Raw genomic sequence first — 282,677 nt, 5'->3', positions numbered from 1 at the left:
CTTGCAATCTTGACCCTATCCCAGAGCATCCATTCCATGGAAATGGTTCCCACCTTGGTTCTCCTGAGCAGGGCAGGTGCCAGGAGCAAAAATACGACTTTTCCCCCTGTGAGTAACATTAAACTTCTCCTTGGAGCATCTCTGGTAGGCAAAACATTAATTTTGGCTGATTTGGGCCCCAGAGGTGACCTTGGAGCGTTGTCCCCTGCCTTGCCCCATACTGTGGTTGCCCACTTGCTTTTCCCTCCCCAAATCCCAGCCTGCAGCAGCTCCTGGTTGTTTTTGGAGCACAATGAAAGCTGAACTTTGCCGGCACAAGACAATGAAATGCAATAATTGGAGCTGTAAAACCCATCTGTTCCTGCACAGGGAGTTGTTTCTCCACCATGCGGAATTTCAATTGAAACCCTGTGCCTGTGCAGGGACCTGGCAGCAGAGCTGGCTCTGGGATGAGGGAAAAGCTGTGCCAGGGATTTCCAGGCTCAGGCTGTGCCCCCAGCTGGGGCTGCACCTTCAGAGGGCACAGAGCTGGCACTGCTGGCATTGCTGCACCTTCAGAACAGACGATGCACTGCTGCATCTGCACCTTCAGGGCACAGAGCGCACTGCTGCATGCTCACCTTCAAACAGACGAGCTGGCACTGCTGGCATTCTGCACCTTCAGAGGGCACAGAGTGCATGCTGCATTCGGGGATTCTGCACCTCAGCAGGCAAATGGCACTGCTGCATTGCTGCACTTCAAACAGACAGAGCTGCACGCTGCATCGCTGACTTAGAGGCACAGAGCTGGCACTGCTGGCATTCCCAAGGTGAATCCTGCTGCATTTTGGGCAACCTGGAGGCCAAATTTAGTGGTGCAGGTGGACATCTGTGACAGTGTTCACAGGGGTCTGAGGATGAGGGAAGAGATGAGGATCTGACTCCATGTTTCAGAAGGCTGATTTATTATTTTATGATATATATTACGTTAAAACTATACTAAAAGAATACAAGAAAGGATTTCATCAGAAGGCTAGTGAAGAATAGAAAAAGAAGGAATGATAACAAAGGTTTGTGTCTTGGAATGAGAGTCCGAGCCAATGACTGTGATTGGCCATTAATTAGAAACAACCACATGAGACCAATCCCAGATGCACCTGTTGCATTCCACAGCAGCAGATAACCATTGTTTGCATTCTGTTCCTGAGGCCTCCCAGCTTCTCAGGAGGAAAAATCCTAAGGAAAGGGTTTTCCATAAAAGATGTCTGTGACAGACATCAGCGATTGCTGCATCCCCACAAAGCTCCCTGCTGCACAGAGCCCATCACTGCAGGAATGATTCCTCCTCCTGCCCACACTCTCCATTAAGTGCAGTTTATAGAATTTTAGGAGTTTTGGGAGCCCCAGTGAATGTTCAGTGTTACCCCCTTCAAGTCAAGGCTCCCATCAGCATCTGCTGGGTCTCCTCAGGTGAGGGGGATCCTCTGTGTGTGTAAAATCTCCCTTTTCCTCCTCTGCTCCCTCGCTGCTGCTGGCAAACACAACATCTGTGCCTTGCACCGTTGCTCTTTATGTGGCTATGAGCAGGCAGGGATTTTCTCTGCAATAAAAATCATCAGCAGAGCCATGAATTGGGTTTGGCTCCCTGGCTCGGGCTGCACACGTCCAAACAGTAAAATCTGTAACCCAGAGGTGAACGTGCAGTAAAAAATATATAAAAAATAGCAGCAGCAGTTTGCTTCAAGTGATTTTCTCTGCTTCTGAAGCTGGCAGTGCATTTAAGGATGTTTGTGGCCTTGTGCTTAATAATTCCTGGATGAATTTAGGTCAGGGATGGATTGCTGTAGGTATTTTAGTGCAGAGGAAGAAAATGTTTGTAGAACAGGAGCACAGGTAGGGGGGGTTGAGCAGTGGGAACCTGCACTGGTTATACTGGGATGGCTTTTTTGGGGACAATCCTGTGTAATTCCAGTTCTGGAGCAGTGGCTGCGCTCACAGGGAGCAGTTCCTCCCTCTGAGGATTCCTCACCCCCTGATGCTCAGCTCGGGCCCCTCCTGCAGGGCTCCTGGAGCCTCTTCCAGGCGTGGATTTGCGGATTTGCGGCTTCAGAGCCCACGCTGATGCACCAGGGCTTCTTTCCTTTAAAGCCAGGGATGTTTGCAATTACGCTAAGTGTGAACACATGCTTCCAGTGCTGTGGGAAGAAAGCCCTGCCTCCTAATGAGATTTATTCCCCCAAGCCTGAAATGAATGGAACATGGCAGCAGGAGCTTTTCTTTCTGCAGCAATGCAGCGAGGCTGTAAATGCTCCTCCAGTGATCTAATCCTTTTGTACTCCTCACCAGGCACGGGCTCTTCCAAGTGATTCCCTTTTAAGGCTCCTTTTCCACCCAAATTCCTCTCCTGTGCAGTCACTGGGGTGGCTCTGAGAGAGGTCCAGGGTGGTTCCCCCTCAGAGCAGGGGGAGAATGGGTTGGGAGGGAGAAATGATCCTTGCAACCTCCTTCTGTTCCTTTTCCATTCCTGTTCCAGGTGTTCTTTATCCTACTGGGGGTTCAGCTGAGCTGGTTCCTGCCAATGTGGCCGTTAGTAGTAATAATAATAATAATAATAATAATAATAATCTTATACAAATATAATAATATATCATATATCATGATATCTGTTATTGTATAATACAAAATATTATAATACATAGCAATATATTATAATATATAACAAACTTCTTCTTCTTCTTCTTCTTCTTCTTCTTCTTCTTCTTCTTATTATTATTATTAGCTATTACACATTATTAATGCAGAAGCATCCTGATGCCCCAAGTGTTCCACTGAACCAAACCCCAAGCCCAGTCTCAGAATTTAAAGTCAATCCTCACAGATCCTGCCAGATCCCTCTCCCTGCTGCTCTGGCTTTTCCATCGCCACATTCCAGGCTGGAGGATGCTCACAGGGCATCAGTTCTGCTCTGTTTTCCCCTTGCTGCCTCTACCTTGAGCTTGCAGGGGTTGCAGAGACTGAAACCCCAAATATTTTGTGACTTTGGGTCGTTCCCAGCTGGTTTCTGTCTGACCTGGCTGCCAGGGCTCTGCCAGCCCCTGGCTCCCTGTCCCTTATGGACTTTAATATCAATTTGATTGGGATTATCGATTGATAATTAGTCCCACCTATAATTAGTGAGGAAAACCTTTCATTTGGCACCAGGGCCTGTTGACTCAGCTGTCTTTGGGCATGGATCAGCTCTGCAGTTGGATTTTAACAGCCCCCCTGGCACTCATTCCCAGCCCTCAATTCCCATTCCCAGGCCAGGATGAGCCTGGGGGGATCTGAGCAGATTTTCTGCACTTCCCATCCCCATTGCTCCCCTGCCTGGCTCTCACATGGCATGAGGAGGAAAATCAGAACAGAGCTGGGATTTTAGGCCTCTTTCCTGGAAGGAAAATTTCTCCCCCAAACAAATCCTGGAGGCTCCAAGTGAGCATCTGCCTGCAGCATATGGGGAGCAATGGCTGGGAGAGCCAGGCTCCAAAGCAGGGAGGTGCTGCTGGCAAAAGGCATTTTTGGGATGTTTGGGGATGAAAACAGGCTGCTGCATAAAAATTAAATTTTTGGTAGGATTATTTTCCTGTATAACTTCTTAAAATGAACACCAGAGAATCTCGGTATTGGATTTTTACTTCCCAGTGTTTGAAAATGGAACCATTTCAGCCCCTTTTCTGCACCTGCTGTAAAAGCCTCCAGGTTCTCAGCCATTTTCTGGGGAAAAGGGCTGGAAAAATCCATTAGATGTTGGTTTTTTTTGGAACCAGAAATGGCTTTATCCTGTATCCCATCATCCCAGGCCATTTCCATCCAACCCTACAAGTGGAGGAGCTGATAGAAACCAACCCTCACATCAACAAAGTGCCCTTATCTTAATAGGAAAGGACCTTTGGGGTTAAAAAGGACTGGAGGGGGTCAGGAGTGGGAATCTCTTCCACAGAAATGAGGCAGCACTGCTGCTGACACCACAGGATTGATTTTTCCAAGTGGGGCACTTCAACATCTTCACTTTCAAACAAATATTCAGGGGGTCGCAGATAAGCTGGGAAGCTCAGCAGCCCCCATTGTCTGGGACACTGCAAAGCCCCTCAGGCAGGAAATGTTTAAAAAAGAGGCTCCTGAATTTAAATTTTCAGACAGATTATTCTTTTTTCTCTCTCCTGGGAGCAGAAGGGAGCTTTGATGGCGGAGCTGAGGACAAAACAAGCAGGGATGTGTGAGGAATTAAACACCTTGATAACTTTCCTGTCTCTCCCAGCTGCAGATTTTGGTGCTTTTCTCAGCTTTTTCAGCCTTTGCAGCCCCTGTGGGTGGGGACAAGTGAAGCTCACTTGGATCTGAGGAACTGGGCTTGGACCTGGGAGATTCCTCATTTTGGACTCTTACCCTGCCTATTTCTTTGTGGTTGCCTCCCCCTTACAAATCTTGCCTGGCTGCAGTTCCAAAGCAGCGTTTTAGGAGCAAATCACATCTTTTTTTCCCTAATAATCCCTGAGAAAAAAAAGTTCCCCTGCAGCCCCAGGCCCACCCGGTGCAATTAGGAGAGCTGGTGGCATTCTGCACCTCAGACCTGACTCCCAGTGGCCTTCTGGGGACAGCAAGCTCTCATTTTATTGCCTTCATTATCCTTTTCTCAGGAATTAACAGCTCCTGAGACTCCTGGCCTAATGTGGCTGATTTATGGTGGGATTGAGCAGCAGCAGCAGGAAAATTGCTGGCTGGAGATGAGGATGCAAAGAGGAAACAAAGCTCAGCCAGGGGGGAGATGCTCTGGGGGTGCTGCTGCTGCTCCCCAGGGTCAGCTCTGAGCTCTTGAGGGGTTGGACACTTCATTATTGCTTTAATTTTTAATGTGCTGGGGGAAACATGCCCTGAGCTGAAAGAGGCGTGGATGTTTTACATGGAGAATGTGGGAGCAGCAGTTTTCTGAAGGAATTCCAAGCTATTCCCAGGAATTTCTGGTTGGAGATTCTGTTTGCTGGCTATTGGTAAGATATGGGCAGATTTCACCATGTGTGGGAGCGTTCTCTGGGCAGGATCTGCATCAGCTGGAATGCTGGAGCTGCTTTTCCCCCGTGCAACAGGTCCAGAAGGGCTCATGCTCCTGAAAATCCCTGGATTTCAGGCAGGCTGGATGTGTCAGTGTGTTGTGGGCGCTGTAACTGCTGCTCTTGAGCTTCACTCTCTTCTGAGAGAGGATAAATTTCCTCCCTGAGGAGTCCTGAGGGATCTCAGCTCTGAGGAGCAAAGAGGGGATTTTCTGTAGCCTTGGGAATTGCAGCAAACAGCGCCCTTAGGGCTAGGGAAAGGTGATGGGTGTGAGCTGGGGATAAACAGAGCACCCGGGCCTGCAGAAACGGAGCTTTGCACTCCACTGATGCTGGCAGCAGAGTTCATGAGCCCCAGAGGGATCAGAGGGCAACTCCTGGAAATTCCTGCCTTGGGAACTGGAGAATTTGGATCTAAACCAAGGGGAAAGTGGGTCAGCAGGTGGAGGAAATGGCAGCTAAGGCTTGGCAGGCCACAGGATGGGTGTGAGAGCTGTGCAGAGGGTGTGGAGACCTTTGGTGGTGCAAGGGATGGGCTGGGGGTGAGCTGCAGCCCTGGGGGTGCCCAGGGGCAGGGGAAGGGTTAATCCCCGCTGGATCTGCCAGATCAGCCCTGCCCTGCTGCTGTGTGAGCTGAGACCCCTCTGCCTTGAGGTGCTGCCCCCAAATCCACTGAGCGGCTCCAGGGCAACACAAGTGCTCAAACCCCACAATTTCCTTGCAGGAGCAGCTCCCTGGCCATGCCCAGCTGCTGCCCCCTCACCCCTGAGCCCTGCAGAGCCCTTGGCCCTGGGCTGGGGGGCAGCAGAGCTGTTGTGCCCCGAGGTGGGGCTGGGGGCTCGGGGCTGGGGCCACTGGATGGCACTGCTGCCTTGCACAAAGCCGGGAGCAGCTGCTGCAGCCGGGAGGGGAACGGGGGATGCTGGCAGGGACAGCCCTGGGGTGGCTCTTGTCACTTGTCACCAGGGCTGGGCCGCCTACAAGGAGTGGAGTGCCGGAGAGACGGGGGTAGGACGGTGGGGATGGACGGAGATGAGAGATCTCTGCAGCCAGGGCTGGGAATTTGGGGTTCATTGCAAAGGGCCAAGTGCAGGGCCCTGCTGGGAGCTGCCAGGCACAGCTCAGAGCAGGCCCAAAGAGGGAGAGAGAGGTAAAGAGAGAATGAGAGAGTAAAAGAGAGGATCAGAGGGTGAGGTTCCCGTTACAATAAAATAAATCATCTTCTGGTTGTGGAATTTGGGGTTCATTGCAAAGGGCCAAGTGCAGGGCCCTGCTGGGAGCTGCCAGCCACAGCTCAGAGCAGGCCTGAGAGAGGAAAGGGGTAGAGAGAGTAAGAGAGTAAAAGGCAAGAGCTAAGAGGCAAGAGTAAGAGTATAGAAAGTAAGTGAGCAAAGTTCCTGTTACAACACCATAAATCTTCTTCTGTGTTGAATATTCTGATTCTCACTAACCAATCTAGTACAAGATACAAATCCTGCAGCATTTACACACGGCCTATAGGAATCATTACATCACCATCCTGTGTTACATTTTAAACCATAAAATCTCCTCTTTGGGCCCCTTCTGCCAAGCTGTAGGGTCTGCTCTGACCCTTGGGCCTGTCTGCAAGCAGAGGGTGTTGTTCCATCAAAAGGGGATCACCTTCAGCAGCCACACCATTGTTTTCCAGCTGTTCAGTAACTGAGGGGTCCCAAAGCTTGCTTTCATTTCAATCTCACTTGTAGTTTCCATATTCTCAAAATCTTCTGCCAGGCAATCATGTTGATAAGGCTTTCCTGTTTCATCTTCCCCAACAGTTGACCACTGTGTTGCCCAAGAGCAAGGGACAGATGGATCCCAAACCCTCCTGCCGTTCTTGGGTACCCTGAGGTGGTTTCATCCCCTTCCTTGTGGTTGAAGAGCAGACAAAGGCTCTCAGGGCTTTGTTTTCTGCTCCCTCTCCATGTCTGAGCTGAATTATGAGAAGGAAAAACCCAAGAAACGCCAAGCAGAAGAAAACTTGCAGAGAGAATGAGAAATGACATTTCTTGGATTGTGCTAAGAAACTTTGCAGGTCATCCTTGCTTAGATCCTGTTCTGGACCTTCTTCAGAGCATGGCCACAGCTGGGGGAGCCTCAGGCCCGGGAGGCAGAGCAGTGATGACAGGTCCAGAGGGTTCACAGGGAGAGGGAAATGGAGGGGAAAACTTTGTGTGAGATCAGCAGATGAAAATCCAACCACTTGACCTTCTTTGAACTTATTTCAAACCCATCAGGCATGGAGAAAATTGAGGCTATAACTCAGGTTGCTCCTGTTGGTCACATTACCAATTCCATTACCCTGGGCTGTTTGTCTTAATTGAGCTGCAGCCTGGCCTATGACTAATTGCCAGGTCACTCTGGCCCTAAATTAAAGAACACGGTTGTTTTTTTTACTTTTAACAACTTTAAAGTCCAGTTATTGTCACATTTCTTCCAAAAGTCTGTGGGTTTTTTCCAGGCAGGCTAAATGGTGTGCTGAGTTCAAACCAACCCACATTTTTCTTTTTGGGATGGTTATTTATATTCCAGTGGTAGCTACAGAGAAAACGGCCCTGGAGGTTACTCTGACCACTGGGAGTTCATTACAGCAACAGAAAAAAAAGGTGAGGAAACGGCTTCTGCTCAAAAAAATCTCCTTGCTGCTCCCTCTTACCCCACACCATAATCTGTGATGGGGTTTGGCTGCTCTTGCTTGTGCCCAGCATCACCTGGGAGCCTCAGCAGCACTCTGGGGGCTGGGGCTGCTGCTCAGAGCTGCTCTGCAGGGTGAAATCCCCTCCTGACCCTGCAGCTCGGGGTTTGGGGGTGAAATTCCCTCCTGACCCTGCAGCTCGGGGTTTGGGGGTGAAATCCCCTCCTGACCCTGCAGCTCGGGGTTTGGGGGTGAAATTCCTTCCTGACCCTGCAGCTCGGGGTTTGGGGGTGAAATTCCTTCCTGATCCTGCAGCTTGGGGTTTGGGGGTGAAATTCCCTCCTGACCCTGCAGCTCGGGGTTTGGGGGTGAAATTCCCTCCTGACCCTGCAGCTCGGGGTTTGGGGGTGAAATTCCTTCCTGATCCTGCAGCTTGGGGTTTGGGGGTGAAATTCCCTCCTGATCCTGCAGCCCAGGCTCTGGGGGTTTGGAGTAGAACCCAGGTTTTGGGGGTTTGGGGGATGAAATCCCCTCCTGACCCTGCAGTCTGGGTTCTGGAGGTTTGGGGTATGAAATCCCCTCCTGATTCTGCAGCCCATGCTCTGGGGGTTTGGGGTAAAGCCCTGGTTTTGGAGGTTTTTGGGGTGAATTCCCCTCCTGATCCCACAGCCCAGGCTCTGGGGATGTGGGGTAAACCCCAGGTTTGGAGTTTTTTGGGGGTGAAATCCCCTCCTGACCCTGGAGCTCTGGGGATTTGGGGTAAAGCCCAGGCTGAAGGCAGGGCCTGGCTTTGCTCAGAGCTGCTCCCTGTTAGGCTGAGCTCAGCCTTGCTGCTCCAGCAGGCACAGACAGAGCCAGGGCTGGGTTCAGGGGCTTTGTGAGGATGGGACAGGGCTCAGCTCGCTGTCCTGGGAAGATGGAGAATGTGGCACCTCTGGTGTCCTTCCCTTGGACAAAATCCCCCCGCAGCATTTCCAGAGAAAAGCCAAACAAAAAGCAAATAAAGGATCAAACAGAGCGATGCCCAGGCCTGTGCAGGTCCTGCATCCTGCCCCAGCCTTGCCCCATGGGAATCGCTGAACTCCCCTTGCTCCTGGCCTATAAAATGAGGATCAAACCCTGCCCTGCTCTGTCGCAAGGAGAGTTCATTAATATTCATGAGGGAAGGTAATATTCCAGGGGAGGGAAGGGTTCTAACTGCTCTGACTAATGAACATCTGTCATCTCCAGCTCTGGGAAGGTAAGAGTGATAGGAAATGTGAGGTAGTGCTGCACACCCAGACACTTCAGAGCTATTTACCCACTCACACAAACCAAATTAGCACCTGCTGGGGAAGAGCAGGGGCATCCATTCACACAAACAGATTTTTTTCCATCAAGGAATGTGCTTCAGAGATAGAGGCAGCCTGGCTTTCACAATTAGGCAATTAACGGGGCCATTAAAAGTGAGTTAAATGCATTGAAGCAAAATGAAGTGCACCCAAAACTTTGGAATTGGATGTCACAGCCTCCAAGCAAGGGATGGCTTTACATCCCTGATGGCTGTCAGTGGTCCCTGGGATGTGACAAGGAACTGATTCTCTCCAAATTTCATGGGGAAACATCAGCCCTGACAGCAGGGCAGCCTCAGCACTGTTCCTGTACCTGCTCAGTGCTGAACACTTGGATATCTGATTCAAGGGGCAAAAAATTCAAATTAAACCAGTCCAGGTGCTGCACGATGCCTGTTGCAATGCCAAGGAAACTTCCTCAGAGCTGGTGAGACCCAAAAGTCACCAGGTCCTGATGCAACCCGGGGTTTGTGTGTTGTAACAGAACTTGTAATAGCTGAAATTTTCTGCCCTCTAAAGGGCTCTGAGCCCTCATTTCTAATTATAGCAGCTGGGATAACAATCTGTGCTGGGAAAAGCCTTTTACAGAGCTCTGCTGATTTGTCCTGAGTATTTATTGATTAATATAATCCAAGCTTACAAGCTCCTGAGCACTGACTCCTCTTTATTTATTATTTTTTTTTTTTATGGCTTATTAGCATTCACCTGCAGGAAGATGGGTGCTTCAAAAAGAGCAGAATTGAGGAAAGCAGCTCCCTGCAGCAAAGCCACTTCACCCTTTGCTGTGCCCCAGCCCAGTGGTTTTGGCTTCATCACAAAACTTCTCCCCCACACCCCATTTTTGTGTCCCTCCAAGGGAAATGCTCAGGAACAAGAGCAGGGCCCGTTGAAAGGGAATGTGAGGGAGCCAGAAAAATCCCCTGCGAGAAAAGAGGCCAAGGAATTATCAATAGAAGAATCTGTCAAGGTGGCCACTGGGCCAGGTTTGATTTCTGTGAATGTGTCCCCTCTGATTAGCTTTACATCTCGGGGCTATTGTGGGAGTGTATTGTGTTGGAAACCATTCTCCAAACTGCAAATGCCCCACTGCTTCTCAGGCCCTTGTTGTTTTTGAGCAGGGAGTGGGAATGTTTTGTGTCTGGGATGAACCGTGGCCTCTCCTCCCGTCCTGAAGCTTCACAGATTGTTCTCACATTTGGACACACTTCAATGGACACTTTTTAATAATTTTTTTTTCTAAATTCTGTCTATAGGTCTTTTGTACATTTTCTTTCTTGCTTTTCAAGGCTGGAGAGAGAGTTTTGAAGATAACAAGTCCATTTGTCTCCTGCTTTTTGAAATGTAGATATCGATTTTTGCTCAATTTCCCCCGTTGGCACCTGAAGTCAACTGGACAGAGGAGCCAGGAAGAAAATGATGGATCACTGAGGAGAAAGATGAGCACAGGAGACTCCCACAGCACTGAATTTTGGCTCTCCCATCCTTTTGTAGGTGGTGTGAGTGAGTGATTGTGACCAAAAGCTGCTCCTGGCTCCCCCCATTGCAGCCAGGGCAATGTTACCCACACTGCTCTGGATGGTTTATATTGATTTTTATTGATGTTTATTTATTTTTATTGATTTTTTTATTGACTCCCATCCCAGCTCTGGGTTTGATGTTCAATTCATCCACAGGATATTTGTGTGGAGGTGTTTGTTGGAGGGATTTGAGGCAGCAGAAGCATGAAAAAGAGGAGAATAGGTCATTAAATAATGATCAGGAGGTGCTGAATTCCCTCATTTCTGTGTCTGGCAGGATTATATTCCTAAAAGAATTGGGACAATTGGATTTTTTTGCCACCAGATTTGCCCTGATGCTCTGGAATTGCTGGGTAGAACTTTCAGTGCCGTCCAGCTCAGCTGGGCTGCCTGGTTGGAAAATGGGAAGCAAGGCTTGGATGAGCCTTTTTGGGGGAAAAAATGAGATTTGTGGGGCCAGACTGGTGTAAAATTGGGGTTTTTCTGGAGTAGATCATTTCACACCTGGTTCTAAATCCATATTTCTCCACTAGCAGAGTTTAACAATGTGCTTTTTTTGGTGGGAACTTGGGATGTTCGAGTCTCCACCTCAGCATTTTGAGGGTTTTCCAAGGAATTTCTGCTTTTCCTCCCAAGAGCCAGGGCTGATCATGTGCACATCAGGTGGGATCCCCCTCCTGCAGCAGGCTGGTTGCTAATTTGGAGGTGAGGTGGCTGTCACAGCCGTCTTGGATGTGACATTTGAACAAAGCTGCTGCAGGCTCCGCGCCGCGCTTCCCGAACCATCAGCATGCTAATGAGATGCAAATTGTGTCTAAATATTTAAACTCAAATCAAAACAAGCCACTCTCCCCGCTCCATACCAAGCACCCATGGCATAGCAACCATCTCCAGGAGGTTTGGGAGGCACCAGGAGGGATGGGAAGGGGTGTGGGGAACATTTCCAACACGACCTTTAAGGGCTGGAAACATTTGTTCAGAGCAGCACATGGGTACACAAAGCAGTTCTGACAGCTCTATTAGGGACTTTTCACAAACTGTTGTTCCATATTGGCGTCTTAGCATGGCTGCAGTTTGTGTACACATTTATTTATTTGATTTTTAAATGTATTTTATTTATTTTTTTTTTAATTTTTTTGGAGGCTGTTTCTTGGGAGGGAAGTAGGGGAAAACTCTATTAGGGACTTTTCACAAACTGTTGTTCCATATTGGAATCTTGTACGAAGAGTTACAAGTCAAAAGAGTTTAAGTAGAATAACAGTTAGTTTGTTATGGGGTGAAAAATAGGTTTTTGGGGTTTTTAGAATGGGGGTTCAGGGGGCAAGATGGAGGAATCTGGGTGTGTCCTGTCCTTCTTCTTCTTCTTGGCCTCCATCTTCTGCTGTGCTGGTGGCACTTTGGGATTGGTTTAGAGTAGAAGCTCACTGTCTAACATAGGTGATGGGTATTGGGAAGTTATGGTAAATATTGTACATGGAGTTTTTGGTATAAAAAGAAAACACCAGAGTGCCTCTGTCTGTCCTGCTGAACAGATCTCAGCAGGTCAGGAGAAAAGAATTTTCTAGATAAGAAACAATAAACCTTGAGAATGAGAAATGAAGAGTTCTGACTCCTCCTTCAACTGCTGGGCTGGGAAAAGAGAATTTCCGACACATTTTGGGGTCAGTGTGAGCAGCAGAGCCCCAGAAATCAGCAGCTGATGGAGCCCTGCCTGTCACTGTCCCAACTGCCACCTCTGTGCTCTCATGGCCACAAAACAACGGCGCCTTCCCCTCGTTAGCTCTGATTGCTTCTGCTGCACTGAGCAATAACAAAGGTGCAGGGTCCAGCCCCTGCCCCAGTGAGGGACTGTGGATGCAGGGATTTTATGGGGTGCAACCTCAGACAAACACGAGAAAATCAGAATTTAGGGTGTCACAATGAAAATTTAGGGTTCTACAAGTGCAGGATCCAGTTCCTGCCCTCACTGAGTGACTGTGGCCATGGAAGCAGTGATTTTATGGGGTTTAACCTCAGACAAACACGAGAAAATCAGAATTTAGGGTGTCACAATGAAAATTTAGGGTTCTACATGCGCAGGATCCAGTTCCTGCCCTCACTGAGTGACTGTGGCCATGGAAGCAGTGATTTTATGGGCTATAACCTCAGACAAACATGAGAAAATCAGAATTTAGGTGTGACAATGAAAGTTTAGGGTTCTACAAGATCAGGATCCAGTTCCTGCCTCAGTGAATGACTGGGGCAGTGGGTACAGGGATTTTATGGGGTATTACCCCAGACAAACACAAGAAAATCAGAATTTAATAACAATAAAAGTTGAGGCTCAGTTGGGTTTTTTTTTGCCATGGACTAGTGGGGTGCACAGAGGCAAGTAGTGAGATTTACAACTTTATTGAAGTTCTGTTAATTTGTTTAGCTGGGTGCATGTCTGAGTCTGAGCTTTCATTTAATGCAAGGATTATTTCCTAGCTGGGATTTAGGCTGTGTGTCATCAATGGAGAAAAGGAGGGGAAAAAATTAACTGCGTGTCCAGGGGTAAAAACTTCATTTCCTTCAAAATCCCATTTTTAGGAGAGTCTGGTTCTGGGATCTCAGCCCTGAATATTGAGAAAATGCAGTTATTTATTTATTTGATGGGCTTGGGCTTTTCCAGCGCAAAAGATCCAGCAGAACAGAAAAGAAAGTTGATTTTCCAGCACAGGTAAACCCAACCCTCACCTGGATCTTCCTGGCTGCCCCTCTGCCCCCTGAGCATCTGCAAGGGGACAGCTCTGGGCTGGCAGATTCAACTTCTCTCTTCAAGGCCCTTTTTGTGTGGTTTGGGGATTGTTTGTTCTGCTCTGTGCTTGTTTTTTCGGTTTTCCTCTTGACTTTGCAGTTTGGTTTTACTCAAAATAGAAACATCTGTGGCTGGTGCCCCTCTCCAGAGAGCCAAGCCAGTTTATTCTCCTTTTTCTGGGCTAAAATGTTGGAGAAATTATTGTTCGTGTCCTTGGGTAAGTCCTGGCTCCACAGACATCAGATTTCTCAGGGATTTCAGTGGTACAAATGTTCTCTTGAGGGGGTTTGGTGCCTCTATTTTCTCTACTATTAAAGTGCAAGAATTAGGGGGAGAGAAATCCGCTGTGAAGGAGTCAGGACATCAGTGGTGGGCTCCTCCTCTGCTTTGCTGTCTGAAGGAACTTTTAATTGTTGAACTGTGCAAAGAATGATCCCATGAGAGCCTGCAGAACCCTCCCTGCCCTCCAAATCCTGCAGCATGTAGCTCTTGGCCTGCCGTTTATTTTCCTTGGGTTTAGGAGAGGAAAGAAGTAAAAGGAGATGGAAGTGGCCTGGAGCACTTGGTCATTTGGGGTTCATTGTTGTGCTGCTCGATGAAAAGTTTGCTCTTTTCGGACTCCTCCACCCTTCCCTGCAGCCAATCCAGGCTGCCCAGGGAGCCCCAGGCAAGGAGAAATCTCATTTTCTCATTTTGCAGGGGCTCAGATCAGCTGTGCCAGCCCTGATTCCCTGCCGGGGTCAGCCCAGGGGTTGTTTGTGCAGGGCACAGATAAGGGACAGTGCCAGGCTGGGAGTTTGCTCAGGCTCCCAGGGAAAAGCCAGCCCCTGATGTCACCCATGGCTTGGATGGTCCCAGCTGGGAGCTGGGTGTCCCTCCTGACAAAGGGCAGCATAAAATGTCTCCAAGAGCCTTGCAGAAAGGAGGAACCACAAAAGTTTTGTGCAAATCGGAATGAATTGAAATATTCCCATATGAAAACCTTTCATTTATAGCTGTAAATGTCTTCATGGTGGTGAAATCTTTGCTCTTTAATGACCTAAAAGTGCCTCTGTCCTGTCTGGGGTGCTGGAGCCAAGGAACATTCCTAACTCAGCAACACCAAAGTACTGAGGCCAAAGCTTGAACTTTAAGGGAAGATTTATCAGAATCCTTATCCTGATATAGTGTACAAAGAACAGTCCAAAAAATGGGGGAAAAAATAAACCTTCCTGGTCTTTAATTTGGGGCACTTCTGGACAAGAAATCACAGGGAAACAAAGGGAAAAGCAAATGGATATTTATTGGCACGCCCCGTGTCCTGGGTGGGCTTTGCCTCGATTATCGGGTGAAAATCTGAAATTTTCTCACTCTGAAATCCCTGGACTCGTCATTCCCTGGAGCCTCAGCGCTTGTGGAATTCACTGTTAGGGAAATAATGCTGGAAATCCTTTCCCTTCCAAATCAGGAGAGCCCTTCCCAAGCGGGGCAACCCCACTCCCAGCTGTGGCGCTGCCTCAGTTTCCCCAGGCCCGGGAGCTGCCCTGCAATCTCTGCACCCCTGGGTCTGCAGGAGGAGCCTGAATGAACCTCCCAGCCCTTTCCAGCATTCCCGGCGTTCTTATTTGGGTCGTGCAGTTCTCCCCACTGCTAATTAGGGTAATTAATGGGTGTGAATGAGGGGTCTTGGAGGCAGAACGTGGTGCTGGAAGTGAGAGCTGTTCATGCAGTTTCCTGGTGCATCCAGCTGCCCTGGAACTGAGGATGCTCCTGGCAGCAATTCAGGGAATTCTGTCTCAACATTCGCGGCTTTAAGGGCTTTGCAGAGCAGTTCAAGGGAAATTAGGGCTGAAAAATGCAAATGCGGCGCTGCGTGTGAGGCTGGGATGTGTCTGGGTTTGTTTTTAGAGGAGATAATTCGGGGGAAAGCTGAAGAATTCCCTGTCCCAGCCCACCCAGGCTGCTGCTCCCTCACCCCAGCGTTCCTGCGTGGATGCTGCAATGAAAGCCACGTGTGAGCACCCAGGGAAGGGGGAGCAGCGCTGGGATCAATAATTCCTGCCTGGGAAGAAGATCCCAGCTGATTAACTCAGCCCAGATTCCCTGCCTTGCCCTCCAATGCTGCCTGTGTGGAAATGAGTTCATGTCAAAGCTCTGGTGCGGATTGTCTGGTGCTTTCTCTCCTCTGCTTTTCATAATTAAACATTTCAGCTTTAATTTCCTCTGTCTCTATAAACAGCATCATCTTTTAGCCTCAGAGTTATGCTCTGGTACCTTCTCCTTGCTGCAAGAGCCTCAATCACCACAGTTCTGTTCCCTCCCTGATTTTAACAGCTCACTCCTCTTCATGAGCCATTCAGAGCCTCATTTGAAGTCTCTAAAAGATGAATTATCTGGGAGGAGACTGGGAAAATACTGGAAATTTATTGGATTTGGGCTCCACAGCTCAAGGTGAACGGGATCTTTGGCCTCTTATTTGCATGAGTCCCTTTAAAATGGGGATTTTGAGAATTAGAGTTTATTTTTCTCTTGTGATGAAAGTAGCAATAGAGATTTCTAAATAATCTTGAATTTTCCTCCTGGTTTGCTGATTTGGGTTTTTTTTTTCCCCCCCAATCAATTGATTTACTTGGAGCTGCTGTCCTAAAGGCTAATGAGGCAGTACAGAGATTTATGGATGATATTTCCCTGGCTCTGATGGGACTCTTTTAATGCCTAATTAACTCTGTATCAAAGCATCCCAATCCTCCTGAAACCTGAGCCACCAAGAATCCACTTCTCGTTGATTTTTCACCCAGGACTTGCAAAAACTCAGTCTTGGAATGAGCCAGCAGCACCACTGGCTCTGGGACTGAGCCATTGTACGCAAAGATTTGGGGGGTTCCATACAAAAATGTTAATTTATCTGGCAAAGAGTGAGGGGATGTGTGAAAAGTGGAATTTACTTTTTACATTTTTGGTCGAGCCTGCATCTCCTTTGAGAGAGAGAGATTGCAGGGGCGAGGCTGAGGCAAACGTAAACAGCTTTGGGGAGCCGGAAATTCCTCCAGTGCCACGAAAAGAACAATATTTGTGGAAAAGCTGCATGTGAAGCCAGCCATGCCCAGAGCAGCGTGAGCATCTCCACGAGGTTTGTTTTGAAACAGAAGCCACCCAGAAATGTGAGCAGGGCTTTCATGGCTTTGGCTTTTCTGTGGAATGTGGTTCTTGCAGGGGGAGAGGGAATCAGAGCATCCTCAGGAGAGAGAGGCCAAGGGGCTTTGAAGCTGATACTGTAATTAAGGCCATGTTTATATAAAAGTAAACATTTGGGATAAGAACTCAGCGCTTCCTCCTTTTCCTGCTGCTGGGTTTTGCTTTTTATTCCTGAGCTTGGCCATTTCCAGATGATTTCCAGCAGCTCAGGGTGAGGGGACATCACTGATGTCCCCAAAGGAGCTGCTTTGGGGCTCCTCCTACCAGCCCAGGCTAAATCCTCTCAGTGTCCATGTAAGGACCTGCAAGAGTTTCTCTTTCTGGGCCATTTTTTATAGATTGTTTGGGAGAAAGGTTCTTCTTGCCTGTTGATGTGACCTTCAGAAGCAGAGAGGGGGTGGAAGGCTGGAGCACAGGCTGAAATGTCTCATTTCGTGAAAGACACAAGGAAAGTTAGATTGATTGATGTATAATTCCCTAAGGGGAGAGAATTTTATTAGAGGAAATGACTGCCAAAAAAATCTTGAAATAATTAATATCAGCACTTGCAGTTTTTAAGTGCTGGGAGAGAGAGAAAATGAGGGGAATTTATAATCCAGAGCTGAATGGAGGGGCTGTGTGTTTTATCCAAGGTATTGAACTGATGGAGAAGCAGATATTTCACTGTTTCAATTAGCACAGATCACTTTATTACTTTCTCCCAGACAGTAATTATTTTTGGTGATGAGGAAGCCTTGCAGATTTTTTAAATTTTCCCCGTGCATATGGGATGGAGTGCAAGGATGAACTGCAGTGACGGGAAGTCAGATCCCCTGAGAACTTCAGGCTCTCTGAAGGGATGGATGGCTCAAGGAAACACTTCTGACATTTAACAGCATGCAAGTGTCAGAAACGTCTGAGCCGGGAAATTAACAGTGTTTATTAGCAAACACAACGACAGCACTTGAAATCCCTTTCATTAGGGCTGTGTTTGGAGAACAAGTGGAGCAGGACATGTGTGAGAATATTGAGGAGGAGCTGGCAGGAGCTGGAGGGTGAATGAATCTGAGCTCAGAGTGCCTCACTGCAGTGCCTGAGATGGGGAATTTAAACTGGGGCTGTGCTGGTTTCAGGCTCCTTCAATGGGCTCGTTTATCCTGTAATGAGGGCAGGGATGGGCTCCAGAGCTGGCCCTGAGCCTCCCTTTCCTGTGGAAATTGGGCTGGGGAGTTCCAGGTTCAGCATCCCAAATCTGCTCAGATCCTCCACATCTGGATCCCAAATCTGCTCAGATCCTCCAGTTACAGCATCCCAAATCTGATCAGATCCTCCACATCTGGATCCCAAATCTGCTCAGACCCTCCAGGTCTGGATCCCAAATCTGCTCAGACCCTCCAGGTCTGGATCCCAAATCTGCTCAGATCTTCCAGGTCTGGATCCCAAATCTGCTCAGACCCTCCAGGTTCAGCATCCCAAATCTGCTCAGATCCTTCAGGTTCAGCATCTTAAATCTGCTCAGATCCTCCAGGTCTGGATCCCAAATCTGCTCAGACCCTCCAGGTCTGGATCCCAAATCAGCTCAGACCCTCCAGGTTCAGCATCTTAAATCTGCTCAGATCCTTCAGGTCTGGATCCCAAATCTGTTCAGATCATCCAGGTCTGGATCCCAAAGCTGCTCAGACCCTCCAGGTCTGGATCCCAAAGTGCTCCAGCTCTGTCAGTGTCAGAGAAGAAGGGAGGGAAGGGCTGAGCTCCCCGAGCTGCAGAATTGATCTTTGAATGGATTCTGGTGCTTTCCCCTCAGAGTTGCTGCCCTGTGCTCCCAAAGCCCTGCAGCAGCAGCAGCCACGTGCACAGAGCCAGCTGAACTTTCACAGCAGCTTTTGGGAATGCTTTCAGCAGCTCCTGCCTTGATTTTTTTCCCCCTGGCTTTTTTGAAGTGGAGTTTGACTGGTTCTGTGGCCAGGGCAAAAATCAGTTGTGTTTGTGCCTGTGATCTCTTTTGTGGGGGAAAACCTACAGGGAAAAACTGGAATGAATCAAAGCCAAACACTGCTTTTTTATTATTTTTTATTTTTATAATTTTATTTTTATTTGAAAGATTTCCAGTTTTTATTATTTATTTTTATTTATAATTAATTTTTGGTTCCCTTTTAGTTTCAATTTAATTTTATTTTTATTATTTGTTATTATTTTTATTTTTGTTTTATTTTTAATTTATTATTAATTATTTTATTATTTATGATATATTATTCATTTATTATTTATATTTTAATTTTTAATTTTTATTTTTATTATTTATTTTTAATTTTATTTTTATTTTATTTTAATTTTTTCCCACTGAAATTTGTAACGGGCCAGAAGTTTTTATTTCAATAAGACCCTGTTAGATTGAGGAGAGTGGCAGAGAAAACACAAGACTGGATGGAATAAGAGGCACTTCAAGAGCTGCAGAGAATCCACTGTGGCCCTGCCCTGTTTGCCATGCTCAGGCAGAGCTGAGGTTTTATTCTGCTCTGGTACCAGCCCATAAAAGGGTGATGAGGAATCCCGGCTGCCCAGCTGCTCCCGAGCAGATGTGCCCATTGTAAAATCCCATTTCTGCCCATTGTAAAATCCCATTTCTGTCCATTGCCCGCTTTGTGTTCCCCTCCAGGCCTCTCCTCTGCCCAGCAGCCCAAAGCAAACCCTGCTGGCACTCTGCAAACAGCCAGCCAGGCTGAGCAGCCTTTTTGGGGCACAGAAAAGGAGATTTTATCTGCTCCTCTGCCCCCCAGGGCTGTTAGCTCCGTTCCTCCCCAATAGATGATTCCCCTGGGCAGGCTGGCTGATAAAGGTCTCTGTCCTGGGTGGGTTTTGTGCTCAGCCTTATCAGCCCTGCCCAGGGATGGTTTCTGGCTCCCAGTGGCAGGAGCTGCTCCTGGAAGGGCTGTGTGGAAGAAATTCCTTTTCTTTGCCCTCTGGCTGTATGGTTTTGCACCAATAGGAAATAAAATAACCATTTCAAACACTGAGAACTGTGTATTTCTGCAGGAAAACTCAGTGTGACTCCACTGATTTCACACACTTTGATAATTTATACTGGTTTTTCTCTGGTCAGTCTGATTTGGTTTTAATCCCTCAGGAAAGTGAGGGGAAAGTGCAATTTCTGGGGCAGACAGGCTGGCCAGCATTGTCACTATTTCATCTATAAGTGAGGAAAATACTGAATTTGGGAACACTTTTAAAGCTCCTGAAACTCCCTCCCTTGGCAGGAGCACTGTGGGTGAAAAGGGAAGGAGTCACTGTGGATTGGGCTGCAGAACACCCCAAACCCTGGTCAGAATTTATTTCTATAACAATAATTAGCCCCAAATCCACAGATTCATCCCTCCCCTGCCTCTGACACCCACCAGAGCAGCTGAATCACCACCAGGGTGTAGAAATATCAGAATACTTTACATTTCCTCCCTCCCTGTGCTGATTGCCCTTGGTTTTGGGGCCAAACCAGGTGGGAGAGGGAAGCAGGAGCTGTTCCACGGCTCTTTGGTGCACAAAGCCACTCTAATTTTAGCTCTCTGCCTTGTAATTAAGGCTTTGAGCTGGTTTTTCTCTGCCTCCCCTCTCTGCGGTCGTGTTTACCAGGAGGAAAATAGACAGGAGCTCTCCCAAGGCCAACTCTCAAATTGTGCCCTTAGAAAATGTTGGGTTTAAATTGCCTGTGGTCCTGAAGCTCTTCCCAAGGCCCTGCCTTGGTCTCAGTTTAAGAGCAGCACTATAAATAAGTACAAGCAGTGGTGAATCTCTGAGTAATGTGCTTCTATTATGTAGCAGAAGCTCTAAAAAATCAGCACAAAGATGCTTTGCAACCCAGAAATTCCAACTGCTGTGTCAAGCAGGCTAAAGCTGAAGCATGGATGAGGTAAAGCCAAATATATCCCAAAGCTTTAAATTTAATCCACCCCATTCTGTGCCATGAGGAATCATTTATTGCTGTAAATCACCACCAGAGATGATTAATTGCCTGGCATTAGTACCACGTTCTCTGGTGAAATTATCACCCCAGCCATGGCATGAAAACATATTTCACCTCCTCTCCCCAGGATGAAAACAGGAGCACGTTCCTGTGTGCTAATCAAGCCCTCCATTAATCAGGGCAAGGCACTGTAATTGTGATTACACTCAGAAATCAATTAATGCTCACCTTAAAATAAAACAGTGCTCTCAGCTGCAGCAGGTGCCCACTCTGTGACTTTAAAGCCCTTTTTGGACTCCTCAGCACCTCAAGCCCTGCCTTGCTTTGCAATCAACTGAATTTATTTGTTGTGTTTTCCTTCCCTCCCTTCAGAAGGTTCTCGAGCTTTTTCCAGAGCAAACAACTCTGGAAGTCAGGGGCATAAACACTGCTCAGGCAGCTGAGCTATGAAACAGGAGAGAGGGGTAAACTCCTGTGCTCTGGGTGATCTGTGCTCCCCTGGTAAATATTTGAACCTGGAAACGTTGGTGGGAGATGTGGCTGTTGGAGTGAGATGTTAACTGTGGGGTTTTGTCTCTCCTGATCCCTGGAACTAATCCCGTTTTTGGCATCCAGCTCTGGCCAGCCTGGCCCTCCCTGCAGCCTGAACAATGCCCTGATTCTCCAGGCTCAGCATTCCGGGGTCTCTCGCTCCCTGTGAATATTTGCAGGGCACAGGAGAGGGACTGGGGTGTCACAGCAGCCTCGAGGGGATGTTTATTCCCTTTACACCCACCCAGACTCCTCAAAGCTTCCAGAACTCCTGGCTGCCCTTCAGTGTCCTGATGGGAATGACTGAGACCCCAAGAGGAGCAGCTCCCCCTGAGCCCTGCTGGGGATGAGCTCTGGGACAGCACTTGCAGGATTTGGGGGAGTTTTGGGGGAATTTTTGGCTGGATAGCTGAGAGGGCTCAGAAGAGCTGCTGGGCAAAGGATGGGACCCCACGTCGGTGGCTGGGAGGAACTTTCTGCTGAGAATAAACTGGCACAGACAGCAAAGGAAGCTCTGGTTTGGGGCTGGCCAGCCTTGCCCACAAGTGGATAAGGGAGGAAAGGTTCTTGTGGTTTCCCTGTTCACCCTTTGTGTGCCTGCACTCAGCTCCTGCTGCCCCGTTTGTCCCAGGCTGCACAGGCAGTGTCACGGACGTGTTTTATGAAAAATCCTCTCCTGAGAAGCTGGGAGGCCTCAGGAACAAAATGCAAGCAATGGTTATCTGCTGCTGTGGAATGCAACAGGTGCATCTGTGATTGGTCTCATGTGGTTGTTTCTAATTAATGGCCAATCACAGCCCAGCTGTCCAGACTGTCTCAGTCAGTCACAAACCTTTGTTATCATTCCTTTTCTATTCTTAGCCAGCCTTCTGATGAAATCCTTTCTTCTATTCTTTTAGTATCATTTTAAGATAATATATATCACAAAATAATAAATCAGCCTTCTGACACATGGAGTCATCATTCTGGTCTCTTCCCTCATCCTGGGACCCCTGTGAACACCCCCACACAGGCAGTGGGCAGAAAACCCAGAACAAGGCTGGGACAGGCAAAGAAAACAGAGTTTGGGACTGTTTGTTCAGCATGAAACTCTTTTTTAGTGCTTCCCTTTTCGACTAAGCCACCAGAAGCAAATCCAGATTGATTTTCAGATCTAGATCTGATGAGCAAACACTGCTTTGCTTCCCTCTCTAGCAGCTCTCCTTTCAAATATCACCCGCCTCAGTACTGGCTGCTGCTGGTGGAGAATTTCCCCGAAGGAAACTGCTGCTTGTGGCCTGTGGGAAGAGCTCTGGAGCAGGAATTGCCCTGCCAGCAGCTCCCACCTCGTGTCCCCTGCCAAGGAGCCAGATGGAGGTGGGCTCTAATCAGGTCACTGCAGGAGAAGGAGCTGAGAGACTTGGAGGAGGCAAGAGCTGGGAAAGGCTATCACAGCTATTTCTGATTCCCGAGGAGGAGAGATTAATTTAGATCGTCTGGTGTACACAAGGAAAGAGGGGGAGGGAAAAAAAAAATAATAAAAAAAATCTGTTTGGAAACAAAGGGGCCCAGTCCTGAGTGTTCCTCTGGGCTCCGTCATTAACGGCGCTGATGAAAAGGGAACAAACGGCTCCTGCATCATTACTGAGCCCGGGCTGTCACACAAACTGCTCCAGACACGGGGCTTTGTTCCCAGCAGAAAGGGAGGCACACATCCCCTGCGTGCACAGCTCCCATGTGCCTGATTAGGGCACACAACAGTGAAAACACAAACGCTGACAACGCACCGAAGCCAACGGCGCCTGGTGACCTCAGCCCAAAACGGGAAAACATCCCAAGGTTCACAAGCTGCAAACCAAGGGAGATGTTTTCTGTTGAGTTCTGCCATTCTTCACCAGGGAATTTGGGGAGCAAACCACCAAAAAGCCTCAAACTCCTCCTCAGGCTGGTGAGAAGTGCTGAATAGTTGGGGTGCTGAGTTATAAAACAGGAGAGGGGTAAAATCCTGTGTTCTGCATGATCTGTGTTCCCCTGGCAAATATTTGAACCTGGAAATGTTGATGGGAGAGCAAAGGAAGAAGCTACAAAGGATTGTGCAGAATTACAGAAATTGGGGTGTCACATTTTCAAGCTTGAATTTAGAGTCATCCTGCTCTTTGCAGTTGTGGGAGGTGAAGGACTTGAAGCATCAGGTGAGAACAGTGCAAGCCCTTGGATATTCTCATTTTCTTGCCCCTTGTCTCCCACAAATTAGCAGATTTTATTTTTCTGACAGTGCCTAAGGGAGCTGTGAGCTGGGGGAAATTCTGAATGAATGAAAACTGCTCAAAACAAGAGCTGAAATACAGAATAAAGTGAGGTTGGGTCTATTCACAAGCCAGTTCTGGGGATTATTGGCCCACTTCTACTCCTCCATTCATCAGGCAAAAGTAATTTCTTTATTGCAGTAGGAATCCTAACACAAACACAGTAAATGGAGTGAAAACCTCATGTAAATGAAGTGCAAACCTCATGTAAATGAAGTGAAAGCTTCATCTAGGACTCAATTCCTTTGCCTCACCTTTTCCTGTCAGAGCAGAGAGAAGGAAGAGTTGATAACAGGGAGAGGTATTGAACCAACCTTTCCCCTCCTGAATTTAAGTTTAGCTCAGTCTCTGACCAAAGGCTCTGCAAATCAATTAGGGCTGACAAGCCCAGCTCCGAGTGCAGCACAGGGCAAACGGTGATGGCTCAGCACTGAGAAAAAACCTCCAGCATTTCTGACCCTTGGGTGGAGCAAAACACCCAGGGCATGAGCAAAACTGAGAAAAAAAAAATCATTTATTGGGGAGCACCAGGGTTGGAGAATAATCAGCTCCCTACAGGTGCTGGGGGGCTCTGGCTGGGATGTGTCCAGGTTTTTGGACTCCATTCTCTTCCCTCTGGTGCTGATCATTCCCATGTTTTGGGTTTGATCTCTGTCAGTGCCACCTTTTGGGTGCACACAGAGATGGATTTTGGCTGGCAAAAGCAGCCCCTCATCCCTGGTTTTAGAGCTGAGGTGTTTTCAGCCTGCAAATTGCTGCTTATTGGGATCACTCTGATGGGATAAGGACAGCCTTGGGGGACTTCAAACTTCCATTACTTTTTAATGGGAGGAACTTTAATAGAAAGGCTGAGATGCAGCTCCTTATTGCGGTGCCTCAGCATTTCTGGAGCCATCAATCCTCCCCTTGCCCCTCCGTTATTACTGATGTATCAATTCTTTCTACTTCTCTGAGCACTTAAATTGAAATAAAATCAGGTTTAGGCTTTATGTGTCTTTAATATAATGAAATTCAGCTTAAAGTCGTAGGAAAACACTCCTTGGCATGGAGTCCTCAATAAACGGGAGCAGCAAGAGGGGAAATGCAGGATTGTAAATCTGGGAGGCGGAAATTCCCAGTTTTGTCTCTCCCTTATTTCAAATCCCCCCCTTTTCCCTGTTAATTCTGCCTGCTGGGGTTCATGGTGTATTTTATCTGGTTTATCCCCTTTCCTCAGCCAAACTGCTGAGGCACAAAGATATTTTCCCATTCCTCATGCCCCATTGCAACAGCAGAGGGCTTTGCCACACCCACATTCCCTTATTTGGATGTTGCCCCACCCACATTCCCTTATTTGGGCTTTGCCCTGCCCACATTTCCTTATTTGGGGTTAGCCACACCCACATTCCCTTATTTGGTATTGGCCACACCCACCATTGCCATATTTGGGGTTAGCCCTGCCCAAATCCCCTTATTTGGGCTTTGCCCTGCCCACATTTCCTTATTTGGGGTTAGCCCCACCCATATTCCCTTATTTGGGCTTTGCCCTGCCCACATTCCCTTATTTGGGTTTAGCCACACCCACATTTCCTTATTTGGTATTGGTCACACCTACATTCCCTTATTTGGACATTGCCCTGCCCACATTCCCTTATATGACTTGGTCACACCCACCTTTGCCATATTTGGGATTAGCCCCACCCACATTTCCTTATTTGGACTTTGCCCCACCCACATTTCCTTATTTGAGTTTAGCCCCTCCCACCTTTGCCATATTTGGGTTAGCCCTGCCCACATCCCCTTGTTTGGATTTAGCCCTGCCCACATTCCCTTATTTGGGCTTTGCCCCACCCACATTTCCTTATTTGGGTTTAGCCCGCCCACCTTTGCCATATTTGGGTTTGGACCTGCCCACATTCCCTTATATGGACTTGGCCACACTCACCTTTGCCATATTTGGGATTAGCCCCTTAAACCCCAAAAAATCATCCTTTTTTTTGTGGATGAAAAGCCACAGCAAGGGCCACAGCTGAGATGTGGGACTGGACAACCTGAAAAATGAAAAATCATAATAAAAAAATGGTTCAGACCAAGCTGAAACAATTTGTGTGCTCACCAAATGATATTTTTTTCCTTTATTTAGGCATTCCTGAATACTTCATTTTGTTCCAGACGAATAAAACTTGGGATTTATCAGCACCTCCGCCCAAGGCTGGCTGTGATTTTTTTTTCCCCCAATAAATTTAATTGGTCCTTAGAATTCTTCTGTTTCTTTTCCTGCAAAGAACGTTGTGCCCTTTTGATTAAAAAAGGAAGAGCTTGGTGGGGAAGTCAGTGAAATCTTTTCTTTCCCCGCCCTCCTGGTGCTCCTAAATCTGATTTTAAGTGTCTTCAGTGGGGATCACACAGGATCATGTGTCCATGTGTGAGAGTGCCAGTATTGAAAGTGTATTGGTGACAAGTGATTTGGATAATGTAGGGATATATGGTTTAATTAATTTGACAAAAATAAAAAATAAAAAATGTCCAAACTGCATCCAAACTGCATGGCAGCAGTTTGCAGGGAGCCTCCTGAGCGGGCATTTGTGGATTGCTTGGGAAGGACATCCAAATGTCAATGAACACAGGCAAAGGCATCATTATCAGTGCACCCCGAGGCTCCCAGCCCTTCCTGGCTGCCTTTGGGAGAGCGATGGAGCAAATTAAACCATCCTGGGCAGGGCTGCAGCGTGCAGGAGCCCTCAGCAGGGGCTGCTGCAGAGAGAAAAGGGGGAAAACTCTGCCCGGGGCAAGGTGGGAGCTCTGTGTGCAGCTGGGAGCATCAGCCCCGGGTTCTGGAGGGGTCTGAGGTGCCTCCTGCAGAAATCTGCATCATTCCTCATCAATCCCAAAACCTCTGGGCCTCTTCCCTTCCCAAACCTTCCCTTCCTCTTCCCTTCCCAAACTTTCCCTTTCTCCTCCCTTCCCAAACCTTCCCTTCCTCTTCCCTTCCCAAGCTTTTTTTTCCCTGCCCTCCCAAAATATCCAGCTCCCATTCCATGCTCCACATCCCAGAACACTTGTTGGGCCAGCAAGTAAAAAACCCCTTTTTTCCAGGTGGGAATAAACCTTTCTAGCAGAAAAAACCTCTTTTTTTTTTCCAGATTGGAAACCTTTCTAGCAGGAAAAAACCCTTTCTAGCAGGAAAAAAAAACCCTTCCAGCCCAAGGACAGGGCTTGGAGCAAGCTGGGAGCTGTCCCTGTCCCTGGAAAGGGATTTGGGGTCCCTCCCAACCCAAACCATCCCAGGTCTGTGATTCCCAGGCGTGCACAGAACCATCCCTCAGGTGTGGGAAGTGTGGAGGTGCAAACCCTGCAGCAGCAGCAGCCCAGGAGCCCCTGCTCTGGGTGAGGCACAAATGCACCGAGCTGAGCAATCAGGTGGTGGCAGCTGAGCAAAAATGAAATTACAGCTGCCCTGACCCCTGGCTGGAGGCCAGGCCTGCACTCGGAGGGATGGTTCTGGAAAAACCAGGAGGCTGGATGACATTTTTCACATTAATATCTATTCCTTCCCTGTCCCCCAGCTTGTCAAATTCAGCTGTGCTCCAGCCCTGCCAGTCCACGCTTGTATTCCCATTTTCCAGCTGCGTTTTGGGATCGTTTATTAAGCCAGAAACAATTAAATCAAATCCTGGTGTAGCTGTTAATTATAAGGAAATAAGGACTTATTTCAATAATCCTACTGTTGTGTTCTGCGTCTCTTTTGAACTGAGTTTTTTAATCAGATAGAAACGGGAGCTCGGGATGCTTGGAAGAATCTCAGCATCCAGATTTCCAAGCCTGGTGCCTCTGTTCCTTTAAGCCCTAACCCAAAAGCTTTATTTTTAAAACTGCTCTCACTCTGTGGTATCTCTTCAGAGCTTCTGTTCCATTTGGCAACTTTAGCAGCTCATTAGGGCTTCTTGCTTTTATTTTGACTTGGGTAATGAGGGCTGTAAAGAATTGCCAGTCTACACTGGTGCTAATGAAAACCAGAGTGCAAAGGGCAGAGCTGATAAATCCCGCTCTGTGAAGGGCTCAGGAAAACATCTCAGCCAGGATTTAGCTCTGAGCTGCCCCAGCAGGGCCCAGCTTTGCCAGGGGTGGTTTGTGTGCGGGGATAAAATCAGCCCCTTGATTTCCAGCGGCTTTGGGGCTCTCAGGCTGCAGGGACAGCGCTCGCAGTGCCCCCAGGCTGGCTGGCAGTGTGTCCCTGCCTGGGCACATGGGGACAGCACGCAGCTCCTCCTGCTCCTCAGCCTTCCAGCTTGACCCAGGGCTTGGCTTTTCCCAGGGTGAGTTAGGGACGAGGAGGGAAATCCCTGCCCTGCTGCCCTTCCCTGCCAGCCCTGCTGTCCCTGTGTCACCTGTTCCCGGCTGGATTTCTCCCATTTCCATGGCAGAGGCTGCCCAGCCCTGCTGTCCCTGTGTCACCTGTTCTCACCTGGATTTCTCCCATTTCCATGGCAGAGGCTGCCCAGCCCTGCTGTCCCTGTGTCACCTGTTCTCACCTGGATTTCTCCCATTTCCATGGCGGAGGCTGAGGCTCTGCCCAGCTCTGCTGTCCCTGTGTGTCCCCACCCTACTCTCACCTGTTGCCACCTGGATTTCTCCCCATTGCCATGGTAGAGATTGGAGCTCTGCTGTCCCTGTGTGTCCCCACCCCTCTGTCACCCGGATTTCTCTCCATTTCCATGGCAGAGGCTGCCCAGCCCTGCTGTGTCCCCATTCCTCTCTCAGCTGTCCCACCTGGATTTCTCCCCATGGCAGAGGCTGGGGCTCTGCTGTCCCTGTGTCACCTGTCCCACTTGGATTTCTTGCCAGGCTGCCCAGCCCTGCTGTCCCTGTGTGTCCCCAGCCCTCTCTCACCCAGATTTCTCCCATTTCCATGGCAGAGGGTGGGACTCTGCTGTCCCTGTGTGTCCCCAGCCCTCTGTCACCTGGATTTCTCCCCATTGCCATGGCAGAAGTTTGGGTTCTGCTGTCCCTGTGTGTCCCCATCCCTCTGTCACCCGGATTTCTCCCATTTCCATGGCAGAAGCTGAGGCTCTGCCCAGCCCTGCTGTCCCTGTGTGTCCCCATTCCTCTGTCACCCGGGTTTCTCCCCATTGCCATTGCAGAGATTTGGGTTCTGCTGTCCCTGTGTGTCCCCATTCCTCTCTCACCCGGGTTTCTCCCCATTGCCATGGCAGAGATTTGGGTTCTGCTGTCCCTGTGTGTCCCCAGCCCTCTGTCACCTGGATTTCTCCCCATTGCCATGGCAGAAGTTTGGGTTCTGCTGTCCCTGTGTGTCCCATCCCTCTCTCACCCGGGTTTCTCCCCGCTGCCATGGCACAGGCCCAGCTTGGCGCCTCTGCTGCCCCTGCCCGGCTCTGAGCGCCTGTGGCCGCCTCTCCTGCAGTCCCTGCACATGAATATTTCATGTCTGCAGCCAGGGATGCATTCCATCACTCCGAGGGCTGGATTTGCTGCATCAAACCAGGCCCAGTGATGGTGTCAAGGCCTGGCTTTTCCTTCTCTAAACCCGCTGTGAAACCCGGCCTGGCACTGCCCACATGGCCCTGTGCCCCCTGAAAATTCAGCATTTGCCATCCCCAGTGTTTTAAGGCTGGCCTGGCTCCAGAGGGGTCTGACAGAGGAGGTTTGGATTGGAAATCAGGGAAACCCTTCCCAGGGTTTCTCTGCCACAATTTGTGCCAGGGAAGGATTTTTATGGTGGCTCCCACATTCTCCTCTCCCCCCAGCTGATCTCATCTATCAGCAGGTTTTGGTTTTTTTAAAAAGCTTTTGTTGGCAAAAAATCTGTAATTTTCCCTGCATTTTCTGTCATCTCTAAAGGCAGGGACCGTGCTGCTGTCCCAGAATTGTAATAACTTATCTCTCCTTGTTGCCTTTGTGTCAGGTGTTATTATTAATCCTTATCAGTCTGTTGAGGGGAGGAAATTAAAAGGTCTGAAGGGACTGAAAACTCAGAAAAAAACCTGTACTTTGCTCACAAGCAAAAAAAAAAAAAATATGTACAAGATTGAGAAGTATATTTCAAACTGAATTCTTTTATTTTTGGAAATAAGCTGTACAGACACTAAAATAAAAAAAAAAAAAAAAAAAAGGAAATTTTCTCTTTATCCCCAGAAAGAGGGGGAAGCCAAAGGAGAACCATAGCAAACCCAGACAGGGCAATTCAGTCCAGCATGAAATTGCAGAGTTAAATATATTTAACTGCAGAGAAGTCATTTGAAGTTGCTGTGAATAAATAATGGATTTCATTCTCATAAACAACTCATTTTCCTTCACAGAAAGCACCCAGAGCAAATGTTGCTCTGAAATTGTTTAATTACCAAGCCTTGCACTGAGTTATTTGCTGTGAACTTTCTGTCTTTCAGCATCTTCCCCTCTTAGATTAAATCTCATTTTCCCCACTCAAATGCTGGGGTGTGAATGGAATCAGCACTTTCTGTATTTAGAATGGAACTGGGTTTCTGCATTATTAAAAGGGGAAAAATGGGTTTTTCAGGAATCCTGGAGCTCATTTGGCTTTTCTGTTTCTTGTTTTCAGAACTGCTTTCCAGGGCAAGCACAAGGAGTGGGGTCCAGCTGTAAAAGAAAAAGGAATTTTGCTCCAGTCCCACGTCCATGACCTTGTCCAGCTGCTCATAAAATGGGATTTATTCAGCACCATCCCAGGCTTTGACCTGAAAGGTTAATTTTAACCAAACTGGCCAATTTACCTTTAATGGGATTTATTGGCCCCCAAATAGGGATCAATAGGAACTTTCCATTACTGGGCTTGTAAAACCAGCCCCGAAAATAGAAATAAACAGGAATGAGCAGAATCAGGAGAGCAGCAGTAACAAATCCAGAGCTGTGCCTGGAGCTGATTCTTGGGGCTGAGCTAAAGGAGTTTATTTTTCCACCCAGACATGGATCAGACAGTGCTGAAGCCAGGACATTCTATCAATAGAGCAGGAAGTGCAAAGCACTTGATGTGTGAAAAGAAATATTAATATTTGAGCTAAAACTAATGGGAAAAAAAATCTAAAAAAAATCTGATAACCAGAAACAGCTTTAGGTGTGGATTCTTTTTTTTTTTTTTTTTTTTTTCCCTGAAATTGCAGGAATTTGGGGGCTCTGTGCATCTTGCAAAGGGAAAAGGAAAATACTGAGAGTAGCTCAGGCTCTGCTGGGTTTGGGATGAGGACATTCTATCAATAGAGCAGGAAGTGTAAAGCACTTTATATGGGAAAAGAAATATTAATATTTGAGCTAAAACTCATGGGAAAAACAATCTGTTTTTCCACCCACCTTGGTTCAGAGGGAGATTCCCCTGCAGGAGGGTCCTGATTCAGCTGCTGGATCCATGGGGGATTTCTTTGGATCATTCCAAGGCTGGAAAACCCCACAATCACAAATGTTCCTCTCTCTTCTGCAGACTGAGAGCATCCCAAGGGCCTGAGCACAATTCCAGCAGCTGGGGGTGAGAAAATGTTGGATTTTGGGGTGGTGATCAAAGGCTGAGCGCCCACCCTGCCTGTGCCACCCTGGGTTTGTGGCAGTGCAAATTGAGTTTCCTCATCCCTGCCAGGGTCTGGCTGCAGTAATTTGGGGATGTCTAAAGGAGGCTCAGGGGGGACTTTTCCCTGCACAGCTTCCAGTGAACAACAAGAAAAGGAGAAACAGCCCCAAATTGTGCAGTTTTCCCAGAAATTCCCCTGTCCTCACCCCGTGGGCTGAATTGGGAGCCTGGCAGGGAGCTCAGTGGGACCCTGGTGTTTTTATCTCATTCTGCAAACCACAAAGAACCGCAGTGAAGGTGCCACTGCTTTCCCTGCTGGAAATGTGTTTTCTCCTCTGAAAATCTGTGTTTTCCTGTCTCCTCCCCTTTCCCTGTCGCTCCTGCCACTCTCCACACCTCCATTTGCAGCATATCCAAATTCCCCGGTTACAAATCCCCTCTAAACCCTGCTCTTCAACGTTTCCCTGCTGCCATAAATCCAGGCTGAGGAGCAGATTGGAAGGGGTGTAAAAAATGCCACGTCAGGCAGCAAAACGGGCAGATAAGGGGCTGAACAAGCCACCCGGTGTTTGATCATCCCTCACGTGCTGCCAGAGCAAACAAACCTTTAAAAAGAAGTAAATGGACACCGTGTCCTTTTCATCTGCTTTATCTCGCCTGCTCCCAGGCAGGAGATTCATAACGGGCTCTCCCTGGGCCTCGTAAATTGTTTCTATTATTCATGATTAAAGTCCGGAGCAGAAGGTTCTTGCATATATCAGCAGACACTTGTTAGAGACAGCCCGGTGTTATTAAGACATAGATCCAGGCAAAGGTCGTTAGGAGAGCGTCCAAATGGAAACATCACACGGGAGACAGGGGAGAAAATCGGGGCTGAATGCAAAAGAGGAGAGGGGAAGCGTCACCGAGGGACAGAAAGGGGACAGTGGGACGGTTTTGGGGCAGGGGGAAAGAGAGAAGAGCTTCAGCACATCATCATCCTCTCCTGGTGGAGCTGAACCCCAAAACCCCACTCAGTTTGTTCCAAGCATCTTTAAATTGGGCTTTATTAGGGCGTGTGGGGGTCAGAAATCAGGGCTGAAAATAAAATTGAATATATTCACTGGGAAACAGAGCAGGGCAAAAAGGGGACAGGGAGACAGAGGAAAAGAGGAAAGAGCTTCAGCACATCCCTGTCCCCTCCTGGTGGAGTTGAACCCCAAAATCTCACCCTGTTTGTTCCAAGCATCTTTAAGCTGAGCTTTATCAGGGCCCATGGGGGACAGAGGAGAAAATCAGGGCTAATTATAAAATTGAATATATTCACTGGGAAGCAGGGCAGGACAAAAAGGGGATGGAGGGAGAGAGGAAGAGCTTCAGCACATCCCTGTCCCCTCCTGGTGGAGTTGAACCCCAAAATCTCACCCTGTTTGTTCCAAGCATCTTTAAGCTGGGCTTTATCAGGGCCCGTGGGGGACAGAGGAGAAAATCAGGGCTGAATATAAAATGGAATATATTCACTGGGAAACAGAGCAGGGCAAAAAGGGGACAGAGGAGAAGAGGGAAGAGCTTCAGCACATCACCATCCTCTCCTGGTGGAGCTGAACCCCAAAACCCCACCCTGTTTGTTCCAAGCATCTTTCAGCTGGGCTTTATCAGGGCACATTCTGAGTTTAAAGCCAGACTAGAGCTTATCCCTGTGTGAAAAACGCCAGTCACTTGGTTTTAAAATTTTAAAAGTTTAATAGTAACAAAATGGTTATAAAAATAGCAATGTAATTAGAGTAATAATAATTTGGACAATTGGGGGGATTAGGACAACACAAGACAATAAAAACAAAGAGTTAGGGACAGTTCAGGTACCTTTTCTGGGCAAAATAAACCCGAAAAAGGCCCCACATGAACAGAGGATCAACCCTTAAAAGCAGCAGCCTGTTGCATATTCATCCAGCCCATCCATGCTGCATAAATTCCATTCAAACACAGGATTCTGGCTGGGCAGGGTCAGCTTCTTCCTCTGAATCCTGACGGTGTCATTAAGCCTGAGTGAGGCAGGAAGAAATTCATTTCTTCTGATAAGGGAGCAATAAATTCTCTTTCTCTGAAAGATTCGGGTGTCCTGTGGCTGCTATCTCAGTGAGAGTCCTTTCTTAAAAAAATATCTTACATAGCACAGTTTCTATTTTAACATTGTAACCTAAAACTATATACAACCTAAAACTTATAACCTAATAATACCCAATAACCTTATAACCTGACATTATAACCTAAAACTATATTTAACACACTACTTAAGAGAATTAATACAATATAACCTTCTAACACAACACAGATAATATTCATTTTAATATCTGCCAAAAGCCAATAATAAAATACCCATTTTTCACACCTGTTTAGCACAGCCCCTGCATGCCTGGCAGGAATATCAGGCTGCAGCTATTCCAGATGTTGCAGAGCCTCACTCAGGCCGTGGCTGCAGCTCCGAGAGCAGCTGGGGCCTGGATGGGCTGGGAGCTGCTGCTGCTGGCCCAGAGGAGCCCTCCCAGCTCTGCCAGCTCCCTGCTGGGGAAAACAGAGGTGTTGATTCATTGGTGGTGCTTTAATTGGAGCAGCTCCACAGGGCAGCAATGGCTGCAGCCCCCAGGGCTCCCAGGGAAATCCAGGCAGGTGCATTTGTCACGTTTGGCTCATCTGGAGATCCACAGAGGAGGATGGAGGGGAAATAAAGGGTATTGAGAGGAGAGGAGCTGAGCCCCACATCTGGGAGATGAGTGAGCCCCACATCTGGGAGATGAGTTCCACATCTGGGAGCTGAGCCCCACATCTGGGAGCTGAGTTCCACATCTGGGAGCTGAGTGAGCCCCACATCTGGGAGCAGGTTCCTGCCTGCCCAGCCCCTCCTGTGCATGGTTTGGGATGTCTGTGTGTCCCTGTTTGGTTTGGGATGTCTGTGTGTCCCTGTTTTTTGGGATGGTTCTGTGTCCCTGTTTGGTTTGGGATGGTTCTGTGTCCCTGTTTTTTGGGATGGTTCTGTGTCCCTGTTTGATTTGGGATGTTTCTGTGTCCCTGTTAGTTTTGGGATGTTTCTGTGTCCCTCTTTGTTTTTGGGGATGTTTCTGTGTCCCTGTTAGTTTTGGGATGTTTCTGTGTCCCTGTTTGTTTTGGGGATGTTTCTGTGTCCCTGTTTGTTTTTTGGGATGTTTCTGTGTCCCTGTTTGTTTTGGGATGTCTGTGTGTCCCTGTTTGTTTGGGATGGTTCTGTGTCCCTGTTTGTTTTTTTGGGATGGTTCTGTGTCCCTGTTTGTTTTTGGGGATGTTTCTGTGTCCCTGTTTGTTTTTTGGGGATGTTTCTGTGTCCCTGTTTGTTTTTGGGGATGTTTCTGTGTCCCTGCGAACAGCTCCTGGCAGGAATTTCATGAGACGTGGCATTGGCACAGCCTGCTCTATGCTTCAAAAGTGCCAACACAACTGTACCTGCCTTGTCTTAGATTGGAGTCAGAGCAGACTTCAGGAAGGTACAAATACTCATTATTCTGTTGTAGAGCCTGTTTTGTTAAATCAAAAAGGAGCCATAAACAATGGCTGTCAGTGGGGTGGTTGTTAATCCTCACCACCACACCTGGGCCTTAAACCAGCCTTTTTATCCCATAAATATTTATTTTTTAGTGCAGGGAGAAAGTCCAGAAAACAAGATGATGCCTTTTTAACAGGGAATGGGAATTCTTTCCTTTTTGTTTTGTTTTTAATTTAAATGATGAAGAGCTGTTTGAGATCCTACCTCAGTGGGATCACCTCTCCTCCTGGTGAGGGCAAAAGCTGGGCTGGGTCTCTGTTCCTAACCCAGCTCCTTTTGGCTCCCTGGATTTTCTCCCTGGCTGTTTTAAGGGGTTGTGGTGAGAATTCACAACCACCCCCTGCCAGCCAGCCATTGTCTGTGGCCCCTTCCCAACGTGATTTAACAAAACTGCCAGCGAGTCAGAATTAATGCAAATGAGTGCAAATTCACATATTCCAAAAGGATTAGAATATCATTAATGTGGGCATTAAATATTTAAACAATATCTCTATGAAAGAATTATGAGCTTTCAAAGCTTGTCTGTGTTTTATGACCACATTAAAGCAGTTGTAATGACATCTTCTATGCTGGGACTTGGAATTATCCTTTTTTTGAAGGGATCATCGTGGCCATAGCCCCCAGTGTCCCCCCAGGTCCTGGGTGTTGTTTTCAGTGGAGTTGTGGGGCTGGGAGAGGCTGTGGGTGTGAAACGCAAGCAGCACCAGCAGCAGAGCTCTGCAGGGTGATCCCAGCTCTGTTCTGGGCTCAGAGCTCACCCCTGGCCTTGATCCCGATGAGATTGAGCTGATGGAGAGCTGGGAAGGCTCTCCTGGCTGTGGGGGATCCCATCCCTGCAAACAGGGCAGGAATTGCCAGGAGAGGATTCCCAGAGCAGGAATTCCTGTTCCAGCTGCTCACTCCAGGTCTGGGCTCTGAGGGGACCCTGCAGCCAGGGCTGAGCATGGACAGGGATCTCCCTCCTCATGGAATGAGTCTGATCCATCTTTATTTACACATCTGGTACTCTGCTTTCCCATCCAAACAGAATTCAGGCCGAGTGATAAAGCACAGGAACATTCCATGGCCAGCTGCAGTGAAAAGTTCTGAATTTCTGGGAATTACTTGATGGAAACTCTGCCCAGTCTCAGTTACTTGGAGAATGTCTCAGCTGAGAGAGGAGCTTGCAGGAGAAACAGATGAGCACAGATCAGATGGGGACAGCGGGGATCAAGGCATTTATTTGAGTGGCAAATGTAAAATTAAGATGAACTTTGATATTCCTAGCCTATCCTGAGCCCGTCAGGCCTTCCCCTCCAGTGATCCTGGAGCTCATCAGGATAACTGAAGGGATCCAAATGTAGGATTTGGGATGCTCCCAACCCCACGATGATGTTTTTAGGGCTGTGACAGGCAGGGCTGCAGTGGGATCCGAGCTCAGCTCTCCCCTCCTGGCACACAGCGCTTCTCCTGTGCCCCTTCCAGCAGTGCCATGTGTGCCTGACAAAGGGATTGAAATTAAAAAATCAAAGGGAATCAAGTGCATTATTCCTCTCAGGGAAAAGAGGGAGCGGTGAAGAGCCCACTTGTGTGCCTTAATGCGTTTTTGGAGGAGCTCTCTGGCGCAGTGGGGAGGATTGCAGGGAGAGAGCCACGGATCCAGAGTCAGGGGGAGATCCTTGGGGATGGCAGGGATTGTTCTCCAGGCTCTCCAGCCTCTGCTGGCGGCTCTCAGCTCTGCCAGGGGCTGGGGGCTGGCAGGGCAGGGATGGGCAGGGAAGCACAGGGGGCTGGCATGATTTCCCAAAAACTCTGTGCCTCCATCTCTGCCTCTGCTCACAGCCCCTGTAAGGGTTCAGGTGAGCTGGCTGGGATGATTTCCCAAACATTCTGTGCCTCCATGCTCTGCTCTGCTCCCTCTAAGGGTTTAGATGAGCTGGGCTGGGATGATTTCCCAACACTCTGTGCTTCCAAGCTCTGCTCACAGTTCCCTGTAAAGGTTCCAGATGAGCTGGGCTGATTTCTCCAACACTCTGTGCCTCCAAATTCTCCTCTGTTCACAGCTCCCTGTAAGGGTTCAGGTGAGCTGGGCTGGGATGATTTCCCATTCTGTACTCCAAGTTCTGCTCACAGCTCCCTGTAAGGGCTCAGATGAGCTGGGCTGGGATAATTTCCTCAACTCTGTACTCCAAGTTCTGCTCACAGCCCCTGTAAATGTTCAGATGAGCTGGGCTGAGATGATTTCCCAAAAATTCTGTGCTCCAAGCTCTCCTCTGCTCCGTGTAAGGGTTCCAGATGAGCTGGACTGGGATTATTTCCCAAAAACTCTGTGCCTCAATCTCTCCTCTGTTCACAGCTCCTGTGTAAGGGTTCAGGTGAGCTGGGCTGGGCTGATTTCTCATTCTGTGCCTCCATGCTCTGCTCTGCTCCCTGTAAATGTTCAGATGAGCTGGGCTGGGATGATTTCCCAAAAACTCTCTGCCTCCAAGCTCTGCTCGCAGCTCCTTGTAAAGGTTCAGGGATAATTTCCCACTCTGTTTTTCCAAGCTTTGCTCACAGCCCCTGTAAAGGTTCAGATGAGTTGGATTGAGATGATTTCCCTAACTCTGCGCTCCAAGCTCTGCTCGCAGCTCCTTGTAAAAGTTCAGGGATAATTTCCCACTCTGTTTTTCCAAGCTCTGCTCACAGCCCCTGTCAGGGCTCAGGTGAGCTCACCAGTCCCTGAGTGAGAGCTGGCATGCAGAGGGGCAGGGGACCAGGACTGGGTGGTGCCCCTGGGTCCCTCCCAGCTTTTGGGGTTTCCATCAGTTCCTTTCCTCAGGAATGGCAGCTCTGGCTCTGCTTTTGGGAATTGTGGCCATTTTTTCCACAGGGCTGCAGGCTGGGGAAGGGAGCAGCAGGGAGCTGGGCTGGGTGCACAGGGAAACCCTGGGCTTTGGGATCCTGGTGGTGGCACTGAAATCTCCCCTTCAGCAGCAGGGAATTTCCTTGTGCTGCTTTCAGAGGCAGGGCTGGGCTGGGCTGCTCGCCCTGGAACAGCACAGGGGGGTTTTGTGGGGCAGGAGGGATCCAGGTGGATCCAGACCCTGCAGCACTCCCTGCTTCCATCTCTGAGTGCAGAACCCCCCAAGCTGAGCTTTGGAAGCTGCCTGAGGATGGTCAGACACCACGGCCATCAGGTCTGTGACCAATCTGATCCATCCCCAAATGCATTCCTTGTAATCAGCAATCTGTTTGCTTTAGCGGCAGCCGCCACTACGTGACCAGGACATGATCTAATTAAATGCAACACATTAATGATCCCTACATGGATTTGTGATCCTGTAATGAACAGCAGAACTACACCACAACTCTGCTTGGTCTGGTTGGGGCTTGGATTTTAAAATTATTTGCTGCATTTAATGGCCAAATAATTAATGATAAATCCGTGCGTGACGCTGCTGTAAAATCCCTGATGAAACCTGCTCTGAGAAGGACACCAAGCCCAGAAAGGTGGGAGAAATGAGAATTAATTGAGATTAATTCAGCTCCTGCATGGATAAGGGTTGGTTGCAGATCTGTGCTCGCTCTGCCAGCTCCAGCTCTGCTGTTTTGTTGCCTCATGCACAAAAGCAGCCCCGGGGATGGAGCTGGGGGATGGATGGAGGGAGCAGCAGGTTATTATTTTTTATTAATTATTTTATATATATGTGTATATATATAAATATATATACATATATATATATTTATTTTATATATATGTGTATTATTTTATATATATGTTTTTTATTATTATTAATTATTTTATATATATGTGATTTGCTGGGATGTCAGCCCTGAGATTCCCTGTGATCTGCTGCAAACCTCGTGGCAGATTAAAGACACAAACCGGGAACTTGAGACAGAGCTGGCTGCGACTTGAAACAATCCCATAAATATTTATTTGTGCACAGCTGCTCTCGTGGGGGACTCACAAGGGGACCCCATCCCCCTTCCCTTTTGATTCGTACAAGTCCCATAAATTGTCTTTTTTTTGACCACTGCTTTATTTAATGGCTTGGTTTCAAGTTAGACACGAGGAAAAGGAATAAATAAATAAATGGTTTGGGAGGAGTTCATCACGAGAAGGGAACAGAGTTTCTCAGCAAGGGGTGAGTGGAGGCTGATCCTGCCTTGGGGCAGCAGAGCCCCAGAAGCTTTTCCAGCCCCTTTTTGCCCCAGTTCTGAGGAATCTGTGAAATGCTTGTTGAGTTTTCTCAGCTGTTGGTGTAGAGTGAAAAACCCAGGCCTGACCCTTGGAAACCAGACTGTCCTCACACAGAATGCAGGGGGTGACAGCCAGAGAAAACCGAGCCTGACACTGCAGCCTGCTTTCTGTGCTGCTGCCATGGAGCCAGCAGGCACATTTACACAATTTATTTACACAATTTCTGGGCCGGTTTTTGTTTTGTTTTGTTATTTTCTTAGCTTTGCAAAGTCTGGTAATTGGACTGGTTTCAACTCTTCATTGCTGCTGGTTGGTGCTGCTGTGAAATCCTTGGTGGTGCTGCTGAAATTGGGGCTCCAAACTGAGATTTGGAACTGTGTGGTTCCAAACTGAGATTTGGAGCTGGGGTTCCAAACTGAGATTTGGAGCTGGGGATCCAAACTGAGATTTGGAGCTGGGGTTCCAGAATGAGATTTGGAAATGGGGTTCCAAACTGAGATTTGGAGCTGGGATTCCAAACTGAGATTTGGAAATGGGGTTCCAGAATGAGATTTGGAAATGGGATTCCAAATTGAGATTTGGAAATACTAAAACTATACTAAAAGAATAGAAGAAAGGATTTCATCAGAAGGCCAGCAAGGAACAGAAAATTAAGATAATAAAATCTTGTGACTGACCAGAGAGTCCGAGCCAGCTGACTGTGATTGGCCATTAATTAGAAACAACCACATGAGACCAATCCCAGATGCACCTGTTGCATTCCACAGCAGCAGATAACCATTGTTTACATTTTGTTCCTCAGCTTCTCAGGAAAGGAAACCTTAAGGAAAGGATTTTTCATAAAATGTGTCAGTGACAAGAACGCCCTGGAGAACTTCAGGCAGTGAAAAACCCAGGCAGGGAAGGGTTGGAGCCCCCACAAGGCTGCAGCGATTCCAGGGAGCTCTGGATGCTCAGGAATTGGTTGCTTGGCTGCTTTCAGCAGGTATTTTATACATATATGTAGAAAAAACAGCAGAAAAATTGGGGCAGTGCACGCTGCCTTTGATCAGGGTGTAGCTGCTCCAGAGCTGCCCTGATTAAATCAGAGGGAAAATAAATTGAAAGGGCTCCTGTCGGATTCGTGAGACTTCTTCAGGTGTTTAGGGGAGAGAAAAAACATCCGAGGAAGCAGGAGAGGATTTACCATTTCATTGCCAAGGAAACTCCTGCTGGCACAGAGGGCAGTGAAGGGAGGGGAGGAACTGTGGGGTTTCAGTGTTCAGGGAGCCAAGAGGAAAACACTGAGGAAAAACTGAGGGAAACACTGCAGAATCATCAGCACCATGTCCTGTATGGCTCAGGACAAAAAAAGCAATTTTCCTGCTCTGTTATATTCTTACTTTCCTGCCTTATTCTGCTGTATTCTTATTTTCCTGCCTTATTCTGCGGTATTCTTATTTTCCTGCTCTGCTATATTCTTATTTTCCTGTTTTATTCTGCTATATTCTTATTTTCCTGCCTTATTCTGCTGTATTCTTATTTTCCTGTTTTATTCTGCTATATTTTTATTTTCCTGCCTTATTCTGCTGTATTCTTATTTTCCTGCTATATTCTGCTATATTCTTATTTTCCTGCCTTATTCTGCTATATTCTTATTTTCCTGCTAAATTCTGGTCAGGGTCCAGAAAACTTGGAAGCATCAGAATAATGTAAACCAATGTATCAACCATTTAATCAGAATAATATAAACCAATGTATAAACCATTTCATTTTCACTCCCTGCTGGCTCTTTCCCCCCATTCTGACCCCGATTTGTTTGTGCCAGTTTGGGATGGACAAACAAGCCCAAATCTCTTTGTTGGCTGCTGTAAAACACAACATAAAAACCAAAATAAGCAGAGATTTCACTGCAAGAGGCACCAGGCCTTCAGGGGATGTTGCCTCTGGGGGAATTTGTTCAGGTTTTATTTTTAATGAGAAATGGAAGAACAAACCACGGAATTGAAGCTTTTTGGTAAACCTTGCACAGGGCCCACAGCCCAGCTTGCTCTTTTTGCAGCCTGCTTTTATTCATGCCCCAGATTTGCTTTTTCTCAATGGGTTTCCTGAGATAAAAACGTGCATTCTGAAAGAAAAAAAAAGGGAAAAAAAAGGATAAAATCAGTGTATTTCTGCTTTGTAACCAACCAGGCTCCATCAGAAGTCTTTATTTTAAAATGAGCAGCGCATTTCAGGTGTGCAGCTGAATTTCCTAAAGCTGCTTGTCAGAATTACCAAGGCAATGGTGGCAGGCCCAGGTGCAGTAATTGGATTATGAGGCAAAGCATGCAGAAATCTCTGTTTCCTTCCCCTCCACGAACAGATTTTTACTGCTGCTTTCTGTGAACTTTTGCTGGGGTTCAGGGCTCTGAGCAGAGCAGCAGAAGCTGCTCAAGTTTCCTTCAGCTCCAGGCTGATTCCAGAAAAGCAAAGGCAGAAGAACGTGAGGAAAAGCTGTCCTGGAAACAAGGCCAGGGCTTGATGGCAGCCAGTGCCTGAAAGGGGAAGGAACTTGGACAAAAACCCCATCTGGGAGCTCCTCAGTCTGGGTTTCCAGGCAGGCTTGCACGTTGCTCCAATTTCTTCTCTTCCTGCCTTGACCCCAGCCTCAAACTTGGCAGATGTGTGTGGGGATCAGGGAGGAACTCAGCTTGGAAAGCCCCTGAATAAAACAAATTTATTTATTTTATTATTTCTATCAGCAGCGAGGAAACGGCCAGGGCTGCAGGTCTGGAAGGGGCTGGGGGTGACACTCCTGTGAAAAACGTCAATCACTCACTTTTAAATTTTTAAAAGTTTAATAGTAATAAGATGGTTATAAAAATAGCAATATAATTAAAGTAATAATAATTTGGACAATTTGAATTAGGACAATATGAGACAACAAGTACAAATTAAAAAAAATTAAGAAGGAGGGTTATACATTAGAGGGAAATCTTTGGGATCAGGTGTTTTAGGGAGTCTGAACCTCTCAAGTACCTCAGAAATGGGGAAAACCCCCTAAATTCCATAAGAGTTCAAAATAAAAAGGGAGGGTTGTACATTAGAGGGGAATCTTTGGGATCAGGCGTTCTGGGAAGTCTGAGCCTCTCAAGTACCTCAGAAATGGGGAAAGAGAGAAGGGAAATGTGGCTGGAAATTGGGATAAAAAGGAGGCTGCACCCTCCAAAAATTGGAGAGACCACAGGGGATGCCCCATGGCCTCTCCCTTTATTGGAATGAAGCCAAAGGACTCCTCTGCCTCCTTTTTGGACACAAACCTCTGCTGTTTGTGGGTTCATTTCCCTGACACAAATCAGGCCCCACACTTGGGAGGAGAGCCCCAAACCCACCCAAAATGGATGTGGACCAGGACTGAGCCCAATCCTGGCTGTGGGGCTGAGAGGGGAGCAGAGCTCAGCGCTGCCAGCAGCACTGGGGAGGGCTCTGACTTTGTTTTCCCCACAGGGATTTTTTTGCTATTTCCACATTTGGTGCCCGTGCTGAGCAGGCAGCCTGGGGACGTGGCCTGGGTGCTATCAGGGTGCTCATTGCCCGTGCCAGGGCTCAGCACAAACATTCTGTGAGGATTGGGGACCCAGGGAATTGTGTTTACCAGGCACAGAGCCCGGAGATGCTGCTGCTCCCGTTGCCTTGGTTACCACACAGTCTGACAATATCAGCAGGAAAACGCTCACATTGATTTCTCCCCCCTCCCCTTGTTTTCCCTCTGAAGGAAAAGATGATACCTGGGAATTAAATTAATCCCTGGGCTGGCTGCAGTTGTGTTTCCAGCACAGCTCCTGGGGATGGATGCACAGGGATGGATTTTCCCCCTTTTTCCCTGTTTGCCACTGCTCCTCTCCCCTTAACCCTTTGCCTGCCGTGGTTTGCAGAAGGAGGCTCACTCAGGGCAGGGGGAAGAAGGATTATCCAGGGTTTGAAGGTTTTTGTGTGCACTGGGAGGTGGGCATGGTTTATTTAAGGTGAAATTTCCCAGCAGTTCTCTTTCATGGGCGCTCTCATTTCACTTCCTAACTCCCATTCACACCCAGGCAGCTGGGAATCAATGTAGAGAACAGCACCAAGGTGAATTTCCTGTGCTGAAAGGAGAAATAGAAGCACAGGAAATGGAGTTGGCCCCTGTGACCTTGTTAATGTGACACCCACCCAGGTCTGAGGGCCCAAACCAGGAGTGTCCCCATTTCAGTCCCTTCTCCATCCTCTGGGCACACCTGGTGCTGGTTGAGGCAGCCTCAGAACTGATTTCAGCCAGGCTGGCACAAAATTGCTCAGGTGGGAGCACTGGAGGCTGCAGGAGAGATGGAGAGGGGTTTCCACAAGGATGTGCAGTGACAGGATGAGGGGGAATGGCTTCAAAGTGCCAGGGAGGGGGTTTAGAGGGGATAGCAGGAAAAACCCTTCCCAAAAAACCCTTCCCAAAAAACTCTTCCCTGTGGGGGGTGGGGAAAGAATCCAAGAGGAAGCTTAATTCCTCCACTTTTACAAATTAAAATTATTTTCTCCTCATTGGAATCTGAGAATCCCAAAATCTTCCAGCACTGACCAGGGAGGAAGGAAACTTGCAGGGTGCCAAAGGCTCTCAGTCCATCCCATCGGCAGCCCCCTGACAAACCACAAAATTACATTTGTGTTTTAAAAATAACTTCCCTTTTTAATAACCCGTCCCTGAATCTGGGGTTTCATCTCTGGTTTATCCTGAAATGGGAATGGGGGTATTGAGGAAGCACAGAGCTGAGGATGGGCTGCTCAGCAATTCCTGGCAATCACTGCTCAGCCCAGATGAATGCAATGCTCCACAGAACTTCCAGCATCCCTTCTTTGTGCCATTTCAGCCTTAAACATCCCAGGCTTTTTGTTTATTCCCCAATTTCTGTCCTTCAGAGCTTTCTGTCCCTTTTTTGTCCCTCCCACGCTGAAGAACCGAGGCAGCACCCCAAGATCCCAAACACATCCGTGTTGTTTTTACCTTTGCTGCAGCAAATGGAAATCACCTGCTGCTGCTGATCCCCCTGCCTGGAGGCTTAATGATGCCATGAACTCTGCAAGGAGAGTTTCTGGCGCTGGATCCAATTATCCAGAGCTCAGGATGACTCAGGGAGGAGAGGGGGATGATGCCAGGCTGGTGTCACCCCCTGGTCACTCACGGGAGATGAGCCATTGAATGGGCTGTGTCACAGACTGCACTGCAAAATCTGCTTCAGGTGGGCAGGCCTGAGGGCTGGGGGGAGAAATTCTCATTCCCTCAGGCCAGCAATGGGGAAATGAGGGGCAGGGATGCATGAGAACCTTCAGAAAGGGGACTCTGGTGTGGCTGATCCTGCCTGCAGAGCTTCCTCCTGCCTCATGGCTCCTGCTCCTTCTCTCTGCTTTTAATTTGTATTTTACAGTTTAATCATCACTGCAGCCCCTTGGGGCTGTTTATTCTTGGAGAATAAAAGCTGGATGGGAGAATGGGGTGCAGGAGCTGGGGAACCTTCCCTGCTGCTCCCCTGAGCTGGGGCTGCTCTCTGGCCCCAAAGAAGTGAAAATGAACAGAAAGGGGTGCCCAGAGAAGCTGGGGATGCTCTTTGGCCCCAGAGAGGTGACAATGGACAGAAAGGGTGCCCAGAGAAGCTGGGGATGCTCTCTGGCCCAAAGAGGTGACAATGGACAGAAAGGGGTGCCCAGAGAAGCTGGGGCTGCTCTCTGGCCCCAAAGAAGTGAAAATGAACAGAAGGGGGTGCCCAGAGAAGCTGGGGATGCTCTTTGGCCCCAGAGAGGTGACAATGGACAGAAAGGGGTGCCCAGAGGAATGAACCCTCACTCACAGCAATGAACCCTCGCTCAGCACCCCCTGAGCCTTCTCTGGCCAGGCCCCAGGCTCAGCCCCCTCAGCCTCTCCTGCTCCAAGCCCTGTCCAGCCTGGCCTGGGTCACTGCAGGGATCCAGGGGCAGCCATGTCCTCACAGGGCAATAAAAGGGTGGCCCAAGTGATTTGTGCTCATCCTAGGGGCAGAAACCTCGAGCATTTCATGCTCTGCTCTTTCCCAGCCAGGGTGTTGGGTGTTTCTGGGAATGCTCCTGATTCCCCTTGCAGCCACTGCAGCCCCTCAGATGAGTTCTGCAGAGGCTGGGATGTGGAAATGGAAATGCAGGTCAAAGGCATAAATGCTGCTGTAACCTCCTCTCGCTCCTGTGCTGCCCTGGCTCCGACCCAGCCTTGGCTTTTATTTTGCACAACCAAGGCCCAGCTTCACAAAGGTTTCAGAGGCAGCTCTCTTATGGCCTCCCCTGCACCCACGGGCAGCCGATGGAAATTCCTCCCTGCCCCTCTGCAGGGGTTCAGTGTTTTTGAACAGCCTCCATGGATAAAATGTGCTCCCAGGAGAGCCAAGCAGGGGGTGGGAGCAGGACAAGGGCCCAGCTGGGCAGCTCTGGGCTGTGGGGGTGGCACAGGGACACCAGGCCAGGGAATGGCACCGTGGGGACACACAGGGACACCAGGCCTGGGAATGGCACCGTGGGGACACACAGGGACACCGGGCCAGGGAATGGCACCGTGGGGACACACAGGGACACCAGGCCTGGGAATGGCACCGTGGGGACACACAGGGACACCAGGCCTGGGAATGGCACCATGGGGACACACAGGGACACCAGGCCAGGGAATGGCACCGTGGGGACACACAGGGACACCAGGCCAGGGAATGGCACCATGGGGACACACAGGGACACCAGGCCTGGGAATGGCACCATGGGGACACACAGGGACACCAGGCCAGGGAATGGCACCGTGGGGACACACAGGGACACCTGGCCTGGGAATGGCACCGTGGGGACACACAGGGACACCGGGCCAGGGAATGGCACCGTGGGGACACACAGGGACACCAGGCCTGGGAATGGCACCGTGGGGACACACAGGGACACCAGGCCAGGGAATGGCACCGTGGGGACACACAGGGACATTTGCTTCAGGAGGGGATGGCCCTCGGCTGCAATTGATGCAGTGAGCTGCAGCGTGCCTGGAGATCTGGGATTTGTGGGTTAAAACCCCTAAAAATGGGTGTAACCGTAATCCTAAACCTAAACCTAACCTAAACCTGCAGCTGCAGGGTGCCTGGAGCACTTGATGAGCTCTCAGAGCTGATCTTAGCTTATTAAATTATCTCCTAATTAGGTCTGGGGTCTGTATGGGCATTAGGGAACAGAGGAGAGGAGAGGAGAGGAGAGGAGAGGAGAGGAGAGGAGAGGAGAGGAGAGGAGAGGAGAGGAGAGGAGAGGAGAGGAGAGGAGAGGAGAGGAGAGGAGAGGAGAGGAGAGGAGAGGAGAGGAGAGGAGAGGAGAGGAGAGGAGAGGAGAGGAGAGGAGAGGAGAGGAGAGAAGACTATTCAATAGGCTGTTCAATATTCAGATTTTTCTCACACAAGCCATGCACTGGATGTCACCAACACTCTTCTCTGTCACCCAGACTAATCCACTTATCCAGAGCTTGCACTGGAGCACTCCTGTGATCCCTTGGGGAATGGAGCCAGATGGAGGGAGGAAGGAAAGGAAGGGAAGGAAGGAAAAGAAGGGAAGGGAAGGAAGGGAAGGAAAGGAAAGCCCTTCCAACACCAGGAAACATCCCCACCAGAAGCATCTGAAGGGCTGGGTGTTCACAGGCAGATGAGAGAGCAGAGCAGCGCTGAAGGGGAAATGGAAATGGAATCAGCTGGGAATGGAGCACAATGCTATGTTTAGCACGGAAAAATATTTATTTCCAGCCCCAGGGATAGAGCAGGGCCACGTAATTAAGCAGCATCAGTGATGAAGGCCACTCCTTTGATGCCTTTCTGACCCCAGGGAGCAGCTGCAGCAGCCCAGCAGCAGAGCTGGGGACACTAAAGCAGCGCCACTGTCACCACTCAGCAGTTTATTTTTTTTCAGGGAATAAAAGCAGGGTTTTCAGCAGGAGCTGTCTGGAGAGGCTCCAAGTGACCAGGCTGGTGCTTTGTGCAATTCCTGTGGCGTTCCCAGCAGGAATCTCCCCCTGGGAATCCCATGGCTTTAGCAAAGGTTGTCCCACTCTTCACCTGGCTCAGATTGCAGCCAAAGTGTGGCACAGGACACCCAGGGACACCTGGGCAGCTCCATCAGCAGGAACTGAAATGCAGGATAAATGTTCTGCACCTCTGGGATGTGGCTCTGCAGGAATCCAGCTCTGCCTTTGGTGACACAACACCTTTGGTAGCATAAAGAAAGCATTTCATGAGCAGGAAAAAGGGCAGAGAAGGACAGAAAAGATTTCCTAGAATGAAAATTCGGGTGGAATCCTCCCTCCTGAAAGCTGCTCCCTGCCAGTCTGTGCCAATTTCAGTGGAAAACAAGTTATTCCTTTTGGATCAGCACATTTGTCCTGAAAATGCTGGGGTTCCAAATTTCCTGCTTGAAGACTTGGATGGGAAACAACTCACAGGAGGTGCCAGCCTGTTTCTGGTGTGTCTGACGCTCCATGTACACTCCTGGTGACCTATAAATAATTAATAACAATAAATCTGCATATGCAGAGCTGCAGGCAGAGCCTCTCTTGTGCCTGTGCCCACACAAAGAGTTGGGCAGAGGCTTTCAGAGCAAAAATAACTCAATTTTCTGCCCCACCTGGGTCATGAAATCATAGCACAGACTTTTAGCAGGTTTACAGTCCCAACATTTGGGCAAAAAGAGGAGTTGCATTGCCCTGTTCAGCAGAGGGGTGAGGAGAAAAGGGTGTTTGTCTCATTTTCCCTTCTCCAGGCTGCCTCCCACATTATTTCCCCCCTTTCCAAACTGCACCATCAGGAAAAATCCTCCCAATAAACCACACATTGTGTGCAACCTCATTTTGGGCTTTCCAAATAATGGCAGAGTGGGACTTCACAAACCCCTGACTTTTCAATGCTTTGCACATTCATTTTTTTTTATTTACCAGGGGTTTTATTTCCCATTACAAACGGTGCATTCATGCATTGACAGAAGTTATGCCTGGATTCCCTGCACTCAGGGATCCACGTGGATTTACTGATTTACTCCTTTTCCCCCTCATGCAACTCTGATTTTCCCTAAGCATTTTCCAGACTGTGCCTCTGCACAAGGATAAAATAAAAAGTTGATTAATTTTGAGAGATAGCTCATGATTAACTCGACAGACAGAGAGTAATTGTTGATTTCCAAAGAGCACATTTATTTCAATATTTGAAAGCCATCACACATCCAAGGGACCTCCTTAGAGACAGCAAAATTCACCATCCAGAACTTTTAATTCCCCTTGAATTAGTGGTTCCAGGATAGTACAAGGGGCTCACTCAGCTCATGAGAGAATGTGAATTTTCTCATGGAGAAATTGCTAGAATCAGGTCGCCAGCATTCTCATTTTGAATATTTGGGTATTTTTCCCAAGGATCCCCTCTCACCATGTGGCTGCTCAAGCTTCACTGCCATTTTCCCTGTTTCTCCTCCTGTTTGTGGGTTTCTGTTCCATTTCTGGTTTTAAAATGCCCTTTGGAGAGTTCTGTTGGTGTTCAACTCCATTTATTCCTCCAATTGACAAACCAGGCAGGAAAACTTCCACTTCATGGTCCAGCACAAGCTCTGTGTAAATTGTGTTGCCATGAGAGAGCTCTTTTTCAGGAAATATATTTTATTTTATATTTTAATTGCCATGGGGGGGTTTAAAGTTTGCTGCATCCAAATCTCAGCTTCCATGAATTTAATCTTCCATTAAACTCCTATTTTTATCCAGCCATGGCACATTTTGGAGGGTGAATTCTCATTTCCCAGTGAATATGGAGCAGAATTTCCTCTGTCCACACTTTCCTGACCTCTGTTGTGATGAAACCCCAAATATTTGGGAACAAATCCCATTCCAGGCTTGAAAAATGCATGTATTTTCACAAATGTTCAAATGAATACTATATGTGTTGTGTTAGAAAATAATGCTGTATTAATTCTCTGAAGTAGTGTGTTAGATATAGTACTTATGATAATTAATACAGCATTATTATTATTATTTTAGGTTACAAAAAAAGTTAAAATAGAAACTATGCTATGTAAGATACTTTTTTAAAAGAAAGGACTCACATTGAGATAGCAGCCACAGGACACCTGAATCTTTCAGAGAAAGAGAATTTATTGCCCCATTATCAGAAGAAATGAATTTCTTCCCACCTCAAAGGCGCTGTCAGGATTAAAAAGAAGAAGCTGACACTGCCCAGCCAGAATCCTGTGTTTGAATGGAATTTATGCAGCATGGATGAGCTGGATGAATATGCAACAGGCTGTTGCTTTTAAGGGTTAATCCTCTGTTCACGTGGGTCCTTTTTTGGGCATATTTTGCCCAGAAAAGTTACCTGGACTGTCTGTAACTCTTTGTATTTATTGTCTCGTATTGTCCTAATTTGGATTGTCCAAATTGTTATGACTCTAATTGTACTACTATTTTTTATAACCATTTCATTACGATTAAACTTTTAAAAATTTCAAAACGAGCGATTGGCGTTTTTCTCAAGGGAGTTTGGGGGAACGAGGGATGCTCCAGCACGGGGCTGTTCACCAGAACAACGCCCCCACTGCAGATTTTTCCACTCATTTGTAACAACAATGGCCCAGATCTGTATCTTAGAAAAGCCAAAATCAGCTCAGCTCCACTGAGGCAGAGCAGAGGAAAGGGTGGCCCAGCTCCAAAAAAACCGCGAGCTTCGACACCCAGCGAGGATCTGGCCATATGTGGATCTGCAGGAATATTTTGACTTTCTGTTTCCCCCACGAAACTTGGGCTAATTGGCAGAGTTTGTGTTCCAAAGGCAGCTGAAAAAGGAGATTTTGTGTCTCTGTGTCCGTGTGCAGGGGGTGAGGGAGCCCCAGGGTGGGATCGTTGGGATTTTGGGAAGGGAAAAGCAGGGATTCACTTTTAGGGCAGCAGATTCCCTTTCCAAGATCTTGTCTTTAAATTCCAGCCCGTTTCTTTGCAGGCCTTCCCTTTTTCTGGGAATTTGTTGGGTTGGGTGTTTTTTATTCACGTAGAGTAAAGGAAAACAGGGATTCTTAAAGAAGCAAGGTGGGAAAAACTGAGCCCAAGACCATTCTCTGTGCCCCCAGGCTGCTGGAGGAGAGGAGGTTCAGAAAAATGGGAGTAAAACTGAGCCTGGAAGGGAGGGAAGGTGTTTTAAGATAAGGTTTTATTTATTCTGATGGCATTGGTCATAAATTAAATTAATTTCCCCCAAGTGGAGGCTGTTTTGCCCATGACAACAAATGGGGACGGATCTCCCCCAGCCCACCCCAGATGGGCAAATATTGAGTTTGGGTTTGTTTGTGTGGAGCCTGAGATGAATCCCCACACCAACCCAGCTATTTATCAAGCAAAAAACCCCTCTCCCCTTCGGAGTCCCTGCTGCAGAACCAATATTTGATTTTAATTTGCTGTGTACAGGCCCTGGCAAAGCAAACAGGGCTGCTGACATTGTTACCTGGGCTCCTGGGGACATCCATCACACACGCTGCTCTCCTCAGCTCACAACAACTTCACACACAACTTTCAGGAGCACAGCCAGGCCTTTTCCCACTAATTCCAGTGATGCCCCAGCTCTGGCAGCTGCCCCGTGCCCCCAGCTCCTCCTGGCATTGCTCACTCTGCAATTTACACCAAACCTGTGCTTCCCCCATCCCTGGTGTCTCAAAGGCGCTTTGGGGCTAAAAACCCAAATTTTCAGCAGCTCTAGAGACAGACATTGAGATGCCTTCAGCCCTGGGATGGTCCCTTCCCACAGCTGGAGCACAAACTGTGTGGCTGCAGCGAATAAAGTTCCACAGGAGGAAAGATCACTGATTTTTGGGGATGGTCACCATGATACCTCCTGGAAAATACATCAATAAATGCCCCCGTTGCCCTCAGCTGGTGATTTTCCCTGTCCCAGGCACTGGGGCTGGGTCCAGCACAAAATTTCTACATAAAACAATTTGTTTTAAACATAAATTTCATCTCCATGCCACATAGAGGGGTTCAGCATCCAAAGCCTTCCATGACCTGCACCTCGTTCTCCTCAATACTGCAGCAAGGGAGAGTTTTTCCTCTGCATGGAGGGGAACTGCAGACCCTCTGCAATGTTTTATTATGCAGAGTTAACACTAAAGCTTCACAGGTTGTATTAAAATATCCATTTTCCAAAAGCCTTTTCAAGCAGAAGCTTTGAACTTTGCAGAATGTGGCCTCTGTGAATGACCAGGATAATGTTATTGCTGAGATTTCCCTCTGAGCTCTTTCACAGCTTTTTTTTCTCTGAAACAACCCTTTTGTTTTTGCTCTTTTGGGGACCAGGAGCCCAGGTTGGACGCAGCTTTTCCATTTCTTCTCCAGACCCCCCCTTGCAGCTGCTCATCTGCATCTGGAGCTTCCAGGGCAGATGTTTTCAAAGACAGAGAGGTCACCAGAGGGAAAACCCAGCTGGGTCCTGCTGGACTCGGTGTCTTCACTCTGTCATCCCCTTTCCCTCCCTGCTCCCTCAGGGAAAGGAATCCAATTCTGTTTGCTTTGATCAGACAAATGTTTCTCCCCCAGCTGCTCCATTAGGGGCCTGTTCAGAGCCCTAATTAAGGGTTCTGCCACTTAAATCAAGTCCAACACCACGCAGAGAGCTGAGTAATGGGACCCAGCTCCCCGCAGCAGTTCTGTTGTTTTCTGCATAAAGGGAAATAAATGGCATTTGTGCAAGTCCTCAGTCTGCTGGGTTTTCCAGCCGTGGCCTACAATGAGAATTTTTCTTCCAGGAAAAAAGAAGGAAGTGAGACCCATTGGAATGAGACCCTTGAAAGAGGGAAATCCTCATTTACAGCCAGAAAGGGTGACCTGGGGAAGTCCTCCCTGCTCCCTAAAACCCCCATTCAAAATCTCAACAGCATCTGCATTCCAAACCTTGCTCTGGCTGCTCCTGCTGCAGGGATGCTGCCACGAGGGACACGGATTCCTCCTGCTGAATTCTTTACAATTTCATGGCTGCTTTCTGTGGGGATCCTGCATCCCTTCTGCAGAGAAAGGGGATCAAACACGGCCCCAGGGGCAGCCGGGTGCTGCTGGGCTCTGCAGGGGTGACCCCGTTTCCCCAGATCAAACCCCAGTTCTACCTCCTATTTCCTCTCCTTTCCATGGGAGAAAGCATCAAATCAAACCCCAGCTCCACCTTCTGATTCCTCAAAATCAAACTCCAGCTCCACCTCGTAATTCCTCTCCTTTCCTTGGGAGAAAAGTCTCAAAATCAAACTCCAGCTCTACCGTCTAATTCTTCTAATTTCTGGGGCCAAAAAGCCTCAAAATCAAACCCCAGCTCCACCTTCTGATTCCTCAAATCAGACCCCAGCTCCACCTTCTAATTCCTCTCCTTCCTGGGGCAGAAAGGTCTCAAAATCAAACCCCATCTCTACCTTCTGATTCCTCTCCTTTCCATGGGAGAAAGCATCAAATCAGACCCCAGCTCCACCTTCTGATTCCTCAAAATCAAACCCCAGCTCCACCTTCTGATTCCTGAAAATCGAACCTCAGCTCCACCTTCCAATTCCTCTCCTTTCCATGGGAGAAAACATCAAAATCAAGCCCCAGCTCCACCTTCCAATTCCTCTCCTTTCTGGGGCCAAAAAGCCTCAAAATCAAACCCCAGCTCCACCTTCCAATTCCTCTCCTTTCCATGGGAGAAAGGCATCAAAATCAAACCCCAGCTCCACCTTCCAATTCCTCTCCAGGAATCTCAGCCGGGACCTCCAGCAGCCCTTGGGATTAAGGATTTAATTATTTAAGGGTTGGGTCAAAATACATTTAATATATAATGTTTAAGGGTTGGGTCAAGATATATTTAATATATAATTTTTAAGGATTGGGCCAAGATATATTTAATATGTAATATTTAAGGATTGGGTCAAAATATATTTAATATGTAATATTTAAGGATTTAGTTCAAAATACATTTAATATATAATATTTAAGGATTGGGTCAAATATATTTAATCTATATTATTTAAGGATTGGGTGAAGATATATTTAATCTATATTATTTAAGGATTGAGTCAATATATATTAAATATATAATATTTAAGGGTTGAGTCAATATATATTTGATATATAATATTTAAGGGTTGAGTCAATATATATTTAATATATAATATTTAATGATTGGGTCAAATATATTTAATATATATTAAGGTTTAGTACAAAGTATATTTATTAGATAATATTTAATATATAATGTTTAAGGATTGGGTCAAAATATATTTAATATATAATATTTAAAATATAATATTCAAGGATTGGGTCACAAGCCAACATTTAAGGATTGGGTCAAAGGCATAAATGTCCTTGCCAGCTGTGCCAGCTCCTCTCTCAGGCCTGCAGGTAAGCTCAGCTCAGTGGGAGCAGCTCCGTGCTACAAGCACTCAATCATATTTTTAAATTTGCTGGTATCAAAACCACTGAAACTTTATGGAATTTTTTGGTTAATTTTTAGCTATTGGTTTATTTTTAACTATTGTTTTACAGCCTCCTTGTCCAGCAAGCTTTTGGTGTTCCCTGCATAGGAGCGGGTTTGTCTGGGGGTGCTGCACAGTCAGGGCTGGCTCTGAGAGCTGACCTTGGGCACAGGCCGTGGCACTGGGTCCCATCTGTCCCCAAATTTGTCTCTTTGGGGACAAATTACTGCCCAGGCAAAATCTGGGAACAAATGAAACCCGGCAATCCGGGCTGCTGGCCTCCAGAAGGGGCTCAGAGGGGATTTTCCTAAACGTGGGATGGTTTGAGCTCAGCTGCTGGAGCGAGTGAGGGGCTCGGGCTGGGATTTTCTGTCACAGACATTTATCAGCGTCACCAAACGGCCCCGCCAGCGTGTGCAGGGTCTGTGGGGATGGATCCCTGTGGGGAGGACTCCAGACGGGCCAGGCTCTGCTCCCTGCCCTCCTCGCTCCAAGGGGAAATGTTCTGTTCAGCTGCCACGAGCAGAGGCGCTTCCACCTCTGAAGATTTTGGGAAAGATTTGCTTTCAGCCTTATTCTGGATTTCTGTGCAAGTCACAGGCAGATTTCAGAGCTGGTTTGATGCCTGAAGATGCAATCTTTGTGACCTTGGTGCCTTATAAACAGCATCCCATCCTTACCTGGCTTTAGGTACCAAAATCTCCCCCTTAATCTTGTGGCTTTCCAGCTGTCAAATATTTCTTTTTTTTTTTTTTTTTTTTTTTTTTTTTTTTTGCATCTTGGGAGCTCCAGAGATTAATTTGTTCACATAAATGGTGTGAGACATGGGGAGGAAAACATCATTAGTAGGAGAGGACAGCAAACAAATTTGAAGCAAGAAATGTTTTTTTGATGCAGTTACCTTCAGATGGGAGGGGAAGGAGGTGGGTAAAGCTGATTTTTCCTTTCTTTAGAAAGGCAGCAATTAAAACCTTCACATTTCCGTGCATGAAGGGAGCGAAAAAGTTCCCAAATTCCACCACAACAATCTCCAGACTGTCAAAATTTTTCAGATGATTGCGATGTTGAGAAAACAAATCCCATTTTGAGACAGCCTCCTGAAAGGAGCCCCTCCGAGCGCTCTGCAAACATCACAACAGGATGCTGTGACACTGAAGGCACTTCACCCCCGTGGTGAGCATGTTGTCAGAATTGACACCAATTCCTACAACACATCAATTCCAGCAGGCAGGGGAGCGTTTATGGAGAGTGAAATGGGAAAAACCTCAGGATCTCCACGCCAGAGGAGCAGCTGAGGGTGCAGCTGTGTCCCCACAAACCTGCCTGAATTAGTGTCTGCCCATGATGGGCACAGCCACGAGGTTTTTGGGCGGATTTGTTTGCATATCAGGAGTTAATTGTCCAATTACAGCTCCAGGTAATGAAGTCCCATTGCCCCGTGGGCTTCTCCCTGTGATTCACTTTTGTTTGTCCTTTTTGGGCCCCGGGCTGTGATGGTGACCTTGTTCCCAGGCCCAGAAGGATTTCTGCTGCCCAAAAAGTGAGGAGAGCTAAGCAGGACTCTAACAGAGCTTGGAATGCAGTGCAGAACCTGGAAACAGAAACCAGGAATCTGCTCAGAATGGAGTGCAGAACCTGGAAAACAGAAACCAGGAATCTGCTCAGAATGGAGTGCAGAACCTGGAAAACAGAAACCAGGAAACTGCTCAGAATGGAGTGCAGAACCTGGGAAGCAGAAACCAGAAAACTGCTCAGAATGCAGAACCTGAGAAGCAGAAAAGCTCAGGCATCACCCAAGCCTGTGCCCAGCTGCTGTCAGAGCTGTGGGGACTGTCCCCTGGCAGGGAGGTGACAGTGCCAGCCCAGCCTGGCTCGAGCAGGGCCCAGCTGCCAGCCCACGTGAGCAGGGCTGGGGCAGAGCAGGGGATGGCAGCACCTGACCCCTGCCCATGCTCAGGCTCCTGATCAATGCCCCTGCAGCCAACAACAACCCCAGAGCCGGGAGAGATCGATGGGCACTGGGGACACAATGGAAAATCCTGTCCTGCCTCGGGCAGAGGCTGTGCCAGCCCCGGGCTCTGAGCCATGGGGACAGCTCTGGGACATGGGGACAGTTCTGGGACATGGGAACAGCTCTGGGACATGGGGACAGAACAGCTCTGGGACACTGAACAGCTCTGGGACACAGGGACAGAACAGCTCTGGGCCACAGGAATAGTTCTGAGCCACAGGAACAGCCCTGGCGAGGTTTTGGCCCTGCAGAAGCCACCCAGCCTGGCCTGCTGGCCTAGCAGTTGCCAGGGAGCCACCTGGGCACGCGCTGGGACCAGCAGCCTGTGGAGACCATGGGTGCCACTGACCCTCCTCTGCCTGTTGGCACACCTGCAGAGCACATGTTGCTTCATGGATTCCATCCTCCTGTCCAGAGCTGCTCAGTGCCTGCGTGCTGTGTGTGGGTGCACAAGCATTGTCTGCTTCTCATCTGTTCTTTGTAAAAAATCCATTTTCTCCTGGTTGGAAGTCAAAAAAACCCCCAAAAAAACCCCAAGCAGTGATGCTATGAAGCATTTCCTGAGCTGGATTCAGGGCAGAGCTGCCCATGAGGGAGGCTGGGGCGAGCTCTGCACCCCTGAATTTGGCTGCCCTGTGTGTGCAGGCTCTGCAGCAGCAGCCTGAGCTCACGTCTGCCTGCAGAGCTGCCTGCAGATGAGCTCGGGGTGCTCACAAACCCAGCTCTGACCTGAAACAGCCCCATTGCTCAGCCCTGCAGTGGTTTTGTCATTGCTGTGCCGCACAAAGCAGAGTCCTGCCCTGGAGCCCTCCAGCACAGAGCCCCGGTGTGCTCTGAGAGCTCAGGGTGCAGAATTCCTCATGGAAAGGGACAAAACTCACTCCAGGACTCCACACCAAACCCCGAGCTGGCTTTCTACTTCATCTTCCCATTCTTCCACCCACTCTTTCCTCCTCCTCCTCCTCCTTATGTCACATTTGGTTTACATTTAGCTGTTACAGAAACCCCCAAGTTTTGCAAATGTAAGAACAATTTTCCCTTGAGAATATCGAGTTTCCCCTGGCAACTGCCTCAACTCCTGGATTCCAAAATGTTATTTTCTTGACCTATAAATAGGAGCAAGAGGCCAGCTGTGGTGCAGATGAAACGTGTCCTGCATGCTCTGGGATTCTCTCCCAAATCCTGCGAGCTGGAATCAGCTTTGGTTTCTCTGCTCCCTTTTCCACCTTTTCTTTTTTAGGAGCTGAAATCTGATGTAAGCTGCACTCCAGGTGTGTCAGAGCTGCTGTTTGCTGTCACAAATGATTCCCTCAGACCCAGCAGTCCTTGCTGTGGTTCCAGCAGAGCAGAAATCCAAGGAACAGCTTTTTCCAGTCTCTTTTCTCAGGGTGAGCTTTTATTCCCTCGTGAGCATCACCCAGTTTCCCGGTGATAAAGGGAATTTCTGTGATTTCATCTCACTCTCCGACAGATGCTGTGTGGGCTATGAACAATCCTCTAAAAATGTGAAAAAAAAAAAAAAGCTTTTTGCCTTTATATGATTTAATAAAAGCCAGACTTGCTGTTCTGATGGAGGTGCAGGGGGGCTGTGTTCTGGAGAAGGGAATGAGACAAAGCTGAGCCTAAATAGGAGCCCTGGGATCTGGGGAGGAGGGAGCTGCTCTGCTGATAACAGAATTGATAATTTCTGAATCTGCAGCACTTCGGAAAGAACTGTGTGGAGTTTGCACCAAAATCTGCTTTTGTTTCACAATTCCCAGCAATTCCTGAAGTAAAACTCATCCTGTAAGAGCTGGGAAAAGCCAGAACTCAGCAGAGGCTGCTCTGGCAGGACCTGAGCTCCAGAATCCTAAACAAGGAAGGGATTGATCCCTTGGGAGTGATCTGGTACCTGCTGCTCCCTGGGACAGCTCCCAGCCAGACTGGGGCTCTGAATTCCACCAGGATGGGTTTATCCAAACAAACTGGGGCTCTGGAATTCCACCAGGATGGGTTTATCCATCCAAACTGGAGCTCTGGAATTCCACCAGGATGGGTTTATCCAAACAAACTGGAGCTCTGGAATTCCACCAGGATGGGTTTATCCAAACAAACGGGGGCTCTGGAATTCCACCAGGATGGGTTTATCCAAACAAACTGGAGCTCTGGAATTCCACCAGGATGGGTTTAACCAAACAAACTGGAGCTCAGGAATTTCACCATAAGGGTTGTTTAGCCAGCCAGACTGGAGCTCTGAATTTTCCCCCAGGATGGGTTTATCCACAGGGCTCTGGAATTTCCAGGTGGGTTTATCCAATGAGCTTGGAATTTCACCAGGTGGGTTTATCACAAAGGCTCTGGAATTCACCAGGATGGGTTTAACCATTCTAAACCTGTGAGCTCGGAATTTCCAGGTGGGTTTATCCACAAAACTGGGGGCTCAGGATATCTCACCAAGGATGGGGTTGTACCACAACACACTGGGGCACTGGATTCCCTGTGATGTGGGTTTAACCATCAAACTGGAGCTCTGGAAATTCCCCAGGATGGGTTTATCAAACAAACTCAGGGGTCAGGAATTCCACCAGGATGGGTTTAACCATTCAAACTGGAGCTCTGCAATTTCACCAGGGTGGGTTTAACAGCCAAACTGGGGCTCTGCAACTTCACCATTTCACCAGGCTGGGTTTATTGAGCCAAATTGGAGCTCTGGAATTTCACCAGGCTGGATTTATCCAGAGCTCAGGAATTTCCAGGCTGGGTTTATCCAGAGCTATGGAATTTCACCAGGGTGGTTTATCCAGAGCTCTGGAATTTCACCAGGATGGTTTATCCAGAATTCTGGAATTTCACCTGGCTGATTTATCCAAAGCTCAGGAATTTCCAGGCTGGGTTTATCCACAGGGAGAGCCCAGCTTGGGGGGCTGCAGCCGCTTTCAGGAGGGTTCTGATCTCGGAGCCAAGGGATGGAGGCGAACCCAGCAAAGCACAGGGTCCCTGCTGGTGCCAGCCTGGAGCTCCCTGTGAGCTGTGCCCGGGATGATCCATCAGAGCCTGGCACATCCTGGCACGAGGCAGGGAGGGCACAGGAGCTTGGACGCGCTCCCAGCTGGCAGCAGGGTGTGACAGCCACAGCCAGCCCCTGCAGGGGATGGATGGATGGATGGATGGATGGATGGATGGATGGATGGATGGATGGATGGATGGAGCACGGCCAGAAACGCAGGATTCCTGTGTCCCCTCCAAAGGACACGCTGCACAGCCGTCCCACAAGGTGAGCAGGGCCAGAGGGATCCCGCAGAAAATGGGAATGCTGCCACACATGGGTCCCCAGAGGCAGCAGGAGCTGTTCCAGGTCCTAGCAGCAAACGTGGGGAAATAAAGGAAGATTAAGGCAAAGTCCTTAAGGGATCCTGCTGGAGATTATTTCTCTGAACCAATTAAGCATACAAATTAATTTCCTGAGGGGATGATGTTTTATTAGAAAACAGCTTTTGCAGAGACCCTGGAGTTTGCTTTGCTCGTGATTATTGTATTTTTCCCCCCGAATTTGTTGTGGATGCTGCCATCCCAGCAGGGAGAACATTTGCTTAGTCAGGCTGTGCTTTGCTTTCTTTTTTTTTCTTTTTTTCCCAGTGATTTTGGTAGAAGCAGACAAATCCTAAACTGGCTGAAAGGGAGGATTCACAACCAAAACTCAGCAGCTGCCCCCTGATGCAAGGACAATGAGGGTGTTGTGTGTCAGCTCTGGATCAATCCCTGACTCCATTGGGGCACCAGCCTTTCCACAGTGCATTGCAAGGTGCCCTAATGCATCCTAAAGCTGCCTTTTACTCTTTAGACCCCAAAATTTTGTCCTGGCCAACTGTAAATGATCTCCTGTAAGTGCTGTAAGAAGCAGGAATCTTAATAAGCCTAATTAGCGTTTGGTTTTCTTTCTTTTCCTCTCCCCTCCACCACAAATATAAATTATTCTTTCCATCCCAGGTGGGCCCTTTCCAAAGGATCTGAGCTCCCCTAAAAGCTGAACTTGGTATTAAGATCTCAGGCTGAGCCTGTAAAAGAGAGGGAAAGGAATTCCTTGTTTCCTGGCTGCCTAATTCCATGTTCAGGGTGTGGGATGAGCTTCAGGGGATGGGGCTGAGCTTTGGGAGGGATTCCTGTGAATGAGTGACTCCAGCAGGGCCTTTCTGCTCCTCAGCAGCCTGATGTGTTCCAGATGAGCAGGGCTCGGGCTGGGAGCCCCACTTGGAAAGGCACCAATGAAAAGAACACAGAGGGGGAGGGAAAAAAATAAATGTTCTTCTCTTGCTCTCAGCCTAAACCTGGCGTTTTTCTGCAAATTGCACGAAATGAGGGACGGCTAACGAGGCCCTGCAGCCCTGATGAAAGGACAGGCAGTGATGTATGGATGTGTCTGCAGGCACCACAGCCAAGGTCTCTGCTGGGGCAGACTGGGAGGGAGATTTGGCACTTTTTCAGACCACAAGTTTATTTTTATGAGCTGGCCTGCACGGGTCAGCAGTGTGCCTGCAGCCTGGAACAACACAAGGAGAAGCTGCTGCTACTTTGAAGGACTTCTGGATAAATGTCTCCTTATTTCTCCTTATTCCTCCTTATTCCTCCTTATTTCTTCTTGTTTCTCCTTATTCCTCCTTATTCCTCCTTATTTCTCTTTATTTCTCCTTATTCCTCTTTATTTCTCCTTATTCCTCCTTATTTCTCCTTCTTTCTCTTTGTTTCTCCTTGTTTCTCCTTATTCCTCCTTACTTCTCCTTGTTTCTCCTTATTCCTCCTTCTTTCTCCTTCTTTCTCCTTCTTTCTCCTTATTTCTCCTTGTTTCTCCTTATTTCTCCTTGTTTCTCCTTGTTTCTCCTTGTTTCTCCTTGTTTCTCCTTGTTTATTTCCAGAGCTGCTTCCTGCACCCCAATCTCTGTCTGCAGGAGCGGCAGCTGCTCCTCAGCTCCATCCCTTGCCCTGCTGAACCGAACTCTTCTCTGAGTTAAACTTTTCCATTCTGCAGACTTTTCAGGCACAGAAAACCTTGGAAAGGAATTCAACAGATGTAGGAGTTGAGTTTTGTTCCAAAGGTCAGCGACTTCTCCCTCTAAAATTTATTACTGGACTCAGCAGTTACTTTAAAATCCCTGAGCTCTGCATTGGCAAAGGGTTCAGTCTGAACTCTGGAATCTGATGGTGATTTATTTATGGTTTTGTGCAAGAGGCAAAACTCTGAATTCTGTCCCTTTTTGTGGGGCTGAGGAGAGCTGACGACGTTGTGCTCTTGGCTGAGCAATCCCAATTTCCAGAGAAATGGAACGGTGAGAGGAGCGGCAGGAGAAGCAACCCCTGCTCTGCAGCAGGACTGGGACCATTCCTGCCTGGAGCTTTGGCTCTGGGGATGCTCTAATTTGGATTTGGGTTAAGCCTGGGAATGGTTAAACCTGGGAAAGGAGAGGGAGAGGGGCTGAGGCTGTGCAGGGATTGGCACCCACACAAACTGGGGGTGCCAGCAGGGAAACCCACCCACAAACTGGGGGTGCCAGCATTGATCCTGACACAAACTGGGGGTGCCAGCACAAACTGGGGGTGCCAGCATTGATCCTGACACAAACTGGGGGTGCCAGCACAAACTGGGGGTGCCAGCACAAACTGGGGGTGCCAGCAGGGAAACCCCCCCACAAACTGGGGGTGCCAACATTGATCCACACACAGAAACTGGGGGTGCCAGCATAAACTGGGGGTGCCAGCATTGATCCTGACACAAACTGGGGGTGCCAGCACAAACTGGGGGTGCCAGCATTGATCCACACACAGAAACTGGGGGTGCCAGCACAAACTGGGGGTGCCAGCAGGGAAACCCACCCACAAACTGGGGGTGCCACCATTGATCCGCACACACAAACTGGGGCTGCCAGTATGGATATCCACACACAAACTGGGGGTGTCCAGCTCTCCTGGCAGCTCGATTGTTTATGCAGCATGTGAATTATTCTTACTTTTGGACCAATCACAGTCCAGCTGTGTTGGGACTCTGGAAGGAGTCACAAGTTTTTCTTTAGTATCTTGTTAAGCTTTCTGTAAGTGTCCTTTCTGTATTCTTTAGCATGGTTTTAGCATAGCATAATGAATATAATATAATATAATATAATTAATATAATATAATACAACAGAACATAACAACATAACATAACATAATGTAATATAAAGTAATGTAATATAGTATAGTACCATAAAATAATAAATTAACCTTCTAAGAACATAGAGTCAGGTTCTCAATTTGTCCTGAGGACCCCAAAAACACCAAATCCCAATTCCCCCTCTAAAGCCTCTAAATGCTCTGGTGTCCATTGATCATGGCCAAGACATTTTACAATTTTACCTCTTCAGCCTCAAAAATGACAAAATCTCAGCCTTTCCAAACCCCCCTTGCCCTGTGGGATGGAAACACATCCAGAAACTCTTGCACAGATTGGGTTTGGTCCCTCCGCTCTTCCTCTTTCCATCTCCTGGAAACGCCAGCTTGATCCCACCAGAAATCACGTTTTAAATCAGGGAAACAGGAAAGGTGTCAGGACTTGGAGAATCCCCTGAATTCCCCAGGCCAAAATTCCCACCTGGGGAGCAGAGAGCTGTGAGCCGCTGGAGGGATGATGGAACTTCACAGCGCAGCACCTCCTGAGCAAACAAGTGACAAAAGGGGGTGACAGAAGCTCCATTGCCATGACAGATCCAGAGCAGCCACGTTGGAGGGGCTGTAAAAGAGAGCACCTTGCCAGGCAGCATTAACATCCCAGGGAAAAATAACAGCTCTGCCTCTCCCTGCCTGCCTCTTGATTTTAACAGGCCCAGAGCACATAAAAGCTCCCTGAGAGCCGAGACAGACGGGTTTAAATCAGTCAGACAGAAAGCTCAGCCCTATAGGAGCTCCTTTATGATCTCATATTTTATTGACGTTGGTAAAAGTGCCCTGGCACGAGTGGTTATGAATGTGCATCGTCTGCTCCCTCTAATCCATTAACTCATTAAAATAATTGTCTTAATTTGATTGTTAAAGTGATTAATAGGGCAAGAGTTAAAGGAAATTAATACTCCAAATTGAAGCATAACTGCAGCAGAAAAATAACTCGGTGGGATTGATGTGGTAACAAGGTGCAGGCTCGTGCTTAATGAGCCTTGGGGAGTTAAATATAGAAAGGAGAGACAGGAGGAAAATTCCTCTGTGCAGCCAGGCTGGAATGGTTTGGGATCTGGAGCCCAAAGTTCTGCCCAAGCCCACTGTTGGTTCTGGTATTGGTAGAGCAAAGGGGAATATTTGATATCAGAGAAGGGGGATATTTAATATCAGAGAAGGGAGATATTTAATAGGGGAATATTTAATATCAGCTCCTGTTAATTTTTAGATCATGTAGGAGTGCCCAGGTAAAGCCTGTGGCTGCAGGATCTCTGAATATTCCAGAATCAGTAAATTTGTGGGGAAGGAGCACAAGCACACTGCAGCTCCAGGATGGGGTGGGAAGGAGAAGCTCACTGTGGATCTCTCAGTTTATTTCAGTTCTGTCCACACTCACTCTTTGGTTTCACGCCCTGCTTTACCAAAATCCATTTTTTCCTTCCATGTTTTTCAGCCTGGGGATGGATTTTTCTGCTGCCTGGAGCACGGGCTGGAAATGCCCCACTGTAAAGTGCCAGGTAAAATTACCCATGCAAACCCTGCTGGGTTTAGGAGTCTCCGGGCATTTCCCTCCCTGGGTTAAGGGTGTTTGCTTTGCTCAGCTCAAACAGAAACTCAAAGCTCCCAATTGGATGAGGGAGGCACAAGGCAGCTCCTGCCTTGCACCTCTTTCTGTGCTGCTCTGATTTCCCCTCCTTGCCATAATTCCAGTTTGGATTCATCAGTCCCAGAGATTAAAATACTCCACTTGCCATGGTGGGCCTGCTCTGATGGCAGCTTTGGTCTTTAGCAGAGGAAATCTTAAATTTCTTTCAATTCCCTGCTGAACCTGCCCCTGGTGGGCACCTAAAGCTGTGAAAAACCCCCAGACACCCCCAAAACCTGTAATAAATACAGCTTCAGGCAGAATGCACACGTTTCCTGTCAGCCCTCTTGATATCCAAGGTTCAAAAGAGCAGAAAAACGGGGGCAATGAAATAAATATTGAATTAAATGAATGCCTGGGGAGATTGCTCCACACAGATAAGGCCCAACCGGCTGGACCAGGGGTTTGCAGCCCTGGGCAAGTGGAGCAGAAAATATTGCAGAGCTCCCAGGCTGCAAACACCTGGGAACCCTGGGGCAATGGAGATTCCATCACTCACCTTGGACAAGCCCCTTTGAACAAGTAAATTGGATATGAAAGGGGAAAAGTGGGAGTAAGAGAAACCCAGCAAAGCATGGGCAAGAGAGAGTGAGGCAAAGAGAGAGAACAACTCAATTTATCTCTCACCCAGGGCATGGGCAGCAGGAGCCCCTTGCCATGAGCTGGAGATTTATTTTTAATGTTTTCTTTCTGCACTCCTTGATTCCCTCTGACAACAAAATCTGCCTTCCCAGATGTGCAGCGAGGAGCAGAGGCAGGGAATGAGGCTCTGGGCAGGACTGCAGCTTCCAAAAGCAGCTGGGGCTGCGTTTTACACAGAATTTCACCAGGAGCACGGGAAGGAGGTGCAGGCACAGCACAAAGCTGAGAAAACCCAATTTGGCTCCATCTCCTGCTGGGACAGCCAGCCCTGGCTGCTCTAAAACTGAAGGGAAGGCGTTTATCTATTTTATTTTTTTATTTTTCCCAACAACCTGGAGGTTTAAGCTGGGTTCCAGTGGCGTTTATGGGCTGGGAGGCTGGAGCAGCTCTCCCTGTGAGCAAGCTGGGAAGCGGGAGAGGGAAGCCACAGAAGGCTCGGGCAGCAGCCAGAGGCCCAGAATTAATCAGTAAATGATGTGTTTATTGCCCCAGTGGAAGGGGAAGGCAGACCGAGGTCTGCAGCAGGAATAGCTCGTGTCTTTTGTTGAGGCTGCAGAAGTTTCTGTGATTTCCTCTGTCGGAAATGTCTGGGGCAGCTCTCACAGAGCCACGTGGCAACGTCCCTGCAGCTCCTGAGAGCAAATCAATGCTGCACAAACCACCAGGATGAAACCCCGTGTTCCTGAAAGCAGACAGAGCATTACACAGGGCTGTTAATTCAATTAATGGCTTCAGCTTAACTATCCCAGTGCTGCTGCTGGTGGGCTGATGGAAAATCCAGATTTCAGCACAGATTTTGGGTGTGGCTGACCCCACTCTGTGCCCTTCCTTTGCAAGGGACTGGTGGATCTGAGGCTCCAAAGATTTTCTGGGGTGTTTTTAAATGCAGAGCCAAAGGGACAGAGCTGGAGTTACACAAAGTGATTATTCCTAAACTGGAGTGTTCACAATGGAGACAAATTGTAATCACACCCTTGGGATGCTGCAATCACCAGCAACTCCCACCAGCCCCTGGCCCTGCTCCTCTGGGGAGATGGAAAATGAGAAAATACATTTTCTTCTGGCTCTGGATGCTCAGCAGGACTTCCTGGGACTTGCCAGGGGCATTTTTTTCTGTAATTCCCCAAAATATTTCAAGCCCTTTTAACAGCAGGCTGAGATGTTCCAGCATTCCCCTGGAACAGGTTCTCCAGGAGAGGAGAACACTGAGAACAGATCTGCAATAACCTTTCCCAAGGCATTTCCAGCAGCCTGCCCCTGTCCTGCTGTCTGAGCTGTGTTTCACAAAGGCAGAAAAGCAGGGCTGGCTCAGGGCAGCCTGGAAAGCCCAGCAGGGAAATTCTCCATGCCTGGAAGTGTCCCAGGCAGGCTGGATGGGGTCTGGGATGGTGGGAGGACATTTAATGCTAAGAGAGGAATTCCTGGCCTGGGAGTGGGGCTGTGCTCTGCCTGGTGGATGTGGGGCTGGGGCAGCAGAGGTGTTTATTAACTCACAGCATCCTGGTCCTCAGGGGCCCCTGATGGAAAATAAAGCTGCAAAATAAAGCTGCAAAATAAAGCTGCAAAATAAAGCTGGCAGCTCGTTGGGAGCAGGAGTTCAGCAGCACCAGGGGCTCCACCAGTGACAGAGACAATGAAGTTCATTGCAGGGAGGGCTTTGGGAGCCCCAGGGGTCTCTGGAGCAGCCAGAGGGGAGCAGAGCAGCAGAACTCTGTTCCCTGCCAGAGCCCTTTAAAGAAACACATTTATTCCAATGGCCAAAAATGGGAATTACTCCTGCTTATTTTAACAGCAAACCTCACTCAAATGTCATCTCCTTCAAGTGTCATCCGGAGGGATGATGGCACAGACAATCATCCATTTCTGCTTTCAATTAGCCAGCATGCCTCGTGCATCCTGCTCCTGAAGGTGGAATTGGCTGTGACACCGGGGCCTGGCTGACAGCCTGTCACTGTCCCCCGTGCCACCGAGCTGTGCAGGGCCCCTGGTGACACCAGGGACACCCAGGGAGGGCTGGCAGGGGCTGGCAGGCACCAGGGGGGCTGTGGGTGGGCAGGAGGGTGGGCATGGGTCAGTGCCACAGCCAGGAGTGTGGGCATGGGTCAGTGCCACAGGCAGGAATGTGCCCATGGGTCAGTGCCACAGGCAGGAATGTGGGCATGGGTCAGTGCCACAGCCAGGAGTGTGCCCATGGGTCAGTGCCACAGGCAGGAGTGTGGGCATGGGTCAGTGCCACAGCCAGGAATGCACCCATGGGTCAGTGCCACAGCCAGGAGTGTGCCCATGGTCAGTGCCACAGCCAGGAGTGTGCCCATGGGTCAGTTCCACAGCCCAGGCTGCTCCTGTTCCTTGGACAAACCCTGACCCCAATTCTGCCCCAGTTGTTCCCATTCCTGAACAAACTCTGACCCCAATTCTGCCCCAGATTTTCTCATTCCCTGGACAAAACCTGACCCCGGTCCTTTTCCAGCTCTTTTCCCACCCCTGAGCCCCAGGTTTGTGCCTTCCACCACAAAAAGAGTCCCTTGTTCTGCCTGGGATGCTCCTGGATTCTCAGCCCACCTGAGATGCCCTTGGATTTTCATTCCCTGGATTTTCAGCCCACCTGGATTTCACTCCAAGGAGTTTTTCCCCCCTGCACCCTGACCCTGCTGCCCCACTGGGTCAAACCTCTCCTCTTGTCTCAGCAGCCCGGCCACAAATGTGTATATTTATAATAACATGCCAATCCCAGAAGGAAAACCTTGTTTTTTCAGGTATTTGGGAAGGCTCAATATCTCTTCTCCATTGTCAGGATTATTTTTTCCCCCACGAGGCTTTGAACTGAAAGCCTCAAAGGGAGAAGGAAATGCAGAAGAGATGAATTTCAGAGGGGAGCAGGATTTGTGATGCTGATCTGCCACAGGAACGTGCCACCCAAACCCCAAACCCTGCCCTTTTTATTGCAGCCAACTCAGGCTTTTCCCTCTTTAAACATCCCTTCAAGAGCACCAACTGAGCCCTGCCTGCCCCTGGAAACGGGGCTGGGAGCAAGCTGGGCTCGAAAGGAGAAGGATCTCTGCTTATTTTTGTTTCTACCTTGCAGAGTTATTTATTATCAGCTGCTTGCAGGTACACACGCAGCCTCCCCAGGGGCAGAGCTGAGTTTCTCAGATGCTGCTGTCTCTGATGCACTCTAAAATTAGACTTTGTCTCCCTGGATGCTGTGTTTGGATGCAAAGGAGTGACAGGAATTTCTCTCTCTCTCTCTCTTTTTTTTCTTCTATAATCAACACTTATAGGATGGGAGACGCTCAGGCTTTTGACAGAAATGGGAGGAAAAATGGGAGAAAAAATGCATTTTGAGGTGGCAGATTGATCAGCAGCCCTGGTGTAAATCAGGAGGGCAGTGGAGCTGCTCCCATCCCTGCCAGGGAGCTGAGCCACCTCCAGGCTGCTCCCATGGGAGAAAATAACAATAAACTGAGGGACAGGGAAAGGAGGGGTGGGAAAAGGGGGAAAATAACAATAAACTGGGGGACAGGGAAAGGAGGGGTGGGAAAAGGGAGAAAATAACAATAAACTGAGGGATAGGGAAAGGCTGAGCATGGAAAGGTGGGAAAAGGGAGAAAATAACAATAATCTGAGGGATTAGGGAAAGGAGGGGTGGGAAAAGGGATAAAATATCAATAAACTGAGGGAAAGGGAAAGGCTGAGCATGGAGGAGTGGAAAAAAGGGGAAAATAACAATAAATAGAGGGATAGGGACAGGCTGAGCATGGAGGAGTGGGAAACCTGTTGGTGAGGGAAGATAAATGGTTTTAAACTGCAGTGGAGGGAGCACAGCTGGACACAGGTGAGCTCAGGGCACCTCTGAAATTCTGTTTCATCTCCATCAGCCCCTCTGGGCCCAGGCTGTGCAAACCCCCCCTTTATCAAGAATAAAGCTGAATTCACCTGTTGGCTGTCACTGCACACAGAGGCTCCCCCCATTTCCTTGCAGAGAGTAATTAATATCATTCCAGGTGATCACTCCAGGCGCCAGCTCCTCTTGGCTGGGCTGCACAATGACCAGGCTGGGCTCTCAGTGGGGCTGTCCCTGTCCCCAGCCCTGCCCGCTCCCAACAAGGTTTGTCCAGCACAGGAACTGGAGTGGAGGCCCCTTTGTTTACTGTGTTACACAAATTCAATTTGTCAGGGAGCTGGGTTATGAATTAGGAATGAGGGATGGCAGCAAAATTAAATGATAAAGCCTTGGCCAGCATCCACTGCAGCTGAGATGGGGCTGATAAACTGGAGCAGGCAGGCAGGGTTTGCTAAAACAAAGGCACGGTGGAAATGTGTAGAAAAAATCAGTTTTGGGCATGGATGTCTTGTATCTCATCCTTCCCTGCACTTGTAGTACAGAGAACTGGGGGGAAGCATTAAAAAATCAGAATTTCTGTGGTGTTTTCTGGGTTGGCAGGAAGGAATGAATCTGACTACATGCTCTTAGAAGGCTGAATATTATTATATTATATTATATTATATTATATTATATTATATTATATTATATTATATTATATTATATTATATTATATTATATTATATTATATTATATTATATTATATTATATTATATTATATTATATTATATCTATGCTAAAGAATACAGAAAGGATTCAGACAGAAGGCTAACAGATAATAATGAAAAACTCCTGACTCCTTCCAGTCCTGACACAGCCTGACCCTGAGTGGCCATTAAGTCAAAACAATTCGCATGAAACCAATCAAACAATCACCTATTGGATAAACAATCCCCAACCACATTCCAAAGCAGCCAAACAGAGGAGAAGCAAATCAGATAATTATTGTTTTCCTTTTTCTCTGAGGCTTCTCAGCTTTCCAATAAAGAATCCTGGGGCAAAGGGATTTTTCAGAAAATGTGATGGTGACAGATTTGTGCTTTGCTGGATGTTGTCTGCAGCGCCCTCACGTCCCAGCTCGTGTCTGGCCCTGGTTTGGGGCAGTTGTGCAGCCCCAGCCTGGCACAAGAACCCCATGGCAGCACCGATCCCATCCCTGCTCCAGGGAAAGCTCTGGAACTGCTGCAGGTGCAGGTGGAAGGGCCCAGCAGGGAGGGAAAGCACAGGGTGTGAGCCAGGAGGAGGAATTACACCTCAGGAGGGATGGGAAGCACTTCCAGGCTGGGTTTGGGACTCTCAGGGGCACCAGTGAGTCCCGGACTCTCCATAAAGCAGAGCAGGAGCTGCAGATTCTCCTCTGGAAAGCAGAGCTGGGAATGCTCATGCCAGGGCTGGGATCCCTCTCTCCATCAGCAGATCCTCGCTGGGCTCACACCTGATCCCATCCCTGCTCCAGAGAAAGCTCTGGAACTGCTGCAGGTGCAGGTGGAAGGGCCCAGCAGGGAGGGATGCAGGAAAAGCACAGGGTGTGAACCAGGAGAAGGAATTCACACCGCAGGGGTGGGTTTGGGTCCAGGCTGGGTTTGGGTCTCTCAGGGGCACCGGTGATTCCCAGACTCTCTATAATGCAGAGCAGGAGCTGCAGAGTCTCCTCTGGGTGCTCCAGGAGAAAAGCAGAGCTGGAAATCCCTGTACCAGGGCTGGGATCCCTCTCTCCATCAGCAGATCCTCGCTGGGCTCACACCTGATCCCATCCCTGCTCCAGAGAAAGCTCTGGAACTGCTGCAGGTGCAGGTGGAAGGGCCCAGCAGGGAGGGATGCAGGATGTGAACCAGGAGAAGGAATTCACACCTCAGGTTTGGGTTTGGGTCTCTCAGGGGCACCGGTGATTCCCAGACTCCCCACAAAGCAGAGCAGGAGCTGCAGAGTCTCCTCTGGAAAGCAGAGCTGGGAATGCCCGTGCCAGGGCTGGGATCCCTCTCTCCATCAGCAGACCCTCTCCAGGAGCACGGGCAGGGAGCAGCAATGCTCTGTTTGGTTGTTCTCAGCAATGTTCTCAGCAATGTCTCTCAGTTTGGCTTTGTGAGAGAGATGGATGGGCAGGGCAGAGGCATTTCCCTGTCCCCCAGTGCTGTGCCTGCTCTGGAGTAGATCTTTCACAAGCCACTGCTCTGCTGACACCAGGATTGATGGAGCTGCAGCACCTGGCTCCTGAAGGATTGTTCCTTGGGAGACAGAAATGGTTTGCTCTGCATGGTTTGGCCTTGCTTGGGAAAAACTCGGAGTTTTTCTTGCTGAGCTCCGTTTCTAACTGTTCTCATCACAAAATAAAAGGACAGAGCTTGCCCTCAGTGCTGGGGGAGTGAGAGGGGAGGAGGAACAAACCAAGGGAGGAATCATTACAGAGGACACAGCAAATTACTGAGCTGCTGTGACATGGCTCCAGGGGGAAGAGCAAAGTCCCTTGGCTGGCTGCAGCTGGAAACTTCCTGCCTGTCACTCTGCAGAGAAAACCATCAGATATCTCATGTTAATTGTCACTTAGGAAAGTTTCATCCTGCAAATGCTGCAGTCATAATTTCCATTCTCTGAGAATGACACCTGCACCAAAAGGAGTTTCTCTCTCCCATTTCCTTCTTGCCCTAAAGAGGAGGTGAAAATTTTAGGGAAAATACACTTTGCACCTGAATATTCACAGGCTGACGTCCCAGAGCTGCTGCTGATCAAGAGTTATCCCAGTTAATTCAATCTTAGATCAACCTTTCCACCAGCACTCCTCTCCAAGTCCAGAGAAATTCATTCCCCAGAGAACCCCAAGCAGAGCAAAGACTTCTCTCATCAGCTGTTGGACAAAATCTGAGTCAAGCAGCCCTGGCCCTGAAAGTCTTGGTCTCTAAGCAGGCAGATAATGAGGAATTTAATGCTGGGAGACAGGAGACAGCTCTGGGAGCTTATAGGAGTGGGCACCAACCCAGGGCAGCAGCACAGGGAGCTCGGGCTCCTCCCTGCCCTGCCCTGCCCTGCCAGGGCTCCAGCAGGAATTGTTGGGAGGTGGGAATGGATTCTTTAATCTGTGCAAAGCACAAATGCCTGAATTAGAAGCATCCTATCAAATTTTACCTTTTTTTTTTTCCCCTATAATGCCTCGTGCAACTCTCAATTCTGTTTCCTAGGCCGTGGGTTTTGAGGAGGAAAGGTTTTTATATGAGGAGGAAAAGGGCTTTATATGAGGAGGAAAAGATCCTTATTTGAGGAGGAAAAGGGCTTTGTATGATTCTCTGTAAAAGGGGCAAGGGAGGCACCTCTGACAGCCCCAACCCAACTCAGAGGAGTCCCCATGCTGAAAAACCTGAAATGATTTAGGGAAAGCTTCACCCATAAAGACCATTAAAGGGTAAGGAAGAGTTCACAGCTCAGATCCATCCCTGAATTATCGGCTGCCCTCTCACTGTTTGTGTTTACAGAAAAAATAAACCAACAAACATAACGAAACAAAGCCAAACAAAACAAACAAAAAAAACCAAAGCAAACCAAACTAAAATAAAACAAGGCAAAGCAAAACAAAGCAAAGCAAAACAAACCCTGCACCAGCGCCAGCAGCACAAACACCCCAGAGTGTGCAGTGCATTTACAGCTCCTTTATTCCATCCTGTCTGTCCCATTTAAAGTTTCAGCATCAATCCCCTGTCCACAACCCCTGAGATCCCCATCCACACATCCAAACAAAACCCCAAGGAGAGCACAGGGGATTTTTCCTGTCTGTTATCAAACTCTGCAGATAACACCAGCCTCTGGTCTAGCCAGAAACCCTTTGGAAAATGTGAATTAAATATCTTCAAATGCTTTTTTTTGGAAGTTATTATCTTTAAAATAATACATTTCTCTGATCCAAAGTGGAATCAAGTGCAGGGATATTCAGGATGCAGCAGAGTTATTTTCACTTAGGAGCCAACATCAAACAACCTTAACAACACAGCTCCAGACACATAATGAAAATTAAAACCAAGGAACATGCAGATCTAATTACATTTTTAAATAGCAAGGCAATGAGAGGAAGGCAGAGAAGTGATTTACAATCTTTCCTGGTGGTGACTGTGCAGTAAAAGCTGAACTATTCCCCGAGGATCCCTGAATCACTGAATATTCTGCTTTTCTCCCCAGGCTCTTTTCTATTATGTTTTCTCTTCAGAGGGGCATTTGTGAGAGAGATGAGAAGAGCAGGGCCTGGACAAAACAGCAAGAAAATGAAATGATCTGTGCAATTCCCAAATTGCTGCCTGTGAGAAAGCTGCCATGTTATCAGCAGAAAAGCAGGAGGGGCATTGCCCTGTGCCCTGCAGGGCCCTGATACATTTGTTTGTAGGGAAAAAAACCCAAAAAACCCCCAAAAACCCCAAAAAACCACATCCCCAAGCCCCAGCAGGCACGGGCAGGAGTTTGGGATTTTGCTGTGGCAGCTGCAGGAGCTGGGGCTACCCTGACAAACCCAGCTGACAACAGCAGAGGAATATTGAACAGAAATTGGGTTAAAGCAAGAAATGCTCTTATCAGCATTTGAATTTCCCATTCCAGATCCTGCCCTTGGATTCTGCTTCCCAACAGCTCCAGGACATCTCTGCAGCCACCCCAGGAGCCACTGAATTATTGTGCTCAGTGTTCAGCCTCTCACACCCCAACCCTGCAATCCCCAGCAATAGAAATACAGGAGATAAAGAAATAAAGAGATGCAGTCTGGATTGGCTTTCTTGGCTCTAGAAAAGGAACAAACAAACAAACAAACAAATAAATAAGTAAATAAATGCAGTCTGGATTGGCTTTATTGGCTCTAGAAAAGGAATAAATAAATAAATAAATAAATGCAGTCTGGATTGGCTTTATTGGCTCTAGAAAAGGAATAAATAAATAAATAAATGCAGTCTGGATTGGCTTCACTGGCTCTGGGAAATGAATGAATAAATAAATAAATAGATAGATGCAGTCTGGATTGGCTTTCTTGGCTCTGGGAAATGAATGAATGAATAAATAAATAAATAGATAAATATATAACTGCAGTCTGGATTGGCCTTCTTGGCTCTGGGAAAGGAATAAATAAATAAATAAATAATCAATCAAACAAATAAATAAATAAATAGATTAATGCAGTCTGGATTGGCTTTCTTGGCTTTGGGAAATGAACAAATAAATAAATAAATAAATAAATAGATAGATGCAGTCTTGATTGGCTTTCCTGGCTCTGGGACATGAATGAATGAATAAATAAATAAATAAATAGACGAATATATAAATGCATTCTGGATTGGCCTTCTTGGCTCTGGGAAAGGAATAAATAACTCAAGGATGCGCGCAGCCCAGCTGTGCCTGGGGTGCAGCAGGAGCAGTTCCCAGCTGGGCAGGAGGGCCCAGCCCAGCCCTGGCAGCCCCAGCCTGGGTGGGCACTGCCCTGCCCTGCCCTGCCCTGCCCTGCCCTGCCCTGCCATCAGCTGCAGTGCCAGGGCTGAGGCACCTGCCATTATCAATAATATGATAATAAATTATAGAGATGAGGGAGTTTCCAGGCGGTGCTGCAGGAGAAGGCTCCTCCCTGCATTAAACTTTGCTTTTCCTCAGTGGAGCTCTCTGGGGCACCCCTGGCCCTCGCCCTGGGCCTGATGCCCAGCCCAGGTGTCACAGCCCCCGGTGACAGCCAGGCCACCTCTGCAGCATCACAGCACCACTAACCTGCTCAACGCCTCCAAGATCATCCTTTTCTCCTTTAATTCCGTGGTTTTTCCCCTTTTTGGCAAGATGAATGGAGCAAGGATTGCCTGGCTGACAGATCATTACTTTGCTCACCACCAATTAAAACCTCCAGAAAGGAAGATTTAGGAACCTGGGAAAAGAGCAGGTTTTGCAATCAAGACATTGCAGAGCTGGCAGCCAACACCAAGCACTGACACCATCCTTGGACTCGTTCCTGGTGTGGGAACAGGAGATGCTTCTGGTCCAAGGTGCTGCAAAAGCCAAGGGGAGAAGGGAGAAGGGAAAAGGGAAAAGGGAAGGAAAGGGAAAGGAAAGGGAAAGGAAAGGAAAGGGGAAAAAAAGGGGAAAAGGGAAAGGGAAAAGGAAAGGAAAGGAAAAGGAAAGGAAAAGGAAAAGGAAAGGAAAGGAAAGAAAGGAAGGAAAGGAAAGGAAAGGAAAGGAAAGGAAAGGAAAAGAAAGGGAAAGGAAAGGAAAGGGAAAAAGGAAAGGAAAGGGGAAAAGGAAAGGAAAGGGGAAAAGGAAAGGAAAGGGGAAAAGGAAAGGAAAGGGGAAAAGGAAAGGAAAGGAAAGGGAAAAAGAAAAAGAGAAGGAAAAGGAAAGGAAAGGGAAAGAAAGGAAAGGGAAAGGAAAGGAAAGGGAAAAGGAAAGGAAAGGGAAAAGGAAAGGAAAGGGAAAAGGAAAGGAAAGGGAAAAGGAAAGGAAAGGAAAAGGAAAGGGAAGGGAAAAGGAAAGGGAAGGGAAAAGGAAAGGGAAGGGAAAAGGAAAGGGAAGGGAAAAGGAAAGGGAAGGGAAAAGGAAAGGAAAGGAAAGGAAAGGAAAGGAAAGGAAAGGAAAGGAAAGGAAAGGAAAGGAAAGGAAAGTGTGGCTTTGTCCTGGGTGTGAGAATCCACCTGGATTCCTCCAGCAAAGCCCCCTCACTGCAGAGCCACCTCCTGTTGGAGGGGACAGTGCAGCCCTGCCAGGATTCACCTGATTTATGGTTTTAATTGGACTTTTTCATTATCTCAGCTCTTTGTATGCAAATCACTGAGCTCCTGCCCACCCTGTGCAGCCAGCTCCTCATTCCCTGGTTCTGCTGGAGCAGAGCAGGACCCAGCTCCTCACAGCCCTGGTTAATCACATAAAACACAACATTGTCATTCAAACAGATTTGAATAAAGCACCACACCCAAAGGACAAATTTGAAGTGAAGCACTGGAAGGAGGCACAGGTGGGGACAGCAGCAAAAGGAGAACTGCCCCAGCCCCAGGTCCCATCCCACAGCACCATCCCTGCCTCGAGAAAAGTTAGAGAAGAAAACCCTGAGGAAATGCTGGAAACCAGCAAGGGAGACCCAAATGACGTAACAGAAAGAACAAAAACACGAAAAAACAAAAGAACAAAAACACCCCAAAAAGCAGCTTGATGACAAATGAGCCACTTCAGTGCTGTGGGATTTTCTCTTCTTCAAAGCAGCCAATGTGAGCCTCCAGAAAAAAAAAAAAAAAAAAAAAAGAGTAAATACTACAAGGAACACCGTGGAAAAACATCCCAGCAGCAGCCAAGCAAAAATCCAGGTTTGCTCTTCCCCTGCCAGTGCTTCCCAGCCTCCCAGTTTTATGGCTTGGGGTTATAGATGTTTATCACATTTTTATAGATATATTTTTATATATAGGTATATTTATATATAATATATATATATATAGCTTTTCCCCTAGATTTACAGGCAGGGGTGTTTTTCACAGCAGCCAGGCTCCCGTTTGTTGCAGTTTTTGCAGGAGCCACGAGGAAGGAGAACCCTTAAATCACCAGGAAGCTCTACAAGTGCAGGCCCCACTGTGCAAGACTGCCTTTAAAAAGCACTTCCATTTTATGGCCTAATTTAGGGCCACATTGAAGGTTCTCAGGAAAACCTCCCGTTCCTCCAAGGGTCCTGCCCTGCTGGAGTGTCTGAAGTTCCTTCCTGCATTATGGATGCTCTGTGAGGCTCTTGGAGCTGCACCAAACGATGGAATTTGCAGTGATCATTGCAGGGATAAATCACCTGCAGGGCTGCTTTTCTCTCACCCTCATTGGTGCTGCTTTTGTTTGTTTGAGCTGTGACTGCTCCAAGAGAGCAGTGATGGGCAATGAAAGGCTTCTAAAATCCAAAATTCAGCCACAACAAACCAAGTGATTGCATCCCACCTCTGTGCTGCACACAGGGCTGCCCAGCCCATCTGGGTGGGGATATTTCATTTTACAGGGGTTGTGCAAGGAGCAGGTGCTGCCCAAACCATCTCGAATATTTCATTTACAGGTGTTGTACAAGGAGCAGGCGGAGCTCAAAGGTTCTGTATGGGAATTAAACCATCCTCCCCTTTTTTAAGGTCTGACTTGAGGGTTTTCACCCTATTTTCCAACACATGGAAAACCTGGGGACAGAGGACTGCCCCAAAACCTCCAGCTTCAGCCCAACCTGGGGCAGAGCTGTCCAAGACACAAAACCCTACACGAGGCCATGGGTGTCACAAATCCTTCCAGCAGCTTCTCTCCCCAGATCCACAGGAATTTTTGATGGTTTCTTTACCTGGGTGGGGTTGGAGGGGAGAGGATTGTTCACCAGCAGAGCAAAGGGGGTTTGTGAGGCTGGGGATGCTCCAGGCCCGGGGGGTTTTGGGGTGCTGCATTTGCACATCCCAGCAGCACAAACAGTGCTTACACTCATCATTCACCCAAAGGGATGGTCCAGCACAATCAGGGCTCGCAGCAAATTGCCTTTTCTTATCTCCAGCACAACATTTAATGCATAAAATGCATAATACAACAGGCTGGGAGAGCCAGGACGGGCTCTGCACCACGATCCCCTGGAAACTGAGCTGGGTTGATGGAAAGACAGCTCTCATTCCTTCCCTCCCAGTTCCTGCCCAGTCCCAACTGGTGGGGACAATTCCCCCTCAATTCCCCTGCAGGAGCAGCTCTCCCAAGCCCCCAGGAGCGCTGGGCTCCATCTGAGCCTCCCCATCTGATTAGATTTATGCAAATTCCTGCATTTATTAGCATAACAGGAAGATTGTTCTGCTGCCTGCGAAGGAAGGAGCCCCTTTATTCCAATAGATGTGTCAGCTCGGAGCAGTTAATAAGATCTATTTGTAATCCATAGGTAGGAATGATAAAAGCAGGAGAACTCAGCACTTCCACTGGCAGAGGAGCTGCTGGGAATACGGGCACTGGGAACTCGGTGTAATTATGGGAGAGATATTTAAATACTCTTCAGGGTAATTCTGGAGAGTGCAAGGGAAGGCAAACACGCTGAAAATGTCATTTGAGCTTCAGCTGCTGGCTGGAGGAGGCAGGAGGGAGGAGATGGCCCAGGCAGAGCCAGCCCAGCACTCTGGAGAGCATCCATGGGGATGAAGGGCAGAGCTGGCAGAAGGCAAAGCTCCCACATCCCAGGGGCCTTTCAAGGCTAAATTCACCTGTTTGCCTTCGTTTCTGGACTTGAGGGCATCAGAAACTTGGATTGGAGTTGGGTTAGCCACAGGATCAGCTCTCCAGGTTTCAGTTTTATTCGGAATCATGGAATCCCAGTTGGAAGGGACCCACGAGGATCATCCACGTCCAACTCCTGGCCCTGCACAGGGCATCCCCAAGAATTCACCTTGGTCCCTTCATGTAGAGCCTGCAAGTAAATCCCACCCTGATTATTTTGTGGGGGAGAGAGTTCTGAGCAGTCCTGGGCATCAGCTCAGCCCAGAAGCCCAAGGAGGATCCAGGAATTCCAAAGGCAAATTCCAGCACTCAACACCTCCCAGCACAGGAGAGGGTCTGGGCCCCGTGCTGGACACCAGGATTGCTGTTTTCATTTGTCCCTAATTAGCAATGAAATGATGTTTGCAACCTGCTAAAATGCCCACTTAGGCTGGGGGGAAGCAAACACTGGCCCATCTGCCAAGAGGTTCTGCAGCAGACGTTTATCTAAATAGAGAAATCAGCCTGCTATTCACATCTGATTAACAAACACAGCCTCTAATTAGCCCATGTGATTAAGATTCATTTGAGGAGTCACTCCAGCACATACATTAAACCATCACTCCTGTGCTCAGTGGTGGTGATGGGAGGAGTGGTCCTGCCTGGCTGCAGCTCTGGAGGAGGAAAAGCAGAATTATTTAAGGCCATGCTCAGAACAAAGGGTCAAAGCACTGCTGGGGCAATATTCCACTGGCTTTTTCTCTCAGGGAGATTGTTGTAGTCCAGACACACCACTGTGATGAGAAAAATTGCAATTTTTTACCAATTTTTACCAAAACCTGGCTCTTCCAGCACAAGGAGAAATCCTCCAGGATTTAGGGAAGACCCTCCCAGCCCAAACTGCCTGAATTTCCCATCAGAACCTCCCAGAACCATCCATGGAGCATCCATGGAGCATCCACGGACCCTGCAGCTCTCCCAGGGGATTTGACTGCTGCCCAAGTTGCTGCCTGAGCGCTGCTAAATAACATTTTCCTGTTGTTCCCCTGCTTTGCTGCACAATTGCCACAATCAGCGTGGTTGGTGAGGAGTCCTGTCCTCTGCATCTCGCAGTTATTAACCTTAACAATGTCAATGAGCTGCTGCACTAATTGAGCCGCAGCAAATTAAGGGTTGACGGAATTATTAAGAGCGGCTTGGTACACAGGGATATTTTAATTTGTTCTTGATGCCAGCAGGGTGGGGGCTTGCAAGGAGAGGAGAATTCAGAGTGACTGCAGTGAGAGGATGAACCTGGGCAGCCCCAGAATTGATTCCAGGTTCCTTGGGTTTCCCTTCCGTGTTTACAGAGCGCTCAGCAGTCACATGGTGACCCCAAATTCCCAATTATTGCCCTGTTTTCCTCCCAGCTAAGGGGCTTTGCCAGCCAAGGGAAGGAGGGAAAGCCAAATTTTGTGGGTTTTTAGCCATTTCAGGATCTTTCTTTGGAATTTCAGTTCAGTCCCAGTTTATTCCAAGGTTGTGAGGAGATAAAATGGGCAAACAGCACATCCAGGATATTTCAGTATAAAGGCACAGCCTGATGTGCTTTCTTTAAGTGAGTCACTGGGGGAGTGTTGCTGTTGCTTTCATGAACATTAAGTGAGCCATTAACATCTTTATTTTAATTAAAACCATATTGAAATCCAAAACAAAGATTCTGAAGTGGCTAAAAACCCATTAAAAAACCACCCCAACCTTAGAACAGAGAGAAGAGCTGCAACCTCACAAATGATGGGATGGGAATGAGAAATTCCATAATGGCTCCTTCAAAAAATCCCAATTACCTGGAAGGATTTTGGAGCTGCACCTGCACCAGCAGCACAATCTGCTCCATCAGCTGTACACGAAATTATAGAAACACAAAAAACTCTTATCGCTGCTTTAGCCTGCAAAGAATCACCTGAGTTGTTTCCAAAGCATTCCAAGGGAAAGAACAATAAAATGGAGAGAAGAATGTTCTGGGGGGAAATGTGGTGTTAAGGGTTTGTTGCTCCTGCTAAATATTAATCTGGATTTCCTCTCGTCCTGCACTGCTCCTGCAGATGAGTTACCTGTTCCTCCAGGCCTGCTATTTTAAAAGCTGCTTTATTTTTTTCTGGAGATAATTTCTGCGTCCAGCCCCCCCTCCCTGGCTCGGAGGGGTGATCGTGGCTGCAGGAAAGCGAGAGGCAATTTCTCACCTGCCCAATGTGATTCTGCTATCTCCCATTCCCCCCTCCATGCAGAGCATGCAAAAACCTCCCCTGGCCTCATTTCCCAGGCAGGGAGATGTGATATCAGCCAGGAGGAAAATCTCCATGCAAATATTCCTCCCCTGGGCAATCTGTGTTTTAAAAGTTCTCTTTTCTCCACACAAATCCAATGTTTGGGCTCCTGGAGCAGCTTCCTTTGCTGTTAGTGGCACTGCCAGGCACTAAAGATCATTTTAAATCTCTTTGGTCCGGGATGGGGATTATTCATTTCCCTTTTAGGGAAATAGAATAGAATAGAATAGAATAGAATAGAATAGAATAGAATAGAATAGAATAGAATAGAATAGAATAGAATAGAATAGAATGTGATGTATTGATATGATATGATATTGTATCTAATGTGATGTAATGTAATATAATGTGTATAATGTAATATAATGTAATGTAATATAATATAGTGTAATATAATGTAATGTAATATGAGATACTGTGATATGATGTGATATAACATGATATGATAGGATATAATATGATGTAATATAATATAATGTAATGTAATGTAATGTAATATAATATAATATAATATAATATAATATAATATAATATAATATAATATAATAGCCTTTTAAGAACATGGAGTCAGATTCATTTCCTTCTCCAGAAACCCCCAGAGATGTCCAGGCCCACAGCCCAGGCAGGGCTGCTCCCACCTCAGCTGCCCCCTGTTCCTTTTCCTTGGGACAGAACCTCACTCCAGGCTCCCAGGGGAACAGTTAATGTGAGGAAATAAGGAAACCAAACCTGCCAAAGGAGATTTCAGTGCTGTGGGTAATCAGGGTGGCAGCTGCCTATGGTCCCTGTCGGGTGGGATGGAAAGGCATTGTTATGAAAAGGCTCCCTGGGTGAGGTTGGGACGCAGATTTTAGGGTGGTATTTGGGACTTTTCCCAAAGCTCCGCCTGTCTAAGGGAGGAAAGCGTGCATGGAGACACTGGGAGTTAACCCGAGGGGTAGCAGGGGTGCTCTGGGGCTGATGAACAGGGAGGTGATGCCCCAGAGCCCCCCAAAAACACTGGCAGAGCTAAGCCCAGCCTTGTGTCTCTAACCCCAGGCCTTTGGGAAGGGGCTTTGCAAGAGCCAGCAATTGGTTTTGAATGGACCTAGGGAGAGTGAGAGCTGCTGATAGCTTCCAATTAGGGGGAAAAGGAATTGTTTTCCCCGTGATCTCATCCCTAGGAAGCAGCCAAAAATCCCCCAGAGCACCCTGGCTCAGAAAGGAGCTCATTGTTCCCCTGTCTGCTGGCACAGGGAGGGGTGAGGAGCAGGTCAAGCAGGAAAATGTGCTCCAGCACCCCCCAGGCCCCACAGCCTGCCCTGGGTGCGCTCCCAAACGTCCCCACCCGGGCAGGGCAGCAGCTCCAGGTGATCCCCAGCTCCGGGGACCTGCTCAGGCCGGGCAGGGAGGGAAATGCTGTCCCTAATCGGGGCTGACACGGCAATTTTCTCCATCATGTCACTTGTCACGGGGGCCAGCAGCCTCCCCTCCCAGCCCAGGCCTTGCCTGGGACCTGCTGAGGAGAAACAAACCTATTGTGGAGCCCAGCAGCTGCCCAGGGGGATGAGGAGCTCCTGAGCACAGCTGGGCTGTGGGAAAGGGCCAGCAAAGATCTCCTGGAGCCCTGCTGGCCATCACAAGGGCTCCATCCTGCCCCTGGCTCCCTGTTCTGTCCATTGTCACCTATTTGGGGACAAAGAGCATCCCCAGCTCCTCTGGACACTCTGTTCTGTCCATTGTCACTTGTTTGGGGCCTGGGAGAGCAGCCCCAGCTCCTCTGAGGAATCCCTTCTTTCCATTGTCACCTGTTTGGGGACAAAGAGCATCCCCAGCTGCTCCGGGAACCCTGTTCTGTCCATTGTCACCTGTTTGGGGACAAAGAGCATCCCCAGCTCCTCTGGTCACTCTGTTCTGTCCATTGTCACCTGTTTGGGGCCAGGGAGAGCAGCCAAAGGGTTCATTGGTGTGAGTGAGGGTTATTGCTGTGACTGAGGGTTCACTGCTCTGAGTGAGGGTTTATTACTGCTCCCAGTGTGGGGATTCCCTCCAGCCTTGGCTTCACCCCCACACCAGGGTTTTTGCCCACATTCTCACACCATATTGCAGAGTTTTCCATGGTTGTGAGGGGCTCTGCAGCATGGTGACACATTCCCTCTCCACCTGCCCATCACTTGGGCATTTCCATTCCTCCCCAGCTCTGTTGGCAGGCAGGACCCACAGTGACTCCAGGGCCTTTGAAATCACATTTTCACCTGTTTAAATTGCCCAAGCCCAGCCTCCTTCCAGCGGCTCCCTCCAGTGGCTGGCTCCAGGAGCTGTTTGCTGCCAAAGCCGTCACTTTTGGCAGGGCTGTGTTTGTGGCTGTGTGACAAACACCAAACCCGGGCACACCTGGGCATCCCCGAGGTGCAGCTTGCCAGGAAACAAAAGCCCCGAGGATGAGAGCTCGGGGGAGCAGCAGCGAGTGGAGCCCTTTAATTGATCCTCTGAGGGCTGAAATGAGAATGGGAAGGCGCTGCAAGACAAGAGGATTTCTCACCAGAAAGCTGAGATGGAAACATTAATGGAAATATTAATGGTGCCACTATCAACCCACCTAAATTTCTCTGTCAGCCTGGATTAAAGTCCCTTAAAACAAGTGAAAGCTGAATGCAAAGGGTATGAAACAGCCTGGTTTTGCTCTGGGACATTCCCACCTGTGACTGTGTTCATGTTGAAGGAAGAGACGAGGATCTGACTCTGTGTTTCAGAAGGCTTGGTTTATTATTCTATGATATATATTATATTAAAACTATACTAAAAGAATAGAAGAAAGGATTTCATCAGAAGGCTGGCTAAGAATAGAAATGAAAGAATGATAACAAAGGTTTGTGGCTCGGGGCTCTCTGTCCGAGCCAGCTGGGCTGTGATTGGCCATTAATTAGAAACAACCACACGAGACCAATCCCAGATGCACCTGTTGCATTCCACAGCAGCAGATAACCATTGTTTGCATTTTGTTCCTGAAGCCTCTCAGCTTCCCAGGAGGAAAAATCCTAAGGAAAGGATTTTCAGTGAAGAGATGTCTGTGACACTCACCTGTTCCCAGCTGCAGTTTGGAGTGATGGAGGTGATCCCTGAGCTGCAGAACGAGGGGCACTGCTGGAACATTCCAGATGGAGGAAGGATGCCCTGATCCACGGGGCTGTTCCTCAGGCACAGGAACAGGAATTGCCAGTGTTGATTCATTGAGCTCAGGCCCAGGCAGGTCAAAATCAATCACGTCAAAAATACATCACCTGCATTCAGTGGGTTTTTTAAAAGGGAATGAGAGGTGCAGGCTGCAGGGATAAATCACGGCAGAACGGGGGCTTGCTTGGAAACAAACCCATCATTTGCTCTGAAAGCATAAATATGTTGTTTGCTCCGAACATTTCCGCAATATTTAACAGACAGCTTGGCAAGGAGACAAGGCTTGGCTTGGACAAGCTGTGTCTGGAGCTCAAAAAATGGGAGTGAGGAGCAGAGCCCCCCTTTTCCAGCTCCCTCTTAGTGGTTTGAACGACACCTTTGCCATGGGCAAGGCTTGAAATTGGGAAATAAGAGGATTTTCCCTCCAGCACTGAGGGGAAATGCTGTTTCTATGAAGATAGAAAGTGATCCCCAAACCTGCTGCCCCAGGGTGCATCCCCAGCGTGTCCCACACCAGGATCAGCTCCCAGGGCAGGGGCAATCAGCTCTCCCTCCGTGTCTCCTTGGCAGGAATGGAGCCCACGTGTGATGGGCTGGGAGCACTTTCCCAAGCTGACAAAAGCAGCACAAAGGGAGCTGTGAGTGATTGTAGCTGCTCCTGCTCGGTCAGAGTAAATCATCCCAGCTCTGCTGACAGCCCTGCGGCTCATCCAGCCTGCCCCAGCTGGAAATTCACCCCTTTTCCTCCTCCAAACACAACACTGAGGGATTTCCAGGGGGAAAAGCAACAGGATGCAATGAGAAGGATTAGGCTGAGGCAGAAGTGTTAAAGTGGAGGGTGAGAACTGAGGCAGGGATTGTAGGGATGGTCTCACTTCTTCCATCAGCTCTTGACACAGAGATTTGCTTTTATTCAGGGTTTGAAAGAGGAAGGGAAAGAAGAACAAACACTCAAAGAGCAAACACTTCTTCCAGGAGTTAAACTTGCAGAGCAGAGCTCCCTGGGGAGCTGTGCCCAGCTCAGCTGAGCCTCCCTGCCAGCTGGAGATTTCCCAATGGGGGCTCTGGGAAGGAGCATTTCCCTCCTCAGCATCCCAGGGAGAGCCCGGGAGGGAGCCCCAGGCTGAGGAGCCCCAACACTCCCAGTTTTACTGGTAGGGATTGCACCCAGAGGCTGCTCTGCCACCCCAGCCCTGCCAGCACCTTCTCCACCAGCCCAGCTGAGGGAAAACCTGGGAATAAACAGCACCTGCAGTGGCACCAGACAGGTTCTGACTGGTACCTCACGCCCCACTCACCTCCATGCTCACTTCTAAGGGATGTTGCTTTTGCCTTGCTGCTGCCAAGTTTCTGTTTGTGAGCAGCTCTCCCAGTTCATCAATGAAAAGTGAATCAGGGAGCTGAGTCAGCCCAGAGCTCAGGCTGCTGATTGCAGGGCCAGCCAGGAGCCTGTGCCTGCAAGGAGCAGCTCCAGGCACCCCGAGTTCCCCGTGGGAGCAGCCTGGGTGCAGAGATGTCCCCGGAGATGCTGGGCACTGTTTGGGGCGCAGGGAGCAGATCCCATCCCCGGGAGCACAGCCCTCACAGCTCAGCACAAACCCATGCAAAGGCCTGTAGGGTCTGTGGGAAGCTTTCCTGTTCCTGGTTTGCAGCCAGGAGCTGGGGCCTGGCTTTGTTTTGCAGGAATTGCTGGGGGATCACGTGGAGCTGCTGGCGCTGGGAGGATGAGCTGGCACGGATCCCCGGGGGATGAAGAGGGGTTTTGTTGTGTGTGAGTGGCTCCTGGCTCCACGGAGCTCTCCAGCCAGCCCAGCAGGAGCAAATGGCCAGGCAATTCCAATTCCAGCTGCATTCCTTCCAGAGCTGGGAAAAGGGGACAACAGGTGGGTGTGGCAGATGCTCAGGGGTTAAAAACCCCCCAGAGCAGAGGAGGTAGAGGGAACCACCACCACCCTCACTCGGGACACCCTTCAGGATGCTCAGGGAACCTGGATTCTGCCTTGGCTCTGTGCTTGGGAATTACTGGGAGCATTTCTCCCTCACTTTTGGAAAGAAATCAGAAGCACTGAGCTAAAACTGCAGCCTTGGTTATCCCAGCACACAAACCACGAGCTGTGAGCCACCGGAGGAACTCAAACCTTTGTGCAGAAGCTCTGAATTCCTCCCCTGCATCCCCAGGGCTGTCAGTGGTGATAAAGTGACCAATAAGAGGCAGGAAGTGAGAGGACATGGATGGCACTCCCAGCTGGAGCAGGAGCTGAGTGATGAACAGGGAAATGTTCTGGCTGGGGCTGCTCAAGCTGCAGAGTTCAGCCAGATATTAAAAAGGAACGTGTTGGATGCTTTAGGTCAGGAAAAAGATATCAGGAAGATGCTCTGGGCACGGTGCCTCATCCATCAAAGGGACAGAAGCACAGGGTACCCTGTCAGGGAGCTCTCCCTGGGCCCAGGGAACAGAGCTGCATTAATACTCTGGGCATGGAGCAGGGAAGGACCCAACTCTGCAGCCTCAGTGCAAAAAGAGAGCCCCAGGAGCTGTGGGGAGCCATCCCCAGCCTCTCCTGGCTGCAGGTCTCCCTCTCCATCTGTGGAGCAGGAGGGGTTTGCATTGCACGTCCTGGTGATCATCCAGCCAGGCAGGCGGGTGCATTTTCACAGGAAGCACAAGGAGGAGGAAACACAGCTCGGAGCTGTGGCTTCTGGCAGGTGGGAGGGCTGGCAGAAGGAAGGAACTCAGGTTTTCACAGCTTGTGCATCTACTGAGGGGTTCCTTCCATATCCAAAGAGCCCAGACAGCAGCTGGGGAAGGCAACAAACTGAATGAAACTGGAATCCTGCACTTTCCCTCTGTTCATTGAGCTCTCACCCTCTCAATTACAGAGCAGAATCAACCTGGGCAGAGCCGGGAATGTTCTCGTGGCAGATCAGCCCCACCTCAGCCCTCAGCAAGGACACACAGCCAAATCCTCCTCACCCACGAGGGCCAGGACCTTCACACCCACTGGGGGAAGCTCAGGGGTCCCTTCCTCCTGTTCCTCAGGGGGGGCTTCAGGCACAGCCCTCGTGCTTGGTCTTGATTGTCCCAAATAAAGCTGAGATTTCTTCCTAACCCAGACACCCCGGGGCAAATCAGGCTGGGTTTGGGCACCTGGGTATCCCTGGGCACCCTTCATGTTCCCCAGGGGTGCATTTTCCATGGATCTGGGGGCAGACTACAGCAGCCTGACCTGGGGCACTGATCCCCTCCCCAGCTGCCTGCCAGGGAAGGATATTTGCTTTAATGCTGCCCTGTGAGTATTTAAGGGATCTTTTAGGCAGCTTTGCAATTTTAAAAGGTTCTCAGCGATGCAAACACCTTCCCCTCTTGCCTGAACCCTCTGCCTGGGCTGCAGAGCCATCTTAGCCTGACCTGCTTTGAAATGGAGGAGGTTGAAAATCCCAAAATAGCCAGAGAAAAGCCCCAGCAGTGCCTCAGTGATGCCCAGCCCCAGGTCCCCCTGTCCCCAGGTTGAGGCTCTTGTCCCCAAGGCCTTGCTGGGGCATGGGCTGGCTTGGCTGTTTGGATGCTGCTGCTGGGCTGATGCAAACCAGCCCTGCCACACATCACTGTCCTCCCCAGGGAGCAATTTGTGTGGGCCCAGCCCCAGAGCACTGCTCAGGCACACAGGGAAGGCATTAATGGCACTGAGAGGCACCTGGAGCCACCTGGAGCAGAGGCAGCGATGCCACTGCGGGTCACTGCCCTTCCACTCTCACTGCTGAAATGTTAGAAAACAAAAATAAACCAAAAAGAAGCTAAACCAAATATGGGAAAGCCATGTTTGTGTGCTGCTGTTTGTCATAACCCTCCTGGCAGACAAGTTCTGTAAAAGGTGAGGTGTCCAAGAGAAAAGTTCTGTAAAAAGTGAGGTGTCCAAGGGAGCTCCTGGGAAAGGAGAGGGGTGAACACCACCAGCAGCATCAATGGGGAATAGGAATAATGCAGATTTTTGGTGGGAATTAAGCCTGCCCCTTTCCCAGAGCCTTTCATCCTCTGCTTGCAGCTGAAGTGCCCTCAGCTCCAGGGCTTGGTCCAGGCTGTGTCTCCCTTCCAAGACCCCTCCTGGAACAGAGTTTGTGTTTACAGCAGGGAGATGAAAAGCCAGCGGGAGTTTTCATCTCTGCTCTGCCCCTCAGGAGCATCATTAATTGGGGCTCCAGCCCTAAATAATCCCCTCAATGTGTCAGATCACAGGTGATGAACATGACAGGCAGGAGCCTGAAGCAGATCAGTGCTGGGCTGGAGGAGTCCCCAGAGAGGGGCAGGGAGAGCCAGGCCCAGGGGTGTGACCGTGTTCACAGGGGTTCTCAGACTGGGGAAGAGACGAGGATCTGACTCCATGTTTCAGAAGGCTTGATTTATTATTTTATGATATATATTATATTAAAACTATACTAAAAGAATAGAAGAAAGGATTTCATCAGAAGGCTCTTGTTTTTAAAATTTTAAAAGTTTAAGAGTAATAACATGGTTATAAAAATAGTAATACAATTATAATATTAATAATTTGGACAATTTGAATTAGGACAATATGAGACAATAAAAACAAAGAGTTATGGACAGTCCAGGTACTTTCTCTGGGCAGCAGGAGCCCAATAAAGGCCCCACATGAACAGAGGATTAACCATTAAAAACAACAGCCTGTTGCATATTCATACAGCTCATCCATGCTGCATAAATTCCATCCAAACACAGGATTCTGTCTGGTCATCATCAACTTCTTCCTCTGAATCCTAACAGCGCCTTCGAGGTGGGAAGAAGTTCATTTCTTCTGACAAGGGAGCAATAAATTCTCTTTCTCTGAAAGATTCAGGTGTCCTGTGGCTGCTATTTCAGTGCAAATCCTTTCTTTAAAAAAAGTATCCTACATAGCACAGTTTCTATTTTAACAATTTTTATAACCTGAAACTATATTTAACACAGTACTTAAGAGAATTAACACAGCATCACTTTCTAACACAACACATGTAATATTCCTTTGAATATTTGCGAAAAGCCAATCATAAAATACCCATTTTTCACACCCTGAAACAGCTCCAGAGCACAGCAAAGTTGTTTTGATGCAACATCTTCCAAGATTGGGGGACTTTGAGCCACTTCTTTCTGAGGGAAGAAGAGTCAAAGCAGGTCTGTTCCTTGAGGAATAATGAAGTGCATTAATTGATCCTTTGGGCTTCCTGCAGGTTCCTGAAAGTCTGTGGATGGAGGGAGAGGGATTTATCAACTTGGTTTTAATGGCTGTGAGGAGATGAAATTCCACCTGGTGTCTCCTCCATCCCTAGGACACCACCGGCACTTTCCTGGTTCCCAGGTAACTTCAGCAAACTTGTTAATCACCAAACAGGCGCTAATCACCTACAAGAGACAAACACCATGGCGGGGATGTCAGAAAGCTTTGGGAAACCTTTCCTGCCCTGAATTTATGGCTGTGCTGCTGGGAGAGAGAAAATCCTGCCCTGTGTCCCAGGGAAAGCCCCAAAGCAGGGCAGGAGCTGCCCCTGGCAGTGCTGTCAGTCCCAGCCCAGCCCCTGTGTCACAGACATCTTTTATGGAAAATCCTTTCCTTAGGAGTTTTCCTCCTGAGAAGCTGAGAGGCCTCAGGAACAAAATGCAAACAATGGTTATCTGCTGCTGTGGAATGCAACAGGTGCATCTGGGATTGGTCTCATGTGGTTGTTTCTAATTAATGGCCAATCACAGCCCAGCTGGCTCGGACTCTCTGCCCAGTCACAAACCTTTGTTATCATTCTATTCCTTTTGTATTCTTAGCCAGCCTTCTGATGAAACCCTTTCTTCTATTCTTTAAGTATAGTTTTAATATAATATTAAAATAATGTAATATAAAATAATGTAATATATATTATAAGATATACGATACTATTATATACTATATATTATAGTATAGTATAGTATAGTATAGTATAGTATATTATAGTATATGTTATATAATATACTATATAATAATATACTATATATGTAATATAAAATAATAAATCAATGAAATATGGAAATCAAATAACTCTGAAACATGGAGTCAGATCCTCATCCTGCGAACGCCATCACCATCCCTGCATGTCTTTGGTGATGCCTGGACACTGAGATCCCTGAATCCCACATTCCCTCCCTGTCCCTGCCTCCCTCCTGCTCCCGAGGCGCTGGCCCAGGCTGGGTCGGTGCAGTCAGCGCCTGTCACCGAGCTGCAGTTATTAACCATCTCACCTCCCTGAAAGCCCTGACAAGAACCTCATTCCAAAGGCCTTTCAAACACTCCTTAGCCCAGATAAGGCTTGAAGGGTGAGGAGGCAACAAAAAGCAGCTAATCCACTTAGCTGCCAGGGGAGCCTTCAGCAGCCAAAAGAGCAAGTGGGTTTTTGGGATGACTTCTGGCCAGGCACATCCTGGGGATTTCCAGCAGCTGCACAATCCTCGCTGCCCGTGTTTTCTGGTAATGAATACTAACGATCCTTCACTTCGATTTTAATTGCCTGCCCATCAAGCTTTGTTAATCTTCCCCATTTTCCTGAATCTTTCATCGTGTCACTTTTTTTCCCCCCTGTGTTTCTTCTGTGTTGACAAGGCATTTAAACATTTCGCCAAGCAGCCCGTGTCCTCCGCCCAAGGAAAAGGATGAGAATCCTCATTTTGGAGGGAGGAGAGATGAGGGATGCTGCACGAGGAGTCTGCTCAGAGTGGCTCGAAGTCAGGCTCTGTTTTTAAACAGGACGCTAAAAACCTCCAATGTGGGATTGCCAAATCTGCCACATTTGGGACTCGCTGTGAGGAGTTCCTAATTTGAATTTTGTGTGAAAGCAGCATTTCCATCCTCAGCTCAGGCTCTGGGATTCCTTCACTTTGTGCCCTTCAAGAGGAAGGGAGCAGGGATTCCTGGGGCTGTCTCATTGCTGGGTTTGGAGCCACACAGAAACTGAGGGTTGCTTTGGAGACAGACATTGAGCAGCAGCAAGCAGCAGAAATTAAAGTCACAAATCCTGGCTGCAGCTGCCAAGGGAAGGATCAAACACGGCATCGAGAGTGCAGAAACCACTGGGGAAGGGCTCTGCTTGCAGGGACCTGGGGCAGTTTCACAGCCCCTTCCCAGCCTGGCAGAGTGAGGTGTGGGAGGGATCCAAATCTCTCAGAGCTGCGGATTTAGAATTAGAATGTCTTAAGGGTTGTGGTTTTTTTCTTTCTTTCTTTTCAGGAGTGTTTATGGCCAAACCCCTCCTCTGAGGAGTCTGCAGAGCCTGGGGAGCCCTTGGAGTGATGCTGGCAGGGCTCTGCTCCTGAGAATCTGAATTCTGTGGGCATTGACTAAAGCATTGGGCATCTCATTGCACAACTGACCCAGCTGATGTTCCAGGACAAAAATCTCCAGCCAGCCCAGTCTGCATGGAATCTTAGTTTCTAAATGGAGGATTTGGGGAGGAAACTTAAATCCCTAAATCTAAAAGGACTTTTGGGTGATGACTTTGATGTGTAGATTACCCAACTGCTACTCTGACTAGATCCACAGCATTGTCCTGTTGGAAGGAAAGCACAGCCTTCACTCCATGCAAAGAGGTTTGGGAAGAAATACTCTTAAAGGCCTGTTTGAATTCATGGTTTCACAGCCCCTTCCCAGCCTGGCAGAGTGAGAGTGGAAGGGATCCAAATCTCTCAGAGCTGCACATTTAGAATGAGAATGTCTTAGGGGTTCCTTTCCTTTCCTTTTTCCTTTCCCTTTCCCTTTCCCTTTTCCTTTCCCTTTCCTTTCCTTTCCTTTCCTTTCCTTTCCTTTCCTTTCCTTTCCTTTCCTTTCCTTTCCTTTCCTTTCCTTTCCTTTCCTTTCCTTTCCTTTCCTTTCCTTTCCTTTCCTTTCCTTTCCTTTTCCTTCTCCTTTCCTTCTTCTTTTCCTTTCCTTTTCCTTTTCCCATTTCCTTTTCCTTTCCTTTCTTTCCTTCTTCCTTCTCCTTCTCCTTCTCCTTTTTTTCCTTCTCCTTCTCCTTTCTTTCTCTTTTCTTTTCTTTCTCATTTCAGGGAAATCCGAGGGAGTGTTTGTGGCCAAACCAGCCTGGGGGAGCCCTTGGAGTGATGCTAGCAGGGAGGGAAGCTCAGGAACAAGCCCAGCCCAGCTCAGCTGCCCTGGGACAGCAGCCCCGTTGTTGTCACACCTGCCGTGGCCCGGGAGGCCCCAGGTAGCAGGGACGTGTCCCCAGCTGTCACTGCTCGCTGTCACCAGCGCTGCTGCCCTGATTAAACTGCTCCGGGCAGCTCCTTAACGAGGAGTTTAAAGCAGCAGCAATTACAAGCCCTTAATCCATCCCACCGTGGGAGTGGAGCAGGGCTTGCTCTCGGAAATAGCGCTGCAAACTGGGCCACAGAGCAGGGAAAGGAGGATCCTGGGAGCCAGAGGGGGTGATGAGGATGGGGAGGGAGCAGGGAGGGGAGCGAGGCTCGGCAGGAGCAGCTGCCTTGAATTTTCAGCTGCTGTGGGTCAGCAGAGTGCAGAGAATGATCTGCAATCATCTGTCAGTCCAGAAAGGACATTTATCAGGCTGATCACCTGCCAAGATGTGTGATGCTGCTAAAGAAAAGGTTGAACATTCACTCAAAAGCAGAATTTACTTCTCGTGTCTCTTCCCCTTCCCAGTTTTTGGCAGCCCAGTTTCTCTGCTGCCCTCCCACCTTTCTATCATGAAAACCATAAAAAATCTGAGGTCACCATGGACAGGATCCCAGGGCATAATGTCTGATGGCAGCTGGGAGCTTTCAGGAGGCCCTGAGGGGAGGAGGAATTATTCACTCTGCAGTGTGTCCAGCTTCTCCTCAGGACTGGAAAACGCAGGCACAGGTGAATCTGTCAGGCTGCAAACAAAACCAATCCTTCAGCAGGGGAGGAGCTGCTCAGATGTGGAAAGGGAGAGGGGATTTTGCCCAGTTTCACGCACACAGGGAGCAATTCCTCGTGTTCACCTGAGGAAATGTGTGTCCTTCACAAACACAGCCAGAGCAGCACTCACCAGGCAAAAAGGGCTCATTTCTGACAGAAGAAAGAAATTCAGAGCAATTAAGGATGATTTTTGTGCTTCAGATCTTTAGAAAGCCTCGAGGAAGTGTTTGCACTGATGTTTAAACCCCAGACATCCCCAGTTTTCCATGGCTGCGTGGAAACCTTAGTTTGGCATCTGTAAAAGAAGAGTTTCATCTTATCTTGTTGATATGTCACATTTTAATAGAGAAATGCAATCAAATGAAGAGGGCTGCAAAGGCAGTTTTCCTATAAAAGCAGAATTGATTGGTCTCTGGTTGAGGAGCAAAAGAAGGTCAATGATGTTAAATCAGGAGCTCCTGTCAGACACCCCCATCTAATCCCCTAAAAGAAAGGGGCTCCCTCATTCCTGGCTCAGGACAGAAGCCAGCCCCTACATTTAATTCAGAATGGGCTCAGGCAGTGGCTGTTGGTGCAGCTGCAGCCCTAGATATCAAATCTCTTAGGTTTTAATGCCTCAGAGGCCAATTCTGCTTCCTCTGCTGAAAAGGAAAGTGCAAAACAAAGGAGGGGGGAGGCCACAACCTCCCCAGCAAAGGGCAGCTAATAAAGCCCCTGCTTTGCTCCTTCTCAAAGGCAGGAAATTGGCAATTTTACTGCCTGGCTAGGAGCCTGCAGGACGGGGCTTCACAGCCCTGAAGGTGAGCCCTGGGCAGGTAAAAAGGCACAGGTAGAAGTCACCTCCCTGCTCCACAATTATTGTCACAAGAGCTGGGTCCAGCAAGGTCCTGAGACAGCCCAGCCTGCTCCACTTCAGCTCCACAGCTCAGAAATTGCTCAGTGCCACAATTAAACCCTGCCAGTCCCTCTGGGCCCGGGTCACAGCCCCTTCAGGAACAGGGAAGGGCTCTTGGAGCTCCTCTTTAAAAATCTAAATTAGCCCGGGAAGTAATTGCTGATTATTATTGCTATTATTATTTATTACTTCCCCAACTGATAAGGTGTGCATGATCTGAATGCTTCCAAATCCTGCCTGCACTCAGAGAGGAGTTCTTGCAGTCTCTGGGAGGAGGAATTCATTAGGAAATGAATTTCAGTTTTATTGCCACTCCTTTGTTTTGTCCCCTCCTGAATGGCTTCTGTGAGCTTTGCATTTATCATGTGGGGGGAGAGGCAATTAAAATGCAGGCAATTAAAATGTGGAGGTGAGCATTGGTGCTGTAAAACACAGCTAAGGAGAGGGCAGGATGGATCTGCCTCTGCTTCCTCAGGCTGGAGGGGGTGAGGGATGCTCTGGGCTAAATGGGGCACAGGTGGGACACACACTTGTTCCTCCAGCTTTGGGAATATTGCCCAGAGCTGCCTCAGTCTGAGGGGGCACAGGTGGGGCACACACACACCCGTTCCTCCAGGTCCCGCCCTGCTCTGCAGGTCACTCCTGGGTTTATTTCCTGCACACAGAGATCTGCATTCCCTGGTTCTTCTGAGCAGCAGGGATTTCACTGCCAGGCACCTTCCCCTGCCCCATGGCTGCTGCAGCTCAGGTGTCAGCTCTCCCATCCATCCCATCAGGGGTGTGAGCAAGCACCTCTGCATCCCCACATCAGCAGCTGTGCCCTTCTCCTGCTCCAGAACCCTTTCTGTGCCTTTCTGACCCTCTCTGTGCCTTTCTGAACCTTTTTCTCCCTTTCTGTGCCTCTTTCTGCCTTTCTGTCACTTTCTGTGCCTTTCTGACCCTTTCTGTTGCTTTCTGAGCCTTTCTGAACCCTTTTGTGCTCTTCTGAGCCCTTCTGTGCCTTTCTGCACCTTTCTGTGCCTTTCTGTGCCTTTCTGAACCTCTCTGTGCCTTTCTGACCCTTTCTGAGCCTTTCTGTGCCCTTCTGAGCCCTTCTGTGCCTTTCTGAGCCTTTCTGAACCTCTCTGTGCCTTCCTGACCTTTCAGTGCCTTTCTGAGCATTTCTGAGCCTTTCTGTGCCTCTCTGAACCTTTCTGTGCCTTTTTGAGCCTCCCTGTGCCCTTCTGTGCCTTTCTGTGCCCTTCTGTGCCTTTCTCAGCCTCTCTGTGCCCCTCTGACCCTCTCGGAGCATTCCTGACCCTCTCTTTGCCTTTCTGAGCCATTCTCTGCCCCTCTGTGCCTCTCCGAGCCTGGGAACCCGGGCAGGGCCAGCTCCCCTCGCCACCCAGAGAGAAGCAGCCCAGAAAGGATCTGGGATGTGCTCCAGGTCACAGAGCAGAGCAGTGGCCAGGAACAGGAGCCAGCTCCCACTTCCCTTCCCAGAGCCTGTCCCCCGTGTCCCCCCCAGGGCTGGCTTTAATCACCAGAGCCTGTTTGTTTTGCTGGCCCTGCATTCCTCACCCACACGACATCGGATCCTCTCTGCCCTGCTGGGCCAGGTGGGTGGACAGCAAGCAGAAAATCCTCTCTTTTTTTTTTTGAGAAAGAAAATTCTCCAAGCCTTTTCCAAGCTTCCTGCTGGACCCCAGCACTGGGAATTTCCTTGGGGGGTTTTGTGACCCCTGGTCCCACTCACCAAGCAGAAAATCCTCTCTTTTTGAGAGAGAAAATTCTCCAAACCTTGTACTGGACCCCAGCACTGGGAATTTCCTTGGTGGGGCTTGTGACCCCTTATCCCACTCAGCAAGGACAAAATTGTCTCTTTTTCTGAGAAAGAAAATTCTCCAAACCTTTTCCAAGCCTCCTTGCGGACCCCAGCGCTGGGAATTTCATTGAGGGGGTTTTGTGACCCCCTTGTTCCACTCAGCAAGGAGAAAATCCCCTCTTTTTTTTGAGAAAGTAAATTCTCCAAGCTTATTCCAAGGAGAAAATGCTCTCTTTTTTTGAGAAAGAGAATTCTTCAAGTCTATTCCAAGCTTCCTGCTGGACCCCAGCACTGGAGTGCCCAAATTTCCTTGGGAGGGTTTTTTGCGACCCCCTTGTCCCACTCAGCAAGGAGAAAATCCTCTCCTTTTTAGAGAAAGAGAATTCTCCAAGCCTCCTTGTGAACCCCAGCACTGGGAATTTCCTCGGGGGACTTTTTGTGCCCACCGGTCCCTCTCAGCCTCCCCTGGCCAGGGGAAAGAGGAGCTGCAGAGTTTCACCCTGAGCTGGCAGGCAGCGTGTGAAGGACACTGAGGAGGGGCTGGGATGTGCAGAGTTACCAGAATGTGCTCTTGAACAGCACTTAATTAATGAATTACAGGTCCAGGATCACCCCGGAGAGGGGAGGACGCCCTGGCAGTGCTGCTGTCCCCAGCCATGGGTGCCCACACCGAGCAGACCCCACAAAGAAAACCCAGAGTGGGCCCAGCTGAGCTGAACTTTAGCTCGGAGCCGGTGCCACATTGCCATGGCAACAGCAGGGCCGTGCTGGGCCTGAGCGCTCCGCGGCCTCATCTGGGTAATGGCAGACCCAGAACGTCCCTCTGGCTCTCCTGGGGTGCCCAAACCCCTGCCAGGGGCTCAGAGACCCCGGCACAGAGCCCAAAGTGCCCCCGTGTGGGTTTGAGTGTGACCCATGGAGCAAGTTACCAACCTGAGATGAAGATCTGCAAGCCACGACAAATTGAGTAGAATGATAGTGAATTTATCACGAGGTGAAAAATAGAATTTTTGGGGTTTTTAGAATGGAGGATCAGGGAGCAAGGTGGAGGAATCTGGGCATGTCCAACCAGACAAATTAAGTAGAATGATAGTGAATTTATCACAAGGTGGAGAAGTAGATTTTGGGGTTTTTAGAATGGGGGTTCAGGAGGCAAGATGGAGGAATCTGGACGTGTCCAGCCTTTCTCCTTCTTCTTCTTCTTGGCGTCCATCTTCTGCTGTGCTGGTGGCACTTTTGGATTGGTTTAGAGTAGAAGCTCACTGTCTAACATGGGTGATGGGTATTGGGAAGGAATTTTAAACGTTGTACAGGTAGCTTTTAGTATAAAGACATAACACTGCCCTGGGGGCAGGCAGAGTGGCTTGTCTGTCTTGCTGAGCGGACCTTGGTGGGACAGGAGAAAGAATTTTATAGATAAGAAACAATAAACAACGTTGAGAACGAGAAATTAAGAGCTCTGACTCCTTCTTCGACCACTGGGCTGGGAAAAGAGACTTTGCGACACATCTCAGGGTCAGTCTGACAAGTGAGAAATCCCAACAGGTTAAAGCATCATTTTTCCATGGAAAAGCCCTGTGGGACCATTGAATCCAACCTGTGCCCATCCCAGAGCCCTGAGTGCCACCTCCAGCCCTTCCCTGGGCACTCCAAACCTCCCTGGAGGTCTTCACCAGCCCCAAAACCTGCTGTGAAAACAAGGTGGGATGGGAGGGGATATTTGGAGACCCAGAGGCATTCAGGGAGTCCTGTACCCTGTTCTTGACAGATTTGGGTTTGTAAAATCTCTCTGGTGCTTGGAGGGGCTGAGCGAGGATGAGGATGAGGATGAGGATGGAGCTGCTGTCACACCTGGGGAGGCTCTGTTGTGGCAGCAGGAGCAGGAGCTGGGGGCAGCAGCTTTGAAGCTGCCTCAGAGGTGTGTGGATCCCCCAGGGATGGGCTCCTGCAGGTGCTCCCCTTGTCCCATCAGCTGCCACGCCTTGGCACCAAATCAAAGCTTTTCCAGAGCTCACTTTTATATCCTCTCACTGCCTGATCCCAGCGTGGCCAGTGGGGAATTCAGCCAGGATTGCCTTTGAACAGCAGGAAAACTCCACATTTTCCTAAGAAAACCTCCAATCCTGGTGCTCTCAAAGCCAATAAATTGGATTTGTCTCCTTACAGCAGCCCGTGGCCGTTAATTGCAAGTTTTCCTTGCAGGCTGCAAGCGGTGGAATCTCGCTCCAAAAGGCATTTCTGATCTTGGGTGCTCTGTAAATATTTATGTTCTTTCAGTGGAGGAATGCCTCGCAATCAGACAAACCACACAAAGGCAAATGAACTCATCAAAAGAAACCACAACTGAAATGTAAATATCAGAAGAAAGCCTCTCTTCTGAGAGAACTCCCAGCCCAGGTGGTGCTGTGGGTTTTCCTCAAGTGAGGATTATTTTTTTCTACTCTGCAGGTGCTTCCAGATGATGCACAGGATGGGAAACCTGGCCCAGTCCACCTTAAATCGGAGGATTTAATGGAATTTCAGTGTTTTGTCAGGCTCAAAGGCTGTAATTACTGACCAGGACATAATCACCACTCCCACTCCAACACTCCAACTTTCACCCGTGCCTTTGGTACATTTCAGACCTGCTCTGAGCCAAATATTTTGCCTCCTAATCACAGTTTACACCCTCTATTCCCAAACATCAGGTAGCAGCAGGAAGGGAGAGCCTGTGTTTTGTCAGTTAAAGGTTTCTTTATTTCAGCCTTGTTTTTTAGCACTATCAGCTAATCCCCAGCACCGAAACAACGTTGGAACTTTGTCAGGAGTTTGCTGCTGATATCCAGGAATATAATTGCATTTATTTATCTCCCACCTCCAAATTTTAATGGATTTTTTTTCCCCCTCACAGATAACAACAAGGACACAATGGGCCCTAGATAGGCTGTAAATGTAAAATCTCAGTTTTCTTCTTTCTTTTGAGCTCCTCTTGGGACAGATGCAAGCAGCAAGCAGGACCAGGAGTTTTACTGCCAGGATGCAGCTTGCTTGTAACAAATCCTGGACTTTTCCTCTGTCACTTTCTGCTGGGAGAGAGAAACTTTCCATTTTTAATTCCATTCTGGGCTTTTTTTTTGTTGCTTTTTTATTGGTTTTTCTGGAAAGTAAGGCAACTCAGTCAGGGAATGTTCAAATGGAAATTATTCTTGCAGAAAGTCTTGCAGATTTGCAGGAGGTTAAACCAAGGAAAATTGGGAGCCATTATCTTCCCAAAGGCAGAAAATGTGTTGCCTGAATTAATGGCTGATTTCAGGAATACACTCAGAACGCCATCCATCAGAAATGAGGTGCTGAATTACCAGCAATAGCCCCGTTCCTTATTAAACACTTTGGTTAATTAGTCTGGGAACGTTTCACAGGCTGGGGCTCTGTGAAGAGCTGCAGAAGGTCAGAGCAGAAGGCAGCAGGCGATGGATTAGTGAGCACCAGGACTCAGCAGCTCTGAAATCCCCCTGCCTGAGCTCCCAGCCCCGCTTTATCCACCTGGAACCGCACAAATAAAAGTGAATAATGGTTATTGTGGCCAGGAGACCACGACAATTGTTCTTTCTGAGGAGGTTGAAGCTGCCAGTCTGAGCTGAGAGCCACCTGCCCTGAATTTGTGTGAATTCACAGCAGAACCGTGTTCTGTGCAGGTAAATCTGTGCAGGATTTACCCTGCAGTGGGACAGGGAGCCCACACTGCAAACCACAAACCAGGGGGAGGAATAAATGCAGGATAAAGGGAATTCTAAATTTCTAAATGCAGAATAAAGGCAATTCTACTTCCACACCTGTGGGCTCTCCCAGGTGAAGCTCCCAGCAGAAGGACAGCACCTTTCCCAGCCTGCAGAGCTTTTGGTGGCGCTGGCAGTGCCACCTTTTGCTTCCATCTGTCCCCCTGATGGAGCACAGCCCCCTGCTCCTCCCTCCCTGAGCCTCTGCCATAAATTAATGGCATTAGAGCTCCCCTGATGTCCTGCATGAGCAGGGTGGTGCTGATCCCTTCCCCTGGCAGGGGCCCAGGCCAGGTAATCACCCTGTGAGCCCTGAGCGCTGTGGGGCTGCTGGCAGCTCTCAGTGCCAAACACAAACCCCACAGCCTGAAGGGTTTTCCCCTTTCCTTCTATAAAAACATCCATGATTTCTTTGGTTTTTCTGCCATCTTTGCTGAAGGATCAGCATTCCAGGGAGGGATGTGCTGGAGCCCCCATCTGGGGTTTGTTTACGTCCAGCTCTGCCCTGACAAGGGCACTTTGTGCTGCTGGGGATGCAGGGGGACAGCAGGGAAAATGATGCCTCTATTCATGGGCAAGCACCAATTTCCAACTGGCATTTTGTCCCAAAAAGGCCAGAAATACAAAATTGCTCCTCAGCTAAGAAAGTAGAAACCAGGTCTTGATGTACAAAGGATTGTTATGCAAAAAACCCCAACCCTGGGGCTGCATAATGGAAAAAATAGGGTGAGTTGTACTTTTACCTTAAATGGAGCAGATAGCAAACTAAAAATCCAGGGACAAATTCCATAATAATTTATTGCTGAAAATGACATTTTTTTCCTCATGAAGTCAGGAAAGAGTGAGGAAAAAACCCCAACAGTGCCAGGTAACAAAGTTGTCACCTGGCTGATCAGAAATGTGATTCTCCCCCAGTTCTAGAGGGGTGCCCCATGTCAGCCCAGCTCACCTCACCCTGTGTGTGCCTTAAATGAGCTGGAAACACAGCACAGAAACATGAAACAGAACCTTCTGCTATTGGATTTTCCTTTGCTTTGCTCCATTTGTGCTGTGATTTATATGGAGAGCACAATTTGGAGGATTGCATTGTGCCAGCAGTGAGACCACACTCCCTTTATGCCAAGATGAATTATTCTGCAGCTTTCCCATGCTGCTCAATCATAAACAGGGGCAATGGGCAGAAGATGAACCTGTGATTAACCAGGATTTTCTTTTTCAGGTAGATTTCCCAATTCTGAAATATTTTTTGATTATAACATAGAAAATATTTCTGGGAAAAAAACATTTCTCACATTTCCATCTTCAATGGTGTGAACAACTTCCCAGACATTGCACAGAGCTTCAAGGAGAGTGGGAGGAGGAAGAGCCCCAGAAGAAAAGGAGTTCATGGAGTTTAAAAATGTAATTTACGTGTTCAACAAGAGTCCTGCAGCAAGATGCACGTTCCACATGCATCTTAAAGCTCCTACAAATAAACAGCTCTGCTCCCTCTGCTGCATATCTTGATCTTGGGAGCAAAAATAGGAAATACCAGCCTGACACTAGGACTGGATCCTTTGCCTGCAGGGCCAGAAGGGTCTTTTGTGGTGGGATTATTTCAGAAGTGAGGCTTGGTCAGACACCCAAGATGGAAATTTGTAATATTGGAAGTGATTTGAAATATTGCAAGTGATTTGAAATGCTGAAAGTGATTTGAAATATTGCAAGTGATTTGAAATACTGAAAACATTTCCTCCAGTGCAGAGCTCTGTTAAGTGTTTGACTGTTTCCAAGATAAAAGCTGCTCCCAGAGTTAACCCCAGCGCAAAGGGCTGTGTTTAATGGCCTGGTGCTGTGGTGGCTCTGAGTCCCAGCCACGCTGGGAATGGAGTGCAGTGTGGATATTGATTAGCCCTGGAATTGTGACTCATTTCCCCCGAAACACTGCTGAGTGCTGGCGTGCCCGAGGGGCTGGTTTAGGCTTCAAAAACACAAAGGGAGTGTGGGCTGTGGAATGGCAGTGACTTCCATTCAGAAAAACATCTTTGCAGAATGGCTTGGCTCTGAGAAGGAAAATATTTACATCCCTTCTAATCTGGAACTGGAATAACAAGAAACAAAACTTGAAATGGCAAAAGAAAAAAAGTGGGGGGGCAAGATCCCACAGTTCCAGAGGCTTTGTGACATTAAATACACTTGAAAGGACAAATCACAGCTTAGGTGTTAATTACTCACATTGCTGCAATGGAGCTTTTGGAGAAGGGCTGGAAGGACAGGGGAAGGGATATTTTGTTTTTCTTGCATTTATTTCCACCCTGCTGGTTCAGGACTGGCCCTGTGCTCCATGGTTTGAGCTGAGGAGCAGGAGCTCTGGTTTCATCTCCCTCTGGCCACAGGTTTCCTACAGACACATCACTAAATCAAAGTGTGCTCAGCTAAGGTGACTTTGTTCTGCTTTTTTGGGCTGTGTCCTCTGCAGGGGCTGTGCTGGGAAAATAACATAGAAAATATTGTACACCAAGTTTGGGGCTACAGAACAATGAGGACTTGGGGAAACCAAGTTTTGTAAAAAGGGAAATATGAAATAATGGGGGAATGTGCTGAATTCCAGCATCTTTTCAGGGCTGCTGCTGAATTGCAGGGAATCTGCACAAGCTGAGCTGTGTTTGGGGGTGATGATGGTTTTGTCTCCAGATTTATCACAAGTTCCAGGCCCTGGGGACCCCCTGACTGCCCAAGGCAGTGTCTGTCCCCGTTGTCCCACCTGACTGGGATCAAAATGGCTCCAAAGAGGATCCTGAGCCTTAGCAAAGGTTTTTGTGCTGTTTTTCCCCTTCCATGACGAGCACAGCCCTTCTCCACGAGAGGCTGGAGCAGCTGTGCAGATGGCAGGCAGCTGCCAGAGAAATGCATCATCCTCCATCATCTGGCACCGCTCCTGCCAGCACAGAGCCGCTGCTTTGTCACCCAACAATTCCTCATCAGGGAGGGCACCTGGCTGAGGAGAGCTGAAGCCACACCAAAGATGCTCTCCTGATCCCATCTGGGGGGTTTCAGTGGCGTTCATGCCAACCTGGGCCCTCCTCACCCAGATGTGCAGATGAAAAGCACCACATCTTTTATTGTTGAGTGCTTTACATGAAGGACCTGTCTGTGGAGCAGCATCTTGTGTTTAAATCATTAAACATCACTTTGATTCAGACTGGAGCACAAGAGGACCAGCAATAAAAACTGATTCTAAAAACCAAGGATGGATCCATGAGACAGAGCTGTGAAAAACCTGGTCAGGACTGGGGACTGGGGCTGATGCTCACCAGTGAATTCAGGCCCCCAGATGATGATGGTAAACATTAAATTCCAACCCTGGTGCTTTACATGAAGGACCTGTCTGTGGAGCAGCATCTTGTGTTTAAATCATTAAACATCACTTTAATTCAGACTGGAGCAGAAGAGCAGCAGCAACAAAAACTCTAAAAACCAAGGATGGATCCATGAGACAGAGCTGTGAAAATCCTGGTCAGGACTGGGGACTGGGGCTGATGCTCACCAGTGAATTCAGGCCCCCAGACTGGTGATGGCAAAGATTAAATTCCAACCCTGGTGCCCAAAGGTTTCATGGCTGAATTTCAGCATCCACACGTGCCTGGGAAGCTGCCTCAAAACAACCTGGGTGTTGTAAATCCCATCCAGGCTTTGGTAACAAAGCAGAGGATGTATTCAGCTCCAGAAAAAAAATTATTTTTGCCTCAACAGCAAGAATTTTCCAGGATCTTTTTCTTTCTCACTGCATTTCAGCACCATCTTAAGACCATTATGCAAAAATAGAAACACTCCTTTACTCATATTTTTATCCTCTCCACAATATTTTTGGAGAAATGCGAAGCTGACATAACACAGAGTCAGAGAGTGAGATTCTGTTACAAGTTTTATTCTTCTGTGCCTGAAACCCAGTCACAACCAAAGAATGTTGGGGAAACATTCAGCTCTGCTCCGGGCTGATTTAAAAATGGAATTATTCCTTTTTTTCCCTTGGAATGACTGCCTACCTGCCTGCCTGGTGGGCAATCAGCATAATCCTGTTCAGTTGCCTCTCAGCAAGAGGAAAATTAAAGCACAGTTCTGCTCCAGTGGATTCGTCTTGTGCAGCTCTGACTGGCAAGGAGCTCCCTGTGGTAAGGAGAGAGAGGAGCAAGAAGTTGTAAATTACTCTTTTTTTTGTTGGTTTTTTGGACAGCTCTTTACTTTTGGGGGATGGGGAGCCTTTATTAAGTTTCCAAGTGAGTCCAGTGGTCATTGATGCTTTAGAGGCAGCTCTGGGGATGGATTGCTGAGCGTGGCTCTGGCAGCGCACCCCATGTGCAGCACATGTGCCTGAACATTCCTGCCAGGCATATTTATACTTCTTTTAAATCAAAGCAGGCTGGGGGATGGATTTTTTCAATTAAAACAATCCTTTATTGCTTGCTACCATGAGACACCCTCTTGTTTTAGGCTCTTCTGTGCTAATTTTGCACACCCTGGTTTTACACTTGCATTCATGCACATGATGTGATGGTGAGGTTTGGAATAAATATTATTATAAATAAAAGCAGCAACCGGAACAGCTGTTCTTTTAAAATAGCCAGGTATCAGTGATGCTGGTGTCTGTTATTTAGAGGCACTGGGTGATGGAGCTGCTTTAAATACCTTTAATATTTTAAATTAAAACAGAAACCAGTGACACCATGGGGAGAGTGGAAGAGAGCAGTCAATTAATCCTCATGTACTCTGTACACCCCTTTTAATTCCTGTGATTCTGCTCAGCTGGGAATCCTTTTCTCCTCTGAATTGAAGCACCAGAGTTGACTGGGTAGGTTAAAAATATTAAAATGAGACATTTAGTGCACACTGGCAATGTGGAATGGTTTTATTCATGAAAGCTTGCATGTTAAATGTAACACTTCATCCTCAAAGACGGAAGATTTCCTGAATTCCCACAAGTGCCAGGTGACTGCCAGGAATGCCATCAGCTGGGTGACATGTGAGCTGTGAGTCAGAGTGACAGAGCACGGCCAGGAAATGGAATATCCTTTCCCTGGGTATTTCCATGACTAACAGCTCACATCCAAATCCTGCCAGCTCTGGGCAGGAACCATCCCTGCCTGTGGGCAGCAGAACTCCGGGAGAAATCCAGGATAAAGCCAGGAGCTCCAGGTATGGACAGAAAGTCCATGAATTCCAAGTTTTGAGCGCTCAGATTCTGAATTTCTGGGCTGCAATTTCACCTCTCCAGTTCTCATGACTTCCCCCTCATTGCTTGGTTTGTGACATCACCAGAGCACAGGAATATCTTTGTGAGCCACCTTGTCTAAAAAGGAAAGGGAGATACTCTTACTTTTCTGCTATATTAAGAATTTTAAAAATAATCCGTGGCAAAGACAGGGATGTTTCAAGGGACTGTCTCAGCTTTTATTGCCTGGCTGTGAAGAATATTGATTTGAGGTCATTTTGCATAGCGTTGTTATCCATCACCATAAACATCTGCAGAGCACAGAACAATCCCCCTCTGGCCAGGAGGAATTCTGAGGTGCATTCCCTCATTCTGCCCCTTTTCCAGAGCCTCCAAATAAGGGAGAGCTCTGCTTTGTGGTTTAAAAATCTGGGTCTAATATTTGTGAAATGCCTGTATAGTTAAAATTCACTTTTATTATATTTGCATAGCAGAAGTGGAATTAATTTGACAGGTTCCACCGCTGCTGCTTTTAAATGTGGCAGAAAACTTCAAATTTCCTGCTCACTTTTATGCCAAGTACCCAGTGAAGTCAGGAACTGAGACTTGCACTTCAGTTATTGATTGATGGGATTTTTTCCCCTTTTTATTTTATATATTAAATGCACACGCATGGCCCATAAAGCTGTGTTAATGGCCAAAAAAAAAGGGAAATGTGTCAGGTAATGTACTTGGAGCACCTCATTCCATTTGGATATGCCTGGGACTCGTCTCCATTGGATTTTCATCATAAAAGCCATGATTTTGTTTTTAAATTACTTGGAGGCTTAAATTCAGGCGAGACACTTGGTGTCTTTGCTCTGTGAAGGATTTTGAAGAGAAAAGCTCGTATTTTAGGAATTCTGGTGAATTCTCCAGGTGAAATGGTGTCTCCAGATTCTCCTTTACTCTGCCCCATCCTTTAACAGGAGGAGCTTTGGGGTGATTTTTCCTCTGCTGATTTCCATGTGAGTTCTTCCCCTGAAAAAACTCCCACAGCAGGGACTAAAATATTGTTAAATAGGAATAAAGATCTGCTGCTGTCTCCAACACAAACAAGCGCTCCCCCACAGCACACAACAATTCATGGTGTTTGTTGTGTGCAATATTCTCTCCTCACAGATCCCTCTGTTCCAATTTTTGGGGATGTCAGCTTGCAGGCAAGAAGAGCTGCCTTAATTGATGTGATGTTCTCTCCAAGCTATTGTTTACCACAGAGGAATATTCCTGCTTTGCAAGGGTTGGACTCTGTTGTTGATTTTATGGAGAAGACGACTGGGATTTCATGGAAACCCCTCAGTTTATAAAGTTGTGTCAATAGCAGCCTGTGAACTTATTCTGGATGATCTAAAGGTTATTTTTACAAGGTGGCAGGGACACCTTCCACTGTCCCAGGGTGCTCCAGCCTGGCCTTGACATTCCCAGGGATGGGGCAGGAATTCCTCCCCAAAATTCCATTGACACATCCCCTCTGCAGGCCTGGAAACATCGCCCTTGTCCCGTCATCATCTGCCCATGCAAATAAAAATAAAGATGTTGTGAAACCCTGCTGTGTTCTCTTCTGGGGTTGCTCTTCTCAGGCCAAGCTCACAGAGATTTAATCGCAAAAAAATGGGTAATAATTGCTGCAAACTCAGTACCTTTCAGAATAAAAAATAAACCTAATGTGTAGAAATCAGCTCATTGTTTTCAGGATAGAGGGGTATTTCTTCCTGAGGTTTTTATCCCAAATACTCTGAGGACAAGGTTGACTTTCTGCTGCTGCAAAAATAAATATAGCATATATAAAGATATATATAAACATATATGACATATATAACACATATAGCATATATATTTATATACAGCATATATAAATATATATAACACATATAAACATATACACCATGTATAAATATATATACATATATAAACATATATATAACATATAAAAATATATATAACATATATAAATAGATATAGCATATAAAAATATACAATGTGTACAAACCTATATAGCCTATACATAATATGCACTGTTTTTCTAATATAGAATAATATAATAATATTTATTTGCATAAATATTAACTACCTACTTTCTGTAGTACATAATACATATCCTATACACATATTTACATACCTATTAAATACACCTTACGTACACATTAGAATAATTTATATTCTAATGCTATAATATCATTTGATAAGACTAATAATGATGCTATGATAATTAATGATAATGTGATAATGTAATGTAATATAATATAAAGTAATGTAATGTAATGCAATATAATGTAATGTAATATAATATAATATAATATAATATAATATAATATAATGTAATATAATATAATACAATGTAATATAACGTAATATAATATTTAATTACATTATTATATAATTATATAATATCTGCCTCCATATGTAATTATAATACTATTATGCTTTATTATTAATTATTAAATATACTATATTGTTAATTATAGGATCCAGTAATATTATATTATATTATATTATATTATATTATATTATATTATATTATATTATATTACATTACATTACATTACATTACATTACATTACATTACATTATATTACATTATATTACATTATATTACATTATATTACAATATATATTATATTATGTTATGTTATGTTATATTATATTATATTATATTATATTATATTATATTATATTATATTATATTATATTATATTATATTATATTATATTATATTATATTATATTATATTATATTATATTATATTATATTATATTAATTTGAAATAAATATATAATATAATAACAATTAGTAACGATGCTATGCTAATAAACAACAACATGATACCAATGAACAATAACTATTTCCCCATTCCTTTGCTCCGTTACTCCCCAGACAAAGCCCTTTCACCCCCCGCTCCCGGCGCGCAGCAGCGCGGCACTATTTCCCCTGGCGGATGGATCTCAGTGTCCCAGCGCGCAGGGATCGGGGCGCTGCGGTCCGTCAGTCAGCGCCGTCAGGCGGCGCCGGGACGCGGCGGGCGCAGCGCTGAGCGGAGCGGCCACGCCGGGCTCGGCTCCCGCGCCCTCCCCGCGCCCGCAGCCCCGGCCCGCCGCTCCCTCCCGCCGGTGCGATGCTGCTGCCGCTCGCCGTGCTGCCCTGCGCCTTCGTCCTGCTGCGGGCCGCAGGTACGGCGGGCCGGGGGCGCGCGGCGAACAATGGGCTGGGGCGGACCCCGCGCTGCGGGGGCTCGGCGGGGCCGCGGGGTGGCGGAGACAGCAGGAGCAGGAGCAGGAGGAGGAGGAGGAGGGTGCCGAGCCGGGCTGGGCTGCGCTGGGCTGGGCTCCCCCGGGGCCGGGCTCGCTGCGCGGGGGGCGCAGACAATGGGCGCGGAGGGGATGCTGCGTGCGGGGTCGCGGCGGGCTCGGGGATGCTCCCGCGGCCGCCGCCCTCCGCCGCCCGCCGGGGCACGGACGCGGCCAGGGGCGCAGCCAGGGATGCGATCGCCGTGGAGCGGCTGGAATAATGAAAGGAGAAGGAGGAGAGGGAGAAGGAAAAAAAAAAAAAATAGAGAAAAAGGAGGGGCGCGGGCGCTGCCGTTGTGGAGCGGCCCCGGGCGCGAGCCGTGGTGCGGTGGCCCCGCCGTGGCCGCTCGGCAGCCGCCGGTCACCGCCCGGGTCGCCCCCGCCCGGCTCCGGGAGCGGCAGGTGGGCTGGGAGCGGCGGGATGGAGCGGCCACACCTGCGCCGGCCCCGCCCCAGCCAGCATCCCTGCTCCGAGCTGCATCCCTGTGCCATCCATCCATCCCTGCTCCGAGCTGCATCCCTGTGTGCTCCATCCCTGCTCCGAGCTGCATCCCTGTGCCATCCATCCATCCATCCCTGCTCCGAGCTGCATCCCTGCTCCGAGCTGCAGCCCTGTGCTATCCATCCATCCATCCATCCATCCATCCATCCATCCATCCATCCATCCCTGCTCCGAGCCGCATCCCCGTGTGCTCCATCCCCGCTCCGAGCCGCATCTCTATGCTAGCCATCCATCTATCTATCCGTCCGTCCGTCCGTCCCTCCTCCCCGGCGCTGTCCGTGCCGGCGCTCCCCGGGGAGCGCTCCCGAGCCGCGCTGCGCTCCGCCGGTGTTTGTTCCGTGTCCCGTGCTGTCCCGTGCTCCCCAGCCCTTGTCCCCCGTCCCTGGGGAGCATCCCGGGCTGGCGGTGCCATCGCCCCCTCGCAGCTGTCCCCGTGCCTCCGGGATTTCCCCGGTGCCGTGTCCGTGTCCCCGCGCTCCCCCGAGCTGTCGGTGTGTCTGTCCTTGCCGCGTTCCGTCCCTGCCTCCTCCCCACGCTGAGGATTTTTATCTCCTTAAGCAATTACCGCCGCTGGGGCTCTGTCTGCGCTGGCGGTGACAGTGGCAGTCGCGGTGACACTGGTGACAGTGGCTGTCGCGGTGACAGTGCCACCAGCGTCCCCAGGGCTGCTGCCAGACCCGAGCCACCTGTTTACCACCAGCACCCACCCCGAGCCCTGCCCGGCTCTCTCCGTTTGGGCTCTGTTTAATTAAAATAAAACCCAGGAGCGTTTGTGAGGGGTCTGTGCGTGGCGGGGGGGTCGCGCTCCCGTTCCAGCCGCTCCTGCCCTGCCCAGCTCCGCATCCTGCCCGGCCACACCCTCGCATCCCACAGCCCCGACACAGCCCCGACACAGCCCCGACACAGCCCCGACACAGCCCCGGCACAGCCCCGACACAGCCCCGACACAGCCCCGGCACAGCCCCGACACAGCCCCGACACAGCCCCGACACAGCCCCGGCACAGCCCCGACACAGCCCCGACACAGCCCCGCCGCCTTTCGCAGCTGGGGGAGCCCACAATAAAGCGCCTCGCTTCGCGGTTGTTTTTTTTTTTTGGTTCTTTTTTATTTTTTTTTTTCCCTCAGGGGAAATAAATGGGAGTAAGCAAAAGAAAAATTATCTGCATATCAGCTGTTGCCCCACTCGAATACATGTTTATCCAATAATAATAATTATGAATATGGAGGCTGCCTAGGGAGCTGCACAGCTGGATCTGTTAAATCAGCACAAAATGGAGAACACAAAAACCAAATAAAATATTAAAAAGCTAGAACAAAGCAGCAGCAGTGTTTATGGTGAAAGCAGCACCAAGCACATCCAGCTCTGCTTTCCACCCTAAAGGATGCTCTGCTTGTGTTCCTTCTTTTTTTCCCCACTCTGTGATGGAGGAGAAGGAATTTTGCTTTGAAAGCTGTGGCAATGTCAGTGCAAGAGGGTGTTTTATTTATTTTTATTTATTTTATGATTGTGCTGCTAAAAAAAACCTTAAGCTTAAATGTAAGAGGAGTCAAGAGGGAGATATTCATCAGTGAGGAATCCCTGAGGAAACTGTTGTGTGAGCACAGTTGTGGGGTGGGCTCACAACCAAACCGTGTTTTTTATGGCTTTTAGGATAATTCCACATTTCGTGTGTACCCCCGTGGCCTCTGGTAGTGATGATTTATTTTATTTAGTCTGCTGTAAAATTAAAACATTCCCTGATAATGCAGAAGCTGATTTATAGACAGAGCAGATGGCTCCTCTCCTTTCATGTGCATCCTGAGAACTGTTATTTCCTAAAGAATAGAGAGGATTTTGAACCAACTTTATCCCCTTGACACATGAACTTGAAAATTCCCCAATTGACTCTTGGGCTGGGTTTGGTTTTTTTTTTGGGGGGGGAGTTTTTAGTGTGTGTGTTTTGTCAGAGGTTTTTTTAAGGACATTTCAAATGAGTAACTCCACAACCACCCGGTTTTGAAGTGTTAAACGTTGTGGCTGCTCTCCAGGCTGAAAGTGCCTTCACTTTTCCTGGCTGGCCTCCAGAAATGTATTTTAAGGATAACTGCTCTGCCTGGGTGCAGGCGCTGGGCACACAATGCCAGGGGGGTTTCTGATGGTTTTCCTGTTTGTTTGGGGTGGGGTGGGAGGGCGATGCCGTGGCTTTCCTGCACGGGCTGCCAGGGAAGCAGAACCAATTGCTGGCGGAGGAGGAGGAGGAGGAGGAGGAGGAGGGGGCGATCCTGCATCTGCTGCCATCAGTCTGCGAGGAGCAGAGGGACGGCTCGGGGAGGAGACAAAGCCCAGTTTATTTCCTCATTTCAAAGGCCACCCTGCGGTTTTCCTCGTTGTTTTACACACCTGGTGATAGAAAAAAGGCACATTTCTGGGTGTTTTGGGTGGGTTTCTGGCGTGGTTTTGGAAGCGTCGTTTTTGCAGTGTGTTCGACGTGAGATGGGCATGATGAACTTGCCCAAATGCCTCTGCAGGCAGCCTGGGAGGAGCTGTTTCCCCTGGAATTGTGTGGTGGCTTTAATGCAGGGAATTCTGAGAAAGCTTCAAGGACCTGATGCTCCCAGGGCAGTGTTTTCCAGGTGCTCTATGTATATATACATATATATGTAAAGAGAGGGTGTTGATTTCTTTGTTTATTTCCCAATTCTGTCCTTTCCCACGGATGTGAAACAAGCAAAGCCACTCACTTGTAAACCCTCCCTTTGAAAACGACAAGGAAACAGAATTGTGTTTTCCTTGCTGTTTATGAACGGGGAGAATGGGAATAACTGGGCTGAGGGTGTGTCTGGCAGGGAACTACGGCTCCCAGCAGCTCCTCTCTCCTGGATGGTTCCTTTGCGCATGTTTTTTGCAGGAATTAATGTGATTTAAAAAAAAAAAAAAAAGGAAAAAAAAAAAAGAGCCACCAGGCAAATAGACTTTGAGGCATCCAAATCACAGGAGCAAATGTGAAGGTCAGCTCTGGGCTGGCTGTGGCTCCTTTTGTTTAGGAAAACACATTAGCATGGAGCAAAGGGCTGGCTGTGCACGGCGATGGAAATGAGCAGGGCTTGGCAGCAGGGCCCTTCTGGGTTCCTGGTGGGGAAATGCAGCTGCTCATTAGCAACGATGCCTTTTGAAGTGACCCGGAGCCAAATGGCAGCTCCTGCTCCTGCCTGCCTCTGGGGCTGGCTCGGGCAGCCTCTGCAGGGAGGTTTGCACGGGGCTTTGGGTGTGCAGTGCGCGTGGAATGGAGGGAAACGGATCAAAATCAAGGATAAAATTGAGATGAAATAAATGTATGGCTTTAAATCCAGTGCTTTTCACTGTATTGATGGTAAAGCAGATAATCCCTCTCCATAGGGTTGGTGATGCAGATTCCAGACCTTCCCAGGCTCAGTGACACACACAGGATGGAGTCCCCATCCCTGGAAGTGCCCAGAAATGGCACTCGGGGCAGGGTTTGGTGCTGAACACGCTGCTGCTGCAGGCTTGGCAATGACACTTGATGATCCTAAAGGTCTATCCCAACCTTAACGATTCTCTGGTTGCACAAAAAGCAATTTCAGGAGGAATTTCCTCATGGGAAGGGTTAAACCTGGGCAGGGCTGCCCTGGGAGCTTTGGATTCCCCATCCCTGAGGTGTCCGAGGAATTTCTGGGCAGGGTGGGGACTGCTCACAGCTGGGACTCATGGCTTTGTGGGGCTTTTCCAGCCTCAGTGGCTCTGATTCCATGGCAAACCTTGTGCCACAACACCTTGGGCTGTTCCAGGACCTGATGCTCCCAGGGCAGTGTTTTCCAGGTGCTCTCTAACGGGGGTGTTGATTTCTTTGTTTATTCCCCAATTCTGTCCTTTCCCACGGATGTCAAACAAGCGATGCCACTCACTTGTAAATACTCACTTTGAAAATGACAAGGAAACAGAATTGTGTTTTCCTTGCTGTTTATGAACTGGGAGAATGGGAATTACTGGGTCCCCAGGGGAGGAATGGGAATAATTGGGCCCCCAGGGGAGGATTCCCCCACCAAGGGAGTTGCTGACATCTTTTAAAATACCCAAAGCCACCTGAAAACTTCCCCAGAGCATTTTTTGGACCCTGTTACAGCTTTGCCTTCTGAGGTTGCTTTTGACCCAACAATTTGTGTACTGGAGGTGCTTCAGCTCAATTCTGCCTGGGACAAATGTGGGGCATCAGCAGCCTCAGCCCAGCTGCCGGAAAAGCTGATTTTGGGGGAACAGCACACAATGGGAGGTTTATCCTGCACAGCAAGTGCAAATTGCTTTAAGATTCCTCTGAAGAAGCAGCAGCAGCAGCTGTGGGGTAGAGTCACAGAGAGCTGTGCTAAGAGCAGGGGGAGTTATCTCAATTCTCCTACGTGAATAATAATTGGGATGGAGAGCTGGTGCTTGCAGCAGAAATCACAGAGCGAGAACAGGATAAAAATTGTGCTTGTGCCTGAATGTCTGCACTTGGCTCTGCAGAAACAGAGCTGGGGGTGGAAATGGGGGGGATTTCAGGAATCTGTGTTTGCCCTGTAATGGCTCAGGGTGGGTTCAGTGCTCCTGCCCTGCCCAGGCATGGAGGCACCAAAGGTCCAGGGGAATTCAGGATTAAATCCAGCTCCGAGAGGGGACAGAGCCCCTGATCCCACAGCCTTTCCTGTTGTTCTGGCCCAGGCAGGGCCGTGTCCCACCCCTGATGCAGGGAAATCCATTTGGGGCTGCAGGCAGTGATGGGATCTGTGTCAGGGCTGATCCATCCTCTGTTTCCATCCAGATCTTGTGACAGGACAGATGCAGGGGGAGTTGGGAAAATGGGAATTGGCTGCTTCTGTACAACCTGGGAAGAATAACGTGGAAAAATATTTGGGAAATCCATTGAAATGGTCAATTTCTTAAAATGGGAAGCAGAAATGATTTATTTTGAGTTAAAACAAATGTCCATCACTTCACCAGGGCATCACTGGACAGGACAAAACCCATTTAAAGAAACTCTTGACTGCTTGAATTGTTGCAGAATTGTCAATCTCATCATGCCTTGCACAGAAATATTTATGTTTCCTTTCTAGCTGAGTTTTTCAGACTGGTACAGCCATTGGGTAAATCAGGGTTGGTACTTTGCACAGTTTGTTGTTAAAATCAGGCAAGTTGGGTTAATTCTCTGAAAATCCACCTGCTGGGTCCAATTGTGGAGCACAACCAGTGGATTTACTGCAGAGGGCCTGGAGGAGCATCTTGGTGTGAGAAGAGGCTGAGAGAAGGCTCCAGGGGATGTGGATGTGCATAAATCCCTGCTGGGGAGGAGTGAAGACAGCCAGGATCTCCCAGCAACAGAACAAACTGGAATACAGCACAGCAGATCTTCTCTGCACATGTGAAAACACACCAAAATCCCTTTTTAAAAAAATTATTTATTTATTTTTCATTTTTTTTTTTTATTTTTTTTTGGATGAATCCTGGACCAGTTTGAGTGGAGAGATTGTGGATTCTCCATCCATGGACTTTCAGAGCCTGGTGACCTCCTGCCTTCCCCTCCTGCACTGGATAACCTCAAGATGTCCCTCCCAATTATTCTGTGATTCTCCCACCTCTACTCTTCTAAAAACAGTTCTAATAGAAGCTTATTTGAATATTTAATTCACTTTTCCTTCTTTGTTTATGTTCATGACATTTCTCAGCCTTGAATCTTTAGGAGGAACAAGAATGTTAATTGTTTGTTGCTGGTTTGTGGTTAATTGTAATTTACCACATTGATTAACTTGGAATGTGACTGCAAAGACATGAATGGGAGTGTGTAAATCTGTGTACAGAAATGGGGAATTGTGTGAAATGAAGGGTTAGAGGAAGAAATGAGCCAGGTAACACCCAGGCCACGTTTTGGGCAGAGTTTGGCCAGAATCAGTGAAATCCAAGGTCCTTTCCAGAGGAGAGCCCTGGCTGAGCTGTGGAATTGAGCAGGTGATAAATGATAAAATAAAGTGATGAAGATTTTAGACAATGAAATAGAAAATCGTTGCCTCCATATTTGAATGGGCTTTCCCAGATGTTTAAAGTCTCTTGTCCCAAAAGCAACTGTATAAAAAATCCTTTAAATGTTACTACAACTGCAATATATTCCTGCAGAATTTAGTTAATTGTCCCTGAAATCAAACTGTAGGATTGTAATTGTCCTTGTTTTATGGAGAAAAACCCCTAAAAATTTATTTACAAAGTGCAGTTCTTTTTACAGTGAAGACTGATGTGCATTAAGCATTCAAAAACTGAAATCCCATTTTTTTTCCAGCACCTTCTTATGTGGGATATTCAGGGCTGGGTTTGAATAAAACCAAAGGAGGAGCTGCCAGATTGGTGGTGTTGGCACAATATTGGTAAACTGGGCTCTAATGCATGGAATTATTGCACAATTTTAAATTGGAACAACCAGTTTGGAGGTGTTGGCACAAAATTGGCAAACTGGGCTCTGATCTGTGGCATTATTGCACAATTTAAAGTAAGAACAACCAGATTGGAAGCGTTGGCACAATATTGGCAAAGTGGGCTCTGATCTGTGGCATTATTGCATATTTTAAAATAGGAACAACCAGTTTGATGGTGTTGGCACAAAACTGGCAAACTGGGCTCTGATCTGTGGCATTATTTCATAATTTAAAATAGGAGCAGCCAGATTGGTGGTAGTGGTACAATATTGGCAAATTGGGCTGTAATGCATGGAATTATTGCACAATTTTAAATAGGAACAGCCAGTTTGTTGGTGTTGGCACAAAACTGGCAAACTGGGCTCTGATCTGTGGCATTATTTCATAATTTAAAATAGGAGCAGCCAGATTGGTGGTGTTGGCACAATATTGGCAAACTGGGCTCTCTAATCTGTGGCATTATTGCCCAATTTAAAATCGGAACAACCAGTTTGAGGGTGTTGGCACAAACTGGGCTCTGATCTGTGGCATTATTTCATAATCTAAAATAGGAGCAGCCAGATTGGAGGTGTTGGCACAATATTGGCAAAGTGGGCTCTCTAATCTGTGGCATTAATTTGAAATAAACGCAGCAGGGATTGAGGGCAGCTCGGGCTGGGGATGCTCGTGGTGGTTCCTCAGAGCCCAGGCTGCCCTTGCATGTTAATCAGCCTCTCAAAGGAGCTCTGATGTGCATTGTGCAGGCTCTGGGATTGTGGTGCTCAAAAGGGTTTTTATTCCATTCAAGTGGAGGGGCAGTGGTGGGGAAGGACAGCCCCGAGTGCCCCGGAGCTGTGCCCTGCCAAATGGGCACAAAATATTCAAATACTCACCCCCCAGCTCTGCCGGGCTCCTCGGGCAGCTGGGGGGTAAAATCAAATATTGGACAGCTGGGATTTCAACAGGCCAAGCTCGAGGTCTTGATTGTGTTGGGAAACTTGGAGGGGGTAAAAGTTTGGGGAAATGAGAGATTTGTGAGTTTGGGAATAACGGGGTTTCTTCCAGGTAAAGGTGGGGAAGTTTCAGTTGTGTGAGTTTGGAATAACAGGATTTCTCCCAGGAAAAGGCTGAGGCAAATGAGTGTGGGAATAACAGGATTTCTCCCAGGTAAATGTTATGGAAATCTCAGATTGTGTGGGTTTGGGAATGGCAGGATTTCTTCCAGGTAAAGGCTGGGGAAATGGCAGATTTGTGAGCTTTGGAATAACAGGATTTCTCCCAGGTAAATGTTATGGAAATCTCAGATTGTGTGAATTTGGGAATAACATGAATTCTCCCAGGTAAAGATTATGGAAATCTCAGATTGTATGAGTTTGGGAATAACAGGATTTCTCCCAGGTAAATGTTATGGAAATCTCAGATTGTGTGGGTTTGGGAATAGCAGGATTTCTTCCAGGAAAAGGTTATGGAAATCTCAGATTGTGTGGGTTTGGGAATAGCAGGATTTCTTCCAGGAAAAGGTTATGGAAATCTCAGATTATATGAAATTGAGAATAACAGGATTTCCCACATTAAGAGTGGGGAAATTCAGATTGTGTGAGTTTGGAAGTAACATGAATTCTCCCAGGAAAAGGGTGGGGAAATTGAGTTTGGGAATGACAGGATTTGTCCCAGGTAAAGGTTATGGAAATCTCAGATTGTGTGGGTTTGGGAATAACAGGATTTCCCACATTAAGAGTGGGGAAATTCAGATTGTGTGAGTTTGGGAATAACATGAATTCTCCCAGGTAAAGATTATGGAAATCTCAGATTGTGTGAGTTTGGGAATAACAGGATTTCTCCCAGGTAAAGGGTGGGGAAATGACAGATTTGTGAGTTTGGGAATAACAGGATTTCTCCCAGGTAAATGTTATGGAAATCTCAGATTGTGTGAATTTGAGAATAACAGGATTTCCCACATTAAGAGTGGGGAAATTCAGATTGTGTGAGTTTGGGAATAACATGAATTCTCCCAGGAAAAGGGTGGGGAAATTGAGTTTGGGAATGACAGGATTTGTCCCAGGTAAAGGTTATGGAAATCTCAGATTGTATGGGTTTGGAATAACAGGATTTTCCACGTTAAGAGTGGGGAAATTCAGATTGTGTGAATTTGGGAATAACAGGATTTCTCCCAGTAAAAGAGTGGGGAAATGACAGATTTGTGAGGTTGGGAGTAACGGGATTTCTCACAGGTGAAGTTTGGGGCAATTGAATTTGGGAATAACAGGATTTCTTCCAGGTAAAGGTTGGGAAATTCAGATTGTGTGAGTTTGGGAATAACAGGGACTAACACAGCATTCCTCTGGTGATGTGGTTTTATGTAACTTCAGCTGCTCTCTGGGGCAGTGTGAGGTGAGGTGTTATTGAGCTGTGTCTGTGTGAAAAAATCCAGAAAAGGGGAGATTTTGGCTCCTTTTCTTTGTACAAATCTCAAAAACCTTGCAGATATTGAAGTCCTTGTTTCATAGATGTTGAAACACGGACCTCAGTGAGCAGTAGAGATGTTTCAGTGGGTGATGTTGGTACTCTGAAGGAGAAAATGGGCAGATAAAATATATATATCCAAATCTGGATGGATGCAGATGTACATACAGATGTTCTAGTACAGGAATTTTGTACAATGACTCGAGAACTGGGCTGCAGACTGTGCTTGTGAATTGCCACCATCTCATGTTGTGAAGAGAGGTGAGAACTGATGCTGGTTGTGCTGAAGAAAACCTTTTGTTGGGAGGAAAAATCTGCATTTCAGACAAGCAGTGAGCCTGTCACTGTGCTCCCCAAATCCAACGCTGTCATCCTGGCTTTGTGCTTAATCAATATTATTGAGCTGTTTGCTGAGTCCTTGGTGTCTCTTTGCTGCTGCTTTTCCTCCTTTTAGCAACTCTTGGGCACATTTCTTACACCTGATTATTGTGTTCTGTGAGAACTCTGGCAGGGTTCCCTCACACAAACTCACACAATCTGAGATTTCCATAATCTTTACCTGGGAGAATTCATGTTATTCCCAAAGTCACACCATCTGAATTTCCCCACTCTTAATGTGGGAAATCCTGTTATTCTCAATTTCATATAATCTGAGATTTCCATAACCTTTTCCTGGAAGAATTCATGTTATTCCCAAACTCACAAATCTGTCATTTCCCCACCCTTTACCTGGGAGAAATCCTGTTATTCCCAAACCCACACAATCTGAGATTTCCATAATCTTTACCTGGGAGAATTCATGTTATTCCCAAACTCACACAATCTGAATTTCCCCACTCTTAATGTGGGAAATCCTGTTATTCCCAAACCCACACAATCTGAGATTTCCGTAACATTTACCTGGGAGAAATCCTGTTATTCCCACACTCATTTGCCTCAGCCTTTTCCTGGGAGAAATCCTGTTATTCCAAACTCACACAACTGAAACTTCCCCACCTTTACCTGGAAGAAACCCCGTTATTCCCAAACTCACAAATCTCTCATTTCCCCAATAGTGTGAATTTCTGCAGTGAACTTATGGAAAGCAGCAATTCCAAACAGGTACCCAGGGAGCTGAGAAAGCCTGGGGGATGATGTTCAGCCTGGGCTGAGGTTGGATTTAAGGTTTTTGTGGAAATGAATCGCTGGAGTGGAGCTTTTGGTGTGGTGGTTGTTGTTTTCTGTGCACAAAATGGTATTTTCTGGGTATTTCTGTAGGGAGCACGAGGGATTTTGGTGTAATTTGGTAACATGGAGAGCATTTTTCTGTTCAGTGTTCATTTTTGCTGTATTTGAGTGGGAGTTGTTGGGTTTTTGTGTGGATGTTTTGGGGTAGGAATGGGTGGATTTTCTGTCTGTGTCACTGCAGTGAGAAGGAAACCCCCAGACCATCCCTGCCAGCCAATGTTGTTGTTCTCTCTGCACAAAATTGTATTTTCTGGGTATTTTTGTAGGGAACACGAGGGATTTTTGTGTAATTTGGTGATGCTTTAAGGCAGCAAGATGGGGAGAGCATTTTTGTTCATTTTTGCTGTGTTTGAGTGAGGATTGTTGGGTTTTTGTGTGGATGTTTTGGGGTAGCAATGGGTGGATTTTCTGTCTGTGTCACTGCAGTGAGAAGGAAACCCCCAGACCACCCCTGCCAGCCAATTCCCATTTATTTCCCTGATAATCCCATTTTCACTTGCAGTGTTTGGAGGTGAAGTGCAGCAGGAAATATTGAGTACAGCCAGCGCTGGCATTTCCCTTTAGTGAGAGCTGCATAAATGTGGTTTTTATATCATTCAGATTAATGGCGTGCAGGCGGTGGCACACCCACCTGGGTGTGCTCTGAAATCCCCAAAATAACCAAAATAAAACTTCTTTCAAATTTGTTAACGTGCATCGCAGATCCCATGCAGTCCAGGGATCAAAGTGCTCCATCATTATTGGCTAATTATAACATGGGAGGATTTAATTCTGCATTTTTCACTGTGTTAGCAGCGATAGGAGGACACTTTTGGCATTTTAGCAAAAAACAACCAACAGCTGCTTGGCCAAGGAACTTTTATAATTCTTGAGAGCTGCAGGAGAGAAAAGAGCAGGGCTGGGAGTGCTGCAGTTGTGTTGGCACAGATAATCCCCCAGTGCAGCAGACACAGGAATTACTGCCCACAACCAAATCCTGCTGCACTTTAATCTCCCCATGATCTCTGCGAAGGCTCGCAGCATTTATTCCATTTATTCCTTTTATTCCCTGCTCCCTCCTGGCTGGGGTTTGTTGGGAATGAAGGAGAGAAGCTGGAACACATAAAGAGAATAAAATTTAATTTTTTTAAAATTTTTTTTTTTCTGTGAGAAGAGCTGCAGATCAGAGATTTAATTTATATTGATTCACTCCTGGCTTTGCCATTGGGTTTTACTTGGAATGGGCTTTGGCTATTTTGCTCTCTGATTTTTCTCCGTTTCGCTGTAAAATGAATATTTCATGAAATACAAGCAAACTTGGAGTAGTTTGTGCTTCATGGACAAAAATAACGTAGTGCTGCAGTGATTGTTTGTAATTTTAATTTCCCACTGCAGGCTGGCATGGCTGTTAGCTCCAGAGCAAGAAATACTGTGAAATATTTCTGTTTAGAGTAACACTTATTTAGTATAAACACTAGTAAATAAAAATTTATTTAGTTATAAATACTTTATATAGAATAAAAGTTATTTTTCTCTAGCAATGGGTGTTTGTGCTGGAAGGATGCTTTTATTCCTGGTAAAAAAGGTGAAGATTTTGTGGTGTGCAGTTTGGTTTTGCACAGTATCAGGCACCAGAAGGTAAATCTGCTTTTATGCAGTCCCAGGGAAGAATTGAGGAATTTTTCTCACCTGCTCACAGGTTCTGATGGATCCCTATGAAAATTCCAAGTGCCTACTTGAGTAAAAATCAATGTAAATCTCCTCAACGACCATTTCTTTTTAAATAAATGACTTGTGCTGATCCTTCTTACACCTGGTGAAAAACCAGGCTTTTCATTGAAAGAGAAAATGTGATTTTTTTCCTCACCCAGGCCCTGCCTGGCTGCTCACACTGCAATTAATGTGACCTGCTCTCATTAATGCCGTGTTAGTGGGGAGGGAAAATACAAAAATTGATGTAAACTCTGCTTTTTTCCTTGCTGGGTGCTCCCAGCTCTGGGAGGGTTTGAACCAATCTGTCAGCATTTTGTGTGTCCCTCACTTGGTGTAAGAACAAAAATCTCAACACCATCAGCAAAGCACTGAGCAAACCCAGCCCTGAGGGATTTTTCACTCAGTCTCTTTTCCAGGAGAAAGCTGCACTTCAAACCCTTTGATTTTTTTAAAAATCTCTTTTAAAACACTCTTTTTTAAACCCACACAGTTTCTGGAGCAGCTTGTCCCATTATTTTCTTGAATATTCAAAGTGAAAAGGTGCCCTTGGAGCAGTCCCTGGAGTGTGTTTGCTGTGGGTTTTTTGTGTTCTGGGCAAACACATTTCAGGAATTTCTGCTTTTATCAATGGCAGTGCTTGGTGTTTGCTGATAAAACAACAGTAGAAAGAAATGGTTTATGCCCGAGCTTGTGGGATTGCATTATTTAAAGTGAAAATAATACCTTAAAGCTTTTTTTGCTTTTTACTAGACGTGCTGCAGTTTCTGATAACCTGTCTGTTTTAGTTACATTTTACCTGTTAATCCCCCCAAAAAAGCAGAATGTACTAGAATATGCAGATGAAATCCCAAGTCTTGAAATCCTGATTATTTTGGTTAAAAGAAGCCATTTTTATATGAAGAATTCTTGCTTCATGAGACTGGATCTGGATTTAAATGAAAGCACAAAGCCATTGTGGAATCCATTTTGACATTTTTGTGGTTTACCCTGAATTCCAGGACCACTTTTGTTGTATTCATCTGTGAATTCCAGGACCATTTTTGTTGATTTTAGCCCTGAATTTCAGGACCATTTTTCTTGTGTTCAGCCCTGAATTCCAGGACCATTTTTATTGTATTCATCTGTGAATTCCAGGACCATTTTTCCTGTGTATTCAGCCCTTGGAATTTCAGGACCATTTTTGTGTGTGATTAGCATCTGCAAATTCCAGGACCATTTTTGTTGATTTTAGCCCTGAATTCCAGGACCATTTTTTTGTGTTCAGCCCTGAATTTCAGGACCATTTTTATTGATTTTAGCCCTGAATTCCAGGACCATTTTTCCTGTGTTCAGCCCTGAATTTCAGGACCATTTTTGTTGTGTTCAGCCCTGAATTTCAGGACCATTTTTCTTGTATTCATGTGTGAATTTCAGGACCGTTTTTGTGGTGTTCATCCCTGAATTTCAGGACCATTTTTGTTGATTTTAGCCCTGAATTTCAGGACCATTTTTCCTGTGTTCAGCCCTGAATTTCAGGCCCTGGTTTGTAGCTGCAGGCACTCTGGCAGGTCTGGAGGATGATCAGTGCCCTGTCCCAAAGCTTCTGTGCATTCCCAGGAGCTGCTTTTTATCAGCCTAAATTGGTCCATCCAAATCAGCCTGGAAATAAAAATAGAAATCCCCCACTCCTGCTTTGGGCCCTGCATTATTGATGGGTTCCTGCAGCCTCCTCTGTGTCCAGGAGATTTATGGAGTGTGATTTATTATTTAGTGGCACATGCAGGAGCACCTCCAAGCATTAAAGAAACAAAAGATAAAGGTATTTTCTTATCAGGTGAAGGGTTCTCTTATCTCATTTTCCTTGGAGATTGCAGCAGCGGTGGGAGCAGAGGAATTCAGCTGGAGTGGCGAGTGAAAGCAATGCTGCTGATTCCCTTGGAATTTAGCACTTTAAATGGATTAGAACTAAAAATATCCCTGCCTGGCATTGCGTCAGAGCCTTCCAGAGTATCTGCATTTCCATGTTTGATGGCAATTTCAGAAGATTCCCACGTGGGAGCTAAGTGGGAGCCAGGGTTGGGGATTATTGTGAAATTCCTGGGGGTTGCTAAAGTGGGAGCAGCGTTTGGGAAGGAAAAGGTGATTTTTGTTATGGACAAAAAAGGTGATTTTTGTTGCAGACAGGTGTGTGATTCTCTCCTTGGACATTGGGACAGGAATGGGTTTGTAACTTGGGGGTGGGATCTGGTTCACCACATCCTGTTGGTGAATTCTGTTGCCAGTGAATTCACTCATTGCTCACGGTTTGGGGTTTTTGTTAATGATGGTGTGTGAACATTGCATTAGGGCTTGAAATCCCAAACCCCAGCAATGGTTTTGTACCAGTGGAAAGGGAAATAATCACATTTGTGCTTACCTAAAACCTGGAGGTTTAGGGAAGGGATTTTGATGGAGCTTCTGCTCCTGTTCTGTTTGGAAAAATATGACTTTCCTAAAGCAGTGAAATGATCTTGTGAAGGGGCTGGACCAGAGAAACACAGAATCCCACAGTGCTAATTGGGATGCTCTTAATGAAATGTGGTGGTGCCACCGTGTCAAACATCCTCATGCATTATTAATTCTAAACTGCTGGAAAATCCCTATAAATCAGTGCAGGATTTCTTCCCCTGTACTGAACATTTCTGTTGATTCTTGGCCCATGTTCTGTGTGACTGCAGAGCTGTTGGCTGCACATTCAGGGGCTCCAAAGGTGAGTTTCTGCTGGTGCTGCAGGTGTGTTTTGGGCTGCAGGTGTTGGTCCTGCAGCTTTGTGGAAGGTGAGGGGATCTGAGCAGGGTGGATCAGCTGCCAGCACTGCAGGGAAGGCTCTTTGAGGGGCTGTGAATTCCACACAGGTGAGATTTGGAAGCTGTGGTCCAGGTTAACGTTTTGGACTCCACTAGATGGCACTAATTTGTTGTGCTGTTGATAAAATCCATCAGATGCAGTGGGAGACTTTTATTTTTTGAAGAGGAGCCATAAAGGAGGTGATGAGGATGCTCAATATTTATCTGTTTGTCTGCTGAGTGCATTGGTGGTTTCCTTCATGACCTCCTGCTTCTGATGAGGAGTTTTGGATGGAGCGAGTGTATCTTGTAATATTTAGCACTGGGAAGACATCTCTAAACAAACACCTGGTTTTTCTTATCCTCTTTGTGTGGAAGGAAGAAGCTGGGTCAGTGTTGGTGCAGGCAGCTGGGTTTGCCATAATTTTGTCTCAAACCATCACAGAATCCAGGGTAAATAGAAATTCTTCTCTTTCTGCTAAGAAAAGAGTATTTCTGGTGGGTTACAGTGACACAGTGCCAGTTCTGGGTGACACCAAAGTGATTTCAGTGTGGTGGTGCTGAGGGCACTGGGTGGGAGCAAATAATTAATTATTCCAGGGGCAGAAATGGCTGTGGGAGTTGTTCTGGTAAATTTGGTGGCCAGATTCTCCCCAGGACCTTCCGTGTGTGCTGCCTAGGGTGGAAGGGCAGAGACTCTGTGATTCCATCTCTCCTGTCTTCTCCCTGCATCCCCGGTGCTGCCCATCCACATCCCACAGGGAGCAGGAGCTGTTCTGCTCACATTTAGGATGTTCCATGAGGATAAACCTGGGCTTGGGCTCGGTTCCACCTGGTTTTCCTGCTGTAATCTGCTTTTCCTGGCAGCTGAGGGGAGCTGAGCAGAGCTGCAGGTTGGCCCTGTTTGACTCCATCGCTCGTGGGTGTTTGGATCTGGTGCCTCACGGGAGTTGTTGTGCAGGGAGTGTGCAGCTCTGCCTCCTTCTCCAAACTAAACCCTGCCTGTTCCTTGCCTTCCTTCCAAAGCATTTGGAGTTAAATGGTTTTGTGTGCTGCTGCCCAGGGTGGAAGAGCAGAGTTACCCCAGGAATCTGTAATAACATCTTCTATCTTCTCCCTGCATCCCCTGTGCTGCCCTTGGGGCATCTCACAGGGAGCAGGAGCTGTTCTGCTCACATTTAGGATGTTCCATGAGGATAAACCTGGGGTTGGGCTCGGTTCCACCTGGTTTTCCTGCTGTAATCTGCTTTTCCTGGCAGCTGAGGGGAGCTGAGCAGAGCTGCAGGTTGGCCCTGTTTGACTCCATCACTCGTGGGTGTTTGGATCTGGTGCCTCACGGGAGTTGTGCAGGGAGTGTGCAGCTCTGCCTCCTTCTCCAAACTAAACCCTGCCTGTTTCCTTGCCTTCCTTCTAAGGAATCTGCAATTAAATGGTTTTCAAGGAGATCAGCATCCCATTTCCATTGCAAAGATCTGTTCTGTGCCTGGCCTGTGCTTGGCGGGACGAAGCCTTTCAGGATGAATCCAGCAGTGACTCCCCACAATTCAGCGTTCTGTGGGTGCTGCTGCCTCCTCCAGCTGCAGTTTTTGGGGCTGTGTGTGGGGTTTTTGCAGCTCTGTGTGTTTCCCTGGGGAATTTTGTGTTTCCCCTCCCCAAAAGCTGCATGGAGACGTTGGAGGGCTCAGCAGCCAGGGCACTGCAGCACTGCAGGGAGGGACTGAAACCCAGTTTTGTGCAGTTTTGTGGTTTCAGTGCCACGGAGCTGGGGCTGATGTGCTGATATTCCCCGCCTGCTTTGGTGCTTTTCTCTCCTCTCAGACTGGAGGTTCAGTTGTTATTTGGCCTCAGTTCAGAATTAGTGATGTTCCTCAGCTCACTGCAGTCCCTGTGACATTGGCAGGGTTGGCTTTTTCTAAATATTTTTTTTCCTTTTGCCGCCATGAATTTTTACATAAATTTATGAATTTTACCCTTGGTGGGGAAGCATTGGGTGATGTGCCCTGGTTTTGAATTAATTCCTAATGCCATTGTTTCCTAACTCTGTGATTTATATCTATTCCATTTCATTCTGGGCTTTATACATTATTAATTCCTAATTCCATTATTCCGTGACTTTTTCCCATTGCCTTTTTCTTTTTTCTTCTTTTTCACAACGTTTGTCTCTTGTTTGCTGCCTGCTGAAGCTTTGATGTTCCTGGATAAATGGATTATTAATAAATTGATCATGTGCAGTGCCTGGGAACAGCCTGGCTGTCCCCAGGGGTGGATGGGAACCAGGTGCTTTCTGTACCTTGGATTTCACAGGTCTGGTTTATCCTCAAATAAATTTATCTAGTATATAATTATATTATAAATAATTGTAATAGAAATAAATTTATCCTAATATATTCAATATAAATAAATGAGGGTGAAGGTGAAAATTGTCCTCATTGAAGAGGGGAAAATCCAGCTTAATTCAGAGCAAAGTGTAATGAAGGGGAAGAGTAAATTGGGCCAGAAAGGGGGGATTGAGTGGAGCAGGGCAGGGCTGTGGGGTTTGTGCTGCTGGGCAGGGCTGGCTGGGGACTCCAGGCTCCCTTTGCTGCTCTGTTTTCCAGCACAGAAGGTGGAATAGTAATTTATTATCTGACATTCTTGGCAAACAGATGGAAACCACTCTGCCTGTGAATTTGCAAGGGAAAGGATTCTGGGAGCAGGCTTTGCATATGTCCTTCCCCCTTGGTTTTTGTGCATGCTTAGGAAAACAACAGTGAAGTCATTCCTTGTTGTTGGAAGGGAACTTGTGTGGTGTTCCCACTCCTGCTGTCAGCATGGATAAGAGAGACATCCACTCTGAGCGTGGCAAAGGGATGGAAGAAATGGGAACAAACTAAAGCTGAGAAGTGCAGGGAGCTCTGCGAGTTCTGCTCGGTTCTCATCCCACATTTGCATTTTGTAGTGTAGAGCAAACCTCTCTGTTTGATGGTGAAGAAAGAGATGTTAAGGCTAAAAACATCTAATTAAGAAGCGAGCAGAAGTGTAGAATAAACCTCTCTGTGTGATGGTGAAGAAAGAGGAGATGTTAAGGCTAAAGGATCTAATTAAGAAGCGAGCAGGTGAATAGAGGGCTCAGATCAGCGAGCAGCGAACGTGCCCTTTGCAGCACTGACATGTTTGTGTTGTACTCCGCCTTTGTTTGTGGTTTCCTTCAAGAGGGCAATTAATTAACTTGTTTCTTTGTTTTGCTGGGGGGCTTTGCCTTTGGTGAGTTTCACACCAGGGAGTTCTCACCCTGCAAGGATGAGAAAGGGGCTCTGGCTTTGGGAGGGCAGATAAGAGCACTTGGGAACGGGGATTTGGCAGTTTTGGGTAATTAATTGCCCTCTGGGTGTGTGCCCTGTGTGTGACCAGGCACTGCAGAGGTTCCTAAAGCACTCGGATTGTTCAGGGTTTGTGGCTGGGGCTGCAGCTTTTCCCTGCAGAACACAAAGCCTGGAGGAGGCAGTGGAAGGAACCAGCCAGATGGGTACTTAACCCAAATCCCCTGAACTCCCTGGGGACACCTGGCCCAGGCTGCTCTCCTGGCCCAGAGCTGCTGTGCGAGCTGTGGGAGTGCTTTATTCAATATCCAGGTACAAGAAATGGCCCCGAGAGCTCCTGGAGGGGAAATCCTGCTCACAGTGTCAGGGAGCCATAGAGGAGATGGCACCAGGATCTCCTGGGAGCCTGGGAATTCCCACTCACAGCTTTGGGAATGTTTGGCTTTCCCTTCTAACTGAAAAAACAGCCATGGCATGGACATTGTCTGTAGATCAGTGGGAATCTCCCATCCATGCATCACCAAGGAATTCCCATTTTGTACATCAACCACTTGGATCTGTCCATCCCATTTATAGTGACTTGGATCCATCCCATTTACAGTGACTTGGATCTGTCCATCCCATTTATAGTGACTTGGATCTGTTATCTCATTTATAGTGACTTGGATCTATCATCCCATTTATAGTGACTTGGATCCATCCCATTTATAGTGACTTGGATCCATCCCATTTATAGTGACTTGGATCCATCCCATTTACAGTGACTTGGATCTACCCATCATCCCATTTATAGTGACTTGGATCTGTCCATCCCATTTATAGTGACTTGGATCTATCCATCCCATTTATAGTGACTTGGTTCCATCTCATTTATAGTGACTTGGATCTACCATCCCATTTAAAGTGAGATACAGAGATTGAAATGAACACTCAGGTATTTCCACCCTCTCAGAGCTCATTTCGGTCTCTGCAGCCCTGCCTTTCTGTTCCTCACCACAGCAGCACCCCTTATCTCTGGATTCCACCCCAAATTTCTCCCTGTGCTGCCTGGAAGAGGCAGAAAATGAGAAGCCAGCGCAGTGATTCCCCGTGAAACCAGCAGCTCCTGCCTGACCCAGGGCAGGTTCCTGCTGCAGGAGCAGAAAATCCCTTCCAAACCCTGGTGCCAATTCAGCAGAGCCAGGCAGGGACCCCGTTCTTGTTCTGGTGCCCATTAGGGGCAGCTGCAGGCTGGACTTTGATGTCCTGGAGGACAATGGGGTCCCTGTTGCAGCTCCCAATGCCTCTCCTTGCTGTGCTCTTTGTCTGGGGGCTGTGGGGCTGGGGAGAACGTGAGGGGCAGCACGAGATGGAAATCCCAGGCAGGAAATGGCTCCCAGATGCCATCCCTGGGATGGCAGGGTTTAGCAGGGATGCACTGGGAGGCAGCAGAATTTTAATGCTGGCAGATAAATGAGGATGAAGGGGAAAATTGTCTTCGTTGAAGAGGGGAAAATCCAGCTTAATTCAGAGCAAAGTGTAATTAAGGGTGGGGGGGGACTTCTGGCGTAGATGGAGAGAGCTGAGAGATGGCAGGAGGAGTTTCTGTGCACAGATGAGATTTTTCTGTTTCTGCCTGGTTTTCCTGGAGAATGTGCCCACCTTTTGCTGGGCTGTTTTGTGCAGTGGGCAGCCAGAAATTCTGGGTGATCCCCTCCTGATTTGTGCAGTGAAGGAGGTGAATCAGTGCAGGAAATCTGAATTTCTGCAGAATGAGGTGCTTTAAAAAGAGCAGGAGAAGCAGAGGTGGTGGTGGATCCTTGTGTTTGTGAGGAGCAGGAACTGGGAGGGATGGGGATGGGATAATGGGGTGACAGAACCCCATCCAGTGCTTTGGGTTAGGGCTGGCTGTGAAATAACACCAAAAAGATGTTTCTGTCCCTAAAATCTCTCATTATTTGCCTCAGGCCCCGGCTCATTAATCTCAGATCCATTCTCATTTCTGTTTTCCCCAGAGCTGTGGCAGGATCCCAGTGAGTCACCTTCTCCCAGGGCTTTGTTGCTGTTCCCTCAGTGACAGGAGTGACTGAATTCCTGCTTGCAGGCATGTAGGAGATCCCACATCCCTGCTGCCATCTGTTACCAAACTTTGAGGGTTCTGTTTTTCCCAGTTTGCAGCAATTTGAGGGAGAGTAGGGGAAATAGAGCAGGTGATTAAAAGGAGGATTCGAGTGATGCCAAACATTGGTGGAATGACCAGGAGAAGAGGAGTGCCTGCAGTGGGGCTTTGGGAAATTCAGCAGCCTCTGACGGAAGATGGTTTTACTCAGATATTCTGGCTGTATTCCCCCTGTCATGAACCAAATTTCAATTTATTTCTTTATTTTCGGTGGCGTGTGGCTGTAATTGCAGCTCATTATCTCTGTTGTGGTGAAGGCAGGGCTGAGGGTGTCCCAGGAGGTGCAGGCTGATAACAAAAATCACCTTGCCCGTGAGCTCTGAGTGCCAGCCCTGCCTCCTGAGTGCATTTTTTAATGAGCTCACCCCGTGCAGAGATCCATTGTTCCCTGCACAGACAATTGCTGGCTTGTGCTGTTTGCAGTTCTCTGCTTGGCCACAATTCCTGGCTGCTGTGGGAATTATCCTGTGGGTTTGGCTTTTTCTTCAGCAGATACAAAGAAAAGGAATAAAACCCCCATGCAAAAACATCTTTAATTATTTGTGTTTTAGTGATACAAAGCTCCCTCTTCATTATGTCACTTTTGAGCATGGATGAGCAAACAGCACTTTGTGTTTTTCCCACAGGGGAAGAAAATGTTTCTTAAAACTGAAATAATCCCCCGTCATTCATGAGTCAGGGCTGATTTTAGGAAGGAGTTGATTGGACATGAATTACGTAGATGCTACTCCAGAGTTGAAATTATCTTGGGTTACTGTGGGTATTTTTATCTGTGCAGCTGCAGGATTGAAGGCAGAACTGTGCCTACAGCTCTGCTTTCTGTAAAGAGGAATTTATAACAGAACATTTTAATCTTTCCCTTCAAATATTCAATTAGCAAGCTTTGATTTTTTATCTTTTTCTGTCGCACAGACAGATCCCACCTGCGCTTTGGATTCCCTGACCACGCTGACTTAGGCACCAAATCCCGTTTTCCCCTCATTGCCTGAAGTGTGAAATCCCTGGGCACATCTGTCCCCAGATGTGGGGTCAGCTTTGGTTCAGGGTCCTGCTTTTGGCTGTTGAGTTTGGGGTTATTTTGGGTATCTGAAAGGGGAATTGTGCTTAAACCTGAGTCAGGAGCAGGTTATTTTATGGTATCTCAAAGTGAAATTCTGCTTAAACCTGAGTCAGGAGCAGCTGGATCTCAGCTGGTTCCATGTGGGGGCTCCTCAAATTCTGGTTTTCTACACCCTAAACTGTTTTATCTTCTAACAGCCTTGATTTTTTTATTTATTAATTATTTTTTCCCCCTAGAAGGCACAATACATTTATTAAGAGCTGTGAATTATTTTGTTCATGTATTTCTGAACCCTTTGGGGGAAAGCAGCCTGAAGTTGTTCCTGTTGTGTTCTGGTGTGTCAGTGAGTGCCCAGAACCGTGGGCATGGCAATCACAGATCAGCTTTGGCTGCTCTGCCCCGTGTCAGGTATTATTAGCTGTGCTGAGCATCCAATCCATCCAAATCCAGCAGCTAATCCCCTTGTTTGAAGGAAATTTTAATGCTGCCCAGTGTCAGAAATGTTTGCTGGTGCTTCTGTGCACGTTGTGGGGTTCCTGAGGGTTTGGGATTGACTAGAGTCAAAATCGCCCAACCTTCAGGGTGATTTTGTGTGCTGGAATGTCACTGGGACTGGGCTGGGGGAAGGAATGAAATCAGTGTAACAGGGCCAGCTCTGGGGAGAACAGGCCTGGCTGATGGGCTGGGACTCAGCAGGGTGAGCATTGGTGAGGTGCAGAGGGGGAGCAGAAAAGCATCAGCCAGGGGAAAATGGTGAATTGAGGAAAACGGTGAACAGGGGAAAGTGATGAACTGAGCAACTGTTGTTTTAAAGAAGCCCTTGCAGGGAGTGTTGTGTTCTGCAGGAGATGTGTCTGTGCCACAGCAGCAATCCTTCACCTCCTTCCCTTGGCAACGAAAAGATCAGAAAATCCAAATATCTGGGTGGCTTCAGCCTAGAATGAGCTTTGCTGAGCATCCCCTGGGAGGGTTCTGGGGTGCTGGGAGTGCTCCTGGCCCTGCTGCATTTCTGCTGAGGGTCCTGCACTGCTGCTGAGGGCCCTGCACTGCTGCTGAGGGCCCTGCACTGCTGCTGGCCCTGCCTGCAGAGGCTGCTCCTGATGGAACAGCTCCTGATGGAACAGCTCCTGAAGATGCTTTGTCCTGCATCCCAGGGTGTTTTTCCTGCATCCCAGGGTGTTTTCCTGCATCCCAGGGTGTTTTTCCTGCATCCCAGGGTCTGTCCTGCATCCCAGGGGTTTTTCCTGCATCCCAGGGTGTTTTTCCTGCATCCCAGGGTGTTTTTCCTGCACCCAGAGCTGCTCCTGGCTCCAGGTGTCTGGTTCTGCCTGATAAAACGGGATATTCCAGGAGGAATTTCCTGCTCTTATAAACCAAATTTTTGGAGCATCTTGCAGAGCAGGCCCTGAGTTTCTGGCTGTAAAATCAGTCAGGCTGGGTGTTGTTAGAGCATCCTCCCGCAGAGCCTGATGTTAACTAAATGTGCATTAAATCCCTTGTGTTTCCCTGGGTATCCTGTTGTTCACAGAAACCAGCACCTTTCATAGCCCCATCAACCCTTTTGGTGACGTTTTCTCTCTGCTCTGTGCTGTTCTCTGCTGCTCACAGAAGTTTTTGCCATCTTTGTATTGAGTTCTTCACCTTCAAGTGCTTCTGGAAAACCCTGAGGAGATAAAACTGGCCAGAATGTTTATTTTATGGGATCTGGATTTCAAATGGAATTTTTTTTCAATACAAATTTCTGATGTTTATTTTTTCCCAATAAAAACCCTTCTCCCTGGGGAACCTGAACCCCACAGCTGAGTTCCTGCCTCCCCTGCCACCCACAGGCTTGGCCAAAAATGCCATTTTTAAAAACTGTGCTCAGATGATGTGAAGTGAGCATGAAGGCCCTGCTCAGCACAGATGCCCTTTTGCAGCTCTGGGGTTCCTTGTGCAAGGAGAACCATCCCATGCAGCCAGAGGAGGAAATGATGGGATGCCAGCAGTGCTGTATAGGAGCCTTTCAGTGCCTGCCCACAGAGCACTTCCAGAAAAGCTCAGAGCCAACACTTCCCTTGGCAGCAGCTGCTTCATTTTTATTTTTTTTTTAAGTTAATTTAAATTATCATCTCCTGCAGACAATCCTGCCTCAATGTCCTTGGTTTGAGGTTGCTCCAGCCCAGGCACACGAGGCTGTTCCTGTTGGATGCGAGCAGCTTCAATCCCTGTCAATCCCTGATTGTGGGGAGCATTTTGGCACTGCTGGGAGTTCAGTTATTATTATTTCCCCCCCAAAAACGTGATGTTGATGGAATTTTCCATGAGTGGGGAAAGCTTGTCCTTGTCTAATTTTTTTGGGGAGTTTTGTGGTTGAGGGGGTTGGGAGCACAGCCTGGAATAACTGAGAGCAGCTGGAATATCTGAGTGCAGTGGGGAGGCTGGGAGATCCCTCCCTGGATCCCTGGGCTTGGGAAGTCCCCCTGCAGCGTTTTGGGGTCACAGGTGGCTTCCAGGGTTGTTATAACTGGAGGTGCAGCTGATTTCACCCATTTTCCCTGCCAAAAGCCATTTCTGAGCCCTCAGCCAGGCTGGTGTTCGAGGCACAGATTTCCCAGTTCTGTGTGCAGGGAGGGAGCTGGGACAGCTCAATCCTGGAGGGAATTTCTTCATTCTCCCAGGGTGTGGGGAGCCCTCAGAGCATCCCTGCATGTCCAAAGTCTGCCAGGGACAGACGTGCAAATTGTGGTTAAAAATTGATAATGGTGCCAACAAAACAGGCGCCGAGCTGTGAAGGGAGGCAGGGCTGTGTGCAGGGAACAGAGTGTGCCTGTTCTCAGGGCAAGAATTGCAGTGTTTGGGTTTCTGAGGGGTTTTTAATTGCTGTAAGCAGTGCCCTGGGTGTGTGTGCGTGTGTGCAGGACTCACAGGGGTTGTGCTGTGTTTGAAAAATCTTCCTTATCATGAATTACCATGAATTTCCAGTTGGTTTCTTTTCTCTTCCTGTGCCAAAGGTGTTTTCTTCCTTCTGAAGGAGATTTTGTTGTTAATTTAGGCAGAGGCTGCAGGGGTGCTGCCTTTGGGGTCCCTTCCCAGCCTTTGGGGTCCCTTCCCGGCCTTTGGGGTCCCTTCCCTGCCTTTGGGGTCCCTTCCCTGCCTTTGGGGTCCCTTCCCTGCCTTTGGGGTCCCTTCCTGGCCTTTGGGGTCCCTTCCCTGCCTTTGGGGTCCCTTCCCAGCCTTTGGGGTCATTTCCCTGCCTTTGGGGTCCCTTCCCGGCCTTTGGGGTCCCTTCCTGGCCTTTGGGGTCCCTTCCCTGCCTTTGGGGTCCCTTCCCTGCCTTTGGGGTCCCTTCCCTGCCTTTGGGGTCGCTTCCCTGCCTTTTTTAATTTTGGGAAGCACAGCTTGGATCATTCCTGCAGAGCTGGAATTCTCCACTCACTCTCAGCAAGCCTCACCATCATCATCCTCGCTGGCCAGCAGTGGGATTCTCTGCACATCTGCCCTGGTGGTGGCTGTAATTAGTGCCTGTGACCCTAATGAGGGTGGCAGTGTCCCATTTCCATTTCCCTGTTGTTCCTGCCCAGTGGAGGCTCCCAGAGCTGGGGACAGGATTTGGCTGCACTTTGTGCCTTGTGATGCCCCAGAATGAACAAGAGACCCATTCATGGCTGGAGTTTCCCTACAGGGACAATAGGGAAAATGAGGAAATTGTGTCACTTCTCAACCCAAAACATATTTCAGCTTGAATTTTCCTTGTTTTCCCTTTTCCTGGGTTATAAATCAGATTGCTTCTCCCTTTTTTTGGGCTGCTCCCAAGGGCTGCATGACATTTTTAAAGAATAGAATGGATATTCAGTGCTTTTAAATGACAGAATGCATATTCTGTGCTTTCAGATAATAGAATGTTTATTCAATGCTTTTAAATAATAGAATGTATATTCAGTGTTGCAAAAAGCCCTTGGGATTGTGTCTTGGGAGCCAGTGGCTGTGTGGGATCCTGGGCTGTGACATTTCTCTGTGACAAATCTGCTTTATGAAATGGATTATTGAATGGGACTCATTGGAAAACAAGCACAGCTATATATTATTTACTTTTGAAGGGAAAGAATGGTAAAAAATGGCCTAAAAGCAACCCAAAACTGCTTTAGGCTTTAACAGCTCCACACCCAGATAGGAAATGTTGGTGGGCTTGGGGAAGGTGCATTGATTTTTAATTAATAATCAGGAATTCCAGTTCCATCAGCTGTGCCCCTGCAGGATCCCTTCTGCACAGCCCTTCCCTTCCCTCTTCATTTTCATTGCAGCTCATTTTTTCCTGGTGTTTCATTCTTTATCATCTGTTCCCTTTGCAGAATAATTAAGGAATGAAACATATGATTTATGGCAATTATCTTGCACATTAGAGGGGGGAAATACACAGTTTGTCTGGTTGCTTTGGTGTTGCAGTTTGCAGAGTTGATAAGCAGCCCCAATTTCCTGACACATTCATTTTTCAAGTTGTTTCAAGAGAATCTGATGTGACACAGTGAACAAAAGACTAATCTAATTTATCTTTTGGATTCTTTTTTTCTCATCTCTCTCTCATCCCTGTAGTGTTTCTGCTTGGCTGGCTGCATATGCGGATGGGTTTGTGGTGGCATTTTAGTTTTGGGGTAGATGTTGAGGCAGGGAACGTGTCCTCCCCTTCCTTGTGGTTCCAGAGTGACGCCAAAGCCTCTGTGGCTGTGAATTCCAGAGTCAGGGATCCGTGTGAGAGCAAAAACTCTTCTTCCTGCAGGGAAACACTCATGGGGTTTCCTGTGATCACTTCCAGTGAACAGCAGCTGCATTGATCAGGCTCTGATCAGTGAATTATCAATGAATCAGTGAATTATCAGTTCTGATCAGTGCATTGATGAGATTCTGGTCAGTGCATTGATCAGGTTTCAGGCAGTGAATTATCAGTGAATCAGTGAGTTATCAGGTTCTGATCAGTGAATTCTTGAGGTGCTGATCAGTGCATTGACCAGGTTCTGGTCAGCAAATTGATCAGGTTCTGGTCAGTGAATTACCAGATTCTGGTCAGTGCATTGATCAGGTTCTGGTCAGTGCATTGATGAGGTTCTGGGCAGTGGATTGATGGGGTTCTGATCAGTGAATTATCAGGTTCTGATCTGCAAATTGATGAGGTTCTGGTCAGCAAATTGATGAGGTGCTGATCAGTGAATTGATCAGGTTCTGGTCAGTGAATTACCCGATTCTGGTCAGTGGATTGATCAGGTTCTGGTCAGTGAATTACCAGATTCTGGTCAGTGGATTGATCAGGTTTCAGTCAATGCATTGATGAGGTTCTGATCAGTGAATTACCAGGTTCTGATCAGTGAATTACCAGGTCCTGATCACACTGATCAGGTTCCCAGTGCCAGAGGTCCCTGATAATCCATTTTACACCATCCCCATCTCCTTCTCCACTGCCTGCTCCTCGTGTCCCTTTATCCCCCCAGCCGAATCTCAGCTGCCTGCAGGATCAGCTTGGTTGGGTTGAAATTCCTTTCCAAGGGGTGAGGAATGAACTGTGTGTGTGGAAGGAAGCTCTGCAGACAACAAATGCTGTTTATGTGCACCGAGGCTGGGTCCAGCCAGCCTTAGGAAGGAGCTGAGCCCTGGCAGGAAAGACTGAGGGGTTTTCTCCTAACCCTGCTTTATTTTGGCAGCAAGAATAGATCTTGCAACTTCAATAATAATAGATTTTGGAAGTTTAATAATAACTATAGTAATAGTAATAATAATAATATATTGCTACTATTAATATAACTATTACTGTAATAGTAATAATAGATTAGTAATCCTGTTTTACCTTGTGACAAAATCTATTCTTCGCAGCAAGAATAGATTTTGGAACTTTAACAATAACAATAATAATAATAATAATAGTAAGCAACTTTTATATTGCTGTTCCCAGGCCTTAAACCCAGGGGTTTAGCAATGCCTGGTGGCTGTGACACAGGGAAATCCCATTTTCCTTGCTGAGCTGTCAGGGGTGCAGAGGGGTTTGGTCTGTGTGTGTTCATCTCCACGATCACAGCGTGGCAGGGGATGGGGACGTGCTGAGGGACAGCATTGCTGGTGGCACTGAGCTCCTGTTCCTGGCCATGATTGCAGTGATTTGGGTGGCAGGAGCCTCCAGTGCCCTGGCAGGACTGGTGCCCTATTGGACTTGTCACCAGCATAAAGGAAATATTAAAATAACGACTCAGGCTGAAGCACCACAGCAGGAACACAAGGCAGGGTTTTGCTCAAGGTAAAGCAGAATGTCAGAGTCCAGAACAGCTTCATAATTCCGATAATTGAGGCTGGAACAGCTCCTGTTCCACTCTGCTGTCCCCTAAACCCAATCTTCACGCTGCTCTCAGATACTGGGTATTAGATAAGGTTATTTCCCCACTCCTCTTGCCTGGCAGAATTTGCCACTTATGAAATGATTCCATTTAGCAGATTAGTTTCTGTAACTGCATATTGCTTTTCATTAAAATTTCATGGGGCTTTTATTTAACATGCACTGGAGCCTTGTTTATGTGGGACCTGTTGAAGGCAAAGTGGATTAGGCCGTTTAAGCCATGTATAATCCATTCCCCATGGGCTGGTGTGTGCTGCTGCCTGCCTGCTCCTCATCTCTGTCCATCCATCCATCCGTGCGTCCATCTGTCCATCCATCCATCCATCCATCCATCCGTCCATCCATCATCCATCCATCCATCCATCCATCCATCCATGCGTCCATCCGTCCATCCATCCATCCATCCATCCATCCATCCATCCATCCATCCATCCATCCATCCATCCATCCATCCATCCATCCATCCATCCATCCATCCATCCATCCATCCATCCATCCATCCATCCATCCATCCATCCATCCAGAGAAGCAGCATTTCTGCATTTGCTGCACAAGGCATTGGCAGTGCTTTAATTGCGTGATAACGAACTTGTTCCAGGCCTCTCCTCAGCTGACTTGCAAATTTTCCCCGATTTTGGCCCTGGAATGGTGCCAGTTCTTGTTTGCAGGAGCTGGCTGCTCCTTGCATGGAGATTCCTGCCCCGTTTTCATGGATTGAGGGCAGGTGTTTGTGTCTTTTTCGTTTAATGCTTTGTCCGATGTGGAATTTTTCTTCACTCGGGGTCACCAATTGTGGTGGTGTTTGAGGGTCCCCAGGATAGGGAAGAGATGAGGATCTGACTCCATGTTTCAGAAGGCTGATTTATTCTTTTATGATCTATATTATACTAAAAGAAAATGATATACTAGAAGAAGAAAGGATTTCATCAGAAGGCCAGCAAGGAATAGAAAGGAATGAGAATAAAATCTTGTGACTGACCAGAGTCAGAGACAGCCAGACTGTGGTTGGCCATTAATTAAAAACAACCACATGAGACCAATCACAGATGCACCTATTGCATTGCACAGCAGCAGATAATTATTGGTTTTCTTTTCCCCCTATTTTCCCCCTATTTTTTCCCTGTTTTTTCTCTGCTTTTTCCCAGCTTTTTCCCTGTTTTTTCCCTGCTCCTGAGTCCTTGTGGAGGAGCCCTGTGCTGCTGAAATAGCCCTGGTGCTCCTGGGGGGTGCTAATAGCTTAATTGTCACTTGCAGCTCCTCTTGATTTTCAGCTTCTTTATCCTCTGAAAGGTGATAAAATAAGGCCAAAAAATCCAGAGGCATTTTCCTTTCTAAGCCTCCTTTTTGCAGGCTTCTGAAATGTATTTATGCACAGGGCTGCTCCTAACAAAGGCCTCTTTGAGGGTCCTGTGGTCGTGTAACATTCCCTCCTTTCACATGAAATTAAGGGCTGTGATTTACTGCAGTGACCTGAGTGCCTGAGTGCTCGCATTTACAGCCAGCGCGGCTTTTTTTTCCCCCCTCTTTCTTTTTTCCCCTTTCCCCCCCTTTTTTTTCTTCTTCTTTTTTCTTTTCTTTTTTTCCTATTTTTTCCTATTTTTTCCTATTATTCTTTTTTTTTCTCTCTTTTTTCCTCCTTTTTCTCCTTTTTTTTCTCTTTTTTCTTTCTTTTTTTTTTCCTCTCTTTTTTTCTTCCCTTATATGGGATCTGTAGGATTTTTCCTGTTTTTTTCCTTTCCTTCTGTGGGAGTTTTCCAGGTTTTTTCCTCTCCTCCTGTAGAATCTATAGGATTTTCCCTGTTTTTTTTTTTCTTTCCTTCTGTAGGATATTTCCTGGGTTTTTTTTCCTTTCATTCTGTAGGATATTTCCGTCCTGGTTGTTTTTTTTTTTTTTCTTTCCTTCTGTAGGATATTTCCTGGGGTTTTTTTTTTTTTTTTGTTTGTTTTGTTCTTTTTTTTTTTTCCTTCTGTAGGATTTTTCCTGTTTTTTTCCTTTCCTTCTGTAGGATTTTTCCTTTTTTTCCTCTCCTCCTAGAATCTATAGGATTTTCCCTGTTTTTTTTTTTCTTTCCTTCTGTAGGATATTTCCTGGGTTTTTTTTCCTTTCCTTCTGTAGGATATTTCCGTCCTGGTTGGTTTTTTTTTCTTTCCTTCTGTAGGATATTTCCTGGGGTTTTTTTCCTTTCATTCTGTAGGATATTTCCGTCCTGGTTGGTTTTTTTTTTTTTCTTTCCTTCTGTAGGATATTTCCTGGGGTTTTTTTTTTTGTTGTTTTTTTTTTTGTTTGTTTTTTTTTTTTTTTTTTTTTTTCCTTCTGTAGGATTTTTCCTGTTTTTTCCTCTCCTCCTTTTCCCTGGCAGGTGCTGGAGGAGGGCTGGGCTGCTCCGGTCCCCTGAGAAGCTGCTGGAAATCCCATTAAAAGCTGGGTTAATTGGGAGCTGTGTGCCCTGCTCAGCCCGGCCCTGAGCAGCTCCACAGCTGCCTCTCCTGGGAGCTGCTTCAGTGCAGGAAATACAAATTCAGGACAAGGACTTGCACAAGGAAAAAAAAGGCCAAAGCTGGAATGGGGAAAAGGAATTGATTCCTTTACTTATAACTGAGTTTGTGTTGGGTGCAGCTCAGACCAGAGTGTGATGTTGTTTTGCTGATATTTTACGCTGCCTTTAGCCAGATTAGCTGTAAAATAAAGGATGAAAATGCAGGTTTTTTACAGAGCACAGGGGCTGCTGATTGTGTCCCTCTGCCTTGCTGCAGTTTATTATTCCTGGCATGCAGCACAAACCCACTGAGGAGTGCTGCAGTCACCCTGGGCAGTGAAATTCCTCCCTTGCCTTTGCTGTAAGAAGTTTTTTTCCACTCCCATTTTCAGCCTGCTGCTCGCTCAGATGTGGCAGTGCAGTTGTGCTGCTCTGTCATCCTCTGTCTCCTTTCCTTCCTCCTGTTTTATCTGTCCTTGCCTGTCTTGTCCTTCACTCGGGCAGGAACAAAACTCCCTTTGTGGCTGCAGAGCCGGTGCCAAATGCTTGGAATGACTGTAGCAGTGCACGAGTGAATGTAAACCGTAAAAGGGCCAGTAAATTCCTTTTAATGCCATCCTATAACAACCAGAATTCCCATTTTAATAACTGGGGCAGGGCAAGGCTTGACCTGGTTGTTTGGTGCAAGCATTCACTTGCTTGGCTGGGTTCAGAGATTGTGTGCTCAGCTCTGCAGCCGTTTGCTGTTAATGATGCTGCATTCATTAGCATCCTAATGAGAGCCTGGGCTCCCTTCCTGGGCCAGATCCTTCCCTTACCTGAGTCCCTGCTTTGGAGTGCAGCTGATTTATTGTGCCTGGGGAGGGGCACTGGGGGCACAGAGATCAGCCATTGCTGATAATTTATTATTTTTATTATTATTATTAATTCATTATTATTATTATTATTATTATTATTATTATTATTAGTATTATTAGTATTATTCCATATATATATACAATATATAATACATTGTAATAATATAATATGTATATACATATTACTATTTACACATTATAAGTACATATAGTATATTATAGTACATTATAATAATATAGTATAATGCATATATACATATTAATGTTATTATTATTTGTACATTATATGTACATATAATATATTATAATACATATAATACATTATAATATATATGTATATAAGTATACATACATACATGTATTATATATGTATATATGTATTATATTATAGTTTAATATATTATAATACATATATATAATACATGTCTATATACATACATAGTATATTATAATGCATATAATACATTATAATAATATAATACATGTATGTATACATATATAATATAATACGTATCATATAATACATTATAATAATACATTATAATACATATATACATATATAATACATGTCTGTATAGATATCCATGTATATAATACATTATAACGTTGCTGTTTGCAGCGTTGCACAGGAATCTGCTGTGCCATTCCTGGGGTCCCCATGCCCAAACTGAGGCCACTCATTATTCAGAGAGGATTTGCTCTCAGTGCCAGCTCTGCCTCGTGCTGTGGAGCTCCTGGGTTGGGTTTGCATTTTGGGCTGACCCAGGCAGGGCAGAAGCAGTTGGGGATGAGTGGACAAGTTTTCCTTTGCCATCAGTGGCTGTGGGATAAGGAATGTTGGTTATTTTACCTCTCTTGGTCTGCATTGTGCTCGTGCTTCTTGCAGCCTGTGCCAGCTGCTTTTTTCTCCTGGGGAGGGGCCACGTTCATGGGATTTCATTGTGGGACCCAGGAATACGAAAATAAACCCTCCCAGCCCCGCTGTGGCCTTCATTCCAGCAGCAAGCAGTTGTTAGTGGCAGCAGAAATCCGTCCCAGAGATGCAGAAATAGCAGTGGCAGAGCTGGAGCAGGCTCTGGGCAGGGGCCCCATCTGCTCCTGGTAAAAATGTGGGGAGAGAAAATGCAGAAAATACAAAAATACAGAAAATACAGAAAAGTGGTGGCTGCTCCCACTCCTCCCTTTATGCATCAGACTCTCAGGATATCCTGAAGCCACCAGGATCAGCCAAGTCCTGGCCATGCACAGACACCCCAAAATCCCGGCAGAGAGGGGTGTTTGTGCAGCAGAAAGTGAATTAATGTTGCTTTTCCATTTGCTGAACCAGCTTTGATGCCAGCTCTTTCTCCCTCACAAGGCACCCTGGAAAATGGGAACACCAAGTCCTTTTTGCCCTTCCATGGCCATTAACCTTGTGCTGTCTGCCTGAGTCCAAGTTTTTCTGAATGAGAGTGGAAAATGCTGATGTGCTTGGGTGCAGTGCTGGTTCCTGGCTCTGTGTGTAATGCAGGGCACAGGTTTGTGCTGGGATTTTTGGAGAATTTCATTTGGGTGAAAGAGGGCAGGGTTGGAGTCCTGTGCTGTGAGTGTGAGTGCCTGACTTGTAGGCACAAAGAAATTGGGTTTAATTTCAGTGAAATTTGGTTTAATTTCACTGAAATTGGGTATTTATTTCACTGAAGTTTGGTTTAATTTCACTGAAATTGAGTTTAATTTCACTGAAATAAAGGCAGTTTCTTGGCTGTCCTGACCTGTCAGAATCCAGATTATCCACAGTGAATCTTGGGGCTGAACTGAGCCATTCCTGCAGGTTTTCCCTTTATTCCTTTCTGGATCCTTGGAAGGAGCAGATCAGCAGAGTGCTGCTTTCTGACCTTAAAATACATGGTTTAGGAGGGCAGAACCCCATCCTTGTGTAATTCAGGAAACTGGCAGCAATCCCAGTTTTCATGGACACTTACAAAGGATTATTTCATGTGCTTGCTGGGCAGGGGATGAAGGGAGCAGGGCTGAAGATGTTTTCCTTTTTATTTTTCTATAAGGAATGCTCAGTTCTCCACTTTTATTGCCACTGAAGAATGTCGGGGACATTGCTCATCCTGTCAGGATTTTCTGCTGCTGCCTGGACCTGTTCTTTATCCTTTCTGGCCTTATTTGCCCCAATTTCCACCAGTATTGTTTTTATTATAAACCAGAAAACCTGCACTTACTTTTTATTGTCAGATAAATTCAGTAGGTTTTGATTTGTGTGGGGTTTTTTCCTGGTCTGTGTTGATAGGACAGGATTTTTATATCCAAGGGAAAAGGTGACGTCCTGAACTCTGGTTTTTGAGAGATGGTGAGAAAAGGACTTTGCAAATAACCAAAGGAATGTGGATAACAAAGAACACAATTTATTATTTAATAGGAATGGTTGGGAGGAAGATGTTCCAGTTTCATCCCTTCCAGAACCTTCTGCCATGGCTGGTTTTGTGCTGCCTGTCCACAGATTTGATGGGCAATGTTGTGTTGTCCCAAATGAAGTTTTGCACTCATCAGATTCCTTTTTTCAGCCTGAAATGATGGGCAGAGTTTGCAGCGTTGGTTTCCCCTCGTGTTCCTGGTTCTTTGCACAGCCCTGGGTGAGGGTGGGGGAATCAGGGCTGGGATTTGGGCTGGAAAAGCAGAGATTGGAGATTGGCTCTGGTGGTGGGGATGGCAGCAGGATGTTGGATCTGGGATGGATGGGCGATGTTGTGTTGTCCCAAATGAATTTTTACACTGATAAAATTCAGTTTTTCAGCCTGAAATGATGGGATGGCAGCAGGATGTTGGATCTGGGATGGATGGGCGATGTTGTGTTGTCCCAAATGAATTTTTACCCTGATAAAATTCAGTTTTTCAGCCTGAAACAATAGGGAGACTTTGCAGTGTGTGATTTCCCCTCGTGTTCCTGGTTCTCTGCCCAGCCCTAGGTCTGGATGAGGGATTCAAGGCTGGGATTTGGGCTGGAAAAGCAGAGCTGGGTTTTGGTGGTGGGGATGGAAGCAGGATGTTGGATCTGGGATGGTTGGGCAATGTTGTGTTGTCCCAAATGAATTTTTACACTGATAAAATTCAGTTTTTCAGCCTGAAACAATGGGCAGAGTTTGCAGTGTTGATTTCCCCTCGTGTTCCTGGTTCTGGAATCAGGGCTGGGATTTGGGCTGGAAAAGCAGAGCTGGGCTCTGGTGATGAGGATGGCAGCAGGATGTTGGATCTGGGATGGATGGGCAATGTTGTGTTGTCCCAAATGAAGCTTTGCACTGATAAAAGTCATTTTTTCAGCCTGAAATGATGGGATGGCAGCAGGATGTTGGATCTGGGATGGATGGGCAATGTTGTGTTGTCCCAGCTGAATTTGTGCACTGATCAGATTCCTTTTTCCAGCCTGAAACAATGGGGTGGCAGCAGGATATTGGATCTGGGATGTTCAGCTGTGCCTCTCACTGCTCCCTGGGGATGCTTTACAGCAAAGAGCAATTAATGGTGGTGATTGCAGGAGGGTTTTAGTGGGGCAGGAGTGCTGGCCAGGCTGTGGCACTCAGCTCATCGATCCCTGCTGCGTCTGGCTCGGTCACTCTGGGGACATTTCCATTCTGCTGCTGCTCTCTGAGGACGTTTCTCTCACTCCTGCTGCCTTCTCTGGCTGTTTTCTGTATTCCAGAGCAGTGCTGCTGTTCTTGTGCTGTCATTTCACACCCAGGGAGTGAGGGAGGGGAGGAATCCAGGAGGAATCCTCAGGTGCTTTAAAGGTCTTTGCCCTCACAGATCACTGAGCATCTCCTTCCCTTCCTGTTCCTTTGCAGTGAGCAGTTTTACCCTGGAATTCCAATTAAAACATTGCAGGTACCAGGAAAATGTGGCAAAGCTGATGGCACGAGAGCCCTGTTGTTAACATCAGCCAAAGACATCGGTGCTCAAAGTCATCTTGAGATTTTGGGAGTTGTAACCCTCAGCAAAAGTCACCCCAGAACATCCTGAGCAGGAAGGGACTCAGAAAAATCACAAAGCCCAACTCCTGGCCCTGCAGGGCTGCCCAGCAATCCCACCCTGTGCCTGGGAGTGGTGCTGGCAGAATCTGGGAAATTCAAGTGCAGAATGAAGGAAATTCATGTGTAGAATGAAGCAAATTCATGTGAAGAACTTGGGAAATTCAAGTGTAGAATTTGGGAAATTCAAGTGTAGAATTCAGGCAGTTCAAGTGCGGAATTCAGGAAATTCAAGTGTAGAATTTGGGAAATTCAAGTGTAGAATTCAGGCAGTTCAAGTGCGGAATTCAGGAAATTCAAGTGTAGAATTTGGGAAATTCAAGTGTAGAATTCAGGCAGTTCAAGTGCAGAATTCAGGAAATCCAAGTGTAGAATGAGGGAAATTCTTGCAAGTAGGAGTGAGTTATCCAGTTGTGTTTGGAGATCACTGGAGATTTTCCTTTGGTGCTTTCTTGGAGCAAATTCTTGCAAGTCTTGGAGTAAATTATTGGAGTCATTTACTTGGAGTAAATTCTTTCCAGCAGGAGTAAGTTATTTCAAGGAGTGTGTTGCTTGTAGAGACCAAGGGAGGTTCAGAGCTGAGCTCCCAACACTTCTCTTAAATTTTGGGGCACAAAAGCTCAGCTGAAGCGTTCTTTGTGAGCCTCGCATAGCTGATGGCTTGCAGTGATTGCATTTCTGGTGTCTGTGAATTCTCCCTGGGTTTCCAGGAGCTCCCCAGAGGCCAGGGATGAGGGATTGAGGTTTTCCTTGGCTCCTGCAATCTGGGCACTGTTTATCCTGTCACTCACAGCTGATGCTCAAGGCCTTTGCACCCCCTGGCTGGGCTCACATTCTTTTTGTTCCTCCCTTGGCATCACTTATTTCTGAGCTTGTGTAAATGATGGCTGAATGTGGGGCTGTGTGAGCTGTTCCTGTTATTGAGGGGCTCTGATTTATTGCCTTCACCTTGGCTGTGTTGTGCCAGCCACAGAGCAGTGAACAAACTCAGTTCTCTCCTGCCTGAAGGGATTTTTGGTTCCTATGCTTGCTGAGCAAATAGGGCAGTGGATTATTCTTCCCAGCCTTCTGCTTTGGTTATAATAATATTCCAGTTTTTATTAATGATTCTGATAGTCCTGATGATGTTCTGGAGGTTCTTTCTCTTGCAGTTAACACACACTGGAAATGTCCCCACAAATTCCAGTGGTACTGGAGAGGAGGTCAGAGAAAAGAATGAGAAATAATTCTAATCTTCACTTGTTGTACTTGTTGTGAACTTGTGGAATGTGGTATGGAGATTTGGTTACTAAAGAGTGGTTTCTTAATTTATCAGTGGTGATATTCTACAGATTCTACACATGAGTTTCCTGAATTCTGCACTTGAATTTCCCAAATTCTGCACTTGAATTGCCCTCATTCTACACATGAATTTCCCTCATTCTACACATTAATTTCCTTCATTCTACACTTGAATGGTGATGGTGTTTGGATTGCAGGACCAATAAGGTCTCCTTGTATTGTGTTTGTAAGAGTAATGTTTTGGTTTTTTTTAGAGATTGTTTAGTTTTCTGTGAACCATGGAGTTCATATGAATTATTGCCCCTTGCAGCAGCACTTGAGGATGAAATCTGGGGCTGGGGGTGGCTGGGGAGAGTGGGGTTTGCAGGGAGCAGGGGGTGCTGCCTGCCAGGAAGAGGAGCAGCTCCTGCCTGACAAGCAGCATGTGAAAAATGGGGATTTTATGATTGGCTTTTCACAAATACTCACATGAGTATTAGATGTGTTGTGTTAGAAAGTGATGCTGTGTTAATTCTCTTCAGTGGTGTGTTAAATATAGTTTCAGGTTATAACATAATGGTAAAGCAGAAACGATGCTATGTAGGATACTTTTTTTAAAGAAAGGACTGGCAGTGAGATAGCAGCCACAGGACACCTGAATCTTTCAGAGAAAGAGAATTTATTGCTCCCTTATCAGAAGAAATGAATTTCTTCCTGCCTTGCTCAGCCCTAAAGATGCTGTCAGGATTCAGAGGGAAAAGGTGACCCTGCCCAGCCAGAAATCCTGTGTTTGAATGGAATTTATGCATCATGGATGAGCTGGATGAATATGCAACAGGCTGATGCTTTTAAGCATTAATGTGGATCCTTTTTCGAGCTAATTTTGGCCAGAAAAGGTTACCCAGACTGTCCATAACTCTTTGTTTTTATTGTCTCATGTTGTCATAATTCAGATTGTCCCAATTATTATTACTCTAATTATATTGCTATTTTTATAACCATTTTATTACAATTAAACTTTTGGAATTTTAAAAATAAGTGATTGGCGTTTTTCACATTGCAGTTTGTGCTGCTCAGCACCCTGCCAGGACAACCTGGAGCAGCCTTGAGTCCTGAGCTTTTAAAATCCTGCTTTCCTCCTCTGCTCCAGGTTCTTCCCTGTCACCCACCCGGATTTCTCTTCCAGCACAGCATTGTAACTTGCTTGGTTTTTAATTGAAGTTGTCCATTCTCTGATTTAATGGCTCCATAAAGTATCCTGGCTTACCCTGCCTCAGGTAAATGAAAATATTTGCTGTGGTAAATAGGACTATTAGTTTTATGATCCATAGCAATAAAAAGCTTTTATCAAGAATGTCATCAAAAGAGGCATAAAATTGTGTTCCATGTAAAAAACACTGAGATGTCTGGGAAGTTTTACTGCAATTCATAAATTTCTGTAGGAAGAGGTGTTAATAGGATCATTTTTTGCTGTGCCTTGTGGTCATTTAAAAATTAAAAGCTCTTGTGAGCAGATCCTGTACAAGGAAATGACGGGGTCACAAGGTGGACATAATTGGGATTATTCCCTTTTCCCTGCACAGATTCCCCACATCAGCTTGGCCGTGTCACTCTGCTCAGGAGCAGAATAATTCTGACTGAGATGGAGCAGAGGAGAAACCTCCCTGAGTTCCCTGCCTGTGTTTTTGTGCTGCCTGGGCCCTGATTTCAGCTGGGTTTCCAAGCACACCCTGCCCTGGCACTGAAATAATCCCAGGGATGGGTGGGCTTGCCTGGGAGAGCCCCCCTGTCCCTTGGGGGTGTGCTGGGTGAGCCCCTAGGGCAGGGGGGTTCCTCAGTGCCCAGCCTGGGCTCTTTGATAGAATAAATTGAATTATGCTGCCTCTGGAAGTGACCAGCAGTTGGTTCCTCAGTGCCCAGGGTGGGCTCTTTGATAGAATAAATTGAATTGTGTTGGCTCTGGAAGTGACCAGCAGCTGGTTTGCCTGCAGCAAGGGGGGAATTGCCCTTCTGCCACCCCCAGCATCCACCAGGTCCTGCTGAGGAATTGCACTGGAAATGGGGAATTGCAGGGGAAAAGGGGAATCCCAGTGGAAATGAGGAATTTCACTGGAAATGGGGAATGGCAGGGGAAATGGGGAATTGCAGGGGAAATGAGGAATTGCACTGGAAATGAGGAATTGCACTGGAAATGGGGAATTGCAGTGGAATTGGGGAATCGCAGTGGAAATGGGGAATCGCAGTGGAAATGGGGAATCCAGTGGAAATGGGGAATTGCAGTGGAAATGGGGAATTGCAGTGGAAATGGGGAATCGCAGTGGAAATGGGGAATCGCAGTGGAAATGGGGAATTGCACTGGAAATGGGGAATTGCAGTGGAAATGGGGAATTGCAGTGGAAATGGGGAATCGCAGTGGAAATGGGGAATTGCAGTGGAAATGGGGAATTGCAGTGGAAATGGGGAATTGCAGTGGAAATGGGGAATTGCAGTGGAAATGGGGAATCGCAGGGGAAATGGGGAATTGCAGTGGAAATGGGGAATTGCACTGGAAATGTGGATTTCCATCCCTGCAGGGCAGGGCAGACAGAAGGAGCTGGAGGCAGAGCTTGGCCCAGCAGCAGAGCTGCCCTGCCCTGGGTGCTGTGCCCGAGCTGAGCCCTTCCCCAATCCCCAGTGGGTTTGGGTTTGGGACAGGACAGGGCAGGGGGGCTCTTTGGTGTCTTTATTTTGGGATGTCCCTCCCCTGAAGGTGAATTTAGTATCTTTTTTTTTTTGGGGTGCCCCTCCCCTTTGGGCTCACCTTTATTTTGGGATGTCCCTCTCCTGAAGATGAATTTGGTGTATTTATTTCGGGGCATCCCCTCCCCTTTGGGCACACCTTTATTTTGGGGTGTCCCTCTCCTTTGGGCACACCTTTATTTATTTTCTGATGTCTCTCCCCTGGAGGTGGTTTTGGTGACTTTATTTTGGGGTGTCCTTTCCCTGAAGGCGAATTTGGTGTATTTATTTTGGGGGTCCCTCCCCTATGGGCACACCTTTATTTTGGCTGTCCCTCTCTTGGCACATTTTATTTTGGTGTCTTTTCTGAGGTGGCTTATGTCGTTATTTCGGGCTGTCTTACCCTTTGGGCTCACCTTTATTTGGGATGTCCCTCTCTGAGATAATTGTGTATTATTCGGGCACCCCTTAGGCCCCCTTTATTTTGGCTGTCCCTCCCCTTTGGGCTCACCTTTATTTTGAAATATCCCTCTCCTGAAGATGAATTTGGTGTATTTATTTCGGGGCATCCCTCCCCTATGGGCTCACCTTTATTTTGGCTGTCCCTCCCCTTCAGACCCCTTCATTCGGGCTCTCCGTGCTGCTCCTGCCCTCTCCAGGTCCTGCCATTCCCCCAGGGCTCCTCCATCCCCTCCTCCCGTTGCTGGCAGATTTAGGGAGCGGTTGCCATGGCGACGGGGCAGGAATGGGATGCGCAGCCCAGCTGGGATCAATCCCAGCTGCCGCCTCCTCCTCCTCCTCCTCCTCCCGAGCACCCGGCGCATTTTTAATAAAGTGACCGCGCACAGGAGCCTTGTCTTTGTCTTGTTAAGCCTTTGTTGTGCATTAAACCCCCGGGGCTTTCACCGTAATCTGCTGCAAATCCCGCCCCTGCTGCCCGGGCTGTGCATCCACGGGATGTTTGTGTCCTGATGGATTTTATTGCTGGAATTGGGTTTAATTGGTGAATCGTGTCTAGAAATGAGGGAAATTAAAGGTGCAGCGTGTGAGAATGGAGCCAGGGCTTCGGTGACACCTGAATTCGTCCCTGCTGGGCTTTGTTTGCTATTCTGGATGTTTTGATTCTGGTTTTGGTTGTTTTTGTCTTTCTTTTTCTTTTTTTTTTTTTTTATTCTGGGGTTTTTTTGGTTTGGTTTTTTTTTTTTTTATTCTGGGATTTTTGATTCGTTTTTTTTTTATTATTCTGGGTTTTTTGATTATGCTTTTTTTTGATTCTGTGTTTTTTTTGATTCTGTTTTTTGATTCGTTTTTTTTTTTTATTCTGGATTTTTTTGATTCTGTCTTTTTTTTTTGTCCGGATTTTTTGATTCTGGGTTTTCTCCGGGCTTTGTTGCAGTCGTGCATCATTACCTGGGTTACCTCTGACAGGATTCCTGCTCCTGGGGACCCTCTCCAAGGCAAACCCCATCCAAATTCCCTTCTGGGCTCAGAGTGGGAGGGAGAGCCCTTAGAGCTGAGTTTAGCCCTGAATGGGAGCTGCAGTGTGGGCACGTCCCTGGGGATGTGAGTGTGGGGTGACCCCAGTGCTGGAGTGGGGTGAGGATTCCAGGTGAGGATTCCAGGTGAGGATTCCAGAAGGATTTCAGTCCTTGCTGAGCTCTCGGGGTCAGTGCTGAGCTGATGGAGGCTGGAAAGGAGCAGTGCTTGTGTGGGAAGGGAGGAATGTGAGCTCCCATTTATCTGAGGGAATAGGACCCCACAGTAAATCCCTAATTTGGTGTATTTAGTGTTCCAGGATACTCCTTTTGTGGAGCCAGAGCAGTGGGAGCACTCACATTCCTGTTCCAGGTGTGTCACCTTTGGAATTTGGGCAGCCGCAGTCCCAATTTCCAATAATTCACTTTATTTCCTTTATTTCCTGCCCAGGTACAGCCTCCTGCCTTAAGCTCAGCCTGAGCCCAGCAGGACACAGCCCCCCTGCCTATTAAACCACAGCTTAATTTGAGCTCATTTCTTTTGTTGAGATGCAAAACTAATTATATTGAACTACAGATGAACAGGAAGTTGCATTAGCAAATTTGTTGTCTTTTCTTTTTTTTTTTTTTTTTTTAAATCAATGGGGAATTATTCAGCATTTTTTGGGGGCTGGGGAACTTTATAACCAGATAAAAGATATGGGGGAGGGCAGAGCTATAAAAAGTGTTATTGTGTGATTATGAAGAGGCCTTTTAATGCAGTTATTATGTGATGCTAAAAAGGCCTTTATTGCTTGAAGTTGGAAGCAGAATACAAATGGGCTCGCAGTGTCTATTAAACGAAGAGTGGAAAAAATAGTCCCCATTTCCCTGGGCTGCAAAGCAAAACTAACGATTAAACAGCGATTAAAATCAGCAGAGCTGGCTTTGTGTGTGAGCTCCCAGCCCGAGCTGAGCGTGGGGATGGTGGTGAGATTGCAGGTGTGAGAAACGCCAATCACTTGGTTTTTAAAATTCCAAAAGTGTAATAGTAATAAAATGGTTATAAAAATAGCAATAGAATTAGAGTCATAAAAATTTGGACAATCCGAATTAGGACAATACAAGACAATAGAAACAAAGAGTTGGGAACAGTCCAGGTACCTTTTCTGGGCAAAATAAGCCCAAAAAAGGCCCCACATGAACAGAGGATTAACCTTTAAAAGCAACAGCCTGTTGCATATTCATCCAGCTCATCCATGCTGCATAAATTCCATTCAAGCACAGGATTCTGGCTGGGCAGTGTCAGCTTCTTCCCCTGAATCCTGACGGTGTCATTAAGCCTGAGCGAGGCAGGAAGAAATTCATTTCTTCTGATAAGGGAGCAATAAATTCTCTTTCCCTGAAAGATTCAGGTGTCCTGTGGCTGCTATCTCAGTGAGAGTACCTCATTCCTCTCTTTAAAAAAAGTATCTGACATAGCATCGTTTCTATTGTAACATTATGTTATAACCTAAAACTATATTTAACACACCACTTAAGAAAATTACCACAGCATAACTTTAACATAACACATATAATATTCACCTGAATATTTGCCAAAAGCCAATCATAAAGTATGAATTTTTCACAGCAGGCACAGCCCCTTGTTGTGGGGACCTGTTGGTGCAGATGGCAGTGGCTGGGGCTATCCCAGCCCCCATTGTGTTTCTCCTGGAGAGAGAGAACAGCCTCCCCCTGTGTCAGAGGGGTTGTTGGCTGAGAGAACGTGCTCAGAAAATGCTGATATTGCTGTGCTTTCCCCCCGAGGGCAGGCAGAGCTCCCCCAGCTCCAGGCTCAGTGCCTGACCCCCAGCCCAAGTGTTTCCCCAGCACTTGAAGCAGTGTTGCCATTGGCACGCACTGCCAGGTTTTAATTTCTGAACCAGTGCTTGTTTCTCACAACCCCAGGTGTGCTTGGCAGCTGGAATAATGCCTCTGTGGTCTGGAGGTAAAATTAGCTGCTCTGGGAGAGAGATTTTCAGCTTTTCGTGCACGACATGAAAGCACCGAGGGTGTTTTCCAAAGAAAACCGATTTTGGCGTCCTCAAATTCAACTTGACCCGGGCTTGTTAGGCCACAGATCTGCTGTGGAATTAAGCTATAGCTGGAGGAGAGCCAGAATCCAATTACATTTTCTGCCTAATGGGTCATAATTTATGCAATGAGGAAGGAGGCAGGGATGGTGCTGGGGGAAAAGGGCACTGGGCCTGCGTGGGTGTGCTCTGGGAGGGGCTGGTAAATGGGAATGGGCAGAGGTGCTGTCCTTTGGTGTTTCAAACCTTTCTGTGGTGTTTCAAACATTCTTCTGGTTTTAAAAAACTTGTTCTGGGGTTTAAAACCTTGTTCTGGTGTTTAAAACCTTGTTATGGTGTTTAAAACCTTGTTCTGGTGTTTAAAACCCTTCTCTCTTGTTTAAAACCTTCTTCTGGTGTTTCAAACCTCGTTGTGGTGTTGAAAACCTTGTTATGGTGTTTAAAACTTTGCTGTCATGTTTAAAACACCTCTCTCTTGTTTAAAACCTTCTTCTCATGTTTAAAACCTTCCTCTGGTGTTTAAAACCTCGTTCTCCTGTTGAAAACCTTGTTCTGGTGTTTAAAACACCTCTCTCTTGTTTAAAACCTTCCTCTGGTGTTTGAAACCAGCAGTTCAGATCAGAATACAGATGTCATCCAGGACTGTAAACGGAATGAGGGATCCCTGGGGACTGTAAGGCTGGCAAAGGTGTTTTGCTGGAGCCCACAGCCCGTGTCTGACTGTGCTCATTCCCTTCCCAGCCTCTCTCCAAGTGGACATTGTTCCAAGCCAGGGGGAGATCAGCGTTGGAGAGTCCAAGTTCTTCTTATGTCAAGGTGGGTGCTGGCCAAAGGCCCCTGGGTTCATTGATTCAGTTAAAAGTGAGACAGACCCTGCTGGGATGGTCCTGCTGCTGTGGGGTCACTCAGAGCCTCAGCACTGGGGTTTGGGGCAAACCCTGGGGTTTGGGGATGATGCAGTCCTGGGCTGTCTCACTGAACTGTGGGGTCAGTCAGCCCCTCAGCACTGGGGTTTGGGGATGATGCAGTCCTGGCCTGTCTCACCCTGCTGTTTGCTGCTGTGGGGTTTGGGGCCATGCAGGGCTGGCCTGTCTCACCCTGCTCTCTCCCTGCAGTGGCCGGGGAGGCCAGGTCCAAGGACATCTCGTGGTTCTCCCCGAACGGGGAGCGGCTGAGCCCGGGCCAGCAGCGCATCTCGGTGGTGCGCAACGATGACTCCTCGTCCACGCTCACCATCTACAACGCCAACATTGACGACGCCGGCATCTACAAGTGTGTGGTCAGCAGCCCCGAGGAGGGCGACTCCGAGGCCACCGTCAACGTCAAGATTTTCCGTAAGGATTCCCCGCCTGGCTCTTGTCTTGGCCCCTTGGATCTTTTCTTTCCCCCCTGGCTCTCTCATTGCCCCCCTGGATCTTTCCTTGCCTTCCAGCTCCTTCCTTACCCCCCTGGCTCTTTTCTTTCCCCCTCTGGTTCTTTTCTTATCCCCCTGGATCTTTTCTTGCCCTCCTGGTTCCTTCCTTGCCTCTCTCGCTCTTGTCTTGCCCCCCTTCCTCTTTCCTTGCCCCTTTGCTCTCTCCTTTCCCCACTGGCTCTTTTCTTGCCCCCCCGGCTCTTTCCTTGTCCCCTGTGTTGGATTTGCAGCAACCCCAACGAGGGGAGAGATGAGTGAATCTGACTCCATGTTCTTAGAAGGCTGATTTATTATTTTATGATGTTCTATTAAATTAAAAGAAATTGTATACTAAAACTGTACTAAACTGTAGAGAAAGAATATATCAGGAGGTTAAAAAAGAATGATAGTAAAAACTCGTGACAGACTCAGAGAGTCTGACACAGCTGGCTGTGATTGGTCATTAAATTAAAACAGTTCACATGCTGGGTAAACAGTTCTCCAAATCACATCCCAAAGTAGCAAAACAGGGAGAAGCTGAAGCTTCCCAGGAGAAGAAGTCCTGGCGAAGGGATTTTTATAAAATATCAGGGTGACAGGCGTGCTGTGGGCAGTGATTCACTCAGACCTTGATCCTCCCCAGGAACAAGGAGATCTCTGGGGTTTGGGGTTTTCTCTGCTCCAGCTGTGCTGAGGAAGCTGCAGCGACCTCTCCTTTCCCATTTTTCAGAAAAGCTGATGTTCAAGAACGCTCCCACCCCCCAGGAGTTCAAGGAAGGGGACGACGCTGTGATCGTGTGCGACGTGGTCAGCTCGCTGCCCCCCACCATCATCTGGAAGCACAAAGGCAGGGATGTCATCCTGAAAAAGGATGGTGAGGCCTTGTTCCTGTCCATCTCCCTCCCACACACAGTGCTGGTGCTCACAGGGGACAGGAGGAGCAGCTGTGCCTGACCCAAGGCCTTGGATGTGCATTGAGTCACCCCAGGTGCTGTGGTTTGCTGTGGTTTGCCTGTGGCAGGACAATCACATCCCCACCAAAGTGGCCACCAGGCTTTGGCACCAAAATCAGCCAAGGAATGCTGGATAAAAAATACAGATGAAAGAAATGCCATCAGACAGAAGAGCTGGGTGTTGTGACACCCTCCACCTTCCTGAGGAACGGGGCTGGAAGCTCCTTGCAGGAACATTTCCCTTTATTCCCAACTGCTCCAGAGGGGCTGGCAGAGACCCTGAGCCCAGCTGAGCAGGTGTCCCACACCTGGCACACAGGTGGCGAGGCTGGAGCCCCTGGGCAGGGGGATGAGGCCCAAACTGCTCCCTGGATGGTGTGAGGCAGTGCAAACGTGTCTGTGGGACCTCATGGTGGGGCTGAGGTCACCTTCTGCTGTGCTGGGAGCACAGAGCCCACCCAGGGAGAGAATCTGGGGCTGAAAATCCTCTTGGATAAAAGCAGTTTAATAAAGCAAAGCAAACCAAGGAGTTCTTTCAGTGCTCCCCATCATTCAGCCAGGTCTGCTGTGTCCCCCTGGATCTGCTCACCTCCCTGAGCACTGACCCGGGGCAGGGGCAGGGGCAGCTCCAGCAGCATCTCCAGTTGTGGCGGGGAGGGAGATTTTAGGGGAAGGGAAGGGAAGGGAAAGGAAAAAGGAAAAAGGATAGGAAAGAGAGGCTGAGTGATCTTCCCTTGCCTTTCCTTGTGCTTTGCAGTGCGCTTCATCGTCCTGTCCAACAACTACCTGCAGATCCGAGGCATCAAGAAGACAGATGAGGGCACCTACAGGTGTGAGGGGAGGATCCTGGCCCGGGGGGAGATCAACTTCAAGGACATCCAGGTCATCGTCAATGGTGAGGGGCTGGGAGCAGCACCTCAGCCCAGGCTGCTGCAGGAGCTGCTGCCTCACACTCACACCCTCCTCTTCCTCTGCTGTGTCCAGTAAAATGGCCATGGGACACAGGGAGTGTTTGCCAGGTGTTCACAGGAGAATAACACCTCAAGGAACCTGAGGGTTAGAGTGAGGAGCTGAGCTTGGTGGCACTCACGGGTGGTTCTGGCCACCACACTGATTCCTTTTGTGTCTCCCACCCATTGCCCTTTCTATCCTGTGCTGATGACTTTGGCTGTGCCTCAGTCTCACTGATCAAACCCTGCAGGTGATGGTGCTGACAGGGTTTTTGGGTGAGTGGTGCCCCCAGAGGTGCCCAGGGGCTCCCTGTGGCTCACACCTTTGGCCATGCCTCAGCTCTGATCAAACCCTGCAGGTGATGGTGCTGACAGGGTTCTGGGTGCCCCCAGAGGTGCCCAGGGGCTCCCCGTGGCTCACACCTTTGTGCTCCCCAGCTCACCCTGGCTCTGCTCTCTTGCAGTGCCGCCCTCTGTGCGTGCCAGGCAGAGCACCATGAACGCCACTGCCAACCTGAGCCAGTCTGTCACCCTGGCCTGTGATGCTGATGGCTTCCCCGAGCCCACCGTGTCCTGGACCAAGTAAGGATCAGATCCTGTTGGTTGAGATAAAAACAATTTATTAAAGCAAAGCAAACCAAGGGGTTCCTTCAGTGCTCCCATTGCTCAGCCGTGTCCCCTCCCAGCTCCCTGCACTGCCCTGCCAGGTGTGGTCACCACTCCAGGGACTCTGTTCTTGGAGTTCTGCAGCCTTTGGTGAAGGTTAGCAGCACAGATTGACCTGGAAAGGCTGATGGCAGCTTGGAGTGGTGCCTTGGTAGGAAAGGAGCTGCTTTTGGGGGGTTACAGCTCTGTGGTGTGCCAGGAGGTGGGAGCTGGGGCAGGAAGGGGTGGGAATGGGTCTGCACCTGAGCTTTGGAGCCCACAGGGAGAGGAGAAGGGGTGGGAATGGGTACCAAGCTGAACTGTGCAGCCCAGGGCTGGTTATTCTGAGCTGCAGGGCAATAACTGCATGGGCAGGCCTGCAGCAGGCTGGGCTGGCTGCTGCCCCCACAGCCCCGTGTGCTCTGTGCCCCCAGGGATGGAGAGCCCGTGGAGGAGGTGGAGGAGGAGGAGGACAAGTACAGCTTCAACTCGGACGGCTCCGAGCTGGTGATCCACAGGGTGGACAAGAGCGACGAGGCCGAGTACATCTGCATTGCTGAGAACAAGGCTGGGGAGGCTGACGCCACCATCCACCTCAAAGTCTTTGGTAACAGCCCTGGGGGGAGCTGGGGGAGCTCTTTGTCCCGGTTAATTCATGCCAGCTGTGCCCGTGCCCCTCTGCCATCCTGGGGGTGTTGGAGCTCCTGTCTGGAGCCATCCATCCTGTCCAGCCCAGCTCCTGTGTGCTCTGGGTCAGACCCACAGCCTGCTGGAAATGCCCTCCAGGATATTTCCTGGAGTCCTGATCCACCAAAGCTGCTGTTGGAAGGGTTTTAGTGGGGCTTGCTGCAGCCTGGATGGGGAGGTGAGCTCACCCCAGCACTGTGGGAGTGATCTCAGGCTTGAAGGGGTGAATCAGGAGCTTCCCTGCCTCCCAAGGGTCTGGAGGTGTTGGGGAATGTGGAATTCTCCCTGCCCTGTGTGCAGCCCAAGCCCTTGGCAAAGGGTAATTTGGGCAGGGAGGTGGAAGGGGGAGCTGGCAATCCCAGGGGTGAACATTTGTACCCTCTGAACTGGCTCCTCCTTGGAGCCCCAGCTGTGGGAATGAGCACAAGAGGTTTTCCAGGTCCTTCCCCTCTGCAGGAAGGTGCAAGCCCCCATGCTCCTTCCCCAGCTGGCTGGAGATGGTCCCAGCTCTCCCCATTGAGCCCCCCTGAGCCCCCCCTAAGCCATGGCTCCTTTTCCCCCTCCCCAGCCAAACCCAAGATCACCTACGTGGAGAACAAGACAGCCATGGAGCTGGAGGATCAGATCACGCTGACCTGCGAGGCCTCGGGGGACCCCATCCCCTCCATCACCTGGAGGAGCTCCAGCAGGAACATCAGCAGCGAGGAGAAGGTAAAGGTGGGAAGGGGCAGCCCTGCCCGGCCTGGGGGGCTCAGCACAGCCCCTGGCACTGCCTGGCACTGCATGGGGGCACGGGGGGCTCTGCTGCTGCTGGGGCAGTGACACACCTGGGGCACACCTGGGGCAGTGACACACCTGGGGCACTGCCACTCCATGCAGTTATTGCACTGCAGCTCAAAGGGACCAGCCCCTTCTCCTCTCCTCCTTATGGAGGAGTTTTCCATAATTTAACCTGGGGCACTGCCACCTGTGCCACACCTGGGGCAGTGCCACACCTGGAGCAGGGACACAGGTGGCACTCCCAGGGCACTGCCACCTGTGCCACTCCTGGGACAGTGACACAGGTGCACACCTGGAGCAGTGCCACACCCTGAGCAGTGCCACAGGTGTCACACCTGGGGCAGTGCCACCTGTGCCCTCCTGTGAGAGCCACCTGGGCTCTGAGCAGCTGGGGAGTCCTCCTGCAATCCCTGCTGTGTTCACCGGGGGGATTCAATTGTGGACACCCCAAAGCCTGTTCAGAGCAGTTCCTCCAGCTGCAGGAACATCTGCACCCCTGACCCAGGCAGGTGCAGGTGAGGGCTGCCCCTCTCCAGGACCACAGTGAGCCTGTCCATCCCTGCTGCCCTGTGACACTGCACATCCCCAGAGCACAAAAGCCTGCCTGCCTTTTGTGCTCACCTGTTCTGTTGATCCCATCAACACCATCTTGTTCTTAAAAGGCAAAAATAATTAGCAGTTTTTTTCCTTCTTGAAAGAGAGTGCTGGTGTTGTTATTGCTGCTTTAATTAGAGCAGGCTGGGTGTGCTGCTGGTGTTGCACTGGAGATGTTTCATGAGCGATCAGGAGGCAGAATTTGGAGCCAGAGCAGGCCTAGACAGAGGCAGGAGTGAGGAGTTGTTGCTAATTAATAATCTCCTATTAACAGGATGATGCTTCAGGGCTCAGCTGCCTTGGCCATGCCAGGGCCTCTGGCTCAGTGTGGCACTGAAAGTCTGGGAGCAACAGAGCTGTCCACTGTCCCTGCTCCCCACAGCTGCCCTGCAGCTCCTAAATGAGCTTTTTTAATTGCCCCCATGACGTCAGCCCCTCCGCTCGTTGTCCATGTGTAAGTTTATTAATCAGGGTGCCAGAGCTGTCCAGCTCAGTTCCTTCCCAGCATCTCTTGGATCCCAGGGCTGCTGTGAATCCCTGCAGTGTGCAGGGAATGGTTCCAGTCCTGCAGGAGCTGCAGCCTGACCAGGGCACCTGTTTGGGCAGGATTTGGGGTTATTTGTTCATGGGTTTGTCTCTGTTAGCCCTGGGAGGTGCCAAGGGCTGCAGAGCTGCTGGCTGGGAGGTTTGGATCCCAGCCATGGACAGACTGGGGCAGGGAGGGGATGCAAAAGCTGAATAAGTGGTAGAGGAGCCCCACTCTGAGCCCAGTTAATCATCACAGCCCAGTGCAAAACTGCTAACTCATTTTTGCTGGATTTTGAGACTCTGCTTGCTGCTCTCAGGTGGGTGATCAATAGCAAGGGGAATGTTCATGCTCTGCCACCTGGAGATGGGGGAAGAGCCAAGGTTTGAGGTGCTGCCATGTGCTCATGGGCTGGTTCAAACCTTCAGGGCAAACATTATTTTATCATGTCCCTTGCACTTGCTAGGCTGGATTATTGTGTGTGTGTGTGTGTGCATTTTGTTCTGGTTTGTCTTGTACTTTTCTCATTCTCTCTCTTGTGCTCTGAGTTGAGGGAAACCTTTCAGACGTCCAGAAAACCCTGAGGTCAGAACAGCTCTATAAATACTCCACTACAAACTCTATTAGAATATTTAATTCTATTAAATATTCTGTTCCAAATGCATCTATTCAGTTTATTCTCCACTTTCTTTCTCTGGGACAGCACAGGGAAGTGGATGGTCTTTGGTGCAGGACAGACAATGCTATTTTAGGAATTTTCAAGCTTACTTTTGAAGGTTTCTGTTATCCAGAATGCTTCTCTCTTGCTTTGTGTTGTTTGATCTTGTAATCATCCCTCAGTGTAGGTTTCTAGAGGTGTAGAGATGCCTCAACTCCCAAAACATTCTGGAAAACCCACCCAAAGCCCCAAAGGAAAAGGAGGATTTAGTTCAGCTGTGTCTCCTGGCAGATTTTGGGCTGTCCCAGCCACCATTCCCTGCAGGGCAGAAAGCAAAGGGAGCATCTTCTCAATAAAGGAGTGAAGAGCAGAGGGATCAGCTCTGAATTCTCCTTCCTGCATCCCAGACACACATCCTTGGTCCAGGGCTGGATCTCCTGGAGCTGCTCTCCCTGCCCACCTTCCCTGCAGGGCACAAAACAAATGGAGCATCCTCTCATTAAAGGCATCAAAGAGAAGAGGGATCAGCTCTGATTTCTCCCTCCTGCATCCCAGACACACATCCCTGATCCTTTATCCAGGACTGGATCTCCTGAGAGCTGCTCTACCAGCCATGCTACCATTCCCTGCAGGGCAGAGAGCAAAGGAGCATCCTCTCACTAAAGGAGCGAGGAGCAGAGGGGTCAGCTCTGGTTTCTCCCTCCTGCATCCCAGACACACATCCCTGATCCTTTATCCAGGGCTGGATCTCCTGAGAGCTGCTCTCTCTGCTCACCATTCCCTGCAGGGCAGAAAACAAATGGAGCATCCTCTCACTAAAGGAGCGAGGAAGAGAGGGGTCAGCTCTGGTTTCTCCCTACTGCATCCCAGACACACATCCCTGATCCTTTATCCAGGACTGGATCTCCTGAGAGCTGCTCTACCAGCCATGCCACCATTCCCTGCAGGGCAGAGAGCAAAGGAGCATCCTCTCACCAAAGGAGCGAGGAGCAGAGGAAAGGATGAGCTCTGATTTCTCCCTCCTGCATCCCAAACACACATCCCTGATCCTTCCTCCAGGGCTGGATCTCCTGAGAGCCTCTCTCCCTGCTCACCATTCCCTGCAGGGCAGAAAACAAGGGAGCATCCTCTCACTAAAGGCATCAAAGAGCAGAGTGATCAGCTCTGATTTCTCCCTCCTGCATCCCAAACTGAGTTTAACCCCTGTGCTGCCACTGGGCCTTCCCCCAGGGCTGCCCCACCAGGCTCCCTGTGCCTCCTGCAGGTTTGGGGGGAGCTCCTGTCCCATCCCCACCCAGCCCGTTGCTGTCCCTGAGCCCTGTCAGAGCTGTGTGTCCCATCTGTGCTGTCTCATGTCCCCTGGCAGCAGGGCTCTGTCGCTGCCCCTCATTCCCTGAGCCTCCATCTCCATCCCCGTCACCCGTGTGTGCTGTGACACCCCCACAGTGTCACTGTGCCTCTCAGCCAGTGCTGCCACCCTGGTGGTTCTTGACTCCTGAACCAATCACAGAGAGCTGAAATATAAATTATAGAGGGGAATGGAACACAGCAACCTGTGAGCCACAGGGAGCTGGTCCTTGCTGCTGCTGGCTTTCTCTCAGTGGGAAATATTTGCTTTGCAGTGAGCTTTGGGCATGTTTCACTGCTCTGGGGCTGGGTGCTGCCATCCCTGAGCACAGGGAGCTGGGGCTGGGGCTGCTCCTCCTTCCTGCATGGAACCAGGCCTCCAAATGCATGATGAGCACGTTAATCAGCGTTAATTAATCAGTGTGGGGTGGCAGACAGACCAGGGGCACAACACTGGGGCTGCCCAGAGCAACTCAGTGGGCAGAGGTGTGTAGGAAAGGTGAGATGTTCAAAGGAAACAGTCCCTGATGTAATCAGTCAGCCTCGAGGTGCCAGCAGCCTTTTTTAGCCATTTAAAAACCAAAGCAGAGGCTGTGAAATGGTGAATTCCAGCCTGAAACTGATGGGAGAGGGAAGCTGTGATCCCCCACCCCACACGCAGGAGATGCTCAGCTTGGAGCCTGCATGTGCACACAGCTCAATGTGCTGCAGACACTGGTACCGAAAGCAACCTTTGACAAACTTTTATTGCTTTTTTTCTGTCGTTGTCGTTGTGTTCTATATCTGTTCTCTCCAGGCTTCGTGGACCCGGCCCGAGAAACAAGAGGTATCAGATTGTCAGAGCTTTAGCAAAACTTCTTTAGGTTCTTGGTTGTTGGTTTCTCTTCTAAGCATCACAGATTAACAAATCTCTAGTGCAGTAACCAACTAAACAAGCATTAATCTGACCCACTTAAATTACCAGTACATACAAGGAGCAGCTTCTAGAGGTAGAAATTGCTTGGCATGTAGTGATGCAATTTTTGGATGAGCAAAGTGGCTGTGTTGGGAGTGAGGAACTCTGCTCGTCACCTAAAAATGAAAGGAAAGGCAATTCAAATGAAAAGCAAATGTAAAAATGCTCTTTTCACCATTTTTTTTCTGTGCTGCCAGTGTGAATCATCCTCTCTTACAGGGAGGGAAGAATTAGCACCAACCTGTATTTTGGGAAAGTCATTTTTGCCCAGGAAAGCCTCCTCTGCTCCAGCCAACTCACCTATTTGCTCATGGCACTCCTTCAGTTTGACCTTCTGTGTGAAGGAAACTGCATCATGCTCCATTTCCAAAGCAATGCAGAGAAACCTTGCACCAGGGGCATTTCTGCACAAAATGCTCCAAATTGCTCAATTATTTCCATTTGTCTTTGGTTTTTAAGGGTCAGCGAGGGGGAGGTGGGATAATGCAGGGACTGGGGTTGGTGCAAATGGGGTTTGATTTTATTTCACGTTCAGTGCTGTGCTATAATAATAATAATAATAATAATAATAATAATAATAATAATACAGCTGATTTGTAGCCCTTTTGCTTCAAAATGGACCAGAAGGAAAGTTCCCAAGCAAATAACAGGGGTCAGGTGGAGAACAAAATGAGCTGTCAGAACTGGGTGACTTGGATTTGTATTTTTAGGATCAACTTCGTGGAGGCTCTGATGTTTTAAATCATTCTGAAGCCATCCTAAATCCCAGAGGCTGAGCAAAGGGAAGCTGTAACTTGAGCACCCCCCAGCTGTGTTTCATGGGGAGATGCTGCCCGTTCTCCCTTCACAATAATCTCTGGGGCTGTGGCAGGTGGAGGCATCAGGTTCTCAGAGCAGTTTGCGCTGGAGAATTTGGAATTTGAGCCGCTGCATCTCCCCAGGACACACAGGAATTCCTGTCCCAGCTGTCCCCTCCCTGCCCCAGTGTTTGCTCTGTGCTCTCTCTCTCCAGCTTTTGATTAATATGAGCACTAATACCATTAAGTTTGCTGTCTCTAAATTTCTTACTGCCTCTGTGTCTTAAAATACCCCAGTGGGGTGCAGGATATCTCTCTAAAATTGCTTTTAAATTGCTTTAAATTTGCCTGGGGGCTTTCAGCAGTGGATTCCAGCAGCAGGATGGAGGTCAGGGCATGTTTGGCATTAAATATTTCATTTTTTCTGGAGGAATTTCGGGTGAGGAGGTGAAGTCAGTCCTGGCAGCATTTCTGGGTACACCCAGACTGGTAACTGGGAATGGGTGCAGCATTAGGAGTGTTCAGGGCTGCAGTTAAATACAAATATCAAACACTGCTCTCCAAGAAAAGGACAAGGAGAGATCCCTCCTCTTCCTCAGTGCAGTTCCTGCCTGGCTCGGGGTTTTCAGGGGTTTGTGGGGTTTGGGAAGTGAGGAGCGTACAGGGCTGTGCAGAATTACCCCTGGATGATTTATCCCTTGTTTGGGAAAGCTGAAAGCCCCAGAAGATGAAGGGAAGGAGATAAATGCAGTTTATTTGTCTCTGCTGTCCCCTCTGGCCCTGGGCTGTGCTCACAGTGGCTGTGCCCCAGGGCACGGCCAGAATTGGGGGAAATGCCTGCAATAGGATAAATTGCAATAATTGGCAATAGAGAGAACATCCTGCTCTGTTCTGAGGGGTGATTCACCGAGCTGCTCTCCCCAGCACTAGGAGTTTGTTATTTTGATCCTTGCAATTGGGGGATTTGAGTAAAAGGGTTGCAGATGTCAACATCTGGCTCCCAAATCGCTGCCTGTCCTGTCTCCAGCACCAGAGCCCCCTGTGGGCTGCAGCAGGGACAGAGAAAACCTCAATGAGCTTTCTTGGCTAGGCTTGTTCTCTTCCTCAGAGTGTTCTTCCTGATCTCTCTTTTTCTTCCTTTTGCCTTTTTGCATTACAAACCAGAGCTTTATTTCCAGAATGAGTTGCATTGCTCATGGAGTCCTCCCTGAGCATGATTTCCTGGCTCTCCTCTGGGGTGGATCTTGGAGAAAGGCAGGAGGCATTTGGGTGTAAAAATGCCTTTCCTAGAATCACCTCTGGTGATCCCACACTTGTTTTGTCCTTGCCACTCTTCTGGTGAGGTCCCAGGGACAAATACTGGGAATATTCCCAGGTCTGGAGCTGTGGTGCTGCTGGAGTGAGCTGGGGTTGGGAGGGAAATCCAGACTCAGAAGAGAGCAGGGCAATGAGATAAAAGCAGATTTTGGTGGTGTGGCACCACTGTGGTTTCATGTCAGGCTCTGAAAGGATGCCCACAGCCCCACATGTCCGTGGATAACTGCTCCAGGGCAGGGATGGAGTCTGTGGCTCGTGGCACTGGCCAGGGATTGCAGCAGGGAATTGCAGGAGAGAGGAGAGAAATACACCCAGTTGTTGTTTATGTGCCCTCACAAGATGCGATTTTTGTGCATTTGAGATTGGCCTGGTGCCCATGAGCTGGTGCTGGAGCTAACTGAGGTGACAAAAGAGATTTATTGTAGAGACTTTGTCAGTCTCAGCACAGAGAGAGGCTCAGGCCCAGAGGTCTGAGACACCAGAGATGCTTTTTGTGCACTTGGCTGTTGGAAATGCTCAGGTTTTTCCTCATTTCTCAGCACTGGTCCTGCACCTTCCAAGGAAACAGATGCTGCTGGAGGGTGGCAGGATGCAGCAGCAGGCACAGCCCTGAGCGTGCCAGATTTACTCCCTGGTGTCAAATCAGAAATTACAGGAGGGCGTTGGAGCTTCCAGGCTGAGGCAGGAGCAGCAGGAGGGAGAGAGGAGTCCGTGCTTTGTGTTTTCGTGGATTTGGTGACAAACTGGAGAGGGAAGCCGGGCTGGTGGGTGGGTGCAGTCCCTTGGAGTCCCCTGGGATTTTGCACTCCTTGTTCCTCTCTGTCAGTGGCATCCCCACACTGTCTTGGGGTGGGAAATGGTTCTGGAATTTTCTCGGGGCAGGGCTGTCTCTGGAGGCTTTCTTGCCCTTTTCGCTGCCCTTTCCTCTCTTGCTGTGCCACGTTCAGGTGAAAGTTCTGAGCTTCCTTTTGCCTGATTCAGCTCTGGGCTCTGCATCTGTTCTTCCTTCCCCATTCCAGGGGCACTGAGATAAAACCATTATTGCTGAGGGGACAGGAAGGGCTGGAAGCTTTTGGGGAGGTTTCCTTTTTTTTTTTTCCCTCTTTGCATGCGGGCAAAACTTTTTAACCAGAGCTGGATCCCTTTGCCCTGGGTGCTCTGAGCCCCTGCACACACAGTGCCAGAGCTGCCCCTGCTGCTCTCACCTGGCCTCAGGTGGGGAATCTGCAGTGCTGGGGGCTGGCTCAGCCAGGGGCTGTGCCATCCTGGGGCAGGCTGTGTACCACTGTGCCATCCTGGGGCTGCCCTGGGACTGGGGTAGGGTTTGTGCCATCCTGGGGCTGCCCTGGGACTGGGGTAGGGTTTGTGCCATCCTGGGGCTGCTCTGGGGCTGGGGTAGGGTTTGTGCCATCCTGGGGCTGCTCTGGGGCTGGGCGTGTGCCATTGTGGGGCAGGCTGTGTGCCCTGCTGGGGCTGCCTTGGGGCAGGGTGAGTGCCATCCTGGGACTGGGGTTGTGCCATCCTGGGGCTGCCATCCTGGGGCAGGCTGTGTGCCCTGCTGGGGTGTCCCTGGGTGCCCAGGACTGCCCCTGATGGGCTGTGTGCTATCCTGGGGCTGCCAGGGGCAGACTGTGTGCCATCCTGGGGCTGCCATCCTGGGGCAGGCTGTGTGCCTTGCTGGGGTGTCCCTGGGTGCCCAGGACTGCCCCTGACGGGCTGTGTGCCATCCTGGGGCTGCCAGGGGCAGGCTGTGTGCCCTGCTGGGGCTGCCCTGGACTGGGGCAGGCTGTGTGCCCTGCTGGGGCTGCCTGGGGCAGGCAGTGTGCCATCCCAGGGCAGGCTGTGTGCCCTGCTGGGGCTGCCCTGGACTGGGGCAGGCTGTGTGCCCTGCCAGGGGCAGACTGTGTGCCACCTTGGGGCAGAGTGTGTGCCCTGCTGGGGCTGCCTGGGGCAGGCAGTGTGCCATCCCAGGGCAGGCTGTGTGCCCTGCTGGGGTGTCCCTGGACTGGGGCAGGCAGTGTGCCATCCCAGGGCAGGCTGTGTGCCCTGCTGGGGTGTCCCTGGGCTGGGGCAGGCAGTGTGCCATCCCAGGGCAGGCTGTGTGCCCTCCTGGGGTGTCCCTGGACTGGGGCAGGCAGTGTGCCATCCCAGGGCAGGCTGTGTGCCCTGCTGGGGTGTCCCTGGACTGGGGCAGGCAGTGTGCCATCCCAGGGCAGGCTGTGTGCCCTGCCTGGGGCAGGCTGTGTGCCACCCTGGGGCAGACTGTGTGCCCTGCTGGGGCTGCCTGGGGCAGGCAGTGTGCCATCCCAGGGCAGGCTGTGTGCCCTGCTGGGGTGTCCCTGGGTGCCCCAGGGCCGCCCCTGACGGGCTGTGCTGTCGCAGACGCTGGACGGGCGGATCGTGGTGCGCAGCCACGCTCGCGTCTCCTCGCTGACGCTCAAGGACATCCAGTACACGGACGCGGGCGAGTACATCTGCACCGCCAGCAACACCATCGGCCAGGACTCGCAGGCCATGTACCTGGAGGTGCAGTGTAAGTGCCCTGGAGGGGCTGGCTTGTTCCCTCTTCCCTCCCTGTGCTCCCTGTCCCTCCCCTGGGTACTGCTGAGGGTGAGGGTGTAGAGCATGAGAAGTATTTTTATTTAAACCAAAAACCAATTTATATTATATAAGGAAAAAAAAGGTCAGGTAGATACTCCATTTATCACTATTACAATCACTAATACAAAGGGCTGTAACACAGTGATGAAAAGAAAGAGAAATTAGTTACAAGTCAGAGGCTGCAGTAACTCTCTGTAGTTGAGAAGCAGCTCAGGCTGGTGAAAGTCTCCATGTGAGAGGTTCCAGGGTGTTCTCTGTGCCTGGGTCTTCTCTGCAGCTCACCACGGATCTGCTGCAGTCCCATTTGTTGGGAGTCAAATGAAGAGGGTGAGGGTGTGGAAGTCTCCGTGTGAGAGGTTCCAGGGTGTTCTCTGTGCCTGGGTGCTCTTTGCATCTCTCCACAGATCTGCTGCGCTCCCATTTTTCAGGAGTCAGGTTCTCCCCTGGAACACCTTCCCAGCCCCATCCTGCTGTCTGCTCCTGCCACGCTGCTCCTTTGTGCCCTTCAGCAGCAGATGTTCCCCCAGGCCCTGGAGGAGAGGACAGTTCCCATTTCCCATTTTAGATTCCCCTTCCCGCATTGAGGTGGACTCCAGCCAAGGGTTCCTTACAGGGAGGCTTTTTTGGGAGCTCCGCTGGCTCCAATTTTCTTCCCAAATGTCTCTTCCAGATGCCCCCAAGCTGCAGGGCCCTGTGGCCGTGTACACCTGGGAGGGGAACCAGGTGAACATCACCTGTGAGGTGTTTGCCTACCCCAGTGCTGTCATCTCCTGGTTCCGGGATGGGCAGCTGCTGCCCAGCTCCAACTACAGCAACATCAAGATCTACAACACGCCCTCAGCAAGTTACCTGGAGGTGAGGAAAAGCCAGCAGTGCCATCAGATAAGTGGTGGTGAGGGATTCTCTCTGGTCCTCTTGGTAGAAGTGAAGTTGGGGCGGTGTTTTGGCATGTAAATTCTGATAAAATCAGGTTGTGGAAGATAAAGAAGAGCAGGAATTGGAAGATAATCAGGTAGCAGAAGAGACAGCCCCTGCTTGCCTCTGTGCCCGCTGCAGCTCTCCTGGACAGCTCTGAGAGCACAAACACCTGGATTTTATTGTAGCTTCTCCCCAGCTAAATTCAGGGTGCCTTGGCAGAGTGGAAAGGGTTTTGTGATCCCAGCTGAGCCTTCCTTGCCCCCACAGGTGACCCCAGACTCAGAGAATGACTTTGGGAACTACAACTGCACAGCTGTGAACCGCATCGGGCAGGAGTCGTCCGAGTTCATCCTGGTGCAGGCAGGTGAGCAGGGAGGGGGACACAGGTGGGTGACACAGGGTGGGTGACACAGGGAGGGTGACACAGGGTGGGTGGCACAGGGTGGGGGACACAGGGTGGGGGACACAGGGTGGGTGACACAGGGTGGGGGACACAGGGAGGGGGACACAGGGTGGGTGACACAGGGAGGGTGACACAGGGAGGGTGACACAGGATGGGTGACACAGGGTGGGTGACACAGGGAGGGTGACACAGGTGGGTGACACAGGTGGGTGACACAGGTGGGTGGCACAGGATGGGGGACACAGGGAGGGTGACACAGGGTGGGTGACACAGGGAGGGGGACACAGGGAGGGGGACACAGGATGGGTGACACAGGGAAGGTGACACAGGGTGGGTGACACAGGTGGGTGACACAGGGCGGGGGACACAGGGCGGGTGACACAGGGCGGGGGACACAGGATGGGGGACACAGGTAGGGGGACACAGGATGGGGGACACAGGGAGGGTGACACAGGGTGGGGGACACAGGGAGGGGGACACAGGATGGGGGACACAGGATGGGGGACACAGGTGGGTGACACAGGGTGGGGGACACAGGGTGGGTGACACAGGATGGGTGACACAGGTGGGTGACACAGGATGGGGGACACAGGGAGGGTGACACAGGTGGGTGACACAGGGTGGGTGACACAGGGTGGGTGACACAGGTGGGTGACACAGGGTGGGTGACACAGGGTGGGTGACACAGGGTGGGTGACACAGGTGGGTGACACAGGTGGGTGACACAGGGTGGGTGACACAGGTGGGTGACACAGGGAAGGTGACACAGGATGGGGGACACAGGGTGGGTGACACAGGTGGGTGACACAGGGTGGGTGACACAGGTGGGTGACACAGGGTGGGTGACACAGGGTGGGTGACACAGGGTGGGGGACACAGGGTGGGTGACACAGGTGGGTGACACAGGGAGGGTGACACGGGGGCCCTGCTCTGCTGCCCCTGACAGCAGCTCCTGCCTGCAGAGAGGCTGTTCACACATTCCTGCTGCCTTGGAGCTGCTCTGCATCTCTGGTCCCTCGTTTACCCAGGGGTTTGTTCTTCCCTGTGCTCCCAGAGCTGTGATTTGGGTTTGGGCACCCCAGCTCAGCAAAACCCCTGACAGCAGCTGAGCTGAGCTTGGCCAGCCTGGGAGGGCTCCAGGGTGCCACAGGGGCACATTTGGGCATTATTAAACTCCATTATTAAGCTTAGAACTTCCTAATATCTCCCTAGATAAACTTTAAACTTTACTGCAGCTAGGGAGTCATTCTAGCCAAGCATTAACACACAGACCATTGTTCTATTTGTCTTTACTTTTCTACTTCTTACATAACTTTTCTGCCGACCAATCTCATGGCTCCTGCTTGGCTCCAATCACAGTTCTGCTGTCTCTGAGGGCTGTCTTGTGCAGCTTTCCCAAAACCCTCTGGTTTTATGGATTCCCACCATAGAGCTCTGTGGAGGGGACACTGGGGACAGAGTGACATCCAGAACTCAGAGCCCTGTGGAAGGGACAGAGGGGACAGTGGCAGCCAGGACTGCAGTGTCGTGTCAAGGGACAGAGTGGCATCAAAGCTCTGTGAAAGGGACACTGGGGACAGACTGACATCCAGGACTGCAGAGTCCTGTCAAGGGACAGAGGGGACAGAGTAACATCCAGAACTCAGAGCCCAGAGTGGCAGCCAGGACTGCAGTGTCCTGTCAAGGGACAGAGTGACATCCAGAGCTCAGAGGGACAGTGGGGACAGAGTGACATCAGAGCTCTGTGCATGGGACACTGGGGACAGAGTGACATCCGGGATAATTTTGCTGCACTGCCCTCATTGTTCCCTTTTGGAGAAGGGACTGGCAGTCTCCACCCTCTTAGAGAGGAGCCCAAATTAACATCCCTGCACTAATTAACATCTCTAAACCCTGTGTGAGGCTCAGCCCCACCCTGTCCCGTGCTGTTTGAGCCCCTTGCCCAGCTCCGTGTCTCACGCTGCTGTCCCTTGTCCCCAGACACGCCGTCCTCGCCCTCCATCGGCAGGGTGGAGCCCTACTCCAGCAGCGCCCAGGTGGAGTTTGAGGAGCCCGAGGCCACGGGCGGGGTGCCCATCCTCAGGTACAAGGCGGAGTGGAGGGCGCTGGGCGAGGGCGACTGGCACTCCCGGCTCTACGATGCCAAGGAAGGTAGGGGTGACAATAAGCACTGCTTCCTTCCCCAGCAGCACTGAAAATCATGGACTTTCCTGTCCAGGCAGGGTGGAGGGTTCAGGCTGGAGGCTCCAGACAAGTTTTTACGTTTTTAAATATTTACACATTTTAGATACTTGCTGTCAGTGTCTCGTGGAATTTTCGGCTGGAAGTGAGGGTTGGGCTTTGCTGAGAGCTCAAGAACCCTGTGCTTGGAATTGCAGTTTTCACTTGCTGCTTCCCACAGGAGGCTTTTCAACCCTCATCTGTCACCCCTTGGACAATAAACTCAGCTATTCCAGCAGCTAACCCATCCTGTTGAGGTGATCTATAGCAGTGCTTGTGGCACAAAATCCATCCTGGAGTCAAATAAAGCAAAATAATTCTGATTTGGGGAGGGCTGTAAAAGGGAGAGTTCTGCTCCAGTGCTCAATCCTCCACCACCAATCCCATGTGGAGCTGAAATTGTTATTTTATTCCCCACTGCGGTGGTGTGATCCCGGCTAGAGCCAGCTCTGTTTATCCCTTTTCTCCCCGAATGGGGAAAACCAAAGCTTGTTCATTTATTTTTTGGAGCCCTGAGCTTTTCTGTGCTTTTTCTGCCCCCAGCCAACGTGGAGGGCGCAGTGACCATCACGGGGCTGAAGCCTGAGACCACGTATGCAGTGAGGCTGTCAGCAGTCAATGGCAAGGGCGTGGGGGAGCTCAGCCCGCCCGCCGAGTTCAAGACGCAGCCAGTTCGTAAGTACAGCCCAGGCCGGCCTCCCTGCAGCCTCCCCGTGCATGGATCTCACCTCTTCTCCCTCACAGACCTCGCTGCACCCTCTGGTTTCTCCGTGGCTTTGGGTTTGGTTGGTAATTCAGAGGTTTCTTTGAAGGGAGGAGTTGTTCCGCGTGCGCTGGTTGGTGTTTGCAGCTCAGCCTTGGTGCTGCCAGGGAGAATTTTAATGAGGAAAAGCAGCTGAGGAGGGGTTTGGTCACAGAGAATGTGATGTCACTGTCACAAGGTTTGTTTTCCACACTGAGGTGTCCAGCACAGGACTGGCCTTGGGCTGTGGAAGGTGAAAGGAGGGAGGGTTGCTGTGTTTGAGATGCCCTGAAGCCCTGGAGGGATTCCATGGGTTCCTCAGGCTCTGCTCTGCTCTGCCTGGGCCATTGCCATGTTCTGCTGTGGCCCAGCACTGTCCTCCTGTTCAGGGAAGAGTTAAACCCCAGGGAGCTGTTCAGGGTGGGAAGGAGAGCGGGAGGAGAGGATGGAAGGTGCAGTGGGCAGGGCAGGAGTGACCAGAGCAGGCAGGGAGAGGAGTTTGACCTGGTTCTGTCCCTTTGCTCCTGCATCCAGCCCTGGCTGCTGCTCCCAGCCCTGAGCTGGAATTCTCTCTCCAGACCCTGAGCTGAATTAATTCTCTCTCCAGACCCCTGAGCTGAATTCTCTCTCCAGACCCCTGTGCTCAATTCTCTCTCCAGACCCTGAGCTGAATTCTCTCTCCAGACCCTGAGCTGAATTAATTCTCTCTCCAGACCCCTGTGCTGAATTCTCTCTCCAGACCCTGAGCTGAATTCTCTCTCCAGACCCTGTGCTCAATTCTCTCTCCAGACCCTGAGCTGAATTCTCTCTCCAGACCCTGAGCTGAATTCTCTCTCCAGACCCTGTGCTGAATTCTCTCTCCAGACCCTGAGCTGAATTCTCTCTCCAGACCCCTGTGCTGGACCCAGGGCTGTCCCTGCCCATCCCAAGCATGCCTGGAGTCCCCTGAGCTCTGCCCATCCCTGCTCAGCAGGGCACACGTGGGATGCTGATTTTCCAGCTCCATATTCTCTGTCTCCTCACATCTTCTACATTTATATTTTATTTTTTTGTTTTGTTTCTGTGTGTCTATTTCTGTCTTTTTATTTCGTTTTTGGTCTGTGTCCCTTCCATGGATAAACTGCAGGCATCCCTCACCCACGTAAGTGCTCTCTGCATTTCTTTCAGTCTCTCTTTTTGTGTTTTTAGAGTGTTCCTCTAACACTTCCAGCTTTTAATTCTTTTAATTTAGTGCCTTTTTCCTCTCAGGGGCTGTAGGATGGAGTAACTGGTAGTGTTTATTCCCTAACCACACTGACCCTGGAGTAGCCACTCTGCTCTTGTCTAGAACAGAATTGGGGTTAACTCTTTGTCTGTGCTCCACAGCATGCAGTTGGAATATTTAATGTAGTGATTATCTAATCATAATAATAATCAAAATAATAATAGTTAGCTTGTTGACTCAGAGTGGAGTAGTGGAAGGCTTCATATTTATGAATCCATTAAAAACAGTTCAATTTTAATGATGCTGAGATCATTCAGGGAAATCAATTCAGCCAAATTGCAGATCTGGTTTAGACCAGAGCCAACCAAAAACTTCAGCATTTTGCATATCTTCCCAATTTTGAAAGCACAAAATTGAAGGAAAAAAATTCAATTTTTTTTTCCTCTTCTCACTAATGATTTTACCATTGGACAGTCTTCCAGCACTTGTGTAGATTGTGTGATTAAATAAATAAACCTCATACTAAATTTTAAATAAATGGCATGTTCCCACTTCCAATGCAAAATGAGTCGGGAATGTGATGGATTTGTGTAATTGTGAGTGAAAAGTGGAGATGGCTCCATAGCTTTGTGCCTTTCCAATCAAACCTGATCAATGGAGCTATAAAATCCTCTTTATCCCAGTGAGCATTATTGCATTTATCAGTGCCTCCCTGTGGGGAGCTGCTGCTGCTCCCAGGATTACAAGGACAAGCTTGAAGAAGCTTCTTTGAGATTTCTGAAGTGAAAAACAGGAGGGGATCTTTTAATATTTTTCTTCAAATTTTTTATTATTTTATTATTATTATTTTATATTTTTATTTTTACCCAGAATTTGAATCCTGCTTGTGCTGTTTCCCCTCAAAGATTGCATAGGACCAAAGCTTGGATGTAGGGGAGCAGGAAGGGGAAGGATGGATGGATGGATGGACAGACAGACAGGCAGGGCTGCAAACTGCAGCAGTTAGGGAGGCGCTGGGAGGCATTCCCAGAACATTTGTGCAGTGTGAGGTTGTTTGGATCCTGTTAATTCCAGGAGCAATAATTAAAATAACGCCATGAGGGTGATGATGGTCAGGGTTGGAGCCCAGGCTGAGCATTGGGGCAATCCCTTCTGAGCTGGAGATGAACCCCAGGGAGGGCAGGGCTGGGATCCCCTGCAGTGCTGCAGGAAAAGGGGAAATGCAGTGGAAAGGAGGGGAAAAAGAGCAGGAAAAGCTCTGCTGCAGCCCCAGCCTCGTGGCACAACATTCCAGCACTGCTGGGCTGGAGTCTTTTGCTTTTTTATGATTATTTTCATGTGGCAGCGAGCTGCCCGTCCCTCTGTGCTCCCCAGTGCAGGGTAAGTTACAGTTCTTCCTCTTTTAACTCATTTTTCATTTCAATTCCATCCTGCCCTTGAAGCTCTGCATCTGGGATCGCCCTGGGACCATCCCCCAGTTCTCTGCTCCCTTCCAGAGCCCCTCTCAGACCCTGCCTGAAATGGCACCACAAAAATGCCTTTTCTCCACCTCTGCTGGGGCTCCAGTCGCCTCTTTGGGGGCAGACACAAGCAGGAGGAATTTTTGTCGCCTCTGGAGTGATTTGAAGGTCACAGAGATGTCTCAGGAATTTTACAGCTCACATTAACCAAGGCCACTTGTTTTCCTTGCCCTATTATTTAGAGTCTCTGTCTGAATGTAAAACCTGACACCATTTTTAATGCCTGCTGGGATAAGTCTGAAGTCATTTTGATTTATTTAATTTCCCTCAGTAAGAAAGAGAAGTTTCTGTCTATCTTAGAGAGCCTCTCCATGAGGTAATTAGTGATAATTATGGATTATAGTGGCACAGATGAGAATTCTGGAGATTGGAGGAGTGTCTGAGTTGACCTGGGTTTGTATTTTCATTTTAACCATTTGCTGCTTTTCTTCAGTTCCTTTTCCTTACAAATCTGCAGCCAAACAAAGGCTGGAGGAGGAGCAGGGTGGGGTTTGAACCCAGAGGTGTTCAAAGAGAGCAGAGCGTGGTGTGGTGCCAAAATAACCTTTGGGTACAAACCAGCACTGCAATCACCCCAAACCAGCACTGCAACCATCCCAAATCTCCTCATTCCCTGGGTTTGGTGCCAAAATACTTTTATGTATTTTTTTATGTACTTTTATGTACCAGCACTGCCATCACTCCACACCCTACATCTCCTGGGGCTGGTACCAAAATACCTTTGGGTACAAACCAGCACTGCAATCACCCCAAAAAAGCACTGCAATCACTCCACATCTCCTGGGGCTGGTACCAAAATACCTTTGGGTACAAAGCAGCTCTGCAATCATCCCAAACCAGCACTGCAATCATCACATCCCCTGGGGCTGGTACAAAATACCTTTGGTACAAGAGCTCTGCAATCATCCAATCTCTCATTCTGAGTTTGATGCCAAAATACCTTTGTGTACAAATCAGCACTGCAATCACCCCATGTCCCACATCTCATATGTCCTCATCTCCTAGGGCTGGTACCAAAATACCTTTGTGAACAAACCAGCTCTGCAATCACCCCACATCTCCTCATTCCTTGGGGCTGGTACCAAAATACCTCCAGTGCAAACCAGCACTGCAATCACCCCAAACCAGCGCTGCTCTCATCCCAAATCTCACATCTCATTTCCTGGGGCTGGTACCAAAATACCTTTGTGAACAAACCAGCACTGCAATCACCCCTATGTCCTTCATCTCCTCATCTCCTTGGTTTGGTGCCAAATACCTTTGTGAACAAACCAGCACTGCAATCACCCCAAATCAGCGCTGCAATCACCCCACATCCCACATCCCCTCATTCCCTGGGGCTGCCAGGACCCCCTCCCTGCAGCAGCAGGGCTTGGCAGGATTTCTGCAGCTCCCTGGGTGCCCCAGCCCTGCCTCAGGGCTGGCTGTCCCCCTCAGTCCCCTCCTCCTGAACCGTGCCCTGTTTCCCTGCTGTCACCCCCTGGTCCCCACCCTGTGCATCCTTGTGTTTCCATAGCAACGCCAGCTCCGGCTGCTGCATCCCTGAGCCCCGTGGCTCTGAGTGAGTACCTGGGGCTGCTGGCCCTGCCCTGGGGGCTGCTGGAGCCCTGGGTCCCCAATGCCAGGGCTCTGGGGCACCCTGGGCTGGCTGCTGGCAGCGGTGTGCAGTGTGAGCATGTTCACAGCCCTGCATGCTGCCCCTCTCCCCCCTTCTGAAAAATGGGAATAAAAGGCTCAGAAAAAGCACAGAGAGGGAGAGAAAGAGGAATAACCTCCCAAATCATCCTTTCCAAAAGGAATGTTTCCTTTAGTGTTCCCCATTTTAGTGTTGCAGCTGCCTTTGCAAAAGGGAAGTGCATGAAATCATTTTCTTGCTGCCCTGCCTTGCTCAGTTTGCTTTGAATATAGGGAGATACAGTTGATATTAAAATGAGGGATATTGGTTGCTGGAAGAAGATGCAAATGAGGAGGTAAAATAAAAATACCCTGCAGGAGAGATCCCAGGGCTGTGCTTGCCTTAAAAGGGGCCTCAGGCTTCTAGAAAATTCCATAGAATTTGGAATTCCATAGAATTAGAGATGGGAACTGGATTCAGGCTGCCCTGGTTGGGTGGCCAGGGGAGAGGAAAAGCCCTCGGTGAGGATCTGAGTTCCTGGTGCATGTGTGTGCTTTGAGTCACGAATGGTCTCTGCCAAGCCAGGAGCTGCTTCTGTGCCTTGCAATAACCCAGAGTGTGTCTGTGGTCACTGCGGTGTTTACCTGGGTGGGTAGGAATGGTTTTCTGAATGGAAAACACTCCAAGCATGAAGTGTGGGGTGATCTGGGGGTTGGGATGGAGGGAGAGGAGAGTGTGGCCAGCCAAATGTATTTATAATAATTCTAATGAGTGCATTTATGACTGGCACGTTTCATGGTCTCACAGGTGACTCTAAATGTCCTTTACCTGCCAGTGGCCACAGCAGCGAGTTCCTCATGCAGCAATTTTCATTTCCAAATGCCAAACCCCAATCCCTGCTGCACCCAGGGGCTGAAGAGACCTTTTCATTCCTGTCAGCCTGGGAGGATGGGCTGGAGAGGCTGAAGGGCAGGCTCTGCTCCTCATCCTTTATCCCTGAGCAGGCTGAGACTCCCTCCTGGCTGCCCCTGTGTGGGCTGGGCACAGCTCCCCTCGAGGGAAAACCTGGGGCCGTGTTTTACACAACATTTTGTTCTGAAAAAAGGAATCTTCACCCAGAAGAGCTGCTGAGAGCTAATTAATGATAAACATTTCCCAGTTTTGGTGGTGTGGGGGCTGTGTGTATGAGGAGGAGGAGGAGGGGGAAGTTTCCTTTGCCTGCCCTGGGGCTCAGGCTGTGCGCAGGAGCAGAGCTGTTGTTGGTGTGCCCACACTGGTGTGCTGGGCTGTGCTGCAGCCTGTGCAAATGGGGGATTCAGCAGCAGGGACAGGGCAGATGCTGCTCCAGCTCTGCTTCGTTTCATTGCTGCTGCTGCTGCTGGGAGGGCTCTGTGCCCTCCCCTGGCCCCTCCTGGCGCTCAGAGCAGCAGCAGTTGGGGAGTGAGAGCTGCCCTGGGCACCAGGGAGGCAGGGACAGAAACCCAGAGAGGCTGCGGGGTTCTCTCTGCTGCCTCTGGGCTGTGGGATCAGGGGGAGGTGTCTGGAGGCATGGAGGAGCTTCAGGAATGTCCCTCCTTGGGTTTAGCCCTCTGAGGTTGCTCCAGGAATCAGTTCTGTGCCAGTTCTGACGTTTTTCTTGCAGCTCTCTCCACTCTGGGACCTGCTTTGCCTTGCAATGGTTCAGCTTGTTGAAAAAAGGGATTTTTTTTTCAGGTTGGAAGGTGCTTGGAGCAACCCAGTGGAAATTGCCTCTGCCTAGGAGTGGATAATCCTTCCAACCCAAACCATTTTATTCTCTTCATGCTGCTAACTGTGCCCTTGATCTTTACCTAAAGCTCCTCTCCTGAGGACAGGAGCCTCTCTTGCCTGGTGTGAAATCTCAGTTATATTGAATTTACTGCTGCTTGGGAGAGGTTTCTTCCTGACCAGAAAACATGGATTTTCCTTCCAGGCAACCTCACAGCAACTCCTGAACCTCCCTCCTTCACAGTGCCCAGAGTTCTGTGTTTGAAGAGAATGGATTGAGAGCTTGGCTGTAACAAATGGATTTTACATTTTGTGCCATCAGTTCTTTGCCTGTAATGGTCTGTCCTTAATCTTGTCAGAGACAAGCACCCAAAAGATTAAGGGTTTAATTCTCTGTACATCAAATTAGCGGGGAACCACCAGAGCTCTGTGGAGTAGCCTCATTAGGGTGGGACAGAGGTGAGGAATGGGAGTTCTGGAGAGATTTGGGAAGGGAGCTCGGGCTCAGTGCTGAGCTGGTGGCTCATTTTTCCTCATTCCTGCACTGCCATCCCTGCCAGCAGCTGCTGCCTTCCCTGGATTTCATTGGGGATGGATTCCCTGTGCCTGCATCCCACTGGGGATGGATTCCCTGTCCCTGGATTTCATTGGGGATGGATTCCCTGTCCTGGATCCCATTGGGGATGGATTCCCTGTGCCTGGATCCCATTGGGGATGGATTCCCTGTGCCTGGATTTCATTGGGGATGGATTCCCTGTCCTGGATCCCATTGGGGATGGATTCCCTGTCCCTGGATTTCATTGGGGATGGATTCCCTGTGCCTGCATCCCATTGGGGATGGATTCCCTGTCCTGGATCCCATTGGGGATGGATTCCCTGTCCTGGATCCCATTGGGGATGGATTCCCTGTCCCTGAGCTCCACTGGGGATGGATTCCCTGTCCCTGGATCCCATTGGGGATGGATTCCCTGTCCCTGGATCCCATTGGGGATGGATTCCCTGTCCTGGATCCCACTGGGGATGGATTCCCTGTCCCTGGATCCCATTGGGGATGGATTCCCTGTCCCTGGATCCTGTTGGGGATGGATTCCCTGTCCCTGGATCCCATTGGGGATGGATTCCCTGTCCCTGGATCCCACTGGGGATGGATTCCCTGTCCCTGGATCCCATTGAGGATGGATTCCCTGTCCTGGATCCCTCTGGGGATGGATTCCCTGTCCCTGGATCCCATTGGGGATGGATTCCCTGTCCTGGGTCCCATTGGGGATGGATTCCCTGTGCCTGCATCCCATTGGGGATGGATTCCCTGTCCCTGGATCCCTTTGGGGATGGATTCCCTGTCCTGGATCCCATTGGGGATGGATTCCCTATCCCTGGATTTCATTGAGGATGGATTCCCTATCCCTGGATCCTGTTGGGGATGGATTCCCTGTCCCTGAGCCCCATTGGGGATGGATTCCCTGTCCCCCATTGAGGATGGATTCCCTGTCTCTGGGTCTTGTTGGGATGGATTCCCTGGATCCCTTTGGGGATGGATTCCCTGTCCTGGATCCCACTGGGGATGGATTCCCTGTCCTGGGGCAGATCCCCTCGGTGTCACTGCCTGCACTGACCCCATCCAGCCACTGCTCCTGGGTGAGAAGTGTCCCTGGCCATGGTCCCCTCTCTCCCGCTGCTGTTGTTGTTGTTGTTGTTGATCAGGAGCAGTTGGTGCTGCAGAGGGAGGACACACCACTCTGGGGTGCCAGGGTTTGTGGTTTGTCCTCCTTTTGGGCTGGTTGTGACCCTTTCCCCTCCTCTGCCTTGGAATAACAATAATTCCCTTTTTCTTCCCAGCAGTTTTGTGGATTCCTGCAGCAGTCCTGGCACTCACTCCAATGATTTTTGTCCCTTTTGTTCCTCCTATGACTAAGCAGTGACGCAGCTGTGCCTAACACAAGGCCATAACTCAGTGCTTGCTGTGGTTTAATATTCTTATTTTCCAGGTGGTTTTACTGTCCCCCCCTCAGTGTTTCTGATATATGCTAGCTAATTTAATTTTGCTCCTATTTTTATTTACTCTGTAATTCTGTTGTTGATTTTTTTTCCCTTGCCCATTGTTTACATCAGTTTTTTAATTTTTTTGTATTTTCCATGTGACCTCCTCCACTTTCCTTTCAACCAAACTCATGTGCGTGCGTATCATGTGAATTTGTCATGTGGCTTGCATGGTGCTGATGATGTCGTCCTCGCTGGTGAACAGAAGGTAAAACACTTTGTTCTGATTGGTTGCCTAGATTTTTGGGGTGAGGATTCCCCTGTGGGATCTCCAAATTCCAAAGAAAAAAACCCCAAAAATACAAAAATCCCACTGAGCCTTTTTGGAGGAGTTGCTCGTCACTGTCTGCATGGGAAGAACTCGACTTGAGTCCTCTGCATTGAGATGGAAAAGACTTGGAGGGAAAATAGGAAAAAAAACCCCAAAAAATCACCTGGCTCAGTCATTTGCTTCTTCAGTCTCAGAGTCCAGCAATGAACTGTCCTGGGAAGGTGCTGAAAATCCTCTGGAATGAGCACCAAAGGCCAAAATCCTTTTGCCTCTCCGTGGGACCAGCCACAGACTGGAATCTGATGGGAAATTAGGGCAAATTCTGGGAGCACCCTCTCTCCTGTTGCTGTAGCAGCATTTTGACCCTATAAAATACACATTTATATTGTGATATCTGCACACATCCACACTGTTTAGTAGCCTTCAAAAATAACCCTGAATTTTTAGAAATCTGGTTATTTGGAGTATGCCACAATTTGATTTAAGAAACAATTTCCTTTTTATTGTGAGTAAAACTTAAGCATAGCTAGAATGAGAGCTGTGCTGTGAAACACTCTGTCTGTAAAATGCTGTTATAAAATCCTCTCTCAGTATAAAATTCTGCATATAAATCCTGTGAAACAACACAGAGTCTGTGGTGGGAGCCAGACCTCACACAGATCTCATCAGAGGGAGGATCTGGCTCCTGCCAGAGCCCCTCATTCCTCATTCCACTGAGGCTCTGGGAGCCTGCAGGGATTTAAGCTGAGCTCAGGAGATGATTGAGCCTGGCAAGGCTTTAAGCTGAGGAGCAAATGATTGAGCCTGGCAGGGCTTTAAGCTGAGGAACAAATGATTGAGCCTGGCAGGGCTTTAAGCTGAGGAACAAATGATTGAGCCTGGCAGGGCTTTAAGCTGAGCTCAGCTCCCAGGAGCTGATGGTCCCCAGCCGAACAAGGAGCAGATGGTTGAGCCTGGCAAGGCTTTAAGCTGAGGAGCAGAGGATGGAGCCTGGCTCTGTGTGAGCTGGACTCAGCCCACAGCAGCTGTGGGGTGCTGCAGAGCAGCTCCTGGCACTGCCACACCTCACCCTGAGCCCAGTCCCAGCAGGGCAAGGGGGGAAGCTCCTGCTCCTGCTTCTGGAATTGTCTTTTTGGCTGGGAAGGGATTTAGGCTGGGCTTTGCCAGGAAAACAGAACTAACACCAGTAACCTCCCCATGCATGCACAGAGCCCTGTCCTGTCTCCTCCCTCTGCTGGATCCAGCAGGGTGGGAGATGTTCCTGTCTCATTTATAGACCTTTGCTGGAGTTCCAGCAGGATGGGAGATGTTCCTGTCTCATTTCTGCCCCTCTGCTGGAGTTCCAGCAGGATGGGAGATGTTCCTGTCTCGTTCCTGCACCTCTGCTGGATCCAGCAGGGTGGGAGATGTTCCTGTCTCGTTCCTGCACCTCTGCTTTTGTTCCTTATTTCTGCTGCTGCTGTTTGCTCCCCTGGTGTGCACCCCGACCCCAGCCTGTTCTTTCTCTGTGGTTTTGCCCTCCCTGGTGTTTGTTCCCTGGTTTTGTGGTGCTCAGAGATTGCAGAAATCAGCCCTTCCCTCCTTCCTCTGCTGCAGAATTCCCCAGGTTTGCTCTCTGAGCACAGGGAGGATGCAGGACCTTGCCTTGCTGCCAGCTGGGCAAGGATTTTACCTCAGAGATTTTTCATTTTCTCTTTTCTCCCCACCTCAAGTTGCACCCACTCCTGGTGCTCATGGCACCCTCTGAAAAAGACAATAAAAACCAGAATTTCTGCCATCCAGCAGAGCAGTGTTAGGGCAAGGAAGCCCCAAATAGAAACCAAAGGGTTCAGAGGATACCAGGAGACATTTCCTGCTCCCTGCAGCAGCGATGATCAGAGCGCTGATGGCTTAGCAGGGAGTGGGTGAGAATTAAATTGGCAATGCAATGGCTCAGAGCCCTGCCCTCAGCTCCCCTGCCCCCAGCAGCTTTGGGAGCCTGGAGGAAAGGCCTCATCTCCTTGCTCAGACTGGCCCTGGGTTCCTGTGGAGCTGCCCCAGGCAGGGCTGGGCTCTCCTGCATCCCAGCAAAGGCTGCTGCTCTCTCCTTTGCTGAGTGTCCTGGGGGAGCTTTGAGCATCAGCCTCAGTCCCTCAATCCCTGGGAGCACAAGGTCCTGCACAGAGAGGATTTAATGAGATATCTGGTGATCCAGCAGGAGATCTGGGCTCTGTGGAGCTGCTGCCTCTCCCCAGCCAAGCAGCAGCAGCAAAGGGGGGTCCCTGAGGGGTTCCCCTGTTTGGGAGCTGGGAGGGCTCTGAGGAGGGAGGGACAGGCTGGTTCCTGCCATGGCTGAGCATGGAGCACCCCTGGGTGCTGGTGTGCCTTGCAGCCCCCGTGCATGTGTGAGCATGAATCCTCCTCTGACCACCTTCTCTCTGCAGCTACTCACATCTTCACTCATCATAGGGTTGCTGATTCTGCTGGACTAAACTTTTCCCACTAAACTTCTTCCTCCTCTGTTTGACACACTAACCCAGTTTTCGTTTTACAGCCCTGTGTCTGGATTGCACCCACCTGCTTGAGATCAATGAAATAAATATTTATTTCTGGAGAGAAAACTATGCCTTAGCAGGGCTTGCACTGCTCCACCTGTTGGTTTTCAGCACTTAGGAGTGTTCTTTTCTTTGAAGAGAAATGTTTCTCAAAGCTGAAATGAATTTAAACTATTGGGGAGGAAGGGGTGAATCAGGAGCTGGAAATTAGATAATTCAAATGAAGAAAAGGAAGAAAAGTTGCAGCAGAGCAGGTAATTAATCATGGGAATGGCTGTGTGTAAGGTACAGCAGCATCTCTGACATTTCAAATCAAGAATAAGCATCTTTTCAGAGGATGTTCCTGTTAGTCTCAGTGCTCAGTCACTGGGAACAAAATGCAGGCTGTGTTAGAGGAAAGGTCAGACTCTGTAAGTGCAGTGTTCCCTCAGCCCTTGGGGATCTCTGTGCTCATTAATGATCAATTAATGATCAGCTCTGAGATGGGGACTGGGGAAGGAGCGAGGAGATGCTGCTCTTGCTCTGTCCCTGTGCCACCAACACTGAGAGAATTCAGCCCAGCTGCTCCTGAGGGCTCACCCAGAGCAGGGCCAGGGCTGCCCTGGGGGCTGCTTTGGGCTCAGGGTGACAGAACCAGGCTTTGCCTTCTGGTTCCTGTGAGTTTTGGTGACTAACAGGACAATTGGTGACTAACAGGACAATTACTGCAGAGCAGCTCCTGCCACTCAGCCCCACATCCAGAAGCAGGGACTTTGTGGTGCTGTTTGTCTTTTGGGATGGAGGAAAAAAAAAATCTCTGCTTGTTTAACTGAGGTGTTCAATGTGCCCAGGTGAGGATGGAGATTTCCTGTCTGTCTGTGCCTTAAACCACACTTGTGTCACCTTTTCCTGTTCAGTGGGCACTGGGACAGCTGTGCCAGGGTGGGATCCACATCTGGAACGTCCAGGGGGTGTGGGAGCCCTGCAGTGGGGATAAAGGCAGAGGAGAGGATTTGGGAAAGCAGAACATAGCTTGGAAAAAGGAGTGCTGCCTCTTTATATCCATCAGAGGAGTTGTTAAACACAAATGTGTGTGTCCCACACTCCTGCAGTGGGATTGATTCCCTTCTTGGGGCAGTGCTGCAGCCTGGAATTCATCTTAAATCACGGCTCCTTGCAGTTTCCCATTGGTGTTTCACCACAAAACTGTGCTCATATTCCTTTGAAAGGCAGGAGGGAGGGGAAAGGGCTTCAGATTCCTTCTGAAGGATGTTGGGGGATGAACCTTCCTGAGCTGGACACAAATCCAGAGGTGCAAATCTGCACTCAGACCTCCTGTGTTTGGCTTTTCTAGCAGAGCTGCAGGGTGGGACTGGGATCCTCCATGGCGTGGGGGAATGGAGGAGCTGGGGAGGAGAAGCAGTGTGGGAGCTGTGGGTTGCAGGGCTGGGGATGCAAATCCCTCCTGTAAATCTCCTGCCCTGCAGGAGGAAGGGACATTTCCATTTTCTGCAGTCTGAGACATGATGGCCTTTTTCTCCTAGAAATGGAGTAATTCTAGAGGAGCGAAGGGATGGGAAATGATTCTAGAGGACAAAGGGGTTTCTCTGAATTTCTCTCCAGCATCCCCTGGAGTTCCACAGTGCAGGCTGGGTGAGGGGATGTGCTCTGGGTTCTGTGTTCAGGGGTTTCCACGTTCATTTAAATGGTCCAGCAGCTCTTAAACCCCCAAACAAATCCCGAGTGCAGACCTGGGTCTGTGTGAGAGGCACGGGGTCCTTCCCAGGGGTGCTCTGTACATCCCAACCCTCAGGAGCAGCCACAGAGCCCTCCTGGTGTTTGCCAGAGGTTCCACAGCAGCTCTTACAGGAATTGCTCATTCTCTGGGGTTTTCTTGGGGAGGGGGGATCTCTTTCACTCTGACTCCATTCCAGCACATGCAAAAATGGAAATTTGGTGTTTCAAATGCAAGAAACACTCGGGTGTGGCAAATATTTACCTGAAACACACGGTGTCCTCTCTGTGCCTGGGTCAGCTCATCCTGAGCTGAGGATGATGAAGTATTCTGAATTTTTACAAGCACTTTTTCCTTGATAATGCCTTTTTTTTCCCCCCAAATAACCCTGAATGCCCTGAATTGCAGGGGAACCCAGTGCCCCCAAGCTGGAAGGTCACATAGGAGAGGATGGCAACTCCATCAAGGTGAACGTCATCAAGCAGGACGACGGTGGCTCCCCAATCAGGCACTACCTGATCAAGTACAAAGCTGTAAGTGTGGCACAGCCCTGATTCTCTGAGCCCCCCTGGGCCCTGCGAGGGCTGGGTTGAAGGGAGGAATTTCTGTCACTCACCTGCTTTAGATTTGACATGCTGAGATGTGAAGGAGCACTTTTAAATGAACAGAACTTGCAACTTTTGCTGTCTGGAAATAATTTAGTTAGGGGCCGAATGAGAGGAGGAGGTGAGGAGATTTTGTCTCAGAAAACAGGATTCTGAGCAGGAGAGAGGCTGCTTTGGCATCTCAGCCTCTCCCCCCAACAGCATTTGAGGGTTTCAGTGTTCACTGATATTGTGAACACATGGAATGTGCCGTAGAGATTTGTTTACCAAAGAGTAGTCTCTTAATTAGCCAGCAGTGATGGTGTTTGAATTAGAGGAGCAATTAAATCTACTTGTCTATAAAAACAATGGGTTTCTTAATTGTCTTGGTTTGAACAGACAGGTGTGTGCTAAGGAAGGCAGGAGACTCCCCTGAAATGGAAAATGGAAAATCCCCTCCCTCCAAATTGTTTTAAATTCAAAATTAGGGGGGCTCTCAGGCAAAGATATGGGAGCAGGAATAACAGTTCTTTATTAGGGAAGAAAATAAAATCAAAATAAACAATGCAGTGCACTAGAACAGCACTGACAGAGTCAGAACCCAGCCTGACACCCTGTGGGTGAGGGTTGGCAGCAGTCCCATTGGAATTGTGGCTCAGCCCTCCTGCAGTGTCAGGGCTGGTTCTGCTGGAGCAGGGATCCTGGAGAAAAGGATATGTAGATCTTCTTCCTCTGGGAATCCAGTGGAAAGGCTGTGCTGGTGTCCCAAACCTCAGATTGTATCCAGGTAGGAATGCTTGGCTCCTCCCCCTGGGCGGAGCTTCCCCCAATGGGATGATGTAATGTTTGTCAGCCGTGCAGTGACACTCAGTGGCCCATGAACAGGAGAGATCACTTGTTTTTAAAATTTTAAAAGTTTAGTAGAAATAAAATGGTTATAAAAATAGTAATATAATTGAAGTTAAGGAAATTAACACAGCATAACTTTCTAACATAACGCATATAATATTAATTTTAATATTTGCAAAAAGCCAATCATAAAATACGCATTTTTCACAATCAACCACCTATGAATCACAGAGTCAATGCTAATTATGACAGCCACGCCCTGTCAAATAAAATACAGACTTTTCACAATCAACTTTCTTTGGATCACAGAGTCAATGACAGCAATGGCCTGTCAAATAAAATACACATTTTTGGGAATCAGCTTTCTGTGGATCACAGAGTCAGTGCTCACTATGATAGCCACACCCTGTCAAATAAAATATGCATTTTTTCACAATCAATCTTCTGTAGATCATAGAGTTAATGCTAATTATGACAGCCACGCCCTGTCAGATAAATTATGCATTTTTTCACCATCAACTTTTTGTGGATCGCAGCGTCAGTGCTCATTATAACAGCCCTGCCCTGTCAAATAAAATATGCATTTTTCACAGTCTGTGGGTCACAGAAATACGCATTTTTGACAATCAGCTTTCTGTGGGTCAGAGTCAGTGCTCACTATGACAGCCACACTCTGTCAAATAAAATACACATTTTTGACAATCAGCTTTCTGATTGTCAGAATCAGTGGGTCACAGAGTCAGTGACAACAATGGCCTGTCAAATTAAATGCACATTTTCCACAGTCAGTTTTCTGTGGGTCAGAGTCAGTTCTGACTATGACAACCATGCCGTGTCAGACAAAACACACATTTTTGACAGTCAGCTTTGTGTGGATCACAGAGTTAACGCTCCCTGTGCCCTCCCTGCAGAAGCACTCCTCGGAGTGGAAGCCCGAGATCCGGCTGCCGTCGGGCAGCGACCACGTCATGCTGAAATCCCTGGACTGGAACGCCGACTACGAGGTGTACGTGGTGGCTGAGAACCAGCAGGGCAAGTCCAAGCCGGCCCACTACGCCTTCCGCACCTCGGCGCAGCCCACGGTGATCCCAGGTACTGCTGCTGTGCCCCCTAACGCCACCGAGCTGCCCCCGTGTGCCCCAGTAACCCCCAGAGCTCGCTTGCTTCCAGCCCATTCTCTCATGGTCGGTGCCCCCACCCGAGGCTGAGGGTCGTGGCTGCGTGCATACCTGTGGCAGGTATGTGGGACTGAAACCCCTGCCTGGCTGCTCCCAGGGAATGGTGGCTCCTTGTGTGGGGTAGGAGAAGCTTTCTGAGAGTGGGAAGTGGAATTTGTGTTTTGAACCCCAGTAGGGCCTTCAGCTCGGCAGGGTGATGCTCTGCACAAGGCAGATTTCCCACCTCTGGAGGAGTAAAGGCATCAGGAGTTTGCTGGCACTTGGATGGGAAGGCAGTGAAATGTGATGGTGTTCACACGGTCTGAGGATGAGGGAAGGGATGAGGATCTGACTCCACGTTTCAGAAGGCTCAATTTATTATTTTATTATATATATTATATTAAAACTGTACTAAAAGAATAGAAGAAAGGATTTCATCAGATGGCTAGCTAAAAATAGAAAAAGAAGGAATGATAACAAAAGCTTGTGTCTCGGACAGAGTCCGAGCCAGCTGACTGTGATTGGCCATTAATTAGAAACAACCCCATGAGACCAATCCCAGATGCACCTGTTGCATTCCACAGCAGCAGATAACCATTGTTTGCATTCTGTTCCTGAGGCCTCTCAGTGTCTCAGGAGGAAAAATCCTAAGGAAAGGATTTTTCAGAAAATATCATGGCTACAGTGAAAGATCTCTCTCTGAGCAGTTTTCAGTTCACATTACCAAATGAGGATGAGAAGGCAGTGAAATGTCTCTCTCTGAGCATTTTTCAGTTCAAATTACCAAATGACAGTGATTTTCAAGCAGCGACGGTTCAGTGTTGAGGAGGACATCAGGAGAAAATAACTCAAAGGCTTCAGGGTGCTGCTGTAAGCTCTTAAAACAGAGTGTACTTATTACTGTGCTCATAAAGTGAGGGATGAGGACAATTATTGCAAAAGCCAAGCAGAACTCTCAGCTGGGGAACTGGAACTGAGCAGTTTGTGGCAATCTGTTGGGAGGACAGTTAGGATTTCTTTTCTACACATGGACATTTTAAAAAAGCCGTGGGGAAACCCACACAGAGCAACCAAAGCCTGAGGTTGGGTGGCTGGAGTAGCTGTAAATTGAGGTTGTGGTGGTTAAAGACAGGGGTGCTGAGTCAGGGCTGCCCTGCACAGGCAGGGTTGGTGCTCCAGCCCATCCTGGTGGGATTTCATTCATGGTTTCTCTTGAAAGCAGAGAGTTTCCTTCAGTCCCTGCTCCCCTGAGCCCATTCCCTGGAGGGAACAGCTCAGCCCTTGTGGGAATGCTGCAGCCCCCTTGGCTGAGGCAGGTCGCGTTGTTGAGCACAGAAATGGGTGAAAAAGTGGGAAAAGTGGGGCTGGCAGTGAGGAGGAGGGAGATGGGCCAAAGGAGAGCCTGGCGGTGCTTGGACAGGGCGTAGTTTTGGGTGGAAGGACCGTCAGTAACTCATTAACTCACTCTGTGGTTCTCATTTGCAGCAGCTCTAACCCTTGCTCCCCCTCTGAGCCCTTTAATCCATGTAACATGAGCAGGAACCCTCTAAAACCAGGGGAAAGCCAGTTTGTTACCAGAGGTGAAAGTTCCTGGCCTCTCTGCAGTTACTCCGTGCTTAGCTCGGTGTGGAGCCCAGGAGGAGCTGGGAGCTGAGGCTGCCTCAGATGTTGCAGGTGCAAAATTCAGATTTTGGGTGTGCAGGATTGCCCCAGGAGCTGGAACTCAGCTGCTCCTCAGAAAGGGCTGTGTCCTGGTGCAGTGCCTGGTTATTGCTGCCTTTGTGACTCTCTCTCCTGGGGTTTTGTCATTTTGGCCTCCCAAGGTGTTCCCTGGTGCCCAGACTGAGATTCTGATGAGAATATTTCCAGGGGCAGGTTGGTTTTTCCTCTGCTGTGCAGCCCCACAGGTTTTATTGCCAAGGAAGAGGCTCTGTGTGTCCTTTTCTTTCCCTTTCCCTTTTCCCCTTTTCCCTTTTCCCTTTTCCCTTTTCCCTTTCCCTTTCCCTTTCCCTTTCCCTTTCCCTTTCCCTTTCCCTTTCCCTTTCCCTTTTCCCTTTTCCCTTTTCCCTTTCCCTTTTCCCTTTTCCCTTTTCCCTTTCTTTCCCTTTCCCTTTCCCTTTCCCTTTCCCTTTCCCTTTCCCTTTCCCTTTCCCTTTCCCTTTTCCCTTTTCCCTTTCCCTTTTCCCTTTCCCTTTTCCCTTTTCCCTTTCCCTTTTCCCTTTCCCTTTTCCCTTTCCCTTTTCCCTTTCCCTTTCCCTTTCCTTTTCCCTTTCCCTTTCCCATGGCATTTCAGTGTTTTTATCTCAGAATGGGCTGTGCAGGAGTCAGAGCCAGAGCTGTACCAGGAATTGTGCTGTGCCTGACAGCAATAATCAGGGATTCCCTGCAGGAAAATGTGCATTTGTTGTGTGTAGTCCTTTGTTCCCCTCACCTGTGCAGAGCTCTGAGTGGCTGGAAGGATAAGGGTGTTATTTGCAGTCATAATAACAATAATAACAATAATAACAACAATCATCACACTGGCATTGGAGTGGTTCCCAAGCAGCTGGGAGGCTGAATGGCAGAGTCAGAGATTCCTGAGACCTTGGTGCTCCCTCAGGATAAAGTGGATTTGTTGTCCAGGCTTTGGGGCAGGGCTTGGACAGGCAGGTGGAGTCTCTGCTGCACCAAAGCTTTTCTTGTTTTCCTTTTTCCCTGCTGAAGGCAGCGCTGTGCTCTCAGGCTCCAGACACCATCTCCCTGTGTCTCGCTGAGCCCCTTCTGTCCCTTCATTTTAATCTCATTTTAATCTCATTTGCCTGCACTCCCCACCCTCCCTGCCCTGCCTTGGACCCTGCTCTGCAGCTTTGGGCTTTGCTGAGCTTCTGCCCCTTTTGTGCTGAATGTGCTGCTCCTTGAACCCTGAGCCATTTTAATTTACGAGATTAAATTAAACCTTTGATTCTTATGTTTTCTGTATTTATGACCTAATTTTTTTTATCTATTTCTCTCTCTCTTTCTCTCTCTCTCTCTCTTTTTCTCTCTCTCTTTCTTTCTGTTTTTCTTCCTCTCCTCCTTCCTTTCCCTCCCCTCTCCCTTTTCCCCCAACTCCTTTCCTATGTCTGTCATCCATGGTCACCTTGGATCTCACGGGGAACATCCACGCTTGCCACATGCACCAAATTTGTTTTTCAAACAACCATATCCCCCCTCCTGGGAACCATTGTCTGGCACCTGCAGCGACCTTGGGAAGTCCATCAGCGTCGTCCTCCTTTGTCTCATTGCTTCTCTCTGCAGTGACTCTGCTTTTGCTCTGTTAGAAACTTTCAAAAAACAAAAAAAAAAGAGTCAAATAAAGCAATATTTGCTTGGGAAGGCCTGGGTCCCACCAAGGTGTGGAAGGAGATAACTTTGCTTCAGAGGATCGTGTCAGTTCAGAGAAAAACAAACAAAAAAAGAAACACAGAACTTAAAAAAAATGTTTAATTTGAAAGAGTCAGTATTTTGTAACAAGGAAAAAAGGTTTCAGCCAAGTTTTTTTCTCTTTAACGTTTTTTTTTTGTCACTTGTAATGAATTTGCCCTTTTAAATGGATGTAAAGAAAGATTTTTTTTGTGCTGTTTGCTTGCTGTTTTCATCAAAGGAAGGTGCAATGTTGAAAGCCTTTAAGATCCTGCTTTTTACCGATTTCTCTGCACATCTGGTGCTGATCTTGTGCAAAAGGAGGCCCCATCCACAAACCCACAGACTGTAAAAAGAAAGAGAAGATTTGTCAGAGACCATCCTGCTGATTGCCCAGATGTCTCTGGGGGCTTTTGCATGTGGATCCAAATGTCTGGAAGGTTTTCCTGCCGTGCTGCTCTGACCATAAACATCTGCTGGGATCCCCCTGCTGCTCTTCCTCCTCCTCCTCCTCCTCCTCCTCCTTCCCTGGTGTGCAGGGTGGGGCTGGGCACTCCCAGCCCATGGACACACCCCGTGCCAGTGGATTTCCAGAGCTGTGTTCTCACAGATCCCTTTCCTTGCTGTCCTGACAGGAAATCTTGGCTGGGATGGAGTGAGCTGAGCAGCAGAGTTGTAATTACTGATCCTTAATCACCTTCCTGGCAGCATCAGTCCCTGGGCTGAACTGGTGCAGCAGAGCCATCTTTGGTGTCAAATACTGGGAATTCCCTTAGACAAAACTCAGATGATTTTTGCATTGCTTCTTTGAAAAAAACCAGATCTCCCCACCCCCAAAAAAAAAACCAAAAAATCTGACACAACAACCCTAATGAATTTTGGGAAATCCATTGGGATAGGAAATTCATTGGGGTATGAAATTCATTGGGATAGGAAGTCCTTTTGGGATAGGAAATCCTTTGGAACAGGAAATCCATTGGAGCAGGAAATCCAGTGGGATTCGGAATCAATTGGAACAGGAAATCCATTGAGATAGGAAATCCATGGATAGGAAATCCGTTGGAAAAGGAAATCCATTGGGATAGGAAATTTGAGATATGAAATCCATTGGAACAGGAAATCCATTGGGATAGGAAATCCATTGGGACAGAAAATTTGGGATATGAAATCCATTGAGATAGGAAATCCATTGGAACAGGAAATCCATTGGGATAGAAAATCCATTGGATAGGAGATCCATTGGGGTAGGAAATTTGGGCTAGGAAATCCACTGGAACAGGAAATCCATTGGGATAGGAAATCCACTGTAGCAGGAATTCATTGGAACAGAAAACCCATTGAGATATGAAATCCATTGGGATAGGAAATTTGGGATATGAACTCCACTGGGATATGAAGTTCATTGGGATAGGAAATCCATTGGAACAGGAGATCCATTGGGATATGAAGTCCATTGGGATAGGAGATCCATCCCCTCTGATGCTCTCCTAAAACCAGGGTTCTCCTAAAACCAGAATGTCTCAAAGCCTCTCAGCTGGGTGGGGTTCATCTCCTGACAGAATCCTGCCCTCACTCGTGTCTGGCTCTGCCTTCTCTGCTCTGCTGTGTTGGAACTTCCCTGTCTGGATTGGAAATGCAGACTTGATGCAGGTGTCGCACACAGAAGCCTGTGGGTTCATTTTTTTATTCCAAACCCCCTCATTTCCAGTGCTGTAGAGTGTAGACTCTTTGTTAGAGCTTTGGAGTTTGCTGAAGTGCAGCAAAATAATCCTGATACTAAAAACTGGTGTGATTTGCCCTCTAACTGCATTAATTGAGCTCATTGTAGGTCTGAAATCAGCTTTTTGTGGGTTTCCCCCTAATCCACAGAGGCTGAGATGTTTCTCACCAAAATGACAGCTATTAAAATGATCTCTGTAACTTTGTGAGGTTGGTGTGGAGAGAGAGCAGCACCTGTGGAGGGGGTTCTGTCCCTGGGAAGGGCTCAGGATTCTCTGTGGCTCCTTTAGTGTGGCTGAAATGAATCCCAAACGCCACAGCAGCCTGGAGCCCAGCCAGCATGGATTACAGACAGAAACTGCTGCTTTCTGTTGGATAAAATGAGGAGCAGAACTGGGGTTTTAGCACTGATCATGCCAGGTACCAGAGATCTGTCAGGCCCTTGGTGTGAGTAAAATGAAATTCAAATAGAGTTTTTAGAAGAGCCAGAGAGGGGGCAGAGGCTCAGATATGGAAGCAGAAGATGCTCAAGCAGTGGGATTTTCATGCCTGCAGTTGCTGTGTGTGTGAGGGGCTGCAGAGCCCTGCAGGATTCCCAGTTTGCTGCAGCCCCTCCACATTCCCAGAGCTGTTTCTCAGAGCACTGTCTGGCTGTTTTTGTGGGCAGGAAGGTTTGGGAATGTCCTGCTCCACCAGGAGCAGCTGCAGGTGCCTGCACCTCCAGGGTTCTGGGGGATAAAAATAAATTTTTATCTAAAAGGTTTTAAAAACAGCTTCTCCTGGCTCTGCTGGGGTGGGGTGGGCACTTGGGGCAGGGTGTGGTTTATCCATCCAGGAAAGGATTTTGGTGTCACTCTGTGTTTGGGACAGGGGTGTGGTTTATCCAGGAGAGAGGATTTTGGTGTCACCGTGTGTTTTGGGACAGGGTGTGGTTTATCCAGGAAAGGATTTTGGTGTCACCGTGTGTTTTGGGACAGGCGTGTGGTTTATCCAGGAAAGGATTTTGGTGTCACTCTGTGTTTGGGACAGGGGTGTGGTTTATCCAGGAGAGAGGATTTTGGTGTCACCGTGTGTTTTGGGACAGGGGTGTGGTTTATCCAGGAAAGGATTTTGGTGTCACTCTGTGTTTGGGACAGGGGTGGTTTATCCAGGAGAGAGGATTTTGGTGTCACCATGTGTTTTGGGACAGGGGTGTGGTTTATCCAGGAAAGGATTTTGGTGTCACCGTGTGTTTTGGGACAGGGGTGTGGTTTATCCAGGAAAGGATTTTGGTGTCACTGTGTGTTTTGGGACAGGGTGTGGTTTATCCAGGAAAGGATTTTGGTGTCACTCTGTGTTCAGCCTGCAGAGGAGAAGCTTTGGGGTGACCTCAGTGCCCCTTGCAGGACCTGGAGGAGCTGGCAGGAGAAGGGGAGAGGGATTATTTCCATGGGATGGAGGGACAGGAAGGGGGGAATGGCTTCAGACTGCCACAGGGCAGGGCTAGGTGGGGTTTTGGGACGGAATTGTTCCTTGTGAAGGTGGAGGGGGCTGGGATGGGATCCCAGAGCAGCTGTGGCTGCCCAGGGTCCCTGGCAGTGTCCAGGGCCAGGTCGGATGGGCTTGGAGCAGCCCATGATGGTGGAAGGTGTCCCTGGACACAGTGGAAGGTGTCCCTGCTATGGCAGGGGTGGATGGATGGGATTTGGGGTCACTTCAGACCCAACAGAGCCAGAAGGACCAGAGCTCTGGGGCCACAATGCACAAGAATCCAGGGCAGCTCTGGGAAATCCCAAATCCCCATCCCAGCGGCTCTGGGAGCTCACTCACAGGGTTTGGAACGTGGGAGAGCAGAATCCTTGTCCCCAAGCTGCTGGGAGCTCACTCAGAGTGCGGAACATGGATTTCTGTCCCTGGAGAGCAGGGTCACAGCTCCCCAGGCTCTGGGAGCTCACTCACAGGGTTTGGAACGTGGATTTCTGTCCCTGGAGAGCAGGGTCCTTGTCCCCAGGCTGGGCTGGGGGAACAGCCCTGAAAATCCCCCTTCAAAGGGAACAAAGAGCTGCTCTCTGGGGCGTGCTGCTGGCTACAGAGTGGATTTTTGTTTGGTTTGTCCCTTCTTCTTCTTCCTTTTGCCAAATCCTGTAGGGCCTTGGCCGTGCCCGCAGTCCCACCTGCCTCTCCCCACCCTGTTTGTGTCTGACATTGTGCAGTGACCCCCCAGGCCAGGGGGACACAGCTGAGCTCTCTCTGTCAGGGCAGGTTCTGCTGCGTGGCTTTCCCGTGCACTGTGAAATGAGGGGGGTTAGAAAAGCCAGTCTCGCAGGAAGCTCATTTTCCATTGGAAAACATAATTTGTAATTAATAAATTCTTCACTTCTTTAGAATGAAGGACTCCAGAAGTTCTTTAATGGTTTGTGTTTCCTTATTTAACCGGTGGAAATGTTATTCCTCCATGTCCTGAGGATGGCAAAAGGGGATTAATGGAAGGGCTGGATGTGGATCAGGTCAAAAATGTCCAACATCAATTTATTACATTTGTTTCACACACACAGTGTGAGCAGCTGCTCCACATTATTTATACATGTCTTTATTTATTTATACATTTATTTCTCCATTTATTTATACATTTCTTTATTTATTTATACATTTATTTCTTCATTTACTTATACATTTATTTTGTACACAGAGTTGTTTTAGGCCCCAGCAAACCCTTTAGGGATGTCTAAATATCAGTTTCATTAAATACAACATAAATCCAGCTGCAGGATGGAGGGAATGGCTCCAGAAAGTATTTGGAAATCAATTTAATTTAATCAGATGGGACAGTCTGTGAAAAGAGTAATCTCCTCTGTGATTCCTGCATTTTGTAGGAGCAGCAAAATTCCTTTACAAGGAAAATGAAAGGCAGCACCAAGAGCCTCCCAAGTCCATGAGGCTGTGGAGGATTTTTATATTATATTTCCTTATGCCAGTCCCTGGAAAGTTTGGAATTTCAATTCATGCCACGAGTTAGGATTTCTGAAACCACAGCTAATGGGAAAAGGTTGGAAAGTTCCTGCAAATTGCAGGGCTCCCTTAGCAGCCTAGAAACCCAAATTGCAGGCAGTTACCTTGGCCCAGTTTCCTTGGCTTGAGGTGTAAAATCCCAGAATAGCACAAGAACAGGGACATTCCCCTGCAGGCCTGCCCTGCTTCCCCAGCTCCATCCTCCTCCTCCTCCTGGGGCAGGGGAGCAGGGCTGGGGGTTTTGGGGGGTTTGGTGCCTGCTCAGGGGTCTCATTGGGGCTCTGGGGGAGCACAGGGCTCTGTGCCTGTCAGGGCAGGAATTTGGGGGTCACAGCTCCTGGAAAAGCTGGGGAGAGGAGAGGAGGCAAGGAGCAGCACTGTGGTGTGAGTGGAATTGTCCACAAGGGGGAAATTGCAGCTCTGGGGAGGCTGATCCTGGGATGGTCCCCTTGGCCCACACAGGGGTGGATGGGAGGGTGACACAGCTCAGCTGAATTGTGGAATCATCCCTGCACATCCTGAGCGCCCCCAAAGGGGAAAATCCCAAATCCCTGCCCTCCTCACTCCCTGCAGGGTGGGGTGGGTCCCTGTCACCGTGTCATCCTGCAGCTTGCTGCCTGTGGGACAGTGTTCTGTCACCAGGGGCTGGGCTTGTGATCCCTCAGGTGCCTCACTGTGGCTTTTCTGCACTTTTCCTGCTGGAATCTGCATCCCTCGGTCCATCTCGGGGTCACCAAATGAAACACCACCTCTCTGCCTCGTGTGTTGAACCAAGGAAATGCATGGCAGGGGCTGTGGCTCTCTCCAAGCCCTGGGAAGGGTCTTCTCACCTGTCCAAGTGGGGATCAAGGGGCTCTGCTGGGGTTCTGCAGAGACAAAATTCCAAGGGTTTGGGGCTCCAGGGGCTGGGCTGGTGAGAGGCTGGGGAGCCATGAGCAGGTTCTGCAGAGCTCCTGAGCTCCAGGGAGGGCTTTGATTGAGTTTCACTCTCCAGGGGCTCACCAGCCCTGAGTGATTTGTGTCCCACCAGGAAAACCCTGCTGCAGAGCCTGGCCTTTGCTTTCCCTGCTCCTTGGGCAGGGCCAGGGCCACTGGACCTTCCTCTTGAGGAGGAGGAGGAGGGAAGCAGGAGCCCTGCTTTGTGTGTAGAGCAGGGATTGTGCTCTTTGCTTCCCAGGCTTCATCCCAGCAGGGATGGGAGAGGCCCCATCAGTGCCATCCTTTCATGCAGATTCTCTGTGGGATGAAACCCTGGTTATTACATGGCTGGTACAGGGGGTGGGATTCTAAAAAAGCAACTTAGTGCAGCCAAGTGTGAGCCCCGAAACCCCAGATTTTAACCCGAACGCCTTCTCTCGTTCTCTCCCTCGGTGTCTGAAGCCAGCACCAGCCCTGCCTCGGGCCTGGGCACTGCTGCCATCATTGGCATCCTCGTGGTGGTGTTTGTGGCGCTGCTGGTGGCCGTGGATGTCACCTGCTACTTCCTGAACAAGTGTGGGCTGCTCATGTGCATCGCCGTCAACATGTGCGGCAAGTCCGGCCCGGGGGCCAAGGGCAAGGACATGGAGGAGGGCAAGGCGGCCTTCTCGTGAGTACTGACCCCAAAACCTCCTTTTGTGTCCCAAAACTCCCCCTGTGTGCCCCCAGAACCCCCTCTGAGCCCCAGGGGCAGCAAAGGAGCTGCCTCAGGGAGGGGGCCCTCAGCTTTGTGGGGACGGGGCTGGTGCTGTGTTGGGGCTGGCAGGAAGGTGGGTTTGGAGCTGTTCCTCTGGGGTTTTGTCTCGTTTCTGTTGGTAGCCATCAAATAGGTGGCCTCAGTGCTGGACATCCCAGTTCTGGACATCCCTGTCATCCCAGTGACCTCAGTGCTGGGCATCCCAGAGCTGGACACTCCAGTACTGGACATCCTAGTGCTGGACATGCCAGTCACCCCAGTGCTGGACATCCCAGAGCTGGACATCCCTGTCATCCCAGTGACCCCAGAGCTGGACACTCCAGTACTGGACATCCTAGTGCTGGACATCCCAGTCACCCCAGTGCTGATTACACCAGTGCTGGACACCCCAGTGCTGGACATCCCAGTCATCCCAGTGACGCCAGTGCTGGACACCAGTGTAGCTCGATGCTGGGTGCTGAAGGATCAGTGACCCCGGGAGCATTCCCAGCTCGGTCTGTGGCCATGTCTGGCCGTGTCCATGCCTGGCTGTCCCTGCAGGAGCAGCCATCACTCCCCTTGCCGTTCCCTCGTTGCAGGAAGGACGAGTCCAAGGAGCCCATCGTGGAGGTGCGCACGGAGGAGGAGAGGACCCCCAACCACGACGGGGGGAAGCACACGGAGCCCAACGAGACCACCCCGCTGACAGAGCCAGAGTATGTGGCCTTAGGCAGCCCTAGCACAGGGGCACTGCACTGCCCCCAGCTGCCCCAGCCCCTCAGCAGCAGCAGTTAGGGCGGCAGGAGAGGAAGAAAGGTAAAATCTCCACGTGCCAGTGAGGAAGCGCCTCCTGTCAAGCTGCAGTGGTTGCTGTTCCCAGCACTGGAGGGGAAGGGAAGGAAGCAGTGTTTGCTGAAGGCTCTGTCCCGTGTGGAGATCCAGCACTGTCCAGGATCTGCAAAGGATCCAGAGCAAAACCTGCCCCAGCAGTGCTGGGTGAGAGCCTGAACCCGTGGGGAGAGATCCTCCCCAGGAGCTGGGCGTGGATGTGGAGTCAGTCTAAGGGGCTGAGAGCATGCACTGAGAGAGCTGGGAGCTGAGTCTGCATTCGTGTGTGAGGAAGGAGTTTGGGTTTATGGGGGCTTCAGACAAACCTGCAGCAGCAGGACAGGACGAGGTGAGGGGCTGGACCCAGGGTCCCGTGCTGTGTTGTGTTGGTGGCACAGGGCTGCAGGCTCAGGGGGTGGCAGAGCTGCCTGGAGAGCTCAGGACAGGCTGAGAGGAGAGTTTTAGGTGAGGAGAGTCTCTGCAAGCTGACAGGATCCCAAACACTCCACGAGAACAAACCATCCCTGCAGGTCACGTCCTCTTGGCTTTTTTCTCTTCCTGATGATCCTGAGCCATCCCAGCCTCGCTCCCTTTGCATGTCTGACCTCTGCACGTCTCTGCTCCCGAGTCCCCCTCCTGTCACATGTGTGTGCTGTCCTCTCTCCCTCTCTCCCTCTCTGCCCCTCTCCCTGCTGTCGTTTCGGGCCTTCATTGTCTCTCTCTCTTTCTCTCTTTCCCTCTCCCTCTCTCTCTCTCTCGTCCCCGTGTCCCCCTCGCAGGCACCCCGCCGACACCGCGGCCACCGTGGAGGACATGCTGCCTTCTGTCACCACGGGCACCACTAACTCTGACACTATCACTGAAACCTTTGCCACTGCCCAGAACAGCCCCACGAGCGAGAGCACCACGCTGACCTCCAGCGCTGCCCCGCCGCCCGCGGGGGCTCCCGATGCCGCCGCGGCTCCCGGCCAGGCCACCCCGGCCAAGGGCACGGCCGCCGCCTCGGCAGCGTCACCGACGCCCTCCTCCACCCCCAAAGTGGCCCCTCTGGTGGATCTCAGCGACACCCCCAGCTCTGCTCCGGCCGCCAGTAATTTATCCTCAAGTGTCCTGCCGGGGCAGGCCGTGCTCAGCCCCAGCGCCGCCGACGCCGCCCCGGCCGCGAGCAAGGCGGGCACCCCCGGCCCCACGGGCCCCGCAGCTCCCAACGAGGCCAAGCAGGAGGTGGCCAAGAGCCCCGAGAAGGAGCCCGTGCAGCCCAGCACGGTGAAGAGCCCGGCGGAGACCCCCAAGAACCCGAGCGGCGCGAAGAGCGAGGCGGCCGCGGGCAGCGCCGCCAACCCCTCGCAGAACGGGGACTTTAAAATGGACGAAGGGACCTTCAAGCCACCAGACATTGACCTTGCCAAGGATGTTTTTGCAGCTCTTGGCACTGCTTCTCCTCCTGCTGCCGGCGGGGCTGGTGGGCAAGCCCCCGAGGCTGCTGCTGCCGCCGCAGACAGCTCTGCCCCCGCAAAGACCGAGTACGGCCGCCTTTACTCTTGTGTTGGTTGTGTGCTGTGTCCCTCGTGCCCTGGTGCTCGTGCTGTGTCCTCTGTTGGGTGTTCTCTTGACTGATCTCACTGTTCCCTTAGCCAACTAACTCACCTGAGAGCCCAAAGGGCTTGCCTTGGAAGGAGGAGAGCAGGAGAGGCTGTGCCAGGGAGCTGGGAATTGATCAGAGATAAATTAATTGTTGTTGTTCCTCAGGCTCTTGGGCGGCTTTGTCTGTCCTGGGTTATTGTTTGGTAAGGAAGAGCAGAAATAGTTGAGTTTGGTGTAAAGAGCTCTCCTCAGTGCTGAGTTCAGCAGGTCAGTGATGCCATCTCCTGCAGGCCAGAGGAGCCTCAGGGCCCGCTCAGGGTCAGGCTGGGCAGCAGCAGTGCCCTGGGCAGGGCTGGCAGCACTGGGGGCTCTGGAGCTGTCCCCATGCTGGGCAGTGTGAGCCTGGCTGAGATGGGAGCGCCCTGAGCTGGGCAGGAGAGAGAAAACAGCGCCTGGGGCTGGGGGTCCCAGCTGTGCTGCAGATGTTGGGCCTGGCTGGGCTGGCAGTTGTCGCCTCTGAGGGTGGAGATGGCTGTGGCAGAATTCCTGTCCTCTGTGTTCCCCTTTCTCCAGCATCACAGGGGTTTCAGGAATGGCTTCCCATAGGAACACAAAAAGTGGGATTGCTGCTGAATTGTCAGCAAATTCCAAATTGTTCCAGCAAATTGCAGTTTTGGAAAACACCAGTTTTGGTAAACACCAGTTTGGTAAATACCAATTTCAGAAGATCTCCGTTTGAGAAAATCCCAATTCCAGTGAATGCCAATTTGGGGTGCTAAAGCCAAATCCTTCTGCAGCTGGGGGAGCTTTCCTTGCTGCTGAATTCCGTGGCTATTTTAGTGTGAGCTGTGTTTTTTGTCATAGTATTGAAATAACAAAAGCTTCAACATAGTTTGGATGTGGAAGGTGTAGCGCTAGTTCAGATTTGGGAAACAAAAATGAGAAATTAATATTCAGGAGTTAATTAAAAACAAAAAGAAAACAACTCTTAGAAGGAGCAGAAGCCTTTAACTGTCACCCCTTTAATTGTCACCCCAAGCTGACAATTTGTCTTTAGCTTGGGGTGCTGAAGGCAAATCCTTCTGCAGCTGGGGGAGCTTTCCTTGCTGCTGAATTGTCAGGGACTTGGGGTGCTGAGGTCAAATCCTGCAGCTGGGGGAGCTTTCCTTGCTGCTCCTTTTTGTACCCTTGCAGCTGAGCAGGGCAAGCCAGAAAAAGTTAATCTAGACCTGAATGAAGCAGGGTGGGGGAGCTTTCCTTGCTGGTCCTTTCTGCACCCCTGCATCTGAGCAAGGCAAGCCAAAAAGAGTTAATCTAGACCTGAATGAAGCAGGGTGGGAGGTTTCTTTGCTGCTCATTTTGCACCCTTGCAGCTGAGCAGGGAAAGCCATAAAAAGTTAATCTAGACGTGAATGAAGCAGGGTGGGGAGCTGAGCCGGGCTCCCCTTGCCCCCTGCTCCAGGAAATGCTCTCCCATTTGCCATGCAGGGATGTGCTCCTGTCCCGTGGCTAGCCCAGCCCAGCTGTGTTTCTGTGCCCTAAAGCCTGTCCTTGTGGTGCTTCTCCCCAGGAAAATGCCAGCAGAGGACAAGGGCGCCGTGCAGGACAGGAAGAGCCCCGCGGCGGAGGCGAAGACGGCGCCCAACGAAGCCACACAAACAAAGGAGAGCGAGAGCAAAGCATGATCAGCACCAGAGGGGACGGCAGAAACCTTCACCCGAGCATTGAAATCACAACCCACACACCCATCTCATTCCTCTAGTGTCTGTTGCCTTTTTTTAAAAGAAAAAGACAAACAAACCAACCAGAAAAATGCATAAATGGGGGGAGGGAGGGAATGTCTCTTTTTTCCGTTTCTTTTTTTAATTTTTTCTCTTCTTCTCTCTTTTTTTTTTTTTATTTTGATTTCTATTTTTCGCTTTCTTTGAGATTTCTAGAAAGGTTCTATTCGTTGTGCACTTGCTTTTAAAAAGTAAAACATGTTAAAAACAGGGTTAAACCCGTCACCAAATCAGGGCTCAGCTGGCCCTGTGTATATTCAAACAGGCAAACATTGCAATGCTGGTTGCAGTGTGGTTGGGAAGCTAAAAATCAAGTAGTCCTAGACACAAAAAAAAACCCACAAAAAAGACAAAAAAAAAATAAAGAGAGACCCTGTTGTTTCCTTTGTTAGTATAGCAGAGATAGCCACTGTGCTGCTGGGCACAGCTGGTGCTTAAAGAACAAAGTCCACAATTTATTTTTATACTTTTCAGTCGAGTTTGAAATATGTAAAGCCTCATAAATAAGTTATAATTTCTGTTCACCTTGTATCTGGTCAGTATGCAAAGTGTCTCGAGCTCTTTGTGACTGAATCCTGCTCGCCACGTTAGACCTTTATTTGGGGTTTATTATTATTATTATCTATTTTTTAGGAAGAATGCCAAAATTGCAGCTTTGGGGGATGTATTTCAATTTGCAGTATTCAGACTCTACATTTCTTTTCCAATTTTACGTTCAATTTTTTTTTTTTTTTGTTTGTTTTGGCCAACTTTGGTTCTTTCCAGTGTTTACAATTGACAGATATTTTTTTAACTTCTGTTGTGTTGAAATGGATGTGTAAAATAGCTGCCTTTTTTTTTTTTTTCTTTTATTTTTTTTTGGTTTTTCAGTCAATCCAGTCCTGTAGACACTAGGGTAGCAGCATGCTTGCTTTGCAAAGGGAGACATTTTCAACCATGGATGTTTACAGTAGTCGTTTCCCCCTTTTTTTTTCTCTTTTCTTAATTATTGTTATTATTATTATTATTGTTATTATTATTATTATTATTTCTTACTGGAGTAAGAAGAAAAGCGATGCTGGGGTTTGGTTTGGGGTTTTTTTGGGGGGTGGGGGTGTTCAAACCTTTGCCACCAGTCAAGGGCTTTAGCCAGCAATCCCCAGATCTGCGTGGGGTCAGGGAGTTGCTGGGGAAAATCCTTTCTGTGCTTAAATTTAGTTTGAAGTCCCTCGCTGGACCTGGGCCTGACTGCATAAGAGAAATCTCATCTCTGCTTTTTTAGGACATTCTCCCGTTTCCTTCACAGAGCCCTCCCGCAGCTCTGAGGGGCACAAGGGAGGTTGGGCAGTGTGGGCTGGTCTGGGCTCAGGTGTGCGACCAAATCAATCCCTCCTGATCAGGGCAGCAAATTCCAGTTGCAGAAAATCCCAATTTCAGTCAATTCCAGTTTCAGCAAATTCCAGTTTCGGAAAATACCAATTTCAGAAAATGCCAGTTTTGGTAAATACCAATTTCAGAAGATCTCTATTTCAGAAAATCGCAATTTCAGTAAACACCAATTTCAGTAAATTCCAATTTCAGTAAATAACAATTTCGGAAAATCGCAATTTCAGTAAACACCAATTTCAGTAAATTCCAATTTCAGTAAATAACAATTTCGGAAAATCCCAATTTCAGTAAACACCAATTTCAGTAAACAACAATTTCAGAAAATACCAATTTCAGTAATTCCCAATTTCAGTAAACACCAATTTCAGAAAATTCCAATTTCAGAAAATCCCCATTTCAGTCAATTCCAGTTTCAGGAAATACCATGTCCTCTGACCCTAAAACTAAAACCCAAAAGCAAAGATCGTTTCCCCACAGGTGCTGGGCTGACCCCAGACCCTTCTGCAGCTCCGGCTCCAGCAGGACCCAGCTGGAATCAGGAGCAGGGGCTGGAATTCTGTGCCAGGGCATCCCTGGGCAAGGGCTGAGGCAGCACCTGAAAAATCAAATTATGGATGGGGGAGCTGATCAATGGGGTTTGTTATCAGGAATTGTGGAGCAACACTGAGATTCGGGGAGGGAGAGCTGATTAATGGGATTTATTACCAGGAATCGTGGAGCAACGCTGAGATTTGGGGGTGAAAAGGAGCTTTGAGCAGAAGGAAGGCAGAGGAGTGTAGGGAGAGACCAGCCCATTGTATAGAGATGTTCCTCCTGTTGGGATTTTGGGTATTGTTTCCTTTTTTTTTTTTTTAATTTTTATTTTATTTTATTTTCCCTTTTATTTTATTTTCTTTTTTTTTTTTTTTTAATTCTACTTTAGATCTGCAAGCTTGTGCACTGTGGGTGCGTGACTATTTTAGTGTGAACCGTGTTTTTTGTCATAGTATTGAAATAATAAAAGCTTCAACATAGTTTGGATGTGGAAGGTGTAGCGCTAGTTCAGATTTGAGAAACAAAAATGAGAAACGAACATTCAGGAAATTAATTTAAAACAAAAAAAGAGAAAGAGAACAACTCTTAGAAAGAGCAGAAGCCTTTAACTGAGAGGAGCAAGCTGAGGAGGGGTGTGGAGGCTGTGTCTGTGTGTTCCTTGGGAATGTTCCCTCTGTTCCAGTGCATCCTGCATTCCAGATGTGAGGGGCAGTGCTGTGTCCATTCCAGATGTGAGGGGCAGTGCTGTGTCCATTCCAGCTGTGAGGATCCATTCCAGCTGTGGGGATCCATTCCAGCTGTGGGGATCCATTCCAGCTGTGGGGATCCGTTCCAGCTGTGGGGACCCATTCCAGCTGTGAGGATCCATTCCAGCTGTGGGGATCCATTCCAGCTGTGAGGATCCATTCCAGCTGTGGGGATCCGTTCCAGCTGTGGGGATCCATTCCAGCTGTGGGGATCAGTGCTCTGTCCTGTGCTCACTGTGGGGTTTTTGGTTTTGTTTTGCTCAGCTCCTGGGACCCCAGGGAGGGCTCAGGGGGTGCAGCTGTGGCAGATTTTGGGCAGGATGGAGCCTCGTCCCCAAAGCCAGCCCAGTGACACCCCACAGCAGTGTCCCTGACCCCCAGGATTCCTTTCTGTTCCCCAAAGAAGCGAGTCCATAACCCAGCTGGGCAGCAGCAGTGCCTCCATCCCCGTGGGTTTGTCCCTTTCTGTGCCCAGTTCTGGCTGCTTTTGTCACCTGTGTGTGCTGTAACCCCAGGGCTGAGCAGCTTTGGTAGGAACCACCCCCCAAACCTGCCCAGGAACCTCCAGCAGCCCCTGCCAGGTGGGCACGGGGGGAGCTGCCCCACCTGGGTTGGCGTTTGTCCCAAAAGGGGACAGCTCAGAGCCCTGCCCTGCACCTGGTGACAGCCTGGGGGTGGCACTGGCTGGGCTTTAATGTCCCCTCCATCCCAAAGCTCTGGTTTGGGGTGGATGGAGCGAGCAGCTCCTTCAGTGACCCCTCCCCACTGCCAGGGTTGGTGGCACTGCTGTGGTTCCAAATGTCCATCCCTGGGGTGGTGGCACTGCTATGGCTGCTCCAGGGTTGGTGGCACTGCCATGGCTGCTCCATCCCCGGGGTTGGTGGCACTGCCATAGCTGCTCCAGGGTTGGTGGCACTGCTATGGCAGCTCCATATGCCCATCCTGGGGTAGGTGGCACTGCTGTGGTTCCATGTCTCCATCCCCAGGGTTGGTGGCACTGCTGTGGCACCTCCGTATGCCCATCCCAGGGTTGGTGGCCCTGCCCCCTGGCTGTCCCCAGTGTCACAGGAGCTGTCCCATCTCTCTCGTGCTGCACCATTCGTACAGGTGACAATAGTGCATCCCGCCCGTCAGCTTCCCGAGTGGCGTTTTCTTTTCACACTTTTCTATGGAGCCTTCGAACCCCACGTCCTTCACCACCAGGCTGTTTTGATAGTTGTTCTCAGCCCCTCCATGGCCATCCTTCCCCAGCATTCCCTACTTTTGGGGGCCTTCTATCTTGTTAAAAAAAGAAAAAAACAAAAAATCTTTTTACCGAGTGAAACATCGACTCCACCTTTATCCCCATTCTCACTGGTGTAAATACTGATACTAACTGAGGATTTTGACTTTGCATTCTGTCAGAATACTGTGTTCAAATAAAAACTACAAAAAAAAAAAAAAAAAAAAAAAAAAAGCTGATGCCTGCAGTCTGCCCTTCTTTGGTCCTGCTCCTCGTCCCACCTGAGTCCACCAAAACCAATTGCAAGTTTATTTCTTTGTCCCTCCACATTTATTTACTTCTTTCCTGGAGATAGCAAACACAGAAATGCAGTTTCACAGCTACTGGGAAGATTTTTCCCCCCCAAAAAGGCACTTTTGTGTTGCCTGGCTGTGGAAAGGGTGATTGAGTGTTGGGTGTGAGTGGTGACCTCTGCCCAGCCTGAATTGGGTGCCTGAACTTAAAGGGGTTTGAATGTAATTAATTCATTCAATTAATTCATTTTAAAGTCTTGATCTTTTTTCTAAATTCAAGATAAAAATTGCCCAAATGCCCAACTTTAATTTTTTTTAATTCTGGGGTTTATGGGGAGGGGAGGGTTGTCTCACCTTCACTAATTTGGGCAAACCAGAGTTGATTCTCACACAGAAGTTCCCATTCAGCTGAAAAGGAGCTTTTTAAGTCCCTCCCCAACCATTTGATGTAAAAAACACCAATTCTTCCAAGTGGGGAAGCACCAATTCCCCGGGTGGGGTTGGAGGGGGGTTTGGGGTTGCCCCTGGGGATTTGGGGTTTCCCTTTCTGGGTTCAGAGCCCCTCAATCCCCCGGTCCCTGTGGGAGCTGTGCCCTCCCTGCCTTTCCTGGCTCCCTCTGCCCCCTTTGGGCCTGCGGGAGCTCAGGGGTTCCTCCCTCTCCTCCCCGAGAAATGAAAAGGCATTTTCCTGCTCCTGGAGCTGGGGCTGTGCTCAGTGGCAAAACCTCTGACAGATCCTTTCTTAGATCTTTGTGTTTCTTCCGCCGTTTTCTCAACCCTCAGACCTTTTAATTTCCATTTAATTTTAATTTTCCCTCGTCTCTCCCTCTGTTAAGGCCATGGCACCTGGCTGGCAGTGTCACCTTGGCTGAGTGTGGCTCCTTTTCCCCCGGGCTGAATTTGGGGTAAGTGTGAGCTCTCATCCCTTCTGTGGGACTGGAGGGAGATTTTTGTGCTGCCTCTTTCTCTCATCCCTTCTAGAAATCACCATTATCTGGCCTTTTATCAGACACCAGTATCTGAATATCGTGCATGAGCTTCAGAGCATCATTTTAAGGGCTTTTTGAAGTATTCAGAGGCTAAAGGTGCCTCTCCCTGTTCACATTTGCTGCCCTGTGTGTTATTCCCAGGTTTTGTGGGATAACAAATAAACCCCAAATTCCCTAGCATCCCACTGCCCCAGCTGTGGCCTCGTGGCTGTTTTTAACTGAACACTGAGCTGGGAACAGCTTCATTAGAGGGGAAAAATCATTTTGGGATGGAGGGTGGTGTGGGCAGAGCTGATGGCAGTGAGGGGAGGGATGGGAACTGTTTGGGTTCGGGGCATGAGGGGAAAAAGGGATATGCTGGCTGTTCCTACAAGGAAGAGGGATATCCTGGGTTTTCCTACAAGGAAAAGGGATATGGTGGCTGTTCCTACAAGGAAAAGGGATATCCTGGGTTTTCCTACAAGGAAAAGGGATATGGTGGCTGTTCCTACAAGGAAAATGGGTATTCTGGCTGTTCCTACAAGGGAAAGGGATATTCTGGCTGTTCCTACAGGGAAAAGGGGTATTCTGGCTGTTCCTATCAGGAAAAGGGGTATCCTGGCTGTTCCTGCAGCCAAGGGGTGGAAGGGATGGGGGTCTCTGGCTGCCTGCGGAGCTCAGCAGCTCTCTGGCACTCAGGATTCCGTCTCCAGCTGATGAGGATGGATGGGGGAACGGGGCAGTGGATGCGGCTGGGCTGGAGGCTCCCGGAGCCGCAGCAGCCTCAGGTTGAGCTGTCCCTGTCCCTGTACCGGGAATGGCCATCCCGGGATAAGCCTGTACCGGGAATATACCGGGAATGGCCGTCCCGGGCATCGCAGCTCCGCGGTGCTCGGGCTCCCTGCCGTGGCCGATCCCTTCCATCGCCGCCGCCTCGCAGAGAGCCGGGAAGCCTTTCAGGAGATCGCAACATGGAAATAATCCCAGTCTGGTATAAAAACCGGGACGAGCTTCAGGCTGGGCATGGGCAGGAATTCCTCCATGGAAAGGTTGAACCATGGGCAGGGGCTTGGGCCGGGACCTGCCGCTTTCCCGCCAAATTACAGGCTCATTTACATAACCACGCCCGTTAATTTGAATATCACCTCAGTTTGTATTTGCATAACTCCGCCCCTCGTTCGCATCGCCACGCCCACCCGCGGGTGCCGCGTCGGGCGCGTTCCCCTGGCAACGGCGCCGCGGGTTCGAGCCCGGCCCCGGCGGCTCCCGCTGCCCCTCGGTGTCCTCCGGTGTCCCGTTTGTGTCCTCTCTGTGTCCCTTCTGTGTCCCCTCGGTGTCCTCTCTGTGTCCCATCTGTGTCTCATTGTGTCCTCTCTGTGTCCCCTCGGTTACCCCTCTTGTCCCGTCTGTGTCCCTTCCGTGTCCCCTCTCTGTCCCCCCGGTGTCCCCCGGCCATGCTGCGTGACAAGGACACGGAGGAGGATTTCCAGCGCTTCCTGCGCCGCGTGGACGATGTCAGTGAGTGACCGGAGGGGCGCGAGGACATCGCGGGGACAGCGCGGGGACATCGCGGGGACAGCGAGGGGACAGCGCGGGGACAGCGCGGGGACATCGCGGGGACAGCGAGGGGACAGCCAGGGAAGGGGAGGAGCGGGGCCAAGGAAGGCAGAACATCGGTGGGAAAGGGGCAAATCCCGCTGTGCCCCGGTCGGTTCGGTTTGTTCGGTGTTTGCCGGAGGCTCGGAGCGGCTCCCGCCTTTATTCGGGATGCTGAGAGCCGCTTGCTCCTGTGGATTTCGGTAATGGTGACAGAAACTGCAGGTTCTGTCCTGAAAGTGACACAAAATCCGCCCTGGGAAAGTTTCTGTTTATTCAGAGTGCCCAAGGCCACGCTGGAGCGTCCCGGTCTATGGGAGAGGTCCCGGCCCATGGGACTGGGTGGGTTTTAGGGTCTTTTCCACCCCAAACCACTCAGGGACTCTGTGGGTTTATGGTAAAAGCCGTCCTGGCCAGCGCTGCCTTCAAAGCCACCTGAACTCCTGGTCCTTCCACGTTTGAAGTCCTGTATGTATTTATATTTTATCTGGGGCTTTTCTGTGATTTTTTAGCCAATTTGCTGCAAGGGCTGAAGTCCCCGGACTCGGCAGTGCAGGAAAAAGCCATCGCTGAGACAGAGAGAAGGCTCCGAGAGCAAGGGGCCGGCAGGGAGGAGGAGGAGGAGGAGGAGGAGGAGGAGTGCAGGACCACGGTGAACAGAACGCTCATCAACCCTTCTGTAAGGGCTTTTCCCTCTGAAATTAAAGCTGGGCTCACTCCAGGTTAAACACACAGATGGGAACTTCCCAGAAATGCCAGAATTTATTAAATCTTTACCATTTTTTTGATTAAATATCAAATTGGTGCTCCTGCTGTGTGTCAGGCTGGGGATTTCAGGTGCACCAGACATTCCTGATGCTGCTGTGGCTTTTCCCAAACCATTTCTGGCTTTCCCAAACCATTTGTGGCTTTTCCCAAACCATTTAATTTCTGTTTCTGTTCTTCCAGGGCACGCCGAGGGTGCAGGCAGCAGATGCAGGTAGGACACTGCTCCTCTCTAAATAAAACCAAGCTCCAAAACCAGTTCTAGCAGGGATGGAGCTCATGCAAGAGCTGATTCCAGCCCTTTTCCTGGTGTCTGTAGCCAAAATTCAGTCAGCTCCGGGAGCACACTCAAGGTCTCAGCACTGTGGCTGTGTTTTCCACAGGTGGGAGCCTTGTTCTCTTCTGGCTCCTCATCTCTTTACACTTTTTATTGTGAATTTCGAAGCGAACCTGTTTGTCTGGCCCTGGGGAGGAGCAAGGCAGGTGTGCAGCTCCTCAGGGCTGGCATCATCCTCGGCTGTGACAGCTCGTCAGCCACTTCCACTTTAATTGCTGAAACGGCCCCTTGGTGTTGGCTTTTATTAAGAAATGACTCACGAGCACCCTGGGAATTATTGTTTTTACGCTGTTTTAATGAAGTTTGCTCTTTTTTTTCCCCCTCTAAAATGCCACCAACCCTGCTGTTCGGAAGATGGTTTCCTGGCAGCTTTGGAGAAGGATGCCAAGGAGCGAGCCCGGAGGAGGAGGAGGAATGAGAAGCTGGCAAACGGTGACTGCTGAGAGCAGCCCCAGAAATGCCTGCCAGGGCCTGGGGGAGGCACAGCCGGGCTTGTCCGAGCCCTGGGACAGGCCCGGGGCTCCTCAGAGCTGCTGCTCCTGGTGCTCTGCACGGCACCGGGTGGTGGAGCTGCTTTGGGATGGAGGGAGGAGAGGGGAACGCTCCATTTCCCTCTGGAAGGGGAATGGTTGCAGAGAAATAATGGAAATAATGGAAATAATAATGGAAATAATGGCTGGGCTGGAACCCTGGGGCTGTCCCAGCAGGAGAGCCTGGCTCTGCCTGCTCAGTCCCACTGGGGGATGAAATAAATGAAATATTGCTGGGGATTGTTGCTGTTCTCAATGCACTGTGCTGCTCTCAGCCCTGAAGGAGCAGGGCAATGAAGCCTTCAGGGCAGGAGACTTTGCCCTGGCCATCCAGAGGTACTCGGAGGGGCTGGAGAAGCTGAGGGACAAGCAGGAGCTCTACACTAACAGGGCCCAGGTCAGTGCCAGGGCAGGAGCCACCTGTGGCTGGGTTTTGTGGGGCTGTGCCAGGGTAAAAAACCCAAAACATTGCTCTGTCACATCCCTTGGAGGTGGTGAGACCCTGCTCCTGCAGAGCAGGTGGGGAAAATCATCCCAATTCCCAGTTTGAGTCAAATACTCTGAATTTTTTATTATTAATAACAAATAAAATAAAATAAATATAATTTATATTATATATATTATAATAACATTATATATTAATATTATACTATATACTATATGTTATGTATAATATATAATATATAATATATAATATATAATATATTATATATAATATATAATATATAATAATATATAATATATAATATAATATATTATAATATAATATATTATATATATTTATATATATTATATATATTATATATTATATATTATATATTATATATTATATATTATATATTATATATTATATTTATATTTATATTTATTATATGTATTATATTGTATTATATATTATATTATATTATATTATATTACATTACATTACATTATATTATATTATATTATATTATATATAAATAATGCTTTTCCAGGAATCCCGTCTATAACTGCAGAATGAAATATTTGCTCTGCAGTCTCTGTTTGCCTTGCACACTCCGTGTGTTTGTGTGTCATTTAGAATTCTATTCAATTGATTCTAAATTAGAACATCCAGGGAGATGGCAGACAAGTTAAGAATGGAAATTACCCTGCAAAATCAATGGCCAGGCCAATCAGCAGCCTCATTTTATTCTTTTTAATCAGCCAGTGTTTGTGCAACAGCGAGCGGAAATTGTTTGAAGGATTCCAATTCTTCTGCCTGGACTTTTTTGTTATTTATTTCAGGCCTACCTGAAGCTCCATGAGTATGAGAAAGCCATCAGTGACTGTGAGTGGGCATTAAAGGTAATTCCACAATTGCCAAGGGGAAAAGACCCCCAAAATCAGCATTATTTACAGAAACCCATATTTTTGACTCAAATGAACAGGAAAATATTCACCTTTTGGAAACCCTGCTTTCCACCCTCACCTCAAGCCTGTGTTTTTTGGGTCCCTGGGGGCAATAATTCAGCATAAAAACATTAGCCACCACTAAGAAACAGTATAAACACCCTAATCTTTGCTTTGGGCAGCTCTAATAATAATCAGAATTTTAATAATTAATAAACAATAATCAGAGTGCTGGGAAAAATACTGAAAAGGCTGAAATGTTCTAAAGACATAACTCATAATGATTTCTGGTTTACCCCAGTGCAATAAGAACTGCCTTAAAGCCTATTTCCTCATGGGGAAGGCTCACCTGGCCCTGCAGCACTTCTCTGAGGTGAGCTGGGTGAATTTTGGGGGCACATTTTGTTCTGCTTTGGGGGGTGAGAGGGAGAGTTTCATCCTCAGCTTCTGTTTTCTGCTGGAACTCTGATTTTTTTCCTCCTTGGGATTTACTGGAAAATTCCCTTTGAGTTTGCAACAGCAGGCAGATGTAGGGACTGAGAATATCTGACTTTTTTGAGAGTTTTGACATCTGTGTCCCCATAAATGTTATTTTTCACATTTATGAAGGACTGTGGCCCCAACAACCTTTGGGGTGTGACTGGGATATCATTGATATCATTGATTCCTTTGGGATGTGACTGGGATATCATTGATATCATTGATTCCTTTGGGATGTGACTGGGATATCATTGATTCCTTTGGGGTGTGACTGGGATATCATTGATTCCTTTGGGATGTGATTGGGATATCATTGATTCCTTTGGGATGTGACTGGGATATCATTGATATCACTGATTCCTTTGGGGTGTGACTGGGATATCATTGATTCCTTTGGGATGTGATTGGGATATCATTGATATCATTGATTCCTTTGGGGTGTGATTGGGATATCATTGATTCCTGTTTCCAGCTGGAACTGAGCCCTTTTTTCTCCCTGCAGTGCAGGCAGTGCTATGAGAAGATGCTGCAGATTGATCCCCAGAAGGAAAACCTCTTTAAAGGTGAGAAATATTCTTTTCACCCTTGTTTTCTGCTGAAGAGGGAGCAGTTTCCCTGCACACTTGGTTTCCCTGTGACCTCCTGTCACCGTGATATTTTATAAAAAATCCCTTGGCCAGCATTTCTTCTCCTGAGAAGCTTCAGCTTCTCCCTGTTTTGCTCCTCTGGAATGTGATTTTTTTACAAAACATTTGAATTGTTTTTAATTAATTACCAATCCCAGTCCAGCTGGGATGTCAGACTCTCTGGTCAGTCATGGGTTTTTATTAGCATTCCTTTCTGGCTTTCTGATGTCTCCTTTCTTTTTCTTTAGTAGAGTTTTAGTATATCATTGTAATGTAATGTAATATAATGTAATGTAATGTAATGTAATATAATGTAATGTAATGTAATGTAATATAATGTAATGTAATGTAATATAATATAACACTATATCATATTATATATTATATAATGTATAATTATATATAATATATACTATATATATTTCTATATAGAGATACATATTGTACGTAGTTATATAATATTTAATTTATAATATGATAGAATGTAATATAATGTGATATGATATGAATGACCCTGGCAGAGTGCATGGAGCAGGCCAGGCTGGAGGAGCAGAGGCTGAGGGAGGAGCAGAGGGCCCAGAGGGAGCTCCAGGCCGGGAGTGTGGCTGCTCTGTCCATCCAGGAGCTGCTGCAGAGCATCAGCAGCCCTGGCCACCACCTGCCCTACTACACAGGGGCCATCAGCCTGCTGGCAGCAGCTGTCAGCACCGGTGAGTTTGCTGAAAAATGTTCATTTTGTTAATTGTTAATCCTGGGAGGAGGGCAGGGCAGCGGCTTTTAAAGGATGCCAGTAACTGTTCCTGGATTTCAAACACAAAACTGGCACTGTGGGTATTTCAGAGTGGCCCGTGGGTGTTCACGGCATTTTTTAGCATCAGACTGATGCTGTAGCTGAGCTGCTGGGAGTCCTTGGGGACTGGGGTCTCATTTGTTTATAAATATTTGTAATTCATAAATATTTGTAATTCATAAATATTTGTAAATATTTGTTTGTAAATATTCGTAATTCTCTGTTAAAGCTCATTGAGTTACAAAGCCAATTTTGTGTTTCAGCCTTCCTGAATAATATAATTAATATAATACAATATGATATGATATAATATGATACGATATAATGTAATATAATGTAATATAATAAATACAATATAATAAAATAAATATAATATTATATTATATTATATTATATTATATTATATTATATAATATAATATAATATAATATAATAATTCTTTCACTTGACCCCAAAAGCACCAGGCACGAACCAGAGCAATTTTCACCTTCAGAACCACTCCTCCTTCGCTCCTTCTGGAATTTTCCCCCATTCCCCAGGATGTTTTTCCCCAGAGCTGCTCCTGCAGTGACCTTTTCTTTTAGCGCTGCCCAGGAAGAGCAGGAGCCTGCCTGGCTGTGGCCCAGCTGAGCTTGTCTGTGCTCTTGCAGGCTCTGGGCAGACGTTCTTCAGGACAAACAATGGCTTCAGTATCCTGAGCAGCGAGGCTGTCAGAGGGTGAGAGCTCTCCCAGGGCCACCCCAGCCCCGGGAAATGCAATATTGTTTTCAAGAAACAGAATCAGCCCTTGGGACGCAGATGGGCTGATCAGAGGAGGGTGGGATGCCAGATTTCAGTGGGTGAATGGAGGCACTTGTACCTGAGCGTGGCACAGACAGGGCTGCCTCAGATGAGGGAGGAGAATCCCTGGGCTGCTGTTTGTGTCTGTGTGTCTGGGCAGTTATCCTATCCCTGGTGCTGAGAGCAGCTCTGCAGCAAAATCTGAGTGGGAAAGAGCAGCTGAAGGCTCTGGCTGCAGCCCCTGGAGCTGGGCTTGGGCACCAGGATGCCCTGGCACTTTTCATGTTCCACATTTTGGGTTTTTTAGTCCATCCATATTTTGGGTGGTGGCTGCAGACAGACCTGAGGGGTGCAGCATGTACAAATTCCCATTCCCTGGATATTTCCCACAGTTTGAGCCACCCTTTGCTCTGTTCAAAGCTGACTTTTCTCATCCAGGGCCTTCTGTGCAGAGAGCAAAAGCCCTGCTGAGGAGGAGCTCTGTGTTTCCCTCCTGCTCCTGTGGCAAGCTGCCTGTGCTGGCAATGGTAAAGCCCTGGCACCCCCTGATCCCTGTTAATTAATGAGGGATTCATTTGGCATTTCTGGGCTGGGCATGGCCACCCCTCTCCCACAGCACCTGCATCCATCCAGGTGTGCTTGGAACCCAAATTTTGCAGGTCAGAGGAGGTGTTGGGTGCAGGATGGAATTTCCACTCTCTGAGCATTTCCAGTCCACACAAGGGGTGGGAAGTAAATCCCCTGTGATTTTTGCTGCTCCTGAGATAATACCCCTTGCACAGTTTTCTCTGTTTTAAGCAGTTACACCTGCAAAAAGCAGAGTTTTACAGGAGAGAAGGCTGAATTTATTTAGAATTATCAATCAATGGAGCTTGGGCAGGTACCTGCCTCTGTTTTTAGGGTGAGAAATGGGCTGGGGTGGGTGGTAAAGTGTGACGGTGGCCACAGGGGGATTAGGATGAGGGAAGGACGTAGATCTGACTCCATGTTTCAGAAGGCTTGATTTATTATTTAATGATATATATTACATTAAAACTACACTAAAAGAATAGAAGAAAAGGTTCTCAGAAGGCTGGCTAAGAATAGAATAGGAAAGAAAGAGTGATAACAAAAGGCAGCTGTCTCGGAGACAGCTGGGCCTTGATTGGCCATTAATTATAAACATCTAAGATGGGCTAATCTAGAAATCTACTGTTGCATTCCACAGCGGCAGATAACCATTGCTTACATTTTGTTCCTGAGGCCTCTCAGCTTCTCAGGAAGAAAAAATCCTAAGGGAAGGATTTTACATGAAAAGATGTCTGCGACAGTAAAGTGGAAATGCAGAATATTGTATTGACTTGTGGGGCTCAGCTGTTAAAATAAAATATTCATGCTGAAAAAAAAATAAAATAAATGAGTGACACAGTGAGATTTTCTGTCCCTTTCCAGAGGAAAATCAGCGTGTGCTGCTGGCGCAGCCCGAGGTGGGTGCCCAGCTGCCAGAGCTGCTGTCCCGTGGCACTGCCCAGATCCAGAGGGAGGCCCTGGCACTGATCTCCCTCTACTCTGAGCACGAGGGGGGCCGCAGGCTGCTGGGCAGGCAGGACCTGAGCAGGTGAGACAGCAGGGAAAGGTCCTGGCAGGGCTCAGGGGAAGGGGACTCAGGGTGCCCTCAGCAACTTCCCAAAGGTTGGGCTCTGTCTGCAGGCACTGACACAGCCTTAGCTGTGCCAAGGGAAATACAGGCTGGATATCAGGGAAAAGTGTTTTACAGAAAGGTGATAAAGTTCTGGAATGTTCTGCCCAGGGAGGTGGTGGAGTCACCATCCCTGATGTGTTTCAAACAAGGCTGGATGTGGCAGTGGATGCCAGGATTTAAGTGAGGTGCTAGGCATGGGTTGGACTTGATGGTCTTGAAGGTCTCTTCCAACCTGGTCATTCTGTGAATTCTCTGAATTCTGTGACTTCTGTGAATTTCAGGGAATTTTGGGAATGCCCAGGAACTGGGAATGGTGGAGTCACCATCCCTGATGTGTTTAACAAAGCCTGGATGTGGCACTGGGTGCCAGGGTTTCAGTGAGGTTTTGTTGGGGCTGAGTTGGACTTGATGCTCTTTGAGGTCTCTCCCAACCTGGTCATTCTGTGATTTCCTGAGGGGACACAGTGGCACTGAGGCTTCTGCTGGACGGCCTGGCAGAAGTGGGAGTTGGATGTTCTGATGGCTGAAATAAAGGATTTAAATGAATTCCTGTAATTTGGAGTCCCCTCCTCCAAACCCCTGTAGCACTCAGGCAGAGCTCACCCTGTGCCTGTAAAATCTCCTGGGTTGCAGCTCAGAGTCTCTCCTCATTTAAAAATTGGGGTTATTTAGTGTTGCCATGGCTCAGTGGGTGGGGAGAAAACCCCATTGCCTTTGTCCCTTGTCCTGCTGCTTCCTCCTTCTGAGAAATGCCCATTTACTGCTTTGGACTAATAATGGATGGTTATTCTCCATTTTCCTGGGGGGGAAAGTGAAAGGAATAAGCCACATCTCAGAGGGTGCTCAAAGAAGGCAGATTTAACTGTGGCTTCAAATACCAACAACCTAAAAAAATACAATTTTGATCTTTAATGATTAAACCAAGGCTGACACCAATTTTTGCTTGTTTTTTTATACTGTTTTAACACCAGATGGCTGCAGATTTTGATGGCATTTGTCAAGTGCACTGATGCAAGGGCTGAGAGTGCCATGAACATCCTGTCTGACTTAAGTGGGGAGGAAAGGTAATTTATTTCAATTCCTCATTCGTTTCTCTGAAGCTGTGCTGTGAGCTGTGTGAAATGAGCCAGGGACAGCCTGTTGGCCACCTCTGCTGTGAGCTACTGAGGTTTCCATTGCTCTTCTCTTGCTTTTAGCTGTGTTTTGTGACTAAAACTTTGGTTTTTTTATCCCCCAACAGGTTCCAAGCCCAGTGTCGGGCCACGTTCTCCACGGCTGTTTCACCTTTATTCACCCAGCTGCTGGTAGGGAAGAGCTGGTTTTGGATTTCCAGTTTATTTTTGTGTATCCTGGGCAAAGGGAATTTTCCAGAAAATGTGACTGTGACACCTTGGGCAGCTGGGGTTTATCAGAGAGCGCCTGGAGTGCCAGGAGGGTGGCACACACACAGATGTGCTGTTTGGGGCTGATCCTGCCTTGAAGATAAAATGAAAATGAGGGAAATCTGCAAACTTTGGGAAGCTGGGGTTTACCAGAGAGCGCCTGGAGTGCCACAGGGGTGGCACACACACACACAGTGCTGTTTGCTGGTGGTTTGTGTTGATTTTGCCTTGAAGATAAAGTGAAAATGAGGGAAATCTGCAAACTTTGGGCACCTGGGGTTGAGCAGAGAACTCCTGGAGTGCCATTCCCCATGGCCACAGGGGTGGCACACACACAGTGCTTTTTGGGGCTGATTCTGCCTTGAAGATAAAGTGAAAATAATGGAAACCTGCAAACTTTGGGCAGCTGGGGTTTATCAGAGACCTCCTGGAGTTGCCAGAGGGGTGGCACACACCCAGATGTGCTGTTTGCTGGTTTGTTGATTGATTTGTTGTTGTTGTTGATTTTCCTGTAATTGCTGTGATTCCTGAATTGCTGCATTCACAGGTGAGTGCCAGGCAGGTGAGTGCCAGGCAGGTGCCCTGGGCAGCCCTGGAGTGCCACAGGGGTGGCACACACACACCCAGATGTGCTGTTTGCTGGTTTGTGCTGATTTCCCTTGCCTTGCTGTGTTCACAGGTGTGTGCCAGGCAGGTGAGTGCCAGGCAGGCGCCCTGGGCAGCCCTGGCCCGTGCCCTGGCCGTGCTGGGCAGGCTCTGTGCAGATGTTGGGCTGCGGGCACAGCTGGCTCAGAGCAGGGAGTGCTGGCAGGCCGGCCTGGAGCTGCTGGTAAGGGAAATCCCCAGCCCTCCCTCTGTCTGTCTGTCTGTCTGTCTGCTCCCCTCCCAGCCCTCTAAATGGGATTTGAGGGGGTCTCAGAGCTGCCCCCCTCAGCTGTGCCCCTTCACATGGTCCCGTCCTGCTGGGAGCTTTGTCTACAGCCTCAGGTCAGATAAAGGATTTCCTTGTGGCTCTGTGCTCTCCAACACAGAGAGTTTCAAATTCTGAATTAAAATTCTTCAGCACAGGAAATTTCAAATTCCAGGATTGTAACACCTCCCAGGTGAGGCTGTGCTGTGAGCACAGTCCCCAAACCCTGAAGGTTGAGGGATCTTTGTGCCACCCCAAACACCCCAGGTCTGGGGGTGCAGCTTTGGGTGCCACCCGTGGGTTGGTGTCACGGGGTGCCCTCAGCTCTGCTCCCCCTGTCCCAGCTCTTGTCCTACCCTGGCCTGCCCTGGGTGCTGATTTTGCTGCTCTGTGCCAGGCTGGGTGCCCCGATGCCAGCCCTGGGTACCAGCACTGTGTGTTTGCACTGCTGGGGCTGATGATGAACCTGCTGCTGGAATCCAATGGCACCATCCAGGTAAGAAACATCTGGGAATTAAAATAAAATAAATTACTGTGTTGCAGGTTGTTTTTAAGGGTGGGTGATAATTTAAGTAGGCTGAGAAGTGAAAAAGGGATTTTCTCCTCTGCCACCACCTCCAATATATAAACAGCCATGAGGAAAAACCAGTGTAAAGTGCACAGATTATCTTTCCATGCATTTTCCCTGTGTATTTTTCCCTGTGTTGTTTCTCCTGAGTTTTCCCCATCTTCCCCCTGATTTTCCCCTGTGTTTCCCAGGACTTTGCTGTGCCCATCAGTGGCAGGTGCCTGGCTCTGCTCAGCCACCAGGACGGAAGGATTGTCACAGTAAGTCACCCACAAAAGCTGAGTTTGGGGCTCTCCTGAGCTCCTCAGAGCCAACTTCTGCCCTGTGCAGGAGGCTTTGAATCCTAAAACACTCCCAAGAGCAATAAAGAAATAATAGACCACTTTTATATTCATTTTTATATGGTTTGACGCAAGAGGTTTTTAAGATTCCCTTGAAATCTGCTTAATAGAGGCTCTTAAAAAACCACTTCAGTGTGGAACCGTTAAAAATGAGTGGAGCAGCAAAGCAGGCAGAGCAGTTTGGGTGTTCAGCTGGGATGGAGTGGGACTCCAGGAGAGCAGCTCCTGCAGCAGGGGCAGATGGGGGCTCTGAGTCTCTTTGGGGCTGTTCCACCTCTCTCAGTGCCTCTGCTCTCTGCCAGGACTTGGTATTTTTATTTTTTATTGAATGAGCACCCAGTTTGTGTTCCTCTCTGCCTGTGCTGAAGCTCTGCTGTGCTCAGTTTCCAAAAACACCACATCCTAAAGATGTTCTTTGTTAGCTTCTGCAGTTCTGCGATTTCCTTAATTCCTGTGAATTTCTCCTTCCAGCACTTTAATTATTTCAGTTTACCATGCAGGAACAAACCAATTAAGCTGCCTGGAGCAATAACAGTTTGGTTTTGCTTCTCTTTCCCCCTGGTTTAGAGAGCCACAGGAGTGCTGAGCCGTGTCCTGCCTGCGTCTCCCTCAGCGGTGCAGGAGGTGGTGAGAGCAGGAGTGGTGAAGAAAATGCTCAAATTCTTGAAAGTAAATCCAACTTCCTTTATTCCTGCCTGCAGTGTCCCCTGAGCAAATCTACCTCCCCCTGGCTTTATCTTCCTTTTTCTGGAGGCTGTGTCTGCATCCTTGACCATTGTCACAGTGCTCCCAGGCTTCATTTTAATTTTTTTAAAATTCTTAATTCTAATTCTTCTTTAATGTTTTTGTTTAATTTTTTTATTTTAATTTTTTCTTTAATTGTTCTTAAATTTTTTTTAGTTCTTAATTCTAATTATCCTTTAATTCCAATTATCCTTTCTTCTTAAATTTTTAAAAATTCTTAATTCTAACTCTTCTTTAATTTTCTCACTGTGTTTGCCCCCTCAGGCTGGGGGACAGCTCACATCCAGCTATGCCATAAAGACCCTTTCTGTCTGCACCAAGAGCAGCAGGAGAGCTCAGGAAGAGCTGCTGAAGGGGGACAAAAGTAAGTGAAACTTGTGATTTCCTATTAATAGAACCCCTGATTATCCTATTAACATAACCCCTGATTTCCAGGGCTTGGGGCTGTTTGTCCCTCTCATGGCTGGGTTTATCCAGCCCATGTTCAGTGATCCTGAATCTCAGGATTCTGGTCTGAGATGTTGCTGCTGCTCTCAGGTGTCAGAGCCCAAACTCTGCCATCCTTAGGGGCAGCTCCCAGCTGAGCTTTGGTAGCTCTCAAAGCACAGGAAGCCTTTTTAATGTTCCTTTTTCCAGCTGCTCTTTCCACAACAGCATCTCAGCTTTTTTCATGTTCCTTTTCCCAGCTGTTCTCTCCACAACAGCATCTCTGCTTTAAGGCAGTTAATAATAAAGTACTGGGATGCTCTTCCCAGGGAGGTGGTGGAATCATCCACCATCTCTGGATGTGTTTAAAAAACACTGGACATGACATTTGGTGCTATGGTCCAGTTGAGGTGTTAGGGCATAGGTTGGACTTTATGATCTTAGCGGTCTGTCCCAACCTCATCATTCTGTGATTCTGTGATTCTGTAATGTGGCACCTTCAGCTCTCTGTGAGAGAGACCTCTGGGAAAGAGGAGCTGAGGCAGCTCCTGGCTGCTGAAATTGCCAGGAAATCCTGTTGTTCCCCAGCTTTTCCAGGGAAACAGCACCAGAGTCACATCTGGAGCAGCTCTGGCTGTGTCTAACCCAGATTTCCCACCCTTGCAGGGTTCCAGGTGCTGCTGGGGCTGTGTCTAACCCAGATTTCCCCCTTGCAGGGTTCCAGGTGCTGCTGGGGCTGCTGCACTCTGCGGATGAGCTGACTGTGGGCAATGCAGCTTTCTGCCTCAGCCAGTGCCTGCTGCTGCCCGGGGCTGCCTCGTCCCTGCTGGGCTCTGGGGTGGTGCAGCTGCTGCTCAGGCACGCTGGGGGTGACGCTGCCAGGAGCTCCGTGCAGCAGAACTCGGCCATTGCCCTGGGCAGGCTCTGTGTGGCTGAGCCAAGGTAAGCCCCAGAACCCCTATTTTATTTCCCTTTTCTGTTACTCTGTTATTTCTGTTATATTTTTTATCTCCCTATTCTGTTATCCCTGAGGAAGCAACCAGGGTAAGCCAAATCTAGAGTTATTAGGTTATTTTTTATAAACACTCCATTCTAATTCCTTCCTCCAGCCAGAATTCCGTCCTGTGATCTGTCCCCAAATTCATTTAAGGCTCCTGAGGTGCCAGTTCTGTCCTCACATCTCTCAGGGAATTCATTGTCCTGTGCTGGAAGGAATGCTGCTCACTTGGGATCTACAGATCCGTTAAAATCTGTAAATCCCAAATGAGCAGTAGAGAAAATATCAGCACTGAGATTCGTCTGAAACAGCAGAGATAGAAGGGAAACTATTTCTTTTCTTAGTTTTGTTAATCTGAAATTAACCTGATTGTAGAATGTCATTTATGTGCCTTTCTGAGGGCAATAATAACCTAGAAAGTCTATTAAGAGTATCTGCATTAACTCGGTATTACTATTACTATTACTATTACTATTACTATTACTATTACTATTATTACTATTATTTAGAAACTCTGTTTATATTGAACAAATTATATTTATATAAATATATAAAACATATAAATGATATTTTATATAATATATAAAATGTTGACTATTTTATATTGAATATACTGAACTATTTCTAGCACTAAGCAGCCCTGCAAGCTTGGGCAGAGCAGTGAGAGTTTGAAACTTTGATTTTTAGTCACCAGCTGTCCCCGTGTTGTCTCTGCAGGCACATGCACCAGCTGAGGAAGCTCAATGGCCTGGCCATCCTGAACTCCTCCATGAAATACGTGCAGAGCAGCTGAGCTCCTCAGAGCCCTCCCCAGTGCCCTCCATTCACTGCTCCTGAGTTTTCTTTGCTGTAATAAAATTCATTCAAAGCATATCAGCTTTTCAGTGGCTTTTTGGAGTGGTTTTGGTGCCCCACAGAAGCCAGTGAAGTAAAATCAGGAAGGAGTTAATTTATTATCTCAGCTACCAACCAAAATACCCCCTTGCATTAGGCTGCCTTTGCTTTAATAATTGGCATAAATTTAATAAATGGCCATTAATACAGTGTAGCACTTTTTTTGTTGGTTTTGAACACAGGAAACAGAAGAATTTATGACATTTCTGTGCAGAATAAACACAGGCCAGCCCAGTTTGAGTATAAAACGGTTCTTCAGGTCCCCTCCTTGGCACTGGGGGTGGCAGTTCTGGGGGGAGCCTTTGTCCCCCCAAATTATCCAGCAGCTTTTTCCAGAGAGAGAAAGAGCAGCTGGATCAGCTTCCCCTCGTGAGAAACACTGGGCTGGCACAGGGAGCTCCTGCTGGACCCCTGGCACAGCCTGGACAGTGGGGAAAATATTGTTCAATAACGAGAATATTGTTAAATAATGGTAAATGTTGTTGAATAATGGAGAATATTGCAAAATAATGAGAATATTGTTCAATAATGGAGAATATTGTTCAATAATGGAGAATATTGCTGAATAATGGAGAATATTGTTGAATAATGGAGAATGTTGTTCAATAATGGAGAATATTGTTCAATAATGGAGAATAGTGCTGAATAATGGAGAATATTGTTCAATAATGGAGAATATTGTTAAATAATGGGGAATATTGCCGAGTAATGGAGAATATTGTTGAATAATGGAGAATGTTGTTAAATAATGGGAAATATTGTTGACTAATAGAGAATATTGTTGAATAATGGAGAGTGTTGTTGAATGATGGGGAATATTGTTGTTCCCAGCTGTCATTAGGGCCCTTATCTGCCCCTGCTCAGGTGTTGAGTGCCCTCACACAGGCAGGGCAGTGTCAGGATCCTCTCTCAGCCTGGCTGCAGGTTTGTGTGCCTGGCACTGATTCCTGCTGGGGGCTGCTTGCTGCCTGCAGGGAATGTTTCCAGTTATTTGGGGGTTTATGGCTAAATAAAGGGAGATATAGCTGTGATTGTGCCCAGGAAGCCTCTGGGCTCTCAGAAAGGTTTGAGTTCTGTGCTGGTTTCACTGTGGTTTCTGCTCCTCCCTGGGATCCAGGCTGATGCCTGTGGATGCTTTTATTGCCACGAACTGGCAAAAAAAAAATCAGAATTCTAGAATAGTTCAGTTAAAAAGGACCCACACCATCACCCAGTGCAGCTGCCTGAGCACTCCAGGGCTGAGCAGAATCAAAGTGTGTTCAGGGCATTGTGCAAAATCCCCTCTCCAGGGACCCCTTGCAGTGTTTTACCCCTTTTTGGCTAAAAAATGCCTCTTAATACCCAGCTTGAACTCAGCACCTCCCCTCCATGTCCTCCTGGGGAGCTGCAGAGAGCCAGGAGGTGTCCCCTGATCCTGCTTTTCTCCAAAGCGGGCACCCCCAGAGCCCAGAGCCTGGCAGGGGCACTCCCAGCTCTGTTCCCTCCCCTGGCTGCACCCAAACCCCTCCACATCCCCCCCAGCCCTTCCCCAGGGCTGCTCTGCTGTTCACAGCCCCATTTTCCACCTTTTGGATGCAAACCTGCCCAGCTCTGCTCTTTTGTTCAAACCCATTGATTCCAATTGGTGCAGGGTTTTTTTTCCTGGACCAGGTTATTGGTTGGTGTGTGGCCTAAGCTCCTATAAAGTGACCCAGCCCTCTGCTGCCCTGCAGAGCAGCACCTGCCCGCTGCTGGGAGGCAGCAGCGAGCCCAGGGAGCTGCTGCCAGCTGGGACATTCCGCACTGGGATGGCTCAGGGCATGCAGGAAAAATTCCCCCTCTTGGTCTTGCTGGCAGCTGCACTGCTGCAACTGTCTGGTGAGTGCTCTCCAGAACTGCTGCTTTGCTGCTTTTCTGCCTCTGCAATTGCCATTTCCTGCCTCTCTGGCTCTGCTCTCGCTGCTTTCCTACCTGTCCTGGGCCAGCCTTGGGGGCTCCTCTCTGGCTGCTTCAAGCCTTGGGTGCTTCAGGTGGTGCTGAATGGCAGCAGCAGAGGAGGAGGGTGCTACAGCTGGGAACGGGAATGGGGCTGGGAATAGAACTGGGAATTGGAATGGGAATGGGGCTGGAAATTTAAATGGGATTGGGAATGGAACTGGGAATTGGAATGGGAATGGGAGTGAGAATATGACTGGGAATGGGAATGGGACTGGGATTGGGAATTGGAATGGCATTGGGAGTGGCAATGGGACTGGGAATGGGATTGGGAATAGGAGTGGGAATGGGAATGGAACTGGGATTGGGAATGGGAATATGGGACTGAGAATGGAACCAGGAATGGGAATGGGACTGGGAGTGAGATTGGGGCCGAGAATTTGAATGGGATTGGGAACAGGGCTGGGAATGGGAATAGGATTAGGACCAGGAATGACAATGGAACTGGCACTGGGATTGGCACTGGCAGTGACCAGTTCAGCTGTGCTGAGGAGCTGCTGGAGCAGCTCAGGGCTGACTCCAGCTGATCCCAAGGGCTGTCCTGTGTCCCCAGGTGCCTCCAGGAGTGGCCGTGCTGGCAGTGGGGCGCTGGCCCTGAGCGCTGCTGGAGCAGCCCAGCCCAGCCCTGAGCCCATCACTGAGGGGGACTGGGCTGGGGGCACGTCCCAGAGCCCAGGAGCTGCTCCCAGCCCTGGAACGAGCCCTGAGCCCGTGTCCCAGCCAGGGAGAGCTGCAAACAGAACAGCCCCGCTGCCCGGGAGCCTGGCAGGGGCTGAGCTGCTGCACACAGCAGCCCCCAAAGCCCAGCATGGGCTCTCATCTCCTGGAAGCTTCTGGAGCTCCACACAGGGCTCACAGCCCCCCACAGCCCTGCGGGGAGAGCCAGGAGCTGCTCCTGGGGCTGCTCCCAGCCCTCCCAGTGCCAGCTCGGGGCTGCCCCAGCCCTTTGACACACAGGACTCTCCCCAGCTCACGGCTCTCCCTTCCCCTGCTGCCATCGAGCACAGCGAGCTGCCAAGCCCTAAAGCTTCTCCTCTGAGCCCAGCGCTCGATTTTCATCCGCCAAGGAGAGAAATGGCAACGTCTGCATTTCCCCCAGGAGCTGGGATCGCCCTGGCAAGGGCAGGGGAGGGAACGCTGCCCTCGGGGGAAGGGAACACGGGGAAGGGGAACACAGGAATGGTGCCCACAGAGATGCTGCCCACAGGAATGGTGCCTATGGAAATGGTGCCCATGGGGAAAGGGCCCATGGGAGTGCTGCCCACAGGAATGGTGCCCACGGGGAAAGGGCCCACAGGGAAAGGGCTCACCACGGGAATGCTGCCCATGAAAATGCTACCCATGGGAACACTGCCCACAGGGAAAGGGCCCACGGGAGTGCTGCCCATGGGGAAAGGGACCACAGGAATGGTGCCCACAGGAGTGCTGCCCACAGAGAAAGGGCCCACAGGGATGCTGCCCATGGAAATGCTGCCCACAGACAAAGGGCCCATGGCCACCAACCCTCCATCCCAACCCAACCCCACAGCAGGGGTGGCACCTGCCCACCTGAGGAGCACTCAGAGCTCGGATGCTGGAACCACAACTTCTGCCAGCCCAGCCCAGCCAGCCCCAGGGCAGCTGGGCTCAGACTACTCCAGAACCAGCCAGCTCTCCCCTCTGCAGCAGGAAACCATGGGCAGCACAGGCAGGAACTCAAGCTCAGCTGTCACAGATGGCTCAGAACACCCAGCCCAGCTGCCTGCTCCTCACAGCCTCCCTTCTTCATTGTGGATGGAAGCCCCAGCTCCTGAGGGATCCCTTCCATCTCCATTCCAGGCTGGCACCAGCGATGGACAGCAGCCCCTCTCTTTGCCTCTCAACTGCACCGAGCACCTTCCTGAGAGCAACAGGAGCTCCCAGGAATTGGCACTCCAAGGAGATGCTGCTCCCTGGGCAGTGACAGAGAAACCTGGGAAACCTCCCTCCCCTGGGACCCCACAGCCTCCTCCGAGCTCATCCTCATTAACCCAGCTGTGGATCTCCACATCCAAACCTTCCCCAACTCCCAAAGCAGCAACTCCTGCCCTCTCTGCAGCCATGCCCACCTTTGGGAACGGTGACCTCCTGCCCTGGGATCCTGTCCCAGCAGGGCTCCAGCCTCCTGCTGCCTCTGCTGCTGCTGGGATGCAGCCCGTGGGCCCCAACACCCCGAGCACCTCACCCTCAGCTCCTGGCTCTGGCTCCCAGCTCCAGGGAGCTTCTGCCCCTCCTGTGGCCCAGGGAGCCTTGGCTGGGATGCTGCAGGTGAGCACAGGGAGAAGGAGCAAACCTGGTTCTGCAGCCCTGACCCCAGCAGCCAGCCCTGTCCCCAGGATTGATTCACCAGCCCTGACCCCAGCAGCCAACCCTGTCCTCAGAATTGATTTTCCAGCTGTGTCCCTAGCAGCCAGCCCTGTCCCCAAAGCTCCAGCCCTGTCCCCAGCAGCCAGCCCTGTTCCCAGAACTGATCCTCCTCAAATGTCCCCAGCAGCCAGCCCTGTCCCCAAAATTGATCCTCCAGCCCTGTCCCCAGCATCCAGCCCTGTCCCCAGCCCCTCTGGAGCCCCCAGCCACAGGCCCCAGGCAGTTCCCAGCCCTGTCCCCTCCGAGCTGGCAGCTCCTGCCCTGCCCTCCTCCCATCCCCAGCAAGGCCATCCTGGCTCCCCCTCAGCCCAGCCTGGCCCAGGGGTGCCCGGGGAGGTGCCAGCAGCCCTGGCACAGGCTCTGGGGCACCACCTCAGCACAGCCCCTGGTGCAGCCAGAGGGGAGCCCCTGGCCCTGCTGCCCTCGGCCCCACTGCTGTCCTTCGTGCTGCAGAGCACTGAGGGCAGGATCTGCCTGCAGCCCGTGCAGGATTCCCCTCTGCCCCCAGGATTCCCCAGTTCCAGCCTTGGGGGGCTGCTCTCCATCCAGCAGGTCCTGGCAGCGCCCAACTCGTCAGTGCTGGGCCTGGCAAGCTCCCACGTGAGCCCCTCCAGCCTGGTGCTGGTCAGGCCTGTGTTTGTCCTGCTGCCCAGGGACGGGGCACAGGGGCTGTCCCCTCCTCAGGGTGACCTCAGAATGGCCCCCCCGGCCACCAGCGTGGGGACAACTGCGAGCAGCCAGGGCAGCCCAGTGAAAACCAGTGCCTCCTGTGCCACTGGGAACTCTGTGGGACCTGGAACTGCCCTGCCCACTGTGCCCAGGCAGCAAGCAGGGAGAGCAGAGGTCAGTTCTGAGCCAGTGCCAGCTACTCCTGTCCCTGCAGCCCTGTCCTCAGCTGTGCCCTCAGCCCCAGGCCTGTCCCCCCAGTCCCCAGCTGTGCCCTCAGCCCCAGGCCTGTCCCCCCTATCCCCAGCTCTGCCCTCAGCCCCAGGCCTGTCCCCCCTGTCCCCAGCTGTGCCCTCAGCCCCAGGCCTGTCCCCCCTATCCGCAGCTGTGCCCTCAGCCCCAGGCCTGTCCCCCCTGTCCCCAGCTGTGCCCTCAGCCCCAGGCCATGCCCTGGAGCCAAGGGTGAGCCCCACGCTGCAGCCCCTGCCCAGGCTGCCCCAGGAGATGCAGATTGCTGCTCCCCATCCCCAGCAGGCCACGGGCATTGCTCTGCTTTCCCTGGCAGCAGAGCCTGGTACCTCCCCTGTGCCCAGTCAGAGCCTCCAGTCTTCCCCCAGAGGGTATTTCACCACTGAAAGGCCACAACCTTCCCCTGGAGCTGCTTTCCTGGCAGCAAAGGGACCCCGGGGCTCCCCAGAGCCTGGGGGCAGCACAGGGGCTGCAGGGCAGGGGGGCTCCTCAGTGCCCACCCCCAGCCCAGCCCATGCCCCCTGCCCAGGCTGTTTGCCTTCCAAACCCCCTCCCAGGGCCCTCCCCAGCACCAAAGCCCTGCAGTCCCCCCATCAGAGGCTGCCAGGCACTGAGCTGCTGCCTTCTCCAGCAGCTCCCAGCATGTCCTCAGCCTCCTTAGTGCTCCCAGCTGGGCACAGGGAACCCACAGTGGGCAGCACAGCCCGGGCTGCACTCCCTGTGTCTGCCACAGAGGCCCCAGTGCCCATCAGGGAACCCTCAGTGGGCAGCACAGCCCGGGCTGCACTCCCTGTGTCTGTCACAGCAGCTCCAGTGCCCACAGTGGGCAGCACAGCCCGGGCTGCTCTCCCTGTGTCTGCCACAGCAGCTCCAGCGCCCACAGTGGGCAGCACAGCCCGGGCTGCACTCCCTGTGTCTGTCACAGCAGCTCCAGCGCCCACAGTGGGCAGCACAGCCCGGGCTGCACTCCCTGTGTCTGCCATGGCAGCTCCAACACCCATCTCTGCTGGGACACCTGGTCCCACCCAAGGTTTGGAGCTGGGATTGAGCCCTGCTGTGCCTCAGCCCCTGGCAACCACCCAGAGCCCAACAGCAGCACCAGGGCAGGCTCCATTCCCCACAGGGCAGAGTCTGATCCCCATAGAGCGGGGTCTGATCCCCATAGAGCAGACTCCATTCCCCACACAGCAAGCTCTGCTCCCCATAGGTCAGGCTCTGCTCCCCACAGAACAAGCTCTGCTCCCCACAGAACAAGCTCTGCACCCCCTAGAGCAGCCTCTGATCCCCACAGGGCAGGTTCTGCTCCCCACAGAACAAGCCCTGCTCCCCACAGAGACCCAAACCAGAGCAGCCATTTCTGGGGAGGCTCTGGCCGTGCTCAGCCCTGCAGGGGTGGCTGCCAGCCCTCCTGCCCCAGCTCCTGAGCTCTCCCCCGTGCCCAGCTCGGGCCCAGCTGCAGCCAGCAGCGGGGCAGGAGCAGCAGGAGCTGCAGCCTCCCTGGGCACCAGCGTGTCCCCATCGGCCACGGCCGGCCCCGGCACAGCTCAGCCACCCCCAGCGGCCCTGGGACAGCAGCTGGGTTTAACTGCAGCCCAGCCAGGCCCTGGCCCTGCCCTGGGGGCACACCCCAGAGCCACACAGGCAGCGGGCACTGCTGTCCCTGTGGCCAAGCTGGCACTGTCCCCGCTCACAGGCACAGAGCTGCTCCTGCTGCCAGCCCCAGCCGGGCAGCCCGAGCCCAGGGTGGGGCTGGAGCCCTCAGGGCAGCTCCCTGTGGCACTGGGGAGCGCTGAGGGGGCAGCAGGAGGAGATGCAGCCCCCAGCAGGCAGCTGCCCAGCCAGGCACCTGTGCCAGCTGCACAGCCAGCATCAACCAGGCTCCTGCTGCAGAACGTGTCCCACCCTCTGGAGAACGTATCCCACCCTCTGGAGGTGTCCCACCCTCTGGAGAACATGTCCCACCCTCTGGAGAACGTATCCCACCCTCTGGAGGTGTCCCACCCTCTGGAGAACATGTCCCACCCTCTGGAGGACGTATCCCACCTTCTGGACAAGGTGTCCCACCCTCTGGAGGTGTCCCACCCTCAGGAGAATGTATCCCACCCTCTGGAGAACATATCCTACCCTCTGGACAAAGTGTCCCACCCTCTGGAGGTGTCCCACCCTCTGGAGACATTCCACCCTCAGGAGAATGTATCCCACCCTCTGGAGAAGGTGTCCCACCCTCTGGAGAAGGTGTCCCACCCTCTGGAGACGTCCCACCCTCAGAAGAATGTATCCCATCCTCTGGAGGAGATGTTCCACCCTCAGGAGAATGCATCCCAGCCTCTGGAGAAGATGTCCCATCTTCTGGAGAACATATCCCACCCTCTGGAGATGTTCCACCCTCAGGAGAACCTATCCCACCCTCTGGACAAGGTGTCCCAGCCTCAGGAGAATGTATCCCACCCTTTGGAGAAGGTGTCCCAGCCTCAGGAGAATGTATCCCACCCTTTGGAGAAGGTGTTCCACCCTCTGGAGGAGATGTTCCATGCTCTGGAGGTGTCCCAATCTCTGGAGAACATATCTCACCCTCTGGAGGAGGTATTCCACCCTGTGGAGGTGTCCCACCCTGTGGAGAAGGTATCCCATCCTCAGGAGAATGTATCCCACCCTCTGGAAGAGATGTTCCACCCCCTGGAAGAGGTATCCCACCCTGTGGAGAACATATCCCACCCTCTGGAGATGTTCCACCCTAAAAATGTATCCCACTCTCTGGAGGAGATGTTCCACGCTCTGGAGGTGTCCCCCCCTCTGGAGAATGTATCCCACCCTCTGGAAGAGGTATCCCATCCTCAGGAGAACGTATCCCACCCTCTGGAGAATGTATCCCACCCCCTGGACAAGGTGTCCCCCGCTCTGGAGCAGGGTGCCCTGGAACCTGTCACTGGTCCCTCCATGCCTGGCGCTGCTGCCCGGGCAGTGCCACCCCCAGCAGTCCCTGCAGACAGGCTGGTTACCGAGGGCCCTAACAGGGACAGGGACCCGGAGCCCGTCCCGGTGTCCCCGGGCCCGCAGAGCCCCCGGGCCGGGAGCGGCGCTCGCACCGTGCCGGGGCAGCCCGGGCTGGGGGCTGCGGGCACCGACCGAGGGCTGCTGCCGGGCACGGAGCGGGCGGAGGAGGAGGAGGAGGGCAGGACCAGGGAGGTGACAGACGGAGCAGCTGAAGCCCTGGGGACAGCGGTGACCCCGGAGCCCGGAGCGCTGCGGAGCGGCTGGCACCAGAGCCGGGGGCTGCGCTCGGATGTCACCGCGCTGGACGGGCAAGTACCCGGGCTGGCTCCCTGTGGCTGCTGCTGCCTGGCTGCCTTTCATCCTATTCCCCTTTTCATCCTATTCCCTTTTTCATCCCATTCCTTTCCATCCTATTCCCTTCTCCCCTCTGTCCCCAGGCTCGCCATCGTGAGCGATTCCTGCGGCGCCGGGAACCACTCGGTGCGGCTGAGCCTGAGCCCCGCAGCCGCCGCGGAGCCGCGCTCGGAGCAGCCCCAGGACACCTTCGTGGCTCTGGTGGCCCTGCAGAGCGACAGCAGCCGGGCCCTGCTGCAGCTGCACTCGTGCTGCGTGACCCCCTCGGCCAGCCCCGGGGCTGCGGGGGCTCAGTGCTGCCTCTTCCGCAGGTGGGAATGGGGAACTCCTCCCTTTGTGTAGGGTTTGTGGAAATAACTCGTCCTGTTCCCCATGGGGGCTGCGGGGGCTCAGTGCTGTCTGTTCCAGAGGTGGGAATGGGGAACTCCTCCCTTTATTTAGGATTTGTGGAAATAACCCCTCCCTTTGTTTAGGATTTATGGAAATAACCCATCCTGCTCCCCCCAGGGGCTCAGTGCTGCCTGTTCCGCAGGTGGGAATGGGGAACACCTCCCTTTGTTTAGAATTTATGGAAATGACCCATTCTGCTTCCCCCAGGGGCTGTCACAGGGGTGCAGCACCCCCTTCCTGCTGGGGAGGCACACCCAGGGGTGCCAGCCATTTGGAACCTCACACTCCATTTATTTCAGCATCCCCAGGACATGGGAGGGTCATTGCTCAGGGTTTGTGAACCCACAGGGGGGTGAAATGTGGGATCCAGCAGCTCAGGGGGTGATGGGCACACTACTACTAAACCAATCTCTGGAAACATCTCTGCTGCTCTGGCTCTGAGCAGGGCAGCTCCAGCAGGGAGTGCTGCTGTTGCTGGATTTTCCTGCCCCTCGGACAGGGCTGCAGGGCTGGGCTGTGCAGTTTGAGCTGGCATCTGGAGCTGTTTGCTGTTTGCCCCTGCCAGGCTGCCCCTGGAGTGCAGCCACATCCAGCTGCTGGAGGGTGGCAGCTCCAGGGCCACCAGCTTCTCCATCCAGCTGTTCCAGATGCTGAACCACTCCGTGGCCTACCTGCACTGCGAGCTGAGGGTGTGCCTGCCCGGCCAGCCAGGATGTGAGCAGGTACTGAGGGGGGACCCCACCAAACCAGGAGGGATTTGGTGCTCCCAGAGCCTCCTCAGCAAGGTCACCCCATGGCCAATCCCTGGCTGAAGTCTGGGAGAGGAGTTAATGGCGTGGAAGGGTGGCAATAGTTGGCAATCCCTAAGAAAACGAAATTAGGAAATAAAGATTTATACATGTGCTGGTCCAAGGATTGGAAATTCACCTTTAGGAACGACAGCAGAGGTGGAAAACACTGAGGAGGGCCTGGGGCAGAACCTGGGGCAGAACCTGGGGTTCTGTTCAGGACACTGCCAGGTGTTTCCATCTCTTTCCCAGGACTGCTTGGGAAGTGTGGAGCCCCTTGCCCAGCCCAGTGACAGGACCAGCCATGGAAACCTGCACAGGCTGGTCTCCCTCGGGCCCGTCTGGAGGATGGACAACAGGTTTCTGTACAAGGCAGAGGAAGGTGGGGCTCTCCTGGGTTCATTTCTCTCGCAGAGGTTTTTGCTCAGCTTTCCCTGCTGCAGGAAAACCAGCACATTTTTAATAACTTTATTGGTTAGGTTATATCCAACAACTCCGGACCTCTGCTTTGGCCTCCCTGGATCCCACAGGTTGGGGTTAATCAGTGTCACATCCAACAGAGTTCCAAAGGCACCCTGAGAGGGAACTCCAGCTTTAGGAGGAGGGAAGGGGAGAAAATGAGGCAGAATGTTCTGTCTGTAAAGAACTGCAGCATTTTGGAGCAGAATGAGGCTGCCCATGGGTCAGGAGTGTTCATAGGTGAAACACAGAAGATGTTTGATGTTAATTAGATGCTTGTACCTATTAGGAAAGAGCTGGTAAAACATGAGAGACTTCTCAAAACCTGCTGGCACCATCCCTGACTCCTTGTGGCTGTGCTTGTTTGTGCAAAGAACATTTCTCACTCTCCATTCCTTCTCTGTGTGCCCAGGTGCTGCTCCTGCCGCGCTGCTGCCCATCCTGCTGGGGGCCCTGGCGGGCTGTGCTGTCCTGGGCGCTGCTTTCATGGGGCTGTGGCTGCACCAGCGGCACAGAGCCAAGCCCAGCCGTCATCCCCTGCCTGGAGAAGTCCCCGGGCTGTGATCCCAGCAGCTGAACTGCTGCTGCAGCTCCCCCGGCCGCCAGAGAAGCAGCTGCGTTTGCTTTGCTTCTGTAGAGCTCCTGCTGAGCAGGGAGCAGGAGATGCCACCCCTGCCCCGAGCCTGCCTCTCCTCCCTCCCTTCCCTTGAGCACCAGAGCCCACAGACTGCAGGGCAGAGCAGGAAGGGCTGCAGTGCCCCGGCTGCCAGGGCCAGGCTGGGCACAGCAAGGGCAGCAGAGGGGAGAGCCGGGGGCAGGAGAGCAGGGAAATGCAGCACTGTGCCCTGGAGATGCCACCAGGGAAATACAGCACTGTGCTCTTACAGCCACCAGGGAGGGATGGAAATACAGCACTGGGATCTTACAGCCACCAAGGAGGGATGGAAACACAGCACTGTGCTCTCACTGCCACCAGGGAGAGGTGGTGAGGAAAAGGATGGAATTGGGTGTTAGGATAGGATCCAGAGCCCCAGAGATGTGTCCCCTGGGATTTACAGCTTCTCTCACCTCCCAGGAGCCAAGTGCCCTTTAACGCTGTTTTCTCCAAGTCCCCACTGACGGTCAGAGAACCCCAGTAGTAGCAGAATTCCAGAATGTGCTGGAATGCACTGGGGAAAGGCATCCATGGCACGGGGGACACAAACTGGGCTCTCCTGGGGGTTCAGGGGGTGGCTGTGGGAGGGCAGCTGTGCAGAGCCCCCTCCAGGCTCCAGCCCCACATTCCCCCATGCCCAGGACCTGCAACTGCAGGAGGGTGAGCAAGGAAACACCTCTGGGGATGTGCCTGTGCTGGATATGACCAGCAGGACCTCAGCTCCTGCTCCTCCTGCCCCCAGAGCTGCAACTCCTGCGCTGTTGGCCCAGAATTGCCCCTGGAAGGTGTGGGGAGGGAGAGAAGCAGCAGCTGCTGCCCCTCTGCAGCGTGGGCTGAGTGTTCCCCTCCTCCTGAGCTCTGCAATAAACCTGAGCCTGCAGTGTTGGTCTGGTCTGTGCCTGCAGGGGAGGGAATGGGGCGTCCTTTCCTTGTCCCCAGCTCCAGAACTGTGCTGGCAGCTGGGAGTGGAGGGCAGCAGGGCATCATTCTGGGTGGGCAGTGCCAGGGAATTGGCAGCAATCACCTTCTAATTGGGGTTTTCCTCCCTAAAAGGCTGCAGAGCCTTTTTTTTTCCTTTTTCCCCTCTTTCCTTCAAAGAAGGGACTGCCAGAACCCCTCAGTGTAACACCACTCACTCACATTTCCACCTGGGCCAGGCTTCCTCCAAGGATTTCCTCAAGATTCTACCACAGAACTGAAAACCCCAGGTCAAGGCTTGCTGGCAGTGAGACAATTACCCTGCAGCAGTGCTAATTATTATTTGTGTGGCAGTAGCTCTGAGGAAATCAGCAGCACCTTTTATTTGACACTGAGCTACCTCCAGAGAGAGCTGAGGCATTAAAGACACAAATGCACCGAGAGTTTTTAACCCCTTTTTAGCTGAAGGTGTGTGTTTTGCTCTTGTGCTCACATGGTGAGGTTAAACTGCTCTGACCAGTCTGTGCTCCTCCCAACACCCACTTCAGGGAGATTTGGTTTTATTTTATCCCCGAGGGAGCTGCTCTGGTTTGCCACATTTCTGGTATTTCTGCTGAGGTTTTTTCTCAGCCTCATGCACTCATGTGCCAGTTCTGGTTGCTTGGGGTTTTTCCTGTTCTTTATCTTTCTAGAGTGGTTTTTTCTACCTCTCCATCCAGCTACTTCTGGGGAGATTTTTAACTCAGTTTTTCATCTTTCTAGAGTGTCTTCCATGTCTCCATCTAGCTGCCTCTGGGGTTTTTTTCCCTCTGTTCTTTCTGGAATGTTTTCCACCTCTCCATCTTGCTGCTTCTAGGGTTTTTTTAACTCAGTTTTTCATCATTTTGGAGTCTTTTCCACCTCTCCATCCAGCTATTTCTGTTTTTTTTTTTTTTTCCCCTCTGTTCTCTCTGGATTGTTCTCCACATCTCTCAGGTACAATGCTACCTGGTAGAATTCTGTGTTCCCTCCAAGCCTCACCCTGCCCCAGTCCCACCTCATTTTCCCCAGGCTGTGCTGATGCCTCAGCTGAGGAATTCCACCCTCAGCACGGAGCAATCACTGCAGGCTTGTCCTTTGCACCTGGAATTCTTGGAGGATTTGCCCACCCAGTGCTGGATATGAGCGAGCAGAGCCACGCTGCCAGCCTGGAGCTGAGCCTGAGTGAAAAGCAGAACATGTGAGCAGCCCCAATGAGGATCCACCTCTTGGCACAGGGCTGCCCTGGGGTGAATCCCCACCTCCCCGGGCAGGGCAGGGCAGGGCAGGGCAGAGGAGCTCCTGTGCCTCCCCAGCAGGCAGCAGAGCCAGCTGTGCCATGGGCACGGAGCGGGGCAGGCTGGGCAGCCTGACCGTGTTCAGCAAGGAGGATTTCGAGGATGAGTGGCTGCGAGTGGCCAGCGGGGGCTTTGGCCACGTGTACCAGGTGAAGCACAGGAGGTGGAGGACGGTCTATGCTGTGAAGTGCTCCCCGTACCTGCTGCAGGACTCCAGCATGGACAGGTAACCCCTGATCAGCTCTGGCCATCCCAGCTGGAGGGACTGGGGGATGAAACTCTGCAGAAGGAGCTTCGGCTCCTTGGGAGGGGTTGGGTACCCAGAGGGAGTGGGGAATAGGAGTTCTGCCTTTCCCTGTCCCGTGTGGATGCACAAGGAACACGGGGAATAGAGCAGGGCTGAAGCCTGGGGCTGAGCTCAGCACCTTAAACACGGATTAAAGCAGCCTGGTGGGTTATTTACAGCTGCCACTGGACACTGGGGCTGAGGTGTATCCATCCAACTGAATTAACCACCAGGTTTAAAGATGAGGGGCAGAGGATTTACAGCTGGTTTTGCTGCCCTGCTCCTGTAGCCTCCAGAATCTCCGTCCTCTCCATGGGGCACCTGCAGCTCCTCTCTGCCTCTTGCTCTCCCAGCAGAGACTCTTCTGGTGCTTACCTTGAGTCTGGAGATGGAGCAGGGCCAGGCAATCACAACCACTGCTGATAACACATCCAATACTGGCAGGGCTGATGGAAAAACAGCAGAGTTGATGGACTTGTTCAATTTAAAATTTTATTCCCTCAAATTTGGAAGGAGCCTGCCAGGATAAAAATCTCACTCTTGTGATTTCTTGTTGCAGACAACAACTGAGTTCAGGCTGAGCACTGCCTGTCCTCAGTTTGCTCTGCAGATTTCACATTTGCATTTTGTTCTTGTTTGTGTGTGTGTGGGGGGGGGGAAGAGTCAAATAATCAGTTTTAATTCTGTGTCTTATCAATTGTGGTAAAATACCTGAGATTCCTCAACCCATGGGTAGGTCTTACTGTGGGGAGATTTTGCTTGGCTGAACCATTTTAGATGCCTGGCCTGATTGCTGGCAGCTCAGCTCCATTCCCAGGGTGTGCTTTTTAAAGGCACTCCTGGCCCTTTGCTGCCTGGCTGCTCCCCCAAACTCGTTCAGCAGGTCGGGAGGGGTGAGCCTTGGGAGAGTTTGGAGGAACAGGTCTGCCAGAGCTGGCAGCCAGCAGCAGTGCCAGGGTTCCCTGGGAGCAGTCACCGTGCCCAGGGACAGAGCTGCAGGCACAGGAGGAGCTGCAGGAGTGGCCAAGGCGTGGCATGGAGCTGTGCCTGCTCCTGGCATCCTGCTGCCAGGGAATTGGGAATTTCATGGCACCACAGAGTGCTTTGGGCTGGGAGCAGCCCTAGAGCTCATCTCCATCCTCTCTGCCTGCCCCTGGCATCCTGCTGCCAGGGAACACTGGGAATTCATGGCACCACAGAGTGCTTTGGGCTGGGAGGAACCTTAAAGCTCATCTCCATCCTCCCTGCCTGCCCCTGGCATCCTCCTGCCAGGGAAACATCAGGAATTTCATGGCACCACAGAGTGCTCTGTCCTGGGAGGAACCTTAAAGCTCATCTCCATCCTCTCTGCCTGCCCCTGGCATCCTCCTGCCAGGGAACACTGGGAATTTCATGGCACCACAGAGTGCTTTGGGCTGGGAGCAGCCCTAGAGCTCATCTCAGTCCTCCTGCCTGCTCCTGGCATCCTGCTGCCAGGGACACTGGGAATTTCATGGCACCACAGAGTGCTTTGGGAACAGCCCTAAAGCCCATCTGAATCCTCCCTGCCGTGGCCAGGGGCACCTTCCCCAGCTCCAGCCTGGCCTTGGACCCTTCCAGGGATGGGGCAGCCTCTGGGAATTCCATGCCAGCCCCTCCCCGCTCTCACAGGGGAGGATTTCTCCCCATCTAACCCTGCCCTGGGGCACTTTAAAGCCATTTCAGCAGTGTCACAAGCACAGGCTCTCTGTCCTCACTGCTAAGGATTGAAACAAGTGCAAGCTTTTCATCTTTTCTTTGTGCTGGCTGATTTTGCCCAAATAAACCTCAGCTCATTTTGAGAAGTCACAACACCATCCATATCAGATTTTAATCTGCAAAAGATCCCTGTGTGGCAACATTATCATCAACTCAAGGGGGAATTTGGGGTGAATATTTTTGGGGTAGGCAGTGCTCGGAAAGGCTGGGTGTCACTAAGTTACTACAGACTTACTGAGCCGTGAATCAACTGATGAAATTTCTGACTCCCGCTGTATTTTTTATTAATTATTAATTTTTAATTTTTTTAATTTCCATTTTTAATTTTAATTTTATTTTTTAGTTTTATTTTTTAATTTTTATTTTAAATTTTTTAAATTTTTTTTTTTTCCATTTTCCAGGACCAGCATGAACTGTCTAATGGAGGAGGCCAGCAAGATGGAGAAAATCAAATTCCAGCACATTGTCACCATCTACGGGGTGTGCAACAGCCCCCTGGGGATAGTGATGGAATACATGGCCAGGGGCTCCTTGGAGAGAATCCTCCCCACCCACAGAATGTCCTGGCAGCTGAAATTCAGGGTGATCCATGAGATGGGCTTGGCCATGAATTTCCTGCACAGCATGAGCCCTCCCCTGCTGCACCTGGATCTGAAGCCAGGGAATGTCCTCCTGGATGGGAACATGCACGTCAAGGTACGGCCATTGCTCACACCAGAGCCAGGTTATTTCTGCCAGACAGCTCCAGAACCCCAGTAAGTCAGGTACTGGAGGAACACCCCGTGAAAGAGTGACCTGTGGGGTGGTTAACAAGCAGCTGCTGAGCAAATTACACTGGTGGTGTTCTCAGCATCACACAGCCACTCTGGGCCAGCTCTGGGGATTTAAGGCTCCAGCTGCACACAGTGGCTGCACCTTGTCAGGGTTTTGTCAAGCTCCAGCTGCTCCCACCTCCTCCTGCCCTGACCCCAAAGATGGGGAGATGTCTGGGTGACAGCAGGAGGGACAGTGTGAGCATTTTGGGGCATTTTCCCTGTTCCTGCTTGCAGATCTCCGACTTTGGGCTGTCCAAGTGGATGGAGCAGTCCAGCAGGATGCAGTACATCGAGAGCTCAGCTCTGAGGGGCACCCTGAGCTACATCCCCCCCGAAATGTTCCTGCAGAACAGCAAGCCCCCGGGGATCAAGTATGATGTGTACAGGTGAGGGCTGGCCCAGGGCACCCAGGGGTGTCCCCGGGCTGTGACACCCAGCAAGGGGGGCTGGACACTGCCTCAGTTTGTTTCAATTCTGCTTTTCTGCCTTGTAGAACGTGGGGAACACACTGGGGTGCCCCAGCCTCAGTGGTGAGACTGAGAGGGAGGAGGCTTTCTGTGGATAATCATCATCCCAATGCACCCTCTGCCTCAGGTGCCATCACACCCTGTTCCCAAAAACGAGTGAGATCAGAGCCCAAACACCAGCGCTGCTCTTTCATCACAGTCCCTGCTGAGACTGATTTTAAAACAATTCCAATATAGGGTTATCTGCCTCTGCGTTCAGCTTCATTTTGGTCAGGAACAGGCAGAGAAGAGGTTTCAGCTTGGCTTTTGTCCTCTTGGGCGAGGAGCATTGCAGCACATTCACATGAGCCCCAAGTCCATGTCTAAAAATTCCTCAGCTCCTTGGCCTTTGCAGCACAGAGGGTAGAGGGAAGAGGGAAAGGAGGGTTTGCATGGCCACAGGAACTTGCAGGAGCCAAGGGCTTGAAACCTCAGTGTGAATAAAGTGGAAGAAAGGCACTGAGAGCCTGACTTTGCCAGGAAAGGCTCCCAGTGCCTGCTCAGACCCTTTGGAGGGTGATGACCCCGCTCCTAAGGGAGATGCATGAGGCAGAACCACAAGGCCTGATCCTTTTGGCCTGGGGGATGAAATCCTTCAGCTCTGGGAGATGAAATCCTCCCCTCCTGAAGAACCTCCTTCCTGACCTCCCCATTTCCCCAGAAGGCAGAAGCAATAAGAGCATCTCATGTCCAAGTGCTCACAGTCTCTCCTCTCCGGCAGCTTTGGCATTGTCATCTGGGAGGTGCTCATGCAGAAAAAGCCTTACACAGGTAAGCACAAACCCTGCACCCGTGGAATGTCTGTCCCAGCCCTTTTCCCAGGCAGAACACCCAGAGGTGCTGGATTTTTCCAGGAGCCAACATGATGGCCATCATCGTGAAGGTGGCGGCGGGGAAGAGGCCGGGGCTGGAGCTCGTCAGGGACGACTGGCCCGGGGAGTGCCACCAGATGGTGGACCTGATGAAGAGGTGCTGGGACCAGGACCCCAAGCAAAGGCCCAGCTTTGCAGGTGGGAATGGGGCATGGATCTGATGGGGTTTCCAGTGTTGAGATGACCCCAAGGTGTTAGAAAGTCTCTTTTTCCCAGCCCCCAAACCAAAGAAGGCAGAATTCCTTGGCTCTTGTTGTCAAGGTTGTTTATTTTCTGTTATCTCTATCATTCTTTCTCCAACCTGCTGAGATCTGTCCAGCAGCTCAGGTTGTGGCACACTGACTGCCCTCAGGGCAGTGTTATCTTTTTATACTAAAGACTACCTGTACTTTATTTATAATTACTTTCCAATACCTATCACTTGTGTTAGACAGTCTGTCTCTACTCTAAACCAATCTAAAAGTGTCACCATCACAGCAGAAGATGGAGGCCAAGAAGAAGAAGGAGAAAGACTGGAAATGCCCAGATTCCTCCATCTTGCCCCCTGAACCCCCATTCTAAAAACCCCAAAATTCTACATTTTCACCCTGTGATAAATTCACTATCATTCTATTCAAACCCTTGTGGCTTTTAACTCCTTGCAAAAAGCTGATAATTGTTTTCATGGGTTAAAATCAAAGGCATAGGTGTCTTGGGCTCTGTGCTGAGCCCCTTGCCAGGGTCTCAAGTCCTCCAGGGCAGCCAGAGGAATTTCCTGGGTTCTGACATGGATCAGCCAAGGGTCAGCGCCATGGGTTTATGAGCTGGGTTTGTGTCCCGTTTTCCCAGTTCCACCTCTGAGGTTTAACAGCTGGGTGCCCTTCTGCTGTCACACATCCCCTCATCCCTTCTCTGTCCCTTCCCACGTGGCTCTGGAGCTGGGGCACAGCTGAGCTGAGCTGCTCTGCCCTGGCAGATATCCCTGTGGAGACCGACGTGCTGCTGGCTCTGATCCAGAGCCTGGTGCAGGACCCGGAGAACGAGCGCCTGGTCAGGAAGATGTCCCACAAACCGGCCATCTCCAGGAGCCAGCAGGTGAGCAAACCCCCCTGTGCCTCTCAGGAAACTCCTCTGAGCCTGCTCCTTGTTCTGACCAGACCTTGAGGCTCTTTCCCCTCCCAGAGGTGCCCCTCAGCACCTTCACAGGCTGTCTGCACAGGCTGTGCCTCTGTAATTCATTTATGGGGATGAGACACCTGCAAATTAATCAACAAATGCACTAAATGATAAATAGTCTGAGAGGAAAACTCTTTTCTGGAACTGCCCAGGTGAAGTGGGTTTATTATTCAGTCACTAAAAGAAACTCGAGCAAACACAGAATCACAGGCTTCTGTTCATGGCACAAATCTGAGGATGTTCCAGTTTGAACAATTCTTACAGAAATATTTGTAAAAAGTAGTTTTAAATCCCCCTGTTTCTCTAGCTAAGAAGAAGATCAGGCTTCTGGATAGTCACGATGTAATCCCAGCTACTGGAGTAATTATGCCTAGAAAACAGGGAGAGATAGGAGTTGGGAATTATTGGTATTTAGAGGGTTTTGCCAAGCTGTGCAAGAAACCAGAGGCCTGAAGAAGTATGGGCTTGGGGGTCCCTAAACAACAAAGGAAATAATTTTCAGATGCTGCCATGCAGTCAGGAAGCAGAGTATGGATGTGTTTGGGAGCAAATGAGCACAAGGAGGAAGAGCTCATGGATATCCAGAGATCATCTTCAGGCTCCCCCATGCCTGCTGTGTCATGATTGGCTTAGCTGAGTTTTGGGTGCAAAAAGAGGATTGGATGAAAAACTCTCAAATGATAACACAAAACTGCAGAGCAGCAGCAAAGGGCTTTGTGCAAACATTATAGAATGCAAATAAACACTCTGTTTTATCCTTTTCCTTTCCTCCTTTCTGAAAACAAGGGTGACAAAGAGGAGTTCACCTTCCCTCGAGACACCAGGAGTGGGGGTAAGTAGGAGGCTGGCTTTAAAATTGAAAATGAAAGAAGGGGAAGCTATAAAAGTTGTTTGTTTTGTTGTAGAAGGATGTGGCTCATAAGGTTTTCCTTGTGGGGGACACTTTTGAGTAAGGAAAAGTTTAAGTTAAGGAAAAGTTTAAGTTAAGAAAAATGTACTATTAAGGAAATAGGTACTGTGAGAGAGAGGCCAAATGTCCCAGGTCATGTCTGGCCTTATTTTACATTCCTTATCTCTCAAATGACTTCATTCCATGTCATCCTACCAAGAGCCACAGGCTCTCTCTCCCTTCCTGGGAGTTTTTCACTCTTTTTCTCCCATTTCGCATCCCTGTCTTTAGGAAAGGACCCGCAGGAGGTTCCTGTCCCACCTCCACATGTGGAGGCTGGCACCCCAGAGGAGCTGTGCCCCGAGGAGCTGGGCAGGGTGCAGGAGAACGGCCTGACCCCGCTGCACCTGCAGGTGCTGCAGGGCCACGCGGCCAAGGTGCGCTCGCTGCTGGGCCGCGGGGCCGGCGCCAATGTCACGGCGGGCGGCGGCTGCACCCCGCTGCTGCTGGCCGTGCAGCGCCGGCTCCCCGACATCTGCGCCCTCCTCATCGAGCACGGTGCCGACGTGGACGCGGCCGACGAGGACGGCTGGGGCCCGCTGCACTTCGCGGCCCAGCACGGCGACGACCGCACGGCGCGGCTGCTGCTGGACCACCGGGCCCGCGCCGACGCCCAGGAGCGCGACGGGTGGACCCCGCTGCACCTGGCGGCCCAGAACAACTTCGAGAACGTGGCGCGGGTGCTGCTGTCCCGCCAGGCCGACCCCAACGCGCAGGAGGTGGACGGCAAGACCGCCCTGCACGTGGCCGCGGGCTTCGGGCACGTGGGCCTGGTCAAGCTGCTGGCCAGCCAGGGGGCCGACCTGGAGAGGAAGCAGAAGAACCTCAGGACGCCGCTGCACGTGGCCGTGGAGAGGGGCAAGTTCAGGGTGGTGCAGTACCTGCTGAAGAACGGCATCTCCGTCAACAGCCTGGACCAGAACCACTACAGCGCCCTGCACCTGGCTGTGGCCAGGGGCAAGTACCTGATCTGCGAGAAACTCATCAAGTATGGGGCCAACGTGGAGCTGAGGACGGACAAAGGCTGGACCCCCCTGCACCTGGCCTCCTTCAAGGGGCACATCGAGATCATCCGGCTGCTGAAGGGCAGCCGCGCCCGGCTGGACGCCAAGGGCGGCATGGACTGGACGCCGCTGCACCTGGCCACGCGCTACGGGGACGAGCCCGTGGTCAGCGAGCTGCTGCGCTGCGGGGCCGACCCCAACACGGCCGAGCGGTCCCGCTGGGCCCCCCTGCACTTCGCCGTGCTCAGGGGCTCCTTCCTCAGCGTCATCAACCTCCTGGAGTGCCGGGCCGACGTCAACGCCAGGAACAAGGTGGGCCGGACCCCGCTGCACCTGGCCGTGCTCAAGGGCAACCTGGCCATTGTGAAGACCCTGCTGAAGGCGGGGGCCCTGCTGGACGTGGAGGACATCACGGGGTGCACGGCCCTGCAGCTGGCCGTGAGGCACCAGAGGGAGAACATCATCACCCTGCTGCAGGGCAAGGAGGCCTCGGGCAGCAAAGCTGGCAACAGGACTCTGAACGAAGTGAAGGTGCCCAGGCTCATCCCAGGAAGGACAGATCTGTAAATTCACCAGCTCCAAAATCTGGAGCTTGAGCTTTCCCAAGCTTTCACGTTTAATGCCTCAAAGCACCTTGTCCTGTCCCCTGCTGATTGCAGGAAAATATTTGCCCTTTTTAAATTGACGTTTTTAAGTGTGAACACTCAGAGAGTAAAAGAAAATGAAGTTATTTGATGACAAGGTCTTTTCCAAGCTTGTAGAGCGTTTTGCCTTGGTTATACTCTAGGCAGTGCTTTCCTACTGAATCCTTCCTGAGCAGGGATTTATGCACCCCCTGTTCATGCAGGCAGTGCTGAAGCTGTGCACAGCACACACAGCTTTTATTGCTTTCATTCCATGTTTTCCTACAGAGAAAATTGGTGTAAAATGGCCCTGGCACAGGTGGGAATTGAATCGTGAGATTCTCACCTGCTGCTGGCACAGCAATGTGTCAGATTTCCTGACATCTCCTTTCTGTAACAAGAATGAAATACAACAAGGCAGGGAGGAAAAATCACTGCTAGAGAGTATTGAAATGGATGCAGCACAGGGAACAGAAATTCCAGAATTATCACACACGAGATCTGGCTGCTTGCAGGTCAAGGTTTGAGTCGTGTCTCTGGGGGGAAATAATTCCTGGTTTCCTTCAGGAGGATGTTCCAGGGCTCAATCAGCCCTGTGAAAAACATCTTCTTGTGGGATTTGATTCGCTGGTGACAGTGAGAGCCCTGGTGTGCAGCTCTGACAGCCCTGCTGTGACTCCTGAGTCCCCAAACGTGCCTGCTGGGAGGGTGACTTGTCATGGCCTTCAGCTGGGAAGAGGCTGAAATAGAAACAAACAACCCCAGCTCTGCAGGGGAGCTGTTGTTGCCTGATAACGTGAGATTAAATGGGTTAAAAAGAGGGGTTAAAAAGCCAAACCTCTGCTAATGCGGTTTTCATTTTATATTAACTTAAGGTATTGATGTGTATTGTATTCAAACCCAGTTTTTCACGATGCTTTGGCATCAGAGCCTTTAGATATCATTTAAAATAAATTGTAATGAAATGATTCATTTTTAACATTTGCCGTTGGTGAAGTGGGGAGCTGGGCAGGTTATGAAATGAAATGCTGGTGACATTTTGGCTTGCAGAGAGTGTAAAAAATTGACTTTTTTATTGCAACCACAAAAAAAACCCCCAAAAATCTTGGCATTTCCCTTATTTACGTGCTCGTGATATTCCCTAATTTTCTCCAAGGAGGAAAGGCCTGGCTGGAGGAATTCTTGGGATGCTCAGACCTTCCTGTGCAGCTCCTTCCCTCAGCTCAGCTCTATTGATTCAGCAAATGTCTCCCCTGCTCGGTGTCATTTGAAATATTTACCCAGAAAAGAAGAAATCCAATTGCCACATAATTCAGCAGCTCCTTTCTGTCCCCGCTCCAGCAGAAAAACAAAACTCAGCTCGTATGTCATGGAATGTTCTCTACAAGAGCTTAATTAAATTTATAATGAAAATAACAGGGGATTAAGAAGACACGAGGGAAATACATTGCTCTTGCAGAGCATTCCAGAGGTGATAGAAGCAATTTGCAGAGAAAATTACCTGTTTGCTGCTCAGTTTCTATAGAAATTAAATGAGTCTTTACAAACTCTGGAAAAGTGCATTCCAGCCTCCGCTTTGTGACTGTGCAACTTGCAGCTTATTTCTAAAATTATTCGTAGATCTCCATCCCCCCTCCCCTTTCCTTTTTTTTTTCTTTTGCCTTTTTCAACTCCATTTCAGTCTTTTGTCCCTGCTGATAAATCTGCTGCTGATTATCTCACGTTCTTACCCAAAGTTCACAGCCTAGGCAGGGCATGGCAGCAGCAGGGCAGAAACCTCCTAAACAGCTTGTTTAGATTCCAAAAGATCAAAATTGTTGTTATGCCTCAAAAATTATGGTTTTGGGGTACCCAGAACTGCCTGGTGAGCAGGGTGATGTTCTGATGTTGGCAGGGAGTTGTGGAATGACTCTGAGCATCCCTGGGCTGCAGCAGCTCCTGACATTCTGAACCACAGGGATATTTCCAAACCACAGGGAGATTTCCAAACAATTGCTCTTCAAAACCCTCACAGAATCCCAGCATGGTTTGGGGTGGTAAAGACAGAAAACCAGAGGGTGGAAATTTAAGGTCCCTTCAAGCTGATCTTGTTGCAGCCCTGCTCCCTGCTGGAGTCACCTCAAGCTCTGTAAATCCTGGGTGTGCTTGAGAGGAATGGCAGATTTGTCTTTCCAAACAAGCTGTGGGTCTGCTGGGGAATAAAACCAGCGCTGGGAGAGAAAATAAACAATGGGAAGGATTCCACTGATTGATGAATGGAAAAAGAGATTTGCTTTTACAAATAAACTTCAGGTTTGCTGACAAACAAAATTAGACATCGAAAGAGGAAAGAAACAGGGGAAGAAAAACCCCTAAATTCCATAAGAATTAAAAATTAAAAGGGAGGGTTATAAATTGGAGGGAAATCTTTGGGATCAGGTGTTCTGGGGAGTCTGAATCTCTCAATCTCAATCTCTCAGAAATGGGGAAAGAGAGAAGGGAAATGTGGCTGGAAATAGGGATAAAAAGAAGGCTGCATCCTCCAAAAATTGAGACATCCCAGGGAATGCCCCATGGCCTCTCCCTTTATTGGAATGAAGCCAAAGGACTCCTCTGTCTCCTTTTTGGACATCAGCCTCTGGTGTTTGTGGGTTCATTTTCCTGACAGGCTGCCTGCACTCCCGCTGCATCACCTCCATGCAGGACACCTTTGGGAAAGGGATGGGACTGTCAGGAGCCCGTGTTCCCCACGAGCAGCACGCCAAGAAACTCAGAGCAAATCAATCAGCAGAGCAGGGGATGGTTTCAGGAGGGGCTGGCACTGATTTCCTAAGTGCTCTCTCAGTGCTGGATCTGACTGTAATATCAATCCTCTGATGTAAAATTCCTTTGAAGGGGAGATGCTTGTTGTGATGAAAACGTGGACGTTTCAGTCAGAAGTGTGGCTCTTCTGTGAGGGAATGCTCACAGGAAAATGCTTGGAATTGAATTTGGTTAAATCCACGTTTTGCATTGCTCCTGCTTCCCAGAGACTGTGATTTGTTTGTTTGGCAGTGCTGCAATTATGCAGATATGGGATTAAATTAAAATTAAAATAATGCTGCATTTTAGAGGAAAAGAGATCTGAATAAATACAGCTTGTGGGGGGGAAAAAACCCTTATTTTTAGCAGAAATGCTTGTTTTTTTCCATAGCCCCTTAGGTGTGGAAAATCAAGATGTTTCTGACAGCAGTGATGTGAATGTAGGAGGCAGTGATTTTAATGTAAGAAGGAATAGTGAATTCTCTGTGTTTCTTTTTCTTGCAAGGAGGTGGTTGTAGGCTCTGTGCTGTGGCAGACGTCAGTGTGAGACGTGCCTGGAACCGCTCAGCCTCTCCCTGGCCTGGCAGGATTCCTCCTGCTCTGCTCCCTCCCCAGGCCAGCCAGCACTGCCCTGTGCCCTCCCCGCCCCAGAGGGGATGAGAGATCTCTGAAGCCAGGGCTTGGAGTTTGGGGTTCATTGCAAAGGGCCTGGGTGCAGGGACCTTTTGGGATTTGGGGTTCAATGCAAAGGGCCTGAGGGCAGGGCCCTGCTGGGAGCTGCCAGCTACACTCAGAGCAGGCCTGAGAGAGAGAAAGAGAGATAAAGAGAGTGGTAGAGAGGATGAGAGAGTGAGGTTCCCATTACAATACAATAAATCTTCTTCTGGTTGTGGAATTTGGGGTTTATTGCACAGGGCCTGGGTGCACGGCCCTGCTGGGAGCTGCCAGGCACAGCTCAGAGCAGGCCTGAGAAAGGGTGAGAGAGATAAAGAGAGTGGTAAAGAGGATGAGAGAGTGAGGTTCCCGTTACAATACAATAAATCTTCCGGTTGTGGAATTTGGGGTTTATTGCAAAGGGTGCAGGGACCTTTTGAAACTTGGGGTTCATTGCAAAGGGCCTGGGTGCAGGTTCCTGCTGGGAGCTGCCAGGCCCAGCTCAGAGCAGGCCTGAGAGAAGAGAGGGGGAGAGAGGATGAGAGGGTAAGAGAGTAGAAGGGGTGAGAGCATAAAAAGGTAGAGAGAGAGCGACATTCCCATTCCAAGTCAATAAATCTTCTTCTGTGTTGAATATTCAGATTCTCACTAACCAATCTAGTACAAGATACAAATCCTACAGCATTTCCACACAGCCTATAAGAATCATTACATTACCATGCTCTGTTACATTTTAAACCCTAAAAACTCCTCTTTGGGCCCCTTCTGCCAAGCTGCAGGGTCTGCTCTGACCCTTGGGCCTGTCTGCAAGCAGAGGGTGTTGTTCCATCAAAAGGGGATCACCTTCAGCAGCCACACCATTGTTTTCCAGCTGTTCAGTAACTGAAAGCTTGCTTTCATTTCAATCTCGCTTATAGTTTCTATATTCTCCAAATCTTTTGCCCGGCAATCATATTGATAAGGCTTTCCTGTTTCATCTTCCCCAGCCTGTCCCTTCCTTCGCAATAAAACCACGTTATCCCCTCCAAAGCTGCTCCCCAGCCAGCTCCATCAGTGCAGGTGTGAGCTGCACTTCCATTAGAATAATGGGGAAGGGCCTGGCTGGGAATCAAGGAGCTCTTGCTGTTTGCTCCTAGCAGGCAGCTCATCCCCAGCAAGTTCAACATCTTTTGATCAGCTGCTGCTTTCCTCTCCTCTGCCTCAGAGCACAGCAGGGAACTCTCCTCCTGTGCAATTTGCTGCTGGCCTCCTTCTCTTCTTTGGGAAAAAAAAATAAGAAAAAACCCACAAACCAGAGCCCAAAAGTGATTGTTTTTAGAGCCTGAGGTTCTTGGCAGTGAGAGGTGGAGTTCAGCTCTGTGGGGACAGCTTGGGGAGGAGATATCACAGTTCAGGCTCTCATTTTGGCAATTCAGAGCTCCTCACACCCTCTGTGGCCTTGGGAAAAAATCTTTTGTACCCAAACAAAGCCCAGGAAAATATTTATATCCCTCAAAGGTGCAGAGCCCTAAATGTGCTGCCCAGCCTGGGTCTGGGGGGTCGTGGAACCATGGAATTTGTGAGTCCAAAGAGCTTTTTGTGTGGCAAGGATTGGTGCTACCCACAGCAGTGTGCTGGGAGGAACAGAAATCCACCCCTGGAGCATCCCTGCTCTGAATTTCCCTTTAGAAAAATAATCAGGTACAGAGATCACCTCGAGGAGAAAATGCAGAGAACCAACTGAACTCCCCGCCCTGGAGGGAATTTCTTCTGAACAAAAATAAATAAATAAAAATCTCCAGCAGCCTTGCTAGATAGCAAATATCCCATTAAAGACTCCAAGTCCATCTGGAGCAATTACAGAGAAGAGCATTAGGCCAGGTCAGCAATCAGGAGGTGCAGTAATTAGATGCAATAAAGGCTAAAATGAACCTTTGTTTGCTGCTGGGCTACAAGGCCATTGCTTCAGACAGAAAAGGGAAATGTTACAGACAGAGAAAATTCAGCTTGGACAGAATTGAGGTTTGGGGCATTTCTGGCCTGGTTCCATGGCATTTCCACTGCTCTCCAGCACCAGCCTTCTTATCAGCAGCAAGGTTTTATTGCTGTTCTTTGGGCAAACCCTTCATATCTGCTCCAAGCAGAAAAAGAAAAAATCCTTACAAGGCATTCAGGGAATTCATTTTCTCACCTTGGAAAAGACTGCAGTCCACGAAAAGGTTTTGCTGAGGCTGCCCTGCCGTTGTTTGGTTTAAGTCTTTGTTTTGTAAGGATTTCTTGCAGGATTTCTCCCAGGAGAGCTGAGCTGGGCTCTTTGCTGCCCAATGTGCTGCTCCTTTTGGCTGAGCAGGGTCATGTTCTGCTCCAGGGAATGCTGGAAAATGCCACAGGACCATGAGCCCCCTCAGGCATTAAAAAATGGCAGGGAAAAATCAACAAGAGAGAGAGAAAACCAGAGAAAAGGTGGAATGTATCTGAAATCCCACGAGCTTGGAAAATGCTGCTTTTGAGACATTTTGGGAGCCTGGAGCAGCTCCTGGGGCTTCCTGCTGCATCTCCTTGGCCCCACAGATCCCTGATGCTGGGAAATGTCTCCAGATCATATTTTCCAAAGTTTTTTCCATCCCAGTCAGGACAGCAGGGAGGGCCTGGTGCCCAGCCCTGGAATCCACCTGGAAAATTCATCTGGCCTCACTGGCTTTGTAGGCTGAGGGGGAAATTCAAATTGTGCCTGAAACACAAGCATGGATTTGGGAATTTTAGAGGCTTGGACAGCTGGAGGATGAGTCTGGCTGCAGAAAAAGCTTTTGGTAACGAGTTAAAGCTGTCAGTGAGCTGTGCAGCCCCTGGGATGTCACCCACAGTGGGAGACACCTTTCCCAGGGTTTGGGGTTTAAATGCCTGTTCCCAGCTCTGCCAGCCTGCCTGGGTGAAGCACTGTCTCAATCTACTCATGGAACACTTCCTTTTGGCTTTTTTTATTTTTGTAATTAAGAAGGAGGTAGAATTGACTGTGATTTTCCCTGGTATCTCTGAATCACACTCCAGGCCCTGCAATTCCACTGTCTGCAATCTTCCCCAGCCATTCTGGCCTCAGCTTTGAAGTGATTTAGGGCTTGTTTATCACACAGGCAATCAGACATGCTCCTTCCCAGACACCCTGGAACTGCCAGGGAGCCGAATGTTCCCTTTGCTGGGAGGCTCAGACACAAAGGCAGAGCTAACCAGGTTACCTGGCACTACCTGAGCCCAGCCCTGCCCTCCCAGCCAGCTCCAGGTGGGCATTGCAATGTAAACACCATGCAGGAATGTGACCTGCAGCATCTGCCACCAGCTGGGAACAGGCACAAACTCAATTACTGCAGCAGGAAATTGCCAGCCCCAGTAATTCAGACATAAATCTGCATCCCCAAGGTTAATTTGGTGTGACTTTGGCTCTGGCTGCAGCCTCCAGGAGCTGAGCCCTGCTGATGATTTTTCAATGTATAATCCTGGTGCTATGGTCTAGCTAAGGTGTTAGGGCACAGGTTGGACTTGATGATCTTAGAGGTCTCTTCCAACCTCATCATTCTGTGATTCTGTGATTCTGACATTGTGTGATTCTGTGATTCTGTGATCTGAAGAAGGAATCGAAATAGAAGCAAGTTTTGATACAGAAGAAAAGAATTGCTGAGCCAGTCTCACTGGATAACCAAGGAGGCAAAGGGTGTGTTAGTTAGAAGGGTTTTTATGGCTTAGAGCAAAGGATAAACCCACCCCAAACAAGAAGATGTTTTTACCAAGCAGAAAAGAGAGCACAGGCCAACCAGGCAACAAATGTGGCAAGTAGAAAAAATAATTTCTACTGCAAAAAAAATGAAAAACAACTTCTAGCTTAAACTATAATGCACTGACTTTTAGTGATTGGAGAACAGTAACATGGATATGGTAATTACAGTAGCTATGATAGGCTATAGGTAAAAGTTAAGGTATAGATTGGTTCTGCTGCATTAAGATGCTCAGCAAAGAAAAGTATAGAATGCATTGTAACCAAAAGAAAAGTATAGAATGCATTGTAACCAAAAGAAAGCTGACAGCTGTAGGCACAGTCTGTCACTCTGGACTGCTGTGACACCTTGGATACAATAAACTGCATTTTGTAATAAGCTGCATTTTGCAATAAACTGCATTTTGAAGAGCTGCCTGAGTCCCACATCCCTCATTTCAGCTCTCACACCCATGTTCTGCTCCCAGCCCCCCTCAGCAGGTTCTGGGGCCCATCCCCAGCTCAGTTCTGGGTCAAACCCTCCCATTTCCATCATTCCCCCAGCGGTTCCCTGGCAGGGAACGCAGCCCACGGCCCAGAGGGAGGCAGAGGCAGGAGCTCAGCTCTTTAATGTCACAGAATTGTCACTGCTCTGTGCCATGGCATCATCTCATGCTGTGGATTTCACCCAGGGTGGGCTCACCCCTCCCCAGAGCACATGCTGTCACCCCAGAGCTCATCACACATATGATGTCACCCCAAATTTGTCACACACCTGGTGTGACCCCAGAGCTGGCCCTGCTGTGAGCACACCCCCCTGTGCCACATCCTCTGCAGGCCCCACAGCAGCTGCTTTCCCATCTTTGCTGGGTTTTTCTCAGCAAACTCAGAGAACGGTGCCAGTTCAAAGTCACTTCAGTGTTTGCCAGGAGCTGTCCCAGGGGGAGGGAGGTGCTCAGAGGAGCTGTACATATTTGTTTAGACTGGCACTGACTGCCCATTTCTTCACACAGACGAGCTCCCAGCTCATAACCTGTCTTGTTCAATCAGATTTGCAGCTCCTGGGTTTCCCTCTGCAGCTTTGTACATTTTCCAGCTGGTGATTTGACAGAGCTCTCTGAACTCAGGAGCTGCTCAGAGATTCTCTGTCTTGCTGTTAGCACTTGGAGACGAGATTACATTTCTGGCTGATGTCAGTTTGGGCTTTTCCTGCTTTTTTTCACACGGCCTGAATAAAAACAATCAGCTCTGAGGCTGCACTGCGCAGTAAATATTAACGATGGCTGTCAGCAAACATTTGATGAAGTGACAAGGGCTGAGGTTATGGCCTGGTTTTCTGCCAGGTGAGGTTTGCAGCCCTGCACACAGCTCAGAGGATTTATGAACCGCTGGTTACAGCCAGGAAGCAGAAACAGCCATGAGGACCCCTGAATTCTGCTGGTTTGTCTTTTCCCAGCATTAAAACCCCACAAGATCAGCAAGGCAAGGAGGATCTGGGTGGTGCCTGCTGCTCTGTCCTGGGGTCAGGGCAGGGGCTGATGGGGCAGGCTGTGCTCAGGAACTGCTCACCTTTTATATCCTTAAAAATTCCCCTTCCTATCCTGACAAATTCCCCATCCCAGGGCTCCCAGGCTGCAGGTGAGGAGCTGGGGGTGGCGCTCTCTGGGATGGGGTGTGGGGTGATGGAGAGGAGGGGATGAAGGCTCCTGTTCCTGCAGGGTCTGCCTCCCTCAGCCTCCAAAGGCAGCAGGCACAGAGGAGTGTGTCCCCTGCCAGCCAGGAGCTCTGGGGGCTGATTTCCCCCACATTTATCTGATTTATCTGGGGCTGGTTTCTCCCGGATTTATCTGATTTATCTGGGGCTGATTTCCCCCACATTTATCTGGTTTATCTGGGGCTGATTTCCCCCACATTTATCTGATTTCTCTGGGGCTGATTTCCCCCCTCTGTTCTGAGCTGAGCCTGCCCAGTGCAGCTGAGCCCCATCTCCCTGCAAAACCCATTTTCCCCAGCTTCCCCTGCACTCTGTGCCTGTTCTGCTGCTGTGCCACTCCTCGTGCCCCTGCCGTGTGCCACCAGCTCCCCTGGCAGGCAGGGGCTTGGGTCAAAACACAAAAAAATGCTTTCACCATGTGCTTTTCACCAAATTGCTTTTCACCAACTGCCCTGGCAGGCAGGGGCTTGGGTAAAACCACAAAAACCGCTTTTCACCATGTGCAAGGACAATCCTGTGCTGTCCCCTCCCTGCCCCGAGCCTGGCAGCGATGCTGCAGCCGAGCTGGGGGTGCCCTGCCCCTGGCACGCTCATCATTGAGCTGATTGCATGCCAGGCAGGATGGCAGCAGGGAGGCAGAGCTGCTCGGGCTAAATGTGCTCACTCACTCACTCTCATCAGCCTCTCCTCCTTCCCCAGCCCAGCATGGCAGCTTGGGGAGGCACAGTGCTTTCCTCTCCTTCAAAAGGGTTTTTTCTTTGCTTCTTAAGTCTCTTTAAAGGCATTTCTAAGCCTGTTAATTATTCATGATGCTGTGATTATGTTTAGTCCACTGTGATCACTCTTTCTTTGGTGAGGAAAGTTGTTATTTGTGAGTCAAAAGCTCTTTATGAAGCAGACAGGCTGGTATCGTCAGAAAGGCTTGGGGGAGCAGTTGGAATTATTAAAAGAAGCTTTGATTAAAGACAGGGAGTTAATTTAACAAGAGTAACTGGTTTTCTCTTTTTTGTTTTTTGTGCAGAACAAAGCCCAGCCAGGGATGTGTCAGGGCTCACCCGGAGCAGCAGGGCTCACTCAGCTGCCCCAGGAGATGGGCAGAGCATCCCTTTTATCTCTTTTGGGTGCTGTGAGTGGCTTTTGTCCACAGGCTCAGAAATGAAATTTGGCTGTGAGGGTGAAGCCCAGAGCAGCTGCCTTTGATCCTGCCAGGCTCAGGCCAGACTGGCTGCACACAGCCTGGTGTGTCCTGTTTGATCTGAAAATATCATTTATTCTGCTCACTTTGGGAGGGGAGGGGGCTTGGAGCTCCTCATTTTCCCTCTGTCACGGTGGCACTGAGGTGAATCATCCAGCAGGGGAATTCAGCCTCATCTGAACTCAGCAGTTCTGGAGATTCTGGTTTCTGCATAAACTGAGGGCTTTGGGGCAGGGATTATTCTGTGTTGGCTCAGACCTTTGGATCTGAAATGCCATTAAACTGAAATTTCAGCTTGTTAGTTCTTGGAGATGGACAGACAGCTTTCTTTCCCAGCAGTGGGAAGGATTTTCTTTGCATTAATTTTTCTTCTTCTTTGATATAAAGAAAATAATCTTTATTTTAAAAGTGCTGATTAAGCCTGGCTGAGGGTCCACCTGCACAAGCACCAAACCTGAGTGTGCAGCTTGAGAAACATAAATTAAAATATTCCAAAATAAAATAATGAAATCCTCCAGCATGAATCCAGCTGGGCACCTCTGCCTTCCTCCCACCCTCCCCAGCCCTCTCCTGCCTGGGAGAGCAGAGACATTTCAGACCATTTGCCTTCTGGCTGTACCCTTTGCAGCTTTCCTCTCTCATGTCTGATTCTCACGGCTGCAGGCAAGACAAACAGCAGAATTCTCAAGGAAACACTGGGGTAAGGGAGGGAAAAGGAAAATATTTTGAAAAGCAAGTCAGAAAAAAGGCAAATCTCATGTGAGGGCAGCTCTTGCTCTGTGTGTTTGAGCTGTGCAGCAGAACCAGGGCTCCCTGAGCCCAGAGGAAAGCAGAACAAAACAACCAGATCGACATCAGGGTGACTTGTGCAAGTCTCTATTTAATGACAGTGCTGCATGAAGACATTGTTGGTGTCACATGTACCTGTGATGGGAATTTTATACATTCCTGACTCCCAGGGGAGCCGTGTTTGCACTGGAGATGTTCACCACAAGAGGTAGTGGCTTTATTTTTCCTGTTTTCCTTTTTTTTTAAGTATTATTATTATTTCAGCAGGATTGGATAAGCTGGTTGGACCTACTGGAGTTCATTTACTCTTCAGCCAGGAAGATAAAGAGTTCTGTGGAGTGGGAGCAAGCAGGCAAGCAGCAAATACAGTGCAGGCAGAATTCACTGGCTTTTAATTCAAACCTGTTTGGGGATGCAGAGATCCCCAGCCAGGGCTTCAGCAAGCTGGGAACCACGGGAGGGAAAGCAGGACCAGGAAGACTCAATAAGCAGAACAAAAGCTTCAATTATAAATCATGAATCCCAAAAGAGGGGCTAGAGCAAGGCTCCGAAGGTCTGGAGGAACAAAGAAATGAAATCTTCTGGTTAAGGTGGTTTTACAAACCGGCTCAGTGCCCTCCCCATCAGCAGCAGAGGTCCTTGGGGAAGCAGGGGTTGATTTTTCCAGGGTGGAAGGAACAGTGAGGTCTGGGTTTGGCAGGCTCAGAGCTGGGGAGAGGCTCCCAAATCCCTTGGGCTGGGCTCTGAGGAGCTCCCAGTGCTCTCCTGGTGCCAGCACACCCTGCCCTGCTCCTGGCACTGCTTCACTCCTTGGGCACCAGAGCTGAGGATGACTTTGGTGCTGTCTCCAAGCGGGGAAGGCTCAGTCCTGGGTGTCAAAGTGCTTTGTTTGCTGTCTGGAAGTGCAGGAGTTTTCTGGGGAGGGAAAAGCTGCTGCAGAGCTGGGCAGGCCTGGCACTGCCACCCTCCCAAGGGCACTGGGGACCTTCACACTCCCTCAGTTCAGCCTGGAGCGGTGGGAAGGAGCAGCTTCGAGTGTCCCGGGGATGGAGGCTGCAGGTGGTTCCTCACAGCCAATATTGCAGCTCTGGGAATCACACCTGGCGTTTGCTCCACATGAAGGACACTGCCTTCTCCTGCAGCCTTCTTCCCCCCATGGCATTTTGGATGAGTTTTTCAGGTGGGCTGAGCTCTAAGGTTCTGCTTCTAGATTCAGAAAAAAAAAAATTGGGGGCGAGGTTCACAGCACTGGAGATGAGGATTTCAAAACTGGACACAAAGTAAAATTATGGCACAAAGTGAGGATATTATCCACATCATCCTGAGGGGTATTAATATTCCATTTATCCTGTTATTATTCCATTTATCCTGAGAGCTCACACCAGCTTTTAATACAGGGCAAACATCACCTATGGCAACTTCCAAATGCTGTAAAGCTTTTTTTGGTCTATATATGTCATATTTGCTATTTTTGTTCAGCTCCTCAGCTGTTAATTCCCTAAGTCAAACAGATCTTTCTGCTTGTAAATACATTTAAAAATAGACTTGTTGCTATTTTTCTGCCCCAAACCTCCTGCCTTTGCACCATGCTGTGGATATTGGGGTACAGGTCTGAGCGGATTCCCATCACTGAGTGAATTTGTTTGGTTAAAACTGAATTTGTTTGGTTTATACCTCTTTTTGGAAGAAAAAACAGCTCATGTGTGCCTGAGATCCCTCGAGTTGGAGTTCCCAGTTTTGCAGTTTTTAGCTCTGAAGAGCCAGGTTCAAATGTTACACAAGGCTGTGGGCTGAAAATCAAAGCCCTGGATTGCAGCCCATTCCAGGAATGGCAGGTTTGGAACAGAAACCTGGGGATTAAGGTGGGACTGCTGCTTCCATTTCAGAAAACAGCTGGGATTATGTGCTAGAGCTGCTTGGTGTAATCTCCTCCTGAAGCAGGGCTGGAACTCATCCTGCCAGCACAGGAGAGTGCTCTGCTAGCAACACAGGAAATCCAGGGAATTACAGGAAACCTTGGCAGAGCTTCACCTCATCTGAAGCAGGAACTGAGTGAATATTCCACAAACTGCATAGAGAAAAAAAGGGATTCTATTGCTCTCCCAATTGTGATTTTACTCCTTTAGAAAACAGCAGGAAACTGCACCCTGGGAGTCTGCCCCTGTTTATGGCTATTGCAACCCTCTGCTGCTCCACATCCTGCAGGGATTTCTAGCCAGACCTATTTCCACGTTGTTTTATTCACCTTGCTGTGTTTTATTTACAGAGATATTGCAAAATATCATGTGAACTGAGTACAAGCAGCACGTAGAGCGTGGGTTTGGCAGTGCCAGATCCAGCGTGGTGGAATGATGCTCTTGTGGGGTTTCCATTCCTAGAATCCATGGAAAATAGATAGCAGAGAGTAAGGGATGCTGGAAAGATCCAGACCTTCCCAGAGTCCAGCTTGGACACAGGAGCTGGTCCAGGCAGGGGCTTTCTTGGGTTTTTATTCTGGCTTTTTCCAAAATGCACAGTTTTATCTCCTTGACTGATGATTTAAATTAGGCACAATGTTATTCTGCACTCTCTGGGGAGAGACAGAGGCAAATCAGACCCGAGGCGCTCCTTGGGCCCCTGATTCAGGTGAGAAGCAGCAGCCCTGGCCTGGCTGGGTGCTCAGGGTGCCCCCCTGGCACAGTGTCCTCGTGTCTGTACATTCACCACGCTGCCACCCTGCCCTGCTGTCACCTGGGCAGAGCCTGGAGATGAGATGCTGGTGGGCAGAAATCGCTGATGGGAGCTGAGGGGGTCCTGTTGGATGTACACCATGCAAGACAAGGTTCCACTCCTTGAGTTTCTCTCTCTCCATCTCTTTTTTTTTTTTTTTGGCTTGGGGCTCCACAATCCATCCTATTCATTCCTATTTACACCGATGGTTTGATGTGAGACTGATGTCCCCTTCTCCCTTCCACCCATGGCTCGTAGGCTCCCACTGCTGCAGGGTCTGGGGGTGGCAGAACCTTCTCGACCCGTCTGGGGACCTCTGAAAGTTCTTGGGTTGGTTTTTGTGGGATTTCTGAAGGCTTCAGCAGTTAAACACCGGGTGAGTCAGCTCGAGGTGAAGGCAAAGCTATTGCACGGAGCTTGCAGAGGCCCTGGCTGGCTCCTGCTGCCAGGGGGAAGCATGGCCTTGTCTTTGGTGAGAGTTGTACCCAGCGCTACGTCCTGCTGCCCCGTGGCCACCCCGTGTCCACAGTGCCCTCCAGGCCGGGCGGTGGCCACGGGCGAGAACCGAGCGAGAGCTCCTCGGTTCCTGCACCTCCACTTCCAACACAGCGCGAGGCTGGCTCTGAAAAGCGCCCTGGGGGCCGGTCCAGAGGTCACCCAGAGAGGTGAGACACCCTCCCACCTCATTCCAGCCCCACCAGGTGCCCGGGCACCGCGCGGTGCCCAGCTCCAGAGCTCCAGCCCCCTCCCCGGCACGGATGGCATCGCTCCCTCTTCCCCCTCCGTTCCTAAATAAAAGCGGGCGCTGTTTGTGGCTTTAGCAGTGGAGGATCTTCATGAAAGCCTTGCGAAACTCGATGTTGAAGGTGGTGTAGATAATGGGGTTGACAGCGCTGTTGACGTAGCCGAGCCACGTGAAGGCGCTGTACATGGCCGGCGGGATGTTGCAGTCGCAGTGCATGTTCAGGATGTGAGTGATGAAGAAGGGGAGCCAGCAGATGATGAAAACACCTGGGGGGGAAAAGGAGAGAGGAGGAGTTTGATGGCTGAAAGCTGGGCGGGTTCTCAGGCTGGGAGAACAGCGAGGTTGTCTTTGGTGGATGGGGACTTTATTTCACAGAGGAATGGGATTTGTGTTTGTGTGCTCAGTGTCCTGCTCTGTGTTCTGCCCTGGCACTAAGGAACTCCTCTGCTCATGGAATGAGCTCAGACACAGCAGAAACTCTGCCCTTCAAGGTGCAGCTCTGCTGAGCTCTGCTGCCTTTTATTTCAGAAAGCCCAGGAGCTCTTCCCTGGTTTTGGGAGCTCAGATGGACCCAAGAGGGGCAGCTTTGGGCATCCTTGGTGCAGCACTGTGCCAGCTTAGTGCACTGTGCACCCGTGGGCAGCCCTTTGCCTGTCACACACATCTTTTATGAAAAATCCTTTCCTTAGGGTTTTTTTCTCCTGAGCAGCTGAGAGGCCTCAGGAACAAAAAGCAAACAATGGTTATCTGCTGCTGTGGAATGCAACAGGTGCATCTGGGATTGGTCTCATGGGGTTGTTTCTAATTAATGGCCAATCACAATCCGGCTGTCCAGACTGTTTCGGTCAGTCAGAAGCCTTTGTTACCATTCCATTCCTTTTCTATTCTTAGCTAGCCTTCTGATGAAATTCTTTCTTCTATTCTTTTAGTATAGTTTTAATATAATATATATATAATAAAATAATAATAATAAATCAATAAAATAATAAATAATAAATAAAATAAGAAAATAATAAATCAAGCCTTCTGAAACATGGAGTCATTATTCTCATCTCTTCCCTCATCCTGGGACCCCTGTGAACACCAGCACACTTTGCCTGCCATCCTCTGCTGTGTGAAGGGAAATGAGTTCTGGGGGGTTGGAAAATCAGCCTGCACGGGCCAGGGGTTTCTGCAGGGAGCCCAGGGCAGGCAGGGCACGCTCTCACCGAGCACGATGGCCAGCATCTGCGTGGCTTTCTTCTCCTTCTGCTGGGACATTTTCCTCCTGATGACGGCCTTGAGCAAGTTCCTCGTCTTGCCGTTGGGCAGGGAGTGGATCTCGAAGACCTTGGCTGTGTGGTGGGATTCTTTGGCATGGCCATTCTTCTCCACCTTCCCAGGGCTGCTCAGGGGTGCCTGCAGGGTAGAGTTGTTGCCCCGATTAGAAGCAACTGGCACAATCAACTGGTGGTTACTTGGTGCTGTGGGTTTGAGGGCCGTTTTCTCAGGGGGACTGGTACTGGACACCATCTCCATTTCCATCTCTTCTATGTGACTCTCTGCCTCCTGGACAAGAATCAAATGTCCACAACATAATGACAGGTAAATACACAGAGAGGAGCAACGAGCATTCCTTACAGAGTGAAGCTGGATGATGCTGGAGAACAGTCAGTCCCTCTTCTCCCTCCCTGCCTGGAGAAAGGGCTGTGCTGTGTTGGGGTGTTCTGGGCAGATGGGATGGACAGAGCTGCACTGGAGGATTCTCCTTTTTGGCACAAAGAGGCTCAGAAATGGGGGAGACGCTGTCTCCACTCTCTACAGATTTTGTTCAGGTTTTCAGAGTGAAAATAAATAAAAATGGAATCGGCAACCAAAACCCAACAAAGCCAATGCAGTACAAGATTTAAATAACAGAGAGAAGAAGGAAATCAAAAGCATAAAAATGTTCAAATGCCGTGGCTTTTAGAGCTGATCTTTTGGTGAGCTTAATCTGGCTTTGTGAGCTCTGTGAGCTTAAACCCCCTGCTTCACTCCAAGGAATGGGAAGACTATTTAAATTTTGAGATTGAATGGTAACCTTTGCTCTTAGGTTTATTTTTCTCCCACCCTACATAAATGAACCTCGTGTCCTGAGGGAGAAGGGGAAGGCTGAAGGCTCTGGAAAGCTCCCACTTCTCTTTAACACTCACCACTTTGCGCTTATTAACTTGGAAGCTCCCATTGGACTTCACAATAACTGTGCAGAGCTTGACGTCTTCTGGATGAGTGCATTTGTCCTAAGGGGCAAGCACCAGCTCAGAGGTTACACAGGCAGAGAGGGGTTGGGAAGGGAAGCTGGTAAGGGAGGCACGTGGGAACACAAAGGGATGAGTCAGGAGTTCAGCAGCGCGGCTCGGAGCCGAGCAGGATGGAGAGGTGGATGGAGAATGCTGTGGAGGAGCAGGGATGGAGGCTGCCACCAGAACAAGGAGGCCACGGAGCTCTGCTGTGTCTGTGTGTCCCTGTCTGGCCGCCTCCTCTGCAGGCAGCAGGGTGTGGAGCTGGAGCATCCCCCGGGCTGTGCTGTGTGTGCTGCCAGAGCCCTGCTTTGACAAGTGGGTTCACAGCCAGCCCGCCCAGCTGGGCTCCCTCACACACAGCTCCTGCAGGGACAGGCTGGTGCTGCAGAGCTGTGCTTCCCAGAGAGGAGCTGTGCACCCCAGGCGCTGCCACCGAGCTCTGGGGACACCTGACAGCCCCTAAAGGGGGATTCAGGAGAGCTGGAGAGGGACTTGGAGTGGTGGGGCAGGAGGGAATGGCCTTGAGCTAAAGGAGGGTGTTTAGATTGGGTATCAGGGAGAAATTCCTCCCTGTGAGGGTGGACAGGCCCTGGCACAGGGTGCCCAGAGCAGCTGTGGCTGCCCCTGGATCCTGGCCAGTGCCCAAGGCCAGGTTGGATGGGGCTTGGAGCCACGCGGAATGGTGGAAGGTGTCCCTGCCCATGGGCTTTAGTGTCCCTCCTGACCCAAACCACTCCTCGCGTCTGTGATCCTGCAGGACTGACTCACACAACAGTGCAGCCTCTGTTCTTGGCTACCCCAGCCCAGCCCAAGGCAATGCTGGGGGTCACTGCAGCAGCTCCTGGTGCAGATCTGCTGCTGGATCATCCCCAAAATCCAGGGAAGCCCGAGGAGCCGCAGCCAGTGAGCCGAGACCCCAGAGAGTGCAGCTGGGACCCCAAACAGACCCCAGCACCCAGCTGTGGGAGCTCTGCCCCAGGCAGGGCGGCGTGGGGCAGGGGCAGCAGGGCAGGGGGAGGCTGTGGAGGCTGGCTACCTTCAGGGGGGCCTGCGTGTCCGAGTCCAGCACGTGGCTGCTGCGCTTGGTGCTGACGCGCTTCCTGCGCCGCCGCAGCACGATGTAGATCTGCACGTACACCAGCAGCGTCACCATGAAGGGCACGTAGAAGGACACGATGGAGGAGTACACCACGAAGGCAGGGTTGCCAATGATGCACTCCTTCTCATCTGCAAGAGAAAACCTCTCAGGGTTGGTGTCCCCAGCTGCCCTCGGGCTGGAGGGAGTCACATCCCCCCGAAAGTCCTGGCTGCTCCTTGCCTTGCAGCTCAGCACTGCAGGCCCCATGCTGGATCCAGCCCAACATTCCCAGGAAACTGCTGCCTGCACTGCCAGACCTTTACTCTGCTGCCTCAGGGAAGGTTCTGTCCCATGGCTTTCCTTTTTGTGTGTTTTAATAGAAGGAGGATTTTGAATTTCTAGTGGACAAATGTTAAGGTAAACACAGACTGGTGTTGTGTGAACTTCTGCATCACCTCAGTTCTGGTGAGACTGAAACCCTGCTCTGGAACAGCTGGAGATGAAACAGACCCAGAATGAGCATGCAAATAGTGAGGGGTGGCAGAGGGAGAGAACACTTCAGTACACCTCAGACCTGATCCCACCTTTGTTCCTGCCTGTCTGGGGACCCAGGAGTACAGCAGGAGCCAGCTGCAGGTGGCAGAGGGACAGAACATTTCAAATATACCTCAGACCCGATCCCACCTTTATTCCTGCCCGTCTGGGGGGACAGCAGGAGGCAGCTGCAGGTGCCAGAGCCCTCACCTGTGTTGTTGAGGCCGAAGAGGAGCGGGCAGGAGATGGCAAAGGAGAGCACCCAGACCACGGCGATCATGACGGTGACCCTGCGCTTGGAGCTGTAGCGGGTGTTGTAGAGCATGGGCATGGCCACGGCCGTGTACCTGCAGGGGACACATCCCCCAGGCTGCTGTCACCCTGCCAGGGCTGCCACTGCCCACCAAGCACAGGGCATGTGTGCCAGGGGGCTGCAGCCACGCCAGGAGGGTGAGGCTGGGTCAGCTCCTGGTGTTCTCCTCCCACCATCCCACCAACGCCTGCTGCACCATCCCAGAGTACAAAGAGCCGGGCCAGACCCAGGGAGCACAGAGCAATTCCATCTGCACCCCCAGGAGCAGTTTCTGTGCCTCCTGACAGAACCCCCTGCTCACAGCTCATCGAGATTCTCTAGGATACTCTTCAATAACTCCCACAGTTTTCCAGCCTCTGAGTCCCACAGAGGCGGCTGGGACTGGCCAGCCTGGGTTTGGCACAGCCTGGGTTTGGCACAGAGCCCTCACCTGTCGATGCTGATGGCACAGAGGTTGAGGATGCTGGCAGTGCACATCATGACATCCAGGGTGACAAAGATATCGCAGTGGATGCGGCTGAACCGCCACTCCCCAACCACCTGCAGAGAGAGGATGGGTGGTGAGCAATCCTTGGGGCTGGAGAGCAATCCCTGGGGTTAGTGAGCAATTCCTTGGGGTTATGAGCAATTCCTTGGGGTTAGTGAGCAATCCCTGGGGTTAGTGAGCAATTCCTGGGGCTGGAGAACAATCCCTGGGGCTGAAGATCAAACCCTGGGGTTAGTGAGCAATTCCTGGGGCTGGAGATCAAACCCTGGGGCTGGAGAGCAATCCCTGGGGCTGGAGAGCAATCCCTGGGGCTGGAGAGCAATCCCTGGGGTTATGAGCAATTCCTTGGGGTTAGTGAGCAATCCCTGGGGTTGGGGAGCAATCCCTGGGGCTGGGCTGCTGGTGGGACACAAAATGAGAGTTTGGCACGAAGATGGAGAGGCTGGTGGGTGGCTGGGGCTGTGCTGGGTCAGAGGCAGAGCTCTGCCCCTTCCAAGGGGCTGCTGTGCTTCCACCCTGTGGGTTTGGGCAGCCCCAGCACAAACCTGGGCTCACAAGGGAAGATAAAGGAGCTTAAACAGCTCCCTGAAGCATTTCAAGGCAGAATGAGGAGGGAAACACATCCATTTTCATTCCCAAGCACCTCTGATTTTACTCACAGCTTTTTCCCAGACAGTTTTTCCGATTACACCCAGCAAAGGTCAGCAGCAGACAAGCAAGAGCTTCCCTTCATTTCTTAGTTTAAAAAATCGGAGTAGGCATTCCTCACCTTTATCTCTTTTATTTTTTGGTGAAGAAAATGAGTTTAATTCAGAGTGAAAAGCCTGTAACACTCCACACGAAGTGCTAAAGACAAAGAACTAATGATAACACTTCTAGGCACCAGTAGCCTTTTTTCTCCTCACTTCTCTTGCTGTTGAAGCTGAACTTTGCCAATTAAGTTTAATAGCAATTATTCGGACTGCTGTGTTTGACATGTGATGAAAAAAAAGTATATTTCCCTCTAACAAAAATAGAGCCCTACTGCATTTGAAAATAGAATGAATAAGATATCTATTCTTCAGTTATTTCTGCTCTGATATACATAACCATAGGCAGCATAAAGAAGGGAGAATGACTGCATTGAAGCCTGAGTGACAGATGAATACTCAGTGATTAAAAAAGCACTTAAGAGACAGTTACATCAGGAACTTTGAGGAGAATTTGCCCAAAGGCAAAGGTTTCCAGCCAGATCCAAACCTCTGTGGAACCGATTTCCTGAGGGCATGGTTTGGGGGAAGCTGGGAACTGCACAGTTCTTTCTCTTGGTGTTTTCATTGTGCTCCAAAATTTGGGGGTGAAAGATCTGTGTGCACCAAGGCTGGGGTTTTCTCAAGTGTTAATTTTGAGTTTGATTTTTAGGCCAAGCTTGTGACACAAAACCTGGAGGAAACTGTCCCAGCTGGTAGATGAAGGCAAATGTGGTTCCTGACCAATCCTGCTCATGAGCCCAGAAAAGGGAGAGAATTTTGCATCATTTGTGGTTTATTCTTCTGCCTTAAAATTTAAAATGGTCTGAGAGATCCTTCTGGCTGGATCTGAGGGAACAGGAGCTTCTCCCAGCATCAACCTCTGCTTCAAACTGGTGGAATAAGTGGAATAGAAGGAGCAGAACAGAAGGAGATGCAGCCCCAGAGGCAGAGCCTGCCTCCACCAGCCCGTGGCCACTTAATGAGGCTCCGGTTCTCCAGTGCCATGAAAACAATCATTAACTCAGGGATAATTAGCGCTGCGCTCTCCCACAGCCCGTGCCACATCACTGGCTTTGTTTTGCTTGCATCAGGACTCACTGGGCTCACTGATGATGGTTCCTTCCCCTGCTCTCCTCCCTGTGTTATCATCCCTCCCATGGGTGAGCGCCTGGAAACTCAGCATGGTTTGTGCTGTGAAAAGTGATTTTTTCCCCCTGCACTGTGACAGAAAGCTGTGGTTTCCCATCCTGCTTCAACTTCCACAGTTGCCTTTCTGCAGCCCTTCAGAAACAGGGCCTTGATTGCTTTTTATTTTTATTTTTCTTCTGATTGCTGGATTCAATGATCCTTGTGGGTCCCTTCCACCTCCACAAATTCCCTGTGGTTTCAGTGTGATACCCATGGCGGAGTTTTGAACACAAAATTGGGATTCTTTCCCTCTTGACCCCAAATTTCTGGTGCAATTGGGCTGTGATTTAGTCCTCTGAGCAGCAGTGGGGTTTCAAGCTACCTGCTCTCCCATCCTTCTCCTGGAAAAAAATGGCAATTTTGCGGATGAGAAAGCTACAGTTTCAGGAATGGGAAAAAATGGCAATTTGGGGGATGAGAAAGCTACAATTTCAGGAATGGGAAAAAATGCAATTTTGGGAATGAAGAAATTATAATTTCAGGAACAGAGAAATTGCAAATTTGGGAATGATAAAGCTACAGTTTCAGGAACAGAAAAAAATGCAGTTTTGGGAATGAAAAAGCTACAATTTCAGGAATGGGAAAAAAAACGTAATTTTGGGAATGAGAAAGACACAATTTCAGGAAGAGTTAAAAAATGCAATTTTGGGAGTGAAGAAGCTACAATTTCAGGAAGAGTTAAAAAATGCAATTTTGGGGATGAAAAAGCTACAATTTTAGGAGTGGAAAAAACCTGCGATTTTGGGGATGAAAAATATACAGTTTCAGGAAAAAAATGCAATTTCGGGTATGAGAAAGCTACAATTTCAGGAATGGAAAAAAATGCAATTTTGGGAACGAAAAAACCTGCACTTCAGGGAACAAAACCCGTGTATTTAGGGCATGAAAATCGCTTGTGGAGGAATTCAGGAGGCCGATTTCCAGGCTGCTACACCCTCCCCAGCCTCCCTCAGGCCAGCTCCGAGCCCTTACCTCCATGTAGACCACCCAGGGCATGCAGAGCGTGGCCACCAGCAGGTCGGCCACGGCCAGGCTGACGATCAGGTAGTTGGTGGTGGTCTGCAGGGCCCTCTCCCTGGACACTGCCATGCACACCAGGACGTTGCCGAAGACGATGATGAAGATGAGGAGGGCCAGCAGCATGGCGTAGTAGTTGTAGTGCGGCCTGTGCGCCGCCTCCGAGGCGTTCAGGGCCCTGCTCCAGTTCCTGTCCCCGTCGTACCACGAGAGGTTGAGGGGATCCATGGGGGCCCCAGTGCCAGCTGCCAGCTCCACCCTGCCACACAGGTGTTGCACAGGCCCTTGGGTCAGCAAGGGAAATGAAAATGGAAAAAATAAATCAGGTTTTTGCTGCCTTGCTCATGGTCTGCCCAAGGAGGTGCTGGAGTCCCCATCCCTGGGTGTGTTTAACAAAGCCTGGATGTGGCACTGGGTGCTAGGGTTGAGTTGAGGTGCTGGGCATGGGTTGGACTCAATGATCTTTGAGGTCTCTTCCAACCTGGTCATTCTGTGATTCTGTGAATTTGGGGGAATTTTGGGAATTCCCAGGGAATGGGAATGGTGGAGTCACCATCCCTGGGTGTGTTTACAAAGCCTGGATGTGGCACTGGGTGCCAGGGTTTAGCTGAGGTGCTGGGGATGGGTTGGATTTGATGATCTTTGAGGTCTCTCCCAACCCAGTGATTCTGTGAATTCCCTGAAGCCTGTTGTAATATTTGGCTAGAAATGGGATGGATGCAGAGCTGCTGAGCCGGGCAGGGATTGCAGAAGTTGTTTTTATTTCCTGACCCAGGCAGGGATTGCAGAAGTTGGTTTTATTTCCAGCTCAGCCCAGGTTTCTGTGGCAGTAGCTCTGTGTTCCAGCTGGCTCAGAGTGCCTGGGCTGTTCTGATGTTCTGTCCCTGCCATCCCCTGCTCCCTGTGAGGTGTGCACAGTCCAGGGCACAAGTGCCTTGACCCAATTTGTTTATTTTCCATGTGCTTCGTGGAGCTCTGGGCTGTATTCCTTTCATTTTTTTCTTCTGTATTTTCCTCATTTTTTTTTTTTTTCCTCCAGCAGTGAAATAAATAAATTTTAAACCCGGAATAGTGACAATGATGGCAGTTGACAGCAGCAGCTTTTGCAGGCAGGGCTGGGCTGTGCTGCCTCTGCCATTGCCCCCGAGAGGTGACAGTGAAGGGGGACACGGTGGGGACAGCACTGCTGCCACCCCACAGCCCTCAGCAGCTCCTGGCACTGGGAACTTTGCTTTCCTGGTGAGAGAAATGGGAAATTTGTGTTTCCAGACAAGCTGTGGCTCTGCTGGTGGATAAAACCGGCACTGGGAGAGAAAAGAAACAATGGGAAGGATTCCACTGATTGATGAATGGAAAAAGAGATTTGCTTTTACAAATAAACTTTGGGATTGCTGAGAAAATGAAATTAGACACTGAAAGATGAAAGAAACAATGGGGAAGAAAAACCCCTAAATTCCAAAGGACCAAATATTCCATGTTTGATGGAAGAATGAAATATTCTACGTTTAATGGAAGGATGAAATATTCCATGTTTAATGGAAGGATGAAATATTCCATGTTTGAGGGAAGGATCAAATATTCCATTTGATGGAAGGGTCAAATATTCCATGTTTGGTGGAAGGATCAAATATTCCATCTTTGAGGGAAGGGACAAATATTCCTTGTTTGAGGGAAAGGTCAAATATTCCATGTTTAATGGAAGGATTAAAAATTCCATGTTTGAGAAAAGGACCAAATATTCCATGTTTAATGGAAGGACAAATATTCCATTTGATGAAGGGTCAAATATTCCATGTTTGATCAAATATTCCATGTTTCCCAAGCTGCATCTCCACCAAGACCACACTGGAGATCTGGCCCTGCTCTCAGACACCCCAAACCAAGGCCACTTAATTTCCTTAATAAAAAGACAAAGTGACTTCGATTTATTAAACCACGTAAGTGATCAAAATAGCAAAACATTTGCAAATATCAAATTCACCTGGGAACAATGGTTTCTTTATGTTTCACTGAGCTTTTGTGTGCTTTTCTCATTCAGAGAACAATTTGGATAATAATCCTTGGAAATTTGTTGCATATGGGTCCTTAATAGCTGATAATTCAAAAAGTGTCTGTCTGACAGTGCTATCAGCAGCACTTGATAGCTCTACAAATGTCTTCTTAGGAGCTGTCAAAGTGTCAGAAATTAATTAAATGTTAGCTTCTGTGACTCAGAGTGAAGGGGAAAAATCAATGCTAAATACAGCAACAGTTTTTTCTCCTCTCCTGTTGCCCTTTCATAATGCAAAACTATCTCGAGGAGGCAGAACCATGCAGAAAATGCAGGGTGGGACAAAAAAAAAAAGATTTTAAAAAAAGCAGGGGCATGGAGAAGTGTCTTTGAGGTGTGAAAGGGTTGGAGATGGGCAGCAGCAGCCCCTTGGGCCTGGGCTGGTTTTGCTGTGAGTTCAGGAAGAAAATTGGCTTTGGAAAGGAAAGGCCACAGATGGAGATGGGCTCAGCAATCCCAGCCCTTCCCGGGCTGCTCCAGCTCCCTGCTGGATTGGAGGAGGCATTTATAGCTCATCTCGTGTCCATTCATCAGGAGTTTCCTCAATGGTGCTCAGGGAGTGTGTAAAAATCCCTGGGTAAAGCAATCAACATTTCCTTTCATTTCCTTCTCTATTTTTCCCCAGAGTTTTTTTTTTTTTTCTTTAAATAGAACTATTTTCACAGTAATAATTTTTGCCTTTATATGCATCATGGGGAAAGTTAATGTTTGAATATTGTACAAAAGAAAAGATTTGGTGTTTCTATTAAAATAAAAGAAGTTTTAATTTGGGAAAATGAAAGAGAAGAAAAGTTCCAAATATTTTGCATGAAATAGGGAAACTTAAACACCAAAACCTAGAAATTAAAACCTAGAAATTAAAACTGTTTAAATTAAAACTGTGTGATGACACAATTAAAGGCTGTATTCAGTACACATCGTCGTGGTACAAACTACAGTTACATGGACAACTCTGTAAATTCCCAGCTTTGGAAAGTTTGAGTTTTTAGAACTAAAAAGAACTTCCAGTGGAGTTTTTAGTGCTAAAGAGAACCTCCTTTTCCCCAGCCCAGAGCTGGCAGCATTCTTGGTGGCCATTAGGGAGGTTTGTGAGTCTCAGCCCTGCTTTGAGGAGCAATTTTGATTTCAGTGCTGACAGTTCCTCAGAAAGAGGAAAGAAAGGAGAAATAAAGAAAGAAGCACTTAAAGAGCTGGGGGGGAGAGGGAGGCTTTTTCCTGCACTGCCCAAAAGCTGCATTTTCTGGGGAAAAGGCACAAACAGCACCTGGCTCTGGCCTGGGTGAAGTTCCTGTACAGAGATAAAACAGAGCCTTGATTTGGGGAAGAAAGAGCCCAAAAAGGAACAAATTCCCCTGAGAATTAAGGGCAGCAAAGCCACTGTAATTCCCACCCCAGAGATTTCCAGGTGGCTGAGCTGATCCAGCCATGGATTAGCTGCGGGGTCAAGGGCAGGACAGGGAATGCAAGGTTGCAGCCTCGTGTTTGTTTGATGGCAGCAGTGCAGCAGCTTCCTGCTGCTCCTCCCTGCTGCTCATCCTCATCATCCTCATCATCCTCATCATCCTCATCTACCTCCCTGCTCCAGAAAAACCTCCCTGCAAGCAGTTCCCCAGCAGCTGGAGGGTGGGACATCTCTAATACCACACCAAAAAAAGCCTTCTAAAAGGCTTTTTTATATATAATTATAATAATTATGGTATTATATTATTTATAATTAATTTTTATTTTTATATTAAAATTATTTTTTTTAAATACAGTTTTAAACTACAGTCATACCATTATTTTTAAAATACAGTTTAAGCCCTGATACTCTGGCTGACCTAGCAGCTAGCTGGTAAGTTCCCATGTAAATGAATAATGAAAATAAAAATCAGTTAACACGACAGTCTATTCCAGTAAGGAAACAATTCACACCTCTAAAAACAAAATTCTGTCGCATAAGAATCTGCAAAATAAAAATGTAAACACCTAAGTAAAGAAAAAGTCTTGACACGTACACACAGAGACATTTTATAACCAATAAATTAAGTAACAAAAAAAATCATTAGTCAATTTGATTTAACACAGTGCCTTCTGATATCCCTATAAAAATATAAGATATATGATAATGATCCAGCTTTTCTGCTTTAGAAATCAAGAGTCCTGTGTGTTTGTGTTGGAGCAGGGGGGAATCTGCAGAATTCCCAGGGACAAGGCGAGGGGCTGCAGTGCAGAGCCAGGGCTCTGCCCTCCTCTGCTGGCAGCTCCCCCTGCTTTTCCAGAGATCCAACTGGAAAATGTTCATTTGCTGTGCCAATATTTCCCCTTGGCTCCTCGTGATGGATCCTCTAATCAGGGTTGGGGAAAGAGCACAAGAGAGTGAATGTGGGATGTTCACGGCCCAGCAAACCCCTTCGTGTCTCTGGCAGCTTCTGGAACCTTTTTCCTCTCAGAAACTGCAACTCTCCTTCTGGTTTTCACCCTGCTTGCAAACCCTTCCAGGAATAAAACCCTGCCAGGGCTGATCCTGGTTAAAGTTTGGGGCTTCCCCACCAAAACCTCAGCCAGCCTTGGTTCCTGCATGGAACCCCCAAGGTTTTGCCTCAGCCATGACACATTTAAGATGAAATCAGGAGTTCAGGGTGAGATTTCAGCACCCAACTTTCCTCTGGACTCCAACATGACCCATTTAAGATAAAATCTGGAATTCAGAGTGAGATTTCAGGGCCCAAGCTTTCCTCTGGACTCCAGACCCAATTTTGGACACAATTGTGCACCCAAGAGGGAAAGAGCAGACAAAGCCAGCACTGAGAGCATCCCCAAAGGCCATATCCCACTCAGATCAGCTCCCACCTGCTGTCCCCGAGGCCTTTGGCCTGCAGGTGCTGCCAGATTGAAATTTCCTGCTCATTGCTGCTGCCCAGAGGTGCCCATCCCTCGCAGGCAGAGCCTCTCCACAGGCCTGGCACAGAAATCAATGTCTGAGGGGGATTTGCACAGAACGCTGCCTCCCTGGGGGTTGTCACTTTGCTCTGGAATTCTGGAATCAATGGGCCATGGGAAGCTGTCAAACTGACATTCCTTTCTGTCCTCAAGGTGTTCGCTGAGAATGCAACAAAAATATTCCACTCCAAGGAAAAAGCAGCATTTCTTTGGGGCACAGAGAAAGTGGAAGAAAAGGGAAGGGTGAAATGTCTTAGAGGAGCTGCTTTGTTTCCCTGTTCAGGGGTTTTTGGAGGGGGAAAAAAAGCATCTTCTGGAGTAGTTTCACTTTTTTTTATTTTGCATGCAAGCCCAGAATTGCTGTGGATTCCTGGTCGTGGTTCCCTGGAGAGCAGAGAAGGTGTGGAGCAGCTGGCACTGAGTGAGAACCTTTTCCTACTCATTTCTGCTCAGGGGACAGGTCTGCGGGCTCTGAGGAGGAGAGGCCAGGAATGAGGAAAATATTGTAAATATGCCTTGACCTGAGAGCTCTGCTGAAAATGCCCTGCCCTGCCCTGGGCTCCTCAGGAGCAGCTGGCACAGAAGTCACCCAGCACGGTCCTGGTGGCTTTAAATAACCACAACTCCCCCGGGCTCTCTGTGGCTGATGCAAATGCAGCAGGGAGGTGACAGGGGAGGTGACAGCCGTGACTGAGGCCTGGCAGTAATTACACCTGAGTGCTTCTGAGCACGGCTGGGGGAGGCACAGCTCTGCTTCCCACCCTGCCCTGCCCTCTCTGCTCTGCAGGAACCAGCACAGTGCATGAGCAGGGGTTTGGGCACCTCTGCACACACAGAGGCAGAATTGGAGACAAAAATCTGACACAGGGATCTCCTCAAGCCAGGTCTTATGAGCCCTTGGAGATCTGTTCCTACAAAACTCCTGCCCAGGCTGGGCTTTCGGGGGGCTGAATTCTAATTTCAGCACTGCAGCCTTCGTATCGATCAAGCCAACAGTTCTGCCATCAGCTCCTTCTAAAATCCTCTGGAAAATCTTCCTCCTCTGCTTCTTTCCTGGCTCCCCGCTCCCCTGATCCTCTGCTATCCAAGATATCAAGGGTGTATTAATTGCAGCTATTGCTCACTTCTGATTCACAAACATTCCTAGTTCTGTATAATTGTCACCATCACATTTTCTGAAAAATTCTCTTTGCCCAGGATTCTACTCCTGGAAAGATGAGAAAAAGGAAAACAATAATTATCTCATTTGCTTCTCCTGTGTTTTGCCACTTTGGAATGTGGTTTGGAGGTGAATTGTTTTGATTTAATGACCAATCATGGTCATTAAATCAAAACAATTGACTCAGGAGTTTTTCATTATTATCTTTTAGCCTTCTTCTGTATCCTTTCTCTATTCTTTAGTACAGTTTAGTGTAGCATTCTTTAATACGATATGATATAATATGTGACATAATATTATATATTATATGATATAATGTTATATAATGTGATACAATATAATATAATACAATACAATGTAATGTAATACAATACAATATCGTATCATATCATATCATATCATATCATATCATATCATATCATATCATATCATAATAAATGAGCCTTCTAAATGGAGGAAGATTCATCATTTCCTTCCTGCCACGAGGGACCCTGAAAATACCACAGATAATACTTAATTAGGTGCTTTTGCTAGAAAATACCACACATAATAATCCCTAACTAGGTGCTTCTGCTTCACAGCCCCCCTGAGCACCTGGTCCCAGCCTTTCCTGGTGCTCAGCACAGCTCTGAGAGGGCTCTGTGGGTGACACCAGGGCTCTGAGAGGGCCCTGTGGGTGACACCAGGGCCTTGTGGGTGACACCAGGGCTCTGAGGGGGCCCTGTGGGTGACACCAGGGCTCTGAGGGGCCCTGTGGGTGACACCAGGGCCTTGTGGGTGACACCAGGGCTCTGAGGGGGCCCTGTGGGTGACACCAGGGCTCTGTGGGTGACACCAGGGCTCTGAGGGGGCCCTGTGGGTGACACCAGGGCTCTGTGTGTGACACCAGGGCTCTGAGGGGGCCCTGTGGGTGACACCACCCCGCTGCCACCGCGGCCTCTGAGTCACCCACCCGAGCTGTTCTCGCTGATGCCGCCGCGGCGTTCTCTGTTCCCAGCGCTGATAATCACAATCGCATTGCTCAGAGCTCCCTGCACCAACTCCAGGCTGTGATTCACCCCCTCCCAGGCAGCAGAGACCCTCAGGAGCCTCCTCTGGAGCGCAGCGAGGGTTTCCTGCCTCTGGAGAGGGTGGCACGACAATCCCAGTGCCTGGTGGCTCCAGAATTTCCAGGCTGAGCCCTGGTTTCAAGGCAGATTTCCCAGTTCTCCATTTGTGGTGCTGCTCCTTCAAGCATCCCTCTTTCCCTATGGAATTTTTGCCTGAGTTTGAATTTGTGGCACAGGAAGGAAAGTTTCATCCCAGAGCATTTGTCCTTCATGCCTGCGATGGAGCAGAGCCTTCCCCAGGAGCGTGCTCTGCCCTCCCAGCTGGAATCCAGGCACACATCAGGCTGGAGCCCTGCACAAGGATGTCCTGAGGCTGAATTTCTCTGGGGATTCACTGCCTGCTGCATCCAGGCCCTCTGAAAGCCTCATCCTCCCAGGTTTCTTACCAAGCCCTCACAGAAGGGAAGAATTCAGGGATGTCTTCCCTAGAGGGGGAGGAATGCTCCTGTACCTTCCCTTAACCTGTCCTTCTGCTAATAAAAAACAGGTTCCACTTTCAAAGGAATCTTTAAAATTAAAGATTAAGGCCTTGCCTTGCCTTAATCTTTCATTTGCAACCAAATATGGTTTTATCATAAATGCTCCAATCTCAACATTTTCTCACTCCAAGATGTTAAACTTCAGCAAGGAGAGGTCGTAGTGGATTGGTTTGTGTTGTTTGCTTGGGGTTTTTGCCATGAATAATCCCTTTAGGACCACTTTGGGGTATAAATAGCTCCCTCCAGCAAGAATCTGCTCCCAGGAAAGCCCAGCACTGCCCCTGCCCACCTGGATTTGTGGAGAGCTTTGGTCCTGCCTGCCAGGCTGAGCAGAGCCCTGGGTTCCTGCTGTTCTTTCAGAATCTGTGGGTGCAGGGCAAGCTTTGATCCCTGCAACATTTGGCAGATGAATTTTTCAAGCTGGAGCTGCTCCAGACACAGCCCACTTGAGCCCTTCTCAGCTGGGTGGAGAGGATGGGCAGGAAAGGCTTTTTAAGAACCATTTCTCACTCTGTGCTTTCAGCTTTGGACACACAACCAGAAACACTGAGCACATCTCGATTTTCAGTGGCTAAAGGGAAGGATTTATTCCTCCCCTGTGCTCTCACATAGGGATGGTCCCTGTCAGAGGCAGCTCTTCAGCCTGAAGATATTGGTTCTTATTAAACATTGCATTGCTATAGACCCAACATCCTGTTCTCCACAAAAGCTCTTTTTTCTGCTCATAATTCCTTTATCTGTATCCTAATGCCAAATCTCTCTGACGAGATCTGAGCCTCTGACTAATCTAATAAATTCCCAGCTTCATGAATGCTGGGGATCTGTGTTCCTTTAGAATCTGTGCTGTGTTTGAGATCATCCACCAATGTCTGCAAATAACTCTTAATCACAGCCAATTGTATTAATTTTGAGGAATCGGAAAAGTTGAATCTCTTCACTTCCCTCCCCCCTTAGATGTACAGAAGTGGCTGAAATTTGAACAAAATACTGGATAAAACATTGCAAATATATAAGGGATTTTTTTTTCTTTATTTGTTTTTGTCTGTCTAATGTTCACATTTTGGTACTTGGCATTTGAAGTGTGAAACAATTTAATTGCAGAAATAGGTTGTGTTAATTCCTTGGCTGAACAAACCCTTTTTGCTTCCCAGGCTTCCCCTGTTCATGCAGCACCTGGCACAGGGATACTGTGAGCTCTCAAGTCCTTCAGCCACACTTTATTAAAAGTAAATAATAATAATTCAGATTGAAGCCATCAAATATTTGCGCTCCACTTATGTCAGGGAGCACTCGTTGAACATCTGCTCTTTGCATTGCCACTCCTCCCCCTGAGCTTGTTTGCAGAAATGTTTGCCAAAAGCAGCGAGTTCCAGAGCTCTTTGGTTCCCCTTTCCCTCCTCCCTGTTCTCCTCAGATTTCTGGGAGTTTGCCCCAAACCATCCCTGACTAAGATTTGCCCCCAGTCCCGTGGAGCAGCTTTGATGGGGATGTGTCAATCAGCGCAGCCCTTGCTCCAAGTGCCATTCCCTGCATTTAAAACCCTGAGAAAACACAATTAATTATTGCCTGTCCCTCGTGGCCAAGGAGCAGAGCCAGCTCCCATCTCGCAGGGAAGGCTCTGAGTATTCCCCCATCCACTTCTCCTCAAATTTCAAATCCTAATGATCCTTAATCATTTCATCCCTGGGCTACAGCAGCTCAGCTGTTCAAATCCTGACTTCCAGCATCCACCTCTGCCGTCTTTGCAGGCAAAAGGAGAGGAGGATGTGAAAAATGCGTATTTTCTGATTGGCTTCTCGCAAATATTAAATGAATATTATATGTGTGTATATATAATATTCAAATTAATATTATATGTGCTGTGTTAGAAAGTGATGCTGTGTTAATTTTCTTAAGTAGTGGGGTAAATACAGTTTTAGGTTATAAGGTTAGGTTGCAAGTTAATGTTACAAGGTTATAAGGTTATTAGGTATTATTAGGTTATAAGTTTTAGGCTATAATGTTAAAATAGAAATGATGCTAAGGTACTTTTTTAAAGAGAGGAATGAGGTACTCTCACTGAGAGCAGCCACAGGACATCTGAATCTTTCAGAGAAAGAGAATTTATTGCTCCCTTATCAGAAGAAATGAATTTCTTCCTGCCTTGCTCAGTCCTGAAGTCAGGATCCAGAGGTAGAAGCTGACACTGCCCAGCCAGAATCCTGTGTTTGAATGGAATTTATGCAGCATGGATGAGCTGGATGAATATGCAACAGGCTGCTGCTTTTAAGGGTTAATCCTCTGTTATCGTGGTCCTTTTTCAGGCTTATTTTGCCCAGAAAAGGTACCCAGACTGTCCATAAACCTTTGTTTTTATTGTCTCATATTGTCCTAATCCAAATTGTCCACAAATTATTATTACTCTAATTATATTACTATTTTTATACTATATTACTATATTTTATTACTCTAATTCTATTACTATTTTATTGCTATTAAACCTTTAACATTTTAAACCACCTGATTGGCGTTTCTCACAGGGAGAATCCACCTCTCCTCCTGGATCTGTCCTTTCCCAGCTGCTGCGGGCACTGAGCCATGCAGGAATTGTGCTGGATCAGCAGCTCTGGGAAGCAGCATCTGTTCTGTTCTCTTCTGTTCTGTTCTGTTCTCCTGGGAGCTCCTGCTCTGCCCTGGGGCCTCTCCAGCACCAGTGTTTGCCTGCCCTCCTTGCTCTGACCTTCCCCAGACGCACAGAAAGCTTCATTCCCTCTGACATCTGCAATTTTTCATCCCTCCCTGCTCTGTGTCCCCACCCTGGTGCTGCTGCATCATCGTGTCCCCCCTCTGCTCGGCTTGTCCCACCCACAGAGCCACGGATTCTCTGCTGCTCCCTGTTTGGCCACAAAACTCACATTTTTGGGAAAATCATCGCTCCCAGGGAGGGTTTTCATTTTCCCTAAGAAAGATGCTCAGCTGGGCACCCTGAGGTGTTTCTGTGCTTTTTGGGGAATATTTTTCCCTTCCTGGCCTTTGGAATTGTTTTACTGATCAATCAAACTTCCCAAGAGCAGAGGGGTCCCACACAACATTTCAAATTCTCTCATATTTAGTGAATTCTGGTAGTGGAAGGATTTTGCTGCCATCAGGTGTGGTACCACCTGTTTTCCAGGTGAAATTGTGACTATTTTCAAGGTAAAATCATGGCTATTTTCAGATGAAATCATTACTATTTTCAAGGTGAGATCATGACTATTTTAAGGTGAAATTGTGGTTATTTTCAGGTTAAATCATGATTATTTTCAAGGTGAAATCATTACTATTTTCAAGGTGAAATCATGGCTACTTTCACGGTAAAATCATGGCTAATTTAAGGTGAAATTGTGACTATTTTCAAGGTAAAATGGTGGCTATTTTCAGATGAAATCATTACTATTTTCAAGGTGAGATCATGACTATTTTAAGGTGAAATTCTGGTTATTTTAAGGTGAAATTGTGGCTACTTTGAGGTTAAATCATGATTATTTTCAAGGTGAAATCATGGCTACTTTCAAGGTGAAATCATTACTATTTTCAAGGTGAAATCATGGCTAGTTTAAGGTGAAATTGTGGCAATTTTAAGGTGAAATCATGGCTATTTTGCCTTTTGCCTGTTACAGAAGTGTTTTAAGGTTTTCTTTTGTTTCCACCAGCAGGAGCCACCAAACTGAACTTCTCCCATTAAAGCCTCACTAAAATTCAGGCAAACACCTGGAGGTGCTGCAGTGGAGCCAACCAAGAACAGATTGGATTTTCCAGATGTCTCCAACCTCCTGACAGAGCATCCCTTGCTCACCTCATGGTTTTGGGCTGATCATACCCCAAAAAACACTTCGAAAAGACAAATATTTTCTTCCCATATTCCACAAAACTCGTTGGGAGCATCACTGACAAATCCCCAGGCAGGGGGAAAATGTGAACTTTCAGTGCTGCGTTTTTTGGCTGATTGCAGGAATTTCTGTGTCCCTGGGATCACTGCACATGCTCAGCTGCTGCTCTCCTGAATTTTATTTGACTTTTACACAGTCAGCAAAGTTTCCAGCCTGCTGGGAAGTGCACACTCCATCCATTATGAACCCAGTTCCTAAATCCAGTGCCTGGGACAGTGAATTGCACATGATTTCCATTTCCCTTTAATGCACAAAGTCATTAGCAGGGCTCCACAAAGCCATGAATATTTTCCCCTGCTTGGCAGGGAGCAGATTTCCTTTCAGATGAAGCATTACAAGGAGCTGTAATGTTTTTAATTAAGGTGCTGGGTGCGAGTTATTGTGCAAATTCAGGGCAGGACTAAACCCAGAACTGTTTAATTCATCAGCAATAAAAATCACAGGCTGCAGGGACTAAAATCAGATCTGAGGGCAGGTGCCCAATTTGCTGAGGGTGAAACCAAGAAAAGCCTCCTGCAGACACTGCTCTTGGTCATCCTAAAATAAATATTCTCTTTTACACACTCAGGCACCTGTGACTTCGTTTTTTCCAGGAATCAGACCCACTCGTAATGGTCACTGTCTTGTCCCACCTGACCCATTAAATATAATATTTTTATGGGAACACTACAAGCATGATGGACACATGCAAGTTATTGAACTCCCTCTTTAGTAGTTGCTCTGCCTGTTATTTTTTTCTCATTAATTTTTTCCTAATATGTGTTTATTCTCCCTACAAACAATGCCTCTTAAGCTAAATTCTGATGGTTGTGATTGTGAGGCCTCCTGAATTAGAAATTCAATGGTAAAAATTAAATTGCAAAGTGTAGACCCAAAGAAATGGGACAACATTATTATTATTATTATTATTATTATTATTATTATTATTATTATTATTATTGGTTTGTTTTATTTATTATTGATGGTATTCATGTTGTTGTTATTGTTATCATCCATCCTTGTCATTTTCTGTTAGGCTTGTGGTTTTCTAATTGATTCTTTCTTCACACCGAGAGAGATAAAAGAACTATAAATCTTGAGATAAATAAAAATAACGCTTGGAAAGGATGACAAAGGCAAGTGCAGAGCACCAGACATCACATGTAGACAAACATCCTCCCACAGAATTGGGTTCCTGCACATGGATTTCTGCTTTCATTAGTGGAACATCTCACAGAAATGCAGGGCTCCCGAGAGGGTGGCTGGGGACCAGGGTGTCACCATGATATTTTATAAAAATCCTTTTACCAGGATTTTTCTCCTGAGAAGCTGAGAGGCCTCAGAAACATAAACAATATGCCTCAGAAATGTAAACAATAATTATCTGATTGCTTGCAATGTGGTTTGGAGGTTGCTCACCAACAGGCGCAACTTTGATTGGTTCTATGTGATTTGTTTTTAATTAATGACCAATCATGGTCCAGCCGTGTCAGAATCTCTGGTCAGTCACAAGATTTTATTTTTCATTCCTTTCCAGCTTTCTGATGTCTCCTTTCTCTTTCTTTAGTATAGTTATAGTATAGCATTTTAAAAAATGTAATATATATCATAAAATAATAAATCAGCCTTCTGAAACATGGAGTCAGGATTCTCATCTTGTCCTGGGGAACCTCAAACACCACCACACCAGGGCATGGTAACTTTTTCTAAGCCTTCTGATGTTTACATTCTTTGTGTAAATAACTCATTGTTTTGCATTGTTTTATGGAAGAAGAGAAATTTGATGGACTGTTGGTTTGAGAGGTGGCACTGTCACCCTCCAATCCACTGTCACTCTTGGAAATCTATAAATGTTGGAGCCAGAAATTAAAAATTCTCTTTTTTACCTTAGAAAAAGGTAAAAGTGAGTGTCTACATCATTGAGTGCCCACATCATTATTTTGTGTCCTATAAGGACAGGAGGGAGCCCTGCAGAAATTCCTGGGTGGAAATCCCTGTGGGTGGGAGCTCTGTGACCAAATGAACTGGAATTCACCTCAGCTCTTGACTTCAGTGAAGAAATAAATAAATCCAGAGCCAGGGATCCCTGACCTGTTCCCTCAGTGCTGAAATATCAAATCCTGCTCTGCATCCTATTGCTGAATTTGAGGGAAAGGCTCCTCTTCCAGTCTGGTTTTCTCGAGAGGAAAGATAAGCAGCAGCCTGGATCTCACTGGTACCTGATGTGCCATTTCAAAATAATAATAATAATAACAATAATAATAATAGTAATGGCAGTGCTTTATAATAATAACTGTCCTGCTTTAATTAGCTCCTGTTTTACAGCACAGGCCCCGGGCATGGATCACAGCCTGCTTTACAAATAAAAACAAACCAATGTGTGGGACTCCACTCACATGGAAATTCTGGGGTTGACTTTTTGACTCCCTCATTAGGCTCCCCCTAATTCTTGCAGTTTTACCATCAAAGTGCAAATAAGGAGCTTTACACATGCCTGGACATGGTGGGCTGATGTATTCCTGTAGTATTTATTATAATCCCCATTTTAGTACTCACAAACACATTTTTAGAGCATCCATAACCTCATGGGGATGATGAATGATTCATGTACTGGGACATGAGTGATTCTTCCTGTTCAACAATATGGATGTGAATGTGAGGGGGTGTTTCTATTTTTAAGGGCTTTTTAAATTAGCAAGCTCTTTATAATTGTGGCTTTTCAAAGCCGGGTGACTGAGATTCACCTCCCAGCTCTGTGTGGGGACGTCCCAGGGAGGCTGGAGGAGTCCTGGCCCCTCTCTGGGGTGGCTTCCAGGGATGGAGACAAGGCTGGCACCAAAAGGAGGAAGCAGATCAAGTGTTGGACGCCTCATTCCAGACTCCAGTAATCCCAGAGATAATCACATTTTTCTCAGCTGTCACACAAACATGCAGAAGCTTGAAACAAGCAGATACAAAGGGGCTGGGGGTCAGGGAGTGCTTGTTGCGGAGAATCTTAATTTGCTGGAGCTCCACATTGCCTGAGATGTCAAAATAGGAGGGGGTTTAGGCAAGTAATTTGCAAGGTGCCAGATTTTAGGTAATAGCTCGAAGTTCTCTGCTGGAGTGTGTCAGCTGCAGCATTCAGGGGAGCTGATTGAACAACCTGAGCTGCTGCTCGAGGGTTCATTTCTCTCCCTGGAGCTGCAGATTGCACAGAGCGCTCTCAATGGCGCTGATTTTGCTGATCCATCCCCAGCCCCAGCACTTGGGGCAGCGAGCTGGATCCAATATTTGTGGTTTTGTGTGCATTTATCAGACCCCGAGTGCCTGCAGACCCTGCCTGGCACAGCCGAGGCTACAGAGAAATTTTGGTTAAATTAAAGGAGTCCAAAAGCAGGAGGATGCCCAGCAGAGGGTTTTATTCAGGTGACTCCGTGATTGCCTTTCCCCAGGCAGCTCAGTGGGTTTATTTATGCCCCTGTGAATGAAGGGTGAAATGTGAAGTGTGGCCATGCCTGAGCAGCCTGGGCAGGGCAGGGGACAATGCCAGGCACATCCATGGACAGGGGACATCCAGGGACAATGCCAGGCACATCCATGAGGTGCCAGGAGGGCAGAGCCGTGTCCCTGATGTGAACCTTGCCTGGAGCAGCAAGCAGGATCCAATATTTGTATTTCTGTGTGCATTTATCAGCCCCTGAGTGCCTGCAGACCCTGGCACAGCCGAGGCCACCGAGAGATTTGGGATTTATTCAGGGTTTTATTCAGGTGACTCCGTGATTACCTTTCCCCAGGCGGCTCAGTGGGTTTATTTATGCCCCTGTGAAGGGTGAAGTGTGGCCATGCCTGAGCTCCCTGCAGGGCTCTGTTATCGCAGCTTTTATTGCTCCTTGCAGCCTCTCCCTCTCCCCAGCGCTCCAGAACACATAAAGCTGCATTTACATTTTCTGAATGGACTAATCATGGCTCTCTGCTTTGATAAAGAAAGTGCAGCCTCCCACATAACCACATGGAAACCAACAGGGAAGAGTAAACCAGAAATAAACCCATTCTGGGGGGTTGAGAGAAAAATACCCACCGGGATAATTGGGAGGGATGTACAGAGAAGCAGCAACTGAACACACAGTCACATCTCCAGAAAAAAAAAAAAAAAATTAAAAAAAATTACAATGCTAAAAATACCCAGGTGAAGGACAGCGAGAGAAAACATGATTGAAGCAGAACAATTGGGAGAGGAGTTAATGGTTATTAGCAATCACTCCAGATTGAATATAGGTTGGTTTTGTAACAGCACAGGGGATGATGCATCTGACAGGACTTAAACAATTGCCTCCCCCTTCCCCAAAGGATCTCGCTGGCAGCAGCCTGGCTCTCACTGCTCTGGGTCCCTGCCCCTCAGGAGCTGCTGGAAGTTTTTATTTGTGAAAAACAGCAAAGTTTGATCCCAGACAAAGCTTTCCAAACCTATATTCCTAGCCTCAATACATTTTAACCTTCAGCCCACTGAATTTTCTCTTAGAAAAATACCCCAGGGAGGCCGAGTCTGGGGTATTTTATCCCACCAGTCTGGGATCATTTTATTTATCCAATTCTGCCTTTGCCTGGGCAGGAGTGTGAGAATGGAGAAATGTTTGTGATGTTTCTGCAAACACTCCCCCATCACCCAACTGTTTGCTGTGCATTCATTAACAATCTGTGGGCTCCCTTCCCCTGGAACTGCAATTCCCCAGGGTCCCCAGCCCTCGGTAAGGTTCTGCATCAGTGCCAGGGTTCCCAGCTCAGTGTTCAGTGTCCTGCACCTCCTGGCAGGGAATGTCAGCTCTGGGCACGAGGGAAATCCAAAGCTCAGTGCCAGATTTCCTCCGTGCTCACAGGGAATTTGTGCACAGAGGGTGAAATTGAAAACGAGTTATCCTGAAAGGATTGTGAGGGGTGTGAGCCAAACCCATCCTCTTCATAACTGGAGAGCTACAAAAACTTGAAGAGAAATGTTTTTTCAAAGGGTTTGGGGTTTTTTTGGCTGCTGTTTTAGGGAATTTGTGTCTGGTGATTGTCACAGAATGAACCTCGTGGGTCCCTCCAGCTCAGGACATGCCTGGTTCCATCAGCTTCACCTGCAGCTCCAGAGCTGAAGCACCCAGAGCAGGGAGGGTGGGGATTTGCTGGTTTGGAGCAAAGATTGGGTTTGGTTTGAGGAGGAGAACACCCAGGGAATGGCCCTTTCTGTGCCAGGCCTGTGCCACAGAGGGGGAGCAGCTCTGACACAGCCCTGCCTGCTCTGAGCTGCTCTGTGAGCTTTTCCTGCTGCTGCAGCTGCATCTCCCAGCAGGTTTGTCCCTGCTGTGAACCCTGCCTGGTGCCTACAGCCTGGAGCAGCCTGGGCAGGGCAGGGGACAATGCCAGGCACATCCATGAGGTGCTGTGAGCTCTCTGCTGTGAATCCTGCCTGCTCCCTGCAGCCTGGAGCAGTGAGCAGGATCCAATATTTGTATTTTTGTGTGCATTTATCAGCCCCTGAGTGCCTGCAGACCCTGGCACACCAGAACAGCCGAGGCTACAGAGAGATTTGGGATAAAGGAAAGGCGCTCCAAAAGCAGGAGGATGCCCAGCAGAGGGTTTTATTCAGGTCACTCCGTGATTACCTTTTCTCAGGTGGCTCTGTGGGTTTATTTAACCCCCTGTGAAGGTGAAGTGTGGCCATGCCTGAGCAGCCAGGTACATCCACCGACAGGGGACATCCAGGGGACAATGCCAGCCCCATCCATGAGGTGCCAGGAGGGCACAGCTGTGTCCCTGCCAGGCAGGTGTGTGGCTCCTGAGCACACCAAGGGCACCCCGTGTCCTCCTGCCTGGCACAGGGGCACAGAGCTGGCCCCTCTGTGGGCACAAATCACCCAATCCCCACAGCCAGGCAGGCTCAGGGGGGGATCCCCCTCAGCTCAGGGTGATTTGGGTGGGGAGCAGTGTCAGGATGGGCACAGGGGACACTGTGGGGGCACTGATCCCACCCAAATCCTGGCCAAGCCTTTCCTGCAGGGTGGCAGTGACACAGGGGCAGAATCTCACAGAGAAGGAGCTCTCAAACACACCCACACTGACTGCCCCCCTGCTTTTGTGGGGTCACAGGCTGCTCTCTAAAGCCTGAAGCTTGCTCATTTTCTTCTCCAGTGTGGCAGGGAAGCTGTTCTCCACACACAGTGTGCGTGTGTGCACATGGAAGTTAGGTGGAAATGTGGAAAGCACAGCAGATTTTACACAGGGGTTCATGTATCAGTAGGAAACTCTTTTACAAACTCTGTTCAGAAGTAAGGAAGGGAGCCCTGAACGTAACAGAATTTCTGCAGCATGGAATACAAGTTAAGGGGGGATAACAAGAGCTACAGCAGTCTTTACTTGATGGAGTCAGAAATATTGCCAAGAGTTTTTTCTAGATTACTACAAGCAATTACTTCAAAAGAGATAAAAAACCAGGGCTTTGAGTTTTTAATACCACTGTGTGCGTAAAGAACAATAATGCCAGGAAAGCCTGAGCACGTAGGAGACCCAGCCCACGCTGTTCAGCATGTGTAACCTATCTGACCAGCCCTGCTGTAACCTGGGTATTTATAAAACAAACCAGGCTGTTTTCCTTTCCAACTCGGAGCTCCAACAACTCGAGCAGCAGTGATTCATGCTCCACACACATGCTGGGAGCTGTGCAGCTCCACGCCTGGCATGTGGCAAAGCCGGCATGGGAGAGAGACTTGAGAACTGCAGAGTGGGGAAGTGTGATCTGGGGTAGAAACAACCCACAGACAACAGCTTGGACCAAAAATACCCCGGGGCTGAGCAGGACCCAGCGCCAGCCTGGGGTTTGGTTCCCTGCCCCAAAGCCACACTTTGCACTGGTTTCAAAAGGCTGGATGGAGCTTAGAACTGGGGGGAATGGAAAAATGAATTAAGGTCGAGACAAAGGTGGTTGTAAACACAAAATCTGCCTGCAGCATTCAGAGAAGAATTTCTGGGAGGTTTCCTTCCAGGGGTTCTTCAGGAAAGGGTGGCAGATCCCCTGTTCTCCACTGGGGAGGATTGTTCTGCATCAGGACTGGTGCTGAGCACGAAGTCTGACAGGATGCCAGCTTTGCCTCACCAGATGTAAAAGAATGAGTGTGGTAAGAGGAGAAAAGAGTGTTTTCCCTCAAATCATTAGACTGAACACTCTTGTTCCTTGGGGAGCTGGAGTGTACCCACATTATATCCTCTGCACACATCCTCCTCCTCCACTTCTCCCTGTCACTCTCTCCATTGTGTCTGCCTGAGAGCAGCGTTAAACATCAAACTTCTAAAAACGAGCCGAGCTTCTCAGCAACTCCAAATGCCTCTTTAGCATACAATAACAATTGTTTGTTGCTTTGCAGTGAGAGGTTTAGATGGAGAAATGAGACAGCCTGAATTTCAGTTTGAAAAGCCGCTTTCGCCTCTTGTCTCGCGGAAAGGAACGGCTTAATGGATCCTTTTGGTGTAATGACAAATATTTTCCCTTTTCTCCTGTCTTTATTTACATCTCCAGGCAGTGGTGATCACAGCAGCCACTGCTGTCTGTGTTCCCTCACCAGGATATTCACCACATCCCTATTTCTGGAAGAAAAGCACAACACCAATCCCTTACCTTCAAGCCATACGAATCCCTCGAGCAGAGGCGCGAGTACTTTGTGCCAAATAAATCCAAACCACCACAACTCTCCACCGTGGCTTTTCCCAAGCTCTCCCAGGCTTTCAGGCAGACTTCTCGCTGTCCAGCATTCACGCAGAAAAAGCAGAGGAGCAGAAAGAAAGGCAATCACCTGCCTGACCCCGGGGAGCGGGGCGGGTGGGACTCGCCGTGGGCACCCCGGGCTGGGCACTGCTGGAACTTGGGGAGCTCGGGAAGCGTCTCAGCTCTCTGGGAAGCTCCTCAGCCCCCTGGGAAGCTCCTCAGCCCCTCGGGAAGAGCCTCAGCTCCCCGGGGCCGGGCTCCCCGGCTGCAATTCGCTGTCCATCCCCTTCAGCACACGGCCGGCGGGCGAGGCAGCAGCTCCGGCTCCATCTCCCGGAGCCCAGGCTCGGCTAGCGGCCGGGCAGAGCCGCCCCTTCCTCCCACGGGCAGATGCCAACAACCTGTTTCCACTCGGGCTCCCTTCTCCGGCCGCGGGATGCGAATTCCCGCAGCGCTCCCGCTCTGCCTCGCCCGCCGCTGCCGCTGCCGCTGCCGCGGGGAGGGAGGGGAGGGAGGGGAGGGGAGGGGGCGAAGTTTCCTCCCCCGAATCCCACGGACTCAGCCCGGCCGATGGGGATGGGCGGCTCCAGCCCCGGGGATGCGGCCCCGGCACCGGGACAGCGCCGGGCGGAGCGCGGGGCCGGCCCGGGGGGGCTGGAGGGGCTCGGCCGCCCCCAGCGCAGCCCCGGAGAGAGGAGCGAGGTGGGGTCCCACCCCCAGGAACCCCTCGGGGGAGCGGCCCTTCCCTGAGCGCTGCCCTGCCCCGCGCTGAGCTCCCGGGTGAGAGCCGGGAGTGTTCACGCAGGGATGCTGGGTCAGGGATGCTGGGTCAGAGATGGCAGGGAAAGCCAGGGATGCTCGCCCAGGGATGCTCTGTTCGGTCAGGGATGCTCCGCCAGGGATGCTCGGTCAGGGATGCTGGGTTAGGGATGCTGGGTTAGGAATGTTCAGTCAGGGATGCTCTGCCAGGGATGTTTGGCCGGGGATGCTCGGTCAGGGATGTTCTGCCAGGGATGCTGGGTCAGAAATGCTCGGTCAGGGATGCTCTACCAGGGATTCTCTGCCAGGGCTGCTCGATCCGGGATGTTAGGACAAGGATTCTCGGCCCAGGATGTTCCTTCAGAGATGCTCGGCTGGGAATGCTCTGCCAGGGATTCTCTGCTCACTCAGGGATGCTCGGCCCGGGATGCTCAGCCAGGGATGCTCGGCCAGGGGTGTTCGATGTTCACTCAGGGATGCTCGGCCAGGGATGCTCTGGTGTTCCTGGAGCTCTGGCACCCTCTGAGCACCAAGGTTAGCGCTGTCCCCTCGTGTGCACAGCTGTGGCACGGCAGGGAAAGCACGGAATGGGCCCCCCAGCATGGAAAGGAAAGCTCAGAGTGCCCCCCCAGCACGGAAAGCAGGGATTTCTGTGTAAAACCCTTCTGGAGCTGTTATTGCCGCTGTTGGCAGCTCGTACAGCCCCGCTGTAAGGGAACAGGACCAGGGCACCGCGTCCTTCCCAGCCCCTAAAACCCCGCTGGAATTCTCAGCTGTGCTCCTTGTCTGAACACTCCCTGCGCTGGCAAAGAGATCTCCCTGCAATTCAAACACCAAGAGAAACCATTTCCTGAAAGGGTGGCCGCACTTGCAATATTTTCATATCTTCTCAATATTTAATATCCCTGACACCAGCTCACTTCCAGAGCATTGGCAGTCCCTCATCTGAAGGGTTTCCTGAGAAAGCTCCTCTTTATTTCTGCTGTAATGGCTCAAAACCTTTCCTGAATGTATTTTTCATATCACCAAACAGCCCTAGACAGAGAGAACAGAGTGAAACCCATCTCTGTGGTGAGGCTTTAAAGAAATTCAGTTTCTGGGGGGTTTTCTCCAAATGAGTGGATCTCAAATGCTGCTTTCACCTCTCTGGGTGGTGGGACCCTAAATCTCCTGGGATGTTGCACTCCTGAGTTGCTGTGTGCTCACTCTTGACTTTCGGAGTCATCTCCAGTGCTAAAGTCAGACTGAATTCTCCTGAACTTTCCAAGTGTTGCTGCAATAATTTCCTTTTTATCGGATTTATGTGAGTATTGCAACGCCAAGGCAGCCAGATGAGCTCAGCACAGAACAATTATTTCTTCTGGGGAGCAGGACAGCAAAAGCTCTCACACGCTTTGCTTGCCTCAAAATAAAGATATTTATTTAATGGATGGACAAGATTTCTTTGAGATGTTTGTGCTTTCTCTGAAGCCAAGAAGGACCTGTCCTCTCCTTGACTCCTTGGGCTTCCAGCTGGATCACAAGAATATTTTCCATCCAGCCATCCATAAGGAAATCAACTCCAATCTGAGTCAGGAAAGAGCAATTTAATAACTGAGAATTGGGCGAGGTGTTTAATGGACGAGCTCTGAGTCTCACTGACTCTTTGCCATCTGCCTCAGCCTGTTGATTTACAGCATTTAACTGCTTGTAAAACTCATCTCTGTGTGGGGTTTTTTTCAGCCCTACTAAAGAAAAGAAGAATTTATTTTTTCCCCTGGAAAAGGATGGATTAAAATAATGGCTGGTCTGATGGGAGATGTGCCACAAATCACACCTGCCCCTGCCAGAAATGCTCCTTGTCTCTGAGTCTGGAATGGGAAGGGCTGGAAAAAGCTGCAGGAGACTTTAATCAGGTGATGGAGACGTCCTTAGGAAGTTTAAAGTGAGATTCATTTCCCTTGCATTCCATACCAAGGATTCAATAAATGCCCTGGAGTCAGATGAATCACGGCGGAAAATAAAGCTCAATAACAAGCAAACCAAAGCCAAAACAAAATGAAACTCCAAACCCACCAGTCCATCCTTCTCATAAGGAGCAAAATCTTTTCTTTTCGGGGCTTTTCTGGTTTGTGCAGTGCTGTTCCTGGGGCAAACACTGGTGAATATCCCGAATGTTCTGTATTTCCTGACCATGAGTTCATTTTTTCTCCTGTAGCAGCAGACTCAGAGCAGCACAGGGGCTGGGAGGGGATCAGGTGCCTCTGCACTGCTCCAGGCCACAGAAAAAGGGAAATGCCAGGGGGATGTCAGCCCCTGACCATAATTCATTCCTCTGCTGCTCTGTCACAGGCTGCTGCTGTGGAAAGCTTAGGAGAGAGCTCTGAGGTCCTGATGGTGATCTGATGGCTCTGGTGAGAGGAGCAGTTGGCCGCAAATGCTGAGGAGGAAATGTTTCTAACACCTCTGGGATAAGGCAGAGGTTTGTAAGGGCCAGTCCTGGACTGCAGAATGAATTTCCCTGCAGGTTTATCCCAACTTTGCTGCTTTCTGTGTCAGGCCTGTCTCTTTCTGGCACCAACATTCAGCAATACAAAAACGGGGAAGATTTTCAGAGCAAACCACTTCAGTTTGCACTCAGTTCCTCCTCCTGCAGAAACCAGACTCACCCAAACCCTCTAACACTGATTAACTGGTACAAGAGCATCACACACACCCCTGAATGCTGCTCAGGTATCACAGAAAGTGAAAAAAACCACAAACCCACAAAAACTAGCCCAGAATGGAGCAGAATTCCCCCTGTTTCACTGCTGTTATCAGGATGCTGTTATCCCATGGGAGGTGTTCCAAAGCACCAATTCTTCATGCTCCCAAAATCAGGAGTCAGCGCTGTGCAGCTGAGGAGGAGAGTGAGGAAAATGCCACAGCCAGCCCAGGCTGCTCAGCCTTTCTCTGTGGCACCCAAATT

General features: G+C 49.1%; 4 protein-coding genes and 1 long non-coding RNA gene across 18 annotated transcripts; 4 read left to right on the top strand and 1 right to left on the bottom strand.

The window, feature by feature from the left end:
- The first annotated feature begins 57,969 nt into the window (after positions 1-57,969).
- On the top strand, positions 57,970-72,098 carry LOC135457493 (uncharacterized). Its single transcript, XR_010442736.1, has 3 exons — positions 57,970-58,237; positions 62,592-62,655; positions 71,881-72,098. It is a non-coding gene; the product is annotated as an uncharacterized LOC135457493 (long non-coding RNA).
- Positions 72,099-105,530: 33,432 nt separating this feature from the next.
- NCAM1 (neural cell adhesion molecule 1) lies at positions 105,531-197,262 on the top strand. Of its 11 annotated transcripts, XM_064732203.1 has the most exons (21): positions 105,531-105,692; positions 149,374-149,448; positions 149,748-149,966; positions 150,756-150,899; positions 151,736-151,873; positions 152,393-152,510; positions 153,008-153,180; positions 153,829-153,971; positions 157,962-157,991; positions 162,617-162,767; positions 163,506-163,690; positions 164,021-164,117; positions 166,137-166,307; positions 166,920-167,051; positions 168,245-168,259; positions 180,168-180,292; positions 182,104-182,284; positions 191,818-192,025; positions 192,691-192,807; positions 193,699-194,442; positions 196,074-197,262. In XM_064732203.1, the coding sequence occupies exons 1-21, from the start codon at positions 105,638-105,640 to the stop codon at positions 196,186-196,188; spliced, it is 3,336 nt and encodes a 1,111-aa protein (XP_064588273.1). In that variant the 5' UTR covers positions 105,531-105,637; the 3' UTR covers positions 196,189-197,262. The 11 variants fall into 11 exon arrangements, 10 of the variants coding, with proteins under 10 accessions (XP_064588273.1, XP_064588275.1, XP_064588274.1 ...); XM_064732205.1 differs by lacking the exon at positions 157,962-157,991; XM_064732204.1 differs by lacking the exon at positions 168,245-168,259.
- Positions 197,263-201,994: 4,732 nt separating this feature from the next.
- On the top strand, positions 201,995-216,612 carry TTC12 (tetratricopeptide repeat domain 12). Its single transcript, XM_064732202.1, has 21 exons — positions 201,995-202,933; positions 203,524-203,690; positions 203,960-203,990; positions 204,468-204,545; positions 204,919-205,040; positions 205,910-205,969; positions 206,316-206,387; positions 206,997-207,057; positions 207,642-207,830; positions 208,561-208,627; positions 209,129-209,217; positions 210,122-210,287; positions 211,343-211,435; positions 211,612-211,675; positions 212,433-212,582; positions 213,061-213,159; positions 213,423-213,491; positions 214,140-214,241; positions 214,581-214,680; positions 215,459-215,684; positions 216,457-216,612. The coding sequence occupies exons 1-21, from the start codon at positions 202,870-202,872 to the stop codon at positions 216,530-216,532; spliced, it is 2,145 nt and encodes a 714-aa protein (XP_064588272.1). The 5' UTR covers positions 201,995-202,869; the 3' UTR covers positions 216,533-216,612.
- Positions 216,613-229,822: 13,210 nt separating this feature from the next.
- ANKK1 (ankyrin repeat and kinase domain containing 1) lies at positions 229,823-238,465 on the top strand. Its single transcript, XM_064732050.1, has 8 exons — positions 229,823-230,007; positions 232,206-232,500; positions 232,854-233,005; positions 233,847-233,896; positions 233,980-234,135; positions 234,953-235,071; positions 235,939-235,984; positions 236,333-238,465. Exons 1-8 carry the CDS (start codon positions 229,823-229,825, stop codon positions 237,670-237,672), a joined length of 2,343 nt encoding a protein of 780 aa, XP_064588120.1. The 3' UTR covers positions 237,673-238,465.
- Positions 238,466-251,454: 12,989 nt separating this feature from the next.
- Positions 251,455-279,435, bottom strand: DRD2 (dopamine receptor D2). Of its 4 annotated transcripts, none has more exons than XM_064731979.1 (8): positions 278,885-279,435; positions 259,604-259,932; positions 256,656-256,765; positions 256,123-256,259; positions 255,337-255,527; positions 254,211-254,297; positions 253,248-253,437; positions 251,455-252,305 (listed from the first exon to the last, which is right to left on the bottom strand). In XM_064731979.1, the coding sequence occupies exons 2-8, from the start codon at positions 259,874-259,876 to the stop codon at positions 252,112-252,114; spliced, it is 1,182 nt and encodes a 393-aa protein (XP_064588049.1). In that variant the 5' UTR covers positions 259,877-259,932; positions 278,885-279,435; the 3' UTR covers positions 251,455-252,111. The 4 variants fall into 4 exon arrangements, with proteins under 4 accessions (XP_064588049.1, XP_064588048.1, XP_064588050.1 ...); XM_064731981.1 differs by having other exon boundaries at positions 251,987-252,305; positions 253,248-253,587; positions 278,885-279,142; XM_064731978.1 differs by lacking the exon at positions 254,211-254,297 and having other exon boundaries at positions 253,248-253,587.
- Positions 279,436-282,677: the final 3,242 nt, after the last annotated feature.

The sequence above is a fragment of the Zonotrichia leucophrys genome, chromosome 24 (assembly GCF_028769735.1).
Source record: "Zonotrichia leucophrys gambelii isolate GWCS_2022_RI chromosome 24, RI_Zleu_2.0, whole genome shotgun sequence".
NCBI classification, from domain to species: domain Eukaryota; kingdom Metazoa; phylum Chordata; class Aves; order Passeriformes; family Passerellidae; genus Zonotrichia; species Zonotrichia leucophrys.
This window is presented reverse-complemented; position numbering and strand designations above follow the sequence as displayed.

Bases quoted from the DNA above. Each gene is read 5' to 3' on its own strand.
- NCAM1 (XM_064732203.1), top strand. From the start codon at position 105,638: ATGCTGCTGCCGCTCGCCGTGCTGCCCTGCGCCTTCGTCCTGCTGCGG. The intron at 157,992-162,616 runs GTATCAGATTGT...GTGCTGTCGCAG, and splicing joins CCCGGCCCGAGAAACAAGAG to ACGCTGGACGGGCGGATCGT. The intron at 182,285-191,817 runs GTACTGCTGCTG...CGGTGTCTGAAG, and splicing joins GCAGCCCACGGTGATCCCAG to CCAGCACCAGCCCTGCCTCG.
- ANKK1 (XM_064732050.1), top strand. From the start codon at position 229,823: ATGGGCACGGAGCGGGGCAGGCTGGGCAGCCTGACCGTGTTCAGCAAG. The intron at 230,008-232,205 runs GTAACCCCTGAT...TCCATTTTCCAG, and splicing joins CAGGACTCCAGCATGGACAG to GACCAGCATGAACTGTCTAA. The intron at 232,501-232,853 runs GTACGGCCATTG...TCCTGCTTGCAG, and splicing joins ATGGGAACATGCACGTCAAG to ATCTCCGACTTTGGGCTGTC.
- DRD2 (XM_064731981.1), bottom strand. From the start codon at position 259,876: ATGGATCCCCTCAACCTCTCGTGGTACGACGGGGACAGGAACTGGAGC. The intron at 256,766-259,603 runs GTAAGGGCTCGG...CTCTCTCTGCAG, and splicing joins CCTGGGTGGTCTACATGGAG to GTGGTTGGGGAGTGGCGGTT. The intron at 256,260-256,655 runs GTGAGGGCTCTG...TGTCCCCTGCAG, and splicing joins TGTGCCATCAGCATCGACAG to GTACACGGCCGTGGCCATGC.
- TTC12 (XM_064732202.1), top strand. From the start codon at position 202,870: ATGCTGCGTGACAAGGACACGGAGGAGGATTTCCAGCGCTTCCTGCGC. The intron at 206,388-206,996 runs GTGAGCTGGGTG...TTCTCCCTGCAG, and splicing joins CCCTGCAGCACTTCTCTGAG to TGCAGGCAGTGCTATGAGAA. The intron at 211,436-211,611 runs GTAATTTATTTC...ATCCCCCAACAG, and splicing joins GACTTAAGTGGGGAGGAAAG to GTTCCAAGCCCAGTGTCGGG.